Source organism: Stegodyphus dumicola, chromosome 6 (genome assembly GCF_044657685.1).
Source record: "Stegodyphus dumicola isolate Sdum_Otavi_A_Nest chromosome 6, ASM4465768v1".
Lineage (NCBI taxonomy): Eukaryota > Metazoa > Arthropoda > Arachnida > Araneae > Eresidae > Stegodyphus > Stegodyphus dumicola.
The window spans coordinates 224,751,026-224,987,539 of NC_140773.1; the positions used below are offsets into that span (position 1 = coordinate 224,751,026).

The following is a 236,514-nucleotide window of genomic DNA, read 5'->3' on the forward strand; positions in this document are numbered from 1 at the left end:
TCGATCTTCGTCGTGAACATTGGTTCGGCCATTTTGAAATCTTATGACCCACTGACGCACTCCACCTTCAGTGATAATGTTGTCCCCATACACTTCACGAAGCTGCCGATAGATTTCTATCGGTTTACAGTTTTTGCAGTCAGAAACCTTATTACTGAGCGCAGCTCGCGGGATTTTCAATTAACGCAGACATTTCAAACCGTCACAGTATCTGAACGGAGCACAGCACGAACCTCTCACTAGCACGGCTAGATGCAGACTGAGCTGCGCAACGCTCTGACCCCAAGATGGCCGCGCTAGCCCCGCCCCTAGCGGACACAGACGGAAACGTAATCTTCCTGGATGGCCCTAGTAGTCTCATGATTCAGAAGTCAAACAACAAAAATCAGCGTTAATTCACAAAATTTTCACAGGACTAGTTTCGATGGTTTTACCGAACCATCATCTTCAGCTGCAAAACCGCAAATGAACAAGATAGGAAATAATGTTTAGATAAGATAAGAAAGCCTGGACAAGAATAAGCAAGTGGTGCCATCTGTTGGCGAAACCAGAACTAAAACATAATTTCTCTAAAAGCCGAAGGCAAATTTGGATTGGAATTAGGATCGTTAACTAGAACAGAAAGATTTTTATGAATGTGAAATGCCTCTAGAAAATCCAGTTCTCCAATGGAAGATGTTTTTTGAATAATTTTGGCAGCAGAAAAATTGAAAGTGTGATTTTCGGACCAACAATGTTGAGCAACAGAAGACTTCTGTGTTTCCTTTTTTCTAACATATGCCTCATGTTCTTTGACGCGAAATTTTAAGGCTCTCTTAGTTTGGCTAATGTAAATTAAACCGCACTGGCAAGGAATCCTATAAATACCCCAGGAATTCATATCCGGAATGGGGTCCTTGAGTATAGAAGTTGGAATTTTATTGATGGGAGAGTAAACAACCCGAAAGTTAAATTTCTGCAAAATATGTGCAACTTTATAGCTAATTGATGGAAAGAAGGGAATGACAACAGAATTTTTATAATCTCCTAAAATAAGAGTGTGGCTTTTAGTGTGTTGAGATGAGAATTTTTTAACTGCTTGATTAATAATGTTGGGTGAAAAGCCCCTGTCAATAGCTATTGCTTTTAAATAATTTAGTTCTTCATCAAGGGCTAGTTTGGAGGAGCAAACTTGAAGAGCACGGAAAACATAGGAATAAAATGAAGCCAACTTTTGTTTAGTCGGATGACATGATTTAAAGTGTGGCAAACCGATGAAGGTTTACGGTAAACTGTAGTACTGAAGTTGGATGTGTTACGTGTGACCAGAATGTCGAGAAACGGAAGAGAATTGCAAGTCTCAAGTTCAAAAGTGAACTGAATAGCAGGATCAATAGAATTCATTGTTGAAAGAACTCTATTTAAATCATCTTTATTACCTTCAAACAGGGTAAAAGTATCGTCTACATAGCGGAACCATGCCGGGAAGTTTAAAGTTTCAAACAATTTTGATTCATAATAATGCATGTAGATATCAGCCAGGATGGGACTGAGGGGGCTTCCCATGGCTAATCCCTCAGTTTGCTTGTAATATTTATTTTGGAAAACAAAATGTGTTTGTTTCAAACAGAGTTGAGTGAGAGAAATCAGCTCATCAATTTCGATTTCTTTTGATGTAAAATCATTATTCACCAATGTCCCAGTGGAGGGTGCATTAAGATGTCTAGAAACCAGACTTCGCGAATTTCATTTCTCTTGCATCGAAATTGATGAGCTGATTTCTCTCACTCAACTCTGTTTGAAACAAACACATTTTGTTTTCCAAAATAAATATTACAAGCAAACTGAGGGATTAGCCATGGGAAGCCCCCTCAGTCCCATCCTGGCTGATATCTACATGCATTATTATGAATCAAAATTGTTTGAAACTTTAAACTTCCCGGCATGGTTCCGCTATGTAGACGATACTTTTACCCTGTTTGAAGGTAATAAAGATGATTTAAATAGAGTTCTTTCAACAATGAATTCTATTGATCCTGCTATTCAGTTCACTTTTGAACTTGAGACTTGCAATTCTCTTCCGTTTCTCGACATTCTGGTCACACGTAACACATCCAACTTCAGTACTACAGTTTACCGTAAACCTTCATCGGTTTGCCACACTTTAAATCATGTCATCCGACTAAACAAAAGTTGGCTTCATTTTATTCCTATGTTTTCCGTGCTCTTCAAGTTTGCTCCTCCAAACTAGCCCTTGATGAAGAACTAAATTATTTAAAAGCAATAGCTATTGACAGGGGCTTTTCACCCAACATTATTAATCAAGCAGTTAAAAAATTCTCATCTCAACACACTAAAAGCCACACTCTTATTTTAGGAGATTATAAAAATTCTGTTGTCATTCCCTTCTTTCCATCAATTAGCTATAAAGTTGCATATATTTTGCAGAAATTTAACTTTCGGGTTGTTTACTCTCCCATCAATAAAATTCCAACTTCTATACTCAAGGAGCCCATTCCGGATATGAATTCCTGGGGTATTTATAGGATTCCTTGCCAGTGCGGTTTAATTTACATTGGCCAAACTAAGAGAGCCTTAAAATTTCGTGTCAAAGAACATGAGGCATATGTTAGAAAAAAGGAAACACAGAAGTCTTCTGTTGCTCAACATTGTTGGTCCGAAAATCACACTTTCAATTTTTCTGCTGCCAAAATTATTCAAAAAACATCTTCCATTGGAGAACTGGATTTTCTAGAGGCATTTCACATTCATAAAAATCTTTCTGTTCTAGTTAACGATCCTAATTCCAATCCAAATTTGCCTTCGGCTTTTAGAGAAATTATGTTTTAGTTCTGGTTTCGCCAACAGATGGCGCCACTTGCTTATTCTTGTCCAGGCTTTCTTATCTTATCTAAACATTATTTCCTATCTTGTTCATTTTCGGTTTTGCAGCTGAAGATGATGGTTCGGTAAAACCATCGAAACTAGTCCTGTGAAAATTTTGTGAATTAACGCTGATTTTTGTTGTTTGACTTCTGAATCAGTATTTATTTGGCGTGTTATTGTGTCTTAAATATAGTCTCATGTCAAACTCTTTTCTATATGGCTTTTATAATTACAAAAGACTATTCAATATTTATTATTTTGGAAACAAACTGTTTCATATAGTGGTAGAAATTGTAATACCTATATACAGTATAGTTTATCTGTCTCAAATAATGAAGCAATTTTTAATGACACTTTAATTTTTTCCCGAGAATTTATGGTTATGCCTGTTTTCATAAAAATAGAAGTATTTATATAGCATAAATAAATTCCAACTATAATGCTATTTATGAGTACATTTAGAATGAAATAAACTTTAAAATTCCTTTTGTTTTCTATCACAGAAGCTACAAATGCATAATTTCTTGTGCATCCATAATTGCTCAAAAAAATTGATGGTATTCAAGTAAGTAGCGTGTAGCAACTTTGATGTTTCCGTTTTTGGTTTTTTATTCTCTCTGAGAAATCTTATAGAATAGTGCTAATTTAAATTAATATAACAGTGTGAGAAGTGTAAGCACTTAGAGGTCATTTTCAGAACAAAGTTTTTACAACTTGTCATTTTTGCTTGTAAATAAACTATGCAATTTTTAACATTACAAAATATGTATTTATTTTTAAGTAATGATAAAAGTTAGTTTAAAAAACTGGAAGTGACTTGTTTTTGGATTTACTGATCATCTAAATTTACTTCACATTTTGGGTAAGTGAGGTTTTACTAGATATCCATTAAATAACTTCTGCAAGTTTTCCAGCTACAAGGACTCCTTTTTTAATTATCACCTTTAGAGGTATTAACCAGTATTTTTGAGAACATAAAACATCAGTATAAAATATGATCACTTTGATGATGCCATTTGCACAAAAAACCAAAATGATATGGAGTTGTCTTAGATAGGCTTCATTGTAATACATATGAAGTTGTTTTCTGAAAACTAATAGCAGATCTCATTGAAATTAAGTATTAACTAAAATGCCAGCAGTTAAAATATTTATTTTTCAAACTGTGAGAAAAAGTTCAGATGTTGCATACATTTCAAAACTAATGATATTAAATATAATTTGCTGCTCCTTGTTTTGATGATAGAAAAATCATGCTGAAAGTCTTTAACATGGAATAATTCACAGTAATTGATATATATGTTGGGAAATCCAAAAGGCCATTCAATTCTTCAAAACAAATTTAGATACCTTAATAATTTTTCTGTCTGAAAATTTAAATATTCAGCACATATTGGAATATTGCCCAACCTTGATCCATTTTATCAGGTAATAGAAGCTTGGGGAAAATATTTCCTTGGTTATCCAGCTGTTCGTGGATTGCATTGATAGTACCATGTTATATTTAAATTTCTTCCATATGTAAGAATGTTGACTTGATAGCAAAAATAAACTCTTAGCAGAATGAGGTAGAAACTCAAAACATATTGATACCTATGTGTTTGTAATTCAAATATTCCATTGAGCTGTATCATCTTAAAAAATGTTTCAGTACACATGGCTCCTGAAGAAATGCATTAACATTAGTGGTTGATTGTCGTGAATAACTAAGCTTTATGCTTAAGAAGCTTGGTATGTATGTGAAATAAATTGTAAGTACTTTTGGACCTCCTTATGTGTAATATAAAAACTTCATTCGTAAAATGAAAATAAAATTGAGGTTATATATATTCTATTTTATATATATATAGGATAGCTTTTCAGAAATCTCGTGTGCACCGAAGTATTCTAAAAAATCCATTTTGGAGGCAAACCGAGTTGCTAAAACCATGAAACACTAATAGACTGTCACAGGTCCAGCGTTGCCATTGCTAGCTTTGAAATCTTTGAGTTTATTAATTAAAAATTTATTAAAGTTTTATAAAATATTAAAATAGGCAATAAAACAAATTCCTAATTCGAGCTTCTGATGTCTCATATTTGATTACTCTAGATACCATTGTTTTTTCACAATGTGAAAAATGTACATACATTTATGCAGATTCTTCATTATTTAATTTCTTTAAATATAATACAGGGCAATAATTTGGTAGCAACAATGTGAAAAGTGGTACAATGTTTTAGTGATTCACTGCAAAATACTGTTTTGAAACTAGCCAACGCTTCTTTGAACTAAAAATTCTGGGCATTTCCATTTAGTGACTTTAATAAAATGTGAGTCTTATTGAAGCTTATTGAAGTCTCAAGTTATTTTTCAGTATTCTGCATAACAAATCAAATTTTGAAAGATCCCATTTAGCACTTTCAGATGCTTTTCTTTAATTATAAGACTATTTCAATAACACTTAATTCTTTTAATTCTGTTACTCCTTTAATGTAACTATCATCAAATCATAAAATTAAAGCAAAAATTTCAGTCATATATTTGAAATGGTGGTTAGTTTACAATCCCTCTTCTTCAAGAAACAAACACCAAGAACATCATCTTGAGATTGTGCACATGATGTTAAGAGGTGATGATGAGTTCATTGTATTTAATAGATTGTCATTGCTGCTTGATAAAGTATGTGCATACATGAAAAGAATTACTTTAATTCCTAGAAAATGATTGAAATTTTTCGTAAGATTTAATGTGTTTTTTGCCTAATTCTTTTATTTGATTTTGCCTTGAGTTTCTTCCAATATAATTGTAGATGTCTGTTATTCTAGTTCAGTTCTTGCTTGTAAAGCATTTTCATAAAGTAAAAGTATGTTAAAGAGGGCAATCAATGTGTAATTTTTTAACATATAAAACTTTTTATTAGTAATTTTTTGTAATCGGTTGACATCTTGCTTTTCCAAAATACCATGTACCATGGATTACCCAAAATACCATTCCAAATACAATGTACCATGGATTCAACATTTCAGAATTTGAAAAGATTTGTAATGGATAGTTTTTAAATATATATATGTTCTTGCAAATAATTACAAGCTCATGTGAATATATCTTTACATTCTCGATTACTGAAATTCAAGTGGAAATTTTTATTTAAGAAAATTATTCAGCTTTAATCACATAAGTTAGCTTCATAACATGTTAATATGATAATAGATATTTTGTTAATGTGTTCAGAGAGAGAGCGAATGTATTTAGAATTATTCATGAACTGTAAATTCAGACATAAATTATTCTATAAAGCTGTAGCTTTCATATTTTCAAAGCATTCCTACAAACAGAAAAATACTGGAATTGATAAAATAAATCAGCAGTTTTAGCTGTCATAGCTATTGAAAATAGAATAACTATAGGAGTTTAATTTATTTCTAGACATTAAATATATATGATTAAAATACTTCATTTTTAAATGTTAGTGTTGAACAGTTATGAAAGGTAAAAGCTAATAATACTTTTTCAATTTTCCCAAATTTGAAACCGGCATAGCAACATTTTTTAATGATTAAAAATATTCATATAGAAACAAGCTTGGCAGTTAGCATTAGAGGAGATTCTATAAATATCCATAACAAAGTAACTAGATATTATAATAGAATAATTTTCTTTTATTTGAATTGGCTATGAATTTTCTCATTATAAATATATAAGTAAATAATACAATAAATTGCTGAGGAAAAAGCTGCTAAATATGCCCATTTTGAGAGTCCATGCTCTGCATCTCGTAAGTATAATGTGTTGATGGATGGCCATCGGCTTGCCAATAATATTCACTTGTGTTGAGAATAGCTGGCTGCATGCTTCCTTGTTGAGCAATGCTGTTATGACAATGCTCTTTTTCCTAATGGAAAATAATTGCTTATAGAAAAAAAATGTAAAGAAGGCAGCATTTAGTTTATACTGAAAACAAATTTGCATTTTATATTTATTTTTTACATAGGATTTTCAGTAGTAGTGTTATGAATTTTATTCATGCTTTTGTTCATAATAAAAGCAGTAATTTTATTGCAACATGAATATATGCAGTTACTTTTGCAAATTTAGTAAGGTTTTTTTATTTATTTATTTCACAAATATCAGATTTTTGATAGTTGTTGAATCAATCTGCAAATCGTGAGTTTTTTGGCTATTTTTCTTAGTTTACATGCTTTATATTGACTGGTCAAATGCTTATTTACTGAAATATTTAGGAAATTTTGTTTTATTTATCATGCATTATTTCGACAGATATTGCACAATCAAAAAAATAAACCTTTTTTTTTTTTTTTTTTTTTTTTTGTACCCATAAAATGAAACATTTTTCTTTATCAAAACTGAGCAATGAACCCACATTGAGAAGAGGAAAAACTTAAAGCTGCTTAATAGTGATAACATTTCATTTAGTAGAGCTGTGTGATAAAACAATGATTAGAATGTGGCGGAAGATAGCGAAAAAATATCGTCTATTCATTGATATCTTAACCATCATTTCTGTTTGTCAAGTTACCTCAAACTTGCTTGGCTTTATGTTGAAAATTGTGGTTAATAATGTACTGTGGACAACATTAAAGGCTTTGATGTTTTAAACTAAACATTTTTTTTTATTGTACAATTATGATCAAAAAATTCTCCAAAATTGCTATAAACATGTGTTGCACCTTTTTGCTGCAGCTGTTGCATTAAAATAAATGCTATATGGTATTTCAGTTGTTTCATCTTTTGAAAAAATATTCTTCGGATTCCTTTTAGCAATTGGAAAAGATATTAATTTAGTTGATTGAGATCTTGCAGTGATCAATGCTTATCTTTCATTGCTAAGTCTACTACACTGGCTCTGTATAAACCAAATTTTAGACTGGTTTTCTTTAACGAAAAGGTAATTTATTTGGCTTTGTCTCCTGGCCTTTTTTTTTTTTTTTTTTTTTTTTTTTTTTTTTTTTTTTTTTCCCTATTACATACTAAAATTATACTTGCATGAAAATCACATGCAGTTTTTTTCCTACTGGATCTTGATTTTTTTAATTATGAGAAAGCACACTAGGGTATCTGCTGAAGGGAAAGCATGCCTTTAAAGACTTTTTAATAATTAATAAATATGCAAATATATCTTTTGTTGTGTTTGCCTTAGTTTGTCTCATAACCTGAACTAATAATACTGTGGTCTAAAGGATATTCTCTTTCGAATCCTCACTTGAAACAAAATACAACTGAATCTTCTTTAGAATTCATGGGGTTAATGTATCTCTATATAATCCAGAAAGGAAAGCAAAACTTTTCATCTATCAGGATTTATTCTCAGATTCCACTTGTTTCAGTGGTTATGAGCCTTTATGGTCACCTTCCACCATCTACACTGGTGTGCAAAAATTAAGTCGAAAAATTAGCATATCAGCTGAACGAAGAGGCAGAGCGGACAGAAAGACCAATTAAGTATGGTGATGTACGGTAGCACATGCGCAGATATGCAGGTAGACGTAATGGGGGAGTGTCTGAGTTGTATAAAGCATGTTGTCGGTGTAAGATCAGTATTTCTGGCAAAGAGATTGCACACCGTATAGCATTTAAAATACCACCGAGTTGCTGCCTCAGCGAGAAATGGCGAATAATCAATCTGTTAGACGACATCTGAATGCTTTTACCCGAGGTCGAATCATTGGGAAGTTGGAGCAAGGCCGCAGTGTGACAAGTGTGGCTGCAGAGTTCGGAATTGCTCACAGCATCGTTTCACGACTTTGGAGACAATTTCAAACTACAGGAACAGCTATCAGGGGGTTTAGTAGTGGTCGTCTACGAGAAACCCCACCCGCAGATGACCGTTATATTGCCTTACAGGCCAGAAGAAACAGGCGGCAGACAGCGGGAGAAATCGCTAGACACACGACACAGGCGACTGGACGACCGATATCGCGTTTTACCGTGGCCAGAAGACTGCACGGTGGTGATCTGTTTGCACGACGCCCTGTACGGTGTGTACCTCTAACGCCTGCCCATCGGAGAAGACGTTCTCTGTGGTGCCGGGAAGACCGGAATTAGAGAGACAATGAATGGGGACGAGTACTCTTTACAGATGAGAGCAGATTCAGTCTGAGTAGCAATTCTCATCGCATACTCATCTGGAGAGAGCAGGGAAGCCGCAATCATCTCTCGAACATCATTGAAAGGGACAGGTATGGAGGTGGCGGTGTTCTTGTTTGGGGAGGCATCATGCTTGGTAGTCGTACAGACCTTCACATCTTCGATGCAGGTTCAGTCAACTGTACCCGTTATTGTAACGAGATTCTTCTTCCATATGTGCGTCTTTTTAGAGGTGCTATGAGTCCGCAGTTCCTTTTCATGGACGACAATGCACCATGTCATCGCACAGTAGCTGCCGAACAGCTCTTAGAGAGTGAGGATATTGAACGTATGGATTGGCCGGCATGATCACCGATCTCAATCCCATCGAGCATGTATGGGATTTTCTAGGCAGACACTTGGCAGCTCGTACCTTACCACCAGTAACGATTCCGGAGCTTCGATTGGCGCTGCAAGACGAATGGGCAGCAATGCCTCAACAAATCATTGACACCCTCATTCTCAGCATGGGCAGACGCTGTGAAACCTGCCTAGCAGTCAGGGGAAATCATATTCCCTATTAAAGACCGGATGTTTCTTGCTGGACACCCATCATGGATGTTTCGGCCTTCAGTCGCATTGCGCTCCATGCTACTTTTTCAATAAAGCTTCTTTTTAGCTCTCTGATTTCTCTTTTAGTAAGTGTTGCTTACATTACTCATGTCCTTACGTATTGGGGATCTTACGGTATTAAATGTGTTGATTTGGAAAGCTTTTGTACAAAGTTATATTGAAAAAACCGTCTTGTCCTTAATTTTTGCACACCAGTGTATGTGCATAAAACATTAGAATTCCAACTATGAAAATTTTGTTTTTTGTTTTTTTTAGTTAAAACATCAAATGGTAATATGATCGGTGTTTAATCTCTAGGAATATACAGTTAAAGTTACATATAAGGGCAATATACAGTTACACAAAGGGATCAGTTACCATTTCATAATTATGAAAGCATATTTAGAGGGAGATATGTATTTCAAAGGAAGTGTCTGAATTATGCCCATCATGCTAAGTGCTGATCATTTAAAAATTATTAATGTATGCTTAAACTGAATAAAAAAATAATATAACTGTAATTAAGATAATCTTTCTTCCCACCCCTCCCCCCATGCCACGGATCCATAGAGAGAACCAAGTTTTCGGTCTCTTAAAGTTTGTTGTAGCGGTATTTGGCTGTATTTAATGTTCGGTGATCTTATACACTTGTTGACATGAAAAGAGAACTGGTTTTCCATATTAGTGTTTCACCTTTTTTTAAATGGTGGTTTATTGTAGTTTGAAAAACATTAAAAAAAAAATTGGGGGTGAATTTTATTGCTAGTATTATTTAGTTTCAGATCTGACAGCTAACAATGCTTTTCAACGACAAGTGAGCATCAGTTATTAATGCACTGCTTTAGATTAACTTCTGTCATTGATATACTGATTAAAGCTTGCTCTTTTTATAAGTGCTACTTCGTTCAAGAATTATTCAACACCTGAAAAGAAGCCACTTGGTATTGTTTATTGTTTTCAGTTCATGGATTAGTATCCTAATAAAATAGTTAAGCATTTCCGCTTACTGAGGACAGTTCAGTGATCTTTTACGAATAATTAAATTGTGGAGACATTAGTTTTTTTTTTTTTTCCATGAAGGCAGGAGAAATACCTTATATATACCCTCCTTTTAAAGGGCGGCTGGAGATTAGGGAACCCATTAACCAAATCCTGGTAATGGACACTCATCCATCATCCACCACCTTTTTTCAGTTCGGGTTATTTTGAAGCAGGAGAGATGAAAAATGAGCAATCCCTCGCAGGGACTCGAACTACAGACCTCTTGAATGCGCGCCGAGCGTGCTGACCATTACACCACGAAGGCGGAAGAAATACCTTATAAAGTCTTTTCTTTTGTTCAGGTCTCCAGATCAGGGTCATTCCTAGCGGGGGTGCAGCGCGTAAAATGCGGGTGGTGAAAATCGGGAGCGGTCGGACTCTCGCGATACCATGACTAAATATTTTTAATTCATTGTAAGTACTTGTTAAATGTAAGGTTTTTACAGTCAAAAGTCGTTAATTCGGACACCCATAATCCGGACTTCAAAGCTACAAACTTTCTGCGCATGCGTCCCGTTGACGCATGCGCGTAAGACTTTTACGGCTATGAATATGCGTGTGCACATGTGCGTTATACGTAACGTATAACGTACGGTATAAGCTAAGCTAAAATTATCTAATTCAGTTAATATTGCAGATTGCGTTGTTCCTTAATCTTCGAATTGGATCCGGCTTATTATTTTTTGCAGACTGTTAGAGCAATTTTATAAAAGTAAGCTTGAACTTTCGATTATGTCAAATAGAATTTCCGATATACATTTACTAATATGTAAAGGATCTACAAAGCGAAAGTGTTGGAGACGGCTGCTGCAGACAGACGATTACGTAACGGCTCCGCGAAGGTCGATAGACGGAGCTAAGCATCTGATTGAACTATTTATTATTATTATTATTTTTTTTCTTTAACTGCGAACTAAGCGGGCAAATTCCCTTTTCACTCAGTTATATGTATGCACTTGATAGAGTAATGTAACGTTTTTCAGCTTTGTGAGATATCCATATTAAATCTTTATATTAATAATCCCTGCTGTGATTATTTAATTTGTAACCTGCACGTTGTATCTCTGAGAGTTGCAACATAATAAATTTGGCGTCCGCGACTTTATATTTTTGGATGAAATATGGATGTAAAAGTTTTGAAAGCAAAACCAAAGTTGCTGAGAACAGCGTTTACGGTTTGCTGCAACGATATAGCTCAGAAGATCGAGAACAAAAGTTTAATAAGTGACGTTTTTAAGTTTATAAGTTAAATAAGATTTTGTAAATTTTGATACCCTATAGATCATAATTGCTCTTTATTTCATAAATTACGGTTTCATATTCTTAATTTTATAATTTCTGCATGGCATCTTACTAGATTTTAACTGATGATCTATAATTCGGAAAAATCGATAATCCGGAATCGTCGAAGTCCCGACGAGTCCGGATTAACGACTTTTGATTGTATATACAATTTTTTATATGTGAGTACTTAGTGAGTATAAAACAAAAATTTATTAATATCTGAGCTGTTTTTTTTTTTTTTTAATTTGGGGACGGCAATCCTAGGAAAGTACGGGGGCAACCAATGGCCTAGGAACTGCCCTGCTCCAGATGGGGTTAATTTACACTGACATAGCAATTTTTTCCCTTAACATTTTGGCTTTGTCATTTTTTAATAGCTCTTAAGAATATGGCTGTTTTATGTTTTGTATTAAAATTGCAGTTTGGAGTTTTCAGACTGTAATCCCGCCCCTGTTAATAATTGGCATCGCTTTAACACTGCATAAATAAAAACAGTTGCCTAAAATCATTAATTAAGTCTTCTTAGTAGGAATAAACGATTTATGTATTAACACACTTTTATTGTTAAGAGAATATTTAAACTTTTATTTAAAAGTACTTTTGAGTATTTCGTTGTCAGAAGAATGGCATTACAAATGGAGGAAAATGCAATACTGTGCAAATACTATTTTGTATTAATAGACTGTTTTCTAGTATTAAAGAGTGCCCTCATATATAACAAACCCACCTTCCTATAGTAGCTCTTGGTAAAATTCTTAAGCCCTTTTTTAAAAAAAGATGTCTGAAATAATTTTTCCCCCTTTGTCTCCCTCCCTCCCTCTCTCTCTCTCTCTTTTTTGTAAATAATAAGGCAGGAAAGTGCAAAAGTTAATCCTTAGCCCCCAAAAAATTATAGAGCTCTGTAGAAATTGCTATAAAACTTTATATGAAATACTTTAGAAATGTTTACGTATAAAATTCTGTAGCAATTTTATAAAGCCTTCATACAACAGAATTCCATAAAATTTTATAAAGCCTTTATAGAAATCTTCAAAGTGTAATCAAAGCAAATGTTTAGTTTCTGGTACACTATGTAGAAAATAGAACAGCAGAAAATAAATACTTTTAAATTATAAGTGTTGAATAATTTTTTAATGGAAAATTTGCCTTTTTCATCCAGCTCAACTTTTTTTTAGTTTTTAATTTTTTGTGCGGTGTTACTTATGTAATAAAAAATAAAATCTTGTAAAATGGATTACAAATTTCATTAAGTTCTGTTAATTAAGAGAAATGATTCTTGATTTTAATTAAACTTTACTATTATTTAAATATTTTTACTATCAAAATGCTATTAAAATTTTTATTAGGAAAAAATCACATCTCTCCCGTATGTTTTCATCCTTTCCAACTATGTTATAGATGATTTGAAAATTTGAACAAAATTGAAAAGTTCTATTTTAAAACGAAAATTTAAATTATTGTTTTCTTCAATTGTTAAAAATTTCTAGGTATGTAAATAACTCTAAAGCAGAATAGTAACAGTTTTTAATGGGAAAAATGACATGTAATGCAAAAAAAATGAAAAATACAGAACTTTCTGATGGGTAGCTGGGTGTCTTTTTTTTAATAGCTAAGTTAATTGAGTATAGCAAAGCACATGAGGGCAGCCTATCTAAGGGAAGGGATGCTTGTGAATTCGCTCTTTTTCCTTCGATTGCACATGCAGCACGTTGACTTCGACAACAAGCTCAAAGGCCAAAAACCAATCTGAAAGCTTTCAGATTTTATATTTTGTCCATAGGTATGGTTTTTTTTTTTTTTTTTTTTTTTTCTTTTCTTTTTTTTTTTTTTTTTCATTTACACACACACACACAAGTTTCGAGAGCATTTGGGATAAAAATATTTTATTCCGTACAGTATTTTGCCACTGCTCGCTTTAAAATCGTTGACTTTCTTAATTGAAAATACTTTTAAAGTAAAAGTAAAGTTAAAAGGTATGGGATGGCTAATAAAACAAATTCAAAATTCAGATTCCAGGTGCCCATATTTGGGTGGAGGACTACATTATTCAAAATTTGATGTCTGTAAGTATCGTTATTTTTTCACAAATGCGAGAACATACTAACAGTCATGCAGATTCTTTATTATTTTATTTCTTTAAATGTAATACAGGTTGATATTATTTGATGGCAACAATTTGAAAAGTGATAGAGCCGTTTATAGTAATTCGACGCCAAATGCTGTTTCGAGACTAATGGCCCTTCTGGGCCCCAAGACATTATAAAAGTGGCAAATCCAGTTTTACTTTGCTGGATTGTGATACATGTACTGAACTTTTGTACTGATTATTATTCCATACTTGTATTACTTGATATGCTTTCTACTAAATTTTATAATGATTGATTTATAAATGGTTGATTGCTTTTAGTTGCATGCATTATTCCCTAACTGATCAAGAATTAAATATAGAACTATTGATTGCAAAATTTTGTTGATAAGTCATATGGATTTGAAAGTATAATTTATATGTTTGCATATAACTTTATCGTACATACTGTCTTAGTTAGAAATTATGGTATAGTGTGGAATTATTTTAATTTTATTTTTGAAAGTTTTAATGAAATATAAAAAGTTTGTTTCAGAAAGCAGCTCATCAATTCATTCTGCATTTTTTAATACTTCTCTTTGATAAAATTTCAATTCTGTCAGTAGTTTCCCAAATACTGTTTGAAAACTGAATTCATGGAAATACTTTAGTTAAATAATCTTCTGAGATTGCTTAACTATAAGGAACTTATAAAATTGGTAAACGTAAGGAAAACTCTTTGCTGGTTGAAGTAGTTCAATTTTTTGTTAAATTTAGGAAGGGATATAAGTAGTTATAGTTGTAAAAGTATTCCTTAAATGGTTGTGTGGTTTATCCCTAAGGGTAAGTAAGTCCCTAAAGTTAAAAAAAAAAAAAAAAATTAAGTACTATATTAAAAACTATCCAATAATTACACTGTTATCAATATAGAAGCGGTCTGTGGTGTATCGTGCTTTCTTTTCTTTTTCAAAAAATCTGATGTGTACACCACGACTTCCTTGTATTGGAATATTAAATTAGAATATTAAATTATACGCATTTTTTCTTGCATTTCATTTAAACTTATTAGATTGAATTAAATCTACTTCGCCGAAAGCGCATAAACCACAATAAAATAAATGCATTCTTTAAAATTCACTCTAGTATTTGTTTACCATAGCGACACTCTGGCGATAGATTCATTTAACAGTATTAATAATTATATAACAGTTAACTTATATAATAATTATATAACGGAAACTAAGTTAACTGTTATATAATCCAATAATTATATATTTCGTTCATATTATAACTCATAATGCACAAAATTTATATCATTTAAAGAATAGAATTATCTAATCGTTGCCACATGTTCTATTCAAATACTATAATAAAGCTAGAATGATGTATAAAAGAAATTAAGCAAACAAAACAAAAAAGAAACAGTTTTTCACACACGACTGAGTATTTCTCATTTAATTAATTCAGTTCTCACTTCGCGAGAAGGCAAAAATACATAAAGACTCAAAATATCTATATTAAAAATTACGAAGTAAATCTCAAACACTTATTTCCTCGAAAAAATTCCAGAAAGAATTAAGCATGATTTAATTGGCAATAATAAATGAATGCGTTATCTTTGTTGTTGCGAAGCTAAGTTTTTCTAGATTGGCAACAAATCCACTAGTCTCCTGTTTCAAATGTAAACATCAATGGCCGCCATTAAAAAAAGGCTTAGCGGCAATTAAACAACTTTAAAATTGCTGATAATTCTAAAAATATTGCACGCAGATTTGCTAAAGGCATAAAATCCTTAACTGGAAGATAAAAATAACACAATTCAATCATTTTTAAAGCAAAACATGTACAATTTACAAACATATAAGTGTAAAGAAACTGAGATCACTGAGCCGGGTAATAGAGTAGATATATATATAAATATATTTATATAAGTTTGGTACGGCCGATTGCAACCAAAATACGAGGTGCACATCTACATGTTATAGCAGTCCTATATACAAAATTTCAACGTTCTGAGGCTACTCGTTTTTGAGTTATGCAAGATACGTGCGTACGCACGTACGTACATACGTTCGTACAGACGCTACGAAAAATTCTCTTCAGAATTAATTTTAAAGCAGTTTTATAATTTTTTTGAAGGAAAAGAGTATTTTATTCTGTCCTTACTTACAGATATCACGCAAAAACATCGTTAAATTGCATTCGATAGCGGTCAAAATGGATATTTTCGTTGAAATATGCTGCCTGAAACTTTTCGCGATTACAATACTTCCTTTTTACTTCGTACAAGGAAGTAAAAAACATGTAAAAATTTTTTGTGGGTAGTTAAATTTAGTAACAATTATCACATTACATTTTCTCAAAATATTAAAATATTAATTTAATAAAAATGCAATTGTTTAGAACGGAGCAAAAAATGGCTCACATAAGTGATGGGGCACCATTAGATACTACTACGTACTATGCAACAAAAACCGTCTGAAGTAAGCAATAAAAATATTTTTGGGTTTTTTTATTTTTACTCAAAAGCAATTGGCAATAATTTATAAAATCGTCTGCAGTATTTCTCTCCAGTTAGCCAGACAGATTTTCCTTTACACTACCACCGAAGCCGATTATAAAGCTACAGTTGATAAATTCAAGAAAGCGCAGATTAGTTTTCATACGTACCAAATTTCCTCAGCCTCTTCAATTAAAGTTATACTTAAGAATATCCCAAGATCCTACACAGAGCAAGCAATTCACGCAGACTTAGAACGCAGAAAGTTCCCTATAATTAAAGTAAAGCAATTCACGAAGAAAGCAGAAGACCAAATTATCCATTTACCTATATTTTTCCTTGAACTAAAAAGAAATTCTGCAGGAGAGAAAATTCATCAATTAAACAATATGTTCGGATTCAATATCACAATAGAAAAATATCAGCTCAGAAAACGCCCAATTCAATGTTTCAATTGCCAGGAGTTCGGGCACTCCCAAAATAACTGCTTTAAAAAGGTCAGGTGCTGTAAGTGCGGACAAAATCACAGATACAATACCTGTAAATTAAAACCAGATGAAAAACCAACTTGCATTTACTGTCACGAAAATCACGTTTCTTCTTATCATGGTTGTAAGGTATACAGAAAAAGATTCAATCATTTAGAGAAGATAGAAAAACCACAAAAAATTCCCACTAAAGATGACTTCCCCGAATTTATTCAAACTTCAGGCCAAATTAATCAAGAAATGCCTAAAAATCTTTACAGTGACAAAGTTAAGCAGAAAGTTTAACAGAATTTTTAACAGAAATTTTAACAGAAGAAAATTTAACAGAAATCATTAACATTTTCAAAGATCAGAAAACCCTTTTTCTCATGAAATCAATAACCACAATAGTTCAGAGAATTAAATCAGCTAAATCAAATATGCAGAAACTTGGCCTAGCTTTTCAAGCCATTGAGATGATTCTGAACTTTGCAGATAAAGATTAATTCGCAGCTTCTCTCAATACAAGCATAACCGAGCGGCAGAAATTCTCAAGTTGCAGATCCTCACATCGTGGAGCCACGTTTACTTCTCTTCTAGAGACTCTGCACTAGGTGCAAAAAGTACGTTCCATCTTACTGGATTCAACTCATCATTAAAGACACCCTACTTATAATATATTGGTAAAGGCCGCACTAGGCCGATTGCCTCTTAATTGTGTTATGACATAGACATAGACATTTCTCTCCAGTTTGTTTTGGAATTTTTGTGTTTTTTAGCTCTGTGCAGCCATAAATGCTAAACGAAAAGAAACTTTGCCTGAAATTCGAAAATTTGTTATTAATTTGCATATTGAGCGTGGAAAATCTATTAGAGAAACTGCTGAAACAGTTAACTTGAGTCATTCAACAGTTTTGAATATCATTAAACGATATAAAAAAAATCATATTATTCAGGATAAAAGGAGACCTGGCCGATCATCAAAGCTATCCAATGGAATAAAGCGAATTATCGTTCGAAATATTAAAAAAAAAAATCCAAGAATGAGTGCTCCTAAAGTTGCTGCTTCTTTACAAGAATTATATGGAGTAATTGTTAATCCTGAGACTATTAGAAGAGTAATTCGATCTGCTGGATATCACGGTAGAGCAGCCAGGAAAAAATTCTTCGTAAGTGAAAAGAATAGAAAACTCAGACTGGCTTTCGCAAAATCCAACATAAATAAGAATTCTGATTACTGGAATGAAGTTATATTTGCTAATGAGAGTAAATTTAATATATTTGGTTCCGACGGTAGAATCTTGGTGTGGAGAAAATCCAGGGTTCGCAAACTGAACTTGGTGCCAACAGTAAAACATGGTGGAGGAGGAGTTATGGTATGGGGGTGTATGTCGTCCGCTGGAGTTGGTAATCTAGTTTTTATTGACAGTATAATGGATCAGTACAAGTATATTGACATTTTAAATCAAAATTTGAAATCTTCAGCACGAAAATTGAACCTTCATAACGATTTTAAATTCTACCAGGACAATGACCCCAAGCACATTGCTTTGAACGTTAGACTCTAGCTGCTGTATAACTGTCCTGAAATAATAAAAACGCCACCACAATCTCCAGACTTAAATCCCATAGAGAATATTTGGCAAGAATTGGAATCAAGAATTCACAAACACACCATTTCTTCAAAACAACAACTAAAATCGGTGCTTCAAGAAAAATGGGGTAAAATCACTCCAGAAATCACAAAAAAATGAATCGAATCCATCCCAAGTAGATTAAATCATGTTTTAAAAGTAAAAGGAAATCCAACAAAATATTAAAACCTTTTAAAAAGTAAAATTTTTAGATAAATATTTGATGGAAAAGTAAGTGTCCCATCACTTACGTGTGCCATTTTTTTCTCCGTTCTAAACAATTGTATTTTATTAAATAAATATTTTAATATTTTGAAAAATGTATGTTATGTAATAATTGTTACTAAATTTAAGTACGAAACACACCCACAAAAAATTTTTAAATGTTTTTTTAATTTATTTTACTACAGTTTCTTTTGTAAAGCACAAGTGTCCCATCACTTTTGTGAGACACTGTATGTAAGTTTATTCTATGCACACCATATATGTAGGACTTCTATAAACGTTGTATAATTTTTTACAGAATCTCTACACAAATCTCATTAACATATTTATACATATCTCTGGTACACAACTCTATGAAAGCTATATGTAAAATTTTATAGAATGGTACAGAAGACATTTGATCTTATTTCGAGAAAACTGAACCAAAATTCTGAAGGATTCTAAAGAAGTTAAACATTAAATTACATATAAACATATTTAACCGGCAAAGTTTGAAATTCGACATTCTATAGAATGCCTAGTCATTCTATATAATGCCTAAAACTAGCCGGCAATGTATGAAACAATTCATATTTCACACATTTCCTAGGCATTCTAAAGAATGCCAAATGGAAAACTGGTAAAATATGAAATACATTTCCAATTCATTTCGAAGAACCGAAACTACTTACCAGAAGTTAATAAATGACGTAAAAAGACCAAAATGACTACTAAGAAGGAACCACGAGACTACTGGCTATTAAATTGCTAGGATGTGATGTTTGTGGAAAACAAAAGTCGGTACTATACAGTATTACGTCACGGACGCTGAGTTATTTTCCGTATTTCATGAAAACTTATTTGAGTACTGGACACGGACGTGATAGAATGTTGGAAGAATGTTCAACAAATTACAAAAACGTTACACATGATGATATTGAGCTGTACAACCGCCTTTGTGAGGCCTTCCAAAAAAAAAAAAAGTATTAGAAAGGCCATTGATGTGAAACTTATGATTGTTTCTGAATATAATTTACGTTGTCAGGTAGATCTTAGCGATTCCCAGTCTCAGCCAGGTAACAAACTTATTATGTTGTATCAAGATCATCTCACTATTTTTTTTAACATATTTCGAATAACAGTTTTTTACTGGCACTCTTTCATTAATTTTTCAAAATAACATTTGTATTTCTGAGGAATGAACTCTTTTAAATAATAACCTTATCATAGTCTTTTTTCATGCTATGCCTAAAGAGCATTTATCATTCTATAGAATGCCTAGGTATTATATACAATGCCTAGGGAAAGTATGTAATAATTCTCATATTTTATGCCTTGCCTAAAATCGTTCCGCATTGTATACAATGCCTAGGCATTCTATAGAGTGCCGGCGTTTCATACTTTGCCGGTAATGCGGCTTAATAAGTGTTTGTCGCTGATAGTTTGTTGGTTGCTTGCGTAACTGTAAATTTTTTTATTCCCCGTGCAGTACAGCACGTGACGAATATTATGAGAAAGTTAAGCCGGAAAAATTAAAAATACAAGAGCACGTAAGTAGTAAGCGGAGGTACTCGTGCTACGGAAGTGACGTCACAGAAAAGGGGCGTGGCTTGGATTACGTGACCGGAAGTGCCGCCATGTTGACGAGTGGAGTTGAGTGGTTTCGAAGTGGAAGTGTTTGTTTGAAAGTGGAAGTAGGAGTGAATGGAAATTTCAGAATTTAAGTTTTTTGGAAGTTTCGTTTTTATGGTGTGGCAACGATTATTTTTTTAGGCTTTATGGCAACGAACTCTTGAACTACGTGTTTGGAATGACATCACTTTTAATTTATTATTTTTAATTATTTGACATATGATTAATATTATTTTGTTATTTGATTAATTTTTAATACGTCATTAATTTTAACTTTTTAGTACATCATTATTTTACTTATTACCTTTAATGAATTTTTGTGGAAATTAATATTATTTTCTCTGAATTTTAAAAGTAACTCCACCGCTGGGATTCGAACTCGCTATCTCTGGGGTGGGAGTCTAGAGCTTTACCACTCGGCTACCCTGTCCTCTTATCAGACTTGTTATTTGAAACTCTCTTTGTTCCTTTGAGTTTTTGCACCATTGATGACATAAGGCTGAAAGTCTGCGCATGCGCTTTGACATGAAAACCGCGTCACACATTTGTTTTTACACGACGGCTAGGATTTCTTTTGGCTTCTTAATCATTACTTTATTCATTGCTGTTTTAAATGTAAGATTTTCCCACGGTTTAATTTTTTTTATTATTAAGATATTTTTAATTGTTTTCAATTTTCATCTCATTCTTACTTTTTTAAGTTATTAGTTAATTTATTAATTTTTATTTTATTTTTTTCCCTTTCCCAAACATAAATTTTATTTTTAACTTCAACAAAAGTGAATTTAAATTTTCTTTTTACTTTTTATCTTGCAAAGTTTATTTTTTTTTTTATATTTAATTTTCTTTTTAGTTTTGCAAAAGTAATATTTATTTTTACGAATTGAATTTTTCCTTTTCACTTTTTTATTTTGCAAAAGTTTTTTTTTTTTTTTCCCCAAAATTTTTTCCTTTTTGTATTTTTACTTTATTTTAATTTTTTGTTTAACTTTCTTTTTGGTTTTACAAAAGTAATATTTTTATTTACGAATTGAATTTTTCTTTTTCACTTTTTTATTTTGCAAAAGTTTTTTTTTTTTCCCAAAATTTATTCCTTTTCGTATTTTTACTTTACTTTACTTTAATTTTTTGTTTAAACTTTTTTTTTTTTTGGTTTTACAAAAGAAATATTTATTTTTCCAAATTTAATTTTCTATTCCGCTTTTTATTTTAAAAAAAGTTGTTACTACATTTTTAACTTAATTTTTTTACAAAAGTAATATTTAGTTTCATAATTTTAATTTTTTTGAGTTTTTTTTGTTTACACAAATGTTTTTTTTTTTTGTTACATTTTTATTTTACCCTTAACTTTTTCCCCTTGTTTTAAATACAATACGATGTTACATTTCCATTTCTCCAAAAGTAAACTTACCTACATTTCTGTGTCTTTGAAATTTTAAGCTGGAATTTACATGCATATAACTTCACTAGATAATATTTTCTGTAACATTAAGCCAATATACACAATGCTCTTAATTCTATATAGTTTAACTGGAATACTACATTTCTTACTTTTTTACTACTAAGTTGGAGATACTCAGAACTTTTCCTTCTAATGCATTGTACTAACTATTAATGCCTGTATTAACTTTTTTGGCCAACTATACAAAACTTTGTTGATTCCCTTTTACACGTCTTACTTTTATTTAAAGGATTCACCAAACTATGTCTGACAAATGTAATTTTTACACTTTCCATTTACACATTTACCCTTATATTTAACTTATAAAACATATTTATGCTGTATTTCTGATTCCTTTTTCCCATAATAAATACAGACTTACACATGTTTCTTTATTGTAAGACTTACTAACTTTAAAACAAATCTTACAAGGAGCAATAAATTTTCATGGTATGAAGCCCACTCAAACCAATGCATGGAGCATTTCTACCCAGTTAAGTTTAGATACATACCAATAGTACTTCATTTCTTCTTATTTTACTCTACAGACATTTATACATATATATTCAGAACACTCCCTTTTATTCAGTAAGATTCATTTATACTACTAACACAAATTTTGCTAACTCTTTGAAATATTTTACGAAAAATATCTTGTATTTTCTTGCACACATCCTACTTAAATCACGAAACATACACTGAACCTTGATTTTTCCTTCATGTGAAAACGTCACTCGGATTCTTAATATGATTCCACCATTTACCGCAGAACTTTATAAACACTACTCTATTTGAACTTATCACAGCCTAACTCTCTTAACAAGGTACAGAAGATTGAATTATATTTTAACTACAGAGAAGAATATCCACATTGTAATGAATTATTTTAAATTTGAATTATAGTCACATTTTGTGAAGAACTTAAAGTCTATAATACACATGGCATTAATATTCAGCCATGGAAATGAAACTTTATCGCCTTTTTCCCAATTTGGAATATAAAAATTTTTTAACTTGGAATATTTTTAACGTATTCATTGTATTTTAACTGAAATATACCCATATTTCCCATTGTCAATAATTTATTTAGCACTGAACTCTTACAGCCTTTTGAGAACGAAATTTAATTTATCATGCCTGACAAATGACTCCTACATAGTTATGATACATTACACGAAATATTGAGTAGAGTTCCAAATTATGATCTAACATAGTAATTAACATAAAAGACCTAAAACAAATAATTTTAAGATAGAAATTTCAAACTGACATTGCTTACTAATGAACTTTTACAGCTTTTTTGACATTTAACTTTTCATAGATAATAAATAAAATTACACACAAATAATTATACAAAATAAGTAATAATGACACAAAGTCCATATAATGATCTACTATAGTCACCAACTTTAAAAATTTTAACGCATTTCTAATATGTCATAAGAAGGACCACACTTTTTTGAAAAGCATTATTTTAATTAAACATTGGAGCCACGCAGTCCTGCGCACATGCATAACATCTTTATTTATCATGAGCATGACACATAATAAGTAACTAAAATTTTCACAAAGTACGAAACACATTTCTCTTTTAACTGAGCTGCACTCTTAAGAAAAAATACAGTATGGAATGCTTAGAACACTCAGGGCCACAGTTCCTCATTTTTCCTCCGCGCATTGACCAAAATATACATGTACTTTAAAATCAGTTAAACAAATTCAAATGTTAGTATTCAAAGAGGAATACTTCACAAATTATATGAAAGAAAGGTACACAATGAACTTGAGTGATAAATACAGAAAAGCATGTAAGGACCGAGAAAAAGATGTATTCTCGTGGAGAACTTTTTTAAGATAAACTTGCTCTATTTTTGCACATGGGTTACATTTTGCATTTCAGATTAAGGAAACATTCAAGATAATTCCTGTATAACTAGGGATTTTATTCACACTTGTTAGTAATGTAATTTATTAGAACAGTCACAGACATATAGGACAAGTATGCAATTTCCAAGGAAAACAATTTTCCCAAGCCAGACTTTAACAGTGAAATATAAAATGGAATAAGAATATCCCATATTTCAAACAAAATTAGTATCTGAGTATGCAAAAACATGAACAAGAAACGAATATTTTTTCTGAAAATGTTCCGAATGGTTTAAGTCAGGACTAGTTTCATGAACAGAGCATGAAAAATAATGATGAATTTTTAATTTTATTTTGTCTGTAGTACATTTACTTATGCTAAAATCTTCCATTTTGGTTGACTGTACTTTACATTTAGACGCAAGTTGATAAATCAGAGTGATTTTGTGTTTTAAAGCTTCAGATTCAGAAATAATACAACTCAAAAGCAAAAAGATTAAAACGACAAGAGAATACACTGCAAGCAAGCGAGCGTGATAAATGACTTTTTGGGCTGATTTTCATGAATTCATAGATCGGGTGCAAAATTTTAATGCACTGTATATGAACTATTTTTAAAATGTATTACGATCACTGTTTTCCAACTTTACATAGACTTTAAGTATGTAATGTTGCGCGCTTCCAACCTGCACGCAACAATAGTGGTGACTGCTAAGAACTGGAAAGTAGACAAAGTCTTGAGAAGGGTTTAAATCCCTTTTTATTCAACTTTAGAAATTACAAATGCGTGCTCTTGACGCTCAGAAACTACGCCGACCCGGCGGTAAAATAAAAATAAGAAACTAAAAAAAAAAAAAGAATACTAACAAGTGACTAACTACGAGGCTCTCTAAACGTAAGTAACCTCACCGCGTTCTAAGATACCGCTGATAATTCAGCAAACTTCTGAATATTGCGTTGAAAGATTAACAATCTGCCGAGGCAAGCACACAGGCCGAAACGCGTGGTTCTTCAATTTCTAACTAGCCACCTCCACGCTCGTGAAGCAAGAAAAGCACACTTTCGAACTCGTTTCCCTTCTATTTAACTCAGATTACTTCCGCTGACAATTTGAATTCTTGCGCGTTCTACTAAAATTTACATACTCTTGCATTGGCAATTCCAGGGGGAAAGTAAGGCTTGACAGGAAAGATAGTTTAAACTTAAAATAAATGTTAGTTAAAATAAATATAAACCCAACAAGTAAACATTTCATGCTAATTTACCATTTTTTCCTGAGATTTATCTACGTATTTACTAAATTTTTGCATTTTGTTTATAACTATAATGCCAAAAGGACATAAGAGAGCAATTGTTTCTTGAAAATGTCCATATTTTTTACCCAACTGTTATTTCTTTCATAGCTTTGAAGTAACCTATTAAACACATAGTTATCCTGTATTGACCAGACAGCCGTTGGTCTTGCCAGTGTGTGCGGGAAGTCTCAAAGCTAGAGAATTTAAGTAATATTTTACCAGTGCGGAGAACTTCTTACGGCGTTTTTGATGAAAATTGACCGAATTTAGTAGTTCATTACTAACCTAGGAGCCTTTAACTATTTTTTTATTCGAAAAAACACACCAGAAATTATCATCAAGATTTTCCATACAGATATATTATACTACTTTTCATGCCATTACATTTCAAATGAAATTTGATTCATTGTCAGATAGTTAAATGTTTGTTATTTTTTCGCATACGAATGCATTTTCGTGTCTCACATACGCTCATTACATATGATTTAACAAAATTACGAACAAGTTAGAATCTTGATCTTTGCTCTTACAAAAGCTAAGTAGAATTGTAAATTCTACGTAAGAGCGAAGATCAAATGCTCACTTAGAGTTTCAGGAGATTGCTGGCATGTCTCCTCCGCTGGAGCCACTTTTTACGAAAACCTGCTTTATGACTAATTTTGTATAATTACCATCCAGGTTTTGCAGAATACTTGATCTTCATTATATCTCTTTTTATTAAATTTACATTTTATATTCTATGTAATTAAAAAAAATAAGCTTCGAATAGGATGAATATTTGCACATTCTACTGAATTGTTTAGATCTGGAGAATGTCTTTTACTTCCAGATTTTTTATCTTATGTCTGCATAACCTGCATTTATTCCATTCGTCTTCCTATTACTGATAGAAAAATTACATTTTGCGTGAGGGATTTGGAATACCGAAGTTCATATGAATGTTGAATAAAGAGAACAAATCCGGCATTCTATCGTAATTGACTAACACTGTGAATAATAAAATTTTAAGAAAACATCAGTTTCATTCACGTGAATAAAATACATTTTCCAAAAACGTCCAAAAAAAATCTATCACAAGTGTCAACATAAAAGATCTACAAATATATTTTTAAGTATTTAAATAACTCATAAGCTGAAGATAAACCAAGAGAAAAAAGTATCGAGAATTCATTGGCATATACCAACAGCAAAGATAAAATAGTTTCCAATAGCAAAGAGAAAACAGTTTCGAAATGTCTAAACGTCTACTCTCAAAACGTTTGCGAAAAGACGATGACATCACAAAGACATAAATTTTATGGAATATGACATTATTTAAAAAATTTTCGTTCGAAATTTTAGTTCTGATATAGGAAAATACACATTAAGTAATTAAATGTGGGTATTCGTGTACATGTTTTTAAAAAACAAATATATAAATTTTTAGGAAAATTTTGCATATTTTTCTATTTTGGTAATAATATTTTTAAGTTAGGAAAATATTCTGTACTGAACATATGTGTCTACGAAATTCTTTGGAAAAAGTGGAAAGTAAATAATCATTTCGATACTTCGCTAGAAATCAAGTGTTATAGTTAAAAAACGCTTTAAAAATTAACCAAGAGGACAACAAAGTACATATATAAATTATTTTGCTAATCGGTTATGAACTTTTAAATAGGATATATCCAGAATCTTCAAAATTAATAATGAAACGATCAATTTAACCCTTGAAATTTTACTAAAGAAGTCTCTGTAATAGTAAAATGCTGGTTAAAATTGTGCTAACAGAAGGAAAAATATGCTTTTTTTTTTAAATATTCGCATGATATGTAATAAAAATGAAAGCATGGCCCCGGTTCAGCAATACAATACAAGGCGTTAAGGAAAAAAGTTTCTAAACTGAGTTTTTTTATCACGTACGAAGTGTATTGAAAGAGCGAAAATTAGTAATATATTAGCAGTGGATTAGGAAACAAATTTTCAAAGATAATACTGTGGTATGAAAATTAATCAAAAAGTATAATATGTAAAACTTTTTCTTCGTAATAAGTTATGAATGTTTTCGTTTCAGTGGAATGAAGTTAGAAAGTACAAATTTTGTAATGAAACACTCATTTAAGCTTTTAAGATTTTATTAAAAGATGCAATAAAACACATTCACTTTGAAATATAATGCAGTAAGGTAAAATATAACTCTGATTTATCAATACAATATATTAGTTATGTACAATTAATTGTTCATTTCGAATATGATAAAGAAGAAACTTTTGAGTCAAAGAGAAATATATTTACAAAATAATGATTCTTATTTTATTATTAATTTAAATCAAATTTGATGTTTCTTATGAAGATGAGGTATTTTCTTAGACATGTTTCTAAATAAATTAGTATATAAACTTTTAAGAAAGAAATATATTTCACGAGTAAAACGTCTATGACAATGCAAGTCAATCATTGTGGTGACTTAGAGAAAATATTCCAACTCTGTATGAGCTGGGTTAAAAGTCTCTATTATCTACATACGAATACGTCAATGTCAGAGAAAATTAATCTATCCCCATAGAATACTAAGATAAAAATTGCATTTCTTTTCTTAACTTCTGGTTTAGCGTGATAGTGAAGTTAAATCTTCCAAACGTGTAACAAAATTATTAAATCGAATGATATAACTATTTAGTAAAAATTTGTTCTCAAGACTTTACGAGGCACTGTAAACGATAAAAAAGGAAAATATTTGAAAATTCAATGATTTGCAGTGGCGCAGTAAGGTAAAAAATGGTAATATTCAAACTGTTCTAAAGGTTACCAATAGGGTGTTTCACAAAAATGGTTTATGAAAACACGAACACATCACAGCCACCCACAAATAACTTCTGTCAAAACTGAAAATTCTACACTCAAAATTTACTTTGAATTCAGGAAAAGAAACATTAGGGGTTTCGAAATGAAGGTACTCATGTAAACTTTCCGGAATGAAATGTACAGTATTTCAGGAAATATTCATTTAACTTCTAACTTGTTCGTAATTTTGTTAAATCATATGTAATGAGCGTATGTGAGACACGAAAATGCATTCGTATGCGAAAAAATAACAAACATTTAACTATCTGACAATGAATCAAATTTCATTTGAAATGTAATGGCATGAAAAGTAGTATAATATATCTGTATGGAAAATCTTGATGATAATTTCTGGTGTGTTTTTTCGAATAAAAAAATAGTTAAAGGCTCCTAGGTTAGTAATGAACTACTAAATTCGGTCAATTTTCATCAAAAACGCCGTAAGAAGTTCTCCGCACTGGTAAAATATTACTTAAATTCTCTAGCTTTGAGACTTCCCGCACACACTGGCAAGACCAACGGCTGTCTGGTCAATACAGGATAACTATGTGTTTAATAGGTTACTTCAAAGCTATGAAAGAAATAACAGTTGGGTAAAAAATATGGACATTTTCAAGAAACAATTGCTCTCTTATGTCCTTTTGGCATTATAGTTATAAACAAAATGCAAAAATTTAGTAAATACGTAGATAAATCTCAGGAAAAAATGGTAAATTAGCATGAAATGTTTACTTGTTGGGTTTATATTTATTTTAACTAACATTTATTTTAAGTTTAAACTATCTTTCCTGTCAAGCCTTACTTTCCCCCTGGAATTGCCAATGCAAGAGTATGTAAATTTTAGTAGAACGCGCAAGAATTCAAATTGTCAGCGGAAGTAATCTGAGTTAAATAGAAGGGAAACGAGTTCGAAAGTGTGCTTTTCTTGCTTCACGAGCGTGGAGGTGGCTAGTTAGAAATTGAAGAACCACGCGTTTCGGCCTGTGTGCTTGCCTCGGCAGATTGTTAATCTTTCAACGCAATATTCAGAAGTTTGCTGAATTATCAGCGGTATCTTAGAACGCGGTGAGGTTACTTACGTTTAGAGAGCCTCGTAGTTAGTCACTTGTTAGTATTCTTTTTTTTTTTTTTTTTTTAGTTTCTTATTTTTATTTTACCGCCGGGTCGGCGTAGTTTCTGAGCGTCAAGAGCACGCATTTGTAATTTCTAAAGTTGAATAAAAAGGGATTTAAACCCTTCTCAAGACTTTGTCTACTTTCCAGTTCTTAGCAGTCACCACTATTGTTGCGTGCAGGTTGGAAGCGCGCAACATTACATACTTAAAGTCTTTGTAAAGTTGGAAAACAGTGATCGTAATACATTTTAAAAATAGTTCATATACAGTGCATTAAAATTTTGCACCCGATCTATGAATTCATGAAAATCAGCCCAAAAAGTCATTTATCACGCTCGCTTGCTTGCAGTGTATTCTCTTGTCGTTTTAATCTTTTTGCTTTTGAGTTGTATTATTTCTGAATCTGAAGCTTTAAAACACAAAATCACTCTGATTTATCAACTTGCGTCTAAATGTAAAGTACAGTCAACCAAAATGGAAGATTTTAGCATAAGTAAATGTACTACAGACAAAATAAAATTAAAAATTCATCATTATTTTTCATGCTCTGTTCATGAAACTAGTCCTGACTTAAACTATTCGGAACATTTTCAGAAAAAATATTCGTTTCTTGTTCATGTTTTTGCATACTCAGATACTAATTTTGTTTGAAATATGGGATATTCTTATTCCATTTTATATTTCACTGTTAAAGTCTGGCTTGGGAAAATTGTTTTCCTTGGAAATGGCATACTTGTCATATATGTCTGTGACTGTTCTAATAAATTACATTACTAACAAGTGTGAATAAAATCCCTAGTTATACAGGAATTATCTTGAATGTTTCCTTAATCTGAAATGCAAAATGTAACCCATGTGCAAAAATAGAGCAAGTTTATCTTAAAAAAGTTCTCCACGAGAATACATCTTTTTCTCGGTCCTTACATGCTTTTCTGTATTTATCACTCAAGTTCATTGTGTACCTTTCTTTCATATAATTTGTGAAGTATTCCTCTTTGAATACTAACATTTGAATTTGTTTAACTGATTTTAAAGTACATGTATATTTTGGTCAATGCGTGGAGGAAAAATGAGGAACTGTGGCCCTGAGTGTTCTAAGCATTCCATACTGTATTTTTTCTTAAGAGTGCAGCTCAGTTAAAAGAGAAATGTGTTTCGTACTTTGTGAAAATTTTAGTTACTTATTATGTGTCATGCTCATGATAAATAAAGATGTTATGCATGTGCGCAGGACTGCGTGGCTCCAATGTTTAATTAAAATAATGCTTTTCAAAAAAGTGTGGTCCTTCTTATGACATATTAGAAATGCGTTAAAATTTTTAAAGTTGGTGACTATAGTAGATCATTATATGGACTTTGTGTCATTATTACTTATTTTGTATAATTATTTGTGTGTAATTTTATTTATTATCTATGAAAAGTTAAATGTCAAAAAAGCTGTAAAAGTTCATTAGTAAGCAATGTCAGTTTGAAATTTCTATCTTAAAATTATTTGTTTTAGGTCTTTTATGTTAATTACTATGTTAGATCATAATTTGGAACTCTACTCAATATTTCGTGTAATGTATCATAACTATGTAGGAGTCATTTGTCAGGCATGATAAATTAAATTTCGTTCTCAAAAGGCTGTAAGAGTTCAGTGCTAAATAAATTATTGACAATGGGAAATATGGGTATATTTCAGTTAAAATACAATGAATACGTTAAAAATATTCCAAGTTAAAAAATTTTTATATTCCAAATTGGGAAAAAGGCGATAAAGTTTCATTTCCATGGCTGAATATTAATGCCATGTGTATTATAGACTTTAAGTTCTTCACAAAATGTGACTATAATTCAAATTTAAAATAATTCATTACAATGTGGATATTCTTCTCTGTAGTTAAAATATAATTCAATCTTCTGTACCTTGTTAAGAGAGTTAGGCTGTGATAAGTTCAAATAGAGTAGTGTTTATAAAGTTCTGCGGTAAATGGTGGAATCATATTAAGAATCCGAGTGACGTTTTCACATGAAGGAAAAATCAAGGTTCAGTGTATGTTTCGTGATTTAAGTAGGATGTGTGCAAGAAAATACAAGATATTTTTCGTAAAATATTTCAAAGAGTTAGCAAAATTTGTGTTAGTAGTATAAATGAATCTTACTGAATAAAAGGGAGTGTTCTGAATATATATGTATAAATGTCTGTAGAGTAAAATAAGAAGAAATGAAGTACTATTGGTATGTATCTAAACTTAACTGGGTAGAAATGCTCCATGCATTGGTTTGAGTGGGCTTCATACCATGAAAATTTATTGCTCCTTGTAAGATTTGTTTTAAAGTTAGTAAGTCTTACAATAAAGAAACATGTGTAAGTCTGTATTTATTATGGGAAAAAGGAATCAGAAATACAGCATAAATATGTTTTATAAGTTAAATATAAGGGTAAATGTGTAAATGGAAAGTGTAAAAATTATATTTGTCAGACATAGTTTGGTGAATCCTTTAAATAAAAGTAAGACGTGTAAAAGGGAATCAACAAAGTTTTGTATAGTTGGCCAAAAAAGTTAATACAGGCATTAATAGTTAGTACAATGCATTAGAAGGAAAAGTTCTGAGTATCTCCAACTTAGTAGTAAAAAAGTAAGAAATGTAGTATTCCAGTTAAACTATATAGAATTAAGAGCATTGTGTATATTGGCTTAATGTTACAGAAAATATTATCTAGTGAAGTTATATGCATGTAAATTCCAGCTTAAAATTTCAAAGACACAGAAATGTAGGTATGTTTACTTTTGGAGAAATGGAAATGTAACATCGTATTGTATTTAAAACAAGGGGAAAAAGTTAAGGGTAAAATAAAAATGTAACAAAAAAAAACATTTGTGTAAACAAAAAAAACTCAAAAAAATTAAAATTATGAAACTAAATATTACTTTTGTAAAAAAATTAAGTTAAAAATGTAGTAACAACTTTTTTTAAAATAAAAAGCGGAAAGGAAAATTAAATTTGGAAAAATAAATATTTCTTTTGTAAAACCAAAGAAAAGTTTAAACAAAAAATTAAAGTAAAGTAAAGTAAAAATACGAAAAGGAATAAATTTTGGGAAAAAAAAAAAAACTTTTGCAAAATAAAAAAGTGAAAAAGAAAAATTCAATTCGTAAATAAAAATATTACTTTTGTAAAACCAAAAAGAAAGTTAAACAAAAAATTAAAATAAAGTAAAAATACAAAAAGGAAAAAATTTTGGGAAAAAAAAAAAAAAAAAGCTTTTGCAAAATAAAAAAGTGAAAAGGAAAAATTCAATTCGTAAAAATAAATATTACTTTTGTAAAACCAAAAAGAAAATTAAATATAAAAAAAAAAAAATAAACTTTGCAAGATAAAAAGTAAAAAGAAAATTTAAATTCACTTTTGTTGAAGTTAAAAATAAAATTTATGTTTGGGAAAGGGAAAAAAATAAAATAAAAATTAATAAATTAACTAATAACTTAAAAAAGTAAGAATGAGATGAAAATTGAAAACAATTAAAAATATCTTAATAATAAAAAAAATTAAACCGTGGGAAAATCTTACATTTAAAACAGCAATGAATAAAGTAATGATTAAGAAGCCAAAAGAAATCCTAGCCGTCGTGTAAAAACAAATGTGTGACGCGGTTTTCATGTCAAAGCGCATGCGCAGACTTTCAGCCTTATGTCATCAATGGTGCAAAAACTCAAAGGAACAAAGAGAGTTTCAAATAACAAGTCTGATAAGAGGACAGGGTAGCCGAGCGGTAAAGCGCTAGACTCCCATCCCAGAGATAGCGAGTTCGAATCCCAGCGGTGGAGTTACTTTTAAAATTCAGGGAAAATAATATTAATTTCCACAAAAATTCATTAAAGGTAATAAGTAAAATAATGATGTACTAAATAGTTAATAATTAAAAAGTTAAAATTAATGACGTATTAAAAATTAATCAAATAACAAAATAATATTAATCATATGTCAAATAATTAAAAATAATAAATTAAAAGTGATGTCATTCCAAACACGTAGTTCAAGAGTTCGTTGCCATAAAGCCTAAAAAAAATAATCGTTGCCACACCATATAAACGAAACTTCCAAAAAACTTAAATTCTGAAATTTCCATTCACTCCTACTTCCACTTTCAAACAAACACTTCCACTTCGAAACCACTCAACTCCACTCGTCAACATGGCGGCACTTCCGGTCACGTAATCCAAGCCACGCCCCTTTTCTGTGACGTCACTTCCGTAGCAAGAGTACCTCCGCTTACTACTCACGTGCATTTAACATTTAATAAGTAAATTTAACATCTATACATAATAGAATTCGGAAATATGCAACCGTCAAAAACCGGCAACGATGAAAAAACAAATAAAACGAAATAAATAAATGTCTTTATTATATGCGGCTTAAGTGTCTGTTTATCGCCGATAGTTTATGGGTTGCTTGCGTATATGTACTAGCCAATGGGGTGAAGTTGCCACGGCACAGGTTTGATGTTTCAATTGAGACATAGACAATTTCCTGTAAATTTTGCCTTTGCTATGACCATCCATAAGTCTCAGGGCCAAACGCTTAAGCGTGTTAGCATTTTTTTACCTGATCCTGCATTTGGACACGGTCAGCTTTATGTTTCCTGTTCAAAAGTTCGACGTTCAAAAGAACGGACGTAAAATTAAAAATAATGGATGGTCCTCTGCAGGGCGAGCTTAAAAACGATGGAAAGACCTACAGAAGAAATGTTGCGTACAAAGAGATCTTTGACATGTGAATTAACATTTTATTATTTAAATCACCTTTATTTATTAAGCTAGCGGTGGCTCTTAAGAAATGTACCGCCAGTGGTTTCCTTCACTGCACTCTACTTTAAGCAATTAAGCAAGTAGAAGGGAAAACCCTGTGGGGCAGTAAGCGAAGGGGCGTCCTCGCCGCCTGCCCTGGGTAATTCAGTTTGAATTAACAGACACCTTTGCACAAATCATTTTAATTACAATTTATAATACCTAAAACAGCGGTCATTTCGTATGACCGCCGGGCTTTCTAGTATATATATAAACAACTAATATAAAATAATAGACACTAGCGCTAAAGCAATTGAGACTGAAAAAAAATGTTTGAAAATTTAACCCAAATTTTTCTAATGAGAAAGAAAAAATATTAAACGTGCAAAATAGTTGGACGTGCAGAAATGTTGTAAAAGAAAAATACTTTTTAAATTTTAGTAAATTAATTTTATGGCAATAAAAGCACGATTCAAAAATCCTTAATTTAATTCTTTCAAATAATCTTAAAATTAGAATTAATTTTAATTATTCATAGTTTAATAATTCAGTTAGGACTTGTCAGGGGGCGATTAATGAAAATATTAAACAGGAATAATTAAAGAATACTGAAAGAGTGTTACAAATTAAAATAATATATTTAAAATACAAAGACAAGTCCCGTACCCGAACAGTGAAAAAATACCCCAACACGAATTCAGATTCTAAAGAAAATACTAAATAAACATTAAATCTAAGAACATTATTAGAAGAAGAAATTACTAAATAACCACAAGTAAAAACATCAGAATAAAATAAAAATTGAAATCTTTAGATTATTACATAAAAACGTGAAAAGAATAAATGAAAACTCTAAATTAAATCACGTCAAATTTACAAGATTATACAAGTAACCAAATATACTAAAGACCTAGTACAAAATGTCATCGGTGCTTAAAAAAGATGGAAACGTATGTTTAAAACGCCAAAAGAATGCTAATATTGTGGTATATTCCGAAAAAAATTTTTTTTAGTTTGTAAACGCATTTCTGTTTTATACATATAAATCTGTGTTTTATAATATACACATACAATTATTCCTGTTAAACAGCTATTTTGAAATTCGTTTTCGTTTTTAAAAAGGACTGAGCAAAAGTTAATTTCAATTGCAGTTTAAGGAATAAAAGTTATTTAGTTACCTGCTTAATCCAGTTAAAATAATTTGGTGCTGATGCCCACATTTCTGAAGGATAAATTCCCGTTTCACAAGTTCGAGTCGTAGAAGATGAAGTGGGTGCTGTTGATGCTAAAAAGGCCTGTAAGTCAGCTATTCTTTGGATGGCGTGCCTGAAGTAAAAAGCAAATAATGAATTGGTTAATTCTACCGGAAATATACTTTAGTTTACGGTCTCTAAACTTTACTTTCATATTAGTATCTTACGCGTTCCATGAGGAATTAGTTTTCGTTGTTTCTGCGACTGGGGTTTAGGGAACCCAATCGCCAAATTCGGGTGGTGGAGAATCGTCGTCCACTAACTTTTTTAGTTCGGGCACCCGAGTAGAGACATTAGGTATTTTTTGAAAGCAGGAGAGGTGAAAAATGAGCAATGCCCTCACCAGGACTCGAACCATGGTCTCTCGAATGTGCACCGAGTGTGCTGACCGCTACACCACAAAGGCATGCTAAGAAGGCGGGAGGAATGCTTTATAACTTCACAGATTGTTGGTAAGGAAGGGGAAGTAAAAAGCCTGGGACATTTCAATTCAATGGAGGTGAAAACCTTTATGTGAACTAAGGAATGCTTTCATGGGAAATGTGAGGGTTTTCTGAAAGAAATTAGTTTTTATTTTCGTTTCACACGAGCAAAATTCCATGCAGCCAACTTAGGTGGTAGGAACAGAACCTGATATGAACTTTTAGAGTTTTACTACTTTGGTATCTTGTTGGCTGATAATTTAAAATTAAACTGAATCAGCCAAATAAATAATAAAAACATTCTTTGGTACAAAAATTATTAAAAACGGGGAGAGGAAGGAATTTTTAAAATTTGAAGTTTTCATTTCAAGTTGAACAAATACCGAACGAGGAATATAACCCATGTCACCATACTATACACTTTTCCCGCCTTCTTTATTGAAACAGTATAATGACGTCACGTCACCAACAGGTGCAACTGTTTTCCTCTTTTTGCAGAACATCTGTTGCTTGATTGACGGGAACTTCTGAAAATAATTGCCTGTCAGGCTGCAAACAAAAATGTACCTGTGTCTTATAGCCATTTCGAGTACCAGAAATTTTTGTAATCCTGAGAGTTCCAGTAAAATCTCTGAATATGGACTATAATGAATTCTTATTTCAAGATTCTTAGCTTTGGTAATTGAAAATGTGGATAAATACATATAGGTACATATACAAATACATAAAGTGAAATCAATCACTTAAAATGTAAAATTGTAGCAGAATGTTATATAAATCGTATAAATTGTAGAAAAATACTATACAAATGCACTAAAAAAACACATATTAACTTAATTGAGTATAAAATAGTGATTATTATTTAACATACTTAATAATACATCAGTAATACATACAATAAAGTATCATACAATAAAGCCGCCACTCGGGCTTGAACTTAGGAAAGTAAGAACTAAACTAATCTTAACTAAAAAGATATAGAAGCTATCAAAAATCTAACCGAATTGGCCCCTTAATGCTGAATAACGACGAAGATATCAAGGGCCTAAGTAGGGCCAAGCGTAATAATAGCTTAAGAGAGTGTAGCTTAAAAAGGCGGATGCGTGCTAGCCAGAATCTCTAGTTCTCTCTCACGAAGTCAGTGGAACTTCACGATTAAATACTTTTCCTCATTTGCATTCAAACGTGATTCTAAAACTACGTTCTGGCCGGAAGTTGTGAGTTGAAATTCAGGAAGACAGGAAAGGAACTTTAAATCAAAACTTAACTGTTAAAGCAATTAACATAATCCTTACAATACAAAATACAATTTTTTTTTTCTAATATGTGATACTTTTGTTCTATTTTAAGCCTTGCAAATTAAAAAATAAATATAATCATATTACTCCTAATAATAAAATAAATTATTCAAAATTTGTTCCTTAGTATGTAGAGTCATTACGATATTTTGGAGAAGGAGACATGAAAATTGTGCAATGCCCTCACCAAGTGAGCATTAAAAATATAAATTTTAAAAATAAATCATAAAAAATTGGCGAATTTTATTTGGAATGAACCTAAATTTCGAAATGTGAAAGTAAGAATTAAGTAAGTTTAATATTTTTTTTAAAAAAAGAGATTAATAAATATTTACCAAATTCAATTAACATGGAAGAGCTAAAATTTGAAAGCTAATTTTTTAAAAACTGATCTTGCGATTTTGACAAAACTTGGTATTTTCGTATAATTTGAGTCGTAGAATGAAAATATAGAAAAAAAAAAAAAAAAAAAAAATCGGCACGTCATTTCAGAAAAAGTCCGATTTTGTGTCGATATGCCTATAGTAGAACAATGCTATATATAAATCTAATACATATCCTAAGTCGCGCTTTCGAGACATGAAAAATGCAAGGTGTATTTCGTTAACTGGCCCAGTAGAACGGAAAATATAGAACTGCCCCCCCCCCATTTTTTGCGCAGTGTACCTTTCATTTCCTTTTCACGACAGAATACAAGTTTATAATTGTATGCTGTATTTTTATCATAAGAAATGTAATAATTTTTGCTTAAAAATGTAGAAGGTAGTTGTAAGTTAATTAAAGAGAATAGCAGAGGATACAGGGTGTGGCAGGGAAACTACCTTATTTTAAAAATGAATAGCACAAATAGTATAAACGATATCAGTTTAATATTTTTCCAAGTTATACAGAGACATTTAAAGTTTTCTTTCTTTCTCTCTCTCTCTCTCTCTCTTTTTTTTTTTTTTTTTTTTTTTTTTTTTTTTGTAATTATGGTTTAAAAACAATATCATTAACGTGGCCTCCGTTCTGGTCAATGCATTGAGATAGTCGAATTTTGAAGTTTCCTTCCACTTTTATCAGCCTATCAACGGGTATGTTTTCCATAGCAGCTTGAATATTGTTCTTCAGTTGAGTCTTTGGACGATGGAGATTTCAAATAGCACCACAAAAAGAAATCCCACATGGCTAAATCAGGCGAACGCGCTGGCCACTGAAGATCGCCCCGCAAGGAGATAACGCATCCAGGAAAATGCTCTTCCAAAACCATGGTCCAATGATGCCTATTCTGGAACACCAAACGGTCACACGTTCTGTATGGAGGGGCTGCTCATGAAATTCTCGGGGATTCGTGCCACTCCATTATCGCATGTTTTGCTTAATGCATGCTGCAACCGGAAAGATAACAATGAGCCTGGTCATCGGCTAAAGAACAGAAGGGCATCATGAGGCGTATTGTCAAGAAGGGCTTTGCATGCATTTTTTCGTGAAAGAAATCGCGTGGATTAAGTTTTTGCACCACTGCCAATTGATATGGACAAAAATGCAGTACGTTGAAAAGTACGACTCCGGGGCGAACGAGCGCTCCTGTCTCGTCTGCTGCATGATGGGTACTAAACCTACATGACAAAAAACTTTAGACACCGCTCTTTTCAATGAGGGCCACCCCACCCTGCGCGGAATAAATATCGCTAGATGGCGCGCGTTTCAAATAAGGAAGTTCCCCTGCCGCACCCTGTATTAGCAAATAATGAGAACAATAGCCTAATAATGAGCTGCATAATGACACTCACTTAAGGGATTCAATCTTAGAGAGTTTCTTCCCTGGAGGCTTGTGACATGGAAGGATTTCCCTCAGCCTATCAAAGGCAAGGTTCATGGCTCGCATCCTGCTACGCTCGCGATCACACGCACTTCTTTTCTGTTCATCTCTGGTCATCCCACCGGTGTAGCGCCGATCTGCAGATCAAAGTAAAATTTTTAAAAAAGAAGAAGAAACAGTAGAGTCTTTCTGCAGAATCAAAACTGAACTTGAGAGTCTGAGAACGATTACCTGGCTTATAACTATAAATCTGTAGCTCTTAAAATGCAAAGTCGTACAATTAAAAGCCAGAGAATACTCAGTAAGCAATTAATAATCATTAATTGCAATCTCCGGCACAATTAAAAGCCAGAGAACCACAGTACACAAATAAACTTCAGGAAATTCAAAAATAGTGTCTCGTTCTGTATAAACTAGCATAACACTATATGCGTGTTAAGAACTCTAATTTTACAGTTGAAAATTACGAGTTTTCAAAAATCTAAATTACAAGATTTTTTAATGGAATGGAAATGTTTCCTGTCACACATAAAAGATAAAAATTGTAAACATTTCTAATTCTAAATGATTTTTGCTAAAATGTAAATCAGACAGATGTATTGCTTTTCTTTTTAATCAAATATAGCACTGTCTATTGTTATAACTAATCACGTTTTTAACTTTTATTAAAATTAAAAAAATAGTAAAAGGTATGTAGCGACTCTGTATATTAACTACAGATATTAATTAATTTGATAACAGAACAGATATTAATTAATTTTAATAATTCTCGATACCATGAAATCTTCGAATATGTAACGCCCTTTTGCGACAAGCCCAGACAAAATTATACCTCGTTCTCAGACCTTTCAGCTTCCTCTTATTCTAGAATAAATAAAATTCAATGTTTGCAGGTTTTTTTTTTTTTTTTCATCTGGATGCATATTTCTTAAATTAGTGACAAATTGTGTCGAATTTTCAAACGTCTTGAATAGTATCGGTAGTGTCTGATTGAGAAATCAAATAAATCCTGTAGAGTCATTCGGATATTTTGAAGCAGGAATTGAGGAATAATGTGCAGTGCCATCGCCGGTACTCAAACCCGGACCTCTCGAATACGCGCCGAGTGTGCTACCGTTACAGCACGAAGGCATGCTGGTAGAAGGGAGGAAATAATTTATAATCTAGCTGAGAAAAGAATTAATAACCTTAATACAAGGTAACTGAGAGGGTTATTTAAATCTATAATCATAAACGTGAATAATGCATCTCTGATTTTCTTTTCAAGAATTTCTGAAAGAGAAGACATTTTTCAACGTTTTGTGTGTTATTTTTATTTATGAAATATCATGCTCTTCGCACTTAAACCACATAAGATTCAATTCAATAGCAGTATTACAAAATATTTAAAAACAGCATATCTTTAAAATTTCCAATACACGCTAGAAATAGATTTTTTTTTTTTTTTCCCCTACGATGTTGCTATTGCTCGCTTTGAAATCGTGGAGTTTGTTGATCAAAAATTACAAAATTTAAAATAGATAATAAAACAAATTCGAAATTCAAAATTCGGACGTTATTGAGAATTGGATGGCGGCTCTAGGTACCGTCATTTTTTTCACAATGCGAGAGACATTCATGCAGATTCTTCATTATTTAATTTCTTTAAATATAATACAGGGCGATAACATTTGGCGGCAACAATTTGAAAAGTGATACAGCCGTTTATAGTAATTCGACGCGAAATGCCTTTTCGAGACTAATAGCCCTTCTGGGCTAACGCTCCTTTGGGCTAAAAATTGCAGATTCCTTAAAAAAAAAAAAAAAAAAAAAAAAAAAAAAAAAAAAAAAATTGATTCTGACAGTGACGAAAACGCTGTTTATGCTATCTAATAACTAAAATTTTTTTTTTCAATTAAATTTGGCTATAATGAAAATTTACGAAAATTGAAACTTTTTGTATATGATAAACATCCAGACTATCAATAAGGGTTTTAAACATTTTCTAAACAGCTGGTAAAGGGCAGCAAACCTGTAACGATTGGTGCGAATATATTGACTAGAATAAATTCACTTCCATGTAAAATTAATGCAATGATTTGGTAATAAACTATCGTGAACTGATAGTCTTATCTCAATAGTTTTGGAAAAAATAATTAATAATAAACCATCTGCTCGCGCAAGCCGCTATGTCCGACAACTTGCATATGGCAAGTTTTTCCCTGCTATAAAGCCCTATCAGTGGCTGAATGGTTAAAACCGCTAAACACTGGATCGGATTCGAATGTTGCTGAATATCTAGCACAGGACATAGACCGATTCTGAAAACAGAAGAGAAAAAAAAATGTCACAAACATACATAACTTATTTAGGACTCAAACCCCACTCTACGAATAGTGGCTCAACAAATGGCCAAGTGGTTGAATCCGATGAACTCTAGTACTTCGTTACGGTTTTGTTTACCGTAACGAAGTTTTGCTTACCGTACTTCATGGTTTTCGTCACTTTTAACTTGAATAATGTATAGTAGATTTCTGTTAGAAAGTCCTCTATGAAAGCATCCCTTCCTTATACAGATAGTCCTTGCATGTTTAATAAATTACATCAAACCTAGATAGCGATTTTAAATTTATCTTCCGCACGACCTAGTAAATAATAAGTTCTCAAAATATTGTCATTCCGCTTTCCATAAACTTTTAACTGTACTGTATAACCAAATAGTACATAATATACAACCAAACAGCTTTATTACATGTACTGTATAAACAAAAAGTCTGCAATAAAACTGTAATTTATCTCACAGACTGTAATTGTAATTCCTTAAGAAACAGAGCATTTTAAAAGTCGTAAAAACATTCTTTAATAATTCGTGTCTTATTTTATATTTTAATAATATTCATCATACCCATTATTACTTCCTTGTACGAAGTAAAAAGGAAGTATTGTAATCGCGAAAAGGTTCAGGCAGCATATTTCAACGAAAATATCCACTTTAATCGCTTTCGAATGCAATTTAACGACGTTTTTGCGCGATATCTGTACGTAAGGACAGAATAAAAGACTCTTTTCCTCCAAAAAAACTAAAGAACTGCTTTAAAATGAATTCTGAAGAGAATTTTTCGTGGCGTCTGTACGGACGTATGTACGTACGTACGTATCTCGCATAACTCAAAAACGAGTAGCCTCAGAAGGTTGGAATATTGTATATACTAGGACTACTATACCATGTAGATGTGCACCTCGTATTTTGGTTTCAATCGGCCGCTCCAAACGTATATAAATATATTTATAAATATATCCACTCTGTTACCCGGCTCGGTGATCTCAGTTTCTTTACTCTTATATATTTGTAAATTGTACATTTTTTTTTTTAAAAATGATTGAATTATGTTGTTTTTATCTTCCGGTTAAGGGTTTTATGCCTTTAGTAAATCTGTATGCAATATTTTTAGAATTATCAACAATTTAAAAGTTGTTTAAGTGCCGCTAAGCCTATTTTGATGGCGGTCATTGCTTGTTTACATTTGAAGCAGCTGAGTGGTGAATTTGTTGACAATCTAGAGAAACGTAGCTTCCCAACAACAAAGATAAACGCCTTCATTTATTATTGCGATTTAAATCATGTTTAATCCTTTCTGGAATTTTTTCGAGGAAATAAGTGTTTAAGATTTACTTAATTTTTAATAATTAGTAATTTAATTTTTAATAATTAGTAATTTTTAGTACAGATATTTTGAGTTTTTATGTATTTTTGCCTTCTCGCGAAGTGAGAACTGAATTAATTGAACGAGAAATACTCAATAGTCTGTGAAAAACTGTTTCTTTTTTGTTTTGTTTGCTTAATTTCTTTTATACATCGTTCTAGCTCTATTATAGTACTTGAATAGAACATGTGGCAACGATTATATAATTCTTTAAATGATGCAAATTTTGTGCATTCTGAGTTATAATATGAACGAAATATAATACTGTTAAGTGAATCTAGCGCCAGAGTGTCGCTATGGTAAACAAATAGAGTGAATTTTAAAGAATGCACTTATTCTATTGTGTTTTATGCGCTGTCGGCGAAGTAGATATAATTAAATCCAATAAGTTTAAACAAAATGCAAGAAAAAATGCGTATAATTTAATATTCCGTTCAAAGAAGTCATGTGGTGTGCACATCAGATTTTTTTATAATGCATTTAATTATGATAATTGTCATTCATGCGATTTTTATTTATTTCATGAATGTTTTTAATTAAAATATTCGTAACATCATGCATTACTTAACTGATAATTTTCTTTTTGCTTTCTTAGTTGTTATTCACAGAGAATCGGATAAACACTTTTATACTGATTGTCACTTTGCTGTAAAAAGGAGTCTTTTATTCAGCAAGTAGTCACTTATATATAAGTGTGATAATATCAATGAACATTTCAAACGATCAACATTGTCATTATTATTATCATCATCATAATCATTATTATGATACTAATGTTGATAATAATAATGATGATGATGATGATGATGATGATAATTACCATCATTGTTATTATTATTATTATTATTATTATTATTATTATTATTATTATTATTATTATTATTATTAGCAGCCCAAAGGGGCAATTTTCCGAGAAGGGCTATTAATTTCATTTTAGCTATTTGCGTCATCCATACGGTGACCATATTTTTTCGGAGAAAATAAAGGACACTTGTAACGTGACATGAGGGGGGGGGTTATGATAATTTTAATTCGTGCTCAATAATTTTGTGTTAGGGGTGGGGGTTTGTGCGTTCGTGTGACGTCACAAATGTTAATTTGGGGTCTTCCAAGGTGTGACAAATTGTGACATGGGGATTGGGGATGGGCAGGGTCAAAATTATCCCAAATATTGCGATCATTTATGCACAAACCGTAGAAGGAGAATGAACACAAAGATTAAAGAAACTAAGCAGTCCCTAGTTATGTGGTGGTGGTACTAACGCGAGAAGCAAGCATTGCTCCGGCCCGACTGCGTATTTGTCAGCGTACGGCTCGGCTGGCATTTAGAAAAATACGTTGCGGGTGCTCCGATCTAGAGTTGCAGAAAACCAATTTGAGAAATTTGATTTTGCGACGATTTCTCAAAATAAAGGACAATATGCTTATTTCAGGAAATAAATAAAGTTAGAGGACAGAGCCTTTAAATAAAGGACTGTCCTCTGAAATAAAGGACGTCTGGTGACCGTAGTCATCCACTACAAAACGGCATCCCATTTCCCAAATTGTTGGCACCAAATATTAGAACCCTGCATTAAAGAAATTATATAGTGAAGAATCTGCATGTATGTATGTTTCTCGCATTGTGAAAAAACAACGGTACCTAGAGACATAGGAGCCCAAATCTGGTGTTTATTTTATTTTCTATTTCATATTTTGTGAAATTTTAAGGAATTTTTGATTGGCAAACTCAATTATTTCAAAGAGAGCAATGGTTAAAGTGAAAAAAAAAAAAAAAAAAAAAAAGGAAAAAAAAAAAAAAAAAAAGAAAGAAATTATCTCCAGCGCGCGAGACTGTATCGGAAATTCTAAAGTTATGCAGTTTTTAAATATTTTGCGATATTCCTGCTGAATTCAGTTTTATTTGGTTTAAGCGCAAAGGACATGATATTACATCAGATCGAGAAAAACAACACACAAAGCGTTCAAGAAACGCACAAAACGTTAAAAAAAAAAGTCCCTTTGGGCGTAATATAAAATCTGAAAGCTTTCAGATTTTTATTATTATTATTATTATTATTTTCTTGAGAAAAGCAAAATGTTAAGAAAGCTTAAACACAATGCTCAGCTAAAATATATTAACTAAAAGGAGCTGCATATTTTGTGATGAATAAATACAGCAATTCTGTCTTATCTTTGTATTAATTTCCTGGCAGGAAACTACAGATTGGCAAATCAGTAGATAGATTTCAATGAAGTCCTTTGTATTTTGGAAGAATTACCTTCTGATTGATTATGTTAGATAAATTGGCTCATATTTATTACATCGCGTATAAGGAAACGGCAAACTGGTATATATTCCGATAATTTAGAAAATAATTTAGCGCATTAACCAGATTTTTAGAACAAAATATCCATTAAAATGATTTTTAAGACACCATGTTTTTGCCAACTAACTTAAATCGTTTGCTTATTTTATTGTAATTCAGTCTAATTATTAAGAAAATAAACAGTCGCAGAAATACATTGACTATTGGGAGAAAGGTGTCAAATGAAAATCTAAAATCAACGTAAATTGAATCTGCAAACTCGTTCATCAAGGATTCAAACAATAAAAACTACAAATCGTAATCTTCTAGGTTATAAAGCAGTCTCCCCAAATTTTAATTAGCTCAGCTTGCGATAGACCAATTCATTTTGATGGTTTAGTTTGGTTTATTTTATTACGGCAACGCACTCGAGGGCTACTTGCCTAAGGGAAGGGATGTCTTCGTGAAGAACTTTCTAAGGGGAACTGGCTCGTATACACTTTACACATGGAAAAACACGAAAACGCCCGTGTAGCCGCCCCAGAAGTTACGAAGTTAGTTTAGGTATGTACCAATTTTATAACTAAAATAGTTTACCAATCCTACATGAGAATCTTTCGAATTATCAGACTTAACTCACAGCTCTGCTTACACACACACACACACACACACACACACACACAAACACACACACACACAAAAAAAAAAAATTCTCTCTGTTCGTAATTTGCAGCCATTACAACATCCTTCCACAGATAAAATTTCACCATTGTAAAGGAAAAAATTATTTAGAACTCCAAACATTTTGCAAAACGTAAAGGAATGTATCTTTAATATACAGACTTGAGCATCGGTTATAAATGATGTGATAATGTGCGGCAACAAGTAATTTTTGTCTGAATGATGAAAACGGGCCATATAAAAAAATTCTGCCATTATAACCAAGCCTTGCTTTAAATTATAAATTTACAGTGGGTCTAAAACTGATCAATGCTTTTTAATGCCTTTGGATGTATAATTTTTTACAGGATTCACTGCTTTTCGTTCTCTCATGCAGTTCAGTCTTCAGGGTGATGTTTCTGTTGTGTGTGTAGAAGTTGTAGAAACATTAGGTATTTTTTGAAAATAGGAGAGATGAAAAATGAGCAACGCCTTCGCCGGGAATCGAACCATGGACCTCTGGAATACGAGCTCAGCGTGCCGACCACTACACTACGAAGGCATACTAAGAAGGCGGGAGAAATACCATACAAAGTATAAGACGGCCTTCTACGGTGATGGGATTTTCATTTATTTTTGAGTAAAGATCAAAGCACTGTGGGATAAAGCTTAAGAGGAAAAAGTTACGGCGTTAGTCATTTGATATTTGATATAGTCAGATCAGCGTTTCTCTACCTTTTTTATGCACAAGTGGGATGCCCGTTTATAAATTAGAATGTTCTGCAGACCACCCTTCGCTCTTCCTCCTTCGAAAGCAATGTTTTTAGTATATGCTAAAACCAGTGTACTTATATTTTCAAATACAATTAGTGAAAATTCATTTAATTTAATATTCGTGTTAAGTAATCAAATTAATGGAAGAAAATTATACTGTTTGTTTTTAATAATTTAAGGCTATTAGAGTTTGGAAAATATTATGTTTTAAATTATGTTAAAATTAAATAAATGTTTGCACTCACAATTATTAAGATAGATGAGCTTGCGGGTTTTCGCAGAGTTGTTCTATGTTTGGATGTATGCTGGTAAGAAGCACCACAAACATAGTTCTTTAAATCCATCTTTTGTTGTTAGAGTGGAAAATCCGTTGATACGGTAACCGATAATAATTTTCATAAAATATCAGTCTTGGGGAAACATTGGATACACGATTGCCTTACGTAATTTCCAAACTGTGGCAGCTGTCACATGGTATACGCCATTACTTTGAATTTTGCTTTGTTTGAAACTCTAGAGAGACCACATAAGGAGGTTTCGGGAACTACTTGTGATCCGCATATTGTAGACTGAGAAACGCTGAATTAGATGATTTGAATTTTTCGAAGTTGTCACATTATGTGTGCCACATCTCGAAGCATTTCCAGAAGGAACTATTTGTATTCTGTGGCACTGTCTATAGTTCATCTTCGAATACAGAAATGAAATAACCAAATAATTATAAATGGAAATTTCGAAATCGCAAATCAACTACAAGCGTTGAAGTTTTATGCTAACTTACCTCTCACAGAAGATCGGCGAGAGAAAGCATAAGAGCTACATTTCATGATGTCCGGATGAATAGCTTCTGACCGTAGACCAAGCAGAAGAAAATGGTTGTTTTTAGTTTGGAAATGGTCCACAAAAGACAACCAACTCCGGCAGAAATCTTGCAACTTCTCTACCTGAATGCAGGCTATACCAGATCCTCGGGTTTTAATGAAAGTATATTAATTTAGCCCGTTAAATATCAATTGATACACTTCTCCGGTCACTACAGTCCAATCAGTGTCTCTGAGTGCTAGACTTGGAAAGGTTATTAATACTGTTTTAGGAGGGCCGTTTCGGTCTACTGAGAAAAAGGGGGAAATAAAAAAGATGGGCTCTCTTCTGTGAGATATGACAACGCATATGTGACAAAGTGGACCGTTTTTAATAGTTCTATCTGATGAGATGGTATGTTGCATTACGCACGTGTGGCACACCTGCAATGACAGCTGGTTCCCATATCCGTCCCCCGCATATTATTTCGCTGAAAATCCATAATAGGGCTTTGAATCTCGCCAACACTTTTGCGTCGAAAGGAGCAGAATGATGCACAAGTTTGTTTTCCAAATCAAAGTAAGAATTTGTTTAATATGTTTGATATTTATTTATATATTGCATAAGTCTACAAGGACATTTGGTTAAAAGTATTGAATTAGAATTTTCTGATTATCGAAATTATAGAAGTAAATATTATTTAAAAAATTAATTTCCTCTTTTACGCTGAATTTGCTTTCTGTAGAGTTCTATTTATTACAATTCCATGTATCCGAATCTATTTTTCTTTTCCACTCAAACAAATGAACTTGCTTGATTTTTTCTAGGTCACTTTAAGCATATATTGCGATACATCCTCAAGACCAAATAGATTATGCGTTTTATTTTTCATGAATATAAAATAATTTTTTGCTTAATTTTAGCATTTTGAAAATAAAAATAAAAGTTATATACTCAATTTTGGCACCTGCGTAAATAAAAAAATAAATAAAAATTCACTGTTATATTTTGTTGAAATTTTGTTTAGGCGAAAATAATGTGATGCTTAATTTTGACGAAGAAAGTTGTTTTGAATTTTGATTTAAGAAAATAGAAAGGAATTCACTGTTTCAGTTTTTTAACTCGACATTATACCCACCCTCCCTCCGATTTTTCTTTCCAATCACTTCAATGCAGCAAATACGTTTTGGGTCTAAAAAAAAAAAGAAGAAAAAAATTTTTAATCTGAAAGCCTTCAGATTTTTTATTACGCCGCAAAGGAGCGTTTTTTTAACGTTTTGTGTGTTACCTTTATTTATTAAATATCATGTTCTTCGCACTTAAACCATAAAATTCAATTCAAAAGCAATATCAGAAAATATTTAAAAGAGCATATCATTAGACTTTCCCATACACAGTTTCGCGTGCTGGACGAAAAAATTGTATTTCATTTATTTATTTATTTATTTATTTATTTATTTATTTTTTTCTTCCCATGCAGTGATGTCAATGCTCGCTTTGAAATCGTAGATTTTGTGAATCGAAAATTCGTTAAAGCTTTACAAAATATGCAATAGATAATAAAACAAATTCCAAATTTGGGCTTCCAGATGCCCATATTCGAGTAGAGGACTACGTTATTCAAAACTGGATGTCTCTAGGTACCGTGGTTTTTTCACAGTGCGAGAAACATACATACATTCATGCAGATTCTTCATTATTTAATTTCTTTAAATACAATACAGGGCTGTAATATTTGGTAGCAGGAATTTAAAAAGTTGAAAGTCGTTTTGTAGTGGACGATGCAAAATGCCTAAACGAAATTAATAGCCCTTCTGGACAAATTACTCCTTTGGGTTAAAAATACAAGCGATTATTCGGGCGAAAATTCGGACAGGCATTAGTCGCAAGTACTCCGCGTGTTTGAAATTCTATTATAGATACTAAATGATTTGATGTCCGAAACCTTTACCCTCCTTCCCTAGTAAAATAAAATCGATAACATTCTTCCAGCTATCACTCTTTCCATTTCATGCAGCATAAAATAATAAAGACATTTTCTATATTATACCTTTGCAGTAATATTTATCAAGCATGTCTCTGTCTCTCATCCAAGGCAAGAATTTTTTTTACATTTATAAATTAGTAATATAATTAAGTAAAAGCTATTTTTGGACTTCATTCACAGAATTTCTCTATTTTATTATTTGTACTTTTTCATCTGCGTCAAAAATAAAACCTATTCTTAATTTATACATTCTACTTCAATTTCTGTAGTTTGAGTCATATATAATATATTACTTTATGCTACTGAAAAGGTAAAGTATTTAAACAGTAAATGAACTTGGCTTCATTACCCGGGTATACGAAAAGCTTATTATTTATTTCATTTAAAGCTTATTATTTTTAATCCAAAAGGGCTTTTTCCCTGAGGAACTAGTGTTTTCGTTTTGCGATTTTGCGTCGAATCACTCTGAATGTCCATTTCACTTTTCAAACTGTTGCCACCCAATATTATCGCCCTGTATTATATTTGAAGAAATTAAATAATGAAGAATCTGCATAAATGTATGTATGTTTCTCGCATTGTGATCAAACAACGGTACCTAGAACGATCTAATTTTCCTATTGCGAATATGGGCATCTGGAAGCCCAAATTTGAAATTTGGAGTTTGTTTTATTAGCGATTTTATATTTTGTAAAACGTTAACAAATTTTTTATTAACAAACTCAAGAATTTCAAGGCGAGCCATGTCAACGTTGTACAGAAAAAACATTTTTATCTCCAGCGCGTGAGATTGTGTATCAGAAATTCTAAAGATATGTTCAATTTAAAATTATTTTGCGATATTGCTCTTGAACTGAATTTTATGGTTTAAGTGCAAAGAACATGATATTTAATAACTAAAGGTAACACACAAAATCATAAAATGTTAAAAAAACATCCCGCTGGACGTAATTTAAAATCTGAAAGCTTTCAGATTTTTTTTTTTTTAACTTGTCTAATTTTCCTATAAATGTTTATTAATATCTTTTTCTAAATTCCGGGCTTTTATTTACTGAGTAGTAGTGTTACTAGTACATTCATTCTGTAAATTTGATACAGGTATTGTAGTTAGACATACTTTAGGAATGATTTTCCGAATGTCTCTTTGCCTTTAATTTGTAAAAGGTAATTTCAATATTTCTGTATTTTTTACTACTTTAAGTTATAAAAGTTATGCTGTTGCTTTTGCCGTGACTCATCTCGTTTATCTAATACCAGAACAAGCCCACGAAACTCATCGTAACAAGGAAGAAATACTACGCTTGTCGTTGGCAAAAAGCCTCGGGCAGCATACAGATGACAGTACGAGTTTGCTCAGTTCCATCTTCCCGCAATGTCCAAGAAGAGCACCTCCGGGAGGTGGGTCCGAGAGTCTTCCGCTCTTCTTCCCCTACCAGCAACCTCTCGAGAGGACTTTCCGCTCGCCACATATTTAGAGTGCCCCCGTGCCGCACAAACACTTGTAGTGTCCAGGTGGGTTAACTTCTATCTGGATACTGGAGTAGCAGGAAACTACACAGAAGGGTTCAAACCCTTTATTAACTCTTTAAAATTTACAATGCGTCAAATCGACGCTAACAAACTTCGCCTCTACTTGGGTGGTAAATGAAAGTCCGATAATTGAAAATTAAAAGTTGAAATGTTTAACACGTGATAAACTAAGCTACACGGCTCAGCGAGATCCCAAACTTCAACCCCCTTCTAAGCTAGTGGCAGCAAAGCAATGCATATTAAGCCACTTGAACCAGCAATGCATACTAAGCCACTTAAACCAGCAATAAGCAAACGTACCTACAGCAGAGACGGCAGCTAGAGCCTAACTCTCTCTTTTCCCTACCGAAACTCGGCTTTTAACTACTTCCTTCAACATAGAAAAATTTGCATGCGTTCACGCGCGCTACAACATTTAACTATTCTGGCACTGACAATTAGGGGAATGAAGGCTTATAGAAAACTCTGAACTTAAAATTTAAAATGTTAGTTAAAATAAATATAAATCCTTACACACTCTACATTTGCAAACATCCATGCCTTCTTCGTAATTCGAACCCGGATTTTTCGATACGGCAGTCAGATTAAAATTAGGTAAAACTGAAATCTGATAAACTGATATTAATATTACAAAAGGGTTGTACGCTACGGAGTGTGATGACGCAGTTTTTTTGTTTTTCAAGAAAGACTAATATTAATTTGGGCAATATTTCCTGTTTTTTAAAGAAAACGGCTTTAGTCAAATTTCTTCGGAAGGTATAAAACGTTTTCTTTACCATTTCCTTTTATAAAATTAATGCCGATATAAGATTGAATTTCGCCTCTTCTACCTGTTGGTAAATACTGAAAAGGGCCCTGTTGGTAAAGCGCGAAAAATCTCACGATTTTTAGCCCAGAAGGGCTATTAATTTCGTTTTGGCATTTTGCGCTGAAAACTTTAAACTTTAAACTTTAACTTGCCACCTAATATTATCGCCCTGTGTTATATTTAAATAAATTAAATAATGAATAATCTCTATAAATGTATGTATGTTTCTCTCATTGTGATAAAAAAACGGTACCTAGAGCCATTAAATTTTGAATAACGTAATCTTCTACCGAACATGGGCATCTGGAGGCCCTAATTTGGAATTTGAAATTTATTTTATTATCGATTTCATATTTTGCAGCACTTCAACGAATTTTTGATTAACAAACTCAACGATTTCAAAGCAAGTAATGGCAACGTTGTAAAAAAAAAAAAAAAAAATTATTTTTATCTCCGGCGCGCGAGATTGTGTATCGGAAATTCTAAAGATATGCTCATTTTAAAATCATTTTGCGATATTGCTGTAGAATTGAATTTTATGGTTTAAGTGGCAAGAACATGATATTTAATAAATAAACGTAACCCACAAAAGGTTAAGAAAAAATCTCTTTGGGCGTAGTTGTAAAATCTGAAAGCTTTCAGATTTTTATTGTTATTGTTGTTGTTGGTTTGTCTTATAGGAAATTTATATCTTTGATCTTTATACTTAATCTTTTGATTGATTTGAAATCTTTCCACTTCGAATTAAGATATTCGACGCTTTGACGTATCATATCTATGTAATGAATAAATATTTCTCCTGATTCTTGAAAAAAGGATTCATTCTTCTAGTAGATATGTCATATATACCTAAAAGGAAATACATAGTACAGTGAAATACGATTTTCTGTAATGAACTGGCATGTTTTACACAGAAAATACACTTGTTTATGACTGTGTATATTTCAAATGTTAAACTAGAATCTGAATCGAAATGCTTCATCGTTTTTATTGTACATTCTTTTAAATTTCTATGAGTAATGACTACAATTTGTTTTGCCTTCTTATCTACTTACATCAAAATTTAATACTGTAAAACTCTGCAAAGCAGATTTCTTGATCTGTTATTTTAAAGAGACATAGCAACTGTCTTTCAAAACCATGCATCAGAAAATAAAGAAAGAAAGAAAGAAAATCTGAAATGTTTCATATTTTAAATTACGTCCAAACTAGCGTTTTTTTAATATTTTGTGTATTACCTTTATTTATTAAATAACACGTTCTTTGCACTTAAACCATAAAATTCAGTTCAACAGCAATATCGCAAAATAGTTTTAAAATGAGCATATCTTTAGAATTTCCGATACAGAGACTCACTGGAGATAAAACTGTTTTTTCTGTACAACGTTTCCATGGCTCGCTTTGAAATTCTTGAGTTTGTTAATCAAAAATTCGTTAAAGTTTTACAAAATATGAAATCGATAACAAAACAAATTTCAAATTTGGTCTTCCACCTGCCCGTATTTGTAGGAGGATTACGTCATTCCAAATTGGATGGCTCTAGGTACTGTTGTTTTATCCCAATGCGAAAAATATACATACATTTATGCAGATTTTTCATTATTTAATTTCTTTAAATATATCATAAGGTGATAATACTTTGTGGCAACATTTTGAAAAGTGATTCGCCGTTTGTAGCGAATCAACGCAAAATCGCAAAACGAAAACAATAGTCATTCAGGGACAAAGCCCCTTTGGACTTATTATAATTCGTAAATAGACGCAAGATATCGACATGTATGTAACAAAATGCGAACACTTTTTCTTTAAAAGGTAGTTTAAAAGGTTCTTTAAAAGGTAAGGTATATTTTAATTTTATAACAGTTATTTTATGTCTCTTTCCTGTCTCTCCTAGCTTTCGCTTACAACTCCCTACCAGAATAAGTTTTTAAAATCGCGTTAATGCAAATGAGAAGTAGAATAGTATTTGAGTCAAGTTCAACTCCCAGAGAGAGTTAGGATTCCTGAGTAGCGCGCGTTTGCCTTTGGGCTACGTCTCTCTGACTATTACTACGCTCTGCCGTATTACGTGCCTTTTGATAGTTCGCCGTCTAATTTATTATTACCGGCCAACTAGTTTAGAACTGCGTTAGCTTCGGCTAAATCTCTTTAGTTAGTCAGTAGTTAAGTTCTGATTTCTTACATTTTGAGTTCAAGCCTAAGTGCAGACTTTGCTGTACGCCCTGAGAAAGAGGCTGACTGCAAAATCTTTATTTGGAGTAAATACAGGATAATTAACCCTTCTTGAGTTTACGTTTCTGTTCTTAAGCGATTATTCGCTTAGCATTTCACTAGGTTCTTCAACACTTAGTTCAATAGAATAAAAGTGAGAAACTCTATAAGTTTCAAAGTTATATCTAGTTGCTTGGTCTTAATATTAGAATTAACAAGGTATTTTCTCCCTCCTTACTGCGCGCCTTCGTAGTGTAATGGTTAGCACACTCGGCGCGTATTCGAGAGGTCCAAGTTATCAGAACTAAAAAGTGGTGGATGATGTTTCTTCACCACCAGGGTTTGGCGTCCCCTAATCCCCAGTCGCCTTTTAAAAGAAGGAGTATGTAAGGTATTTTCTCTCTCCTTCCAGAATGCCTTTGTGGTGTAATGGTTACACACTCGGAGCGTATTCGACAGGTCCAGGTTCGAGTCCCGGGGAGGGCATTGCTCGTTTTTTCTCGTTTCCCCCATAAAAATAACCTAATGACTCTACAAGGTTTTAAAATAGTAAAACTTCTTTAATCCAGACACCTATTAAACAATCAGACAATCACCAAAAAATATTAATTACTATACAACTGAATTTAAATCGTAAAAATAGGTAACGAATGAAACCAATATAGACTAGAACTAGAACGTCATCCTTAAAGGTGAATCCTTTTTTTTGGGGGGGATGTGAGATAGAGAAGGAAGGGGAGAAGAAATTATTAATAACTCTTAATTAAGTAATAAGTAATAGTTAAATAAAAAGTATTAACTTAATTAGATTAATACTAGTAATTAATCTAAAAACTTCAAATTACAGTTTAACATCTCAGAAGATTTACTGTTAAAGTTTTAAAAAATATAAAAGTTGTAGAACTAAAAAGTAAGAATACTTATAGCATAAAAATCTTACCTTTAAAAAGAATTGTTCAAAATGGTAAAAGGCGAATAGGGAGAAGACAGCTGTGATGTTATTTCAAAGTAAAGTAAATACCATGTAAAAACGTGTGCACTTATTTAATAAAGAAAAGATTTAATTATTCAAGATGTAACTGTGTATCTATTTGATTATATCGCTTATGCATGAGACTAAACGTAAGTATTTATTTTAAGTGGCAGTACATGTTATTTTGCTAGGGCAAGACATCCATTAAAAAAGAGCAATATATTCCCAGATGAAACTTCTCTTATAGTTAAGTACTTCTCCTCTCAAGTTATAGATGGCTCACCAGCAACCGAGCGGTAAAATCGCTGGACACTGGTAGTTCGGTGAACGGACGGAAAGCGAACGGAGGTGACCTGGGCTATCAAATTTTAAATGAGACAGAAACTGTAGACAGAGTGATAACGACGAGTCCGAAGGATATGCGATAAAAATGTATTAGCGAATATTTAAAATTTCTTCGCGATTTAATAATCAAAGAAATAAACTCTTCAACAATCCGAAAGAAGACCTTCAGTTTCTTCAAATACTTGGCCAGTAAGAGAAGGGCCAAAGATTTATCTCCAAAGTAAATTTGTTTTAAACAGTTGAAATTCTTTGTAAGTTAAATAATTTTGTAGTCAGTAGTTGAATGAGCACGGGATAAACACGTATTAAGATAACGCAGTTTTGAAATTTTCATAATTTTTAATACCTTTTGTCATATTTCCAGATAATTAGTCCAAAGGGGCCAGAAGGTCCAGAAGGGTCCAGAAGGGCTATTAATATCGTTTTGGCATTTTGCGTCGATTTACTATAAACGGCGAATCACTTTTTAAATTGCTGCCACCAAATATTACAGCCCTGTATTATATTCAAAGAAATTAAATAACGAAGAATCTGCATAAATGTATGGATGTTTCTCGCATTGTGATAAAACAATGGTACCGAGAGCCATCCAAATTTGAATGACGTACGTTTCCACCCGACTATGGGCATTTAGAGCCCAAATTTGGAATTTGTCTTATTATTTGTTTCATATTTTGTAAAGTATTTATGAGTTTTTGATTAAGAAACTCAACGATTTCAAAGCGAGCCATTGCAAGAATGTACGGGGAGGGGGAACTATCTCAAGCGCGCCAGACTCTGTATCGGAAATTCTTAAAGATATGGTCTTCTAAATATTTTGTGATAAAGCTGTTGAATATAATTTTACGGTTTAAGTGCCAAGAACATGATATTTAATAAATAAAGGTAACCCCCAAAACGTAAAATAAAACGCCCCTTTGGGCGTATTTTTATTTAGTCCAAAGGGGCTTTGTCCCAGAGGGACTATTGTTTCCGTTTTGGCATTTTGCGTTGAAGTCTTTAAAAGGCGTATAACTTTTCGAACTGTTGCCACCCAATATTATCGCCCTGTATTATATTCGAAAAATTAAATAACGAAGAATATACATGAATGTATGTATGTTTCTCGCATTGTGACAAAACAACGGTACCTAGAACCATCCAAATTTTGACGGACGTAATCCTATTGCGAATCTGGAAGACGAAATTTGGAATTTAGAATTTGTTTTATTATCGATTTCATATTTTGTAAAACTTAACAAATTTCTGATTAACACACTCAAGGATTTCAAAGCGAGGCAACGTGATACAGAAAAAACATTTTTATCTCTATCGCCGGAGACTCGGAAATCTAAAGAAAATTCTAAAGATAGGCTCATTTTAAAATTATTTTGCGGTATTGCTCTTCAACTGAATTTTATGGTTTTAGCGCGAAGAATATGATATTTAATAAATAAAGGTAACACACAAAATGTTAAAAAAACGCCTCTTGGGACGTAATGTAAAATCTGAGAGCTTTAGTCCAAAGGGGCTTTGTCTCTGAGCGACTTTTTTTTTTTTTTTTTCCTCCTCGTTTAATCTGAATTTTCATTAATCCGAACCGCTGTGATCTCAATTAATTCGGATAAATAAGATTCTACTCAATTGTTAAAATATTCCTACAGTTCAAAAAAACTTCTGAAAAAGACAAAATTATAAAATACTACTAACCTCTATCTCTAAAATGCGTTGATCTGTTTCTTCCCGTGTAGGAAAATCTTCCTGATTCAAGCTTGGTATTACTGGATGCTGAATTCCTCAAATGGGTTCGCGATCCTTTTAAATAATGAGGAGTTAGCGAGGCATCATAAATCAAGCACTCCTGGACTGGTGGACTGTGAAGCTCTGCAAAAGTCGATGAGCTGGTAAAGGTGCTGAGACAGTGATGCGATCCTCCGCTGTATGTATGTTGGGGTACAACAGAGTACGGCTGAGATAACCAATAGTACTCATCGATTGGACCATCCACAGGAACCTGGAAGAGGGAATCAGCTTGCTTAGCTTCTTCCACTAAAATTTCGACATTTGGTGGGAAAGTTTCCTCTTTCTGGGGAAATTCTGGAGATGGAATTTGCATCAAGTGAGCAGCTGAGTCCGTATCCTTCGTGACAGATGTTTCTGATGCCATTTTAGCTATCTAATGTTTATATTTGCAAATTTGTTCTTAAATTTTTAAATCAGCCGCTAGTCTCGTGGGAAATTTCTGAGTAGCTTTCAATTTAAATGCTAAGCAGATTACACTATTACTTCGTACTAATGTAAGAAATAAAATTGACAGCCTCAGAGGTCTCCAATTTTGTGTTCTCGTAAATATCAGAAACTAACTTTGCTAATTTATAAATGATCACTTAAAAACATTTAAATTATTTTCCTAATTTAAATTATTTCAGTTTGAAATCTGCACGCAGAAAGTGAGAATATCATCTGGAAATCGAATTATACGGAGCGCAAGATAGCAAATGACGTTTTTGCCCGCCTTCTCTGAAATGACCAATTCATGTGGGAGGTCATCACTTTACCCATGCACGCAATTGGCCTAGATCACTGGATTTCGGACATCAGCTTGTGCTTGTCTATTGGCCGACAATGCGAAGAAGGCGTGGCATCATTGTCAATCTCCTCCTACGAGAAAGGGCGCAACGTATACATGAATCTGAAATGATTGCGCAATTTTTCCTTTCTTATTGTTCCAGTTTCAATCATGATATACTAATTTGATGGATTTTCTTCGATTACAAAAATGAATACAAACTGGAATTGAAAAGTGGCCACCTCTGCATTCTTATCAATCTGTTCACTATTTAATCACATCATGCCCGCAGAAATAAATTTCTGCCTGGATATCGCGAAAATTTAATCTTTATTTCACTATGATTTGTGCCATATGCCAATGAGCCTATTAATCTGTAAAATTTTTCCTTTTGCTTTCTGCTTTAGTGTCGTATTTATGTATTATAAAATTAAAAAAAAAACAATATATATATATATATATAATTAAAAAATACAAAAAAAGTTTTAAATCATAAAACTTGCGCCAAAAAAAAAATCAAAACTTGATTTTTTTCTATCCCTAGACTTTTTCGAGCTAATGTAGCTCCCTCTAGTGTGCATCATGATAACCAATTATGCAATTTTACTATTTCTGCTCACTACTTAGATATTTTTCTGATGTGGAGGTACATAGTTTTGAACCATAGGCACTCCGTAACTTATAATCATTGGCATTGGCACAAACTGGAATTAAAAAATTTCGGGTGAAGTGCAGAATCGCGCACTTTATTGGCGTGTTATAAACACATTCTTATAAACCGCGCGTTTTACAAGAATAAGAAGAATTGGATTTTTGTCAATTTCCTTTGATTTTTTAAGTGAAAATACATCGATGTGTCCATAGACAAAGGGGTTGCGCAATGCCGAATTTGTGAAATTCTCTGATTTTCTCTGTACATGTATACGGAGTTTGTGGAATTCTTAAAAACGTGCCAAGCAGTGGGTCATTCTGCACTTTCCCCAAAATTTCAGCCCAGCAGGTAAGTTCTAATTTAAAAAAAAAAAAAAAAAGATACGAAAATATTTCTCCCTCCAGTAAATATTTATATTTACAGAGAAATACGTACATTTCAATTTACAGAGTATATATAAATACATATATTTTCGCTTAAATTAAAAATATATGTTTGTCTTGCTGATATATCTCTTAGACTAGAATATGAATTAAAATTAAAGTGAATGCTTTTGTAAAATTCTTTGGTACATTTTTAATAGTCAAATATTTTTGTGTTAAGGGGTACCAGGATTGTTATTGTTAGTAATACTTAATACATGAAGGTATTCTTTAGAAAATTATTGACAAAAATTTATGAACGGAATGTGAAGCGAACGCAAGATAATTATCATTCTCCTGAGTGAAAAAATTCTCTACTACTCTGAAGTTGCTTTCAAAATTTTACTTAAATAAACTTCAATTAAACAAAACCAGATTTGAAATTTGCAGTCTAATCCTTTAGGTTTCAGTATGAAATTATATTTTTGACATTATCAATAGTCTAGACTAGCGGTTCTGCTGGACATAACCAGCAAGGTTCAAAGAAGGACATTTGCACACCTTTTAAACAAATGCACTTATTTTTTTAAGCCCAAAGGAGCATTAACCCAGAAGGGCTACTATTCTCGAAACGAAATTTTGCCTCGGTTCACTATAAACGGCGTATCACTTTTTAAATTGTTGCCACCAAATATTATCGCCGTACATTATGCAGTATTTACTCGAGTAATAGTCCTAAACCCGTTCATGGACACCTGGAAACCCAAATTGTGAATTCTGAATTTGTTTCATTATTTATTTCGTATGGTGCCTTTCTGTTTCCGCGGTTCTCAAAAACGTTCCTGTTTCCGCGAAATCTTCAATCTTCATTCCCCTCTTTCCCAAAGGGGTTACATAGTGGGGGCCAACTGGGCCTCAGCCTCTCCCGAAATGTAGGAAAGAAACTTTGTAAAACTTCGCGAATTTTTCATTAACAAACTCAACGATTTCAAAGAGAGCAGTAGCAGCGCTCTACAGGAAACAAAACAAAACAAAACAAAAAACAACAACAATTAAAAAAAAAAAAAAAAAAACTTTTATCTCCAGCGCGTAAGGACCTAAAGATCCTATCGAAAATCCTAAAGATATGCTGGTTTAAAATATTTTGTGATATTGCTGTTGAATTGAATTTTATAGGGTTTAAGTGCAAAGAGCATAATATTTATTTAATAAATAAAGGTAACACGAAAAACGTTTAAAAAAGCTCCTTTGGGCATAATATAAAATCTGAAAGCTTTCAGTATTTTTTTTTTTTTTTTAGTCCAAAGGAGCTTTGTCCCTGAGGAACTATTGTTTTCATTTTGAGATTTTCCTTCGAATCACTCCGTTTCACTTTTTAAAATGTTGCCACCCAATATTATCGCCCCGTATTATATTTGAAGAAATTAAATAATGAAGAATCTGCATAAATGTATGTTTCTCGCATATTGTGATAAAACGACGGTACCTAGAGCCATCTAGTTTTGAATGACGTAATCCTTTTGCGAATATGGGCATTTGGAAGCCTAAGTTTGAAATTTGGAATTTGTTTTATTATCGATTTCCTATTTTGTAAAACTTTTACGAATTTTTGATTATTAAACTCAAGGATTTCAAAGCGAGCCATCGCAACGTTGCATAGAAAAAACATTTTTATCTCCAGCGCGCAAGACTGTGTATCGGAAGTTCCAAATATATGCACAATTTAAAATTATTTTGCGATATTGCTGAATTGCTGATATTGCTTGAACTGAATTTTATGGTTTAAGTGCGAAGAACATGATATTTAATAAATAAGGGTAACACACAAAATGTTAGAAAACGCCAATTTGGACGTAATTTAAAATCTGAATCCTTTCAGATTTCATTTTTTATTTCTATTTTATTTCTTTGTTTTTTTTAAAGCCCAAATGGACATTAGCTCAAAAGGATTACTAGTCGCGAAACTACATTTTTCCTCGAATCGCTAAAAGGGTTGAATAACTTTTCAAATTGTTGCCATCAATATTATCGTCCTGTATTATATTTAAAAAATTAAATATTGAAGAATCTGCATGACTGTATGCATGTTTTTCCCACTGTGAAAAAACGACGGCACCTAGAGCCATCAAATTCTGAATAACATATTCCTACACTCAAACACAGGCACCCCGAAGCCTGAAGTTTGAATTTCGAATTTGTTTTATTATCTATTTCATATTTTGTAAAACTTAACGAATTTTGGATTAACAAATTCAATGACTTCAAAGCGAGCAGTGGCAACACTGAGCGGAATGAAACATTTTTATCTTCAGCGCTCGAAATTGCTATCGGAAATTCTAAAGATACGTTGTTTTTAAATATTTTTAGACCAAATGCTCTCGAAACGTATATGTGTGTGTGTAAATGAGAAATCGTGCCTTTGGGCGTAAAATCTGAAAGCTTTCAGATTTTTAATTTTTTTTTTTTTTTTTTTTAATTTTATTTATTTATTTATTTTGCAAAATATTATAGCTACATTTTTCCAAAATTCTGCCATGACTTATTAAATATTGTATTTGGAAATCGCTTATTCAAATATTGATGCTATTTTCTTAATAAAAGTTCAAAATTCTGAAATATCATAATATTTATAAATAGAAGCAATACTAATTCAATGAAAAATGAGGAAATAGACCTCCATGTCTTTTCCGGGATTCGAGCCCACCAGCGGCCGAGCGGTAAAGTCGCTGAACACTGGTAGTTCGGTCCGAGGTTCGAATCCCGCGCATGGGGGTTTTCGTGGTTTTCCCCATGTGTAACGTGTATACGAGCCAGTTTCCCTTAGAAAGTCCTCCACGAAGGCATCCCTCCTCTTAGGCAGATAGCCCTCGAGGCTTTGCCATAATCACACACACACACATTTTCCGAGATTCGAACCTGGCCCTTCCATACATACGACAGTTAGCGTCGCTAATCACGATCCCGTCTGGGTGGTAAATACATTAGACTCTCCCCTTTATGACCATGATCTGTTAATTCAAATCCGACATTATTTAAATTTTATGGAAAATTTCATTATCATATCCTATCAGATTAATTTCAATTTTTGTTTCAAATTAATTCTGACTAACTTCATGTAAAGTCGAAAAGTTCTACTCTCTAGTTAAGTTCATCTAAAGCAGAAAAGGTTATTCGCTGTTCATTAAATTTTCTAACATTAAATTATCATCGTTCATTAAATTATCATCGTAGAGATCATCGAGAATCTGAGTAGTCACTGAAAGCTTTAATTTATGTATCATCGATTTTTTTATACTTCGAATTCTTCAACTATGGTCTCTGATATAAATATTCTCCTTATCGAGTTTATATTTTCTTCTGCTTATATAGCCCACCAGCGGCCGAGCGGTAAAGTCGCTGAACACTGGTAGTTCGGTCCGAGGTTCGAATCCCGCGAACGGGCTGGCTGCATGGGTATTTTCGTGGTTTTCCCCATGTGTAACGTGTATACGAGCCAGTTTCCCTTAGAAAGTCCTCCACGAAAGGCATCCCTCCTCTTTGGCAGATAGCCCTAGTGTGCTTTGCCGTAATTAAATACACCACACCACCACTTCTGCTTATATTTAACAATCAAGAAATCTGAATATGCTACTGTACGTGAGCAATACATTAATAGATTTTTATCGTTCGGTATCGTGTAAAACAGATATTTTATGTCAGGATATTCTACTGTCGGCCAGTATCTCAAAAAGTTGCCATTGAATTGAAAATACTATGGAGATTGTAACTGCAATATCAAAAATTGAAATGTTTACAAAAGTTCTCTATTAATTATGTATCTGGGTTCTTTACAATATTATCAACAGGGTAAATATTTTTAGCACCATTTTATCAACATTTTTTCACTTTTATTCCCTTATGTTAAAGTTATGTTAAGTTATGTTAAAGATGCCAGATGAAAAGTTTGCAGTGTGCAAAAATGTGCAGTGTTTCGCGATGATTTTTATTATTTAAAAAATTCTACCTAAGAGATACTCTATTTTTATTATTTAAAAAAAGATAGACCTATGGTAGAATTTTGGAGATTTTAAGCAAAGATTGACATGAGAGAGCTAGTATTGGAAAACTTCGTGACAACAATTTTTTTTTTCACAAACAAAACATACTCTTCTTATTTTTCTTTATCGCCCACCAGCGACAGAGCAGTAAAATCACTGAACACTGGTGGTTCGTCACAGGTTTGCGAGTTTCTCCATGTTGAATATGGCTACGAGACAGTTTCTCTTTCCTACACAAATCCTTTCTCTTAGGTAGATAACCTTCTGCCTTATGTGCTTTACCACAAGGTCCTCCACGAAGGCATCTCTTCCCTTATGCAGATAGCCCTCGAGGCTTTGACATAATCACATAAACCAAACCAAACCTTATTTCTTTGCCTCAACCATGTACTATTGACTGCCTTGAACACAATTAAAATTTGATTGCGCTCAACAGCTACTGTCATTTGAATGCTCATATAGTATATGTTGAATACTCATCGCAGGCTAGTTCAAGAAAGAAGAATAGAAATTAGCAGGAACTTCTACAGAGATGTAGAGCAGACAGAATTAATGCTATTGCAGTACGAGTTAAAGACATAAAGTTCAGGAACTTCGTTGTTCATATTCTCCAAAATTCAACAATCTACTTAATCATGTAAGAAAAAGAAAAAGTTCCGATTTTGTGTCAAAATACTTATATTAGAACAGTGCTATATATAAATCTAATATATATCCTAAGTTGCGTTTTCGAGATATGAAAAAGGCAATTTGAATTTCCTCAATCGGCCCAGTAGAACGGGAGATACAGAACTGTCTCTCTCTCTCTCTTTTTTTTTTTTTTTTTTTTTTTCCCCAGCCCAAAGGGCGTTAGCCCAGAAGCCCTATTAATTTCGTTTTGGCATTTTGCATTGAAACACGATAAATGCCAATTCACTTTTCAAACTATTGCCACCAAATATTACAGCCCTGTATTATATTTAAAGAAATTAAATAATGAAGAATCTGCATAAATATGTTTTCTAAAAAAATATGTTTCTTGCATTGTGATAAAACAATGGCACCTAGAGCTATCAAATTTTGAATAACACACGTTTCTGCCCGAATATGGGCATCTGGAAGCCCAAATTCGTTAATTCGCCAAATTCGTTTTATTATCCATGTCATATTTTGTAAAACTTTAACGAATTTTCGATTCACAAACTCGACGATTTCAAAGCGAGCATTGGCAGAAAATAAATAAATAAATAAATAACATTTTTTTTCCCCCAGCTCGTGAGACTGTGTATTGGAAGTTTCAATGATATGCTTTCAACAAACTCAACGATTTCAAAGCGAGCTATGGCAACACTGTACAAAAAATAACAACAACAAAAACAAACAAAAAAAAAAAACTCCAGCGCCCGAGACTGTGTATCGGAAATTCTAAAGATATGCTCATTTTAAAATTATTTTGCGATATTGCTGTTGAACTGAATTTTATGGTTTAAGTGCGAAGAACATGGTATGTAATAAATAAAGGTAAAACACAAAACGTTAAAAAAAACGCTCCTAGGCTTAATGTAAAATCTAAAAGATTTTAAATTTATTTTTTTTATCTCCCCCCCCCCCCCCGCAGTATACTCTGAACAACTGTTTTCAAGAGTGAAACGTGCTAAAAAAGAGTAAAATCAGAACCAGATGTCGGATGAACAATTTGAGAACTCTGGGAATTGCAACAACAGCAATCAAACCAGACATTGATGCATTAGTTTCTCAAAATAAAGGCCAAACACCACATTAATTTTATGATTCTTTGTTATCTTATAAATAAAATAGCTAATTAAGTTTTATGTATAAAATATCAAATATTGCTGGCATTAAAACATATATTAAATTAATAAACATAATGTGTTTTTAAGTGAAACACTGCAACATAAAGCTGGATTTTTTTTCCTCCCTCCCCCTACCAGCCAACGTTAATGTCGGGCAATGGCGATTCCTCAATATCAATCAAGTAAATCACTGATTCACAAAACATTTTCTATATACACTTTTTTATATATGGTACGAGCTGAGCAAATTTTAATGAACGTGGTCAAACCTGCAGACTTCTCTTCTAGAAGTGAAATTCAAAAATTTCTTTTAGTCGTCAAACTTCAAGAAATCCGAAAATTTTCAATGAAACCTACGTTATTTTGTGATTCGTTTAATTTGAAAGTTATTTTTATTCCTTGGATATTTAATATATCTTTCAGAATATAAAAAAGATGAAATAAAGATAAAAATTATAATGTTTATATTATGTCGTGCATTTAACACTGTTAAGGCGTTGAGTACTCATTCTCTACTTAACAAAGTTTTGTTAAAGAATCATAAATTAGAATAACTATGAAATATTTATTTAAGAATTATTTTTAATCTTTATTATTATTAGAGAGTGCGCTTTACTCAGATAGAACACAAAAAGAGTACAAATCAAAGTTAACAGTCTTTACAAACATCTAAATCGAAGTATCGAAATAAAGAACTTATTATAATTTATAAGTTTTAAATAGCTTCAGGCTTACCTATTAAATAATATTATTCCATGAAGGAATTCCATGGTGAAAAAAGAATGAAGCTCAAGTACAACGTTGGCACAAAATTCTTTTTAAGACTTTTGCACCTAAAAAAACATTGGTAGAACCCTCTCTCGCCAATATATCGTTTGGAGCTTTTTAGTTCAAAGGGGCTTTGTTCTTGAAGGACTGTTGTTTTCATTTTGCGTTGAAAATTTTAAAAGGCTATATCACTTTTCAAATCGTTGCCACCAAATACTATCACCTTGTATTATATTTGAAGAAATTAAATAATGAAGAATCTGCGTAAATATGTATGTTTCTCGCATTGCGATAAAACAACGGTACCTAGAGCCATCCAATTTTGAATGACGTCATCCTACTGCGAATATGGACATCTGGAAACCCAAATTTGAAATTTGAAATTTGTTTTATGATCGATTTCATATTTTGTAAAACTTTAACGAATTTTTGAGTAACTAACTCAACGATTTGAAAGCGAGCAACGGCAGCACTCTACGGGGGGGGGGAACCTTTTTATTTCCAGCGCGCGGAACTGTGTATCGGAAATTCTAAAGATAAGCTCATTTTAAAATTATTTTACGACAATCCTGGTGAACTGAACTTTATGGTTTAATTGCTAAGAACATAATATTAAATAAATAAAGGTAACACACAAAACGCTAAAATAACGCCCCTTTGGACGTAATTTAAAATCTGAAATGTTTCAGTTTTTTTTTTTTTTTTTTTTGGACGTTGTCAAGTTTTATTATGCAGAAGTGACACTAATTAATTCTAACAGTTTGTACTGTTTCAAATCGCTGAGTTTATAACACTATATGGATATACTTTTATAATAATTAGAAAGAAAATTTTTAAATATTCTCCTTTAAGATTAGTAGCCAGGGGCCAACTAACACAATCTAACACAACGTTCTTTCAACTGTCTTCAGTGTCAATTTTCCTTGCTTTCATAAAGGGAAAAAAATTATGAAAAATTACAGGAAAATTTTTGACCCTATAAAATCTGTGGTTCTGGGCTTAAATGGTACCCAGACCTTGTTTTAGTCGTCAAACAATGTTGGCAATAATTAGCAACTTGGGACAGAAAAAATAAATTTAAAAAAACCTTCTTCCACAAGAACAGGGCTGCTTTTCTTCATTCTCTTTCTCAAGAATGACAATAGTGATATGAGGACTGGCAACAATGATGAGAGGAATAGTTAGTGGATGATTAATGTTGTGAATGGCGTAACTTAAGGTAAAATAATGTTATAAACGTAACATGACGTGAAAAATAAATAAATAAATAATAAAAAGATTACCTACTCATAACCCAGAAAACATTCATTGGTCACTTTTCCTTGCTTGAGACATGCTAAGAATTACCGACTGGGAAAGAGGACATCACTTTATTCTATTTATTACATTCCTGTTATTGAGAAATTTATTGCTTCAAGAGATTTTTATAAGACTCCATTTTTGTTGTGTATATTGCATCAAATGTACATCTCATCTGCTAACAATTAAAAAAAAAAAACTGTATTACTGTGTACTGTGTCTGTAAACTGTGTACTGTGTCTGTAAACTGTGTACTGTATTACTGTGTCTGTAAACTGCGTACCGCGTTTGGGTGCATTTTTGTTGTGTATTTTGCACCAAATGCGCATCTTATCTGCTAACAATTTAAAAAAAAAAAGAAAAAGAACTGTATTAGGTACGCGCTCAGACATCTTCATGAATAATGCTGCAAACATTTAAGAAAATATTGTATATTTTATCAACTTTTGTATATTTTAAATTATGTCAGTTAAATAGATAAATCATTTGAAAGCTAAATTAAGGATCTTATTTTACCTCGAATAGCAGCATTCTGAAAACAATCTATTTGCCAAACCTCATGAGCGATAAATTTTAAAAGATGTTTTGTGTAAAGACAACACCTTCGATTTCCTGGATGGCGTGGGTCTGGTTTCGCCTATGGAGATTATAAGAAATAGACCAACCCAAATGGGTTTTCTTCCTCGTCTGATTCGTTCCCGGCTGTCACCTTGATCACATCCGCAGGAGTAGGGACGACTTGCAGAAATTTCACAGTGGTTGCCTATTGCAGTGTGTATAATTGTCAAGAAAAAGCTGGTTGTAGCGCCTCATTTCACAAATTAGAATTTCTCATATTTTTATTTTTGAAACTGAGATTGATTTTTAACAATTTAGCATATTTATCAAGCATAATTTATAAGCATCGTTCCAAATAATAATAAAGCTATTGCATGCTTTCAGAGCTGGATATTTTTTTAGCTTTTCCTATGCTGTAAGGAAATGTGTTACTACTTCTTTCAGAAAATAATATTTTAAATCTGAACTAATAGAAAATTTCAAACAAGCAATTTTCTCTTGCAATTTTTATGCTTTTTATTGGTGTAAATAAGTAAAAAATACAAAAATATTTAAAAACGAATTTTGAAAGTTTTGTTTAAAATTCTAAATTGTGCTGCTTTTTTAAAATTATAGATGAGTATTATAGCACAATTTCTATAACGGAATTTTATTTCAATTATATTTCATAATACATCATAGTGATAAACACTTTTGACATCTTAATTTTTATACATTTAATTCTAATGTTAAAATTGTATTTAACCGTAATAATTAATTTTGTTTGTATTTTATAGTGATTATTTTTTTAATTTATTTTTAGTTTTGCATAAGATTTTTTTTATTTACTGTTAATTTAATTTATTAGCTCGAAGCGGCATTTTGCGCTGTTTCACTATAAATGTCTGTGTCTCCTTGCAAATTGTTACCAAATATTATCGCCCTGTATTATATTTAAACAAATTAAATAATGAAGAATCTGCATGAATACATGTATGTTTCTCGCACTGTGACAAAAACGACAGTATCTAGAGCCATCAAATTTTGAATAATGTAACCCTCCACCCGAATATGGGCATCTGGACGGCCGAATTTCGAATTTGTTTTAATCTATTTCATATTTTGCAAAACTTTAACGAGTTTTTGATTAATAAACTCAATGAGTTCAAAGCGAGCAATCGTAACACTGTAAAGAAAATAACATTTTTATCTCCAGTGCGGAAATTCTAAAGATATGCTGTTTTCAAATGTATGTGGTTTACGGGCGAAGAACATGATATTCAATAAATATACGTAACACACAAGACGTTAAAAAAAGGTTCCTTTGGGCGTAATATAAAATCTGAGTGCTTCTAGATTTTATTTTATCTTTTTTTTTCCTTCATTACACTCAGAAAGTTTTATGCTCCGAATATTATAAATTACTAAAATAAATAATCCACTTTAATGTTAATAATTTAATGATGATATAATCAAATAAATAATCGTTTTGTAATGTTATTATAGTTTTGAAAATCACTGCCTGAAAATGTTCATTAATTTTTTTTAAAAAAATTATCAGATCTTCTTTAATTTTACCTTATTTTTACGCAAAATTAAGTTCGTAAATTTTTTGCTTTTACCGTTTTACCAAAGTAAAGATGTTTGTACAAGAATTACGCGTGAAAAAAGTGCGCGAAATGCAGTGAAAACTGCTTTAATGAGATATATTAAATCCTATTTGAAAAAAAACTGTGACTTTCATAATCTCATCACTATATAACGTATCACATTTAATAATCAAAAACAGTTATGTGATACAAACACCATAGGTTTCAGTGTTAACGTAAACCAGATCGACTCTGCTCTTTCTTGCGGACATGTCGTTGACACGCGCCCCACCTACTAGGTTAGTCTATCTCTTATAAGGTCCATGGTTTCGCCGTGTAATGTAACATGTCGCAATGTGATTTAACGACCCAAACATTGAACAGATTCCGTTTAATACATCTTTATTTAAGGGAAAATAGAGAGAACGGCAGAGAACTTATTCCTTTTTTTATTTTCTAAAGCAAACTGGTAAGATTGAGAGAATGTGCGTATGATATCGTATAGCCCAGGGTTTCTCAAATAATGATACATTATATTCGGTGGTATAATTTTTGCTAAAAAGATTTAAATTAATATTCAAAATGATTGTAAAATAGCGCACCTATTACCATTTTGTTTTAATCTTAATGATTCAGTTACATAAATGTATTTTGCGGTTTTAGTGCTTCCTTTAAATTGGTGCCTATGGCGGTGGCCACACTGGCCATATGCTAGTTTTGGCTGTAGGGTTAATACAAAAGTGCATAGATTTTTCCGAGAATTTAATTTGACGAATTATAGCATCACTTTAGCTCGCCATTTTCCTTACCTCGCATTGCGAAAGTTAAATGTATGCGCCCACACTTGTGTTGATGGAGAGAACGACCAATTGGAATAGAGAATTGACCTCTTCATATTTTTATACATTTTATTTACTTACTTTATTTAGATCCAATCCTGTTATAATGCTTGGGAAAAGAACCTGTGTTAGGCGTAGATTTTTAGCAAAGAAACTCAATCATTTCGAGGGTGAACTCCTGATGAAGAGGGTCTTCGATCACCTTCGAAATGGATAGCGTTTCTATAATAAAAATTTACGCCTAACACACACAGGTTGTTGCTTCACTTTTAAGATTCTTTTTTCTTTTTCTTTACGAAAACGAATTGAAATGAAAATTACATTCTCTTCATTCCTTCGCCATAATCAACAAATGAGCAATGGAAGCATCATTTCTACCTAGTTTGATCATAGCTCCAATGACAAAACCACATATTCTTGGAGAATCTTTAATAGTATTTGCAACTAAAGATATTGTGATATCTGTTCTTTGCCCTCCTACAGGAGATTAAATCTAAAGCTAATAGACTAATCATAATTGTTTATCGTTTAAAAACCGTCTAGGTATTAAACTTGAATCAGCACACGAATATCTGATCGCATTTTTTTAAAATTTTAAACGTAAATCTTTGGAGTTATTAGCTTGTAATCTAAGGATTTCAAACTTCTTTTTATTTTAGTTAACTTCATCATATTAACAACCTACCAGCTACTTCAAATTTTCATTTCTGTGACTTTATTGAGGATGGCCTTTAGGTCCTTTGTTAAATAATCTCAAAAACTTTTATTTTAGCATAGTGTGTTTCACTATGTATTTATATCAGTTCTCTTACATTTAAATAGAAAATTTCCTATTTAGATACTTATAAGATGCATAGTTTGTAGAGACATCAGGTTATTTCGAAGCAGATAACGTGAAAAATGAGCAATGCTCTCGCCGGGATCCGAACCCTGGACCTCTCGAATATGCTTGGAGTATGCAAACCGTTACCAACGAAGGCACGCATTAAGGAGGGATAAAATACCTTATATACTCCCCCTTTTAAAGGGCGACTGTGATTAGGGCACCCAGTCGCCAAATCCTGGTGGTGAAGCATCATCATCCACCATCTTTTAGTTCGGGCGCCATTGTAGAGACATTAAATTATTTCGAAACAGAATACGTGAAAAATGAGCAATGCCCTCGCCGGGACTCGAACCCTGGACCTCTCGAATACGCGCCAAGTGTGCTAACTATTACACCACGAAGGCACGCATTAAGAAGGAAGAAAATACCTAATAAATGTGAAGATTTAAGTGTGGGCGGATAATATTTCATTTAACTGAGACTAAAATTTTTGCTATAGCCAAACCCGCTGCCCGCTCTGTCAAATTTTGGGGCCCGCGGAAGAATTCATGAAATTTGGGAAATGCGGCATCAAAAAGTTGTGAGTGCTTTTGCACCAACTTATGTCTGCGAAACATTAAAAAAAATTTTTTTTTTTTTTAAGGATGAAAATCACGAAATTCAAGAAACGTAAATCACATGAGTCCTTAAGTGACGAAAACCTGCAACATCAATTACAATGGGCAAGTACTGAGATTGACTTACAAAACTTAGTGAAAATAAATAAATAAATATCGCATTGATAATAGTAAATATCATATTATTCAATTGTCTTATTGATTATAATTGTTATAACTATTTATGAACAGTCATTATTGTTTAGCAGTTCTATTGTTAGTTTACGAATACGAAGAATGATAAAAACATTAATATTTTATTTTAAATTTTCACCTCAAAAGAATTTATATATATATATTTATATACAATGTGACGTGCCAGAATAAAATACCTTTTCAAAGCGGGCCATAAAGGTTTTTGGATTGGACAAAGTTTTAGGTTATGTTTGCTTTAGCCTAGAGATCAATTGTAAATATTTATCTTCTGGTGCTGACCTGCAGCAAGATTTCCTGGATTTCGATTTTAGAAATGTAGCAGCACATTTTGAAATTAATCGTTATTCAAAGTAAGAGCTTCTTCTTCTTTTTAGTCCAAAGGTAATTTGCCCTGAAGGACTATTATTAATTTCGTTTTGGCATTTTGCGTCAAAACATTTGAAAGGCTGTATCACTTTTCAAATCGTTGCCACAAAATATTATCGCCCTGTATTATATTTAAAGAAATTAAATAATGGAGAATTTGCATAAATGTATGTATGTTTCTCGCATTGTGATAAAACAACGGTACCTACAGCTATCCAATTTTGAATGACGTCATCCTATTGCGAATATGGGCATTTAAAAGCCCAAATTTGAAATTTGTTTTATGAAATTTGTTTTATGTTTTTGTAAGACTTTAACGAATTTTTGATAAACTCAACGATTTCAAAGCGAGCCATGGCAACACTCTACGGAGGGGGGAAACCTTTTTATCTCCAGCGCGCGGAATTGTGTATCGGAAATTCTAAACATATGCTCTTTTTAAAATTACTTTGCGACATTGCTGTTGAACTGAATTTTATGGTTTAAGTGCAAAGAACATGATATTAAATAATTAAAGGTAACACACAAGACGTTAAGAAAACACTTCTTTGGACGTAATTTAAAATCTGAATTTTTTACATTATTATTATTTTTTTCTTTAAAACAAGAGACAGGAACTTCTAAACATTTATAATCCTAATGTAACTCCTCCATCGACCTAATACTGCATGTAAATGTGCTTAACACGAGAAGGATGCAATGGCGAATAGAATTTCTTGATTCTGTTTTCTATTAAATTGGGCTGAGTATGACAATGATGCAATAAACGAGTAGTATTTCCTAATTGTGTTTTCGATTAAAGTTTTGTGTTTTGAAATTTTATTTTTTATTTTTACTGCATGGAGACCTTTTATGTCAGTTATTTACTACAAGTATTTACACTGAATGACATATAAAGAGTACATTTCGTCCATCTCCCCCCTCCCAATATTTTAGAACTAAAAAATTATTAGTACAACGAGCTCTTGAAAATATTAATAACAGGCAGGCCATACAGAGCCGTAGCTAGCGTTTTCAGCACCCGGGGACAGCTGAAAATTTTGCGTCCCTTTCTGTCAGCCATGAATGAAAAGCATTTCATTCTAAAATTTCGTAACATCAATTTGGCGCCACATGGATTGGCTACCTCCAAAGACAGATGTCCCCCCTTGCCCCCAACTTAGCTACGCCACTGGGCCGTACGTTTATTCGATATTCTACATTTAAAGTACCTTAAGACAATCTCATATTAAATCGGAATGTTCTTCACTAAACCAATTAAAGCAACTGTTTTTTTTTAATTGCCCCGATAAACGGAAATTCCTTCTGATCAAAATGACCTTGTTGACAGCCTTATAGCTTTTTTTTTTCTCCCCGCTTACAAATTTTTAATCTCCTTTTCCATTATTAAGTGGTATTTTTTCATTCACAGCGTAAAAGGCATATCAAAAAATGCAGTAATGTATCATGGAATGAATCATTATGCAAAATAAAAGTTTCTAATAAAAGTATAAGAATAAAAATGAGCAGTTAAAACTGCTAACTTATGATATGCGTTAAACAAAATACTTATTATTATACTTATTGGTTTATTGAAAAATTTACAGTTTATTGGCGTTAATTGAACTGAGCTGTGAAATTGTACAGATTAGACGTATAAGATAGAAGAAAATGATCAGTAAAGCGCTTTTAAATCTTCCCTTCAATGCGCCTTTTTACTCTCTCTAGTTTCTCTTTCAAACACTCAGCCTCTAGAACATATGCTTGCTTTAACAAATTTTCAAATTTGGCCATCTGCATGGCTTCTGCTTCCATAGATTGTCTGAAATAAGAAGATAAATAACATTGTTAAACACACAGCTTATAATAAAAGAAAAAGAAGTATGACTGTTTAGTTGATTAATCACTACTGTTATGTGCGTGAATGATGCCTCGCTGCTACCAAATCCTGAATTAGAACTAATCTAAAACAAGTTATTTAATAATGAATTTAAGCCATATAAGCCGCATAGCCATATGTGAGAGACTTAGTACACTCCTATCTATATAGTAGTTCAGGGACATCTCGACACTTTTAAGGAAGTCCCTTATTAGAGTGATCTGCACCCTGGTGTCGCATATGGAAACCACTGTATTGGAATTACCAACGAGTGTAGTGCGTCATTGTGAATCGAAAGTGTTGTAAAGTCAGAGATTGATCAAGAAAATAAATATTAATAATATGTCGGGTAAGTTCTTCCTAGTTTGCAATGCATAAGATTGGCTTTGATAACGAAGATAAATGTGGACGATGACTTCGATTTTTGGCGATTTCCAAATGACTAGGTAGTAAGCTCAGGCATTCAGGAACATGGATGTCTACGCAAAAAGATTTCATAGCCAGTCAGAGGGGGGGGCTGCCATCTTTCATAGAAATGTGTAACTCGGGAAGATTTCGAAATTAGGTTACGGGAAGATTTCGACAATCGAGTCAGGCAATTTTGCCAATAGCTTTCGAAAATGTAGAACATACCCATAAAATATTTTGGAATTTATTTTGGAAGACAATGTGTTTGAATATGAACTCATGTCAACTACAAATGGCAACATTCCAGTTATGGTGGAGGAAGACAATAACCTCCAGAGGTCATCGTCACCATTTACTGCATCAGTTTCTACATCATTTTCGGAGTTATTCCCTGTACCAGTAGTACAGAACAGAACCACTCTGTACGGAATAGGAGGAAAAAATAAGAATCAGTCATTATAACATCCACAGAATACAGGAGTCAACTGCGCAGTAAAACACCAGCACAGTGAAGTAGACGACAGGGAGGAACTCAACCTCGAGGCCTGTCCTCGAGGGATCTCGAAGACAGTGAAAATTACTGTGGCGAGTGCGGTGGGTACTATTTTGATGATATTGCCGGGCAGAAGTGGGTGAAATGTGTTGGAGAGTGTTGTAGTACGTGGTTCCATGAGGCGTGTGTACAAAATGGGAATCAACCCCAGTTTACGTGCAACAAAAAGGGAGGATATATATTGTTGCATTGTTAATATGTGTTTAGTCAATCTTACCTTTCCATTGTGCATTGTTCTTATTGCTTAAAAAAAAGCCATTGTTCTGAATTGTACCTGCCGCCCTGTAGATACCTGTCGAGATCTCCCGCAGTTAAGAGAGAAGTGGACATCTGGCTTTTATGTTTTTCATTGCATTTATATGACCTATGATGTTTTCCAGGTAAGCCAAATTTTCATAATGTGTTGTAAGGATCTTAAGTTTTACTAACGTTTATTTTATTTTAAATCTTTACTATCACTTCTTATTTTCTACTTCCGGCCAGAATTATAAGCGTTAAGGTTTTTATGCAAAGTTTGTCTGGCGAACGCCAAGTATTTAAGTTGTGGCTTTTTGCCAAGCGAGAGAGAGGAAGCAGTGAGTCGAAGCAGGCCGCTTACCTTAGAAGTTTTACGCAGTTGCTGTTTGCCTTCCAGGCCAGAGGTTTTAATACTCTTGATAAATTTAAACGTATTGTAGTGTTCACAGTTCTCTGTACTACATACGCTTCCTGTTAATATAAGGCCAATCTTCCACGTTTATTATTCTAAAGTTAAATTAGAGTTTAGTTTTATTTTTATACTTTTACGTTTTGACCCCAAGTAGCGGGTCGGTGTATTCCGAAGTACGGAAGTTTTTGCAAATAGAGAAAAATAAAGGGTTTTGTATACCCTTCTTGTGTATCCTGTCTACTTCCCACAGTTTTGAACATAGCTTTAGTAAGCTCTCTGTTCCGAGTCAGGTCCTTGCATGTTCCCGAAGAAGGTAAGAAGGAACATTGACCCTGATAGTGTTACTAATACAGAAATAATTATTTTCTGTAAAAATAAATGATAAAATCCTTAAACGTCAACCAGTTATTCATAATTTCCCTTAAGGTGTCGAGATGTCCCTGAACGACCTTATTTCACTGCATTTCATTTACTAAAAATTTTGATTATTCCTCCTGCGCTCTAATCAGAATTAATGCATCCTCGTCTGTGGAGACTCCCACGATGCTCCGCAAATTAAATATTTAAAGCTCATACACTCCAATATTTAAATAGGATAGGATAGATAAAATAGGTATAGAAGGGTAGAATTAGGGTAGTAAGTTATTGATATTGATCCGCGGTCTAGGCGAAACTTGTAGCCTCTGGCAGAAATAGGTTAAATTGTCAGAATTTATAATAGTTTGAAGGAAGCTTGTGTTTATGCCAGACCCAGGTTATTGGTAATTTTGTGTTGCATAATTTAAGTTTAACCCTCTCAAATAGTTTAGTTCTGTGTGTGTGTGTGTGCTTGTTTTACGAGTTTAGCAATTGTAATAGTGATAATTCACCCCATAAATTCTTTGTAGCACATTAATTTCATTGAAAGCGGGGTGTCTAAGTTTAGTTAAACCTCGTATAAGTGTTACAACTTTAATTTCTGTTAAGATGGTGGAAGTTCGATAAGCGCCTTTTCATAAAAGAAGATGGTTAAAATCATTAATTTAACCCACGGTTTTAATATTTTTTAAATCATTGATTAATTATTACCCAAACTTGGCATATGTTCAATAATTAGATATTTCATATTCCTTATAAGTTAGTTAAAAAGAAAAAGCTGCAGAATATTAAAAAAATATATATGCTGACATCGATGTGTGTCGTGATGTGTTGTTCCAGTTTTACATTTCCATCACCACTCTTCGATATCCTTTATTTGATGATAAATCTGATTAGCATTTAGAGACCGCAATAATTTCCCGCTATTTTCGTCCAGTATACGCAGGAGTGATTTAAATGTGTAATTGAAATATTATTCGCTGCTGAAACAATATTCTTTAGTTCCGAAAGAATGATTTTAAAATTTAGTCTGGTGTACAGCTAATTGAGAAACATTTTAGGACTTAAAAGAGCTTTAAAGCTCATATTTTTATTCAAATCAACAAAAGATTTACCAATGACTCAAGTTCAAATACATTTTTTTAAACTTGTAGTGGATGACACTTGATGTTAATACAGTTTTTTCACATATTAAAAATTTTTAATTTTAATATGCGTTTAATATGGTTTTTTTTTTTTTTTTTTTTTTTTTTTTCCCTTTACCTTATTTGTTTGCAAATTCAGTCATCAGAAAATGTCGGATATGCATTTAATGGGATGTTAGTTGGGCAGATAATGTAATAAGTTTGAAAAATAGATTAATACTGTAAGGATCTTAAGTTTTACTAACGTTTATTTTATTTTAAATCTTTACTATCACTTCTTATTTTCTACTTCCGGCCAGAATTATAAGCGTGAAGGAGTTTATGCAAAGTTGTCTGGCGAACGCCAAGTATTTAAGTGTGGCCTTTTTGCCAAGCAGAAGAGAGGAAGCCGTGAGTTCGAAGCAGGCCGCTTACCTTAGAAGTTACGCAGTTGCTACTTTGCCTTCCAGGCCAGAGGTTTTAATCCTCTTGATAAATTAAACGTATTGTAGTGTTCACAGTCTCTGTGCTACATACGCTTCCTATTATTATAAGGCCAATCTTATTCTAAAGTTAAATTAGAGTTTAGTTTTATTTTGATATCTTGTAAGTTAGACCCCGAGTGGAGGGTCATTGTATTCCGAAGTACGGAAGTCATTGTATATAAAGAAAAAAAAATAAAGGGTTTTGTATACCCTTCGTCTGTATCCTGTCTACTTACTACAATTAGTGAACATAGCTTTAGTAAGCTCTCTGTTCTAGTCAGGTCATTGTATGTTTCCGAAGAAGGTAAGAAGAAACATTGAACCTGATAGTGGCGCCCGACGAAGAATAACCATGGCCGAGTTTCAAGAAGAACCTGTGCTGCCTGCAGAAACAGCTCAGAATCCAGAAATGCCAGCTGCCGCCCTGGAAGGATTTGGGTATATTGTCCAGACCATGCGCGCTTCGATGAAACCAGAAGCAACGTTTAATGGAAACTCACAGGTAACCAGTTTTTTGGAAAAATTGGATGACCACTTCATGCTCTACCCCGTGCACGAGTTTCAAAAAGTTACCTTAGCTACCAGCGCTTTGAGGGGCCAAGCGCTTAACTGGTTCAAATGTATCGGCAGAAGTCTCTTGGGTCAAGCAGGAAGTCCCACCTATACCTACGAAAATTTCAAGACTGCCCTACTAAAAGCCTTCCCTGTTGTAAGGGATCGTGCGAAATTAGAAACAGAACTTTTCAGTATATATCAACAAAGAATCGAAAACCTCTCGAGCTTTATTTTAAGAAAAATTCACGTTTTCAAGCTCTTGTATGGAAACCGTCCGGATCCTGAAATAATTCAAGTGATTTTGCCGAGGTTACTACCCCAAGTGCAAGACTTTATTGAATTGAGAAATCCGACTACACTGGAAAAATTATTTGAGCTAGCAATCCAGTTTGAAAGTAGAAGAACGGCGGACGTCGAAAGAAGACGCCAATATCAACAGCGAAACCAATTTGGTACGCCAAGACTACAGCAAACTCAAGCACATGGCTACGGAGAAAAAGCGAATCAGTGGGCAAGGAAACCCGAGCATTCAAAAACAGCCGGCGAACGTCGACAGTTCAATAGCAACCCAGGAAAAAAGTCTCAAGGCCAGTGGAGAAAGAAGGAAAGCACCGAAAGAAAAAATAATTTAAACTAAAACGGATTTCTGCTGACGAGAGGGTGCGGAAATCCGAAGGCCACGAAAACCCCTCTTCCTACAAGTTAAATACAGTAATGGTGAAAAATTTAACTCTTCCGAAGATTGAAGTCTTGGTAAATAATATCCCGGCCACCGCACTCCTGGATACCGGCGCGCAGTGTTCCTGTGTGGCAGAAGTCTTTTTTAGAAAGTATTTTCGCAAATACCGCATATATAATGCGGATAATACAACAGTATTAGCGGCGCAAGGAGAACAATGTAAGTGCGTAGGTAAAGTACCTTTGTACATCCGTATCAAGGACGAACAAGTAAAGGTGATGTTTTTTATAGTAAAGAATTTGCAAGCACACTTAATACTAGGAATAGACTTTCTTTCAGACGCACAAGCTACACTGGATTTTAATGAAGCGTCTCTTAAGCTGACGATGAAACCAGTGTGTGTAGAAAAGGTTGAACCGCCAAGGGTAAATCTCGACCACCTGCCTAATGACGAGCAAGATAGAATCCGACAAGTGGTAAGTGAATTTGCTTCCTTATTTAGTGATATTCCAGGATTTACCCAGGTTACTAACCATAGTATTGACACCGGAGATGCATTGCCGGTTCGTCAAAAACCATACCGGTATGATAAGAATAAGGAAAAAATTATAGAATGGCATATTACCGATATGCTACGTAAAAAGATCGTAACGCCTATCTCAAGTAGTTATGCTAGTCCGGTGGTTTTATGTAAGAAAAATAATGATTATCCTTTGGAGCATCCAAAAAGGTGGAGATTCGCTATTGATTACCGTAAATTAAATTCCATAACGAAATATCCGGTATATCCGTTACCGATTATAGAAGAAATTTTAAGGAACATAAAATCAACCAAATTTATGACAACTTTAGACTTAACGAATGGTTATTTTCAAATAGGGATCAGGCCTGAGGACGTGCCTAAGACTGCTTTTATAACCAAGTCTGGCACTTATGCATTTTTGCGAATGCCGTTTGGCCTTTCAGGCGCCCCAGCAACATTTCAGCGATGCATGGACATTGTGTTAAGACCTGCTCTCGGAAAGTCCACATTTATCTATTTAGACGATATCATTATTACTAGTGATAATCTAGACCAACATGTACAGGATTTAAGACAGGTGTTTTCTTTATTAAATGAGGCCGGTCTAAAAGTTAATGTCGAAAAATGCAAATTTGCAGCCCCTGAATTAAAATATTTAGGTTACAAAATATCGCAAAAAGGGATCGAGACAGATGAATCAAAAATAATCGCTGTACAAAAGTATCCGACTCCAAACACGGCAAAGAAGCTCTCTTCTTTTCTAGGACTTTGTTCATATTATAGGTCCTTTATAAAAGATTTTGCGGCTATTGCTGAGCCATTGTTAAAATTAAAAAGGAAAAAGGCAAGATTCTCGTGGACGGCCGAAGCCAATAGTGCTTTCGAAAAATTAAAACAAGCATTAACGCAAGCCCCTGTGTTGAAATTTCCTGAAAAGGATGAAAATTTAGAAATTTCAGCGGATGCTTCGGATTATGCGGTAGGAGCGGTACTTTCGCAAAATCAGCAGCCAGTAGCATTTTTTAGCCGAACTTTAAATCAAACACAAAGAAACTATTCCGCGACCGAGAGAGAGGCACTTGCAGTTCTGTTAGCAGTGCAAAAGTTCCGAGTCTATTTTGGAAAGGCGCCGATAACAGTATATTCTGATCATGCAGCGGTAACTAGATTGTACTCTGGAAAAAATTTATCCCCAAGGTTAATAAGATGGGCACTCAAGCTGCAAGAATATAATCTGGTAATCAAGCATACCCCCGGAAAGGAAAATATCGTAGCAGATGCCCTGTCACGAATTAAATTAGACGAACAGGGTAATACCGTAAAAGTTGCAATGCTGACAGCGTGTACAATAAATTCCCGAGAAACTGTAATAACCGAACTGGGTAAGGATCCTGAGTTTGGAAGCATTTATGAGTATTTAAAGGATCCTGAAAATTTTAGCCACCAAGATATTGTGGCGACAAGAAATAGGGCGGCCCATTACGAACTAATAGATGGTCTATTATTTTATACAAAAACTACGAATTCCAACAACGAATTTCGACCTGTTATCCCAGCTAGTCTTAGATTAAATATCCTGCAGGAGCTCCATGACAGCCCTTTAGCTTCTCATGCTGGTATTCGAAAAACTATCCAACGCGTACGCGAGGCAGTCTATTTTCCTGAACTGCAAAAGTTAACAAGGGCGTATGTCCAGTCCTGCCCAACATGTCAAGTAGTTAATTATATTAATTTCCGCCCGGCCGGGTTTCTAAATAGTATTAAATCCGAATTTCCAAATGAAATAATCGGTATCGATTTATTGGGCCCTTTCCCAAAAAGTCAGTTAAACAAAAGTCGCTATCTCCTTGTTATAGTTGATCATTTTAGTAAATGGACCGAAATTGTTCCCTTAAAACGAGCCTCCGCGAAATTAGTTACCGATTCTATTTTAAATAAATATATTTTAAAATACGGGGCGCCCCTAAAAGTTATATCGGATAATGGTCCTCAATTTGTAAGTAATATATTTGAAGACATGTGCCAAAAACTGGGCATACGTCATTTAAAAATGGTCCCGTATCGGCCGCAATCAAATATAGCGGAACGGGTCAACAGAAATATAGTGAAAATTATCCGTAGTTATGTTAAAAATTTTCATAAAAGCTGGGATAACTATGTCAATGAATTTGCTTTCGCCCTTAGGACCGCAAAACATGATACAACGGGAAAAACTCCTGCTGAGTTATTTCTAGGCAGAAAGATTATAACACCGTTAGATAAACTATTTTATGTGCAACAAAGAGCCCCAGAATTTAAAATGGGTGATATAGAAAAACTAATAAAAGAAGCAAAAAAGAATACAGAAGTAGCACAAAGAAAACAAAAATTGTATTATGACTTGAAACGACGGGGAGTAACTTATAAAGTAGGGGATGAAGTACTAAAAATTAAGCATTCACTTTCTTCAGCACCAGAAGATAAAACTGCCAAATTTTTCCCACGCTTTGAAGGACCATATGTTATAGAAAAAATAACTCACGCTGTTGTAGTATTAAAGGCAAGAAATGGTGAAACCTGTTCCGAAAACATTGACCAGATAAAACCATTCTATGACCGTAATAAAATGCAAATCTTTTCAGATCTTTTGCAGGATCCGGTACAGCAGACACCGCAGGTACAAGTTCCAGAGGTGGGAAAACGACAAGTACAAGGGCAAGCCAATGAGAGACTGAAGCAAGTGAAAAGAAAATTGCCCCGCGGAAAAATTGAAGGTACAAAGAAAAAGAAGCCGTTCTACCGTCCAAAAAACAGAGTTCACGAACACCCCCAGAATGAAGAAGGGAGAAGGACGACGTATGTGGAAAAGACCGGGAGAAAGGACGGCAACTATAACCCGGCTGTGAAACGGAAGATTGACTCATCCGACAGAACTCTCCGCAGCAAAAGTCGCCGAACTGCGGAAGGGCCATCAGCGGCGGAGGAAAAAGTACAAGAAAAATTTGAACGGCCAACAACGAGGTTCAAGCAGGATCACGACAGAAGTTTCCCGGTTCCACCAAGACCAGCTGCCTTCAAACGGCCAAGACCACAAGCAGAGGACAGAAGGAAGATGTTCAAGGGTGGCCGTAGTGGTGAAAAACGGAAGCTTCCAGAGGAAAGCACTGAAGGGCGAGCCCGTACAAGAAGGAGGATCAACCAAGCTACGGTCTGCAGCACCTTTAAAGACTGGGCCCAGAAAAGGATGTCTGAATATTACAAAGATAAGTAAAATTTTGTGTTACTTTACAAACTTAAGTTAATCTTTCATTCTTACTGCAAGTGGCAGATTTGAAGAAGTTTTACCTCATGCGAGGTCTACCTTTATCGCCAAAAGGGCGAGAAATGAGTTGTGACCGATTTTCTTATTATGTTTTTCAATTACTCGCGCGTAAAACTAAAGTTGATGTATAATAGCGTTGTATAAAGACTTAAATATTGTAAAAAGTTATTGTATAAATTTTATTTAAAACATTCTAACAAGAAAGAAGTTTTAGTCTGAAAGACTTTTTGAAATGTAGTATTATTTCAATGTAGAAAGAATTGGCACTTGCTTTGAAAAGAATAGAAGTTAACAATGTACTACTAATGTATGTTTTCAAATGTGTAAAATTAACGGCATCTTGATATGTTCTTGTATACATGTGAACTGTTATTTTGAATGTTTAGAAATAACGTGATATGGTAAAAGTGAAAGTAATGTTAAAAAATTTGTTATTCGTGTGACTGTAAAGATTAAATCATGGTGAATATGTGTTAAAGGTTGAATGATGTAGTTAGGCTCTCTGACGCTACACTTTAGAGTTAGCCACTTTCAGAATAGTACCTCAGGGTCTAGAGTTGAAATTAGGGTGTGTTAAGAGGTCTCGTATGTTGAATTTTAACACGTTAGTGTTTTGATTGTAGGAGGAAGTGTTGAACACATAGACAGAAACACATTCGTGTTTGGTGTTTTTACAACACATGTCAGAGAGCACGGGGAGAGATAATTAAAATAGTCATGAATGAAATAAGAATGTTAAGAAAAGTATATTCTATATGTTATTTGCAATGTCATTCTGTAACATTTCATTAAACTAGTTTTCCTTCCAGATCTCTGGAAGGAACCAGAATTGAATAAAGCTCCTGTTTTGATGCAGTACAGATGAAAAAGAAAAAAGATTGTTGTATATTCCGGGAGCTGCTATTGTAACAAATTTCTTTCTTTTAAAATTTTCTAGTTTCTAGCTAAGTTATGTTTGTAAAAGTTTGGCCTCGCGTTAGTTTCTAGAGCTAAAAGTTTTCAACAAGGTCGTTTTAGACCTCAGTTTCAAACTAATTAACTCTGGCGGGAAGTATGTAAGGATCTTAAGTTTTACTAACGTTTATTTTATTTTAAATCTTTACTATCACTTCTTATTTTCTACTTCCGGCCAGAATTATAAGCGTGAAGGAGTTTATGCAAAGTTGTCTGGCGAACGCCAAGTATTTAAGTGTGGCCTTTTTGCCAAGCAGAAGAGAGGAAGCCGTGAGTTCGAAGCAGGCCGCTTACCTTAGAAGTTACGCAGTTGCTACTTTGCCTTCCAGGCCAGAGGTTTTAATCCTCTTGATAAATTAAACGTATTGTAGTGTTCACAGTCTCTGTGCTACATACGCTTCCTGTTATTATAAGGCCAATCTTATTCTAAAGTTAAATTAGAGTTTAGTTTTATTTTGATATCTTGTAAGTTAGACCCCGAGTGGAGGGTCATTGTATTCCGAAGTACGGAAGTCATTGTATATAAAGAAAAAAAAATAAAGGGTTTTGTATACCCTTCGTCTGTATCCTGTCTACTTACTACAATTAGTGAACATAGCTTTAGTAAGCTCTCTGTTCTAGTCAGGTCATTGTATGTTTCCGAAGAAGGTAAGAAGAAACATTGAACCTGATAATACAACTAAGAGATATTGCAGTAATTAATACTAACTTGAGCCATAAATTTTTATGAAAAAAAAAATTTTTATGAAAAAAAAAATTTAGGGGGAAAAAAAGAAACGAGTTTTAAAAAATAAATTGATTTTAAATATTTTTAGAAGTGTTATGACTTTTTATTCATAGTAATCTGAAGCAAATCAAAAATTTTATAGCATGTGATTGAATATGAATAAATCTTTATTCAAACTGTCTTCATATTTTTGTAATTATAAATATGAATTTAGAATTAAAACTGTCCAGAAATATAAAAAAACGTATTTCAGACGTAGAAAGATAGCAGGAAGTTAAAAAAACACACTATAGTAGTATAGGAAGCGTACAAAAAATGAATAACAAATACCGAATAAATAAAAATTTACACTACTGTCATTGCGATAGTTGCAAGGATAACAGCAATATTCCGGGAACATCTCAAAATGTTACTCCTTTCTTTGATATCTATGATTCTAGAGTAGCACGACAAAGACAAAACATATATTAATAAATAAATTTATGAGGGAAATAACTTTAAGGGACATTTGAAACTTTTAAAAGAAAAAAATAGTGTGTTTACACTCGGAGGGGGAAAGCAATTTTTATAAAATAATAATAATAAATGCCCGTTCTTTTTCCGGCATCGAAAAAAACTCTTAGCAAGTAATGTTTTGGTCGAAGTTTCTGATCTAATTCAACAAAGTGATTTAATTTAACTAATCAGATTTTTTCTTCTGTTACCGCATCTTCTTCAGAGAATACAGTTTTGTTTTGAAAGCACTGATAAATGGTATCCTCAACTTATCCAAACTCCAAGAAATTTGATGTAAAAGTCATGCATCTAATCATTCAACTTGGGAGATATTTTAGAAGGAAAACTTACCGAACAACATCATTCCATTTTGAGATTGAGTTTTTCATATCATTGGCAAATACTGTTTAAAAGAAATAGGTACATGAAATATTTCAAGTACGTTTTTGTTAATACAATATTTTAAAAAAGATTATTAAAGATTTTGAAGATTTATTCTTGTTTATTTTACATTACATGGAAGAAAAACACGAAAACATTTCGCAGCCAGTAAATTTAAAACATTAACTGTACATCTATTGAATTTGTTTTTAATGTTTGTTGAATCGTATAAATTCAATACATATCAACGGTTAATGCTTTACGTGTATTTATTGAATTCAGTATAATACCGAAAATCTTTTCTTTTCCTTATCATTACAGTTGCAAGAATATGCATCTAGAACTTTCAATTGACCTGGTTTTTGATGCAAACGAAAGCAATTTTCTTTCAGGCAACACTTCGCAGATCGAAATCGTCTGGAGTCGTTGGTGATCGAACTTAAAACAGTTTCATTGTAATTAGAGAAAAAGTTCAACGCTTTAAAATTAATCCATAGAACTATCCTATAATTTACTATATCAATTAGCTATGTTAGTTTATGATCAAATTTTTATTAAACATATAACATGTATGTGTAAAAACATATAAAAGCTTTATGTGGATATAAAATATATGATTTTGAAAGAACGTAACAAACCTTCTATGATTTGGCCAGGATGTAGATTTTCTAATTCTCGATCCGTAACCAGCAATGCGTCATCTAAATTTTGAAAACAAATATTACTCATAAATTAGACATTTTGTTAAGCGTAGTATACTGTTCTACTAATACGCACAACCGTTACAGAACTAAATAGGAACAATAAGCAAAATTAAGGCAACTTTTTAAATAAAAAATTTCTATTAAAACATATTTATTTGTAAGTATGGAATGTAAAGACTGTGCCTTTGTGTCCTCTTAAATACGGTTACTCATCTCTATATCTTGAACTTGACCAGAAAATTTGTAAGATTGAGATGCCCACTGCTCAAATCAGAGCCACTGCTTATGAAACTATTGAAAGAATATATCCCAGTAACCTCTGTACCCATGTTTACACCAATGAGCGAGGTACTGGAGCTGGTGCAGTAATCTATTCTAACAACTACACTGCTGGCCATTAAAATTGCAACACCGGGAAGGAATGATCCGATGAACGTCAAAATCGCAAAGGAAGAAGCTGGGATATGCAAATAATTAGAATTTCAGCGCATTTGCAGGAGGAAGAAACGACATCTGAAGCACTGCATAAAAGAAAAGTTGTGTAGTGGATTACTATTTCGGAAAGTGTGTTTCAAGGTTGGAGTTTGCTCAGAATATCGTGTTATACCTTGTATATAAAGAGAACATTCTTACCAACAAGTTTCGAAATTCGACACTGGCAGGATCGTTGCCTATCGAAAGTGTAGATTATCGTTCCGTGATATCGCCGGTCGCATTGGTCGACATCCAACCACTGTCATGCGAATACGGAATCAATGGATTGCTGAGGGTCATACTGAACAACATGCAGGATCTCAACGCTCTCCCATGACTAACGCTAAAGAGAACAGACATATTGTGAGGTCAGCCCTGAAAAACCGTACGACCAGATCACGGACCATTAGTCAGGAAATGGGCACGTTTGCAGCACGCCCAGTATCAGCTCATGACGTGCGTCGACGTTTACAGCAGCGTGGACTATTAGCAGGGTGACCATTACTTCGGCTTCACTTCACAGTGCAGCATAGTGGGAGACGGCGACTCTGGTGCGCCAAACGACAAAGCTGGGTACAACGTCGGAGGGGCACAACGTCGCCTTTTCAAATGAGTCCTGGTTTTAGTTTAAGTATTCTGATGTCTGCAGTGTTGAAGGAGACCGCGCGTCACCTGCTTGCATTCGATTTCGGCATAGGGGCCCTGCACCAGGTGTGATGATTTGGGCAGCCATTGGGAACATGACACGCACATCTCTAGTTCGGATCGACGGTAATTATGTTGAGTACATTTCTGGCATCTTACGTCCGGTGGTTGTGCCCTGTTTTTGAGGCCTTCAAATGCCGTTTTCCAACAAGATAATGCAAGACCACATATTGCACGTCATATTCTGACCTTCCTCGATACACAGGGTATTCGATTGCTGCCTGCACGGTCTCCAGATCTGTCACCCATTGAAAACATCTGGTCATGGATTGCTGAAAGACTGGCTACCACCCCTCTCCATGAAGATGAAATGTGGCACAGACTTGAAGCAACATGGATTTAGTTGCTCATTCCTGTCATCCAAGCCCAGTTTATGCCTAATGGGGTAAGAGCCTTTTTAGCTGCCAGGGGTGGCAGCGGTTTCTACTGATTTCGCACACCTGTAAACCTCCAAAATGTTTACAAGTTTAATCATTTTGTCTTCATGCCATACTGTTTACGTGCAATAAATATCTTTTTCATATTTGCTTTCCTTCATAATGTTGCAATTTTAATGGCCAATAGTGTATAAGGTAGTAGGAAGAGATACTACCAATTTTTATGGGGAAGTTGAGAATTTGTGCATAGTTGTTTGGATAATATTAACCTCAATAACATTTAAATAATAGGGGATGTATTTTCCAAAATAGGAATGTAATTTAACTAATTTAATGCAAATATAACTAGACACATACAAATACTTGCTTCCACGCCATTTTATTTTAGAACAGATCTGTAAGTGTTACACAAAAATTAATTTATGAGCTGATTCAAAGTTTCTGAAAATTACTTGACTATTACTTCGTATCTCAATACTCCGAATGCATGCTTCTAATCTCAACATATGTAGAGAATTCATCAATTTCAATTTCACCTTCTTCAGACAGTTTCTCACATGATGTGTTTTGATTTCTTTTTTCAGAAAGTGAGTGGCAGTTATCTTCTGTCATCAATGTCGTAACTTGAATTTTTTTCATCATTATCCATCCATGCGTTAAATTCGACACTATTCATGTTTGTTTTAGAAACTGATTTTTCTTCTTCAATTTCCTTTTAATTCATCATTTATTTAAGGCCTGGCATACTTACAATACGTAGTTCTGAACTGGCTTTTCTAACTCGTGGCTGCAAGATACATGTTCGGAAATGTAGCGCATCAAGAAGGTCAGTTTTCCTTGCGAATTCATTTACATTTATATCCAAATCATCCACCTTATAAAGAATTCTAATACTCATCTCAAGGTATAAATATTCTTTCATCGCTCCTTTCATCACATTATTGAATTGTGATACAATATGTTTATGATATGCATTTACGTTATGCGCTTTGCAATTATAAACTAAGAATAAAATTAATATCATTCTCCATTTAGTTATCCCATTCCGAAAGACATTCTTTAACTTACTTTATCAATTAGTTATTACCATCATCCACGCCTTGAATTACGTCTGTAGTCCACTGGGGAACTCATTACTACTATAATGCATCGAAGATTTTCTTTCTTTTATTGATTACCAACATATTTCTTTTATAACCACACATTAATGTTTGCTGCAGCCTAAAACGATCACATGCCCTTTTGATAGTTTGTATCCTTTTGAACTCAGTTTTAATAACTGTGTATATTGGGGCAATGCAGAATAATACAGACCTGTTTTATTTGTATTATACGTATTTTTACAGCAGTACTTTGTAGACAATTTAGACTATTTATTTGACCAATCATTACGTTCTTATAGCAGGTGAATGGGCATCTTTTTTTCTTCACTATTAATGCATTTGTAAACAATGGGGAATTTGTAAAAAATTACGGGAATATTTTTAAAATTTCCCAAACCTGGTATTAAAAAGCTAGGGAGAAAAACACGCGAGAAGGAAAAATAAGCCAGCAAATGCGGTACTAACTGTCATATCTGTGTGACCGTTCCCACTGCACATAGATTTTATGATTTCATTTCAATTTTCCTTTGATTTGCGAACAGCATCTTCAGGATTTTTTAAAATTTTGTATCAGAGGAGTTGAAAGACGTTTATTAAGAAAAGCATTGCGTAGACTGACTTTTGGTAGCTGGTCTAACAAGTCTACTTTGTCCCACAGACTGAGATCACGACGTTTTTTAGGCTTAATAATTTTTAAAATGTTCAAAAAGAAATAAAAGTAGCTACAAATTATGAAAATGACTAAATAGAATAAAAAATTAAAGCTCCCTAGGAAATAACATTCATCAACGTGTAAGGCTCAGAATGCAATGAAAAGATTTTTTTGGCGCAAAAAAAGCAAATTTACCTATAATTCAAGCTTTTTTAAACTTGTTACTCCAGCAAATCTTCGAAAAACTTGGGAAAAGGGTTCCTTTATACAAGAACATGCCAAAGTAACATTTAAAACTAGATTAAAGGGGAAAAAAAATCTTAGTTTGGCACAGATTTTTTGCATAAGCCAAAACAAATTCTTCAGTTTTCCCCCCCCCTCCTGAAAATGAGTCTGATCCCCCTCGAAATCGACAGAGTTACTGAGAACCTATCCCAAAGTAAGGCTGCTTTTTGCCTAATTTTAAATGATTGAGTAAAATCTAAACCAAGCAGTTTGGCGACATTTATCAGTACTGGAAAATTTTATAATTTATTTTGACCTTATTTGGCAACTTTATTTCAGTTTAAAAAATTGATTCTGAAATATTTTGATAATATTAACGGACTTGTTGATCATAATAGGCGAAATATGTTTCATATTTTCGTATTACAAACGGACGGGATGTAAGCAATCTGATTAAAAATATCCGAAAGAAGGCATTAACCGCCATCACATTAAGCGGCGTCTATTATAGTATACTAGCAGTTGCCAGCCTTCGTCTGGCTTTTAAATGTACCGGAAAAATGGCTGAAGGAAACACCAAACATTAAATTTAAAAACTGCGTAGAATTTTACTCTGCAGAACAATTTCATAAAAAAAGTTATTACGTATAACAAAATTAAAATTAAATAAGCAATATCCCTAAATACAGATATTAATTATCCTAATAAATAAATTAACCAACTTCCCTTTGCAAAATCTTAAGAACTCAAATGGTATAAAGGAGGTTAAGAATTTTGTTTCCTAAAAAAAAAAATCACTCAAAACTTTTCAATATCTTAAAGACAGTGAAATAAGCAATAAATAACATAAAAGAATACAAAAAACAAAAAATTCTGAAAAGCAAAGTATAATTAATGATATTTTATCTTATATTTTCAAGAGAAGAAAATTGCAATGAAATAAGCTATATCTCTTAATACAAATATTAATTATCCTAATTAAAAATTAACCAACTTTCCGGTGAAGAAAAAAAATCGTGTAAAACTTTTCAATATCTTACAAATAGTGAAATAAGCAAAAAATAACATGAAAGAAACTCAATTAACAAAAAGTTCCGCGCAGAAGTTTACTCTGGAGAACAACATTATCAAAAAAAAAAAAAAAAAAAAAAAAAGCTTCATTTAAAAAATGTTTTAAAATTACAAAATATTATCATTTTTCCAAAATTCTTTTTGTAAAAGCAGCCGCAAGGATGAAAGTTTAACGTGTCCAAAAATCAAAGAAAAATAAACTGTACATTTTTAAAAATAAACTTTTTTAGAAAAAATCCCGTTGAAAAGGTGTTAAGCTAACTTTGTTAAATAAATTCGTATTTAATCGATTTATTGAAACACGAAATTTATTTTAGGTTCGTAAAATAGCTAAGTGCCTACGTTTCATGACAATGTGAAAATGGAGTGTGTAGAATAAAATCTCGCTTTCCTATAGCCCATTATGTCTCAAAATAACGCGATTTTGTCACAAAACATAAAATAAAAAAAAATTCGAATTCGAATTTCGAAAAAATCGCTTCGAGGTGCACTGGCTCTTGTCTAGATGCACCTATGTACCAAATTTCGTAGCCGTGGGTCTATTAGCTTACGCGCAGCGCGAACGAAAGACACACACACACACACACACAGACAGACTTTCTTTTATTATATGTAGAGAAATGTAATTAATAAATTACGAAATACTACTTACTATAGCTTAACTAATACGAAGAAAAAAATTCTTGATAAAAAGTACGCATTAATTACAAATAGTAATTCAAAGAACATAAGCAATAAAAAAATTTTGTTTTCAATTCAAGGATACTTTTATCGCAATTTTAATTATTCACGAATGTAAAAGTGAGCGTGGCTTTCTTCTACAAGTAATCATCTACTAATCACACACACACACATGCACAAAAAGAAATGAATAAATAAAAAAAATTAATGATATAAAGATTTTACATGCATAATAAGATAGTAAATTTCTTAAAACATTTCTTCATACCTTTAAGACCCACTTCCTGAGAGAGTTTATCTTCTGGATTCATATTCTCCATCACTACATATATATAAAATTAGAGTTTATTTAAACCAGGAGATTCGCAGTTTAATAGATTATTACCATGCTGGTGCTTAGCTAATAACTAATAAAACACTACAAAAATTTAAAAAAAAAAAAAAAAAAAAAAAAAAAAAAAAAAACATCTGAATGCTTTCAGATTTTATATTACGCCCAAAAGGGCGTTATTTAACATTTTGTGTGTTACCTTTATTGATTAAATATCATCATCTTCGCACTTAAACCACATAAAACTCGATTCAACAGCAATATCACAAAATATTTAAAAACAGCCTATCTTTAGAATTTCCGATATACAGGCTCGCGCGGTGGAGATAAAGATGTTTTTCCTTTTTCCGTGCAGCGTTGCGATTGCTCGCTTCGAAATCGTTGAGTTTGTTAAGCAAAAATTCATTCGAAATAAAACAAATTCGAAATAAAACAAATTCTAATAAAACAAATTCGAAATTCGGGCTTCCGAGTGCCCATGTTCGGTTGGAGGACTACGTTATTCAAAACTGGATGGCTCTGGGTACCGTCATTTTTTCACAGTGCGAGAAACATTCATGCGAATTCTTCATTATTTAGTTTCTTTAAATGTAATACATGGCGATAATATTGGGTGGCAACAGTTTGGAAAGTGAATCAATGCAAAAAGTGAAACGACGCAAACTGCCCTTTTGGGACTAATAGACCTTTCGTCTAACGCCCCTTTGGGTTAATACAAATTTAAGTGTTGAGCTGCAGAAAAGTATTTTAAAAAACCAGAAAAAACACGCTGTCTCATATTATAGACAAGGCGATATTTTGTTGTATAGCAAGGCTAACCACAGCGCGGCTTGCGAGCCGCTTGTGGCTCTAGCAGCCAAGTGGTGCGGCCTTTAATCCAATTAAAATATATGTATGAAATACGGTAGACTAAAATTACTCAGTGTTTAAAATTAAGGCAAACTGTCACTTAATAATAACTGTTTAGAATCAGACGTTTCTTTCCATTTGAAACCTATTTCAATACTTTTAAAGTGATATAAATATGGACTTGTGGCTTTTGGAAAATCAAATTGCGGCTCTCAAATTTTCCTGAGGCTCATAAAAATAATTTCCAAATTTTCGAAATGCGAATTCGAATAGCGGCTACCATGTTTTATCGCCGAATTTGGCAAATTCAATCGCCCAATCTATTAATTTGGTAAATTTTAAATTCCGTTAAAGGTTTATATGGTGTCTGTTTCAACAAGGAAGTGCCATTCTTTGAAATTAAACGATCTTTTGAATTCTCTGAATAATTTTTGGTACTTACGTATTAGCGAAAGCACCTTATTTCGACCGTCTCAATCGTAACCTTGGCTGGCATTCTGCTAAAACAAATAGACTCGTCCAAAAAGGGCGTTATTACTTGCTGCGAAGTGGAAAATCACGTGAAAGTCTTCTCTACTCCGGAAAGAAAGTCTCCATCCTTCCACCCTATTTTGAGAATAATTCGGTCCGAAAGGCGCATGCGTGTTTGCGCTCATGGTCGCGTATGAGGCGGTCGAATTATAGTCGCCAAATTTTGAGAATGTGCCAAACTCTGAAACTTTGAGCATAACCCTTCTTCCAGCAGCCATGCAAATAACAATCCTTGAGACAAGCAACACCGCAATTTTCGTACGCGTTTAAAATATGAACTTGTGGAATATGCCAGAATTGGAAGAAACTTCGGAAAAATTTCTGCAAGAATACAGAAATTTACTGAAAATTTTCTGAAGGGAATAACGGGAAAATGCGTTTCTTAGATAGCCGTTGTTGCCGAGGGTTGCACGAAGCCTAGTCTCCGCAATTCCCTGATTTTTTTAAGCGCAAACAAGATCGCAGTGTATTTCGAGAGAAGAATAGAGCAAAAAAATAACAGAAGGATTAAGAAAAATGTAAGTGCTATTTTAATGTATCTCATAATCTTTATTTAATAATTAAAATTTGTATTTAAAATTTTTGAAATATATTTTTTTTTTCATACGCTGATAATGTTTACCGACTAACGACAAACATTAACAGTTTAGAAATCTTTCTAAAAAAAAAATTTCTGACGTGGACACCACATGACTTCCGGCCTATTAAAGTTTTTTTTTTTTTTTTTTTTTTTTTTTTTCTGAGCTTTATTTAAACTTCTTTTCTCGAATTTGATTAGAGATATATTTCTCATTCAATCAGTTCAGTTTTTACCTCGCGGCAAGTCAAAAATATATAAAAACTCAAATAGTATAACAAATTGTAAAATATAGAAAAACCTAAAAAACGCCGAATACAAACAGTTAAATTTTTTTTTCAATTAAAATTAGAGTTTTTACGTCAAAACAAGCAATTTGGCCAACGGGCAAGAAGCTACAATTTTAGGTGCACAACTATTTAAAGTTAATTTTTGGCCCCATTTGGCAGAAAGACACTGAAGTTTGTACACCAGTTTACTTAATTCACTTTTCCACTGAGTTTAAAATCTAAACAAATAGCCGAAGTTAGGCCTAGCGCCAATTTTCAATTGTTGATAATTCTACAAGTGTTGCATGCAGATTAACTAAAGGCATAAAAATCTTAACTGGAACATAATTCACTTTCAAAGCAAAAAATGCACAATTTACCACCATATAAGAACAAAAAGAACAGAACTCACCAAGGAAGGTAAAAGTTGGATGGATATACACCAAGGGTAAAATGTATAAAATTCTTACTTCATGATAATTTTTCAGCAGCTTAATGCGCGGAAATACTAAAAAATTGTTTTGTAATTGCATATATATATACGGCGCTTTATTTACAAACACAGATTCAATGGCTTTGTAATATACTGCTGGTATAAAGAATTAACTAGTATTCAATAGGAAAAGAATGAATGTTGAGAGGCAAGAGTTTTAACAATAATTTAACAGAGGTTTGTACAGACAATAAAAAAAAATTTTTTTTTTCAATAAAAAAAATTTTTAAAAAAATCGGAGGCGCCAATCTACTTGTCGAAATTGATGACAGCCTTTTCTCAAAATGTAAATCTCCTTGGCAATAGCTGTTTGGAGGCATTTGCAAAGGAACAAACGATTGTTTTATGGTAAAAGTTCCAGATAACGCTTATGCAAGGTTTGGCCAAATGGCGGAATAAAAAACAACGTGAGCCAGCGCGACACCACTTACTAGATTCTTATACTATGGCTAAATTCATGTTATATATTCTTCACGAAGAAAAATACATATTTGCTTCTATTTTTCTTGCAATTACAAATTTTATTCTGCCAAAATGATTGGCGGCCAACAAGATTTTCACATGAGGTTTTCGGATTTTCGTCAACTTTTATGATCGACTGGATTTTTACAGAAATAATTTACATTCTGAGTTTTCATATTTTAAGCCCATATTCTGTCATATTTCAATTAAAAACTGATATATTAATCTCTTTAAAAACAGGGATAGGTACTAAAATTTAACCGCCACTATACTATATGGCTCTACAAATTTCAGACATAAAATATAAAATACATAAATCAAACAAGACAAATTAGTTTAATTACGAATATTAAGTTTAAGCACAAAAATAACTAAAAAGCATTTACATATATTTAGCCTAACCATCACAATTTGTTGTGAAAGCCACAGTGATTTCTCGCGGAATAATAATAAGGCTGTGAGAAAATCCAGTTTAGAAATTACCATTTAAATATATTTTAAAAAATAAAACATGCATCAAGTAAATTGTCGAATGTGTCGAGTAAATGTGGAGCTAATTCATATCGAAATAAAACGTCGCTTTGTTACGTCAAGGTCGTTGTAATTCTAATACGACCCTTTAGAAGCCAACTGAAAATATATTAATTTTAAAATAAATTAAAAAAATAATTACATTTTAGAGCTCGCATACCGAAAACTATGCTTTATAACTGATGATTTTTTTATCACACACATTCAGTTAAATTTGGAATATTTCTCATTTATTACCCTCATTTACAATCGTAACTGGATTTCTCTTTTTAGAAATTAGATAGATAGCTTTCTGTTTTAGTTATTTTTAGAAATCTTTAATTATTCAAAATAATAAAACGTGTTATGCTTTAAAAATATATTCCTTACCTACCTCCTGTAAAATAATGCCCACGATACATAACTTACGAATACCACTTAAATATTATTATTTTGGACACATATTCTATTCTTTGTGGAAACCAATATTGTGTTGCCACTCTCGAGTCCATTAATAGTGAAATTCACAAAAAGACAGCATTTCCCCCCCTAAGTTTTTTATTGTAGGTTTAAACTATTCTAGGCGCTTTGTGAAAAACTGGTTTTTCGAACATATTTTATTTATAGAAAGTACTTAACATTTGTCCCAAGAAAATATTTATGTAAAAGGTTATTTATATTTAATATACACACACCAAAAAATTTTATGAATAAAAAGTAAGGATTCGAAATAATAAGCCATATTTGTGTTCTGCTGTGTTTATAACGTAAGTGAAGATCGTCTGCTTAGGTGAAAGGATAATGCATATTTGTTTTGTAAAAGAAAATGAATAATATTTCGTTAACCATAATTATTTTTCTAAATTTAATACTTTATTTTTTACATAAAAAGGCTGGAGTTTTCTTTTTTAATTAAATTCAGCTTTTAAAACCATGTGAATTATAACAAGTATAAGTTGGCCTTTATTATAAACACAGATATGATATGGGCGAGAAATTTAAAACTAATCCTCCGACGTTAAATGTATAGTAAATAAATTTTTAAATAATGATTTTAGATAATAATTATTTAAATTTTTAAATAAATGTCTAACACGAATTTTTTGGGGGGAGGGGGAACTGTTTACCTCGAAGCAGTTTGTTGCGATGTAATGTGAATGAATTCGATACACATCCTCTTTTTTAAACACAAAATTTATATTAAGTAGTTGCACAAATGTAAGTATAAATAAGAAAATTACATATAAATCTTGTAGATGCGAGAACAAAAATAATGAAAAATAGACAGTATTCCAGCTGCCTTGACAATGCAATCGTTTGAATCCGACTGTTCAACTCTTTGTTTCTGAAATTAATGTTCTTTGGCTTAGTGCCAAAGCGAAACAGAGTTAGGTTGAGTTGTTCTGTTCCGGTGCACCGGAACACAGTTCTTGAAAGGCGCAATAAAGGTACTATATCTGAGATCAGGAGAGGGAGGGACAAGAAAGAAAAAAAAAATACCGGCTTTCGTCTCATTTTATTTAGGGATTCAGAAGCAGATGCATGCTGCCCTAATGAGTGTAGTGATTAGTGTTACTGCCTGCCTTATCGTCGGGCCCAGGATCGAGGTCTAGAAAAGATTTGAATACTTTTAAATGCATAGAGTCTGTATGTCATTAGAGCACTTAAAAATGCTAGCGAGCAATGATTTGATAGTAGGGAGAAGAGGATGGGAGATCGGCTGACCCTGTGGTGCACTTTTGGCTCGGGCCTTGTAAGTATCTAGAAGGTACTGCGCACTTTGGGCAATGTTACCGACGATGAGACGGCTAGCTGACAGAAGGTTTTGGCCTTTCGCGACGAATGCTTAGATTACCATGTGCATAATATACACAGTGCATTAGGAGGAAGGGGCACCCAGACTTGGCTAACTCGTGGCTGCCTTAACACAGTTAAACGCCTCAAATCCTAGAGGCGATCCAAGGAGATACAACCCCCCCCGGTCAACCCAGGGGAACAATTGTTGTTTCACCAAGTCTGGGTAAAAAGTCACAGTCAATGGTGAACGGCTGCGTATCCGCATAGAAAGCATAGAACACAGTTCGACATCTACCGTCTCCCCCCAAAGTTGACCATGGGAAGCCAAACCCCCACGGACAACCTTAGATATCCAAACCACGTAACGTCCCCACAATCAAGGGACAGGCCATATGGTCCCTGCCGAGCCTGAACCTACCACCGAATAAATGGTGACTTTGCAAATGCGGTCGCAAAGAGCAAGAGACTGACGTTAAGTACGGAAGGGGAAAGTAAACGGCTGTGTCAGGGATTATAAGGGGAGATATATTTTAAAAGAAAGGTGTTTTTAGGTCTCATTCAGTAGAGTTCTCCTCTGTTCTTCACTGTAAGTCAGTAATGGGTATAAGGATGCACATGGTATCAGAATGGGGACAAATTACATAGGATACGAAAAGTTTTGAAGTGCTCTTTTATGTATCATTAAACAGCTTAATAATATAAATATGCACTTTTTGGTTTACTAATAAATAAATAATTAATATTAATAAATACGCTTTTTAAAAAAATAGTACATAAACATATCAGTAATAAAGTATTTATAACTATTTTTAGTAATAGTAATAGATTAGTAAATATCCATATCATTAATGTAATTAATGAAAGGCATTTGAAACCAAAATATGATTTGCATTAGTAAATTATAATTAAGAATAATGGCCCCCATTGTTGTGATTATTATTTTAATAATTTAAAGATTAAACCCGATAGTATCTTAAGATGGTTTTGCAGTTGGAAGAACAAGAATATAGCTCACTTTGATTCACCTTTCTTTTCTTTATGAATGACGAATATCCGTTTGCCATACACGTGATCAAATAGGGAGTAAGTGTTTAATCCATAAGATAATAAGTATTGATTAACATTTCCTATAACTACTTCTAATTAAGGCTTCCTAAGAGCAACCCCCTTAATTTTGACTCGCAGCTTTTAATTGTAGACTAGGCTATGAGCATAGGATCTACCTTTAAACAATGGGATTTTTTTTAAACACTGTGCAATGACAATGCCTAGTAATAATAGTTTTAGAGTCACTAAGAATCATTTTCTGTATTCCCATACTGATTTTTCTTCCAAGAGATATTAAAAGTTGCAATTGACAAGCATGAGCAATGCATAATACGAGGGTTGGAACTTTAATAGTGGCAACTCTTTATTTACAAGGAATACAAAAGTGATTCATGTCACCATGTTTTACAGTCCTTCAATATAGTCGCCAGCATTGTGTACAACCCGTTTCCAACGATGTGGAAGTCTCAGAATACCTGTAGCAGCGCCTGTTTTGTTGATAGTTTGAATGGACCGGTCTATTGCCGCAAGAATCTCAGGAACAGTTTGGAAGCGAGTGCCACGAAGTGGTTCCTTCATCTTAGGAATTAAGTCATAGTAACAAGGGCTTAGATCTGGGGAGTATGGTGGATGGTAAAGCACTTCCCAGCCCCATCGCTTGAACAAATCAGTCACAGCTTGCGCTGCATGCGACCGAGCATTGTCATGCAAAATGAGAGGAGCGTTCTGCAGAAAGTGTCGCCGTTTTTTTCTCAAAGCTGGTCGGAGATTGTGCTGCAAAAATGAGCAGTAATACTGAGCAGTGACGGTATGCTGTGGGGGAACGGTATGCGTTAGGATGACACCATCACAGTCGTACACGAGAATCACCATAACTTTCACATTGCTGGGGTTCTGACAAAATTTCGAACGTCGTCGTGACCCGTGATGACGCCATTCGTTTGATTGGCGTTTCAGTTCTGGCTGGTACGATCGGGCCCCAGTCTCATCCAGCGTAATGATACGGCGTAAAAAAGCATCTCCTTCGCGCTCATAGCGCTCCAGGTGGGTTCAGGCAGCATCGTATCGTAGCCATTTCTGCATTTCCGTCAATTGATGTGGAACCCATCGTGAAGCAATTTTTCTCATGGACAGGCGTTCCTTTAGAATGTGCAGCACAGTCGTATGCGCTAATCCTGTTTGTCCGGCCAGCTGACGAATCGTTTGGCGGCGATCACTGTCCATTAGTGCGGCAACAGCTTGCACGTCTGCATCGCTGACACTCGGACGACCTGGCCGCAGCATGTCTGCCACGTTTTGGCGTCCTTCATTGAATGCTTTCACCCATCTTGATACGGTTCTGTAAGGCAATGCAGATTTCCCGCAAGCCTCTTGAAGCCCTTGATGACACTGTCGTGCTGTACGACCTCTGGTACATTTATTCAACATCGTTGTTCTTGTTTTGAAAACATCCTGACAACACTTACTTTAGATCGCGAGCTAATACAAGGATTCGTTCTTCGCGTCACTCCGCATGCGCGTGACGTAGGCAGGACGAGTCTTTTTGCTGAGAGATAAGGTAGGTATGTAGTTTACGTGTGGTATACGCGATATTCTTTGGTTTAGTTGCGTAGTGTTTTTTCAGCTGTGTTGCCATTATTAAAGTTCCAACCCTCGTACATACATATATAACGTAAGCATACCATAAAGAAAAATGAACCCCAACAAAAGCTGATCGACTGTTATTGAACTCTAAAGAGGGGTTTATTAGAGGGGAAATGGCAATTAAAATTCCATTTAATTGATTTTAATTATTTATTTACTGTATCGATTTATTACTAATTGTAATGGATTGGAGTATTTGAATATGAATTAGCTGAATATTTAAGAAAAATATTATGACTGCGAGAATAGAAAAAACATTTTTTGAATATCTGCTTTCTTATAGAATGCAGATGAATTCATTTTTACATTTTCATCATTTTCATTGTATTTCCCGTAATTCAGGTATAACTTATCTTCTTGGAATCTTATGGGATTTGGATAATGATACATTAAAATGTAATCTTAACTATTCAATGGATAATGAGATAAGTAAACGTAATATTTTGGCTATGGTACATAAAATTTTTGATCCACAGAGTTTTTTGAGTCCAACTACCTTGTTACCTAAGTTACTATTACAGGAGGCTTGGACTATGAAATTAAAATGGGATGATCCCTTGCCAGAAAACATTCAGAAAACTTTTCATAAGTGGCAGGATGAAATTAAATATCTTGAGAAAATTAGTATTCCACAATATGTAGAGATAAATGAGAATTCAGAGCTGCATCTATTCGTTGATGCATGTAAGAGCTCCTATGGTGCATGTGTTTACATTAGAACTGTAACGCCCGTGGGAGTCAAAATTCGATTGATCAGAGCCAAATCCACGGTAGCGCCGTTAAAATCTCTGACAATACCTCGGTTAGAATTGATGGCCTGTTGCATTGGCGCGAGACTGGTTCACTCAGTATACGCCGCCTTTGATTTGCCTGATTTGAAAATTATTGCATGGAGTGATTCTATGGTAGCACTCTGGTGGATTAAGAACCGTGGTGATTGGTCAGTTTTCGTTGCGAATAGGGTAAAAGAGAGAAACAGTCTGATTCCTTCTCAGTGTTGGCGCCATGTTCCAGGGGAATTAAACCCGGCAGATATGCTTTCATGAGGCAGTTTCCCTCGTTCATTTTCAGATTCTCTTTGGTGGGAGGGTCCATCCTGGCTCCTGGAACCTAATAACAACTGGCCACCAGACCGTTTGGCTTACGAGATCTCTGAGGTAGAACGAGAAAAAAGGAAGGTTAGATTGTGTAACCTCAATTCAGTTGAAGGGGAAATACCTTGGTATGCAATTAGGTTCTCGAATTTTCAATCCATCATTCGATTAGTTGCATGGATATTGCGGTTTGTGAAAAACGCAACAAGTAAACGTGCATTTCGAGAGACTGGAGAGTTAACCGTTCATGAGATGGAATATGCAGAAAAAACTCTTGTAAAAATTGTACAAAATAAGTATTTTCCCTCTGCCGACTCTATTCCCAATATGAGTGTCATCTCAGACAAAGAGGGTATAAAAAGGGTGAAAACGCGCATTACAGAGCGATCAGACGACCCTGAATTTATTTGTCCAATTTTTTTACCAGACCGGTGTATATTCACCCAGCGTCTGATAGAATATTATCATTTACAAAATTGTCACGCTGGAACCCAAATATTACTTGGAATATTAAGGGAGCGATTTTGGATAGTGAGGGGCAGAAGAGCGGTCAGGAAAGTCGTAAAAAATTGTATAAGATGCAATCGATACAAGGCTAAGGCTCCCGGTTGCGAGCCTGTGTCGCTACCAGGCGATCGTGTCAATAACGCAACGGTGTTCGAGGTGGTAGGAGTTGATTTGGCAGGACCCTTATATGTGAAGGGAGGTGGAAAAGTTTGGATTGTTTTATTCACAAGTGCAATATATAGGGTCGTTCATTTGGAATTGACTTCCTCATTGTCTACCGACGCATTCTTGTTGTCATTGAGACGATTCGTAGCCAGAAGGGGGAGGCCGAGAATAATTTATTCCGACAACGGAACTAATTTCAGAGGAGCGCAAAGAGAACTTAGTAACATTGATTGGGAAAAAGATTTGAGGCAAACAGCTATACAACGTATAATATGGAAGTTTAATCCTCCCACAGCCGCTTGGTGGGAGAGGTTAGTTCGTGTAGTAAAGGAACTGTTGAGAAGGACACTCGGTAACGCGGTTCTTACAACCGAGGAGTTGTACACAGTATTGTGCGACTGCGAGTCAATAATTAACTGTAGACCTCTTACCTATGTGTCGGAAAATCCGGATGATTTAATCCCACTTTCCCCAGCCATATTTCTCATCGAGAATCGTAGCTTAGGTGTTCCTGATGTTGATTTCTGAGATTCGAAAGGTCTTCGAAAAAGGGCTAGACATCGTCTAGCCAAATAGTCCAAAATAAGAAGAATCCATCGTCAGAGCTACGGTTGGGTGAAATTGTCCTAATAGGAGATGACATCAAAAAACGGATGTATTGGCTTTTAGCTAAGGTCATTCGACTAATTCCTGGGAAAGATGGCAAGGTCAGAACTGTAGAACTGAAGACTCAAGCTGGTACGCTGCTTCGTCCCATTCAGCGAGTCTTTCCATTGGAAGTGCAGTTAACGGACACACCCACTGATCCCATAAACGATAACTCTTTTACTAATCCTATTTCTAGTGATGAGCATTCAGATTCTAATGATTCTTCAAATGACTCTAGTAACATCCTGCAAGGTGCTAAAGTGTCAAGATTTGGACGTGTGATCAAGGTGCCTCAGAAATTGGATCTCTTACTGTATGTCTTTGAACCAACCTGAAGTCGACTCAAAGAGGGGGAGAATGTTGGAGACGGCCGCTGCAGACAGACGATTACATAACGGCTCGGCGAATGTCAACAGACGGAGCGCCGCATCTGATTGGACTATTTTTTATTATTCTTATTTTTTCTTTAAATGCGAACTAAGCGGGGAAATTCCCTTTTCACTCAGTTATATGTATGCACTAGTGACTAGTTAAAGTAATGTAACGTTTTCAGCTTGTGTGAGATATCCATATTAAATCTTTATATTAATAATCCCTACTGTGATTATTTAATTTGTAATCTGCACGTTGTAGCCCTGTGAGTTGCAACACCAGGGTCTCAACAGATATCAATCGAAAAGACAGGTGACGATTTTTCTCTAAACACTTGTCCAACTATCCCGATGTGCTCATGCTTTCAAGACATCGAACGGCGGCCACTTTTGAATTCATCATCCTCATCTTCGTTTCCTTTACGATATTTCTGCACGAACGAAAAACCATGGATCGTATAAATACCTGATCTTCGTATGATTTAAGCAGCATTTCGAATGTCTTCATGGTCCATTTTCCTTCTTTTCAACGAACCTTTTTTTTACTACTTTTTGCACAGCTTTCGAATGGCAATATGAATCAAATCAAGCTAGCGTAGAAAATTGTATTCGTAAGCAGATGTTATTTTGGAGAACTTACTGAAAAAAAAAAAAAAAAAAAAAAAAAAAACCTGTCCTAAAATAATGTAGATGCACTAGGCATGATGTTAGAAAGGTTTTTTTTTAATTATACTAATGTGCAAGGAGATACTAATCTCCAAGGAATGTGCAAGGAACACTTCTTGGAGAATTTGTAAGCCAAATTTCCAGCACCGGCGCCCGCCTGAGAATTCAGAAATGGCATCTTTGAGAAATTTTTGATTTTCCCTTTTTTTATCCACAATAAATTTCAGACTGGGGGGGGGGGAGATCAAACAATAAATTCACACTTGATAAAATTTGTATGGGATTTTTTTAAGATATCTAATTTTATATGCATATAATTTCTATCTTGCTAGTCATGCAAAATTTCCAAGTTTTTTTCGATAATGTCATAGGTATATGAATTAAATTTTAATATTAGATTTGGTTTTGAAAATGATCATTCGCCAATTGTAACAATACCAAAATAAAAAATATTTTCAACTAAATCACTCAAAAAATGCTAAAATATTAGATAAACAAGCAAAGAATCGAGTTTTTTTACCTCTGCTGTAGGTACCTCTTTAACCACATACAAGATGTGACATACACACACAGGGAGGCGATGAAAAAAAAAAGAGGAAGGAAAACAAAAAAATAATAATTTTTTTTTTTTTCCTATTAAAGAGACTGTTCCAATAAATCAGTGTACTTACAAAACATTAGGTGCTGCCACTGCTGGTAACATTCTAGGAACGAGGCTTCGAGAAGGCCCTTAGGAGATTTTCCGTTTTCGCTTGAACATCTTTAGCTAAAGTAAAATGGGTTGCCTTTATGCCAGATTTATGGCAAATAAAGAAAAGTTATATGGAGCCAAATCTAGTGAATTAGGTGGATGCTCCATCCCAGTAATATTTTTGCTAGTCAGAAACTGCTTGAAGGATAGGGCATCGCAAGCAGGTGTAGTCTCATAGTACAACAACTATCCATCACTCCACAACTCTCACCTTTTGGAGCTGAGTAACAGTGTTACCACTTGGAACCCAGTTAATCATTAGAATTCCTTTGACGTCGAAGAAGACAATCAACATTGCCTTGAATTTTGATTTTCACATGCATGCTTTTTTGGGTCTTGGGGATCGTGGACACTTCCACTGCATTGATTGGCACTTACTTCTAGGATCATATGTAAAAATACGTTTCATCATGTTACAACTGATTCCAACAAATTTGGATCGTTTCTAATGTGTTCTACGCATGTCCACACACAAATCTTTACGACACTGTTTTTGGTCATCGGACAGAACTTTTGGAACATCCTTGATAAAAATCTTCCTCAAATGTAATTCCTCAGTTAAAATGCATTGAACAGTTTCCATATTCAAGTTAATCAACTCTGCCACTTCACGAACACTTTGGCCACCCCTGATCACCTCACGAACTTGGGCAATATTTTGTTCTGTAATCGCTGACTTCAGAACGCTCAGAATGTTCATTATCTTCTACACTTCTCTCCGAAAACAATGTATGTCATTTGAGGACACGTGCCCGAGACAAAGTTTCATCTCTAATCTGTCTGCAGTTTTTGTAACAATTTGTCCTTGTAATTGTCTAATGTCCTGTTCTTGCCAAATTTTGTAGGATATTTCCTTCCCTTTTTACCACTTCCTATCAATGTGTAACAGAAAAATACATCCGGCTAACATCGAAGGATTCGGAGTTCAAATCCCGGCGAAGACACTGCACAATTTTCACATCTCTTTTTCGAAATACTTCATAAATCTACAACTTAAAATTATAAATCTTCATCTATTATCTTCCTTAGTATTATTATCCCCCTCACTTTCAAGCACATTCTGTCATAAGCAATTGTTCTAATAAAATGTTTTTACCTTTCACTGAATTATAAAATTAGTTTATCTTAAAAATGCATAAAAGCACATAAAACAAAAATGCCCTAAGATTTGAATTTCAATGCCATATTCAAAGTTCATTTGCCCCCTCTTTTCGTATTCACTGATGCCAATGATTTTAAGTTACGGAGTGCCTATGGTTCAAAAGTATTCACTGAATTATATACTTGACTGCTATCTTGAGACTTAATATCAGACTTTTTTCCAAGTGCTTAATTAATGTTTCTGATCTCTAGAGCCATCAATTTGAAAAACCTAAGGGTTTTACTGTTCCAAGCACTCCAAAAATACCTCAATGTGTCAGGGAATATGTTTTTTGATAATTTTTAGAACACCTTAAATGCCATATTTATTAAACAGTACTTTTAATTTGCATTTCTTTCCAGGTAATAATCTTAAATTGTTTATAGTCATAATGGAAAATATTAAATGCTGGAACAGTTTTATATGATTTTTACATATGAAAATATGAGGGCACATGCTTTTGTAATTCTTATCAAACAAGAAGTTGAAGATGGGAAGATCAATCTAACACAAGAACAAAACACACAAGATATTTATATAAATCTTATGAGTTGCATTTACATAAAGAAGAATAATTTAATAAATACCCTATAAAATGAACTATTGGACATAAAAAAATACTTTTTTTCTTTATTTGTATTACTGCTTGTATTAAATAAAACACATCAGCTTTCAAGGTTTAAATGCAAATGGCAGAATGCATTATAACTTTACCATGTTCTGTTTTGTTCACATCACGAGCACAGCCAAAAAACCTAGAATAATATTTGATAACTTTTAAAATAAACAAAAATTATACCTTCTTACAAATTTCGTTACTACATATTTGTAAAATTTTACTTTGGCTTTCCCCTACAATGAAGTAATATGTGCAGCATTTTTGCAGGGGCCCTTTTTATAAGAATTTCCATGAAACAAATTAGCAAATAATTTATAATGTATCAAATTTAGCAAATATTTAACAAATTTTATAGAATTTTCATTATTCTTTTGTTACAAGATATTTTATGATACCTGCACTACTGCCACCAAAGAACTTTATCGCTTTGTTCGATATTATATATTAATAAATAAAAGTATAATGGCTAAGTACGTTTTCATTTCTCTGGTTTATTTATTTATTTTACAGTTAATTTCTCTTTCAGATTTTTCGTCTCTCTTAAAGTTAATGGTAAATTTCCATAGTTTACCTTCTGTGAGAATGTAAGGAATTTTATTTTTTACCCTTCCTTAGTGCCTGCTTGGACTTCTGAATAATAGTCTGAAGCTCCAGTTTCAATCCCCGTGAGGACATTACTGATTTTCACATTTTCTGCTTTCAAAATCCTAAGTAATTCTGCAAGACTTTATGTCTCATAGGAGATGTAAAAAGTGTGCAACAAAATGTAAAAATATAATTTTCACTTAAAAAAAAAAAAAAAAAAAAGTATATTCTAAATATTGGCTTTGCATTCCCACCAACCTGTATACAAAGATAATGGAGATAACGTTTTTGGCCCAAAACTCCTCAGCAAGTTTTCAATGAATAAGCCCGAATTAGGATTCCACAATACATTTTTACTCTTTTCAGAATGCTATATGTATGCGTGTGATGAATTTTTATCCACGATAACCTTTACATGGAATTTTCAAAAATTTCCATTTTCCATATTTAACCTAAAAAATTCCATTTTTCGTATTTAGGCTTTCTACATTAGTATAAAGAGTTGATCAGATTTTGGGTAAAACTGAACAACCAGAACTGGTATTTTACACAAAGCCAATAACAGTCGTTAAACTAGAAGTGGTACTCTACTTGAAGCCAATAATAGATTTTTTGAGGTTATATAAAAATATAACCTCAAACTTCTCAATTTTAGTACTATTTATGACTCCTATTTCAACGAGAACAACATGCTAGATTTTGGCTAAAATCGATCAGTGGAGTAGTGAGCATAACTGGTGCCCGGGCAAAATACCTTTCTGGCACCCCCCCCAAAAAAAACATCCAGTGATATGATGAAAATCTTGTTCGGAGATCATTTGGCGTCCCTCTGAGAAAGGCGCTCGGGCCATCATGCACCCCCTCACTATGCCACTGAAGTCAATAAACTGGAAGTGATACTTCACTTGAAGCTCTGAACAGATTTTGATTTTGTTTGTCTCAAATGACTTTTCAAGTAACTATGCTGTCACCACATGTTATTACTATGTATTATTTTTAAATAAATATTATAGCAAATATAAAAACACATGTATGGCAACACCCAGTACTCTATTGAGAATTCCTTATTTACAGTTTCTCCATAACAAATTCTAACTACAAACACGTTGATTTGGTTTCATTGATATGTGTGTTTCAGGTAACTCATTTTTATCTGTGATTGTTGTAACTGATTTTAGACAGATGCACTTCTTACTTTCTTGACAAATTTAAGTATACAAAATTATTTTTAATTAGAAGCACCCACCAGTGGTTGGATGAACACTAGTAGTTGAACAGAAATTCATATTACAGTAGAGATGTTGGCTCTATAGGATTCTTGTGATTATTTTCATGGGAATCAATTTCGCTCTCAAACAATTTCGCTCTATTTTTTTTTTCTGACTTCACATTGAAAACTTTGAAAACTGAACAATTTGTTTTTTATTCCATTTATTAATTTTATATTAAGATTTAATAACTGTGCACTAAGTTTATAAATCTGTATTTTTATGAAATTAAATGTGGATTAAAATAAATTAAATGTGCATGGAATTAAAATACAATATAAATTACCAAATTTTGAGTACGAAGACCATCTATGATTCAGGAGATTTTGACTTTCTGACAGGATGGCTGCCTTACATTTTGCCACCTGGACCTTTGCAGGTTCTAAATTCTGCTGCCTGACACCTCACTAAATTTTAAAAATTTTGCCATCCTTAAATACTGCTGCAGTGCCTTATTTAAATTCTAAAATATCGCTATTCCCAAATTTTGTGGATCATTACTTCTCTAAATTCTAAAAATTTTGCCATCGTGCACGACAACAACAGTTGCACCGGTTCTGCTGTTTTAGATAGGCAGTATTTATTTACACTTTCAGAAACGTTGGTTATTTTCAAATATGGTCATCTACAGCAGGGGTTCCCTACCAGGGGGAACCGGCTTTCCTAACCTGTGGGAATTCTGAGTTTAAGCCATAGTCTCAGTAAACGAGAAGGTAAACAAATCTGTTTCTTTAGAAAGGAATTTGTCTCTTTCTCTGTTACTTCAAATAAACTAGTAATTTAACATATCTACAAACTAATTGTATACATCATAATAACAATTATGTTTTTGAGAGAGCTCATATTTTGAAAACCAGCATTTTAAAATAGTGTTTTTCTAAATCTTCTGTCTAAAATCCATGCAATTATAAAATTAGCTTTATCTAGTATTTTGTACCTTCACAAAACAGATTAATATTACTTTGAATTTAATAATATTTAATATTTAAAATATTAGTTAATAAAAGTATAATGGGCTAATGTATAAATATTAGTAAAATCTCAGAATAATGGTTTTAAAAAACTTTGCATTAATTCATAAAGGAAAGAAAAGAAAAAGATAAAGTCCAGCATTTTTATTTAAAAAAACCTTAATAACAGTTATAACAATAGAAGCACATGAAAATGGACTATATAAAATATTATACATCAAGTTCCAAAAGTTTTAAATCTCTTTGTCAAGTATACTCACACCTGAAAAACAAAATAAATAAATTAAATTAAATTTTCAAAACTTTAAAATTACTACAGAATTTTTACACATTTCTGCACATGGAAATTAAGTACTTTTAAGGACCATTAATGAAAAAAATTAGGGATCCATAACAAATGGAAACTGAATAAATTTAATTAAAGATATTAGCTATGCCTGAACTTCATTTCTGTAATACCATCCTAAGAATAAAACAGATCCACAAGTAGAATGCATTATTATTAAACATAATTTAATAAACATAGTTATAAAACACATTTCAAAATAAAATCAACTTATTTATCAACTTATTTAGCAGCATTAAATATTTTACACTTATAATAGTTGGACATATTGGAAAGGAAGTTACTGACATTTTACTAAAAGTTAGCTTAATGCTGATTTTTTTTCTTTTGTCTCATTTTGTCATATACTTGCTCAGTTTAGAAATTTAGTAAATAGCAGGTAGATTTTATGTCAAATAGCACAGGTTAAAATGAGAAGTACAATTACAATCAGCATGATTCGTAACAGAAGACTGGCTGTTGCCATCACTATTTCTTGCCTAGATAGAGACCTACTGATTAGAACAAACCTGAAAGCCGATGTAGGCACAGTTGGAAAGTTTTGAAAATTAGTTGTGTTCTGCCTGTCTGACACAGCTGGCGTCATAGCTTCGTGTAGAGTTCCTGGGGTTATAACCCAGTTAATATATTTTAAGGTTCCAATAAGTCACTAAAGCACCAGAGGTGATAAGTTGTTTTGTATTATTTTATGTCTCACTAGAATAAGTTTTACATTAATTTGCTGTGTCTTGTGATCATGGTAAGGATTAATGAAAGGCAATAACTCACTTTAACATGCAGAGATAATTTTTAAGGGTGAACAGTTAGTTACAAATAATTAAATTAGTTAGTTAGATACACTTAGTCATTATAGATTTACATGGTCACCATTAAATTTACTTTTTAAAAATATTGGTTAAAAATGCACTGTCAAAATCACAATCTATTAACATGTAACAGTTTAAAATACATGTAATTTATGACATTGATTCTTAAACGATATTAGGATAACTATACATTAAAAGCTACAAAATATTTACATTTTGCATCTTTTTAATTTGAAGCCTTTTCAGACATTCTGGCTAACTTATATCAATTTTCTTCTCTTTAAGCATCTTTTTTAACAATTAGAAATATGTTTCAATATGAAAATCAATATTCCCACTAGTTTTTACATGTCTGATTTCCTAGTCTATCTCTCGACTATAGTATACCTGTGAGGTTTTACATCATCTGATAAAAGTTATATATTTCCAAACCCCTGACAGATGTGAAGTAAACTATCACTGTGTCTGAAAGTAACTACAAAGTCAGATGAAGGTTTAAATAAACCTCTTATTTAGAAAGAACTTAGATCATAAAGGCATGTTCTTATGTGAGCAAAATCAACTAAACTTGTTGTGATCTAATTACACTGGAACAGTCAAATTCAAACTAAAAATGTGAACTAGTAGTCAAAGAGAATACAATTTAATTTTAATCTAATCTGGTTCAGTAATATGTTGTAGCAATTCATCATAACAAATTCAAATGTCAGCAGTAATAATGAAAAGGCAAATTATTATAAATTATCAGAGCTGGTAGGAACTAATACAGCATGCAAGTGGTAGCTAGAAACAAATTAAATTAAATTGCAACCCCAAAACTTTAATTTAAAATCTATCTAAGTGATTTGTATTCTGGTGAGAAAATGGAAATGGGAATTATAAACAACTGCTTAATTTACGTAATAATAACTGCACATATCTTTGAAGAATAATTTTCTTTCTTTTAGTGAATTCAGTTTCTTTCTTAAACACGTTTCCATTTTATTTTAGAATTTTTGGATTTAATTAAAGCTTTATGGTATTAAGTAAGAACTTCACCACAAACTTTCTGTAAAATACACTCTTTTGCAAAAAAATTGAAACGCCAAGAAGGACTTTTGCGATCATGAAGAAATTTAGTATACAAAAACATCTTGATCGAACATGCAAATAATCAAAGTTTCAAGACTAATGAACAGGAACTGCGATCATAACACACATCTCTAGTGCGCAATTTGCAAAGAATAAAACAGAGGCAGAAAATTTATCTTTCTTGTTGCTGCGATTGTAATTCCTTAAAGAAGCAAGTAAAGATGCTATTACAACAATATCAAAGACCTTACAGACAACTAAACCACTTCAAACGAGGTCACATTGTAGGGTTGCATGAAGCTGGGTAGTCATACCAAGCAATAGGCCGCCACCTGCAGCGTACAGACACTGCTGTGCAAAGATGTTGGCAGCAATGGTTGGTACAAGGAAACTGCCGATGAAATGAAGGCTCTGGAAGGCCAACGTACTACAGCTTTGTCTATATGCCCTGTGGTTCCGTCCACCATCTCACGGTGCTTGTCTGATGCGGGGTTATGCTCACAGAGGACTTAAAGACGTTTGCCTTTGACACCACAATATTGGTGGAGTCGTCTGGAGTGGTGTCGCAGCCGATCATCATGGCTGCCATCAGACTGGCATCGTATATTGTTCAGCGATGAATCCCGCTTCTCTCTTGAAGCAGATGACCACCGTGTTCGTGTCTGGAGAGGATGGTGCCAGCGATCCCAATCAGCCTTTGTTTTACAAAAGCATACAGCCATAGCTCCTGATGTGATGGTGTGGGGCGCTATTTCTTATGACAGCGTCATTATTCACAACATAAAAAAGGTAGATGAATTTTGTAAAGAAAATGATTTACGTTCTTGTTCTTATCAAACTATATGATAAATTATTTTTCTTCTTTCAGTTTATGAATTTAGTAGTTTTGAATAAAGATTATTTTTCTTTCATAACAACATTTTTATTTCCATCTTTTTAATGTCAATGGCACATTACAGTCAAAAGTCGTTAATTCGGACACCCATAATCCGGAATGATCTATAATCCGGACCTCAAAGCTAAAAACTTTCTGCGCATGCGCTGCATTGGCACATGCGCACAGGCGTTTTACGCGTGCGCGTAAGACCTTGACTACTGCGCATATGCGTGTGCGCAAGTGCAGAATACGTTTTCGCCTGCGTGTTTAATGTATAACGGACGGTGTAAGCTAAAATTATCTAATTATATATTTCAGTTAATGTTAATGATTGCATTGTTCCTTAAACTTCGAATTGGATCCTGCTTACTATTTTTTGCAGACTGTAAGAGCAATTTTATAAAAGTAAACTTGAACGTTCGATTATGTCAAATAGAATTTCCGATGCTGGAACTTCCAAAGGATCTACAAAACGAAAGTATGTTTCGATGTCCAACAAACAAAAAGTGGAATTGCTGCAAAAAATGGATAAAGACATGAAGAATGTGACAGAGAGGTTAGTGAAAACGAAAAAATTTCGATTGACAAGTTAGTCGGTATTCTCGGCACAGCAATTAACGGGACTTGAACAGCGGAACTTTGTAACTGAACAAGAAATTATGTCTGTTTATAGAATTAAAGAGAAAGTATTATCACATAAAACAAAGCAATTTAAACAACTTACATTGAAAGAAATGTTTAATAAAGTAAACAAATAAATATTAAGCTTTTTTTTTTGTAAATTTTGATACCCTTTAGATCATAATTGCTCAATATTTTATAAATTACGGTTTCATATTTTTAATTTTAGAATTTCTGCATGCCATCTTACCAGATTTAAACTGATGATCTATAATCCGAAAAAATTGATAATCCGGAATCGCCGAAGTCTCGACGAGTCCGGATTAACGACTTTTGACTGTATTAATAAAATTATTCAATTGAAAACTCATTTTCCAACAAAGAATGATTGCTTTAGTTTGTTCAAAATGCAAAAAATGATGTCAACATTAAATTAAAAAAAAATCTAAATCAATTTCTCAAAAAATCACTTCACCATACAGTATAGTCATTCGCAATAGAAAATATAAACTGAAAAAAATTAAAAATGATTTGATAGATTTCATCATGGATAATTTTAAATGCTAATCAGTCCTGTTGAGTTTCAGAAAATGAAATAAATTGTAAATGCTAAATTTTTCTATTAAAAAAGGGGGAAGATACAGCATTTATAAATGGCAGAAGACTTCTATAGTAAGCTTAATTTCTTTGCAGCAGAGAGAATGGGATATATTAATAAATAAAATCAACTTTAGAAGAACTTTATAAAGAAGGGGAAGAAAAAGCATAACATGGTGATATCATAACCTTAAAATTAGAGAACCAATACTTTCCCATTTTTCATATAGTAGCATGCTTTATTAAAAAAATACCTAATTAATGTCTTTTTATTATTTTTTGTTTCAGAAGAAAGCAAAGTATTTGTTTTATGATCCGTAAAAATTTCACAACTTTGTAATTAACACATATTTAGTTGCTGAAATTTTAAATGTCAAACAGAAAAAATTGAGCGATTTTTAGAAATTTGCATGAAAAATGAGAAAGACTTTAAATGTTTTATTTACAAAATACTTTCCTCCTCTTTTTGGTGCAAACAGCTAGTTTCTGAGATCTTAAATTTGTTCATTAAATAAAAGTATATATAAAAAATCATTTTAACATTAAATTTTTAAAAATTTAAATAACATTTTCAAAAAATTGCTCTACCACAGAGCATCGTCATCCAAAAACAGTATGTGTATATAATATGAACTCAATAGCTCATCAGGAATAGTTTAAAAATAAATGACAATTTTTTTAATAGAGTGACAAACACCATAAGTGATTAATTTAGTTTAGAAGTCAAACAACAAAATTCAATGTTATATTTGCAAATTTTCATAGGATTAGTTTCAATAGTTTCACCAAAGCATCTTCTTCAGCTGCCAAAGTGCGAATGACACATTTACATTTTGGCAAGTGACATCTGCACTTTGGCAGCTTAGGCTGATGCTTCGGTAAAACCATCGAAACTAATCCTGTGAAAATTTGCAAATATAATGCTGATTTTTGTTGTTTAACTTCTAAATTAATATTTGTTCAGCGTGTTATTTTAACTTAACCATAAGTGATCTAACAAAATGTTTTATAAAATGTTCATGTTAATTTTCTTTAGGTGATATCCTGAATGTTGATTCATCATTTTTCAAAGTATTAAAGTACATCTGATTGCAGTGCAAATTCAGTTTTTTCTCCTTGGAAGAAATTCTACAATAGAGTGGTTCTCAAACTAAGGGTCATATACCCATTAAGTTTGCTACATGCTGATTTTTGTAAAACGTTTTCAAAATGCATCCGTTAATAACAAATATTTAATTAAATATATATATAAAAAATAAAAATATGCACATAAATATACTTGTAAATGCTTTTACTAATAAAAGTTTTTAAAACATTAAAAAATATGCATATGACTTTGACACTATAAATCACACTCATATATTTTTTATTTTAATGTTAATAGATGTTGCCACATTTCCCGTTCTACATTTACTTTATTCTCTAGACTCAGCCAAACTTAGTAAGTAGAATGGAAGGCAGTGTGTCATTAGGAAATTTATTAAAATTATTTATGATTATGAATAAATGGTTGGACATAAAAAGCAATTCATTGTGAATTTTTAATTCCATTATAAGGCAAGAAAAGTGAAATATTTTACATGTTTTTATCATCCTGAGTACATGCTCCATAAATCTTAAATTGCTCTTTAAAGTATTCTCGCTCCTGAAAAATAAAAAAGATAAATTAATTTTTGACAACTTTTAAATTACCATTTCATATTTCAAAAGTTTTACCAATTGTACTATGCAACTTATACCTTTTCTATCCTGAGACACGTTTATTCTCCATACAAGTGTTGCCAAAAATTAGATATGCCTCAGAATATCAGATACTTTGAAACTGATATTTGAAATAATTTTTCTAAAATAGTAATTTAAAAGACATAATGCCGCTAAAACATAGAACCTGATTATTAAAATAATAACTGCTATTTTCATTTCTTTTATTTTCTTAGAATCAAAGTGTATTTTCCTGGTAGTAGTAGTGAAATTAAGAAACAGGTCTCAGGAAAGAAAAAAAATATGATACAGCAAATTTGTACCTTCCTTTTTATGAGATAATATAAGAAATGAAAAACTAAAATGCATGAAAGAAATACTAAATGAGATATATTCCCATACAAAACTTTTTGAATTTTATTAAAGTGTTGCATACCAATAAAAAGAGGTGCCAGAAAAATGAAGCATGATAATGATATGAAATAAGTTACAAACGGGAGGGGGGGGGGACTTGATATATAACAAAAAAACATATTCATAGCTGTAACCAAAATATAGTTAACACACACATTTGATATGCTAAATAGCAGCTATTAGCGTTATTTATCACTTACCTATTGTACTTACTATATATATTATCTCCACCTTTTATTTTTATTTTTTTAATTTTTAAGTTTAAAAGTTTTTCTATGGATTCACTCTTTTCAGATCATTCTACTATAATTAATCTTAGGAGATAATATAATCAATATTAGTTAGTAAATAAATTATTATTAACTTACTTTGCAGCAATTGTGCAAGTAGTAGAATAACTTAATTTCTCACTAAATGAATTTAAGATCATACAACATATATATATGAAATGTAATTTCTCATACATTATTTGTTTTGTGCAGCCGGGGCAACAGGAATGAGACAAATTTTGGAATATAAAGTGGTAGGTTTATTTTAGCATCCATCTCACAAGCGTTCTCCTCGTACCTCGAGCAGAAGCCCAATTTATACATATGTGTACGTCACGAAGTTCCTCCAATCAGCGATATTAATTGAAATCACGAGGTGACGCTATCTTCTCATCAGGAGTGTTCTTAAGTACTTTATGTAATATGACAGATTTATGAGTTTGGCGATTTGGCGGGCGCCAACAGGTTAATATATTTTATACTAAAGAAAGGATTTCGCCAAAATTTAGGAACAGGGATGCAATTTAGGTAGAGAATCGCCATCACATTATTAAGCAATATTATTAGAATTTAATTTAATCAATTAATTTAAAAATATCATTACATATATATATCTCATAAAATTTATTTCATTAGGTAAATTATACAGCATGTGATATATATATGAACTATTTTACTATATATTAATGGTTAAATACATTATTTTCATATTCCAAGAATTAAAATGCACAAAAGCAGCAATGCTGTGAATAAATGTTCAGACATAAATGCTATAAAAATGCATAGCTTAAGAGAACATTTTTATTATTGAAAGTATACATAATAATTATGTGTGACATGTCTTCTGTTAAGACAGAAGAGAAACATGCCTCAAATAAATCATAAAAGTGAAGCAACAACCTGTGTTAGGCATAGATTTTTAGCATAGAAACTCAATTTAAAGGGCGAACAACGTCCCTCTTCACCAGGAGCAAAAAAATCTACAACTGAAAAACCAAGTTACAAATATATTTTGGGTATGAATTGGCAGCCCAATGCAGGACTCAGATGATTTTCTTGGTTGAGAACACCCCGTGTTTAAGACTCCAAGACATAACTCATTTCCTTTTCTGGGTTTTTAGAATTAGTACTTTTACCGATGATGTCTTCACCCAAAGAAAACAGGTAAGTCCTTCAAGCTTTGTAAAATGTTATTTTGTTTTTGAAGTAATTTCAGATTAATGCTTTCATTTGACGATATTTTCTGCAAATATTAGGTAACTGCCAAAAGTAATTAAGAAATAAACAAATATTCTGAATAAAATTTCTGAACATTTAATTTTTTTTTCTTCTAACAAACAATGAACTTTTCAACAGACATCAAAAACAGTGTTTATGAAACTAGCTAGGAGAGAAGATCTACAAGTGTTAGCCACAGATAATCTGAATCATGGCTCAGATAATCTAAAAATGATTCAACTCAAAGAGTTAATCATAAACTCAGGACCATGAAATGTATGAAGGAGAATTTGTGAAGAATGTATTGAAGATTAACAAATCAAAGAGGTGTGTCTTTTCGAGTTGGAAAAATTAAAACTTCAACTGGAGTTACAGAAAAATTTCTAAAAAACAGGCGACAGGTAAAGAAATACATCAACCCAAAATAGACAGAGTTGTCCCTAATTTTAACTCTAAAGAAGATGAAATTGGATTGTATTTGAAAATTTTTGAACACCAATTAAAATTTTTAATTTCAGAATCAAAATACATTTTTTTTATCTTATCAGTCTTCTATTATAATACCAACACAGATGCCTTAAATGTAATGCTAGTTTTAAAATAGAAGAATAAAATAAATAAAATTTTAAAATAGAAAAGAAGCTAACAATGCTTAGAAATGGTGCTTTGGTTACAGAAGTCAGAACTGTTGCATAGTTGAAAAGTTCTGTGAGGAGACGGACAATATTCATATAACACGATCATCGATTATAACAGAAAACAAACTCATCCACCACATAAATTCATTAAAAATAAATTTATTTAAATCTAAAGAAAGTACTTTTCATTTTGATTTTTTAGAATTTGTGGAAAATAATAAAAGAATAAATTTATTAAAAGAAATTTGCAATTTTTTGGAGGGGGGAACAAAATATTTTTTGAAATTATTGTTTGAAAAAGTAATTATCTAAAAAAAATTAAATTGATGTTTTTAAACACAGTTATTCATTTGATTTAGATGTTTTTCACGGCTTATAAGCAGTCAAATATCAGGTACATAGCAAAAAATTTTTGTTTTCAAAGTAGGTTTCAAAGCAGAAAAGATTCAGAAACATGGCTTTAGGAGCATGTTTACATCTTTTATGTTGCTCTTCTTTTACTTCTAAATCATAATACAATTTTGCTCTATCCATGGGTTATTATTATATGGTTTTTGAGGCTAGATGGTATTAAAAAAATTACATTATTAGAAGACCATTATAAAAGGCCAGACATTGGAAATTGTAGCAGACATCAAATGTAATACAAACATGGGTTAACTATATTTAATATATTAGAAAGAATTCCTTTTAGAACCTTTCAGAAAAACTGCATATATTTACATATGGAAAGCATCCAAAAATGTGCTGAACCAAAACAAGTTTCAGAAAATTTCAATTAATCCATAAGTTCATCCATTTCATCACCAGTAAATTCAGCCTCAAATGAACGAATTGTAAACTTTACATATATTTTGAATAAATCCATAATAATTAAAATTAATAATTCCTGCTATTTTAAAAATTATTATGTTTCATTTTACTAATTTTATTTCACTACTAGACTTGAAATTACCATACTTTCATTAATAAAAATAAAATAAAAAAGAGCCAATACATACATCAGCACCTTTATACATGAAACTATTTTATCTATAGTGTTGGATAATATAAATCAACTTACCTTCTCTGTTATAGAAGGTTTTACAATTTTAAATGCATGTTCAAAATGAGACATTTTAAGTTCTACAATGTCTTCATGTGAGGATGAGCTTTTATATTCCTCCAATGCTTTAGCACCTGCAGCAATTACAAGAGATTCAAGGTCAGCACCACTAAACAAAAAGAAAGTCAGTTACACATTTATAAGAAAGGAGGGGGGAACCAATGAGTACACAGGTGAATTTATTTTTAATGATATAAGCAGATGGAATCTACATACCTGAAATTTTCACAACGAGGATCTAAACTAAGTGTTTTTAAATCAACTTCATCAGCAATTTTAGGCTTGGTTTTATTCTGTTCAAAAAGAAAAAAAATACACTTAGCTTCCTCAAACAATTTAAAAAAATTAAAATGAGAAAAATAATTAAATGCAAACATACTTTTTTTGAAAAATTTGTAATTTAATCATAAATCAATAATTTTATATAAATACATGTCACTATGAGTTCAAAAATGGCATACAAGATTTTTAATCAAATATAAAACACAAAATACTGTAGCTGAAAAGCTTTGTTTTAATATTCAAAATGTTATTTTTCAGTGTTTAAATAAATTCCCAAATACACTAAACTACAGCATTAAAATTAAAGACTAGAAGTTGCAAACTATTTCTGTCAATAACTTAAAAAACTTTTTATACTAATACAGTCAAAAGTCTTTAATCCGGACTCGTCGGGACTTTGGTGATTCCGGATTATAGATCATCAATTTAAATCTGGTAAGATGGCATGCAGAAATTATAAAATTAAAAATATGAAACTGTAATTTATGAAATAAAGAGCAATTATGATCAAGAGGGTATCAAAATTTACAACAAAAAAGCTTAATATTTATTTGTTTACTTTATTAAACATTTCTTTCAATGTGCGCATGCATAAAGCATACATTACGCATAGTCAAAATTAGAAAATTGCAACTAGAAAACTATTTGATGTGTATTCGTGATATGAAATGAAGAGGAATTTGATTTAAATCATATCAAAGACGGAGTACATCGAGATTAAATACTATATTTAGTAAGGAATTATAAGCCGAATAAAATAACAACATCTGCCCTGAAGATGAAGATAGTGCTGACAGATCAACTTTCCAGTTCATTGCGTGCTGCGACATCGCCCCCCCCTCCCGCTGATCAGCGTGAAATTGATAACCAGATTTCGGAATGGTTAGAGAAACAAAGGATATGCCTTTATCCATTTTTTGTTTGATGGACATCGAAACTTTGTAGATCCTTTGGCAGCTCCAGAATCGGAAATTCTTTTTGATATAATCGAAAGTTCAAGCTTAGTTTTATAAAACAGTGTGCAAAAAATAATAAGCCGGATCCAATTAAAAGAGTAAGTAACAATGCAATCTGCAACATTAACTGAAATAGATAATTTTAGCTTAGCTTATACCGTCCATTATACATTAAGCGTGCAAGTGTAAACACATTACGCGCATGCGTAAAGGTATTATGCATATGCGTAAACGCATGCGCAGAAAGTTTGTAGCTTTGAGGTTTGTAGCTATTATATTTCATTGACACTTGTCTAAGAATATAAAAAAAGCTGAAAAGTCAACTGAATATTTTAAAGTGAAATGAGAATATTTTCAAGGTATACTTAATGCTGAAGTACAGATATGACACAAATCATATCATAAAAAGCATGAAATTTTAGGGACTTCTTTGCACCTTTTTACAACAAACTGCAATGGAAATTATGCGTTTTAAATACTTATAAACTAGAATTCACATACATATATACTTCCCCCCCTCTAATTTTTACATTTTGTCAGGTTGTTGTTCGCGAAACATCAGATGTAATATGGACAGAACATAAAAATGAGTCCAAAATGGATACCTTTTCTTTGCATGTTTAAGCTTAATGACGATACAACAAAGGCAGTCTTGAACATCAAAAGAGCATTTGGAGATGAAATACAACAGGCACAAACCACACAGCAATAGTTAGAAGAAAATTTGGATTCTTGAAAGAGGGTACAATAGACACTCGGCAACAACTCATGACAATGAAAAACTGTGAATGCTTGTGCAGTTGCATCTTAGACAAACTGCAAAAATCATGACAGAGAAATGAAGACCACACTATTTGAAAGTTTCACATCTCTCGTAACAATGTAGAGAAATTCCATAAGCATACTAACTGACATGCTGCCTCGAAGTTTGCATTTTTCTGCTGTCTTAAAAAAGCTATGTTCATTTCTGATTAAAATAGTGACATGTAGTGAGGGGGGAAAAAAAAAAAAAAAAAGGATTTCATATGATAACTGCTGCTGATTTGCTCAAAAATTAGATGCTAATGAGTTCCCAAATCTAACATTAAAACTTAACCTCTATCCAAGGAAGGCTACATCAATTATTTGAGAAGCACAGCTAATATTTCATTTTAAATTTGGAAATGTTGCCCCAACTAAATAATTTTTATCTGAAATTATACATCAAATATCTTAGATTAGTTAAAAGTGCTTCAGTTTTATTCTAGATACTTGACCCTAGTATAAACTTTAAAAAAAAAATTAAGCATTACAAAATTTCTACAAAAACTTACGTAAATTTTAAATAAATGTCAAATAGTAAAAATACATGACAACATTCACAAGACCTCGCACCACTTTTTGGATATATTTGGATCATCCTTTTTTTTTTTTTAAATGAAGAAACTGTTCAAAAATGGGGCAGGTATCAAAAATACCTTCAAGGAAGTTCGAAAGTTTAGAATACTGGACTTTTAAAGTGAGTTTTAACAGAGTTACCGCAGTCTGAATTTTCACTACTGAATCTGACATTTCATGTGCAACAGTCTAAAAGATGCAATTCACTAAAGCAGACAGCAACGTAAAAATGTCTCTAAACCAAAAATTTAAGATTCTTAAAAAAATTTTAAATTCCTTTGCTTTAAGAAACAAAAATTAGTGTGATCAAAATAAATTGCTTAATAAATATAAATCCAAGCATTTATTGCTATACACTTCGACTGAAAAACATAAAAAATGCTAGTAAGATAACTAAAAGTACCTTTGTTAAACTTTTCAAAATGCTAGCCCTGCCTTCAGGTGCAGGTATGTCAACAAATATTTTTATCCCCAGTCGCCCAGGACGTAGAATTGCACTATCAATTTTCTCAATCCTATTGGTGGCGCCAATAACAAATACTTGCTTACGTTCTCCTATACCATCCATCTCTGTTAACAACTGAGTCACAACTGTCTGGGCTGCAGCATTCTAAAATAAAAAATGGGGCTAGATATATATTTAGCCAAAACAATAATGCATATAGCATAATTTATTCCTACCTTATAGAAAAGAATAAATTTTACTTTAATTCAATTATATTATTTTATGGGTGTGTGTCACTGATATCAAATTAAAAATTTACTGTAATTCTGTATTCTATAAATAAATGCTTAACTCAAATTTTACTGATTTTTCCTTACGCACTGTATTTTTAGGAATGTAAAATTTAAAATAATGTGCAAATGTATAAAATCATAAACTGCAAGATCATTCTTTTAATAGTGATTTGAACTAGGAAAAACTATAAATAAATAAATAAATAAAAATAAAATAACCTTTAGATTACAATATAATCTGTCAAAGCAATAATATTTAAAACTGCAATCAAAGCAATAATATTTAAAACTATTAAAAGTGATGTACAAATGATCATGCTGTATTTAAGTACATAAATACTGTCATTAGAAACATCTTTTATTAATTTAAATAATACTACAGATGATTACAAAAATTACTAGTAAATCATATTACCAATTAAATCAATTAAACATACTATTTAAAAAAGAAAATAAAGATATAATTTATAAAGAAGTATATTTCCTTATTCCTCAATGATTTTCTTAAAGTGTTTGGTTTGTTAAATATCTACAGTTATATTTTGAAACATAAATTGAAGATCATAATGGAACATCAAATGACCACACTCTAAAAACCAGGTATGAAACAAACCACATGAAAGAACAAAAAATGTCATCCTTCAGAATGGCAACAATTGCCAGATTGTATAGATGATAAATGATTTCATAATGAGATATTATGAAATAAGCCTAAAATTAAATACATGTTTCTAATAAAGAAAAAAATGAACTAAAAAATGTTAAAAAAAATATGAACCTGGAATCCAAAATTGCCTTCACTTACATTACTAATATTTTTTTAAAAGCAAATTATTAAACATTTACAATCTGCAAACGAAGGATACATATTTTTGTATTAAATCTATTGTAACATTTAACACAAATATGATACCCTTCCAACATAAAAACAAACTACAAAATATTTTAAAATATTCCATTTAACATGTTTGCTGCTATCTCTGATATGAGTGACTGTCACTGACACTGATAACATATGATAATTTTCTGTTACTAGGATCTCCCTACCCCACTTAAAATTAATGTTAAATTATTACTTTTCACTATAATTTACCATATTTTAAAACATGTTTTTACTGACACAACATAACATTATATTACATAAATAGTTTAATTTTAATTATATTTTATTTTACATAAAATTTTAATTATCATAAGTAAAGTAATAAATTCATGTGGCCATTGTTTTCATTCTCAAATCCTATTAATGAAGTTATAAAAGCATATTTTCATCATTCCCAAGAAATGAATGGCTTGAAGAATTGAATCTTTGGAAAATTTGTCTACAAAAGAGTACTGATGCTGGAGAGAACTACTTTAAATAATATTAAGATTTGGTAAGTTTGACTTGTACCATTTCATTGCACCTAAAACATTTTACAGTGAACCTCATATACTGAAGTGATCAATCAAAATTAGCAGCATTATTATAATTAATAATAATTTTCCAACGTGATATACTTAATGATTAATACAGAAAATTTCTAAATTGTTTGTAAAACAAATTTCAATTATTTTTTTATTTTATTTTAAATGTAGGTTGCAATTTGAAGTCTTTAAACTGCAATTATCTTGTGTTTTGTTAATTTTTCTAGTTATGTTCCCGAATTATGTAAAAGAAGGACTAAATAATAGAAGTTAAGAAGAAAACACATGCATTTTAAGATTCCTAATCTTTTCCCAATTTACATAACTAAAAGGAAAAACTTACCATATTTGAAGAAGATCTTTTTGGAGCCAAAGCATCAAACTCATCAAAAAATATCACACAAGGAGCTGAGTCTCTAGCTCTTTGGAAACACTGTCTTACAGCCTTTTCACTTTCACCTAAGTACTAATAAAACTAAAACTGTGTAACAGCTATTCACTTAAAGCACAAGTTTAAGCAATTTTATCATGAAATTATTATTTCTTATTAAAGTTCATAAAGCATTAAAGCACAATTAATACTGATGCTTATATGTTAAATTTCAGACTGAAATTAAAATAGCTCACATTTTAGAATTATTATTTTAGCTTAATAAAAAATAAGGCATAAAAACAAAAGTTTTTGCACAAGAAATATTCTCAAATAAGACAAATTACTTACCATGTTTAATAATTCAGGTCCTTTCACAGAAAGAAAGTTAATACTACATTCATTAGCTATTGCCTAATGTGGGAAATAGAAAAAAATTTTCTTTAAAATTTACCATAATTGTGAATATTCCAAATTAAAATACTTATATATACTAGAATACTAGAATGAGACACTTCATTAAAAATAACAATGCATTAAATAAGAACATTTTATACACACAATGATCCTATTTGAGATGCTTAACTCAAATTTCAGAAAATTCTAAAAAAAGAAATTTATTTCAATGAATTTTTTACCATGTAACAACAATTTATTTAAAAAAACCATACAGTATTTTTTAAAGAAATTTAAGGATGTAAATTTAATTACATTTATGCTTGTCCGATCGTAGTTCATTTATAAAAAAATGATACAATCAAAACATACAAAATGTGATTAATAAAAAGGCACCATTTTACGGTGACGTTGGACCTGTTTGTGTGCCATATGAGTCATTGCAGACAATCTTAATGCACCTGTACTGAACATGCAGAGTGTCACTGCCAAGTTATTCCTCCGAGTGCTGACCCAAGAAAAGAAGGAGCATCGCATCACAGGTGTGCCATGATGTCTGTGAGCATGCTTCAAATAACCCATCTTTCATATTCAGTATCATCACTAATAACAAAGCTTTGGTCTATTAATACAATTCTGAGACACATGGAACAGCCCATAATCTCTATGAACGAAGAAGGAAAAAATGAGCTGCACCATTACAAAAACCACTCTTATCATGTTTTTTCGACATCAGTGTCATTCTTTAATGTATTTTCATTTCCCAGGGCCAGACATTTGACACAAAGTTTTATAGCATAGTTTTGCAACTTTTGACAGAGAACATTAAAAGAAAACAACTAACTAAAACTCTTAATTTGCAAGTTTCTTACCACATAAACAATATCTTATCATTTCCACACTTCCGTTTTATTTCCCAGATCTAGCTCTTACCAACCTATTTTTTAAAATTCAACTGAAATTAGCAGTGGCAAGAAATGCTGAAATGAATTGCTGCACAAACCAATTATTTCCTACGTCAAGATACTCAAATTCAGTATTAATATATTTTTTGAGAACTCACATAATCCAGGAAAACTTTAATACAATCTTGTATGCAATAAATATTGATTATTAATTTATGTTAATGGTAAAAATACAAAACCTATATTAATTTTAGTCATAAACATTCACACTGACATGGCTCAGCTCAGTCAAATAATACTATTAAAGAATCAATTAGACATATGAAGGCTCATTACAACATAAACAAAACAAAACAAAACAAAAAAAGTCAAAAGAGAAAAATTAAAATCATGCTTTTCCTTATAAAAAGAGTTAAATAACTCTAAACTCCAACAAAGTAAATTTATTAGTGCAACAGATTAGTTATGGATATTTTCATGATTGATCATAATTGCAATTTGACTTTCTTTGTTTACTTGCTATTTGTTTACTTGCTACTTTTTGTTTGTTTACTTGCTAAGAAATTTGCACTAACTTACATAAAATAATAGACAAAAAATTATATACCATTAAATCACAAGAGAGCAGAGAAGGTTACTCAGATGCAATTCCAGTACAAAATCAAAATCAGGATGTCCACTAACCAGAAAGATATTTAATCTAGACCGTGAAGAGAATTTAAAAAAAAATTTTTCTTTTTCCCATGCAATGTAGGAACGGAACGCATGACACTAAAAAAAAGGGAAGATCAATTCTTCTCCTGATTAGATGAGATTTTTTTGGGCAAGAAACATCATTATCTATAACAGTATTGAATCATCCAATGTATTATTTAGTTTTAAATGCCTGCTAGCCAGTGAACCACACTTTCACTTAAGGTCCTTGAGTGATTGTGTGTGGGGCAGGAAGCATTTTCCTAGCTTATATAGCCCTCTATAGAACAAGTGAAGCCCGAAAACACACAACTGTTTAGAATGGAATGTTGCACATACTGGTCCTCTGTTGCTAATTTAGCAGAGAAGAAGAAAGAAAGAATTAGCTTAACTAGCATTGCAATTTACGCTCTTCCTTAATTTTCTGATTTATAGCAGCATATTATTTTGTTCTGCCTGTAATAATTAACTCTTTCCCATCGAGAGAGGACCAAATCTCTTTTTCTCAAACATCGAAAACGCCCATGTTTAGGAATTTCTGTTGGAATGCTTTTCCTTTCCCCAATGACAAATTAAATACTACAGTGCTAACAATAACCTACTTAAGTAAAGCGAAAACTTCTTTCTTGACACTTTCACCATGTGTGAAGTTCTCCCTTGGGACGGGATTGCAACTTTGGGCATCAATAGCTACACTGACAGTAAATAAAGGAAAAAGAAGGTGCATTAAAATAACAGAACTACTTTAGTTGCTTGAAAAGAATGATTGACATGTCATTTAACACCAACTGAAAGCAATGAACAATGCAGTAACATGATGGGGGAAAGCACTAGATAAGAAACTATTCAGGCGTTGGGGTGACCTGCCGCTGTCTGAATGCTCGGGCGTTTGGGGCGACTTCAATGTGAAAGAGTTAATCTTACCAAAATTAGTTTTAAAAAATGATAATACATCTATTTTACTATTTTCTCCCAAATCTTACATCTGTCAATCAGCCAATGGATATCGGAACTTACCACATACTAAAATGCAGATATAAAGTAGCTTTTTAAAAACCAGTGCAGCCATAAGACCATCAGACTCCTTGAAAATCTTTGGTATAAAATCTGATAAGCAGGGCATTGCAAGATCATGAGATGATGTAACCACAGATATTTTTAAAAATGTTTAACAGAACTTATAGCTACCAAATTCCATACTAATGATAACCATGAACCTGAATTAAAAGATTTGAACAGACTATTTAGTAGGAATTCTCGATAAGATAGACTCAAATAACAGAATTTTGTAACCTAATAAAAAACTAGGTATTCTGATTTACATTAAAAATCAAATAATTTACACTGAAAGAAACATTTAATAAAACAAAATAAACATTAACATGGAGCTCTTTTTCTAAATTTTGATTTCATGATTTGATTTGATTTAGACAATTTTGGACAGTTTCAGGGTTTTAACATGAAATAAAAATATGTTTTGCATAAGATGAAATCTTGTAGGCTTACGAATGATGGTCTAAAAGATCTAAAATTATTTTATATACATTGTATATTTAATATATGAAATTAGATCACCAGATATATATGTGCATTCTTGTATACTAGATGTCCATACAGATCTCTTTAAATAATTAGGTCCAATGAACATGAAGACTTGAGTCTTTATTAAGATGAACAACAGCTTATAAAGCAAGATAAATAGCTATAAACTAGCCAAGAAAGAGGGGGGAACGGAAATAGGATACATCTATTTACCATGTGAAAAACAATTGCCTATCCCTATAATTACACAGTAATCATCACTGAGCAGAAGCTCTATAGCATAAATTCTAAATTAACTGCCTGACAATCACTTCCAATCTCATATTTAGAGATTTCTTAAGCAGAAGGTAAGAACTTCCAGAAAAATCACTCCTAGGTCTTTGAAAATGAGCTTATAGAACGTCCAACAATTGCCAAATGTTACCGAAATCAATAAAGGGGATTTCTGCAATTACCTTCGGTTCTACTTGAGTTATCTTTAAAATACACACATCAGTTGACTCAGAATTTAAAAAATCCACTATATAATAGATGAAATAAAGGCATCCAAGCACAAAAAGTGCCTACAAATTAAAGTTAAATAAACTACATAATAAAAACCTAAAATCACCATGCAAACGCATTAATAAATAAATAAGTTTTTAAAACAATACATAAAATGTAAATATTAAAAAAATACAAAAATTAATAATGTCCACTGCAGCAAAAAATAATTAATAACCCAGATCAGTTATTTGCTGTTGTACATAATTTAATAAATCTCTAAAAGTATAGATTAAGTCACACTGCATGGCTTCAAAAGTCTCAGTTTTAACATTTTAAATAACTAAAAAGTTATTCTTTAAGTTTCAGGATTTATTAGAGTTTTTTGGTATTTCCTATTATTATTTATGGCCTCAGTTTTGTAAACAGCACTGAGATTATCAAGAGGCTGCAAATGTCACCAATGATCATTTAAAGTTTGCTCATGATAAGAACAGCTGAGTAAAACAAATGCTATTGTCTTTTTGATTTTCACATAAATGCTAACAATTCACAATCACTCATAAGTCTCTCAGCATAAGAACAGCTTTGAGTATTCCAAATATTAGACACATTTTACCTAGCATTTGAATATGATAAAATAGCTATTAAATAGAACTACATATCAATGAAAGCATTTGGAAGTGTAATGTGAAAGGCTGCAAGTGAAAGAAAAAAAATTGAGAACTAGTTCAGTGATTTCAGAATATTGTTTATAACAGTGCACTATTTATTTACTGTTAAGCAGAGGAACTGGCGTCAACTAGACGGTGAGAGAACAACTCAGCCTTTATGAAAATACAACTATTGATTGAAACAATTTTATGTGAGAAGTTCTCTACATCTTATCCAGCAAGCGAATGAGTGGCACTGAAAATATTGCGGATATAGACAAGAATTGGTTTATTAGTGCAACAGAGGGTTAAAATAGCAAACAAAGGCCAAAATACAGCCAACAGAAAATAGAAAGCAAACTTGGCTATAATCCTGGCATCAACTTGGCATTTAAAATACAGGTGCCATAATAATAAAAAAGTACCAGTTTCTCTTAACATAAAATATCAAATTTCAATTCAATTTTCAGCCACAATCACAAAGAATTTTTAGGAAGAAGTAACACAGAATCAAAATTAATTCATGTAATACATGTAAATGAGTAGCATCTTACCTTTGCAAGAAGTGTTTTACCACATCCTTTAGGGCCATACAGCAAAATTCCCTTTGGGCTGGATATACCAATTTTTTCATACAACTCTCTGTTCTCTACAGGTGCCTAACGGGGAAGGGGGGAATCGAAAATTTCTTAAGTTACAGAGCAGTAAAATTACACACTTAACAATATATCAAAGTTTTGAAAAGAAAATATTCTCATCAATATGACCAATACAAATAGCAAACTGCAATGTTTACAGTTATTGTTAGAAAAATTAATGAATATTATATAATGCTTCTACTGAATTTAAATATAAAAAATAATAATGGGAAATTACAGTTTTATTAACCTGTATCATTCTTCAAAAAATCTCATGTCTGCAAATAAAATAAGTTATTAACATTAAGACAAATTGCAAAAGATTAAGTTTTCTTCATCCTTAGTTCCTTAGTTGCTGAGCAGGATCCATAAAATATAAAAGTACTTCATAAAGTATTAGGCGAGTTTAATTAAAGCTGGCTTGTTTAGGCCCATTGCTGCTGTAACTGGGGAAGTAGGCAGACTGATGACTAAATTGGCATGTGTTCTATTCAAGAAATGTACACAAATATTTTGCACCGTAGTGAAAATGTTTTAAAATTTTACTAGGGAACATTTTATGATACACAGAAAAATTAATCTCTTAAATAATTTTAACATTTATTATGGTATTTACAAGCATTATGGGAGTGAATGTTATAAACACCCCAAAAATGACAGAAAAAAAAAAAAGATGTATCACTTTGATCTCAGAACCAAGAAACCAAAATCTGATCAGCATGATAGGAAGACTGTGACACATTATGCATAATTCATAATCAAACACCAGTTATGATCTACTCAATTTCCATAAAATCTATTTATGTAAATAAGATATCTTATTTACATAAAATGGTGAATTAAAAGCTAATTATGACTAATTCTCTATGATGCTTATCACATACATTGAGATTTGAATGTTCAGCTTTATAAGCACTTCCACAATAGATAACATTTTCAGGAAGTCCTACAGCCAGATATCACAGGGTGACAGTCACATACAATAAATTTTGACATAATAAAATAATAATGGTGGAGAATATGGTAAGGAGAATACGGCAGCACGAAAAAATGTTTGCCTAAGACTGCAAACTCGAATGGGCAGCCTGCAGGCTGCATGAGGCCCCCGAAGCAATTTTATGCATCCAGCAAAGATATTTCATTCAATTATGCATTTGTCCCAAATATGGTGTTGCAAACATTTCAGGACTTTAAATATTTGAAGTTCGAATTTACATTATTTTTATAACCATTAAAAATGGACATGAACAATGTGCCAGAAAATCCATAAACAGAACTAATTAAGTTACAATGTAAATCTTATTTGAAAGTTTATTAATTTTTGTACAAAGAAGAATTGCTTTGTGAACAGCTTCCCTCCACAGATGAAAACTGATAAGAAAAGAATATGATTGACCGATAAGCATCTACAATTGATGAAGATTGCAGAAATGTCTTGCAGGTATCAAACTTTAGATTTCAGAAGGAAAATAAATATGAGTTTTTTAATTTTTATTATTATTATTATTGTTTGTTATCTTTTGATAAATGTTTAGTAAGCAAAACCTAAAATTTATTTAAAATATTTCTTATTTGATTAACAAAACATACATTATGAAAAAAGTAAAAGAAAAGGAAAAGAAAGGGAAAAAAAAGAGAAGAAAAAGGGGGAAATGTTTTTTTAACATGTGAGCTGTTTTCAGATCATGCATGCAGTCCACATGGAATTTGAGTTTGTGTCAACTGCCATATAGCCTCTTAAACAAAAATTATACACATTAGACACTGTCATTACTGCAAACTTTGGTAAAATGAATGTTTGCAGCATGCTATTATGTCTGACGGCCATTACGAAACAAGTCATGACAGTTAACAGACTTGTTGCTCATCAAAGGATTTCCATGGCAATAACACACCAACTTCTCTGCTGGCTTAATAATTTATAGTAAACATGAGGTACTGCTTCTTGTCACTATCACATAAATATGTGTTTAAAAAAAAAGCCACTAAATTTGCAGCATTTTCTATACTGTGCCAAATAACTAACTGGAAAGATAATGCATGCACACTTTTAGCATAATGTATCACTAACTGCTTAACAACAGATGTTGCTTCTGCTCACTTGCCTGACGTAGCCAGCCCAAGCCCATTAAATTCCTCGTAGCAAAAAACGCTAGATTATGCCTGTCATTGGCAACAGTCTTCAGCACCTAACAGGTGACAATGCAATTTGGCTCAGTTCCACCCCCCAATTTTGATAAAGAGCACCCCGGGGAAATGGGTCTGAGGGTTTCCCACCCCTCTCCCATTCCACCAAACCATAAGAGAGGGCTTTTGACTCGCCACATATTTAGAGTGCCACCATGCCACACCGACACTATACATTTACAAACATCCATGCCTTCTCAGGGATACGAACCCATTCCTTTCGGCATGGCAGTCAGCAATGTTAACCACTCTACCAGTTAGGCGGCAACATCAGACATAATAAGATCTTCTATAACTTGTGTGTTCACTGGATTTATACCCTTCACCAGTTTGCACTCTTAATTTATCAATTTTCTCAAAGCTTGGAATAATTTTTCAGAGTGCTTGTGAAAACATTAGAAGAAAAATTAATTTCTTAACGTCTCTGATTCCACATGCATATATTATGATGAATGTTTCAAACGGTTTTTTCTGCTTTTTACTACAAAGCATCCTTTAGAAGGTAACTTTTTATTTATTTATTTACTTGAACAGTTAATTTTCACAGTAATTAAATGTTACATGTTACCGGCAATGTATGAAATGCCGGCATTCTATAGAATACCTGGCGTTTTTAGGCAAAGTATGAAATATGAGAATTATTATGTACTTTACTGGGCATTGTATATAATACCTAGGCATTCTATAGAATAACAAATGCACTTTAGGCAAAGCAAGAAAAAAAAAAGGGTCATGATAAGCTATTATTTAAAAGATGTTCATTCCTGAAAAATACAAATGTTATTTTGAAAAAATAATGAAAGACTGTCATAAAAAACTTCTAAATACACTAAATTAATTTTTTTTTTAATTAGTGAGATGATCTTGGTACACCATAACAAATTTATATTCTTTATCTGACAGGAAATCAATAAGGTCTACCTGATAACAGGAATTAAAATAAGAAAAATCATAGATTTAGCAATAATGGCCTTTTTAATACATTTTTTTTTTTTTTTTTTTTTCTGGCAGTACTCACAAAGGTTGATGTACAGTTCAATATCATTCCATGTAACATTTTTGTATTTGGTTTCAACATTCTGTTACAACAGTTCCTTCAACATTTTATCACAGCCTAACGAATTTGATGAAGTACGTAAAATAACTGTGCTGTCTTCTTTAACAGGTCAAATGAGTTTACTTTTGTTTTCCACAAACATCACATCATAGCGATTCAGCAACCAAGAGTCCCATTGTTTCTTCCTGGCAGTTATTTTGGCTTTTTTACATCCTTTATTAACTTCTGGTTAGTAGTTTCAGTTATTCAAAAAGAATCCCAGATGTATTTCATACGTTGCCGGTTTGTCATTTGGCATCCTATAAAACGCCTAGGCAATGTGTGAAATGCTTAATCGTTTCATACATTGCCAGCCAGTTTTCAGTATTCACACTTTGCCAGAATGCCGGATTTCATACTTTGCCAGTAACATATATATACAAACTTTGATGTAAACCACTAACTGGTCACAGCTACTAAGTGCTTTGAAAAATTCAACTTTAATTATAGTTACACTCTCATCTCCATGCACATACTTCCTAGTATGAGCATTATTAATACTCAAAAAAACATTTTCAAGAACAAACATCACATCATTTAGCTGTCATAATAAAAGACAGTTCACAAATTTTATGGGTAAAATACCCCCTCTTAAAAATATTTTATGCTGCATACATTCAACATATTTTCCCATTTGTTTACATACTAGCTCCATGGGTGGCCGCTGGATTAAGACAGCTGGATAGTGGGAATCTGGGATACGGTAAAAATTATCAAACTGGATTCATAAATAATACAATCTTGCATTACATCCAAAACGAGAAATCTATCAATTCAAGACTAAGAAAAGTAGTAATCTATACTGATGGAAATAAGAACAAATAATGGTACTTATCAGACAGAAAGGCAAGGCAGCCAAAATAAGTCAAATAGAAATTTTTTTTTTTTTTTTTCCTTCTTAATAGACAACCCATTTTATTCTTGTGTCTTTTCTTCTCCTTAGCTCATGCAGTGCATAAGCAGATGAATTTTGTGTGTTAAATTATTCATATAAAAACTATTTAACTACTCCCATTAGAATTTGTTTAGCAATTAAAACCAAATAATGGTAGCTCAAAAACATTCTCAAAATTTTTATGACTTAAAACACAAAGAACAAAGTAAAATAAAATCGGCAAATAGTCACCTTAATTGCATCTTGTAGCTGCTTTTTAATATCTTCTAAAGCTCCTATATCATCCCATGTTACATATGGGACAGTCGCAAAGCCTTCTCTCTTACAGTAAGGAACACAATTCTGAAGTGCAACCTGAAAAATGTCAAAAATGATAATGATGCAAAAGGAATTACAGTCGGCCTTTGAAGTATATGAGAGTAAGTAATGCTAACATCCAAGGCAATTCCAAATCAGCACATAATAGTTAACCCTTTGATGGTTATGAACAAGTTCAGCTCGCAATCGAATCATGCTTCATAATGCATGCAAACGAGTTCCGCTCGGGAGCAAGATTTTGACCGAAATGGTTAGTAACGAGCACTATTCGCGTAGTGACATTTTTCCCCAATGCGTGCTGACGAGCTGACTGTTGGCAGTGGTGATAAATGCAAAGCTTGTTTTGCTTCCCTTAAATAAAGCTAAGACTAAACTAAATAAAATTCTTGCTTTATTCTGCAAATAAAATAAAAGAGCTAACACTGTAGCCTTTACATTTAAAATCATTTAGTGAAAGCAAACTAGCATAAAGCTAACTGATAATCACACAAGAGAACAAGAAACAAGAAGCATTCGGCGATACCGGCGTACATATATGTATACTCGGCCAACCCGCCGATCTTGACATCATCGGCAACCACGTTAGCTTACCGCCGATCAACCTCCGATCAAAATTTGCATGTGGAAAACTAAAGCCAACATTGACTTCGTTCGCCATTATTATTCTGCACTGATTGTGTTTCAAACGAATGCTACTCGCGAAATTTAGTTAGTTTTACTGTCTACAGATGGCAGTACGAGTTCCATGAATTTCTTTGCATAATGAAGGTGGATTTTTTTTTTTGACCTTGTTCATTTTATACGTATTTTGGCGCGGTTTTTAGGGTGTTTGTACAGTAAAATGGCTCAAAAGCGAAAGTTAGATAGGTATGATGATGATTATGATTGTGATACAGAAAGCTTATCAAGTTTTGAATCTGATGAAGACTTTGTTCACAGTATTTCAAGCTCAGAAGACGATTCAAGCGATGAGGAAGATTTTTCGAGTGTTCGACAGTGGTGTATAATTGATTCAAGTTCTCACGCTCCTAGCCGATTTAGTTTTACTGGTGATGTAGGCATGAAAGCTTGCGTGACAAATATTTCTGATATTCTCTATTAAAAAGAACCTACTAGACGATGTGTGTTATGTTGCAGCAAAAATGATGCTAATGGAAAAAGAATTCGCCGTGAAACACGTACGTATTGCAAAGACTGTAATGCCCCATTATGTGCAATTCCATGTTTTAAAGTATATCACACACAAAAAGATTTTTAGGTAATTACTGTATTTATACTGAGCTTCATAAAGTTTTACATTAGTTGTATTTATTTGGTCCTTTCAATTTAATATTTGTCTTATATTTATAATTAACTATTATTATTTATATAATTGGTTATAATCATTTATAATTTACTGTTTAATAATTATTTTAAAGTACATAAAAACTGTTATTTATGTACTACAAATACTTTAAGACATTTTTAAAATGCGCGAGGCGAGCTATCTACGGCATCGCCAGAGAAAGGTGACATTTTCGGAAGAACGGTGGGGGAAAACAGCTGCCACTTTCGACTACTGTTTACTCCTAATGCTGCGCAAATTAAGTAAACAGAAACTGCTCCTTTCCATAACCGTCAAAGGGTTAAGTTTTAGAAAATTTCAAAATAAATAGCCTTCTAATAAATAGAAGGCTTAAATTCAAATTAGGGCTTCCACATGCCCATATTCTTTGGAAGATTACGTTATTCAAATTTTGATGGCTCTAGGTATCTTGTTTTTTAACAATGAGAGAAACATATTACATTTACGTAGATTCTTCATTATTTAATTTCCTCAAATATAATACAGGGCTGTAATATTTGGTGGCAACAGTTTGAAAAGTGTTACAGACATTTACAGTGAATCGACGCAAAATGACAAAACGAAATTAATAGTCCTTGTGGGCAAATTGCCCTTTTGGACTTTGGACTAAAAACACTGATGAAATCATAGTCGATAGTGGATTAAACCAACATGATGAAGACATGCTTACTGAAGAGATGTCCATTTCTGATTATGTTGTATGTGCTCTTGAAGCTCAACACACTCAAGATACTCTTTATGATAAAACTCGCGATACCCTTCTACTCCATGTACAGGCAATGTTTATACAGCTTTTTGACCTGCCTTCAAGAACATTCCGGGGGGAAACCCGTAAGAATTAGTTTTAGAATGTTCGCACTCTGTCTATGGCATATCACCAATTTTGTTGCCAGATCTGGCAACCCTCCCTCTCCTTACCATTTTCTGGCAACCCTAAACCCACTATGCGGGGAAGCTACCTTACCATGTCAGGCATTTTGTAACAATTTGATCGTTTCGATCATTTCTTAACTATACTTTACTTGTATTACAAATTCAGTCCATGATCATGAACTGCTTTAAATCATAAGTATACCCTGAACCTGCAGAATCTTTCTTAAAAAAAAAGATGAATTTCTGAATTTCATAGAATTCTGACCACAATTTTCAGACATTTATCTCCCCTTGCTTTGCCTTATTTAATTTGTATTGATAATTAAAAACCCTTTTGTGTATAAGTAGCTATTATATAAGCCTTTCACAGCATTCATAATTTACATATTACAGATTAAGATCATGAGAACCCAATTTTAATGACTAAGTAAAGTGCAGACTTCAACAAGAAAACACCAAAAGAATACAGTCAAAAGTCGTTAATCCGGACTCGTCGGGACTTCGGCGATTCCGGATTATCGATTTTTCCGGATTATAGATCATCAGTTTAAATCTGGTAAAATGGCATGCAGAAATTATAAAATTAAAAATATAAAGCCGTAATTTACGAAATAAAGAACAATTATGATCTAAAGGGTATCAAAATTTACAAAAAAAAAAAAAAAAATTAATATTTATTTGTTTACTTTATTAAACATTTCTTTCAATGTAAGCTGTTTAAGTTGATTCGTTTTTTATGTGATAATACATTCTCTTTGATTCTATAAACAGACATAATTTCTTGTTCAGTTACAAAGTTCCGCTGTTCACGTCCTATAATTGCTGTGTCGAGAATACCGACTAATTTGTCAATCGAAATTTTTTCGTTTTCAATAACCTCTGTCACTTTCTTCGCTATCGGAAGCAAATTATAATGACGAGTCATTTGATTTAAATCATATCAAAGATGGAGTACATCGAAATGAAATACTACATAGAGTAAGCAATTATAAGCCAAATAAAATAAAAACATCTGCCCTTAAAGATAAGGATAGTGAATTCATTGCACACTGCGTTAAAGATAAACAAAGTTTAGATAAACAAACGTTAAAGTTTAGATAAACAAGCGTTAAAGTTTAGATAAACAAAATATATGCCTTTATCCATTTTTTACAGCAATTCCACTTTTTGTGTAATGGACTCCGAAAGATACTTTTGCTTTGTATATCCTGTACATATTAGTAAATATATATCGAAAATTCTATTTGACATAATCAAAAGTTCAAGCTTACTTTTATAAAATTGCTCTAACAGTCTGCAAAAAATAATAATCCGGATCCAATTCGAAGATTAAGGAACAACGCAATCTGCAACATTAACTGAAATAGATAATTAGATAATTTTAGCTTAGCTTATCCCGTCCGTTATACATTAAACACGCATTCGTAAACATATTTTGCGCACGCGCACACGCAAATTCGTAGCAGTAAAGGTCTGACGCATGCGCAGAAAGGTTGTAGCTTTGAGGTCCGGATTATAGATCATTCCGGATTATGGGTGTCCGAATTAACGACTTTTGACTGTACTTAAGTATGAATTTTATAAAAGTGTAAACAAACATTGGCTGAAGGTGAATATAATGCTAATAAATAAAGTTCATACAAGAACACAACATTTCAGAAATTAAAATTTTTATCACTGCAAGTTTTTATCCAAGTAGATTCAAACACTTTTTTTTTTTTTCAAAAATATTACGAGTTCAAAATTACGACCTTTCTTGTGAGCAAATTTTAACATGAAAAATAGCTAGGAAAAAAGCGATTGCCTTTTGTTGATATCAAAACAGGAAATCATCTTTCTATTTATGAAGAATAATTCATTTATAATCTCTTACACTAATGTTAAAGTACTTCTTCTTCTTCTTCTTTTTTTTTTTTTTTTTTTTTTTTTTGAGAATGGTGACACAAAAAACATGTTAAGCTATGAGTTATTAAAATTTTAAAAAGCTGAAAAATATTTATAATTTCTCTAAACTTAATATTCATTCTTCATTATTTAATCAAAAAATTATTTACCTGAAAATCCTGCATTTGAAAATAAAGCTTTTTCCTCTCTTCTTCTGGAACATTGTAGTTGGATTTGAACCAAAACTGTGCTGAGTAATTACATAACTAGTGAATATTAGGAATAAGGAAAACATATACAATAAAAGCAAACAATAATTAAATATTTCATAAACAAAAATATAATTTCCTTATGGCCATGTGAAAAGTGACATTAATATTTTAATATTGTATTAATACAAAGTCCATAATCCAGACTCGTCAGGACTTTGGCGATTCCGGATTAAGGGTTTTTCCGCATTACAGATCATCAATTTAAATCAGGTAAGATGGCATGCAGAAATTATACAATTAAAAATATGAAACCAAAATTTATGAAATAAAGAGCAATTATGATCTAAAGGGTATCAAAATTTACAAAAAAAAAAAAGGCTTAATATTTATTTGTTTACTTTATTAAACATTTCGTTCAATGTAAGTTTTTTCGTTTTTTGTGCTAAACGTGCATGCGCAACATTAAACGCATTATGCGCATGCATAAAGCATACAAGAAAAAAAACGTTTGTGGCTTTGAGGTCCAGATTATAGATCATTCCGGATAATAGACGTCCGGATTACAGACTTTGTACTGTATTAACATACTAAGAGCATGTGGATAGATATGCTTTTAAATTTTATTTTTCACAAGTTCTATAATAAAATGGGGGAAAAAAGAAAGAGTGAGTTAAACCAGATATTTATACAAATCAATAGAAATTAATTTTCATCTAGCATAATCATAAGCACTTAATTTAAATATAAACTTTAAATGCCATTAGTATCTACATTTTATCGTATGTTCAAAATTCATACTAAAGATAAGCAAACATATTTTCTAATATGTTGTGCTAATGAAAGATTAAATTCCTAACATTATATGCATTTATTTACAGAAATTCCATTAACATCTTTAAAAAAAATCTATTGAACTTTTGAAAAGCAAGAGAAAGCAAAATAGTTATCAACATAAGCATCAAGCATAATTCAATTTATAAATATTAAAGAAATACCAGTTATTTGAAGGATTGGGTTGCTTCAGACTGAATGTCAGATTTGGTACTAAAACTTCAGACAACAGCAGCATTGTTAAAATTCACTTCTATTTGCCAAAATAATAATGTTAGATTCAATACAATCTTCTAATGAAGATAAGTGTATTCAAGTCAGTTTCATGAAAGCCACATTTTCGGCACTTGCAAAAATCCTTGAAGATATTTTTCTTTGCTGCATCGTTACTAAATCATGCTCCCCAAAAGAAAATGATAAATTCTTTTAAAAAGACAGTTCCGGGTGGGAAAGTATGACAGGTGGTGAAACTCAGAGTGGCAAGTTATGCAACTTTTAGACTTTTTTTTGGGGAAGGGGGAAGCCTGCTGTCATGCATTATCTTAAGCAGTACAACTCCCTCTCTCCTTACCAGTCTATTCAGATGTTTTATTTTGACAATGTCTCCTTAAAAACTAAAATTCTCTTTCCTAGAGCAGAATTTCTTATATATTCTGTACCTGACTTTAGACAAAACAAATATATGGTTACATTATCCACATTTACGCCTCTATAACTTCTCACATCCATCATATTGCTATGATGTTTCCTATCCATAAGAATGTGGTCTATTTGATCAACACTTTCGCTGCTCAGGTTGTGTTGATAGTTCATGCTGTGTCAAAGAAATAGATTGTACTTATAAGCCGACTTACTTATTATGAAAAATATGATTTAAAAGTAGTAATAAAAGATTATGTATGTACCACATTGATTACTAAGCATCACTAGAGGCAAAATTACTTCTGCAATACCACATTACACATTGACACGTGGCATTTAAAAGTGAATCAAAATTAGCAACAATATGCATTATTTTGGTATGAAACTTCTCTCACACACAAATATATATATTACAAATGAATTTATTAAATTTATTACAAGACAGTTACAATGATATTATTGCAAACTATATATTTCAGAATGTAATTTGTGCAAAATCTTTGTCGGAAATGAAACTTTTTCCATTCTAAACCACATGTATTAACAACTAGTTTCTAACCTGCCAATACCAGCATATACACTCTGCAAAGAAATTAAGAGAATTATCATATTTGATCTACGATCTCCAGAACTACTGGACAGAATTTAATAAAATTTGGTGTGAACATAGGTTGATATAATACAAACAAAATAAACATTTAACAGTTATAATAAACACACATGTTCATGTGTAACACTCATGGGAATCTGAAGGTCTGAAACAGCGGTTACAGAAGACACAAAAGAAATGGGTTAATATGGGGTATGGTAACCTCTTACAGCCATCACAACGTGATGTCATACTGGAAATAAGGCAGTTTATCAGTGCCTGTGGCAATTGGTCCCACTCATTCAGCAACGCTGTTTTCAGTTCCTGGATGGTTCTCGGAGAGGGGTTGTGAGTTGCAATTGCCCTCCCCAGAGCACCCCAGACATGCTCTATACGCTTGAGGTCAGAAGACCTGCTGGCCAATCCATCTGGTGAATATCCTCACACTCGAGAAATTCGTCGCCCAGAAGAGCTCTATGTGGCTCGCGTTATTGTTCTGTAAGATGAGCTTGGGGCACACTGCACCCCAGAAAAGACGAACATAGGGCTCCAAGACCTCACACCAGTTAGAAAGCCTCTGTCAAAGACTTGGAGAGGTGTGGGGCCATCCAACATGATGAGTGTCCAGACCATTACACTGCCAGCGCCATAATTGTTGATTTTGCACGGACATTGGAGGGTAGGTAGGGGGTCACTGGCTCTCTTCATATTAAAGTACGGTGAGAATCGGTGTTTAGACTAAAACAGGACTCATAAACATAATGATCATCCATTGCTCCGTACTCCAATCGCTATGCTGCCTGCACTATGCTAATTGGACTCTCCTGTCTAGAAGTGAACGGGACATAAACAGCCTTCTGGCAAGCAATCCTCTCTCATTCAGTCTTTTGGAAACAGTCACCCTTGTTATACAGGCTCATGTGGATGCACACAGGTCCCAAGAGAGATGAGAAGCTGTAGCCCCTCTGTTATGCCTCATTGCCATGTGTCAATGTGTAATATGGCATTGCAGAAGTAATTTTGCCTCTAAAGAGGCTTAATAATCAATGTGGCACATACATAATCTTTTATTACCACTTTTAAATCGTATCTAAAATGGACAAATAGCAACCATCTCTGGCCGTCGTGGCTCTTGGACAACCTTGCCCAGGCTTTCTCTCGATGGATCCAGTATCCTGAAACTGTTTCCATAAGTTATACATGATGTTGGACATTAAATTAAACTCTCTGTATATCCAGACTTGTGATTGGCTTGCCTCTAGCCTCCCCACAATTTGCCATCTCATTCCATCATCTAAACGTTGGTGGTTACTCATTTTTACTGTTCCGATGTGAATTTAACCGATTGCTGCAAGATAACACCAAGACATTCACCAAGGTGTGCTAGCAAATGCAATTCGTCTTACCCCCCACGGGCTTATAAAGCCTGTTTTCCTGCTGGCTCCGCCTACACAACACCTGTACGCTTATGTATTTACAGTACAAGATTTGTATTTTTATATAGAAGCAGCAGTTTTTCCTTCAGTTCAGTTCTTTTCATGCAATTTGATAAAATATGCACATTTTCTTTTATTTCAGCAGTATATATCCAAAACATAATGTCAACTGAACTTGAAAATAAACACTGAGACATTATTTTTTCTGTGCCAGCGTGTAACTGGCACCTCAGACATCACCCAACACCAAGCGTAAAAGCATGATTGGCTCTTCAGCAATAACAGCAGTCATGCACCAGTGCGCAATTGGCAATGAATATGTTAAGATTTAAACCATCAGGTGAACACCAAGTATACTTACGCATTTCCCTGTGTGGGAATTCAGCACTAACAATAATCATATTCTCCAAGACAGCGAACTTAAACAATTTCTGTCCATTACTTAACATGAAGGACCTCATGGCATGGAATCTTGGGAAACTTGGGATCTGATATGTCGCTGTCTTCCAATCTTGGCATTTAAGTGTCCAATGACAAGCTTCATGTCTTGCACAGGACATGAGTCATAGCTCTCCACAAGTAAATCATAGAAAGTGCCCTTTTCCAATTCCTTTTATTCTGTGGGTGTGTGAGCACTAATCAAAGTGATATTGTAGTGTCTTCTCCTTAATCTTATCTTACAAAGCCTCACGCTAATGACCTGAAAATCCAAAACTGAGTTTCTCAGTCTTTCGTTCATAATGAACCCCATACCTAATTGCTTAGATTTGTCTTGGCAACTGTAATACACACTACATTCCTTTTTATTCATAATACCATGTCCTGGCTATCTCATTTCCTGTATTGCAAGGATATCTGTATGTAGTTAACAGATATGTTATTAATTTTCTATGCACCACCTTTAAACAGGGTGCATATATTCCACGTACCAATCCTCAAGTTTTTTTGTTTTTTTTCCTTTCCGAGTCTTCTGGGTAGAGCCAAGCCAGTTTTTGCACTTTGTCGAGGTTTCTGAACTTGGTATTTCTTCTTGGTTTGAACTTGATATTTTATTTGGCCTTATGCCCAAAACCCAAGCTCAAGGGCTAAGTCAAATGATATAATCCCCAGGGCAGGGTGCCGGCTATACCCTGGATCCCACCCGGTCAACACAGTGACCAACGACAAGTTTACCATTAATTTAATAGGTCATATCCCCAAACAATCATCATTTTCTTCTTCAGATAAAAATTCAGTTTTGGCCTATATTTAGGGCCTCATCAGCATCTAAGTATTCAACAGATAATTAATCAATCATACAAAGTCCATTTTTTATCACTATTCTGGTTAGGGGGAAAAAAAAAATTCTGAAATAGTTCAATTTTAATTGCACAAAGGGCTTGTTTTACCCATAATTTCAACTCTTCTTATTCTAACAATGGATATTTCAATTGCTTATTTTAGACAAATATACTTTATTGTTCTAATTTTGTTTGTTGCTGTCCTGTAACTTTCTTAGTTGTTTTTCATGTAATAAAAGCTTTTCTTCTTGGGTTAACCCTTCTCTTTATTTTAAAAGTGATAAAAAAACTGATGTTTGAGATGAATGCAGTCAAAATTCTTTAATCCGGACGTCCATAATCCGGAATGATCTATAATCCGGACCTCAAAGCTACAAACTTTCTGCGCATGCGTAAATGCATAGTGCATTTACACATGCTCATAATACCTTTACGCATGCACATTTAATGTATAACGGATGGTATAAGCTAAGCTAAAATTACCTAATTATCTATTTCAGTTAATGTTGCAGACTGCATTGTTACTTAATCTTCTAATTGGATCTGGCTTATTATTTTTTGCAGACTGTCAGAGCAATTTTATAAAAGTAAGCTTGAACTTTCGATTATGTCAAAAAGAATTTCCGATTCTGGAGCTGCCAAAGGACCTACAAAGCGAAAGCATGTTTCGATGTCCATTAAACAAAAAGTGGAATTGCTGCAAAAAATGGATAAAGGCATATCCTTTGTTTCTCTAACCATTCCAAAATTTGTTTATCAATTTCACGTTGCTCCGCGGGGAAGGGGGGGGACGTCACGGTGCGCAATGACCTGGAAGTTGATCTGTCAGCACAATCCTTATCTTCAGGGCAAATGTTTTTATTTTATTCGGCTTATAATTCCTTACTAAATGTAGTATTTCATCTTGATGTACACTGTCTTTGATATGATTTAAATCTAATTCCTTGTCATTATAAATATCACGAATACACATCAAATAGTTTTCTGGTTGCAATTTTCTAATTTCGACTATGCGTAATGTATGCTTTACGCATGCGTGCATTGAAAGAAACAGGTGTGCTTGTGGGACCCCAAAAAATCACCTGAAACTTTTACGGACTTACTACCGACATTTTGGAGTTTCAAGAAGGGGGTGGAGAGAAATGAAAAATTACAATTATGAAGTATTTGATGACCTAATTATAAAAGTTCAATGAATTACTTTTTTTGCTAAATTAATAACCATAAATTTTCAAACATATAAACTACTACATTTTATGTAAATATTTTAAATTACCTGAATTAATTCTTTAAAAAAAATTATCTAATTTCTGCTGCTTTTTTTTTATTTTCTGATGTTTGTGGGCTTGTCTTTCTTTTGTGGTGAACTTCATAATTGCAGGAAGGTTGACTTTTATTTTCCTCATTTACAGTTGAAGAAATTTCCTCGAGAACTGCATATGCAGAGGTAGAAGCAGTTTGCTTTTCTGCTAATGTAGAAGGTTTTTCAGAGACTTTTATAGGTGACTCATCTGAAATACATGCTTTTAAGTCCTCTTGATATGTTTTCCAACTTCTGTTCATATTCAGTAAGAGATCTTTGTGAATTGGATTAATCATTGGATTTTTTTAGCCAAATTTTTCACATGAGGTTTCTTTAGAAGCTATTAAATCATATTTAATAGTCTGCACTGCATCTAGGGAATCAATCTCAAGAGAGGTTCTATAGTCAGTGACAAGTGTATCCATTAAGTTGAATGCACTTTCCACTAATGGGCCATGGAAGCAGCTAAGGCAGGCTTTGACCAATTTAGCCAATGTAGGATACTTATAAATCATTTGTGAAATCATCTTTTAAATTAAAAACTTTAGACCAATATTTATCAATTGTACACTTGACTTGATTTCCACTTTCATCAGATGTGTAGAGCATTTCGTTGGTGATATCAATATCACTCTGGTATAACCTTATTTCAGCTTCTACTTTTGACTTTTCATTATCACTAAAAATATGGGACATAAAGGATGATAATTTTTCAAAAGGTAATATTGTACTGGTTTTACCTCTTAGCTCTGGATCTAATGCTGTAAAACTAATTAGATATGAATTTTTAAGGGGTAATTTCTGTTTCATATGCTGTGCTGTATTAGTATAAGCTTTCATCAGAGAAATTTGGAATTCTTTTGCTATTGGATGATTTTTTGATAATTTCTTCAGGAGAGTGGAAGCTTCTGCACCAGTATATATTACTTTGCTAGGTAGATGGAATTCTGGATTTGTGACATCAACCTTTAATAAATCATTATAAGATGTGCAGTCTATATTTTCTGGCTTCATAAAAAAAGAGAAAAATTTTGCCATCAATTTAAATGAAGCATTGGTTTTTTTGTTTCAAATAATTTAATATATGTGTTGAACTCTGGTAATACTGCTGAATATAATGCCATATGCAATAAAGTTTTGTTTTGCATAACAAATAACCCATTTAGTATTCTTTTTTTCCGAGCTAAAGCATGCTTTGTGAGTTGTTGGGAATGCAAGCAAGAATACACCCCTTCAACAATTTTTTTCTGAGCTGCAGAAATATTTCTTTTATTGTATACAGTTTCAACATAAGAAAAATAATCCCCTTTATCAGTTTTATCCAAGTAGTGAAAATAAAATGCAATAAGAGCATCCCACAGATCTTTGATTCTTTCTAAAACACATAAAACATACACCCACCTATGGTCTGGTCTCTTCAAGGGCTTAAATTTTTTAATGGCAAGGGATTCACAGATTTTGAAAAAATTTCCTCTTTTACTGCAGCTTTTCATATCAAAATAGATGTCATCAAACAAATCTTCTAAGTATCTATCAAAACATGAAGCAATTTTTTTTGCACAGTTATTAGCTGTGTGACATGTGTCACCATCAATATCTAATAAGTGGAGTGCTTTGTTTGATCGTAGTCTGGTTTCAACACCCTTTTTTTTTCCACGCATGGTGTTACATGAGTCCATTAATACACTAATTAAGTTTGCCAATGGAATATTATTATCTTCAATAGTATTAACAACTGCTTTAAAAACAGCTTCTGAATTGCAAGATTCCATCTTTAGAGATGCAAAATGATGAACTACAACTTCATTTTGATTGTTGTCATAAAACTGCACCAATATTGCCAATATACTTTCTTGAGCATTGCTAGTACTTTCATCCAAATTTAGAGAAAATGGAGTCTCCTTTAAAGTTTTAATGATATTTTCCTTAATAGTTTTTGCGAGCCCATGTTTCATCTTATAACATGCAGTAGTCCTGGACATTTCCAACGAGTTTAGTGCCGTCTGATCGCGGCTCAACTGTTTGCAGAGTTCAATTAAATTGAGAGCTACATTGAAAGAAAGACAATTCTCGGTGATAAACGAAGTTATTAATACCTCTTGGCGTGCTTTTCTTGTCACTATATCCAATGGCCGAGCATCAGTCTCCAGTAAGTCATCAGTATTTTTTGAATTAGCATAATTACTTAAAGTCATTGAATGTCTAATGCACTTTGAATATTTTATGTGCGTCACAGTTTTAGAATGATTTGTGAAAGCCTTGAATCTTTCCCCACCATACTTCAGCAGTGAGTTACAAAAAACACAATATGCTTGTCCAGCAACATTTATTTTCTTGCGCCATGTGCCGATGGTATCCCCATTACCATCTCTCCGTTCAATCCAATTCCACCTAAATGCATTCCGGACACCTTCTTCTAATTGTATAATATCACTATTTATATTGAGAAATTTCATAGTGAAATTCTCTTGCGTACATAAATAAAAAAATATTTCAATAAACGAAACGAAAAATTTACACGTGCATCAATAAATGAAACGAAAATTTTACACAGCGGAGAAAAAAAAGTTGAGAAGCTATCAATGACAAATAGCTAATACGGTGAAAAATCCCCCTTCTCTACTTATTGGTGCCACGCCAGGAGAGATAAGACCTTTGAACCCAGAGTCACGTGATCGCACATCTGGTCGAACGAAGTCTCTCCCTTTTTTTTCTGCCGCACCTACTTGCCGAAAAGAATCCAGAAGAGAATGTTCGAGAACCGGGGGAATAAGTCATAACTCGCAATAAGGAAAGAACAAAAAAGAAGTTTTTTCCCCCTTTTCACGCATTATCACTGCCTTTGGAGAAAGAAAGGAAAAGTTTTCACCACACACACACTGACCTTGCGTTTTCTGCTTTCAAAGCAAAGAAAATTACCCAGATCAAAATAAATAATTCATTATTATTCCTACTTCCTCTTGAACAACGATCCCCGGAATTTCCGGGTATCGAAGTTCAAAATCCCCGGAATTCCGGGATTTCCCCGGAGCACAAACACCCCTGAAGAAATGTTTAATAAAGTAAACAAATAAATATTAAGCGACGAGTCCGGATAAAAGACTTTTGACTGTATATCTTTTGGGCCTTTCAGAAAAATTATGCTCTGGAAGAACACAGAAGTGAAAACTTCCAGGATTTTTCAATGAATTGACAGAGAACTCATTTATCAAGATTTTCAGCTTTTCCAAGTGTTTGCAAGAGATACGAAACTATCAGCTAATAATTATCAACTATACTATTGAGATTTATAATTACTTTGTAATTATAATTACAAAGTAATTACGATTATATTTCACAGTTACTAAAGTAATGGTATAGATTATACAATTATTATGTAATTATAATGTAATTGCAATTACATTCTAATTGTGATTAGATATCTCAACTACAGTGTAATTATATTTAGAATTTAAACATTACAAACAATTACATTGTAACTGAAAAGGTAATTAGCCCGTAAATCTAATAACTAAGAAATAGCATAAACTAATCATAATTACAATGTAGTTACAATCTGCAATTACATTTTCCCCAAACCTGCATGAAACATCAGTTAAAACACTGGGCTGGGTTATTTGATTATGGCAAAGCATATTACACCTATGCTCATTGGAAGGGCTGCCTTCATGGATATTCTTCAAGGGAAATCAGCCAATATTTCTATTTTATACAAGGAAACTATAGCGACCTCATACAACCAAACCACTGAACTACTAGTAATAGAAATCAGGGCAAACAACCAAGATTTTTTGGCTTCAGTCATTCGGTTATTGGTTGGCTTGATTTAAAATGTAATTAGAAATTATTTATTAAGTTTAAATGAAAATACAGAAACAATTCACTTTAAGTCACATGATTTTAATTTCTTTACCTGCTTCTAAAGATAAATCTTCAGTATCAAAATTTAAATGATCTTCTAAACTAGAACTGCCACTGATATCAGAATTATCACTTTTTGCTTGAATATAATTAAAACTGATATATTTTTTATACATCCTATAAAAAGAAAAATATGGAAAGTTAAGATATGAAATCAAGCATAATTATTTAACATCACAAATAATTATTAAACAGAATTTATTTTAATAATGCTTTTTTTTAATTTTACATGTTTGCATTACAAGTAATTTTCAGAAACTAACACAAAATTATATTCATATTTGAAGTCAGAGATCTGGAATCATCAGGACTTCGGTGATTCCAGATTTTAAATCATCAGTTTAAATCTAATAAGATGAATGTAGAGATGAGAATATTTGAGCTTATTTTTTTTGTTTAGGTCAGAGAGAAGAATGCTAAGAGCCAGAGCCAATGTGACCACATCAGGCAAAAAAAAAAAAAAAAAAAAAAAAAAAAAGAGAGAGAGAGAGAGAGAGGCTTTAAAATTCGGAAGACAAACTGAGCATAAAAAATTAAGGATTTCAAAATTTTTAGAATTTAAAAGAGGCATTTAACATCATTTAGCACAATTTTAGAATGTAGGGAGGTACTGGGCAGCAGAATTTATGCCCTTCTGAGATTGCACCACATAGCAAAAAGTGCTGACCTTGCCTCAATCCCCCCCCCCGACCACCCAAGGGTCAAAAGTGTGATTCTGGCTAACATCAATGCATTCTTATTGGCTCTTATTGGTGCAACTTTCCCAGCTAGCAAGTGCTTGAAGGTGACACATGTCAGAATCTCAGTTAGATGGAAGAAAAATTATATTTACAGCACATCTGCTTTCTTTTGCAGAAGATTAAATTCCCAGTTTCCACATTTTGTGAGGGTATATTTTTAACCCAAAAGAGGCTATTAATTTCAAAATGAAATTTTGCATCAGTTTGCTATATAAACAGCGCATCATTTTTCAAATGGCTGCCACAAAATATTATCGCCCTGTAATACTTTTAAAGAAATTAAATAATGAATAATCTGCATGCATGTATGTATTATGAAAAACGCTGGTACCTAGAGCCATCGAATTTTGGATAATGTAATCCTCCATTCGAACATGTGCGCCTAAAAGCCCAAAGTTTGAATTTTATATTTCATATTTTGTAAAATATTAATGAATTTCGATTGACAACCTCAAAAATTTGACAGCAAGCAGTGGCAAGACTGTTTGATATAAAACATTTTTATCTCCGGAACACGAGGCTGCTGCCATTCAGAAAAAATTTAAGATGCTTATCTTTCAATTTTAATTAATAAACTCAGCTCTAAGAAAGCAATAAGTTGCCACGACTGGAAATAAAATAGACTAGAAATAAAATACTTTTATTTTGTGATTTTTTGTTGAGTTTAATTTTATGTGGGAAAATTCCAAAGAGCATGATATTTAACAAATAAAGCTAATACATAAAAATTAATAATAGAAAAACAAAAAAAGAAAAATTTGTTAGCCATCTTACTAAGGAAACTGAATATTGATATAAACTGAGAAAAGCCTGAAAAAAAATATAAAATTGTAACACTGCATCAGGAATTCTAAACACATGCTGCTATGAAGCTTTTAAAAAATTTCTGATTTTGTTTTTGAATTGTATGTTATGTAAAAGTGAAGAAAACAACATTTAGTAATAAAGCTAAAAAGAAAAAAAAGGGGGGGGAGGATTAGCAGAAGTGAGTGCAAAAGTGTACTGATAGACTGACAGCTCAGGGAGAGCATGAGCAACCTTAACAAGTCCAACTGGTTGACTGTTAAAATCTTCAGATTTTCTGGCTTCTTCTTTTTTATTATTATTTTATTTATTTATTTATTGGTTGACTGGTTGCCCACATGTTGGATGTCTGGATTTCAGACTTTGTACTATATATTACTTTATTCAAGTTCATAAGCATACAAAACTAAACCCAAAGTTTATCTTTTCAAACCAATGACAAATAAATTTTGATAAAAATTAATTTAAAATAACCAGTCACTATCAACAATACACGTTTTTTTCTTTATAATCATATGCATGAAGACTGAGAACTCAAATTACAGAATTATAGAACCTACTGTAATTTAGTTGAAATTTTTAGATGTTTATAAATAGCGATGTACATTTGCAAATATCCATAACAGCAAGCATACAAAATGGAATTGATGTAACAGTTGAAAATGAAGATACAGATAAACATTTTTGTAGAAATCAGCTACAAAAATATTATATTATAATACAAGTTGTCTCATAATTAAAAAAAGTTATACATATATCTAAAAGAAAAAAATTAAGTTTTATGGCAAAATATGTATGTAAATCATATGAGGTATCTTTTTATAAAGAAAGGTATTTTACTAGGTGCTACATAAAAATATATATATATATATATATATGGATAGGTGGATTAGTATAATAAGCAAATTACTGACACTAAAACAAATTGCACTGCATCCATGATTCCTTGTAATTTTATGTAAACTGCAGTTCAAAAGTTCTAAATACTTTATATTAGTTATACCATACTTGCTAACCAACAACATTCAAAAATCGGCAAGATTTTTTAAAAAACCGGGAGAATTTCTTCAATGAAAAAAATGCGCTTTCTATCTTATATAGAAAGAAAATATATATTTTTAATAATGAATCAACTTTAAATAGTATGTAATTAATATCTGAAAGTTCAGTTATTAATTCTTAAATGCAAATAGTACAAAAATACTGACATGCAAAGAAAGCTTTATAATTTGTACATTTTAATAGAAAAATACTATTTTAATCAGTTTTTGTACAAATGCTATGAACAGTGGCAGAATTTGCTTTCCTTAAGAATGAAATTTTATAATTTTGTTCATAGCAATTGCCACATAGGCCTACTGTTGTTAATACTTTTTTTAACCTAATAAATCATTACTAATATTGGATGTAAATTTAGTCCCTGTAGTAACAGTACTGATAATCCTCTCACACTTTGCATTATTATGCGGAATTGTCAGGATGGCAAACATTATTTTAGTAATTCATCACACTTTAAAATTCATTCAGTAACTTTCAGTGGCGTCAAACCATACTGGTTTTAAAATTTATTCAAGCTTTCTAATTGTAAACAGCAAAACTGTGACTGCAATTTATCAGTTGCAACATCATCATCTTTCAAATCTAAATGAAGTAAAACTGGAAATCTATTTAAAAAATATCTTACATCAGAAAAGATGCATTTACTAGAGAAGAAACATCTGTAACTTTCGCATGTCAAATCACTTCATCGTTGATTGGAAATTTATGTAGTACATGAATACATATACGGCAGACGTACCTTCTAACAAGAAAATAAAACTTTTTTTTGTCTTCTAGTGAAAGTTCTTTCACTACTGTGTTAGCTGCAATCCTTATTACCAAATCTTCAACTTCCTTCTGATTTTCCATTTTACCATAAATCACATGATATATAGAATTAGAAGACAAAACAAAACTTGGTTTTACAAATTTTGATTAAATATCTTTAAATGGATCACTAAGCATTGATTGCAAAATATGAATTAATGAAATACTGCACTGTAGAACTGCATTAAGAACATCAAATTATGACAAAATTGAGGGTACAAAAAAGCAAAAAGCTTTGTTAAGGTCCAAAGACAAAAACAGAAATATTCACTATCACAAGATAAACTTACAACAATCAAAAAAATGTTTAACTTATCGAGCAATTCCCCCCCTTCTTTTTTTTCCTTCTAATTTTCAGAACTTTATATTAACTTCATGCTTATATTTTGTAGCATTAATTGGAAAACTGCCAATTAAATTCCTCATAAGTGCAGAAATTATTTAATTTTTCTCACACTTATTTTTAACAGTGAAGTAGTAACTACATCTACAAAGACCCAGATTTGGACTTGATAAAGGCCTAAGCTATTTGAGATATGGGGCCCTTTATAAGTCTGTTATAATATATTTTAATACTATTTGTATAACATTTTAATTTTTGGGAGGCCTCCAACAAAGTGAGGGCCCTAAGCTACAGCTTGTGTAGCTTATACATAAATCCAGTTCTGCATCTCCAGTTTATTTAAGGTATTGTCTAACTTTCAGTAGTCTTTTATCTTAATTCCAGAAGTATTTACTTCTTCCTTAAAAAATGTAATAACTGAGTTCTACTGATCAAGGATTATAGACAAACATTTCTCTATACATAACCAGCATGTACAAACATGTTTCAAAATTTTTCTTATTTCAGTATTATGCAGCTGTTCTAGTTATTTCAATTTCTCCTTCCTTTTAGAACTCTTTTGAAGATAATAATAAATATCTACAATTCATTCATCCACACTTATTAGTAATAAGCTACCCCATTTTCAGTTGCTAAATTCAAGTGGTGACATGTGTAACTCACAATTTGCAAATTTGAATATATATATATATATATAGAAACAATAAAATTTTCAAAATACCTGAAAATTGTAACTACATGATACGAATGAAGTAAATAATAATGCTTGTTAAAGAATGACAATTAAGTTTTGCTCAGTATCATAAATTATGCAGACGAAAGAGAAACCTACCTCCAAATGCCAACTTCCACAGCTTCTGTTATAAGGCTTTTCAAATCTGCACCAACATAACCTGGAGTACGATGAGCAAGCCAATGAAAGTCAAAATCAGGAGAAAGTTTTAATTTCTTGCACAGTACTTGCAAAATTCTAGAATTTTTATTAATATCATTATATAAATTAAATAAATACATAAGCTTTGCGGTTAAAAATAGTAATGCCTTTAAAGAATGATAATTCCAAAATAGAATGCAATAAATCTCTCATTAACAGCCTTGAATTTGGCAGATGCGACATAATAATACATCAGTAAGATGTGGAAGTATTAAAGCATCACAGCTTTCAAATTCAAAGAAAGAAAGCCAAGTATCCAAAACAAGTTTAGGAACACACTCTCTTAACACATATATAAAATATAATGCTAAGACTACATTCCAAGAAGAAAATACAATCAATCTTTATAATTAGCTGATGATGTACCTAAGAAAAATTTTGACACCTTTATGAACAATACCAATAACAAGAAATTTCTAAAAGACGCTCTATAAATAATAAATATATACACATAAATTCTCATACCTTACATTTCAATCATTTAGTTTGAACAGATGACCTTCTCATTAACCCACAAGTGTGCGCGCTGGGTCCAATGGACTCGCCCAATTAAAAAAATTTTTCTGAAAACGCCCGTATTTTACTCAGGTGATTGTGGTTCAGTGTAGTCTCCTTCAAGATCATCCCCTTTATGTTTTCGAAGTCTTTTGCCGGAAATTTGATTCAAAATTTTGTTTTGATCGGATCGGGTCTTTCAGTTCCTGCATGGCTATTCGCATTGCTGGAACGTTCATGAAAAGTTCGTCATATTTGTTTTGTTACATCTTCGAACACATCATTTAATTCTGTTTCATCTTTACAATCATTATTACTATGATCCATAAATAGATAATTATCTTCTTTTTCATCTAGACTGTTTGATATACTGCACTTTTTACTTCCTTGTACGAAGTAAAAAGGAAGTATTGTAATCGCGAAAAGTTTCAAGCAGCATATTTCAACGAAAATATCCATTTTGACAACTTTCAAATGCAATTTAATGATGTTTTTGCGTGATATCTGTACGTAAGGACAAAATAAAATGCTCTTTTCCTCCAAAAAAATTATAAAACTGCTTTAAAATTAATTCTGAAGAGAATTTTTCGTGGCGTCTGTACGAACGTATGTATGTACGTACGTATCTCGCATAACTCAAAAACGAGTAGCCTCAGAACGTTGAAATTTTGTATATAGGACTACTATAACATGTAGATGTGCACCTCGTATTTTGGTTGCAATCGGCTGCGCCAAACGTATATAAATATATTTATATATATATCCACTCTGTTACCCGGCTCAGTGATCTCAGTTTCTCTACTCTTATATGTCTGTAAATTGTACATTTTTTGCTTTAAAAATGATTGAATTATGTTGTTCTTATCTTCCAGTTAAGGTTTTTATGCCTTTAGTAAATCTGTATGCAATATTTTTAGAATTATCAACAATTTTAAAGTTGTTTAAGTGCTGCTAAACCTAGTAATTTTTTTGATGGCGGCCATTGCTTGTTTACAATTGAAACAGCAGAGTAGTGGATTTGTTGCCAATCTAGATAAACGCAGCTTCGCAACAACAAAAATAACGCCTTCATTTATTATTGTGAATTAAATCATGCTTAATCCTTTCTGAAATTTTTTCGAGGAAATAAGTGTTTAAGATTTACTTCGTAATTTTTAATACAGATATTTTGAGTTTTTATGTATTTTTGCCTTGTCACGAAGTGAGAACTGAATTAATTGAATGAGAAATACTCAATCATCTGTGAAAAACTGTTCCTTTTTTGTTTTGTTTGCTTAATTTCTTTTATACATCGTTCTAGCTATATTAAAGTATTTGAATAGAACATGTGGCAATGATTAGATAATTCTTTAAATGATATAAATTTTGTGCATTCTGAGTTATAACATGAACGAAATATAATACTGTTTAGTGAATCTAGCGCCAAAGTGTCGCTATTGTAAACAAATAGAGTGAATTTCAAAGAAGGAAAAATGCGTATAATTTAATATTTCGTACAAGGAAGTCCTGTGGCGTATACATCAGATTTTTTAACCCGCGAGCACATACGCTGGGTCCAAATGGACCCACCTGATTAAAAAAACCTTTCTGAAAACATCCCCATTTTTCCCAAATGGTTGTAATTCAGTGTAGTCTCCTCCAAGGCTTCCTTTTTATGTTTTCGAAGTTTTTAGCTGGAAATTTTATTCAAAGTTTTCTTTTAATCGGGTCTTTCAGACCCAATGTGCCTATTCACATTGGTGTAAGGTAGTTCATTTGGGGCAGCACAGAAAACTCCAAACATGCCGCATAATTTATCCTCCAAGGAAGAAATGTTACGTTTGCAAAAATTATTTGATGTATCAACTGTTGAAGGCTCCATTGAAGAAACTGATGATGAAAGTTATAATGGATTTTTTAGTTCCCATGACACTGATTCAGAAATTGAGATGCATTCTGAGAACGAAAATGAGAATGACATTTATTGCTTTATTGGAAAAGACAAAAAAATGCAATGGTAAAAAGAAAGTCTAAAGCTGACGTTAGAACTTCTGCTCATAATATTGTTACTTAATTGCCTAGAAACTTCGTTAAAATAAAATACAAACGGACTCCAAATGAATCGTGGGAACTTTTACTAAGTGAACAAATGTTGCTGATATTACATAGAGTTATACAAATTAGTTACATTATTACATATATTATATATATTACATTATTACACATAGTTATACAAATATTTATATTGCATCTATTTCCGACAGCTTTCAAAGAGAGAGAGAGATGCTCATCATACAATTGAAATTCTTGCTTTTATAGGTCTTTTATATTTTTGTGCTATAAGTCATCTCATGTAAATGTGAGGGATCTGGGGGCAATAGACGGAACCGACTTGCAAATTTTTCACAAAACTATGTCCTACAAACAAATTCTTTTTTTTTAATCAAGGATGACATAGGAACTTGCATCGTCAAGAAAGAATCAGACAGACTTGCACCTATAAGAGAGTTTTTCGAAGATTTTGTGAAAAACTGCCAGAAATATTACACTGTCGGTGAGTTCATAACACTTGATGAAAAACTTGAAACTTTCCTAGGAAGGTGTCCTTTCAAGCAGTATATTCCTAATAAACCTTAATAATAATTCCTTAATAACCTGAATAATATAATCAATTCCTAATAAATTCTATATTAATATAATACGTTTTTTTATTCCTTTAAACAATTTCATTTCATAAAAGATATTATAGAAATTAATATTAAATTTTAATTTTTTAATCTGCATATTTTTTATGTTTAATCACAAAATTTTGGCATAAATGTAACACTTTTACCTGTAGAGTAACAGTTTTTTCTTCAAAAAACACGAGCCGGGTCTTCTGGACACAGGGCACACGCTCGTAACTCCGAAGAGAGCGCGCGCTCCCGGGTTAAAAAATAAATTCCAAAATATCAAGAAAGTAAAGGCCAAATTTTCAGATTTAAGAAAGAGAAAAAAATTTCCGTTCTAACAAATAAATAATTAATAGGTATATTTTTGTACATCTGCATATGAATACGCAGATGATTAAAAATTTAACAAATTCATAATTTGTAATGTGCCTTATATTATAATTTATAATAAGTGCATGGAAATAAGATGCTTATATAACATCCTATTAAAAAATTAAATTCATACTCCAGTTTATACTAGAAAAAAGCACTGTCTTTAACCCTCTGAGTGGCACAAGAATTTAAATGTCATAAAGACCTTTATTTATTGGCGGAATTTGTATAATTGCTTAGTCTCCAGTTTCATAAACTTACGTTCATTAAGAGTTATATTGTTAAAGAAAGTTGGTTTATGTTTGGTTTATTGAGATAACGGTAAAGCACACTAGGGCTATCTGCCTAAGGGAAGGAAGGACTTTCTAAGGGAAACTGGTTCTTATACACGTTACACATGAGGAAAACCACGAAAACGCCCATACAGCCACCCCATTTGCAGGATTTGAACCTCAGACAGAACTAAAAGTGTTCAGCGACTTAACCGCGTTGCCGCTGGTTGGCATCTTATTTTCATCTTATTCCATAAGAAAGAAATATCTAAATTACAGTACAAAGTCTTTAATTTGGACGTCCATAATCAGGACCTCAAAGCTACAAACTTTCTGCGCATGCGCATAATGTTGGCTTTAGTTTTTCCTTCTGCAAATTTTGATCGGAGGTCAATCGGCAGTAAGCTAATGTGGTTGCCGCTGGCTGGCCGATGACGGCAAGATCGGCGGGTTGGCCGAATATTATATGTGCGCTGGTATCGGCGAATGTCTTGTTATTATGAGTTAGCATAATGCAAGTATTCTTTCACTCAAATTATTTTAAATGTAAAGGCTACAGTGTTAGCTTATTTTATTTTAATTTACGGAATAAAGCATGAATTTTATTTAGATTAGTCTTAGTTTTATTTAAGAGAAGCAAAATATGCTTTGCCTTTGTCGCCACTGCCAACAGGGTTATGGGCCCAGCGCCAACAGCTAATCAATCATCCAGTTCAACTCAGCATTGAAGGAATGTAGGTGAAGAGGGCCATTATCCACGAAAAGAATCTGACCTGTCTTAGAAGTTTGTTCAACTTGTTGTGCTCACACTTAATTGAAGATGTCATTACTACCTGAAGGTTTTGAGCTGTTAAACCATGACAACTGGGATCGATGGAAAGTCGATATGATAATGCTGTTACTGGATAGAAACTGTGAGCTTCATAGAGGACAAAGAAGAAGAATTAGATAAAAGTGCAACAAGGCGTGAAAAGCAAGAATTCGCGTTGAGAGAGAATAGAGCCTTCTCTACATTATATTATGGAATTAAAACTGAGTTCAGACCGCTGATACAAGAATGTTCAAGTGGTAAAGAAGCATGGGAACTTCTACAGAAGCAATTTGAACTCAAAACAAGAGCAAGGATAATTCAGTTACTGGATTAATTTTTTAGTATTAGATATACCCCAAATGAAGAAATAGGATTATTCATCACAAGGATAAGAAAGACTGCTGGTTGGCTGAAGTTGGCTGAAGCTGGACACAACTTGGCAGATTTTTTTTAAAGGATTTCAGGCAATAAGGAGATTACCCCAGGAATACTCCGGCATTGTACAGTTGATCTATAGGTGGAAAAATGAAGATTTTACGCTGGAAAGAATTGCTGAAGAACTGGTAAGGGAAGAAAGCCGACTTTGCCAGGTAGATGCCGATTTAGAAGACAGCAAGGTAAGCATGTTTAATACTATTAGTTCAAATGCAGGGAAAGATAGAGTTGAAAATAAAACTAAATCTAAGAAAAAAATGGGGAATATGAGAATAGGACCTTGTTTCAGATGTCATAAATTTGGACACTTAATTGCTCAATGTAAAGAAAATGTAAGTAAAAATCAGAAGTTTAAAATAGATGATAAAAATGGACAGTTTAAAGATAAAGAATTAATGTTAGTAGAAAATTATGTAACAACTACAGATAAAGGAGGTAACACAGATAAATTTAATTGGGTTGCAGATACTGCAGCTACAACTCATTTCTGTAATAACAGAAATTTAATTACAAATTTTGAAGAAATAAACAATATATGTATGTCTTTAGCTTTTAGGAAATCATGAAAGTAAAGGGTGCCGTCAAATCTGCAGTAAAAGTAGGCAATCAAATAAATTGGATTGAGTTAGATAATGTGTTATATAATCCAAATCTAAGAAGAAATTTACTATCGAGAGCAAGGTTAGAAAAGGCAGGTGCTCATTTTGTGATTTCAAAAGGAAAGATGTGGATATACTTTAATAATTGGGATAGATTATGCTACACTAAACGATATGACGGACTTTATCACATAAAACCATTTAGATATACAACAGATAAAAAGGAAGCTGATTACGGTACAGAAATTGGAAAGTTAAATAAAGTAGACGATGTGATGCTATGGCATTGGAGATTTAGCCACATAAATTTTGATTACATTAAGAATGCTAGTAAGAATCAAAGCGTGAAAGGGTTACCAGAAATTGAAAAACCAATGGAGAGGTGTGAACCATGTATTATTGCTAAATCTAGTAGAATAACTTTTAAAACTGTTTCGAAGAGATCGGATAAACCATTGCAGTTGATTTATTTAGACGTTTGTGGCCCACTACCAGTTTCATCTAAGGGTGGGAGTAAATATTTCCTCGCTATTGTGGATGACTATGGTAGATTAGTAACAGGGTATTGTATGAAAAATAAAAATGAATCGTTCTACAACTTTAAGAATTATCATAGGCAAATGGAAAGACTGACGAATGCAAAATTAATAAGTATACGCATTGATAACGGTGAGGAATTCTGTAACAGGCAATTCGAAGGGTACTTAGCCGAAAATGGAATTACTGTTGAACGCACAAATGCGTACACCCCAGAAGAGAACGGTGTGTGTGAATGTTTTAACCAAATGGCATTAGACGCAGTTAAAGCTATGCTTAATGATGGTAAAATGGGAAAAGAATGGTGGGCAGAAGCTCTTGGCTGTTTCGTACACACGTGGAACAGAGTATGTCATAAAAGCAACCAAACCCCTTATGAAATGTTCCTAAATAGAAAACCCAGTGTTGTTTATTTTAAAATATTTGGTTATAAAGTCTATGTTGGCGTGCCAAGACAGATTAAAAATAAATTACAAATGAGGTGTAAAGAAGGAATCATGGTAGGATATGCGAAGGAAACTAGGGGTTATAGGACATGGCTACCGGAAGAACACAGATTAATAGAAACCTGTAATCTGAAGTTCGATGAAAAACTGAATGCAGCAAATGGCATCCCGGACCAGAAATCAAAAACTAAGTTTAAAAGACTAGAGTAATTTGAGCTATTAGCAGAATCAGATGAAGAACAGGAAACTTCTAGAGAAGAAATAAAGTTGTCAGATGACAAATCTACTCCGATAGAAGTATCAGACTTAAACTGGCAAAGAAAAGCAATTAAAAGGCCAGACGGAACACGTACAGACATATATTATCATGTAGAGCAAAAAGACACCCGTTTTAGATCCTATAATGATATTGAAAAGTATTGTGATGCAAGAAATATTAAATTTGAAATATATAAGTTTGATTTTAATGGAAAAACGAATACTCGGGGAAAGTTAATTTTGTAGAACAGGAGACTAGCTCCGTGTCAGAAGAGGCAAATTCCATAGAAATTGTTATCCCACAAAATTTTAAAGAAGCACAAAAATCAGTAAATGCTGAGGAATGGGATAAGGCAATGAAAGAAGAAATTCACACAATGAAAATAAGAAAAGTTTGGGAATTAGTTGAAAAGCCAGAAAATAAAACTATGCTAGGAAACAAATGGGTCTATATGCTAAAAAGAAATGAAAAGAATGAAGTGGTTAGATACAAAGCACATTTAGTAGCACAATGATTCAGGCAGAAAAGAGGTGAAGATTTTGATGATGTTTACAGTCTTGTAGTAAATTTTTCACTCATAAGAATATTTTTCACTATACTGGTATGTTTATATGGATGGACTAATTGTCAGTTAGATGTAAAGAATGCATATTTATATGCAAACCTAAATGAAAAAATATATATGACCCGACCAGAGGGATTTATTGAAGAGGAAAATAAAGTGTGTTTATTACACAAGGCCATTTATGGTCTACATCAAAGCGGCCGTGAATGGTTTTGTGAATTTGAAAATATTTTAAAAAATCTACATTTTAAGAAAATACAATGGTGTAATTGTGTTTATAAGAGTTCAAATGTAATTCTCTTGTTATATGTAGATGATATTGTGATTTTTTAGTAAAGATCAATATAGTATAGATAAAGTAATTTCACAGCTGACTAAGATTTTTTATCTTAAAGTATTAGGCAAAACTAAAATGTTACTTGGAATTGAATTCTTAGAGAATGAGAATGGGGGTTTTTATACATTAGCAAATATATCGAAGAAATTTTTGAAAAATTTAAACATTTCCAGATACCAATAACTTCACTTCCCATAGCTAAAGGCACTATTCTTACAAAATTAGATTGTCCATCTGCAAGCGCAGAAATTGTGGAAATGCATACATTACCCTATAGAAATCTGTTGTGATGTTTAGTTTTTGTAGCTAACAGGACAAGGCCTGATATTACATATGCAGTGAATATCTTATCACAATTTCAGGAGAATCCTGGAATTAGGCATTGGGAAGTACTGTTAAAATTGCTTGGTTATCTCAATAGTACTAAATTATATAAGTTAAACTTATCAAAGATTAAACATCTAAATTTATATTGTTATTCAGATGCTGATTATGCAAGTAATAGGGATGACCACGTGTCCATGGGAGGATTTATATTATATTTAGATGAAGTACCAGTAAGCTGGAAAACTGTTAAACAAAAATGTGTAAGTTTATCAACCATGGAAGTGTGCTGCCTTATCAGAGGCAGCGAAGGAATTAATGTGGACAAAAAATATCTTATAAGATGAAATTTTTAAGTTTAATTTAAGAGAATGTAAACTATTTTGTGATAACAAGTCTACCATTGATTTTTCTAGATCGCCAATAGAAAATCACCGAACTACGCTCATAGACATAAAATATCACTTTATTAGAAGACTGGTAAATAATGGAGTGTTTGACCTTGAATTTATCACCAGTAAATTAAGCACCACGTACTTATTTACAAAAGCGGCAACTGCTGTTAATTTAAGGAAGTTTTGTTTAGATGTTTTCAGTTTTTAAACACAATAAGTGTTTTCGTATAATAGAATTGAACTATGAACTTCTGTAAATTCTGTGTAAGTTTTATTTTGTCTTTACATAAGGAAAAGAGGGCCGTTTGTCGGCTTTAGTTTTTCCTTATGCAAACTTTGATCGGATGTGAATCGGCAGTAAGCTAACGTGGTTGCCGTTGATTGGCAGATGATGTCAAGATCGGCGAGTTGACTGAATATTATATGTACGCCTGTATCGGAGAATGTCTTGTTATTATGAGTTAGCATAATGCAAGTATTCTTTCACTCAAATTATTTTAAATGTAAAGGCTACAGTGTTAGCTTATTTTATTTTAATTTACGGAATAAAGCATGAATTTTATTTAGAATAGTCTTAGTTTTATTTAAGGGAAGCAAAATATGCTTTGCCTTTATCCCCACTGCCAACACATAATACCTTTATGCATGTGCATATGCGTTTATGCATGCACATAAAACGTTTATGCATGTGTATTTAATGTATAACGGATGGGATAAGCTAGGCTAAAATTATCTAATTTATCTATTTCAGTTAATGTTGCAGATTGCGTTGTTCCTTAATTTTCTAATTGGATCCAGCTTATTTTTTGCAGACTCTTAGAGCAATTTTATATAAAGTAAGCTTGAACTTTCGATTATGCCAAAAAGAGTTTCCGATTCTGGAGCCGCCAAAGGATCTACAAAGTGAAAGCATGTTTCAATGTCCATCAAACAAAAAGTGGAATTGCTGCAAAAAATGGATAAAGCCATGAAGAAAGTGACAGAGAGGTTAGTGAAAACGAAAAAATTTCGATTGACAAGTTAGTCGGTATTCTCGGCACAGCAATTACAGGACTTGAACAGTGGAACTTTGTAACTGAACAAGAAATTACGTCTATTTGTAGAATTAAAGAGAAAGTATTAGCACATAAAACAAAGCAACTTAAACAACTTACATTAAAAGAAATGTTTAATAAAGTAAACAAATAAATATTAAGCTTTTTTTTTGTAAGTTTTGATACCCTTTAGATCATAATTGCTCTTTATTTCATAAATTACGGTTTCATATTTTTAATTTTATAATTTCTGCATGCCATCTTACCAGATTTAAATTGATGATCTATAATCCAGAATCGCCGAAGTCCCGACGAGTCTGGATTAAAGACTTTGTACTGTATAAGCTAATATATGGCAAGTAAAAAAAAAAAAAAAAAAAAAAAAAAAAAAAAAAAAAATCTGATGACCACATTAAGCTGGTTATGATGCTCATAATGTTAAAACCATTTTATAAAATGCTAGTTTAAGTCATATGATTTATAATAATAGCATTTTTCTATTCATTGTTTTTATTCAGCAAAGAAATATTATTTCATCCAAGTTTAGTGTCAATACTTTACTAGATTAATTTACCAATTAGTAGCTTAATTTATTTTAATTCTTAACATGAATATCTCTGCGATGGATAAAATGTCTTACGTATCTTATTTTTGTACATGCCTTTTTTCATAAATTAGATATATTTTTTCTTACTTTAAATAAGTACCAAACTTCATTAGTTTTCTAAAATTCAGATCATAAACTATGGATGGAATATTCAAATCCTGAAGTAGCAAAAATTCTGAAAAATTTAAAACGTTACTTTCTTTATCATTCAAATCTTTACTTTAAAAAAAAAAAAATAAATAAAAATAAATAAATAAATAAATAAATAAAATAAAATAAAATAAATTAACTATTTAATTTAGAACTTTGTAAAAACAGTTTTATTGAACAAAAGAAGGCATTTAGCGATCTGGATCACCAGCGCACCTTATAGAGAACAAATTCTTATTTTTCTAGAGAGACAACAATCTTCCATGTTTAATGTTTATTTATGTTAATTCTTGAAATACTCCTTCTTTTGATTTAAAATGTTACTAGAAAAATGTAAAAAATTTGAATTATTACTAACATACTTTTTGTTAAATTACATTCAAGGAATGAACTTTGATATTCAAAAGTTTAACTATACACTTCATTTATTAAATTTCAGTTACATCTTCTTAATAAACATATTTGTACTTTTAAAAACAGTATTCTTAAATTTGTTTCTAATTTAATGCAGATTTCAAGGTTTGCTTTCATACAAAAAAAAAAAAAAAAAAAAAAAAAAAAAAAAAAAAAAAAAAACTTTTAAATATTAAATAAAAGTTTTTCTTTACGAAAATCTAAGAGGTTCAGGATTTAAAAGATTTTTTTTAATTGGATTATAAAAAATATTTTAAAATCTGTACATTCAGTTGTAATTAATATCATGAAAGGAGAAACATTTAGTTAAAGTATTTTATTCAACAAGAATCATAAATATACTCACTGATATCTAGCTTTTTCATCAGGCATTCCTATAGCTAGTTCTCGATCAAAACGACCTCCTCTTCTAAGAGCAGGATCAATTGAATCTGGTCTATTTGTAGCACCAATGACCATCACATGAGAAGTAATGTCTTTCTCATTCAGTTCTAATAATTCAGAATAAGTACTATTATTAATATGCAAGTCACAATAGAAATAAAGATTAATAGTATTCACCTAATTTTGATACTATTAGAACAAGTGTGGTAGTTAATAGGCTTTACCAATTCTTAATTTCTTCAAATCTTTTACAAATTTGTAAAAATGAAACAAATCATACTAAAAAAGTTCAATGAAAATTTGGCCAAAAATTGCAAATTAATTTTTTGCCTTAACTAGCTAAATTTTACATCAATTTTTAACAGCAAACGTATTTCTCTCATATGCTGTTGTGGCAGCTCATCAAATTTGTTAGCTGCACTGGCTGGTATGGCAGTTAGAAGGGGCCAATAGCTAGAACAGCTAGCCTGAAACTCTTTATAAAATTTATCTGTATATACATTATCTCCCCCCCCCCTTGTTGACATAATCATGGGCACTGCCAGTACAGCAACCTGAATAATGTTCGATGATGAAACATTAAATGACCAATGTGTTCTGCCATAACAAATGATAAAAACTTAACCATAAGTGTTTGGCCATTAAGAGACATTACACTGGTTATACAAAGATTCTGTTTATTACTGTTTTATTTCAGCCTCCAAAATTTCTATCTTATACATCTTGCATTCAAATTAAAATAGTCGGCAATGTACTACCAAGTAAGACCGAGTGACTGGAAGTTGGCTTTGCCTCTCACAGATGGATTCTAATAAATTAAAACAATTTTCCCATATCTTCTTGCGGTTTAATGGCTAACAGATTTAGCTGGTTATTTAATTCTTTCAGTGAATAAGCCAAGCTCAGTTCATCAAAGCTGTTTTGGCTCTTCATGCCACAAATGAATTAGGCTTGTTTTGTGCTTAATTGGGAACAAACAAGCCTATGTCATTGTTAATTTAATTTTTATGGAGAACAATGAAACAGACTCGTGCTTTCTTAAATACTCCCAGCTTTAATTGTGGAAAACCGAGCTGATTTCCCATTTTAAAATCGCAGGCAGACCTTTAATGATTCTTGTAATGAAAATTAACCCAACTAATAATCTATTTTAGAAGTTTGGTTTGGTTTATGATGGCATTCAAGCATTTTTTTCGTCAATTTTTTTATTGTTCTAATAATTCTGATGATGATATGATTATTTATTCTCAACATGATTCAGGACCCGACTAATAATCTGAAGATATTATGATACTGATAAATTACATTATACAGAATTATTAAAATTATTTTATATATTTGATTATATTATACAAAGTTATGATTCTTCAGATGAAGGTACTAACGATTTTTCATATGCTGCTAGACAAAGGTGCTAATTTTTTTCTCAATTCCAACAGGATGACATCTCTTGAAAGACTATTTCTATTTACAAAGTACATACAGTGTCGAGTACATATTACAAAGTATATGAGCATCAAGTATATATTGTCAACAGTACACTGTAATAAATGTGATGCTGCGATATGCATAATTCCTTGCTTTAAAATTAACTATATGACAAATTAATTTTAAACTGTTATTATAATAATTTAAAAGGCTAATATATAATTTGTGTAATTATTTAATATTTAAAGAATACTATGCTTTCAAGTTTATGTAAACTATATGTTAAATATATTAAATAATTATTAAAAGTATTAAGTCCCAGTTATCTGGACGTCCATTATCCGGAATGATCTATAATCTAGACCTCAAAGCCACAAACTTAATGTGTGTTTAATGTGTGCGTAAAGCATTTACCCCTGTGTGCTTCCGATAGAAAGTAACAGAGAGGTTATTGGAAACAAAAAAATTTCGATTGACAAGTTAGTCGGTATTCTCGACACAGCAATTACAGGACTTGAAGAGTGGAACTTTGTAACTGAACAAGAAATTATGTCTGTTTATAGAATTAAAGAGAAAGTATTAGCACAAAAAACGAATCAACTTAAACAACATACATTGAAAGAAATGTTTAATAAGGTAAACAAATAAATATTAAGCTTTTTTCTTTTTGGAAATTTTGGTACCCTTTAGATCATAATTGCTCTTTATTTCATAAATTATGGTTTCATATTTTTAATTGTATAATCTATAATCCGATTGATGATCTATAATCCGGAAAAACCCCTAATCCGGAATCACCGAAGTCCTAATGAGTCCGGATTATGGACTTTGTACTGTATACAGTCAAAAGTCGTTAATTCGGACACCCATAATCCGGAATGATCTATAATCCGGACCTCAAAGCTAAAAACTTTCTGCGCATGCGCTGCATTGACACATGCGCATAGGCGTTTACGTGTGCGCATAAGACCTTTACGCGCACGCGCATATGTGTGTGCACAAGTGCAGAATACATTTTCGCGTGCGCATTTAATGTATAACGGACGGTGCAAGCTAAAATTATATAATTATTTATTTCAGTTAATGTTGATGATTGCGTTGTTCCTTAATCTTCGAATTGAATGCGGCTTATTATTTTTTGCAGACTGTAAGAGCAATTTTATAAAAGTAAACTTGAACTTTCGATTATGTCAATTTCCGATTCTGGAGCTCCCAAAGGATCTACAAAACGAAAGTATGTCTCGATGTCCGTCAAAAAAAAAGTGGAATTGCTGCAAAAAATGGATAAAGACATGAAGAAGGTGACAGAGAGGTTAGTGAAAACGAAAAAATTTCAATTGACAAGTTAGTCGGTATTCTTGGCACAGCAATTACGGGACTTGTAACTGAACAAGAAATCATGTCTGTTTATAGAATTAAAGAGAAAGTATTATCACATAAAACGAAACAACTTACATTGAAAGAAATGTTTAATAAAGTAAACAAATAAATATTAAGCTTCTTTTTTTGTAAATTTTGATACCCTTTAGATCATAATTGTTCTTTATTTCATAAATTACGGTTTAATATTTTGAATTTTAGAATTTGTGCATGCCATCTTACGAGATTTAAACTGATGATCTATAATTCAGAAAAATCGATAATCCGGAATCGCCGAAGTCCCGACGAGTCCGGATTAACAACTTTTGACTGTAGTATTAACTACAATCAAGAAATTAAATTTTTATTGAATGTGATATAAAATAATGCAATGTGAAGTGGTAACAGGATGAAGTTACAATTAAAGAAGAAAGAAATCTCCTTATTTAAAATTCTCAAATAATGCATTAAAAAAATTTGTTTCACAGAGTGAAGATCACATCAGATAATTTGCCTTGTAATGAAGCAGTACACACATGTGAGTCCTTGAGAAAGTGAGCTATGAGCAATCACTTGAAGGGTTAATAATCCCATTCCTAGTAAAGGCATTGTTTATTTCCAAGGCTTCCTCACTCTCAAATGCCTCTCTTCTACACTAAATAATTTATTTTTTTAACTTTTTCAGCTATTTATAAGATCTTAAGTCTTAAAATTTTCCCTCATTTCTGTGATTTCTTTAATCAAAAGAAATTAACCTATCATAGTACAGACAAATACTAGTCACAATTGAGTAGTTGTCAGTTGAAAATGCAATGTGGTAAATGGCATGGCCTCAGAAAAAAACATTCTCAGATAATGTAACTATCACATTAATGCTCAGAAAATTTGCAATTAATAAACCCATACATATACATAACATTATAGTCAAAAGTAATAGACATTTAATTTAGAGCTGCAATATTTTTTAAATTGGTGAAGAAAAAATTAAGAAGTTGTAATTTGAAGTATTAAACATGAGGCTGAAATATACACAATAATAAAAACTATCAAAGAACAGTAGCTCGTTTCTAAATAAGCATTCGGGGGGAGGGATTAAATATATTTTTTACATTACTTAAACTATTTAAGTAAAAGATTATTTACCTTCTCCAAAATTCTAAACAAATATGCCTAATCACTTATACCAGTGGAAAAATAACTTTAATATTCTCCATACAGCAAAACATGTCCTTTCATTTTAACAAAATAACTAATCAGCCAATATTGTCTAAGATAATGGCAAAGCATGTGAGGGCTGTCTGGCTTACGGGATGGATATCTTTATAGAGGAATTTTTAAGGGAAACTAGCATATTCCATTATATGGGAAACAACCCTCCCTCCCCCCCCAAAAAAATTTCATTCATCCATTCTATTTGTCAAGTTTTAAGTTCAGTACAGAACTATCAGCATTCAGATATTTACCACTTGGCTACCAGTGGACTCTCGAATACTGTTCAGCTATGGATAATGAGATTCTTATAGACAGACAGACAGAAAGAAGTACAGGAGGCACCAAAACATCGCCATGGGCAAAACTGGTATCGCCCCACTGCACTAACCATCTAAAGAAGTGTACCCTGACCGGGCACGCTAACACCATGCTCGGGAATTAGTTTACATTGCAGCAAGCAGCATTCATAATACACTGTTATATATTAATGGTGCATAATTTGCATTGCAGACAATATTGTCTCAGATATACTTTACGGTCTCAGATATACTACATGGGTACTTTGCAGTTGGATGGATAGATACAATAATTAAAATGGATAATTACAATAAATTATTTACAGATGTATATACATATTTCTTTTGTGTTTCGGTTTGGAGCTTTGTTGGTGGGGGGGGCAGTGTTTATAGTATGTGGTTCGTTGATTGTTTGGTTTTTTTGTTACACGATTCACAGTTTATAAGTTATCATTCATAGTGCAGTTCATAATACAGCATACATGAATTCATTTCATGGTACATAGTGTTGAGTACGTAGTACTGGTGCATCTGTCACACATTGCACAGTATGAAGTAGTTCATAGTTCGTGGTATGAGAAAAGTTACGGTTGTCTCAATAAATGGATATATTTAAGTGTGTTTTCTAAAGGCACTCCTGTATAGTATGAGGGTGAGAGTGGATATTCTTATTGTTGCGTCTTATGAACTTAGAGGATTATTTGGGGCTGTAAGCTATGGATGACACAGGTCCAGTCCTTGGCAGTGTAAGAAATCAATAATATTTTTGATGTTTTGGAAAACTTTATGGTGCTTAATAATGAATCTTCTAAATTCTATTCCAGTGTCGGTGGGATGGCGAATGTAATGGGCTGACGTTAGCGGACACTGAAACATGTAATGTTCAGGGTCTTCGCATTCCCCTCATATGCATCTATCCGACGTAGCCATATTGCGATCATAAAAATACTTGGGGAAGGGACCGTGACCCGAGATGTACTGGGTGAGGAAGTAGGTTGAAATTGTGGTATTTTCATCAGCCTTGGGTAGTAGTTCGAATGTACGTTGTCCTTGTGGTCCTTGTTCCCATTGACGTTGCCACTTTTCATTCGCCATTTGTTTTAGTTTGTATTTTAATGCTGATTTAGGCCATGGGGTATTAATTTGAGACCCTGTTTGTTCTAGAGCTGTGTGTTTTGCTAGATAATCGGCCCTTTCATTGCCTTCACAGGCGTTGTGCCCTCTGGTCCACGACAGGCAAATTACTTGTGCTTATGATGTCTTGAATTTGCCGGGCTATAGGAGAATTTGTGTGCTGTTGTTTGATGGCATGTATGGAAGACTGACTGTCAGTAATTACGTGGATGGTATCCGTATTTAAGTCATTAAGTTGCATAATACTGATTAGTATGGCTATGAGCTCTGCTTGATATATGCTATTTTACGGCCGAAGGTAACCTTGCCATTAGGAGTGGAGGCCTGTTTTTGCTTTTATGGTGACTCCGCTTCCTACCCTATTTTTTATCTTTGAGCCATCCGTGTATGCAGTAAAATCAGTTGATGGAGGTGGCTTGTCGAGGTTGCAATGGAGATTGTGAAGACCCAAAGAGGGATGTCTCTTATTTTTCAATGGCTTTTCTTCATATTCTTGTGGATGGAAAATTACGCCATTGTACGTCGAAGTTTTCTTGGGTTGTAGGATGATTGTGGACAGTGCGTCGATTTCTGTTTGAATTGGTAGTGGCATTACCTCGACTATTGTTTGTAGTGCGTTGGTGGAGGTTGTTGAGAATGATCGGGTAATATTGATCAAGAAAGGTCTTTGAATTGAGTTAAGGGTCTGAATTTTTCTTGCTGTCATGGGAAAGGCCCAGATGGCGGCTCCATAGGTGATTATTTTATTGACTACTGTCTTTAATAGAATTTTCATAATGTGATGATTAAGGCCCCAGGAATATTCTTTCATCGCCCTTAATGCTTTTGCGATTTTGGCGGTGGTTAGCTTCTTTTCCTGAAGATGTGGTAACCAATTGAATTTCTGGTCTATGGTGAGTCCTAAGTACTTAATGGTCTTCACACATTTTATTTTATTGTTTCCAATTCGTAGCATGAGATTCCTGGTTATTGTTTGTCCTGGCTTGTGTATTATAAGTGTGTGCGATTTTATGTGTGATATTTGGAATTTTATTCTATGACAAAGGTAGTTGAATATATTAAGGGTGGTGTTGCAATTTTCCTCTAGTTGTCTTCATGTAGATCCTTGGATTATGAAGGCAACATCGTCAGCGAATGCTACTATCCTTGTGTGATTTGGCCACTGATGATCGGTAATATTATTAAAGGTGATGTTCCAGAGGTCCGCGCTCATACACGACCCTTGGGGACATACTCTAGTTTGTTTTCTGGTGATTATGGTATTGTCATAGATTACTATGCTTTGTCTGTTCTTGAAATAGTTTGTAATCATGAAGTACAGGTTTCTTGGACACTGCATCTCAATGAGGGCCTGCTTGACAGCTGGCCACCAGAGAGAATTGAATGCATTTTGCAGGTCAAGACATAGGAGAGCCGAATGCATATGATGGCTTTTGTTTGCTTGTATTTGAGAGATTGCTATATCTATTGCATGAGTGGTTGAGCTTTTGGGTTTAAATCCATACTGGTTGGTACATATTCCATTCTCTTTATATATATGGTATTTTAGTCTATTGACCAGAAGTCGTTCAAGGAGCTTTCCCATGGCTGGTAGTAGATTTATTGGTCGGTATGAGCGAGATTCTCGTAGTCAATCTGCTAACATATGCAGATCTACCCAAAAGTGATTTGACATTGGGAAGGGGGAATGCACCTGAGTGGATTCAGGAATGGCCTTTTTATAGTACTCTAGGATGAAGTAAATTAATATATATTATTATAAATTAATATATATTATTATATTAATTATTTAGAATATTTTATTTAAGCTATTAAGCTATAACAGAGTTAAAATGGGAAACTAAACCAGAATACAAAATCAATACCTCATAAATCACTTTTAATGGCAGTGAAACATAACAGTGTTTTTCATAGTTTTGAGCTTTGTAGTGCAAATGACAGCTTCCCTTGGAAATCTTCTTCAACTAGGTACCCTTCTCAGAGAAATGTGCAAATCTTTCACAAAGCATCAACACACTGTTACTTTGAAAATGTATACAGATTAAGGCACTATTACGCACCAAGTCAACCAATGATTTAAAAAATAAAGACAAAATTCCACATAGCAGATGTGGTTATGGACATGAAAACACCTAGGCATCAATACACTTCAACAAATGAAAGAGCTACTGATAATCTAAGAACCTTAATTCACCACTGTTCAGAGCAATTAAATAAAAGCGACTTTTTATTAAATTAAACCTTGTGTTCCAGTTGGGACATCCTTTACTAGATCCTTTATTATAATTAACTTATTTTCACTATCTTATTATTTATGCATGCATACTTACTATTTCAAATAATACTTTTCTGGATAAGAAATCACTTTCATGGCAATCAGTTTTAGCAATTAAAGATTGAAATAAATATATTTAACATGGTTAAGCAATAGTATGAGTTTAAAAAAATAGAGATAAAAAATTATAAAAAAAAAAACAATAATATATTTTTTTTTCTTTTTATTACAATTACCTTTACTAATGTCTTACATGAATTAAACAGGGAAAATGATAATTAAAATATTATGGTACTGCCATTTAAATGCACCAGTATCATAAAAAAGCTGCAAATAATAAAACACAAACTTCAAACTCAGAATGATTCATTTAAATAATCGTAAAACTTCAGCTTAAAAAATTCCCTTCTTGAATAGTCAAAATTAATGGTTTCAGAACATTATAAGAAGCTTTCGTATCTTCACTTCTTGTAGCTCAAGAACATTATGTTTATATATACAGTACAAAATCTTTAATCTGGACTCGTCGGGAGCTCAGCGATTCCGGATTAAAGATCATCAATTTAAATCTGGTAAGATGGCATGCAGAAATTATAAAATTAAAAATATGAAACCATAATTTATGAAATAAAGAGCAATTATGATCTAAAGAGTATCAAAATTAAAAAAAAAAAAAAAAAACTTAATATTTATTTGTTTACTTTATTAAACATTTCTTTCAATGTATGTTGTTTAAGTTGATTCGTTTTTTGTGCTAATACTTTCTCTTTAATTCTATAAACAGACATAATTTCTTGTTCAGTTCCACTGTTCAAGTCCTGTAATTGCTGTGTCGAGAATACCGACTAACTTGTTAATCGAAAATTTTTCATTTTCAATAACCTCTCTGTCACTTTCTTCACTATCAGAAGCGGTCCTTTGAAACATGCTTTCGTTTTGTAGATCCTTTGGCAGCTCCAGAATCGGAAACTCTTTTTGACACAATTAAAAGTTCAAGCTTACTTTTATAAAACTGCTCTAACAGTCTGCAAAAAAAAAAAAAAAAAATAATAAGCCAGATCCAATTAGAAGATTAAGGAACAACGCAATCTGCAACATTAACTGAAATAGATAATTAGATAATTTTAAGCCTAGCTTATACCGTCCGTTATACATTAAACGCGCAAGCGTAAACATATTATGTGCATGCGTTCACTCATGCGCAGAAAGTTTGTAGCTTTGAGGTCCGGATTATGGATATCCAGATTAAAGACTTTGTACTATATATATAATATAGATATATGTATATATGTATATAGTTTTCCTTCAATTTATTTTTAGGAAATTAAACATGCTCCGATACAAAATGAGTGGCCAAATAAAATGATGATTTTTTAATCTGCCTACTACCACAGAAAAATCAAAACATTTTTAAGCCACAAACATCCTAAAAATTGGTCTATTAAAATATACTAAAAATTACCATTTTTTAATGCTGTTATTATATGAAAAAGACAAAATAATTCCAGTAACATGATAAGGGGTTATTAATGAGGATGGAAGATTTGGATCTTCAAATCCTACAAATCTAAAAAAAGATTCAAAATTCAAGATTTTAAAAAAAGCGAACTTTATGCTTTTTCCCCCTCTCATATGAACATTCTCAACTTAAAACTCAATAAATGTTTTAAATCAAAACTTTGGAAAGATGAATTTAATTAACATCTTGCAGAAACACTGATTAAAAAAATAACATGCCTGTTATAAGTTCAATATACCTGGATCAAAAATGTCATCTTCCGGAGGTACAAAAACAATGCTCTTCTTTTTTAGAAAGAATTTGGTGTCCCATGCTAAATATTTATCTATTTTAATTTTTGAAATATTCCTCCCCCTTCTATTGTCGCTTTGATTTAAAAAAAAAAAAAAAAAAAAACTGCAGAAAAAGTAAAGAAAATTTGAACTGTTATTTAGATACTTTTGAAAAATTAAACTGAGAAAATGAAGCTCGAGATTCTGTAGTTTTAAACATGAATTTAATTTAGATTAAAATAACATGCCGAATAATGACTATTGGAGAAGTCAAACAAGAATCAGCATTATATTTGTAAATTTTCCAGGACTAGTTTTGATGGCTTAATTACTGAACCATTGAAAGAAGTTCTACAAAATCTACAAATATAACACTGATTCTTGTTGTCTGACTTCTCCAATGTATTTCATGATTAAATTCAATTTGTATTTCCTTAATATATATAGATGTTTCTAAAAAACATATTCTTAAATTTGTTTTCCTTAACAGAAAGTTTCAAATTTAATTTTAAATAAAAAGTTTCATTACTAAATAAAAACTTTCTGCTTTTCTGTTTTATTATACTCACATGAAGCAAATGTTCAACACTATTTCATGATTTAGTAGCTTTGAATGTAAGTAAATTTGAGATTTTTCACAGCTCTAATTATTAATATAATTCATCAAATTTCAAGAGAAGCACTTAAGAATGGCACAAAATTCTACTACAGAATTTTTTTAACTTTGTGTGATTCAGAAAAGATACGTACAAAGATAAGAAAGATAATGTTTTGCATTGTGCTGTGTTGTAGTGCGAGGAGATGTGTTATGTTGAGGTTGCTTCTAATTTGGAAGTCTCTTATTCTTGTTGTTTGCCTGTTTATTTGTTTCACGAAAAACATGTCTTGCATGTCATATTGTGACAACAATTCAATTTTATACTAAAGCATGATATAAAAAGTAATTGTTTTTTGAATTTCTTTGAGAGGGCTTTAAATAGTAAAACTGCAAAATGAAATTCCTATTAGCACAAAGAAAGCTAAGTCAGTACAACAACTATTTAACCAATAGCATCACAAAGAATATCAAAACAAAGTCTGTAAGAGTCTAAACCATAATGGCTCAGGCCTTTAAGAGTCTAGAAGATGTATTGGTAACACTCAAGATGAACAAGCTTTTAGCTGAATGAGCAATATTTACACTAGAAGATGATCTTTGACTGTACAACATATTACAGATTTAATAAAAATTTTCTTACATGGGAAAAACCCTACTGAATAATAAATTTGTTTTAAAATCTCCTAGAACAGCGGTCGTCAACCAGTGGTCCATGAAAACGTTTTGATGGTCCGCAGAAAAATTGGAACATTATTTATATTTTTATGAAGATTCAGTTTAAAAAATGGCAAGTAACAAAACCTATTATGGAATATGGATAATTACCCTTTTTTTTTTAATTTTTAATTTTAGCTACTACTTTTAGCGAAATTCCTTCTGAATTTAGCTACTTTTTAGCTACTTTTGCTGGTGTATCTGGCGACAGTTGTCATCCATGGATATGCTGCTGTTATCAATAACAGCGCGAACTGGTATTCTCTTTTGTTTTGAATTACAAACATAATGCTATTGTAGTCATTAATAACACAGTTTTTCTCCTTGTCAATAGGCAACTTGATGGATTTTTATGAGAAGCATCTGCATTCTTGCTTGATATTGCATCACTGGAAGTTTCTGTTTTTGGTTTGTCTAACTGTTGATCGATGGCACCATTGCTGAATAAGCGATGATTATTATGTTTACAATAATTAAAAATTGGCGGCATAACACTTTCAGTTTATTGATATTGCTTTGCAGGTTTGTTCTTGCTTTTCGTGAAGTTCGTTTTCAGTGATATGGAAATGTGAAGCTTTCTGTGCAAGAAGGTAAGACTTTTGTACTATTCATATAATTTTTCAATGTGAATGAAATATGTGTATCAGTGAGATGTTAACAGTGTTTTAATTGTTACTCATAATCAGGGGGATCGCCTGAATTTCCATAAAGGCATGCTGCTGAACACCAAATTTTTTGAAAATATGTTAATAAATGAAAATTAGAAGTACACGTATTGGAAAGTTGAATATTGCTTTTGCATAATAATATGTTGTTTTTAAGGTCTGATTTAAGGTTTTTTTATTCATTTTTTGTAATTCATATTAGTGGTCCGCAAAATATAAAATTATATATGTAGTGGTCCATGAAGTTCTAAGGATTGATGACCGCTGTCCTAGAAGATACACTGAGGTGAAAGAAAACAAAAAAAATAATGTCTGGCAAAATCTGGCATAAACTGTGCCACATAATGAAATTTACTTGTTATTTTATGTAATTTTTGTGACATTTTGTGATTTAAAAATCTTAGTATTAAAAATCCTTTATTTGAAAATGTTTTCATATTGATGATTAACTTACACTCCATTTTCGCAAAAAATAAAGTATTTAGATAAAATTTGATATTTTGCTTTTATACGATAAAGTGTTTAAAATTTTTACAATTCACCACTGTTTATTCATGTAACATTTTAATTAAAATGTAAAAAGATATATATAAATAAAATTTAAACTACATAACTATAATGTAAAAAAAAAAAAAAAAAAAAAAAGACTGTATATAATCAATGTAAGGTGAGCATTTTCTTGAGATACAGCAACAATTCTTACACAACAGTTAAATTTTAAGCTTCTCTTCCATTTTATGTGCATTTGTTAAATTTTGTTACAGCTATGCAAAACATACTAAATGTATAAAATATCCATTTGCAAAAATTATTACCATCTAAACATTTTAAAAACTGTGCAACCATACGTCTTTCCATTCCCCGGTCACTCGTATCCCTCTTTGGACAGACGGCATCGATTTCATCGATAAATAAAATGCAAGGAGCACTCTTGATGGCTTCATCAAATATATCACGAATTTTGCTTTCAGACTGTCCTGAAATACCACTAACTAGTTCAGTAGCTGCTACTTCAAGAAATGGCAACTGCATTTCCTAAAAAAACATTTTGTTAATAAACGGAATTAAATACAATAACTATCAAAATATATTTAAAAAAAAACGTTTGGTGTTCTTGACAAGCAATTAAAACAAAAAATAAATAAAATGCTTACCCCAGCAATAGCACGAGCTAAATGGGTCTTCCCACATCCAGGAGGACCACGAAGTAGGACACCACGCACCGGTCGAACTCCTAATTCTTCAAACAATTGAGGATCTTTTATATGTATAAATAGCTTGAGTATATTCTAAAGGAGGAAATTAAGCATTTATTTAGAAATATTTTGCAATAAACAAATAATACTGATCAACATTATCTACATCACAGGTAATAAAATACTAAGTTACTAATTTGTTAGAAATACTATGTTCTCTATGAAAAAGAGATTTATCTATTTGCTTTCTTCTGTTAAAGAAAGCAAATTTAAGAATATGTTTGCAATACTATGTTGATATAATACAAACAATATAAGTGGTCTAGTTCATAAAACATGCACATTTAATACAAAAATAAGATTGAAACTTATGGGTGCGCATCATACGCTGGATGTAAAAATGATAGATTAAAAATAACGAAAAAAAAAAAAAAAAAGATTTTTATATGTACTAAATGCTGTTTATTTAAATGACATGTTATACCTTATGAACTTAAAAATTTTCATTATCAGATAACATGAGAAGTTTGCCATGTTCATCTTCCATTATATTTTCAGGCACATTGAATTTTATTTCATCTTTATCATCATTGTTACTCTGATCCATACATAAATTATCATCATCCGCTTAATCTTTCACCAACAACAAACATCCTTACTGCGACGATTTCCGTTTTCTTTCACTAACTGAAAGACTTTACATTTGAAACCAGCACTGTGTCGTGTTGTTTGGCAGAAACCATATTAACTACTAAAAGTAACTCTAGATCAACCGCATTTCAATTAAAGCAAATGCAATTCACTAAAGCCTTCAATGATCCATTCAAAATCCTGGCCTTAAATGACTCCTAATTCCATGAATTCATTCGAGTCCGAAGGGCATTCTAACTCCAAATTCTGTCCATTTTTACTCAAAACTCTAGAATAACATTCTTCTGCATACCTGGCTTGAATACAATCCACCCTCTTTGCAGAATTATTCACTTCCCCAAGCTTTTATTTTCATACGCGTATGGTTTTCCTTATTGCTTGTCAATTCAGTATATCATTACTTGGATGCCTAAAAAATCTCCGAATAAATAACTTTAAAAAAAATAATAAGAGCATCACATGTTTCTTTGTTAAGAAATGCATCACATGTCACATTATACGGTGAAGGCACATAAAAATTAATAAACATAGTTTGAAATTATAGGTGCACGTTATATACCGGAATGCAAAGTCACTGAAGCTTAATAAGAATATATAGCCAGAATTCACATATATTTATCTACAGGAAAATTAAGGACTTTTATGCGCCATCAACGAAAAACATTAAAGACATACCAGTAACTACGAATCAAATAAATCAAAGTAATAATTTATGCAACTGATTTCAATATCATAGTATCATTCTAATAACAGAACAGAAGTATGTAGGATGCATTATTATAACATGCAATCTAATATTTAACATAACTGTAAAATGAATTTGTGAATAAAATCAGTTCCCTGAAAATGACTAGGTAATTAACATTAAATTAGGGCTATAAATTCTTAAGCATTTCGACCCTAACGGGCACATGCGTTCTAGAGATTAGATTTCATACCCTAGTGGGTAAATAAAACCCACTTTTAAATGGGTTTTTTTACACTGAGTGTTTTTAAGGAGTTAAGGAGTTCCTGTCCCAGGAGATTTCTAGGAAATGGGAAAAGTTAAAAACTTTAAATTCATATTACACTTCTTTTAGTATATGACTAAAGAAAACTGGCAACACTTTTAGATTGCAGAAATGGTGCACTTAAAGCTTTTGAGCACGCTGATAAAACAAGTCTCCTTTTTTTTTTTTTTTTTTTTGGGCAATTTTACAGTAAGTGCAATACTTTATATGAAATAGTTCTTATTGTTTTATTAAGTAGTAATTTAACAATTTTAATGTCAGATATCAGAAATTTTGAATAAATTCTTTTTGTGGGATATATCGTCCAATCATATTAAATAGTGGGTTAATATGTCCCACTAGTGATCAAATTACAACATGCAGATATATTATGTTTGTGATTCTGAAAGATATATGAAAATATTTGTTGTATATAAGCTAGTACATGTGACAGAGTTTATATTTTGTAAATTTTTGTTTTGTTTTCTGAGAAAAGGTAATATCCCAGATGATTGTGACAAATAGTCCCAGTTGACAATACTATTGGGACATACTGTCCCAGGAGATTTCTAGGAAATGGGAAAAGTTAAAAACTTTAAATTCATATTACACTTCTTTTAGTATATCAGGATTGAATTAAACTACTTTTTATAACTAAATTTTAATCATGCAAAAGTCGAGTCAAAAGGGCATTTATATTTTACACTTATAATAACTATATATTTTCACAGAGAAGATCTACATGATCAGTATTAAAAATTCTTCTATTTATTAAAAATATTCATTAAGAAAATGGTATCATTAAAACAATCTAATGAAATTTTGCAGTTTAAAGCAGCATATAAAAGCACATGCAATTTATTATTTGGGCTTTAAAAAGATATTCAAAGAATTATACATTAAAAAAAATAAAACATCTGTAACACTACAAAAATATTTATCTTTTATAACTAAATTATTTTTGGATATTTCAGTTTATTTAAATCTATATTCTTATCTTTAACCAATTTTCTAAGTTCATTTTCTTTTAATAAATGAATTAATTAGTATATTAAAAGCTTCAGTGGTTCTAAATCTCTATATGTAAGATAAAAATATATGAATCAGAATATAACTATATACATTAATTCTTCCTCTCTATTCTAAAATCATAATAACTTCTCTGCATTTTGTCATTTCTAGATCACTCTATGGCCCGCGAAGCTCTGATGACGTAATAATTGGGAACTGAAACTGCCATTGTAAACCAAAACTTTTCTCCTCACCCTGGGCGACCAGTGCAGAGAACACACTGGTTAGCTTAAGAGGATAGCCCTATTGATGGATATGTTTGTAAAAGTATTGCGAGGCTTCCAGTTTGGTAAAATCAGGAATTGTAAATGAAAGATGATAACGGTGAAACCATAATTTATAAAACTGTTACTCCTATAATATTTATGGTGTTAAAATATAATTTATCAGTATGGAAATTAGTACCATAAATATTTATGTGCATTACATTTAATTATAAGTAATGATTATGTAAAAGTTTATTTTGTGATATTCTGTAATAACAAGAACCTTCCCTGAAGAATTATGAATTATGTGAACTCTCAAACAAAAAGACTTTTGGACTGAAATGCTGAAAAATTCAATAGGACTCTAAAAATTAAAAATTTATTTAAAAAAATTGATATTTATAAATTAATACTAATAATTGGGAACTGAAACTGCCATTGTAAACCAAAACTTTTATCCTCGCCATGCTTCCATCTTTCATAACTACGCACTTCAGCTTTTGCTCTCTACTGTGCTAAGATGTAATTTCGCTGGCTTGCTTTCTATCTCAACAATATCGAAAATGTAAATCTTCTGTGGAAAGGCACGACTAGAGTGCCAAGTGATTGTAGCCACAAATATCAGTTGCAAATAAAAATGGAATTAAAACTGCCTCGACTGCCAAGTTCTTTAGATATTACCAAGTTAGCATTACTAGCATACTACGCAATCAAAATCTTCTTCAATATGGGTGTAATCACGCATCTACAGTGTTCCGTCTTTCCTTTGCTTTTATTATGACATATATGTATTTAGAACATGCAGGAGTTCCTAATCCTACTTCTTCAGTAATTTCAATATTACGATTTAGTTGCAGAAAACATTTTCTCAAGCTTATGAAATGATATAACGCACAGTTAGATAAGCTATGAAATGAATGATATAATGAAGCTTATGAAATGATATAATGCACAGTTAGCACAAGGTGATAGCTAACCATTATTTTACTTTTTATTTCACTGGTTATTTCTTCTCCAAAAAGGAATGCTGTACTTTAGGAGTTGCCACCTTGTACATGTATGGCTGGCTTTTTTAATAAAACTGTAGCATGATCTACATACTAAACTCTTGACGTTTAACCTATTCAGACTTCTGTCTTGTGTATTAAGAAATTACAACGTGGAAGGGATATTAAATCAACATATTGCAACAAGCAGCAAAAAATCTACTACTGGCCCTGTATAGATTTTACCCAAAAATTGATAAAATTATCAATTTCCCAAATTTTTCCCTAAAAATAAACTTTAATAACTTTACAACCTTGAGAAGAAATTTTAAAATGATCTTATTATATTAAATGGTGTAAAAAGGGTATTAAAATTTTTGACAGCCCTTCAAGTGCACACTCTCCTTAGCATTTATTTTCCTTTACTTCTGAACTGTCTCAGTTAGTTATTAAAAATAAGTGTACAAGAAGATCATGATTAGATGTGAGTGCAAGCATCTGCAAATTCTTAATACCAGTAATCTTATTAATTTTAAATATGAATGAATTAAGTTAGAATTTTTTTCCCCCCACTTTTGAACCTGCAGGCTGCCTTCCCCCCTCCTTTTTTACCTCCGCAAATACTTCTCTATATATAATCAGTCAATGTTGTCATGCCTCAACAGAAACAAAAATTATTTGTGATAAATATGAACAGAATGAGATGACATAATGAAAATGATCAAGTTCCTTACTGTAGCATTAATGAAAATCATGTTGGAACAAATATTAAATGCTTCAATTAATTGAAATTTTCTCATAAATTATTTAAAAAGGCAGTTTTCATATCAGAACTAATGACTAAAAGAAAAGAAAAAATCACATATGCTGCTGGGCAATTTCAAATAAAACATATCAATGTCTCTTCAAATTTGAAAATATACATTTTGAAAAAAAAAATGAATTAAAAAACAAATTAATAATATTAACATTGATTATAAATGTTTTAGAAAAATAATATAATTAATTTATATATTAAAATTGTTCTGAATGTGTTTTACAAAACAAAAACAGATACAGATATGTTCAACTTACATTTTATGATTTTTCTTGCAATATTTTTAGTCATATAAGGTTTAGAGTAAACATTTGTAACTTTATATTCATATTCACCAATTGCAAAATATTTAAAAAATTGGAAACCCTTTAAACATCTTTTAAAAGTTTACATTCTTTAAACTTTTCTCAATTTGCCTTTTTCGATAAATCCTTTTACTTACAGTCCTAAAACGTGCACAGATATGAACTAAATTCTTTAATATTTTTATTGTATGTTTATTACAATATTATAATATAGAAAAAAGGATGGGTTTTGCAAAATACTGAAAAGGAAAACTAGTAGGAATGGAAATATAATTGAAACTAATTCATGAATTGCAAAATTAATCCTTAAAGTTATGAAAAACATTCTAATTAATTCAACATTGAAAACTGCAAAAGAAGAAAAATATTTTAATTACTAATTTTTTCTTCAAAAAATTTTTAATATTTTAATTACTGATTTTTTTCTTCAAAAAAATTAAATCTAAAAAAAATTACTTGCAAAAAAAATTTTACAGCTTAAAATCCTTTTATCTAATAAAAACATTCAATAATATTCCTAAAAAATAAATGAGAGTTAAATAATATTAGAAAAAATTCTAAAATTACCAAGCCCCCTTAACATTGATGAATATCCACAGTATTTATATCATTCAAATAATTAAGTTCTAAACTATAAACTGTTATTTCTAAATGGTTTAAATCCAATGATTTTTTTTCATAATTTTTATTACGAAAAAAATTTTTTTTTTGAAAAATTAGTTTTCTTATCAACAGATTCTTGATAACATGATTTATTAACCTTTCTCTTTTCAGTTCTCCCGGTTTATTTATTTAATAGTTAAAGTTCTTTTTTCAGTTCTCCCGATTTATTTATTTAATAGTTAAAGTTCTTTTTTCAGTTCTCCCGATTTACTTATTTAATAGTTAAAGTTTTATATTCCTCAAGAATAGTTTCAAAGAATAAGATTATTTTAAAAAATATTCTACTTCCTCTCCTATAAAGAAACATGTTAATCGTGCAGATTTTTAAGCAGTTATAGTTTCTGACTGCAAGGCTTCATTTAATTTTTTATTTCTTGTAGTATTAAATTTCATGCAGGTAACGTAAGTAAAAAATTTTACTTGGTCTGCTTTAAAAATGCCACTATTTTCAGCCTTTGGCAATGATTTATCACTTGATGTCATATCTTTTAATAACCAATCAAGGTACTTTGAAAAACTAGAGATACAATTATTTTACAAGTGTTTGTTTATGATGCTCACTGCATATTGATATAACCTTTGAATGCTTTTTTTAATTTATTTTATTTTTTATACATATATCCGATATGTCACACACATCTAATTTAATGGCAGCCAATAGACCATTCTTGGATTGTTTACGACACAAAACTCTTTAAATATGTCTTGGTGTCTTCCAAAGTTGAAACTTAAAAATTTTTTTTAAATGAATTTCTGAACTTTCATAGCTAATTTGATGCCTCTTCTACTTGTTTACCCAAGTCAAGTGTCTTATTTTCCTCACCCTTGTTCTACCTCTGGTTGTACAGTCAAAAGTCGTTAATTCGGACACCCATAATTCGGAATGATCTATAATCCAGACATCAAAACTAAAAACTTTATGCGCATGCGCCACGTTGACACATGCGCAGAGGCGTTCACGCGTGCGCGTAAGACCTTTTACGACTGCGCATATGAGTGTGCGCAAGTGCAGAATACGTTTTTGCGTGCGCATTTTATGTATAATGGACGTATAAGCTAAAATTATCTAATTATCTATTTCAGTTAATGTTGATGATTGCGTTGTTCCTTAATTTTCGAATTGCATCCGGCTTATTATTTTTTGCAGACTGTAAGAGCAATTTTATAAAAGTAAGCTTAAACTTTCGATTATATCAAATAGAATTTCCGATATATATTTGTTAATATGTAAAGGATCTAAAGTGAAAGTATGTTTTGAAATCCGAAATCTGTTTATCAATTTCACGCTGCTCGGCGGCGGGCGCCTAATGAATTGGAAGTTGATTTGTCAGCACTATCTTTATCTTCAGCGCAGATGTTTTTATTTTATTTGGCTTATAATTCCTTACCAAATGTAGTATTTCATCTCGATATGCTCCGTCTTTGATATGATTTAAAACAAGTTCCTCGTCATTATAATTCGCTTCCGATAGCGAAGAAAAGTGACAGAGGTTATTGAAAACGAAAAAATTTCGATTGACAAATTAGTCGGTGTTCTTGACACAGCAATTATAGGACTTGAACGGCGGAACTTTGTAACTGAACAAGAAATTATATCTGTTTAATAGAATTAAAGAGAAAGTATTATCACATGAAACGAAGCAAAACTTAAACAACTTACATTGAAAGAAATGTTTAATGAAGTAAACAAATAAATATTAAGCTTTTTCTTTTTGCAAATTTTGATACCCTTTAGATCATAATTGTTCTTTATTTCATAAATTAAGGTTTCATATTTTTAATTTTAGAATTTCTGCATGCCATCTTACGAGATTTAAACTGATGATCTATAATCCGGAAAAATTGATAATCCGGAATCGCCGAAGTCCCGACGAGTCCGGATTAACGACTTTTGACTGTATTATTTATTTATTTGTTTTACAGCCACAAATATTTTTTATCAGTTTGTTTATAATTTGGAATTGTGCCATATATTTTAAATCCACATTCAGTATATTTTAAATTAAAATTCTCAAAAGCTCTTTCATGTAAAAGTTTTGATAGTAATTAAAAAATATTTTATCAAGTTAATTAATTAACATATAAGACAACTAAAAATAAAATTTATATCCATTTCTATCTTAATGACTTACTTCAAATTATAACAAAAACAAACCTTAAGAATTTTGTCAAGTCCTCCAACATCTTCAAAAGTTACAGATGGTAGTTTCACAGCTAAAAAATTAACAAAACCAATTTAAAAAACAATAAATTAAAATATAATAAGACTCAAAACCTGCATGCATAAATTTTCAATACATAAAAACAAACAAATAAAAAGCAAACCAACAAAATATTTTTATATATTAAAAAAAAATAGCTTTGAATAATTTTTGTAAACCTAATAAATAAAGGAATACTACTTTCCATAGTTAATAATTCCCTATGAAAATGTTAAATCAAGTTGTATAAATTGAATATACAAATATGTAAAAATACTGAAATTAATCCGCCTGCTTCTTACCATCCTTTTTAAATGTCTTTCTTTAACTAATTAAATAAAATTAAAATGTAAAATGAAACAAAATTATATCATCAAAATTTATTATATGCTTTTTTTTTATAAAACCATCTAAAATAATTCAAAGGAATTTTTATTTTATTTTCTCTTCATATACATATATATATATATATATATATATATATATATATATATACAGTACAAAGTCTGTAATCCGGACTCGTCGAGACTTGGCAGCCAATAGACCATTCTTGGATTGTTTACGACACAAAACTCTTTAAATATGTCTTGGTGTCTTCCAAAGTTGAAACTTAAAATTTTTTTTTAAATGAATTTCTGAACTTTCATAGCTAATTTGATGCCTCTTCTACTTGTTTACCCAAGTCAAGTGTCTTATTTTCCTCACCCTTGTTCTACGATTCCAAATAAGGGTTTTTCCGGATTATAGATCATCAATTTAAATCTGGTAAGATGGTATGCAGAAATTATACAATTAAAAATATGAAACTGTAATTTATGAAATAAAGAGCAATTATGATCTAAAGGGTATCAAAATTTACAAAAAAAAGCTTAATATTTATTTGTTTACTTTAGTAAACATTTCTTTCAATGTAAGTTGTTCAAGTTGCTTCATTTTTTGTGCTAAACGTGCATGAGTAAAGCATACAAAAAAAAAAGTCTGGATTAGAGATCATTCCGGATAATGGATGTCCGGATTACATACTTTGTACTGTATCTATATATATATATAGGGTGGCCATAACAAAACTTCCCCGATGTATAAAACCCTAGTGACTTAATGACTTACTTCAAAGGCTTACTTTAGAAAAATAGCCTAATGACTTACTTTAAAACAATAGAGCTCTCCTAATTACAGTTATAGTGAAAAAAGTTTTTAATTTTCAAATGGCGATACCCACTTTTTCCCTGCACAAATCTATCGGCACATTGAAAAAACACTAGATTACACTAGAACAATACACATATGACAAAAATTGCTAGAGTAAAACATTTGCAAATAAGAACATTGTAAAAGACCAATAACAATACAAGAAGGAAGAGGGACAAAACTTTACTTGTATTATCACGTACTGAAATATCTAACATTCATTTCATTTATCAATGTTTATATTAAAAATTTCTAATCAAATCCACATTCTACAACAGCATAACTGCCTTCAGTCAATCTTCTGATATTTATTCCAATTTTATAAATATTCATTTTAATTCTAATCGAGATCTGTGAAGATTACTTGTATTCTTCCATGCCCACATTAATGACCATGCAGTTACAAACCTTGATTTATGTTGTCATAGATAAGCAGCTATATGTAGAACCATTTCCAAAATACAGGAATTACAGAATTCTCTACAATAATCAGGTGAAGCTTCATTTGCATCAATAATTTGCTCCACTAGAACCAAGCAGCTCAATCTATTCCAAGAGAAACCAACTCATAGCCAAAAAGCATACAGCATTTGCCTCAGATTTCTTAATATATCCATACCATCATAAAAATTGTAGTAAAATTCATCACCCCCCTACATTGTGTCTGTATTGCTCTGCAGGCCAATTACAATAAGCTTTGCATTACTATAACTTCCCCTGAGCAGTAAGCAGAGACTGCTATCATAACTTGTAGCCTTTTATAGGCAGCTTTTCACTTATGGTGAACTATATGTTTCAGTTTGAACCCAAAAGTCTTGACGTATGATAAAATTTGCTAATGATACTGAAAGAAGGTAAATAAATTTTTCCAGACAATCCTCAGTAAATTTTTCTGATCTGTATTTGTAAATTTATGAAAGCCATCAATCTTTACATCACAGTTATTCTTGGATATATTTTACAGTTTATTTAGCATTAATCGCATTCAGAATAGGAAATATTTAATATGCCCAGAATCACTATGAAAAGATTTCCCACTTGCATAGCACACACTGTCTGAGTCTCAGCAAAGTAACTGAGTTAATCTATATGGCATATTTGTAGTGACCGATTATTTCTGGTAAGATTAAATGCAATTCATTCTGTTCAAAGGTATTTATGGCACCAGCCATCCTGTTACACAGGGCTGGATTTACATATAAGCTACACAGGCTATAGCTCAGGGCCTCCAAAAAATTAAAAGTATAGTATAAGAGACTTATAAAGGGCCCCATATCTAAAATAGCTTAGGACCTTATTAAGTATAAATCTGGCTCTGCTGTTCTAGATATCACCTAAATCCTTCACATCTGAGGAATTCCACAGTTCTTTTGGTGAGATAATGAAAATTTAATTGGTATACAAAGAAATATTTATGAGTTTATCTATCTCCTCCCTTTCCATAAATAATTAATATGCTCTAAAGAGCAAATAAGTTTCTTTGTGTGACATTGTGTTCAAATTAGAGCTAAATAGGAAAACTAAAAATAAAACAATGAGACAACTTTGAAAATAATAATAATAATTTAAATGACCAATAAGTACTTTACTCAGATTCAAGACACTAAATACTCCAACAGCAGCTGTTAGAAATATTCTTCATGAGAAACTTCCTTGTTATTGAATTCCTCATTACTTAGCCCCCAAACAGCATAGGTTCTGAATAAGTTTCCCATTTAATTGGCACATATCGTCTGTATCTCTCGGCAAAGTAACCAAGTTAATCTGTATGGCCTATGTATTGCACTGATTTTTATTTTTGGTAAGGTAAGCGCAATTCATTCTGTTCAAAAAGTATTTATAGCAGATGAGCAAGGGGGGAAAAACACTTAAAAGATCAGGTGAAAGATTTCAAAAGCAATACTATAAGTTCTTAGTTTCATAAATAGCATCTATAAACCAAACATTATATAGGTTTTACGTGTTGAGGATTCTCCCAACAAGATCAAGACAGGCGAAAATACTTACTTCCATTCTTCACTGCTTTATGTTCAATTTATTTTTCTATCTTTTTTTTTTTTTTTTTTTTTAAATTTTTCCTTTTAAAAAAATATTTAAAAAATTATTAATTTTTCTTTTAAAATTTTTCATTTCTTGAACTTTTTGGAATTGGTACTTTATGGCATAGTTCACTGGAATAAATGTTGACTTCAAACTGCAGTTCTTAGTTTTCATTAAATTTGCATTTTTAATAGTATTTTCATTTTATTAATTTGATTTTGGGCATAACCATGTAATTCCAATTACAGAAGTGTTTTAAGAGATGAAAACCTTCATGTTTTGGCAAAGTCAAATTAAAAATTACTTTGGATTTAAAAAAAAAAAAAAAATTTACTTTGGATATATAATGAAATCTAACTTTTAGTGCGAGCTCCTGGCTCCTATACTTATCTTTGGGAAAGTTTTATAGTCATTATGAAAAAAAATATAATTAGAAAAGGTTTGACTCGATTTTAGTAGTAAATGTGGCTCCTGCCAAAAGAAACAAACACAGTGCTTGTTTCAAATGCAAAGTCATTCATTTTATGAAAGAAAATGGAAATTATGTTGCAGCAACGATGTTTGGTGTTGGCGAAAGCTTCATACGTGAGTGGAAGAAAAATGGAATCACAATAATTAATATGTGAAAGAATTAATATTCTTTGTGTAAAGGAATAATGAAATGGCCTATCCTAAAAGAAAGTATTACAAATTGTATTATTGTTTCTAATGGGTTCCTAGAAAATCGCCAGAATAGATTCATTGTAATAAACAAAGCATATGTTTATTTGCCTTAAAGTGGCCAAAAAGAAAGACAGTGAAAATTTTAAACCAACCTTGAGTTGGTGTAGTCAATTTATGAAATGGAGTAATTTAGTTCTATAAGAAAAAGAAAAAGTTTCACAAAGGCTTTCGAAAGACATGGACAATAATTTGATTAGTTTTCAGAAGTATATTACTGAACTACGAAAGCAAAAAAATTATTTACTGTTACCTGTTGGAAATATGAATAAAACTCTAGTAATGTTTGCAATAATTGGAAATAAAACAATTGATGTGAAAGGAACAAAAATGGTTCACATAAAAACAACAGGTCACGAAAGATCTCACCTTACCTTAGAGCTTTCCTGCTTAGCAGATGGCATAAAATTTAAACTTATGGTAATTTATAAAAGAAAGACAATTCTAAAATGTAATTTCCCAAACGTTATTTTCATGAGAAACGATGAATGGATGAAAATGGTGTGAAATTGTGGATAAGGAAATAAGAAATGTTTGACAAAAGCATTCTCTTGCTTTAAAGAATCCAGAAAATCTTTTAGTCTGGGAAATGTTCAGATCCCATTGCTTGGATAATATGAAGAAATCATTGAAAGAATGTAACACAGTAAAAATCTTTAATCCGGACTCATCAGGTCTTCGGTGATTCCGGATTATCGATTTTTACAGATTATAGATCATCAGTTTAAATCTGGTAAGATGGCATGCAGAAATTATAAAATTAAAAATATGAAACCGTAATTTATGAAATAAAGAACAATTATGATCTAAAGGGTATCAAATTTTACAAAAAAAGAAAGCTTAATATTTATTTTTTTACTTTATTAAACATTTCTTTTAATGTAAGTTGTTTAAGTTGCTTCATTTTATGTGATAATACTTTCTCTTTAATTCTATAAACAGACATAATTTCTTGTTCAGTTACAAAGTTCCACTGTTCAAGTCCTATAATTGCTGTGTCGAGAATACCAACTAATTTGTCAATAGAAATTTTTTCGTTTTCAATAACCTCTGTGTCACTTTCTTCACTATCGGAACCAAATTATAATGACGAAGAATTTGATTTAAATCATATCAAAGATGGAGTACATCGAGATGAAATACTACATTTAGTAAGGAATTATAAGCCAAAAAAAATAAAAGCATCTGCCCTGAAGATAAGGATAGTGCTGACAGATCAACTTCCAATTCATTGCGCGCGATGACGTTGAAAAAACATTTACAAAAGGCAGCCAAATGCATCATGCCAGCTTAGAAATATAGTGTGAGGGGATAATAAATATATGGGCATAAACCCAACATAATTTAAAAGTCATTTAACACTGAAGCACGTGCCCTGGGTCCAAAAGACCCTGCTCCTGTTTTTTGAAGAAAAAACTGTTACTCTTCAGGTAAAAGAGACATTTATGCCAAAATTTTATGATAAAAAAAAAAAAAAAAAAAAAAAAAAAAAAAAAAAAAAATGCAAACTATAAAAATTAAAATTAAAATTTCTATAATATTCTTTATGAAATAAAACTTTTTAAAGGAAAAGAAAAATGTATTATATTAATATAGAATTTATTAGGAATTCATTATATTATTATTCAGGTTATTCAGGAATTATTATTCAGGCTTATCAGGAATATACTGCTTAAAAGAACATCTTCCTCAGAAGGCTTCAAGTTTTATATTAATTGTTATGAACTTAATGACAGTGTAATATTTCTGGCAGTTATTCACAAAATCTTCAAAAAACTCTCTTATAGGTGCAAGTTTATCTGATTCGTTCTTGACCACGCGAGTTCCTATGTTATCAAAACATAAACATTTTTATAAAAAAAAAAAAAAAAAAAAAAAAAAAAAACATTTGTGTGACATAGTTTTTTGGAAAATTTCCAAGCTGGTTCCGTCTATTGCCAGCAGATCCCGCACATTTACATGAGATGACTTATGTCACAAAAATATAAAAGCATGAATTTCAGTTAGAGTTGTGTTATGAACATCTCTCTCTCTCTTTGAAAGCTGTCAGAAATAGATGCAATATAAATATTTGTATAACTGACGACTTTCAGCAACATTTGTTCACTTAGTAAAAGTTACCACAATTCACTTGGAGTTTACAAATATTTTGCCTTACTGATGTTTCCAGGCAAGTAATAATATTATGAGCAGAAGTTCTAATATCAGCTTTAGACTTTCTTTTTACCATTGGGTTTTTTGTATTTTCCAATAAAGCAATAAATGTCATTCTCATTTTCGTTTTCAGAATGCATCTCGATTTCTGAATCAGTGTCATGAGAACTTAAAAAATCCATTATAACTTTCATCATCAGTTTCTTCAATGGAGCCTTCAATAGTTGATACATCAAATAATTTTTACAAACGTAACATTTCTTCCTTATAGGATAAATTATGCCGCATGTTTGGAGTTTTCTGTGCTGCCACAAATGAACTACTTTACACCAATGCGAATAGGCATCTGAAAGACCCGATCTGATTAAAAAAAAACTTTGAATAAAATTTCCAGCTAAAACTTCGAAAACATAAAGAGGTAGCCTTGGAGGAGACTACACTGAATTACAACCACTTGAGAAAAATAGGGGCGTTTTCAGAAAGGTTTCTTTAATCGGGCGAGTCCAATGGACCCAACGCGTGCGCTCGTGGGTTAAAAAATGTGCAGTATATCAAACATACAAACAAAGTATATCAAAACATTTATGGATCATAGTAATAATGATTGTGAAGATGAAACAGAATTAAATGATGTATTCAAAGATGTAACAGAAAACAAATATAACGAACTTTTCATGTTATCTGATAATGAAAATTTTTAAACTCACAAGGTATGTCATTTCTTTTAAATAAGCAGCATTTAGATACATGTAGAAATGTAATTTTTTAGTATGCTCATCTTTTCTTTATTTTTAAATCAATCATTTTTATATCTGGCATATATCATGCACTCATAAATTTCGATCTTATTTTTTTTTATTACAAATGTATGTTATATGCCAGAATAAATGGTCAGTTAATAGTATTTTTTCATCACCTTATACTATTTTGATTGAGAAAACCTTCATGCTTCACTGGAATATTCCAGTTATGCAAAATAGGTATTCAATATTACACTAAATTCAAGCATTTTTATTAATATGGCAAGTTAATATTAAAGTTAATATTAAATCTTTATATGTACAAATAAATGCAGATTAAATGCAAAACTTCTGTTTTTAGACTATACAATGCATTATTATTTTTTTCCGAGATTGGGGGAAAAAAAAGTTTAATAATATAACAATAAATGTTAAAAAAGAACATAATATAAATACATAAACAAACATTCATACTTAGAGTTTTCTTTCTTTCAGATTTTTTTAGACCTTTGGTGGATGTTTTTACGCTCTCGCTTTCTTTGTTTTCAAGTAACTATAAAAAATAAATTCCATTTATTTCACAAATTATTAAGTAATGTAACAAAATAAAAATATCAACTCTCACAAAAGAAGTTTAGAGCCCAGCTTCTGCTTGTTGCATTTAACAGTAATAGAACAATTATAAGAAATAAAAATACAACAAATTCTTTGTTAAGGGAAGGGAAATGGCGATTCTGTAACCAAGTATACATGGAATTCAAAATGCTATTTTGCTAACTACATAGAATTTTCTAAACAAACTCTTAAAACAACAACTAACTGAATTGAGAAGTTTTCCTCCCTTTATAAGCTTTTTAAATCACGCACGAGATTGTTCTAGCAATTTCTCGAAATCAAAACGAGGTATATATTTATTAAATGTTAACCTTTTCGCTGCACATCCCGCGATTATCATGTGCAACGTAAAAGTAGCAAAATTTGCGCAACCCGCGATTTCCATGGGAAAGAATTTTTGCCGTCTATTTAACTGTGCAACCCGTTCTTTCCCCATTCAAGGTTTCCTTTCGGCTTTTCTGTGATGTTTAATTGTTTATTTAGATTTGGGCTAACCGATGGCGTTAGTTGTCCACATTTCTGCCAAATATACAAGAATACGTAATGCAGCATTTTGAGTGTGCTTTTCAGAGCTCAAAGATGTCCGGCAGGAAGCGTTTCGCGAGTGATATAACCTATACTCCAGAGGATATTTCCGACACTGAGAGTAGTTCTGATTCTGATATCAAGTATATTGAAGATAGTTATAGCGAAACTGATAAGAATTTCTTGGATTCTTCTGCAGATAGTGATGAATCTGAAAATTCAGTTTCTATTGAAAACGTTCAACAGTGGTGAAAACCTGATAGTTTATATTAGTATATATATTTTACCTTTGTATTTTATAAAAAAAATCATAATTTAACCAATATTAATTTTCAAAATTTTCCTTTTATATCATTATTCTTCAATTTCAGTGTTCTGACAACCTTTTTCTATGATCTAATTCTATATTGAAAAAAAAATCTTTTACAAAAATTTTTTGTATATTTTAACTCTAAAATATATTTAGATTTGAAATATGTAATAAAAAAATACGGAATTTTTTAACCTATTTTGATAAAAAAAAAAAAAGTACGCAGTGAGAAGGTTAAATGCACAAGCTCTTGTATTTTTAATTTTCCGGCTTAGCTTTCTTTTAATATTCATCATTAGTTGCACTGCACGAGGAATAAAACAATTTTATTTGTAATTCTACTCACATTAACTATTTAAATACCAAATCTGTAACAATATATATATTGTTAAGGATTTTGTATTCCGCAAATATATATACCGTCAAAAGTCTTTAATCCGGACCTCAAAGCTACAAACTTTCTGTGCATTGCCTTTACGCATGCGCATAATACCTTTACGCATGTGCATATGAATTTACACATGCGCATTTAATGTATGACGGACGGTATAAGCTAAGCTAAAATTATTTATTTCAGTTACTGTTGCAGATTGCGTAGTTCCTTAATCTTCAAATTGGATCCGGCTTATTATTTTTTGCAGACTGTTAGCAATTTTATAAAAGTAAGTTGAACTTTCGATTATGTCAAATAAAATTTCCGATTCTGGAGCTGCCAAAGGATATATAAAGCGAAAGTTGTAAATAAGCGATGTCCATTAAACAAAAAGTGGAATTGCTGCAAAAAATGGATAAAGGCATGAAAAAAGTGACAGAGAGGTGATCTGTTTCTCTAACCATTCCAAAATCTGTTTATCAATTTCACATTGCGCTGCAGGGGGGGGGGATGTCGCGTTGCGCAATGAACTGGAAGTTGATCTGTCAGCACTATCCTCATCTTTGGGCAGATGTTTTTATTTTATTCAGTTTATAATTCCTTACTAAATGTAGTGTTTCATCTCGATGTACTCCGATATGATTTAAATCAATTTCCTCGTCATTATAAATATCACGATTAAGCATAAAATAGTTTTCTGGTTGCAATTTTCTAATTTCGACTATGCGTAATGTATGCTTTACGCATGCATGCGTTGAGAGAAATGTTTAATAAAGTAAACAAATAAATATTAAGCTTTTTTTTTTGTAAATTTTGATACCCTTTAGATCACAATTGCTCTTTATTTCATAAATTACGATTTCATATTTTTAATTGTATAATTTCTGCATGCCATCTTACCAGATTTAAACTGATGATCTATAATTTGGAATCGCCAAAGTCCCGTCGAGTCCGGATTAAAGACTTTTGACTGTATTACATCTTAATGACTAAATAAGAAAAAGATCAGTAGCTCAAGTAAAACATGAAACGTAGTAATATTGCAACAAAGTGAACTCTTCAACTTTACTGTGGCCTTTATTTTATCAGATTTTAGAAGGAATATAAAATTAGAACATAAAAAATATACCCATTTTAATTTTTTTACATAAGATTAATACTCACAGTTTGTTTTTCTGCAGTCGTATTATCAGCACAATCTCCTTCCTTCTTTTCCATAAAATTCTTTTCTGGAAGATTCTGCTTATACATGCGTAACAGACTTTCATTCAGTAAATTACGTTTCTGAAAGTAAATTAATAATCTATACTTGCAATGAAATAAAATTCTTAAATTGCTATAATAATTTTCTTCATATTAAAAAAAAAAAGAGGCATGTCAACCACTGTGTGCAAAGTGTGTGGCATACTAGTAGAAACACCAAAAATTTCAGGTGAAAAGAAAATATTAAAAAAAAAAAAAAAAAAAAAAAAAAGAGGAGCACTGTAGGTGCCATTTAACCCTGCAGTGCTCGCGCGACATCCCACAGACGCCAGGGATATTTCTTTTTTAAATGGCTTTATAAACGGATGCGCGATCAAGCTTGTGCTGCCATTTACCTTTCTGTCAACTATACACGACTAAGTAGAAATCACCGAAACAACGCCATTTTCATTTTAGTGCTGAGAGGAAGAGGTTATAAGCTGTGCACTACTGGAGTCTAGGAGACGCCACACGACCGTTTTTGATTCTAAATGTAAGTTTTTAAAATGTACATATTCTAGCATTTTAAATTTTTAATTATCAACAGCTGTCCTTAGTAGTGTTCTTTTTTTTTTTTTTTTTAATCATTTTTGTAATAGATAAAAGAAATTGTTTGTGAATATATTTAATTCTAAATGTAAAAAGAATGTATTTCTTCTGGTATTTATAATTTTATGGGCAACAATTGTTTTTATTAGTTATTTTCTTACCTTTAAGTCAAGATAACTTCTCAGAAAAAATTCAATATGGCAAATGAACGTGATAGAGAAATAAATGAATGCTTATGGAAAATAGATAAATGTCATAGAGAAATAAATGTATGCTTATGGAAGAAGATGAATCAGGTGATGAGTTTGATGATTATAGTGATATAGAAGAAGATAGAGTAGAAACAAGAGAAGAAAACACAGACACTGAGCAAGAAATAGACTCCAATGATAGCGATACTGATGATTATATTGAGAATAATTATTTTCTAGGCCGGAATAAATCATTAAAATGGTCAAAAGTTTGCCCACCTAAAAATATACGCACTCGGCGACATAATATTGTCACTCATTTACCAGGGGTGAAAGGTGTCGCGAAGAATGCTCGAACGCCGGAGCAATGTTGGGCATGTTTTTTCGACAATGGCATGCTATCTAATATAGTTAAATTCACAAATGAAAAGATATCCACAGTACAGGAAAATTATTCTCGTGGGGTATTGAGCTATGCCGTCTAATAATGTCTGAAAAGCGATTTAGGTTCCTTTTATATTGTTTGAGGTTCGACAATAAGGACACACGAGAGATAAGAAAGATAACTGACAATTTAGCGCCTATAAGTGATGTATTTTCTTCATTTGTTGAAAATTGTAAGAATGCTTATTCAATTGGAGAGTATTGTACAATTGATGAAAAGTTAGAAGCTTTTAGGGGTAAATGTTTCTTCAGGCAGTACATCCCTAGTAAACTAAATAAGTATGGGATAAAATTATTTGCATTAGTAGATGCTAGTATGTACTACACTGTAAACCTAGAAATATATGCTGGCAAGCAGCCTGCAGGTCCATTCGAAATTAGCAACAAACCAGCAGATGTTGTGAAACGGCTGAGTTCTGTAATCTCAGGAACAGGTCGCAATATAACTGTAGACTATTGGTTCACCTCGTGAGATTTAGCTAACTTTTTGCTTCAGAATAATCTTACTTTGGTTGGAACCATAAGAAAGAATAAGAGTGAAATTCCTCTAGAATTTACGCAAAGAATCGGGAAGTAGGAACATCATTGTTTGCATTTCGGAATGACTCAACTTTAATGTCTTATGTAACTAAGAAAAACAAGATGGTTTTGATTCTCTCCACCATGCATCATGATGATGCAATTGATGAATCATCTGAAACAAACAAGCCACAGACGATAACCTTTTATAACGCAACTAAATCAGGAGTTGATACTGTTGACTAGTTGTGTAGCACTTACAATGTCGCTAGGAAAACGAACAGATGTCCTATGGTTATATTTTATAGTATGATGAATGTAGCAGCTATAAATGCTCAAATAATATATCATGCAAATAATTTATCAATCAGCACCAGACGCAGTGAGTTTTTAAAACTTTTGGGTCGTAATCTAGCTGATGATTCCTTGCGTAGACGCTTTCAGTGTTCATCATTACCTAGAAATCTCAAGCAGGATATTCAGAGCCTTTTGCCAGATAAGGGTACAGTTCAGCTTACAGAAGAGGCACGAGCTACTAAAAGGCAGAGATGTCATGAATGTGGCTGTTCCAAGAACAGGTACACTAAGTACAAATGCCGCAGTTGTAAAAAATTCTATGTTTAGAACACGCTCAGCAAATTTGCGCTTATTGCTAATTTGTGCAACTACCTAAATGAGATAATTTTACTTGTATTTTTCAGTTGTATTTGCTTAAGTTGAATAAAATTAAGTTTCACTGTAAACTGAAGTTTTGTTAAATATTGTTTGTAATATGATGCCACAAATATATATGTGTTATTTCAATAATCCCTTTGCATTCATAAATTTGAACTAAATTACCTAAATATATATTAGTACAGCAAAAATATACCTGGAGTCTGTGAGACGCCACGCGAGCACTGCAGGGTTAATATGATGGTATCTGTGTCTATTTCAATAAAATTAACCACATGATAACATTAAATGAGAAAAACAGAACATACTGAAAAATATACATATATAATTAGAGGGAAAAAATCATAAATGATCATCTGTAATTTATTAAAAGGTTGATATGCTTAAAACAGTTCTTTAACCTTCTTGTTTTTACTAGCTTATAATTTAAAATATTTTGCTTTCTTATATTCTTAAATATAAATATCATCTTAATGAATAATAACTTACAGAAACAGAGACTAAAATACGTAACAATACAAATTTGGCTAACAATTCTATTTAAATAACGGTTTCATAGCAGATTCAAAAATCTGTACCACTCAGATGGTTAATGATTTTTCTGAACCAAGACACATTCTGCAAATACAGTGCATCAAGAAGATTAATTTTCCTTGCCAGTTCATTTGCATTTATATCTGTATCTATGTTATAAAGCAGAGCTTCTTAAACTTTTTTTAGTCACAACCCCTTTTTATCACTGAGATTTTTTTGCGACCCCATAATACTTACGAAAATTTTATGCGACCCCCATAAGCATTGTGCAAATCTGACATGAGCACAAGAGAAAGTGTCATTTTTTTCACTTGTGCTGTAATATACTATTGCAGTTTTAGATCATTAACTTTAATTTCTAATTTTAAGACATAGAACAATGTGACAATTTTAAATAAGTAACAGACAAAATGACAGCATTATATGCAAAACAAGTAAAATGAACGTTTATATTATAAAAAGAAAGCATCAAAATTTTTTTGTTTGTTGGTATTTTTTTATTTTTACCTATTTTCAGATACATTCTGTAAAAATATTTGGTAATTGTAAAATTATTATGATAAGTTAAAGAAATTTCAAAACTGCTAAAATTTTTGGCAACCCCCAACCCACAGTTTAAGAAACCTGTTATAAAGGAATCTTCAGTTCACTATCAAAGCTGTTCATTAAATTAAATTAAAAATTACTGATGTCGTTTGAATCATATCTATACTACTAGCACACTCATGATTACTACTGCTTATTCATTGAAAGCACCAGGTTTTCTTTTTTCTTTTACCAGTCACTAAAAGTTTTCTTTTTTCCACAGACTCATTTTGTCAGCATTATAAATGTTTTCAGAACAATATTTCATAAAGAATTTAGACCACATATTTGACAACCATGTTACTGTACATAGTGGGTAAATCAACTAAACCAAACATCAGTTGCTATAAAATCATCCTTTTCCCCTTTATACCTAATTCTTCAGCTTTCTATTGCATAAATACATAGTAAAAATATATTTTAGGATGCCCCTTGGCAAAAATTGGTGATTTTTGGCGATTGGCCAGCAAGGCACAATTTCAAGATGGCTGCTACACAAAACCAAAATAATAAGTCAAAGAATTACACAAACTCAGTGTCCATGTACACATCGATCTATTTCCACTTAAAAAACATCAGAGAATTGCACAAACTCAGCACTGCACACTCCCTTGACTTTGTCCATGCACACATTGATCTCTTTTCACTTAAAAAAAAATTAGGAGAATGATGATGTCATATAATGTCAAAACAAAGTTACTTATCACCACAACTGAACAAAATTTGTAGCTAATCGAAGCTCAATACACTGCATTTTAAATCACACAAATAATATAAAGAAGGAAATACATGTTATCACATAAATGCACTACAAAAAGGAAATACCAATATACCACATTTAGAAATTTCTGTATCTTCTGCTGTGGCACACAAAAATCCGGTTTCCGGATTCTTAAATGTCACTGCGTGATTTACTGAGAAGTGAAAGAAGCCATTATCAAAAAGACAATCATATGACTTCCAGCAGTTGGATATGATTGTTATTCCAGGTAAAATATCCTGTCATCTACAAAGTTTCTCTGTCCTCAACCACTTTAAAAAAAAAAAAAAAAAAAAAAAATCACCTTCCGCTCTCTTGTTCTATATCACCAAACACCCAGTTTACCACTGGCAGCCATTTTTCGATAGAAATCACAAAATACGCAATGTACTTCTAACTGATATGCAACACAGGAATAAGCCCTTACAAATATTTTACCATCAGTCAAATTCACTGCAATCACAGAACCAATTATATCATAATAGGGTTTCTATCGGGGTTGGATTTACGTATAAGCTAGACAAGCTATAGCTTAAGCCCCCACTTTCTTGGTCCCCCCCAAATTAAAATATAGTATAAATAATATTAAAATATATTATAACAGACTTAGAAAGGGCCCCATGTCTCAAATAGCTTAGAGCCTTATCAAGTCTAAATCTGGCTCTGTTTTCCATAACATTCTACTACTCAGGTTACCCATAAAACCATAAATGAAATAACAATTTGGCAATAAATGAAACAACTTGACAATCATCCAAGGAGCACCCTAAAATGTAGACTAATCAAATACACCACTGACTGCCACATACCTATCATTATCAAACCTTCAGCTGTTTTCTCAACATTGTGATCTTCCACATTATGCATCTGTTTCATGTTTTCCTTTGATTCACAAATACAGTACAAACTATGAGATCTGACTAAGGACTTCAGCTATTCTGGATTTTAGATCATCAGTTTAAATCTAATAAGAATGCCTGTATTTGCTCGTGTCATAATCGTTATTGTTACTCTGGATTCTTTGATACCACATAGGACTCGTCTGCAGAGGTCGCCTAAGTATTTTGAGGCATATATATCTAGACAAGACCATTTTTGTCAATACTGTAAATTTTCTCTGGAGATAACTTTTCCTATTAAAAAGTTCAATCAAGTCATCTACAAACTGTTTAGCTGCTTGAGCATTTTCGTCTAAAATTTTTAACTGCGTTGTGTTATGGTGCTTCTTCCATTATCTTTATGATATATTTTGGCTTGAGCCATTAGTATTAGACCCATCAATGTTTTGCCCTTGTTGCAATGTTGTCGTCATCACTTTGTCACGACGACAACATTGCAACATTAAGATAATGAATGATTTTTTCTTTTAAGGTCAGTTTACACCTCTCAGAGCGGCTCGGAGCGAGTCGCTCCTTATGATTACTTTGACAATGTAAACGCTCACTTCGACGGAGTACAAACGTAAGGGAGATGAGTCAGCGCTTCCGTTTCTACTTTGAACCTGTTGAAAAACCTCTCCGGGCAGCGTTCGCAGGGACGTCGTGATAGTGAGTTCTATAATCCGAGATTAAATGATAGCCAAACCATGGCATTTTTTTTTAATGCATACGCATCTTATGAAGTGTTTTACTTCTATAATTATGTGAGCTTATATTCATTTTTCTACAAGCATCCCTACATGAGGATGCAATAAATATATGTTAAACTATAAAAATAAAACAAAATTATGAAAAAGATATGTAGATCTGTTTTATTGGGGATATTTAAATTTCTTGCTTTGTATAAAAACATTCTGGGCTATAATTCGTTACAATTCAGCTTGGATGTGAAACATGTTCAGCTTGGATGTGTGAGTGCAAGTACTGAAGGTGTATTAAGGTTTATACAAATTATGCTAGATGAATTCTAATCTCCTTAAACTATCCGTTTTAGCATTTTAAAAGTATAATCGCTATATTTACGCATTATTAATTTTGTTGATATCACTTTGTGTGTTGTCCAGAAACACAATTTCAGTAGGATTTAAAAGTAACAATTTGTGATAAATATTTTCCTCTTGGAACTATGTCATAATATATATATTCTTTTACCTGTGGTAATATATGTAATGCTCCCAAGTTTTTTGCTACTTCTTATTTATTTAAGATTTTCTGAATAATTAGGTAGATATCATACAGTTTACTTCTGTCGTGTTAATGGTAGCTTTGAATAAATATTCCATGTGTTAATTTTGCATTCTTCTCTAGAAATAACACAGTTCCAGTCAGAACTCTGCATAATTAATTCATGCACAGAGAGCTACTGATTCTGTGGATTCTGAATGAATATATTCTTTCTATTAATAAATAATAAAACACATTATTACTTTTACATTATTTTGTAAATGATTAATTTGGTGTAAATAAACAGTTGTATATAGTAGAAAAACTTTGTTAATTTGACTTTCAGTAACCACAGTTGACTAAATAACTTCTCTCAAACTGAGTTTCTTTTAAATTCTTGTATCTGATATGCAATAACGTTTTTGTAACTTTGCACATTCTCGTCCGAAATTCAGTTAATAGTTCATTTGATACTCCTAATTCATCGCGGCAAGCTACCAATCACGTACCCCCCCTTTTTTTCTTCTTTTTTTTTTTTTCCCCTCCCAAGAGCAGAAATTAATTCGTTTGAAACTGCTTCGCAGACTTCAAGCACTGCAGCCTAAGAACATCTATGTATGTTCAATGCATATTCTTTCCTGCAGCTGCGACGTTGGTATCCATTTCGTAAACAAACGAAGGTGAGTTGTCAGTCCACTCTGATTGGTGTAAACAATCTATCAGAGTACAGGTCCATTCACTCGGTTCGAAACGCCCGGACGAGGGGCTCGCTACGAGCAGCTTTGACAGATGTAAACTGACCTTTAGTCAGACTAATTAAAGTATCAGAATTTGGGGGGGGGCCGAAAAAAAAAAACCAGAAAAACCTTTTAATGTTTTTTATTATTCATTTCCCATCTCGAAGAATTTCAAGATGCATATGCCTTTACTCGTTTTTACGATTCCACTTTTGGCTTAATAGACACTGAAACATACTTTCGCTCTGCATATTCTGCTGCAGCTTTAAAAACTAGAAGCTCTTTTCAATATAGTCAAAAATTCAAGCTTTAATACTGATAACATAACTATAATAAAAACAACCAACAAAAAATAACAAAATGGATTAAATTAGTATTAACTGCACTTAGGTTCTTTGGAATGAGTCTTTCTCCCTTCCTCACTGCTATGCCAACAAAAGAAAAATAACATGACACCTGAATTCCAACAAATATGTCTTGAGGTTTCAGTTTTTGTTTACATCGAAAAAAAAAATGCTAACTCCCTACAACCACTCAAGGTCGGAAAGTGTGGTCGTTACCAAGATCAATAGATTAATCAATCAATGTACTGTCACTGGCCAGTCTAGGGTCCTAGCCAGTGGGTGTCTGAAAATGACATGCAGAAATCGCTTTTACGATATGCAGAGAAAAATCGCTTTTACGGCATGACTGATTTTTGTTGAGTATTATTTTCTTCACTAAGACTTGATATGGAAAAAACTCCCCCCCTTTGTCGTTCCGAGATCGGGGTGTTAGATCATTCCGGATGTAGGATGTCTGGATTTCGGACTTCATATTATATTGTAAGGAAAGGGTAAACATTTAATCTCACAAACCTTAGAACTTGTATGGCATTTTGTATTAAAAAAAAGGGGAAAGTGCAGAATCACACACAGCTTGCTGTGTTTTTAAGAAATGCACATACTCGGTATCCATGTACACATCGACCTATTTTCACTTAAAAAAAAAACATCTCAAAGTGCACAAAAATGGCATTGTGCACTCCCTTGACTCCATGTACACATCGACTTATTTTCACTTTAAAAAGTCAAAAAAAAAAAAAAAAAAAAATTGACAAAAATCCAAGTCTTCTTACTCTTGTAAAAAGAGCCAAAGAAATAAGTGGGCTATTCTGCATTTTTCCCAAAATAAAACTCTCTGACATGTGGCCTAATATTAACACTCAATAGTCTAAAAAGCAATGTAAGAAAATGATAATATAACTTAATATAAATGGTATGGCTTAATGCAATAAAACATCGTAAAAACAAAAAGTCAAACATAGCAATTACCGATTCCGGAGCTGGATTAGGCGAAAGAACTGACTCGGATCCCGATTGACGCCGTTTCTTTCTATCATAAACAACTAATCCATTCAAACCTCGTTTTCGTACCATCCTTTAAATGATGTTGAGAATTAAATTATTACGATAAACGACCCGCTCCAGCAGGTCTTCTTATCCTTTGATCACAAATATAGCCCTGAATAAAAATTTTAAAAGAACTATTTTGACTAGGAAAACATTAAAAATTAAGTGTAACTTCCCACATGTCTCTACTCGAAGAACAGTAAAGTTCACAGAGTTTTGCAAGTTTAAATCATCTTTTACTTGACTGGGTAAAATTACGATGCGAGTAAATAACTGAAGATACGTTAGGCAATAAACCATACCGTATAAAAGAGGAATATTTAGGATAAGGTTCGGAGAACAGCCTTAACGCCAAAACGGAGAGAAACAGCTTATTATGGTAGACTACCTTATGGTTGTCATCCGATGACGTACTTCTTCTAAGAGGACAGCGTGATACTTTTTTCCCTGCTAAGGGATTATCTGTGGCAGCAGATCGGGATACGTATTCGAAAAATGTATTATCTTACCTGTTTGCTTATCAAGCGAAGAGTATTAAATTAGAAATAGCAATTAATTGAATAAAATATTGATAATATATGTAAAAATAAGTGTCTTGCACCTGTAAATATTTATTTAATGCTTTATTTTCTGTTTTCATTTGCTTTGTTATGCTTCCCTATACTCATCGATGTTCAAACATGGTTTATTCTATAGCTTTTTAGTATTTATTTTATGTGCATTGATTGCAAGTAGTCTATAAACATTTTCTTGTGCATTCATATCGTAGTGCAATAAAATAAGTCAATGTGTGCCTTCATATCATATTCATAGTGATCATATTCTAATCTGAATTCAGAGGAACTTTAAATTTGCCTATAGAGTGGCAGTTTTACTTCACAGTTGCTAGAAATATCTGGCTTAAACAGACCTAAGTTCTCAGACTAAACATATTTGCAGTATATTTGTTCTAAGACATTTGTAGCCTCAGTCTGATATTTAGTTTATAGCACATTTAATATTTTTAATATTTATTGTATGAATTAGAAATAATAATAACTTTTTAGAAATATGTATGCAATAAATTTGTGTGCTGTTAGACATGATAATGCTCTTAAGTCTTAATTCAAATTGTTCAAAATTTGACAAAATGCAATGGTATTGTATTTCATTTTTTAACTGCAGTATAAATATAAAAATTTCATTAAACCTGCTAGAAGGAACCATATTTTGTAGTATTTAAATACATATTTAGTTACATGCATTATGTAATGGAAAGAGTAATTTGCTTTAAACATTTCCTCAGCTTTATAGTATTTTATATATAGTATATAATGCATTATGAACTGAGAACTTATGTCTCAATAAATTTTAATAAATTAATAGTTCCTGATGTCATAAAATAATGCTGTATGCAGTTAATAAAAGTGGATTTAAATGCTATAAGAATAAACTAAAAATAGTTTGTTTCATTTTTTATTTTAATTGTCATAAATATAAATCATCTCTAACTTACAGAATGTGATAGTGAAAATTTTGCATTATTTCCTACGTGATTTATTTAATTTAATTAAGTAAACTGAAGTCCTTGGTAATTGTTTATGATTACAGCAAGATATTTGATAATTATTATAAATAAATTGTACAAATAGATAATGCAAACTTCATGCATTACAATGACAGTGGATCTTGTTTACGAGACAGAGATCGATTCTACTGCGGACCTTGTCAGCCAATTAGCATCACTGCAGCAGAGACTAGCTGAATAGCTTTCAAAGTATATGCCAATCACTTCTTTGTCATTATGATGCATGTATTGCAGTTAGTAACAGTTCATCTGAACAATTCTGATAAATATCAAGCATTATTTCTTGTAAATATATATGATTAAAATGGCATTTTTATTCTCTACGTTCTTTGCACTTAATATGTTTCTGTATTCATGTTTCACATTCCACAATACATGGTATTGCGAAAATTATTACTTCAGCCATGCTATATTATACCTTAGAGGGTTGACTATAGAGGCAAATAAAAATTAAATTTTATGTATATTAGGAATAGTATTTATATGATAGTTGAATATAGAGTTCATATCATAAATCATATACATAACTACCTATCAAAATGTTTTGCAATGAAATTTATTATTCCCCTTTTTATCAAATAAAAACAAAATGAGGCATTTAACACCTGTAAGCTATGTAAATAATGAGGCATAGAAAATCTGTAAGGCATGTAAATAATGAAACGTAAAATATGTTACTCATGTAAGAGCAATACAGTTATTCAACTAATATGGTTAACAATAATATTGATTCTAGATTAGCTAATTGCCCCCCTTTTTGAAAAAAACATATAATGCATAGGACATTTTACAGAATTACAGCTAAATTCAAATTACATACTTTTTAATTTACTTATTTAGTAATAGTTTGACTTATTTTATTGTGATTTTCATTTTTAATTTAATTTGATTTGGCTTGGTCTGCATGATTTGTTAATGGCAAAGTATGTGAGAGCTATTTGCATAAGCAGAAGCATGCTTTCATAGAGGACTTTCTAAAAGACACTCACTCATATCCTCATTACACATGCAGCCAATCTGTTTACCTAGAATTGCAGTCAGGTCAAACTACCAGCTTTGAGCAACTTTACTGCTCAAGCACTGGTGGGCACATTTTTGTTATGATGGAATAAATTTTTGCATTATATTTTTACATTTTTCTTTGAAACAGTTATGGACTTATTTTCTGTTTTTAAGCTGTGATATTGAGACTATTGTGGTGTCATTTTGCAAATGACGTGTATTCATACATGTGCCCCCAATAATACTTGTGTAATTAAAAACTTGCTCAATGCTTATTATGCAAAGTATTCAGTTTAAAAGTGTACCCTTCATAAAAATCATAATTGTACACATTCATAAGACATACCTTGTATATATCATACATTCAGGTTTCAGCCTTAGAAGGCCAGCGAGTGATGATGTTCCATTTGGAAAGATTGATTGGAATGAGCCTGTGCGTGAATACTTCATAACAAGATAGATACTTCATTTATTGAAGAATACTACTGAATTATATAGATATTGAAACTATCAAAGTGGTAGTACAAGAATTGGATCAGAGTATGGAATCATTAATCAAGGGATACTATGTATGGCTTGACAAATCTACTCCATACATTGATCTTTGCATAAATTCACCTTTGAAAACTGCCAAAAATATTTAACAAAAAAAAAGGGGGCAGAACTTTTAATGTTATGCAATGAAAGGAATAGGTTTTTATTTCTATAGCAGGCTACACTTCCTGACAATAGATAAATTAAGTACACAAAGTAATGAAATCTTGCATCTTAAAAGGAAACCAGATACTTTTTCTGGTAGTAATGAAGAAAATCTGAAGGTATTCCTAAAAGTTTTCTAAAATTGCCAGAAGAAAACTTCCAAAAAATGCTACTAAATATGTAATTAGTAAAAAAAGGTTGTCATCTTGATTCTTCTAAACCCCAAGATAGCAGTCAGCCTTCTACAAGTAACCCAGATAATCCTTAATAGTTAAACAGAATTTGTCACCTCAACCTAGTTCAGTTTCATGCATCAAATCTCGGAAAAGTCATGAATGTCATATTCTTTCTGGCATGTAAGCATTTGAATTCTGCTGAAGCAAAAGTTTCCTAGAGCAGCCGATGATAGAAAAAGATAAATACAAGACCATTGGCTAATGAGTTGCACTTTATTTTGCATACACAATCTTATGCTTTCAAATATATTTTCATTTCAGAGCACGTTTGCCAAAATGGGACCTTCATTACTTGTTTAATTATTATTTAAAAAAACTGTATTTATTACAGAATTTCAAAATTTTAGTGATCAGTTTATTAATTAAACTTACTTAATTTTTACAAAAGTAATTATTGAGATATCTCAGGCTATTATAAATCTCAGTATATCATAAATTTTAAGGTATGTATATATCTGAAACTGTTAATAAGAAATTAGGCACATTCACATTATGTAACTAAATTCATTTCATAAACTTGGCATATTTTTAATATATTAGAGGTATTTTGAAATGCGAGTCATAATTGGTTTGGTTTAGTTGATTATTGCAAAGCAAACTAGGGTTCTCTTTCTAAGGGGAGGATGCCTTTGTGGAGGACTTTCTCGGGAAAACTAGCTCATATACATGGTACAGGTAGGGAAAACCATGAAAACACCCATGTAGCCAACCCAATTCTTCTGAAATCGAATAGGAACTGCCCGTATTCAGTGATTTTTTTTACCACTCAGCCACTGGTTACCTGTGAGTTATAAGACATGTGCTGTCATTTACACTGAGTAAAATAAATTCTGCTTTATCATAATTGATGACACTTTTGTATGTCTTGCATTAAACTCACATTTAAAATTCTTTTACCGTAAATGCAAAATTCAAGGAGGGGAAAAATATCTCTTTCAAAAACATTGAGATTAATAGTTTTAGAAAATTTTATAATACCAAGAGTAATTTGTAAATACAGTCAAAAGTCGTTAATCCAGACTCGTCGGGACTTCGGCGATTCCGGATTATCGATTTTTCCGGTTTATAGATCAGTTTAAATCTCATAAGATGGCATGCACAAATTCTAAAATTAAAAATATGAAACCGTATTTTAGGAAATAAAGAACAATTATGATCTAAAGGGTATCAAAATTTACAAAAAAAAGAACCTTAATATTTATTTGTTTACTTTATTAAACATTTCTTTCAATGCAAGTTGTTTCGTTTTATGTGATAATACTTTCTCTTTAATTCTATAAAGACATAATTTCTTGTTCAGTTAAAAAGCTCCGCTGTTCAAGTCCCATAATTGCTGTGCCGAGAATACCGACTAACTTGTCAATCGAAATTTTTTCGTTTTCACTAACCTCTCTGTCACCTTCTTCATGTCTTTATCCATTTTTTGCAGCAATTCCACTTTTTGTTTGATGGACATGGAGACATACTTTCGTTTTGTAGCTCCTTTGGGAGCTCCAGAATCAGAAATTGACATAATCGAAAGTTCAAGTTTACTTTTATAAAATTGCTCTTACAGTCTGCAAAAAATAATAAGCTGCATCCAATTCGAAGATTAAGGAATAACACAAGCATCAACATTAACTGAAATAGATAATTGTATAATTTTAGCTTATACCGTCCGTTATACGTTAAACGCGCACGCGAAAACGTATTCTGCACTTGCGCACACGCATATGCGCGTAAAGGTGTTACGCGTAAACGCCTATGTGCATGTGTCAACGCGGCGCATGCGCAGAAAGTTTTTACCTTTGAGGTCCGGATTATAGGTATCCGAATTCCGCATTCCGTATTATGGGTGTCCGAAATAACGACTTTTGACTGTAGTTATTCAGAATACCAAGAGTAGTAAATTACAAATTACAATGTTATATAGAGAAGGGAATGAAATTCTAAAATAAAATGCGTTATAGATAGAACCATTATACAGTATAGATTATCTTGTATAAATAAAGCAACAAGAAGAAACTTTCAACTTTACATGTCAGTATTGAAAAACATTCTACAAAAGGATGAGAAGTTTTACATTGAATTTTGACCATGTGGTTTAATGTTTTCTTAATCATAAGCATATGTATTTCAAGTGCTATCTGCCTAGAACAAGATGCTTCTTAGCACCAAAACCATGGCAGCAGTTCAATTGAAAACATCCTTAAATCTTCCATAGATTTAAAGATGAAATGATATAACTTTTACATGCACAGTATGTAAAATTTAAAACAATTTAATGCCTTACTTTCAGATTTATAGGCATCTTTATCAAGAACTGCAAAAGAGGTTAATTTGATTGTCCTATCAATGCAAAACTGAAGTATAGCAAATAAGAAAAATATTGTAAATAATCTTTATTTACAAAAAGAAGAAAAAATTTATATAGGTAAAGTATTTTTCATAAACAGCTGAAGGACACTCAAAAAAAAAAAAAAAAAAAAAAAAAAAGATCTGTCTTAGTATGGGAGAAATTTCACTTGTGTCCCTGGTATTTAATGAGTAATAAGAGGAAAGTTAAGCATTTAGGTAGTGAAGGAATTATTTAATGTAGGAGAAACCAACTCATTAAGCATAATTCTAACATTATTTTGATAAAATTTATGAAATCAGCCTGTGAAAATTCTCTATTCTAGCTATAAGATGTATAGCAGTCTATGTAAGATTTTATTAGAAAGACACACAAATAAAGGCCATTATTGGTTTTCATGGTTTCCCCATGCGTAACGTAAATATGAGCCAGTTTATCTTAATAAGTCCTCCATGAAAGCATCGTTCCTCTTAAACAGATACCCCTTATAAACATCTCCATATTCAATTAATTTAACCTACAATTTCAGTTGCATTTCTGTAACATATATAACGACACACCAAAAAGGAGTTATCTGAATGAGACGAAAATCTAGATGGATTGAAAACGAATCTAATCGAACTAAGCATCTAATCGAACTAACCGGATTACAAATGTTGCTGCTGCCGGAGGTGTTAGCTTTATGTACTGAATTGCGCATGTTATTAACCCCATACCACTTGTTAAATTAATCATATCTTCCTCTCATTACATTAATAAATACAACGTCTGCAGCACCACGGACAGTGACCACTGTTGCTGCTTCCCATGACATTACAACAGAGACAAGTGCACCTACAATGGATGTCATCGACGACACTGGGCACAGGAGTGTACCATATCGTGATTCAAACGAAACCTGTTCTGCGTACAGCATGAGAACAAACGCATCCATGTGTGGAGGCACAGAGGAGAATGAACGTTGCCAGCTTGCATTCTGAAAGTCATATGGGCTCAGCACCTGGCGTGTTGGCATGAGGTGCCATTCCACCTTCACCCTGGTCACCTCTTGTTCCCATAACCGGTAATGTGGGTAAATGTCGTTACAGTTGTGATGTCTTAATGCCCGTGCCCTGTCTTCAAAGCCTGCTTGACGCCATCTTTCAACAAGATGATGCACGAACTTATGCTGCCCTGAAGTTCTTTGAGACAGAATGTTTCTGAGTGTTGCCCTGATTAGCACATTCTCCAGGCCTCTCACTCATTGAAAACATCTTATCATGGTTTGCCAGGAGATTGCCATGCCATCACTCGCCAGAAAATAGAACTAAAGCTGCATGGAATGAAGTACCTGTATCAGCTTAGTTCAATTAGACTGTATATATTACAGATACAGTTGTTAATCACATTTATGGATTTTATGCCATCTCAGTGTATTCCCTATGTTCCATTCCTTTCCAGTGTGTATGATTTCAAACATGAAAGCAAGATTTCAATATGCAAGCAATAAAAATTGTTTAATACATAGCACTAATGCTGTTATATGAGAAAATAAAGCAAAGATTATACAAAATTCCGAAAAAAAAATTCATATGGCAGTAAAATACGTAACACCACATTTTACAAGTGACAATGTATTGTTTTCAGAGATTGTTTAAAAAATCTACCTGGTAATAACAAAAATTTTTCAATTTGTGTGAAAACTGTCACTAAATTTAGTTTGGTAGATAATATTAAACAACTTTGTTTTCTGCATGTGATAGGATACAAAATCAAAATGTTCATGTTATGTCTGAAGGGATGACACACATACAGGTAATAATTAAAAGAGGCAGAATAGTTTTAATTCTAAAAAAAAAAAAAAAAAAAAAAAAAAAAAAAGTGATGATTGTTTATTAATACCATAGACTTGAGCCACAGTTATATGGCAAAACTGTTGTTAACAGTTTTTTTTTTTTTTTTTTTTACTAAATTAGGTTAGATTATTTATATTGCACAGCACATGAGGGTTATCTGCAGAGGTGGGGGTACTTTTGTGGAGAACTTTCTTAAGGTGAGCTGGCTTGTATTACATTAAACATGTCCAAAACAACAAAAACTCTTATGCAGCCAGCCCATTTACAAGGATTTGAAGCATCCATATTAAGGATTTCGCCACTGGTAGATGTTTGTTTATTGTATGGAAGACACAAACACCTACAGAATTCAGGTATGCTTCAGATTTCAGTCTCTATAGGGGTATAGTGATAATCAGGATTACGTCAGATTAATTTATTAAAGCAAAACACGTGAAAATATCTGCTCAAGGAGACATATATCTTTGTGGAGGACTTTCTACAGGAAACTGGTTTGTATTTATGTTTCATATGGAAAGCCATCCAAACACTCATGCAGTCAGCCTGCTCATTGGGATTTGAACATGAGTCAAACTAACAATATTCAGCTTTCTTATTCACTTGGTCGCTGGTGGGCTACTTAGAAAAACTACAAGAAGTAGGTATGAAATGTCAAAATTTGTATTTCAGCTTTTTATCAGAATTTGTATTTTTATCTTGTACTCTTGCAGGGCAGTGATATTTTTGAATAAAGACTAATCAAAACTATATCAATGTCCCTTTTTCAACTGACCATTTTTGTTAAAATATTCTACTTACATAAGCATTTTTTAAAATTTTAATTATAGAGATATAAAATATAAAAAGAACTGCTGTCTTATTCATTTAAACTTTTATATAATAAATTATGAAAAGCAAAATAACATGATTTCTTAAACAATTCAAAATTAATTTTTAAGATGGTTTTAATATATAAATATCAAAGGAAGATTCATTAGACAAAATTATTTCTTTCAGAGTTGAAAAAAAAAGTTTTTTAATTTTATACATAAACTTCATTGTTGAATTGATAAACAATTTAATTGCATTAAACTCTCACATATCTGTAACTTCTGGTTAATTTTAACACCATTAAATGCTACAATGTATTACATGTTACAAATATAGATTTTTTATTTCAAGAGAAGTTAAAATTTACTGTATTACCATGATTGTTATTAGTGATACTTTGATCCAGTATTTATGGTGTCACATACACTGAATGTGTACTCATAATTAAACAAGTTAATAATTATTACTGAATATCCAGTAATAAAATTTCATCACTGTATATAACAGGTAACAACTGCTAATGTCTAATTGGAACTTTCTAAATATTTTATGAAATTGATCTCCATTAGCTAAAATATTTTTCAAAATATACTTGACTTGATAAAACATTCACTTTCCAGTGGTGAAAAAATTAACATCCATACATATTAATAATCCTTAGGAAAAACCCTTTAGCCAGGTGTATATTTCATAGCAGCATCCCTTGAATGCTTTTGTGAGGTAAACATTCAACTTGATTTGAAAAATATGTTACTTTTTAAAAAATTTTCTTTCCTCTCCTATCTTTATATATCTTCTACAACAGGGATTTTCAACCAAGGGGGCTTCAGGCGGAAGAACATAGTCAGCCTTTTATTTATATGTTAAGTATTTAGTTTTAGTTCATGAATATCAAAATCTACTTTTGTTCAAGTTTTGGCACTTATCAACATTTTCTACACTTTTGTTGTTTAATTTATAAAACAAGTTGAAACATAGTATGAATCTAAATAAATGTATATGCATTTCTGAAGATTTGGAGAGAAGGGAAGGATTTTCTAGCAATGGCGAGAGAGATGCATGGAGCAGAATAGGTTGTTTTATTATTTTTAATACATCTATGTTACAGTATTTATTATAATTAAAGCCAAGCCTTTCAGATACTTTTATAACTGATGAATCAAAGTAATATCCTTTTAATCTTCATTTAAAAACACATTACCATCATAAATATTCATCTAAAATGTGTACGCAGGAAGTATTTTTGTGTTTTTTGTGAAAGGGAAGGCCATAAAGTACTGTACTACATTTGTATTCTCAGATTAGTCATGCTACTGTAACATTTATGTTCTCAAAACCTGTGCACTGTATTATCATTTTCCAAGTTAAAACTTTTCCAGGTTGACTAAAAAGAAAAATAAATTCACAAATGTTTTATTGCACAGAACTTATAAGTTCACAAAATGTTGCAACCAACTCCAGAAACCACCTCTTGCTGTTTAATGATCTTTTGCACATGTTGGTTCATAAAGACTGGACAAGTTTCACAAAGATTTAAGAATATTTGCATAGGCAGTTATATTCCTGTATTAGCTAATTCGGCTAATCTTTGGAATATGGTAACAGGTAGTTTGGTGACATTTTGGTAAGGCAATAAAGGTTACTGGCTAGGACTTTAGCAGTGTACATGGATAAAGTCAAGAGTGTGCGCAATGCCATTTTTGTGCAATTCTGGGATGTTTTTTAAGTGAAAATAGGTCGACGTGTACATGGATGATACCGTGTATGTGCAATTCTTAAAAACGTGGCAAGCAGTGGGCGATTCTGCACTTTGTCCCAATTTCGCACCTAATCTTTGTCATTATTAAGCACCTTTGTTCCATAAAAGTTCTAGCATAAGAGTAATTCGGCTAGCAGATTGTTGGGGGGGGGGAATGCCTTTACTTCGTGAAAACAAAATGCCGTCCAAACAAAAACTAGCAGGTTGCTGTAGCAGGGTTGGTCGCCAAAAAATTGCCAAGTTACCATAATCCAAAGATTAACCACTAATTCTGTTTCAAAGTCATCAGACATCATGTCAGTAAGAACTGCATGTTACCATTCAGAAATATTCAAGAAACACAATTAGGTGTTTATCATGTTTCAAAAGTAGCAAAGCTTTTCAATAAAAAAGAAATATTTTAAGTAAACTGCCAAGGGTTTCTTATTTCAAAAATAATGCTTACTTACACGAATAAAGAAATAGCGGTACTGTTCTGTTATCGGGATTGAGTTCAGAAATGTATGTATGCATGTATGTGATCATTGTATGCATAAGTACAAATATATGTGTGCACATAAATACACATATAAGCACATACATACCAACACACGTTCATACATTTCTGAATCCGTTCTCCTTGATAATAGAACAGTACCAAAATAACTGTTACTGCTTTTGCTCAGTATCTGAGGAAGCATATTCCTTGGATGTATGAATTGTAAACTTTTCTATACTTTTGTTTTTATAGCTAATAAATAAAGCTTTTCCTTCAGATTTTCAATTTTTCTTTTTCGGTTATAATTAAAAACAGATTTTAATAGCAGTAAACTGAAAATAAAAGAAGCAACATACTGCTGTTTACAATAATGTAAAAATAGAGAACTATGGATGTTTACTTGACTTATTAAATCTATACAATCTCCTCATGGTAATGGTAAAAAGAGGGGAATGAGACTGTAAGCTGTCAAACTATTGGGGTTATAGAAAAGTATAGTTAGTTTTTTGCTATTGTGTGGGCCTTCAGCCCACTTCAGGATCAATATAGGGATCAAACCTCACTACTGCATCACATAAAAACTAATTCGTTAGAAATTTGGATCATTAGATATGTTTTGTATTTCCTAATGCAAATCACAGTACAGATATTTATAGGGCATTCATTACGATTTGAGGTACATTATGAATGCAGGTGCTACCAGGATAAAAAAATTTATCTTTTCTGCTACGCTGATAACCACTACACATTTCAAGAGTAATATCAACATGGTAGTTACACATATGGCCCTGTTTGACTTGTTTTTACTTATCAGAGATTAGCAAATAAGGCATAGTTTGAAATTATTATACACACAATGTGATTTCAAAAAATTAAATTAGTAATTATTAATGACAATTATGTTTCAAAAGCAAAACAACATGAGTTGCTTATTACGTGAGTAAATTATGAATTATGAGTCTCAGTTTGGCCATGCTTGATCTGTACATAAAGTATATAACATATAATTATAAAAAAATAACTTCTAAGAAACAGTATATTCTTAATTTATTTTTAGGGCATCTTCTGAAAATTATTCAGATTTTTGAAGTTTTCAAAAAACAACACTTTTTTTTTCACTTTCATACAATATATAAATTGCTATTTCAGTGTCGATGAAGTATCAGACTTTCAATACTCAGCTACATAAATTTCTATCCATAAAAATTGTTTTCTTACTTTTTCACCAGCAACTAATAACAGATTTTATTTTAAATATAAAAAATGCACTCAGATATATATGTTCTGCTTTACCACTCAGAAATAATACTTAAGTGAATTTTGTGGCATGGGCTATACTTTCACATAATTTTGAGTTTATTAACTTTCTTTAGAATAATGGTCACTTTTATCTGGTTGCATGTGTAGTCTCCCTTTTATTTTTTGTTTATTATCTCTGTCTTTAAAATATATTGAACTCACATTCTCTACATTCATTTTATATTCTTTATGAAAATGAATATTTAGACAAAATAATGCATAACACAATTAACATTATATAACATTACAGAACTAACTATGGCTACTATGTGAAAGGCTATTAAATACTGCATTTTTAAAGTAAATAATAGAAGCATATTTCTATCGTAGTTATATGAGAACTGAATAATATGAGATTATGGTATTTGTAGATCATATGAGCAGGAATGTGATATATTAATACATATATAAAATCGGATCGAAAAGTAATTGCCCTGCGTTTTCGCAATAGACGCACATTATTAGACTTTTAATGCTAATTTAGCAACATAACAGAAGAAAATTAGCAATTAGATACCAAACAAATATAAACACATCTCAATCCCGTTTTTCTCCGTGTATTTTCCTTTTCTCCCTAGCACCTATTCCCCACATGATATTTACTTCCGTTGGCATAATGAAATGTCGCCCATATCCTTAAAGGAGCCAAGTTGGCGTAACTAAGGCTGTTCTCCGAACCTTATCCGAATATTTATTGCAGTGTAAAAAAGATACAGATTGAAATTACGTTAATATTTTACATGAGTTTTATTAAATTACTAGTTATACATGATCTCATCGATTAACTTTTCTCTTCAGGAAAAGGAGAAAAAAAAAAAAAAAAAAAAACTTTTTCTCTTGATTGCTTAGTTCACTTTACTATAATTTTAGTAACTATTTAACACCTTACGTATTCAATAAAATATTAAGACCTTACTTCTTAGAATGCCATATATTGGAGTTATACATTCTGCTTAGTCCCCGAAGACATTACATTTGACATCACTCTTCACTCGCTATGCTAATGTGGGGAGATGTTTTTTTTTTTGACAGGGTATCGCATCGCGGCCTTATTTACAAATTAATCACTCTCAATTTTTCAGATCATTTTATTCGCTTAATAGCCTCTTTTCTCAGCAACAGAACATTCAAAATCAAAACTGGTACTGCTTACTCAACCCCCAGGGTAATCAAAGCTGGTGTCCCACAGGGGTCGACACTTTCATAGTATCTTTTTAATATATATACGGAAAACATCCCTAAAGACCCTCCTGTCCAAGCCAAAAGAAAGAAGTCGCCTGAAGAAAGAAGATTTTATTGTCATGGCAAAAGACAAAAAAAGTAAAGCGAAAAAGGCGAAAACTATGTCAAATACGCAAAGCGGACAACCAAGTAAGAAGAAAGATGTTAGGCCTTGCAAGGTTAAAAGAGAGAGTCAAACACCGAAAAAAGAAGCTACTGAAGAACAGGCACTAGAAATTTCATCGATGGAAAAAGCTAAGGATACCCCAAAATTCAAGACATGTTCTGAAAAAGAAATCCGCGACCAGATCGCAAAATTTGAAATTGACACTATTTATAATTATTTTTATGCAAGAGGTAAGGCTGAAATGGATGTGGAAGTATTCACGAGAAAATTCTGTCCAAAGAGAATAACTGAAAACAGAACAGAGAGTAAGGAAAGAAAATGGATTTCTAAGAAAACCGCGAGAGTAACTGAAAATGAGATCCCCATGGAAGTCACGAAAGAAAATCGTTTCGAACATAAAATATGGAAGAAAGCGGAGCCGATAAAGAAGAAACGCCACCCCAATAGTCTTCCAGCAGAGTGTAGTGGACTGGCCGGAAACAACACTGCAGTGAGGAATTTGAAGCCGATATGAAGATGAAATCACTATGTTAATCTAAAATCCGTGCAGAAAAGCAACTCTGATTTTAGAAAAAAGAAGCTTACCCTTCCATACCTTTAAGATGCTCAGCGAAACACCTGTTAAAGTAGTTCTTAAAGGCCTTCCATCGATGACGAAGGAAGAAATAATACAGGCTGATCTGGAGAAAAGAAAATTCCCGATAAATAAAATAAATCAGTTTACCAGACCTAGAGGGGATGTCATCGAGAAACTTCCGATATTCTTATTGGAACTGAAGAAAACTTAGAAAGGACATGCAATCCATGGACTTAATAACATGTTAAGTTTTACCGTCAAGATTGAGCAGTTTAGCCCCAAAAGACGTGATCCAGTGCTACAGATGTCAAGAGTGCGGACATTCACAGCATCTCTGCTCAAATCCTGAGCGATACTGCAAGTGTGGACAGCAACATAGGAGTAAGGAATGCTCACTAAAGCCAGATGAAAAACCCAAGTGCATTTTCTGCTCACTACCGCATGTAAGCTCATACAGGTGTTGCCCCGTGTACAAGAAGCGCTTCGAAGCAAAAAAGCAACAGATGAAATCAGCAGCTAAGATCCCTACACCGGCGGATTTTCCGAAACTCACTGAAGCAGAGGAAAACAGAATCAGAACAGTGAAAGGGTGAAAAAGATGTTAGAACCCCCACCGAAGGACTACAAAGAAGCTCTTGAATGGATTCAAAATCCGAAAATCAACAGTTTTCTAAGCAGTATAGTGATCATGTTGAGAAGATTCGCGCGGCTGAGAAGTTTACTGCTGGGTTTAAAGCAGCCATGACACTTATGAGATTTCCTGAAAGCGAAGAATAATCACCAGCTTAGAAGCAACAGAGGATATTTAAAGAAATTTTATGTTTTTTCCTAATCTTTTCAAACCAACAGGTTTCCCTGTTTCCAGCAGCAGCTCTCGGGGTCAGTACTTGGGTGGGTGACCACCCACGTGACTGGCTTCAACAAACCATCTTTCTCCACATTAGAAGAGAAGTACAACAGCTCGAACGGCAGCCAATGAGGTAAATTCTCCACGCCCAAATGCTTTTGAAAATTTTCCAATGCACGTACGCCAAGTACATGTCCCAGCTTCACCTATTTGGCGCGGTTGCTAATCGCCTAATTCTTAAACACCCGCAACGCTTTAGGGCATATCTTAAAAGGAGGTGGTCAAAGCAGTAGTGGCTGCTATATGCTGCCTATGCCATTAACGGATTTTTATAAAGACCCTTCTGTTCATCTTGCACTCTTTGCCGATGACACCGCCATACTTACTAAAGCCTTCACAGCAATCGCCGTAAGAAACCAACAACAAAAATTTCTCATAAAACTGGAAAAATAGCTCATCCTTTGAGGGATTAAAATTAACACTGATAAAACCAAGGTAATAATTTTTCGTAAGGGAAACTTGAACTACTATTCTCCATCTCCTGAAATATTTGACGAAGAAATAGACTGTGTTAATGAAACTAAATACCTTAGAGTCACCCTAGATCAAAAACTTACCTTCAGAACCCACTGCCGCTCCGTAGCACAAAAATTTAAAATCACCTCAGCTACTATGCGACCTCTTATTGGTAGAAGAAGCAACTTATCTACTACAAACAAATTAATTTTATATCGCTCCATACTTCGACCTTAATGCAGCTAAAACCAATATTAAACAATTACAAATACTGAAAAATAAAATTTTACGAGAAATTCTCAATTCTCCTTGGTATATTAAAAAACACCTACATTCACAGAGACCTTCAAATCGAACCTATTCGAGAGTATATTAAACGATTAGCAGACAACTTTCATTCAGTACAAACCCACAGTCATAGCCTTATTAGCACTCTCAGATACTCCTCTCATCCCGGTGAAAAACATCGGTACCCATGTGACATCTTACCCACAAAAGAATTGCAACCGTAATTGAATCATACGCACTAAATTGACCCTGTGGTCTTTCACCCGCTGCTACACCTTGTAAAAACACTTACCTCACTCCTCCCACTCTCCGCCGTGGACCTGACCCTTTTTTCCCACTATCACACCTCCTACTACTTTTCTTCTAGATTGTTATCAGAAGCCGAGTAAAAAGATGTTTCTACATCTTGACACTCGAGAATAAAATACAATCTGTGCGAGATGTATTTTTCTTGCTCTTCATAGTAGTGCTGATTTTCTACCTCAAGTTTTGAGGAAACCGATGGCGATATTACCTTGAGAGATATTAGAAACCATGAGAGCTATGACATAAATTTTTGTAGCGTCTCACTTGATTAATTCATTAATAATTTTTCCGAAAGACTTTTACTCTAAGGATTGTAAAATATTATGGTTATGATATTCAAGCAGAAATTTTAAAAACTGAGCTTCTACAGTTATTTCTCGAAAAAATTTTTTTTTTTCCAATGGCGGGCACTTGCCTATAACGGCATTTCTTGAAAAAATTAGAACTTTCCTTGCAGCGTTTTACACACGCACACACACACACAAAAAAAAAAAAAAAAAAAGAGGCAGACTTTCAATAGAATTTTTATTGTTAAAAATAATATTTACAAGATTTTTCTTATTTAAAAAAATTTTTAGATCAAAGTTGTATGATTTTGTTTCACCCAATATTCTATTTCTCGTTTGGGTAACGCTTTAATATTTTCTTCAAGACTTTTCTATCTCAAAGCCTATTTCCCTTTGAAGGGGGGATGTGTACGATACAAAATATATAAATCAAAATCAATTCCTTAATTGTCCCTCGGTTTTGTCTCTTAATTTTCCGCTTTTCATATCATGTGATCCCAAGTGATCTCATCTCACGTAAACTATGCTACAAAAATCTAATTCTCTCAGTAATTATCTACATAAATTTCAAGTTAAATCTTAATTTGGAATACAAATTTAAATGCAAGAATTATTACAATTTGTACAAATATCTTACTCAGAAATTATGTAAAACTGCAGTGCTTTACTTTGCTAGTGCATTCTCATTAGAACTGATGAATTTAATCCTTGACTTTACATTTTCGCCTTTGGATGAGCAATGTGATTACATCCTGACTGACTATACCGCGAATGGCCTTAGGGAATGAAATTGAACTATCTGGGTAAAAGTTCCATGTAATTGTATGCCAGTATTGAAAGAAGCAATCAATCTGATAAGAAATGGCTGTGACTTGTTTTGAAAATGAGGCGTAAAAGGTTACCAGCGAAGATATTCCGTTTGGCTTCGGTTGTATCATTATTGGTGACTTTATCGTCTGCGCTGGCAAAACGGAAAAGTACCATAATACTGGGTTGTCTGGAATGTAATTTAGTTTTTCTTTTTTTTTTTAAATGAAAAATGAAAGTTAATTCTCTTATACTGAATAAATATTTTATTGAATTATATATTGTTCCTTCTGGTCCAATACCTTTTGCCATCTCTGGCAGTAGCATGATTCCATGCTGACAATTTTTTTTTTCTTTGCTGGCAAAATACTGATCCAGGTGATTTTTACCTTCTCGTTTGAAGTAAAGATTTTAACATCTAAAAAATATTGTAGAGAACGGTATGAATAATAATTAGAAGGTCCAGATCAGAAAAATGTGGTGGGTGTGGCAGTACATCTCAAACAAGCTGTAAAAGCTTTTGGCGAGTTACCAAACTTGGATGAGGTCTAGCTTTAATCTTGGTGGAACATTACATCATTTCTAATGATCAATTCTGGCCGCTTCTGTTTAAGGGATTCATTCAATTTATACAGCTCATGACTGTACACTTCAGAATTGATTGTTGTGTTGTCTTCTAGTAGCTAAATGAAAAAGATTTCTCTGAAATTCCACCAAACGAGTAGCATTACCTTTTTGGATCAAGATCGGCTTTTGAAGTGCTTTGAGTCGGTTAATGTTTTTTACTGCATGATGTCTTGCGTTTAGCATTGTTGCAGACATCCCACTTCTCGTCCCCAGTGATGATATGCTTCAAAAATGGATAATTTTCTTGATGTCTGAGAAACAAATCACAAATGCCAATGCAACTGCACAAATTTCTTTCAGTGAGAAAAAAGAACACACATCTGGAGCTTTGAGACCTAGGCGTTTCAAATTGTGATGAACAGTCAAATTCGATAAATTTAATCTCTCAGCGATATCATGAATTATTTGCTGGTTTGAAGCAATTAATGCCTTTATTGTGTCTTCATCAGTTTCAACTTCCAGAACTTGGTACATCTTGAAGATCAAAATTTTGCAAACTAGTTTGGGCACTGGTTTTCTGTCAATACATCTTCTCCATATACATTGGAAAATTTTCTCCTTTGCTTGAACAGCATTTTTAGCTTTTTGATAATAAAAAAGTAAAATATGCCAAAAATGCTGCTTTTCACTTTCCATATTTGAAAGGGCACCGACCAAAAACTATGCGTGAATCAAACAAACTTTTTCACAAACAAGCCTTGCTATATCAGCTATTAAAATATATAATGATTATGCGGCTAACGTGTGAAGTTGGCTCTGAAAAAATACAATTAAGGCTTCTGTTGAGAAAAAAACTAAATTACATTCCGAACAACTCAATACTTATATAATATAAAATTATATAATTTTAATAGGTTTTAAAATTTTGACATTATTTTAAGCGAATTTGAATTAAAATAATATGTTCAATAACAATTATTGGAGGAGTAAAAAACAAATATCAGCATAATATTCATAAATATACAGGACTAGTTTTGTAGGGTAAAATATAGAATCTTCTTCAGCTGCAGAAATGCAAATGACAAAAGCCTAGCCAGTGCACAAGTGATAAATTATTCCTTTCTTTAAATTGATTAGCTATAAAATTGCACATATTTTATACAAATTCAACATTCTGGTCCTTTTCTCTTCTGTTGATAAAATTCATAGTTCCATACTTAATGACCTTATTTCGGATGTCAACGCCAGTGGTATATACGGGATTCTTTGCCAAATGTGATTTGATTTACATTGGTCGAATTAGCAAAGCCTTAGGCCCATTTTCAAATTTTGCTCGCATATGCTATCCCAGAAGAAACGAAAAAAAAATTCAAGACGAATTATTTTTAAAGTTTAATTTGAGCAATGCATTGCATAAAGATGATTATAAATATATCTCTACAATTCAAAATATATATATATAAAAAAATCAATTGCAATTTTTTAGATATAAATTTAAAAATGTGTGGCTCAAGGCAAAAATGCCAGTCTCTTTCATGTTTCATGTTATTTAACCTCTTTGTTTTGTAAACTATTTCATTTTTGTACATAAAGGAGTTTAATTATTTTAAATATGAACAATTAGTGTGTTATACTCATGATATACTGAAATGTTTTCTTTAACAAATCCACAGAAAAATAATTTGTCTTTCACTTCATGTCAAGTCCATTACCTTGAGACTATTTCACCCAAAGTTAGTTTGTAACTCTGTCTAAAAGGAGCAGTACACATTCAGTGACATAGATAAACTAGTCAACCTAAGTTTGACTACTTTGAATATGTACCGCCCCCTTTAAGCAGATTTACAAACTAATTGGGGGTAAAATAATCTCAAGGTAACGGAATTGGTATGAAGTGGACGATAAATTAGTTTTATTGATTTGCTAAATTTTTATCTAAAAATTTTCAATTGATATTTTTATACTTTAAATTGTAGAAATAATATATTATCATTTATAATCATAATATATAATACAGTCAAAAGTCTTTAATCCGGACTCGTAGGAACTTTGGCGATTCCGGATTATCAGTTTCTCCGAAACCCTCACACTGCAGAGCAGCATGAAGCAGTGATCATCAGTTTAAATCTGGTAAGATGGCATGCAGAAATTATAAAATTAAAAATATGAAACCGTAATTTATGAAATAAAGAGCAATTATAACCTAAAGGTTATCAAAATTTACAAAAAAAAAAAAGCTTAATATTTATTTGTTTACTTTACACACACATGCGTAAAGCATACATTACGCATAGTTGAAATTAGAAAATTGCAACCAGAAAACTATTTGATGTGTAAATCAAAATCCTAAAAGCAACCTTGTATTTAGCGTAAGAATATTGAAACAATCGATTTCGAGGGCAGCTAAAGGTCCCTCCTCATCAGGAAAAAGAAATACCTAGAAAGAAGAAAAATAAAGGGGAAGGAGTCTAAGAAACACGTGGTCCTTATCAGCACTGCACATGATTATAACCGGATTTTTAATCAGAGTTACACTGGCCACCTACTTTTACTGAGCCAGGCTATCTGATCAAACATGTAACACAAAGGACAAGAAAATTAGCGAAGTTAAAAATAGAGAGCGAGGGGCAACTGCACCTTCACGCTCAAAAGCTGAACTTCGAATAATGGAAAGCAACCACTGAACGGATTTTTATACCCTCTGGTAGTACCAAACAAAATTATCCAAAAGGCTTCTTCCATAGGTGAATTGGATTTTCTTGAGGCTTTTCATATTCACAAAGATTTAGCATGTTTAGTTAATGATTTTAAGTCCAATCCAGTCCTTCCTAATGCCTTTAAAATTCTACTATCTTAATTCAGTTACCATTTTTGCTGATAGATGGCGTTACCTCCTCGCGTTTGGTACTACCAGAGGGTATAAAAATCCGTTCAGTGGTTGCTTTCCATTATTTGAAGTTCAGATTTTGAGCGTGAAGGTGCAGTTGCTCCTCGCTCTCTATTTTTAACTTCGCTAATTTTCTTGTCCTTTGTGTTACATGTTTGATCAGATAGCCTGGCTCAGTAAAAGTAGGCGGCCAGTGTAACTCTGATTAAAAATCCGGTTATAACCATGTGCAGTGCTGATAAGGACCATGTGTTTCTTAGACTCCTTCTCCTTTATTTTTCTTCTTTCTAGGTATTTCTTTCTCCTGATGAGGAGGGACCTTTAGCTGCCCTCGAAATCGATTGAGTGTTTCAATATTCTTAAGCTAAATACAAGGTTGTTTTTACGATTTTGATTGTCACATTAGCGTGTTTCTCTTCTAGTCTTATTTGATGTGTATTCGTGATATTTATAATGACGAGGAATTTGATTTAAGTCATATCAAAAACAGAGTACATTGAGATGAAATACTGCATAGTAAGGAATTATACGCCGAATAAAATAAAAACATCTGCCCTGAAGATAAGGATAGTGCTGACAGATCAACTTCCAGTTCATTGCATGCTGCGACGTCCCCCCCCCACACTGCAGAGCAGCGTGAAATTGATAAACAGATTTCGGAATGGTTAGAGAAACAAAGGATATGCCTTTATCCATTTTTTGCAGCAATTCCACTTTTTGTTTGATGGACATCGGAATATACTTTCGCTTTGTAGATCCTTTGGCAGCTCCAGAATTGGAAATTCTTTTTGACATAATCGAAAGTTCAACCTTACATTTATAAAATTGCTCTAACAGTCTTCAAAAAATAATAAGCCGGATCCAATTAGTAGATTAAGGAACAATGCAATCTGCAACATTAACTGAAATAGATAATTAGATCATTTTAGCTTAGCTTATACCGTCCGTTATACATTACACGCATTATGTGTTTACGCAGAAAGTTTGTAGCTTTGAGGTCTGGATTATAGATAATTCCAGATTATGGACGTACAGATTAAAGACTTTTGACTGTATAATCATTTTATGCAATGTGTTGCTCAAATTAAACTTTAAATACTAATTTATCTTAATTTTCTTCTTAGACAACATACGTAAGCAAAATATGAAAATGGGCCCTTAATATTTCACACTAAAGAACACGAGGCATATATTAGGAAAAAAGGAAACACAGAAATTTTCTGTTGTCCAACATCAATGGTCACAAAATCATATTTCCCATTTTTCTGCAGCCAAAATTATTCAAAAAATATCTTCCACTTGCAAATTCAATTTTCTAGAGGCATTTTATTTTTATAAAAATCTTTCATTTCTAGTTAACAACTTCAATTCCAATCCATCTTCACCTTCAGCTTTTAAGAAAATTATTTCGTAGTTGTTTTTATTTTTTCATCCAACAGATGATGCCACTAGCTTGACTTCTTTCCTCTCATTGTTATTGCCTGATTATTAGCTTTTCTTTTATCATGTGCCCTAAGAAAGTTCTATGTTTAAACCTTTAAAACTAGTCCTGCAAATTTATGAATATGATGATTCTTGTTTCTTTAATGCCTCCAATAACTATTTTAAGCAATCAAAATTTTCCAATCACTTGTGAAACACTGTATATTCCTAGCCATGTATACTGCCAATAGTGGATGACATTTACATACATCTATGAGAATTATTTATTTTGCATTATAGGGAAATTTGTTTCAATGAGGATGTCATAAAGTATCATGGTTTTCATACACAGTTTTTGACAGAACTTACAAACTTTAGTTACAAGGGTAAGTCAATAAGTGAGTCGCCAAAGATAATTACAAAATAATCTAACCAAATACTCACATGAAAACTGTTTTATTTCTCAAGATAATCTTCATAATTATTCATACATTTGTCCCATCATTTTATTAGGATTTCATCTTGAACATCATTATCATCTGCAAAGATCTTCGCTTATAAATATCTTTCACATAAAGCCCTTTTCTCTTCCACCCTCTACAAAAATAGATAACCGCACACTGCTTCTCTCTTGCACAGTCATCGAATTCCATTCGGATTTTCAAAATAAATGTGCACGTGGTAGTTAATATCTAACGAAATCAATATCATGAACCTAACATGTGTGGAAATTATACATGGCTATTTTTAAATATACATGTCAACTTATGACTTACTTCTCGACGTCCCCTCGTATCTGTTTATAGCAGGCACAGCTGAATTGTGGCTTTTTTTGCTTGTTAAACATTTCTGAGGGTGCAACACTTTCATTTTATAAATAAAATAAAAACTCTTCCTCTTTGAGTCTCATCTATTTTTTACAACACCTTAATCATAAATAATAGTGTCTGAGGATTTAAGATAAAAATATCGAAGCAGCACAATCCAATAATTCTAAATACTGGATATTAGCAATATGCTTTCGATTTTATATTAATTTTGAATTGTAGTAAATAACATGTTAAAAAATTGGGTACTTTTTCCATTTTGCCGGCGCAAGCGATAAAGTCGTCAAAAATGGTACATCCGATACCAAACGAAATTTTCTCGCTGGTAACCTTTTATGCTTCATTTTCAAAACAAGTCGCAGCCATTTCTTAACAGATTGATTGTTTCTTTCAATACAATTACATACAATACATAGCATACAATTACATAGAATTTTAACCAGATAGTTCAATTTTATGCCCTAAAGCCATTTGCAGTAATTAAGTCAATTAGGATGCAATTACACCACTCGCCTGAAGGTAAAAATATAGAAAAACAAAGTCATAGGTTAAATTCATCAATTCTAATGAGAATGCACTAGCGAAGTAAAGCACTGAGGTTTCACATAATTTCTGAGTAAGCTATTCATACGAATTGAAATAATTCTTGCATTTAAACTTGTAATCCAAATTAAGATTTAACTTGAAATTAATGTAGATAATTACTGAAAGAATTAGATTTTTGTAGCATAGTTTACGTGAAATGAGATCACTTGGGGTCACGTGATATGAAACGTCGGATCAGGATATAGTACCATGAAAGCATAGTAAATTCTTAAATTAATGTTTTTTAAAAAATTTATTGTCTTTTTACAAAATTTTAAATGATATTAAAATGTTTATGTTTTCAAAATAAAAATTTCTTAGAACTAACATTTGTTATGTGTATACTGTGTGTTGTCACCAATAAAGTCTGCTTGGCAAGATTTGCACCGGCGAAACGGAAACGTACCAAAAATTGTTTTCAAATGGTCATACTTGCAACTTAATGCAATCACATGTGATGATCAATATCCATAAATAATTTGGCTATCTCTTTCTTCACAGACAATACTGTTCAAGATGAACTAAAGTGAATGACCAATTTTTTAGAAGTTCCATCCCAATTTTAATGCACTGCAGCCCACAGGACTGGTCCAACTCCTCTTTCCGTATTACCAAATTACTCCAGAGGACTTCTTGGCTTGCTACGTATTTTGAGTGACCTCCTTCCAATACCACATAGATATATTCATTTACACACATCCCTGCCTTTCCTGGGATTCAAACCCAAGCACAAGAGTTACACGATCTGCTTGTAAGGATTTATTTACTTATTTTGAGTAACAGTTAAATTTTAGTTGAAAGAACTTTCCTTTCATTCTCACAACCATGCTTTCCTGCCAAATTAAGGTAGAAAGAAGTTCTATTTAAATAAAGGTTTTGGAAGGCGATTTTAGAGCGTGTTTTGCCTACATGAGGTCACGTTGTTACTTTGACTAAATAGCAATTTTATTCTGTGGCTTCAAGTGCTTCTAGCCATTAGACGTATTTCCGCCGACTTTTATGAGTCAGAGCCTTCCTGCATGTTTAAATTATCTTGCAAGACGGTTAGGCTAATTTAATTACATTTTAAGTTCAACATTACCTGTTTCAGTTAAGCCAGAAGTGTTGGCTTTATGTATGGCCAAATGAGGTCATCTGTTCAAATATATGCAAAAGGTTTTTTATACCCTTCTTCAGAATTTTTCTGTTCTTGTCAAGACCTGATGATAATTCCTCATACAATCTTTTGAGTGCTCGTTGGTTTATGCTTCCTAAGAATACAAGACTCTATACGCTTCTGAAATGATTAACTTTACGGAGCTAACTCCAATTCTAGAAAATGGAACTGTAGCTTCTAGTTATAGCTATTGCAATTCACGGCTAGCTCTTGTTGAAAGTGTGCCAGAAATAGAAATCTGCTATTCATTCAGGAACTGATTCAGTTTACTGAGCGAGCAAATGCCTGATTTGCCGAGAAACAGTGAAATGAAATTGGTAGCATTGCAGGAAAATTCAATTCTCACTCTACTGGAGAAAAGAATGTTTATCCTTTTATGTTCTAAGTTCAATTTTAATCATTTTCAAATTTTTTGAAAATTTTTTATTGTAAGTTTTATGTAGAAAGCAGGCTTTAGGGAATCTCAAGCTACAGCTCAAAGAAATCAGTTCAGAGAGTCAGCATTTGATTGGATCAATTCGTCTAATGCTGTGGCTTAACCAATTCTTTACTTGTTAACTAGTTTCGATCTCCCTACTCATTCGATTCTTTCCGCTCTTTGCTTTACCCTTACTAAATACTCGAATCATCCCTTGTTCTAGATCATTTTCATTAAAGTTATTGTTTGTCAGTGGCGAGTTGTAAAAAAGAACCGATTCACTTCAGTAAGTGAATGGTTTTTGACCATCTCTACTAAACATTGCAGTACACCAATTGGGGTATTAATAGAATTAAAAAATATTTTTATTAATTCAATTTCAAATCATAAAACAAAATGACAACTGCTAAACAATATTACTATTTTTTAAAAAAGAGTCAAATTAAAACGAATCGCAATTCTAGAATTATCAATAATTCATTTTGAAATATATAAAACCATCTTTTAACTTCAAAAGTATATCAGAGCTCATATGAAGACAATTTAACATGACTAGCATACACGAGTAGAAGATCACCTGACCTATATTTTATTAAAGGTAAGAATGATCGGTTAATCTTTGGATTATGGTAACTTGGCAATTTTTTGGCGACCAACCCTGCTACAGCAACCTGCTAGTTTTGTTTTGGACGCCATTTTGTTTTCACGAAATAAAAGCATGTTTCCCCCCCCCCAACAATCTGCTAGCCGAATTACTCTTATACTAGAACTTTTATGGAACAAAAATGCTTAATCATGACGAAGATTAGGTGCGAAATTGGGAGAAAGTGCAGAATCGCAATCTGCTTGCCGCGTTTTTAAGAATTCCACATACACGGTATCCATGAACACGTTGACCTATTTTCACTTAAAAAAACATCCCAGAATTGCACAAAAATGGCATTGCACACACTCTTGACTTTATCCATGTACACTGCTAAAGTTCCAGCTAGTAACCTTTATCGCCTTTCCATAATGTCGCCAAACTACCTGTTACCATATTTCAAAGATTAGCCGAACGATCATTACACACAAATAACAACACTTATTAAAAAATTAATTATAAATTGTTGAGACTTTGATGTGCTTCTTTTAACTTTTTCACAACCAATCCGCCCGACACGGCCCTACATTGAAAAAACCAGAACTGCCCAAGACTGTAATCTTGTTTTCTTCCCTCCTACTAAGGAATGCAGTAGCAGGTGCAGTTTCCCCAAATGCATTGTATTAGTTTACTGCAGACAGCTTGTCCTAAGAGGTTTCTTATCTTTTGCTTGCTCGTGACATTTCGTTGTCGATTCTTTTGTGGTACAGTGTGCTTTTAAGCTTTAAACAGCATTAAAATTGCAGTTTAAAAATTTAAACATTATATTTAGTTTTAATCAATTTATTCCTTCTTATAAAAATATCAGAAATAAAAAATTTCTAAGTCGTGATCATAACAAAGACAGAAAAGCTTCTTGGTCTGTCCTTCAGAATAGATTCATAAAGAACGGGGCCAAAGGCTAATGGAATCTTTGTTAGAAAGTACAAAGGATGTCATTCGAAATCTTCACACTTATTTTCTGCGTTAATGGACAGGGAGGGGAGGCAATTGCTGTGAAACTGGAAAAGTATTTTGGGCGGTTCGGTATTTTGAGAATACAGTTTAGCAAAGGGTTTGGATTTCAAAGAGTTAAAGTAACAGATGGCTAATATTTACTTTACGGTACCCCTTAGTTTTCGTCTAAAAATCGCCAAGCGGTATTGGTTGTTTGTGAAATCTGGAAGCCCACTGCACTTTTTTGTAATAGCAACCCTTTCAAATGGACCTGGGTTTTTGGTTCTTACTATTCTTTTCAGTTGCTATGTTTGCTTACACATGTGTGCCATAGTCTGGGATTTTGAATTTGCTATTATTTTGCTGTGGGTACCATCATTTGAGTATGCCCGAGGTGGGTAAGAGGATGAATGTTGATTAACAGCGGATGAGTCGAAAAATTTAATTGAATTGCTTACGTGAAGGATGGAGGAGATCGTGGTGGGAAGTCTAAACGTATGGATGTGAAAAAAAGGTAAGTTAAAAAATTGCTGTTTCATTTATTTATTCGTCTCCGTGTGTTAATTTTTGTTAAAAGGTTTGTTGTTTAATGTTTTTATGTTAGGAAATATGTATTTATGGTTATTTGTTTATCCCTGTGTGTTAAGACAGTGGCAAAATTTTTCTGGTTACCATGATAGTTTTAACTTTTAGCTTCCTGATTTAAGTGAAAATAGATCGATGTGTAGATGGAAAAGTTAAGCAATGCCTAGTTTGCACAAGTCTGATGTTTTTTTAAGTGAAAATAGGTCGATGTGTACATGAACATAGAGTTTGTGCAGGTCTTCTTATTTGGTTTTGTGTAGCTACTATCTTGAAATTGCCGCCGATCTTAGCATAAAAAAAGAAACAATTCACCAAAGGGTACGGTAAATTTTTCCATAACAGACTATATTGAAATCCTGTCTGCAATCGTTGCTTTCTATGACTTTTAACACGTTATGGTCTCAAATAATATTTTTGGTTAGCAATGAATTCAAATCATTCTGCACAGAATGATTATTAGGATCATGCCAAATTACATGAGGACGATCTGTCTAAGGGAAGAGATGACTTTACAGAAAATGGCTCATATTCATGTTACAGATGAGGAACACCACTGTACTTGTTGAAAGTCCAGGGTGTAGCTAAGGTAGGAAAAGAAGGTACTTCTATCCCCGGGCACAGCATCTAGGATATACCAAATTGATGTTAGGAAATTTTAGAATGAAATGTTTTCCATTCTAGGCACACAGAAAATGGCACAAAAATTTCAGCTGTACTTGGGTGCTGAAAACCCTAGACACGGCTCTGTTGAAAGTAGTGTACAGAGTGAAAAAAAAAAAAAAAGACTGGGAACAGCTGTAGGACCAAAATGTTTCAATTAATTGCATTTTCTTTCATTCACTCATTCAAATAGAGATCCCAAATAGTAATCATACACTAACATCTATACAGTTAAGTGCATGAAATGAATGCAAGGTACTTGTTACATAACTGATTCAGTATGGCAAAACACATAAGGGCTATCTGCCTATAAAAACGAATGCTTTTGTGAAGTGCTTCTTTAGGAAACCTGACTTGTACTCATGTTCCACGTGAGAAAAATACAAAAATGCATATACAGCTAGTCCATGCACTGGGAATTGAACACAGGCCAAACTACCGGTGTTCAGCCACTTTACCACTGGATTGTTGGTACACTTAAGCAATAAGGAATTTGCATACCATTATTTGAAATACTTCAAATCCGTGCAACCATATACCAAAGTAGCATCAACAAGATTAGATAATTAATATGTATTTAAGGGGAGCAATCAGTCAACTAGAAATTTCAAAGCAGTTCATCTCACTTATTTCAGAAACAATTTGTAAGAAAAATGTGCAAGTCACAAATGAAAATATGGAATGCAATATGACTGAGAAGGAAATTCAGAAAGGTAAGTAGAATTAATAATAATTTCATTTTTGATTACAGATTATTTCACAAATGTCATTACCATTCAGTTCAGAAAGTTCAAACGGTAGAGATGCATTTTTATCACCGGCAGTTAAGGTATAGTACTCACCAACCAGTAATTTCAATTCTTTCTTTATTTCTTCAGCTTGCTGAAATGTTCTTTCAGTTAAATTATCATAAGTTTCTGCCCATTTATCTTTGCTTGCATATGCAGCTGCACAAATATGTCCTGCACTTAAAAATTCTTTATTATGTACCTTTTTAGAAGACTTATTTCCCAATTCATGATTAGTTACATTTTCAGTTGGGGATGCATTGGTATTTTCTTTTTCTATGCTCTCTTCAGTAGATAAATTTTCTACACTATCAGAATTTTTTTCAACAGCTAAAATATTCATCTTACATCTGGAAGCTATAACAGCTTGCAGCTTATTTCGAATTTTGTTATTCATTGTTAATCTCAAAGCACATTCATCCCCAGAAAATGTTTTATCAACACAGAAACCCACTGCTTTACTGTGCGATGCATTTGTTGGCTTACTACTGTATTTCCCTTTCTTTTTCGGAGAATATTTATAACCAGGATATTCTTTCATGTGTAAATGGCGCAGACGATCTGCTTCTTCAATGAAGGGTTGTCTCTGCTCTTTCGTTAAGAGTTTCCACCTTTTACCTAATGATTTGCTAATCTCAGCATTACGCATATCCGGCTGCTGTTCAAGCATTTTCTTCCTTTCAATCTGACTCCAAACCATAAAAGCATTCATAGGCCTCTTAATATGTTTTGCTATTTTTTTACATTTAGTTGCATCTGTGTACGGCGTGGAAGAGTTAGAATAAACACTTAAGGACCCAAACTGATAGCTTTCAGTATTCAAAGTATCTTCAGGTTCTAGATTTGCCATAGTATACTAAAAATTATTAAATACTCTTTTGATATTAATATCATCCGTTATCAAGTATTCATATTTTCCGAAGGTGAAAATAAGCACATACCTTTAATGCAGCACTGCAAAATTTTGGAAAATAATCTTGCATCAGTTTGCTCTAAAACAACACTGTGTTACTTTTCTTACTACATATTGAGGATTTTCTGGTATCATTAACACATTATTTTTGCACAATATTTGGCAAGGACTGAATTTATGGTAGATAATAGTGCATATATATTCTCGTTACCCCAAACGAAAGAATACCTATATATGTTCTTTGGCCAAACTTCATCGCACAGACAGCTCGTTTATAACTAACTCAATTTCCGCTGCCGTTAGCTACAAAAGAATTTCAATAACCCGAAAAATCATTAACAAAGGAAATTAGATGAAAATTTTTAAAATGAAATATAATAAAGAAAATAACTATGTATTCAGATTGAAACGAATCAATATACTTTAAATATTTCAATATGAGTGCAAGTCTGTTCTCCAGCCTCCAATAAAGCATTTGAAAGATAGATTTCCTATATTTAACTAAACGGTACATTACGTTCTTTTAAAATACAGTGTTTAATTATGCATTTATATAATCTAGAAAAGAAATCTATCATATAAAACTTAACCTGAATTAACAAAAGCTTAATTAATGACATTAATTTATTCTAAAAATATTGTGAGGCCCTGGGCTTCAGTCAGCCATGATCAATGTGAACTGACAATATTAAGTACTAGGCTCAGTATTAGGCATTCAGAGCCATAACTCCATTTCACCGGATTAATAAAACAGAGTTCCATACAAAGTTCTTTACTAAGCTGCGTATATAGTAGCTTTGGTTTCATCTTCTAGGTTGGCAACAGTAATTAGATTGTAGAAGAAGGGACCTTGATGAGATAAATAATGCATTTATGTAGTGAAAGAATTTCAATAAAAGAACATCAGTGTGCATTTATAAACTTAATATTATTCTGCTTTAGTGCAAGATGACGCAAATTACTTTCCTAAAATTTATGCAGCCTATCATAGTCATGGACACGTGCATTACGCTGTCAAGAAGTAATAACTTTTTTATTGTTGAATGATATTAATATCAAAACAATAATAACAATAATTAATGATATCTATGGCTAATACAGTATTATTTTTAAATTGTGCTATTATGGCAAACACAGAAAGTAAAGATTCTTCGAATAATGCTGAAAACTATCAGTTTGGGTCCTTGAGTGTTTATTCTAATTCTTCTACACCTTACACGGATGCAACTAAATGTAAAAAAACAGCAAAACATATTAAGCGTCCTATGAATGCTTTCATGGTTTGGAGTCAGTTTGAAAGGAAGAAAATACTTGAACATCAGCCTGATATGCATCATGCTGAGATTAGCAAATTGTTGGGTAAAAGATGGAAACTCTTGACGAAAGAGCAGAGACAACCATTCATTGAAGAAGCAGACCGTTTGCGCCATTTACACATGAAAGAATATCCCGGATATAAATATGCTCCAAAAAAGAGAGTGAAATTAAAGAAAACTAGTCATTCGAAATTAACAGTTACAATTATTAATAACAAATCCAATAGCAAGCCAACAAATACATCACAAAGTAAAGCAATTGGTACCGGTGTTGATAAAACATTTTCTGAGGATGAATATGCTTTGAAATTAACTATCAATAAAAAATTTCAGAATAAATTGCATGCTGCTATTGCTTCCAGTTGTAAGATGAATCCTATAACCATTGAAAAAAATTCTGATACTGTACAAAGTTTATCTACTGAGGAAAGCATTGAAAAAGAAAATACCAATGCATCCCCAACTGAAAATGTAACTAATCATGAATTGGGAAATAAATCTTCTAAAAAGATACATAATAAAGTATTTTTAAGTGCAGGACATATTTGTGCAGCTGCATATGCAAGCAAAGATAAATGGGCAGAAACTTATGATAATTTAACTGAAAGAACATTTCAGCAAGCTGAAGAAATAAAGAAAGAATTGAAATTGCTGGTTGGTGAATACTATTCCTTAACTGCTGGTGATGAATGTGCATCTCTACCATTTGAGCTTTCTGACTCTGATGATGATAGTATTTGTGAAGTGACTGATGACTTGATATGACTGAGATTTTTTATTTTGAAAATTAAAATGTATTTTTATATAAGAAAACAAATATAGGTTTTGCATATTAATTACGAGTTTTCATCTGCAGAGAACCTGTTGCCGCTTCGGTAAAGAACCTGTTGGTATCGTTGCATTTTTACTCACCAAGCTCGAATGAGCTGAGCCGTAAACGTGATTTTTAGGGCATGTAAATTCAAGTTACCAGACAAAACATTATATTAAGCATATGGTAGTAAAAATTCACAGATAATAAGCATGTAGATGTAAGATTAACTGGTTAAACGTGATATATGAAAATTAATTTGTATTAAATTCAAGTTAGCACAGAAAACAATATATTAAGCATAAGACAATATATAAGCATTTATAACAGAATAAAAATTCATTTAAAAAATGTAAATTAGTATTGATATACTGAAATTAACAGGTTAAACGTGATATACGGAAAAAAAAGTGCCTTAAATTCCAGTTAGCACAGAAACATGTGTAAGTGTAAGGAATATATCCCTTACAGCAGTAGTGGTTTGCTAATTTTGATGACCATGGGAATGCATCAAACTATTCTGTCATCTTAGATAATCAATAATATTTTTTATTTCAATTTAATCATCTATTTATGTGACACCTGCCATCCTCTGAAAGGTTATTGTTAGAAAAGCATTAACAATATATTGTCTTGTTAAAATTTTACGCCATAAAAATTGATTTATTCTCATAATTTTAGATGAAAATAACCAATAATAAAAATAAAAGCATTACTCATTTAAAATGTACATACACATTTTTGCGGCCTACGAAAACAAATTATTTTAGTTGTTGGAAACCTCACGGGTCTGCGTGCTTACAGCAGTTAATAATTAAGAACAGTCGTGTTACAAATTAGCATTTGCCCCTTCCCGCCATATTTTCTTCGTTTCATCCCGAACCGAGAAGCGGCGTCTATCTATGAAAACTTCTTTAATTATATGAAAATATTTCTTACCTATTCGTTGTTAAAAAAATCAGAAAAAATAATAATAAATAAGAGAAGAAGAATATAAATCTGCAAATGCGAACATTGACAGTGATAATTTAACAAAATGAACGCAAGAGGAATGGTTGCAACCTTTGAACAAGCGAATAGGATAAATCCGCTGGGTTTGAACTATTATCGCCAAAGTAGGCGATGTTTACATTTACCGTGTTCTCTGCGGAAGTGCTTCCATGAGTTAGTGTACAAATTAATTTATATGCCCATATATCCACAGGTAATGTGAAAATTTAACATGGATAACTGTGTGTAAAATTATATTTTCATGTGATTTGTGCAAATGAGTCAAGTTTCATTCGTTACACACTATTAAAATCAGCATTTAGTATAGATTAAAGGTAAACTGAAGGGTAGTCCTAGTGTTATTGCGAAGTTGTTGTTTCATTTATAGCCAAGTTCCATTCTTCCATTCAACCTGAGTAGTTGAATGTTCCGTAAATATACTGTTACCTAAGAATTGGGTGCTTCTTTGACTTTTTAAGTGAAAATATATTGATGCGTACATGGACAAAGTAAAGGGAGTGCGCAGTGCCAAGTTTGTGCAATTCTCTGATGTTTTTTGGTGAAAATAGGTCGACGTGTACATGGATAAAGTCAAAGAATTGCACAAACTCGATGTCCGTGTACTGCCAAAAATCACCAATTTTCATCAAGGGGTACCCGTAAGTATAATTTTACCAGATTAGTAATTATCAATTAATACTAAATTACTAGGCTAAATTGCAGAATAGGCTGCATCAGTCGATGCTTGGACACGCCTTTTTATGACGTAATATTGGTTACGCCTCTTCTTCAAAACAAGTTATAAGTATGCTATAGCTTCGTATTTAAAGAAAACTTATATTATATTTTAACTGAGTTGAAATAGTAGGTTTATAATGTTCTGTGCGAGATTTTTTAAATTGTAAATCTACTTTTGTGTGTTGTGTGGTATTGTTAGCATTTAGCGCAACGAATTATCTCTCACAAATGTATTATTAAGATACCAAACGATTGAAAATGATCATTAGCAAATGATTGAAAATATTGAATGCATGAATTAAAAATTATAACCGTAACTTCTGAAAATACAGAAAAGAATTCTTTTGCTTAAAGAATGTTTTGATTATTCATGAGTGTGTTTAATTCGGTGCTTACTGCAGAATGGATGAGTATTTGAATCTGGATTTCTTTTATCAGTTGGAGCGAAGAGATAAAAAATGTGTTATTGAGTGGTGTATGGAGAAAGGTTTGATTGCAATATCGTATAAGTGCCCGATTTGTGGAACAAATATGAAACTAGTAGAGCGAAAAAACCGTATAGACGGTTTTGAGGGGATGTGCAGAGTTACTGGAGGCGAATGTAGGCATCGAATTTCAAGATCAATTCGAAAGAACTCCTGGTTTGCGAAGAGTAAATTGAGCATGTGTGATGTTTTGCGAGTTACCTATATGGGGTAAGTGCGGGAATGATTTTATACGAACGGAATTACGTATTGCTAAAAATAGGGTGACAGATTGGAAAAGTTTTTGTAGAGAAGTATGCATGGAGTTATGTTTGAAGGAGAATGTTAAGTTGGGTGGGGAAGGTGTCATTGTCGAAATCGACGAAAGCAAGTTTGGCAAGCAAAAGTATCATAGAGGTAAAAGAGTTGAAGGAAAATGGGTTTTTGGTTTGGTTGAGAGAGGAACAGATAAATGCGTCTTTAGAGTTGTTGAAAACAGAGGTGCCGAAACATTGCTAGAAATCATTAAAGAGAATGTTCTACCAGGATCGATTATTATATCCGATTGTTGGAAAGCGTACGACTGTCTCGAGTTCGAAGGGTATGCACACCTGAAAGTCAATCATAGCTTGAGTTTTAAAGATCCAGAAATGTGGTGCGCAATGCCGAGTTTGTGCAATTCTGGGATGTTTTTTTAAGTGAAAATAGGTTGATGTGCACATGGGCAAAGCCAATGTGGTGCGCTATGCCAAATTTGTGCAATTCTGGGATGTTTTTTAAGTGAAAATAGATCGATGTGCACATGGGCAAAGCCATGTGGTGCGCAATGCGGAGTTTGTGCAACTCTGGGATTTTTTTTTAAGTGAAAATAGATCGATGTGCACATGGGCAAAGTCAATGTGGTGCGCAATGCCGAGTTTGTGCAATTCTGGGATGTTTTTTAAGTGAAAATAGGTCGATGTGCACATGAGCAAATCCAATGTGGTGCGCAATGCCGAGTTTGTGCAACTCTGGGATGTTTTTTTAAGTGAAAATAGATCGATGTGCACATGGGAAAAGCCAATGTGGTGCGCGATGCCAAGTTTGTGCAATTCTGGGATGTTTTTTAAGTGAAAATAGATCGATGTGCACATGGGCAAAGCCAATGTGGTGCACGATGCCGAGTTTGTGCAATTCTGGGATTTTTTTTAAGTGAAAATAGGTCGATAATCCAATGTGGTGCGCAATGCCGAGTTTGTGCAACTCTGGGATGTTTTTTTAAGTGAAAATAGATCGATGTGCACATGGAAAAAGCCAATGTGGTGCGCAATGCCGAGTTTGTGCAATTCTGGGATGTTTTTTTAAGTGAAAATAGATCGATGTGCACATGGGCAAAGCCAATGTGGTGCACAATGCCGAGTTTGTGCAACTCTGGAATGTTTTTTTAAGTGAAAATAGATTGATGTGCACATGGGCAAAGCCAATGTGGTGCACAATGCCGAGTTTGAGCAATTGTCTGATTTTTCTTTAAGTGAAAATAGATAAATGAGCACAAGGACACCGAGTTTGTGGAATTCTTTAATGTTTTTCGAGCGAATACTGATCGTTGTGTAAAAGGGAAAACGAGGTTGTGCGTGATGTCGAGGAGTAATGTGACTTTATTTATGTGCAATGTTTAACATATCGTTTGTGTATTTTAAATTTGTATTGTTGTTTTAATTGTGAATTATATTTAAGACATAATTTTTCATTTAAATTGTATTTTTAATTTTTTGTTTTTTGATATGTTTATAACGCTTTCCGATTTACGATATATATGGATAGTCCGACGATCGACTCAACAGTAGCAAAACTGTAAACTTTAACGCTTGAAGTAACGTTTACCTCATATTTTAATACGTAGTGTTTGGTA

General features: G+C 32.3%; 4 protein-coding genes and 1 long non-coding RNA gene across 6 annotated transcripts; 1 reads left to right on the forward strand and 4 right to left on the reverse strand.

The window, feature by feature from the left end:
• Positions 1-6,486: 6,486 nt before the first annotated feature.
• Positions 6,487-57,005, reverse strand: LOC118196221 (uncharacterized). Its single transcript, XM_035367645.2, has 4 exons — positions 56,206-57,005; positions 38,428-38,593; positions 34,861-35,008; positions 6,487-6,740 (listed from the first exon to the last, which is right to left on the reverse strand). The coding sequence occupies exons 1-4, from the start codon at positions 56,660-56,662 to the stop codon at positions 6,585-6,587; spliced, it is 927 nt and encodes a 308-aa protein (XP_035223536.1). The 5' UTR covers positions 56,663-57,005; the 3' UTR covers positions 6,487-6,584.
• On the forward strand, positions 46,956-112,922 carry LOC146996974 (uncharacterized). The gene is made up of 3 exons (XR_015041846.1): positions 46,956-47,241; positions 70,410-70,488; positions 112,636-112,922. It is a non-coding gene; the product is annotated as an uncharacterized LOC146996974 (long non-coding RNA).
• LOC118196222 (uncharacterized) lies at positions 72,493-94,489 on the reverse strand. Of its 2 annotated transcripts, XM_035367646.2 has the most exons (5): positions 94,402-94,489; positions 90,254-90,307; positions 84,632-84,694; positions 83,964-84,015; positions 72,493-72,745 (listed from the first exon to the last, which is right to left on the reverse strand). In XM_035367646.2, the coding sequence occupies exons 1-5, from the start codon at positions 94,427-94,429 to the stop codon at positions 72,613-72,615; spliced, it is 330 nt and encodes a 109-aa protein (XP_035223537.1). In that variant the 5' UTR covers positions 94,430-94,489; the 3' UTR covers positions 72,493-72,612. The 2 variants fall into 2 exon arrangements, with proteins under 2 accessions (XP_035223537.1, XP_035223538.1); XM_035367647.2 differs by lacking the exon at positions 90,254-90,307 and having other exon boundaries at positions 94,402-94,455.
• On the reverse strand, positions 107,411-201,137 carry LOC118196220 (nuclear valosin-containing protein-like). The gene is made up of 19 exons (XM_035367643.2): positions 200,844-201,137; positions 192,357-192,476; positions 189,844-189,922; positions 182,482-182,540; positions 174,597-174,731; positions 174,258-174,477; positions 161,933-162,077; positions 150,782-150,919; positions 146,189-146,313; positions 136,153-136,232; positions 131,794-131,916; positions 127,301-127,405; positions 122,426-122,488; positions 122,048-122,170; positions 119,963-120,169; positions 117,161-117,237; positions 116,903-117,053; positions 113,180-113,244; positions 107,411-107,543 (listed from the first exon to the last, which is right to left on the reverse strand). The coding sequence occupies exons 1-19, from the start codon at positions 200,946-200,948 to the stop codon at positions 107,528-107,530; spliced, it is 2,136 nt and encodes a 711-aa protein (XP_035223534.1). The 5' UTR covers positions 200,949-201,137; the 3' UTR covers positions 107,411-107,527.
• Positions 201,138-226,126: 24,989 nt separating this feature from the next.
• LOC118196224 (uncharacterized) lies at positions 226,127-230,756 on the reverse strand. The gene has a single exon (XM_085819604.1). The coding sequence runs from the start codon at positions 230,239-230,241 to the stop codon at positions 229,339-229,341; it is 903 nt and encodes a 300-aa protein (XP_085675730.1). The 5' UTR covers positions 230,242-230,756; the 3' UTR covers positions 226,127-229,338.
• Positions 230,757-236,514: the final 5,758 nt, after the last annotated feature.

Coding starts and splice junctions, on each gene's coding strand:
- LOC118196221 (XM_035367645.2), bottom strand. CDS start 56,662: ATGGCATCAGAAACATCTGTCACGAAGGATACGGACTCAGCTGCTCAC. Junction 38,594..56,205: donor AACGCATTTTAGAGATAGAG/GTTAGTAGTATT, acceptor TTTGATCTGCAG/ATCGGCGCTACACCGGTGGG. Junction 6,741..34,860: donor ATTTTAACTGGATTAAGCAG/GTAACTAAATAA, acceptor ATTTTCCATTAG/GAAAAAGAGCATTGTCATAA.
- LOC118196222 (XM_035367646.2), bottom strand. CDS start 94,429: ATGTATCGTGGGCATTATTTTACAGGAG. Junction 84,016..84,631: donor TCCTGGCCAAATCATAGAAG/GTTTGTTACGTT, acceptor TCTTTTAAACAG/TATTTGCCAATGATATGAAA. Junction 72,746..83,963: donor AAATGGAATGATGTTGTTCG/GTAAGTTTTCCT, acceptor TTCTTATTTCAG/ACAATCTATGGAAGCAGAAG.
- LOC118196220 (XM_035367643.2), bottom strand. CDS start 200,948: ATGGTACGAAAACGAGGTTTGAATGGATTAGTTGTTTATGATAGAAAG. Junction 162,078..174,257: donor GTTTTTAAAATGTTTAGATG/GTAATAATTTTT, acceptor CTGAATTATTAG/AACTGAATGAGAAAGACATT. Junction 127,406..131,793: donor AGCTACAAGATGCAATTAAG/GTGACTATTTGC, acceptor CTTCCCCGTTAG/GCACCTGTAGAGAACAGAGA.
- LOC118196224 (XM_085819604.1), bottom strand. CDS start 230,241: ATGGCAAATCTAGAACCTGAAGATACTTTGAATACTGAAAGCTATCAG.